This window comes from Poecilia mexicana, unplaced genomic scaffold, assembly GCF_051168715.1.
Source record: "Poecilia mexicana isolate PSO_F unplaced genomic scaffold, ASM5116871v1 scaffold_12, whole genome shotgun sequence".
Taxonomy (NCBI): domain Eukaryota; kingdom Metazoa; phylum Chordata; class Actinopteri; order Cyprinodontiformes; family Poeciliidae; genus Poecilia; species Poecilia mexicana.
In genome coordinates, this window is record NW_028263381.1 from 16244300 (window position 1) to 16508312 (window position 264013).

A 264013-nucleotide genomic window follows, 5' to 3' on the forward strand; every position below is an offset into this window, starting at 1 on the left:
GACAAATGTGATAGTGTACAGTGTTTCTTAAGTGAACTTGCTATGTTTTGTGTATTTTTAAATGTTATTGTTAATGCTGCTCATTTTAGCTTGTTTAAGTTAACTGCTTCTAACTGCTATTAACTGCTGCTGTTGCTTTATAGTTTGTCGAGGGTTATTTATTGTATTTTATTTAATGTATAGGGGGCAGAAGCTGCTGGACTAGCGATAAACACCTACTTGTTTTGTTCTTTTCTTAAGAATAAATACGACGAACGATGAACCTGAATGCGTCTGTCGTGGAGTCAGCCTACTGGATCTGAGACGAGCAAAGAAGGGCAGGTTTACACCAACAATCATACATTTGGCTGATTCATCAGCTTCAAGCGGTCACAAGAGGAGTGCAACAAACTCTTTGTAGATACAGGAGATTTTATTTACTATTTTTGTGTACAAACATAGGCTGCAAATGCCTCTCAAACATGTTTTACCCTCAGAATACAGTAATCCTTTTTACAGTTCTACAAGCAGAACATTGAATAGTTAAACAGAGACAAAAAAGACTCAAAAATAGAAAGTGACATAGTTGGTCAACATGTCTCATCCTGGAGTTTAACATTATGTCCTCAATTTTTCTAAAAAATAACTAGAACATTGCTTAGTAGGCAAAATTTATTGGTGGCATGATTTCTGAAAAGTGGCAGCAGAAGGTTGTGTAAGATCACCTATAATATGGCAATAAATACCAGGGTCCGATGTAATAAATGCACATTTAAAGCAATATGCACCATGTCTTCAGGCAAGCCCACGGAAAAACTTGAGATTTTTTTTTTGGCTGGGACAGACTGTGGTGAGAACATGCAGATACAGCGACAGACGGAGCAAAACAATACAATTAGAGCATTATAAGACTCTCCTCTACCACAAACTGACAGATCGGATTTGCAAAGAGGTTAAAGGTTGTAACCAGCTTGATCCAGAGAGCTGCACAATAAATAACAGGGAAACCAAATTATGTATTCTCTAGTATTATACATATTATACACTCCATGGGGGAAAAAAGGAGTCTTAGTTACTTGAACCTGCACTTTCTATTCGGTTGTCCACATCATATAGCTAAGACAATCACAGTGGGCAGTCTGCTGTTTGAAACAAACACATACGCTGAGCTGACGTGCAGAAACTGAGTGTTCCTGCATGTCAGGAAATATATGCTATTTTTTAACATTTTGTCACATTACAACCAGAAATGGCCATGCATGTTATTGTGATTATACGTGATAAACCAACACAAAGTAGTGCTTAGTTGTCAAACAGAAGGGAAACTGGTTTCAATTGTTTGATACAATAATGCGACTCCTTTAATCTGTTGGTCCTAAATGTGTCTATCAAAGCATATTTTTGGGTTGCAATGACCCAGTCAAAGTCCAAACCTAAATCCAATTGTAAATTTGTGACAAGAGTTGAACATTTCTGTTGACAGACGCTCTCGATCAAAGACGAATGGGCAATAATTTCAGTGCCTTTTGCACTGAAATGTTCTTTACAGACTAAAAGTACAAATGTGCATCACATTTTTCACAATTTTATTTTAAAGCAGGTATTCTCACCTTTCACACTATCTTGTGTTGATGAAGCACATAATCCTAATAAAATACATTTAATTTGAGGTTAAAAAAAATTATAAATGTGAAAAATGCTTCGGCAGTGTGAATATTTTTGCAAGACACCGTGTCTACAGAGCTACTTAGTGGTTCTTGTACCGAGACAAAATCAGAACAAAATGTTTTAAACACAGCAGAAGAAGCAGATTAATTTACTAGAGAAACCACATTATATTAAGACATTTTTCTAACATTAATTTGACATTTTACCATAAATAAACAGATCAAGCAGACCAGACCATCTTATACCAAACTAGAAGGAATCATAAATAAATCAGCATTAAAGGCATTATAAGAGAAAAAACTATGTGTTGCACTTAGAGGATTAACTTTAGCACAAAGTTTCATTCACTTACAGCATTAGAGGTCAGATGAAAGAATGCTCATGTACAGAATGAGCTAAGACCATGCTTGTATTTTAAGGTCCTGTCTTAGCCTATAAGTAGGAGATGAAAGATGTGTGGCTGTCCTCAGCAAAGGCAACAAGAGGATGAATGTTTTTCTTAACCACCAGCTTCTCGGCCGACATGAAGACAAAGTAAATTTTGGTGGTAAACAAAAGCAAGTGTTGAGGCACAAAAGGGTTGGATAAGTACAGGCAGCTGGGACTTTGTATGAAGGAGAAACGTGACTGAACGTTCACATTCTACATGAGGCTATAAGCATGCTACAGTGAGTGAAACGTAATCAGATTGTATTGTGGAAGCAAAACAGCAAGTCAGCAGGAAAAATAAAATAAGGTCAAAACAGTGACTTCAAATTTCCCAAGAAGCCGATTGCTTGCTTTTGTTCTTGTGTAGTTGCTATGTTTCTGTTTATAATCATAGATTAAAAGGAAAAAAAAGTAAACCCTTTAATTAGGCCCTTTTAGCAGAGTCCCCTATAGACACCAGTCGACCACAACAAAAGAACCACATCAGCTCAGATGCATTAGTACCAATTTTTTTATTTTTTTTTTCCAGGAAAAGATTCTGCAGGGAGATTTCCGAGCTCTAACAAATTTGGGTGCAATTTTGATATTTATCTAAGTTAATTCATTAAGTTTTGCCATCGTCAAATGACGTGTTATCGTCAGATTTTGTTTGATTTATTTATGCTTCATACGAGGGCTGAAAAAAAAAGATAAAATATGATGATAAAATCTGAAAGGTCAAAAACCCAATCAATCACAATTTGTAAAACGGTGACCATGCAAGTTTTTGTGGGATCTCAACAGGAAGGAGGACCTATGAGATTCCCACAGTATGAAAACCTTGAGTAAAAAAAAAAAACCTACAATTTTACAGCACTGTGGTGTTTATACAAAAATTAGAAACCAAAATCTGCCTGTTTTAAGTAAAACAGAAAGGCAATCAACTGCTAAAATAATGGAACATATTAATTATTACTGTTATGTGCTATCTGCAACATATTAGTGATTTTGAAGCATTTTATACAAATAATCCCTTCTAATTATTTATATAGAAGGTGATAAATCACCTTCTTGTTTATGCAAACAAAAGAGTTTTTTTTGTTGGCTCAAAGAAACCAACAAAAAAAAAAAAAAGGAGCAAGCAGTGGTATCCAAGTGCTTATTGAGCAGACTGTTGGGCATTTTAGGCATTCTACTTTTTACATAAAGTAAAACAAGTAGCATGAGTGGATATAGGCTGGTAAATTAGTCAGGCTATCTGCTCCACAGCTGCACAGTTAGCTGGTTACCAGACAAACTCTTCATAGCTTTGTCAACTGATCTTTTAAAGGTAAAGGTATTTTTATTTATATAGCACATTTTCAGCAACAAGGCGATACAAAGTGCTTTACATGAATTAAAAGGAAATACAAACAAAATAAACCAAAGGAAAGAAAAAAAAAGAATCAAATGTTAATCTAAAGTATGTAGAGCTCCTGTTCATGGTTGCTAAGTATCCTCTGGTCTAATTCATTTTTGGGTTGGAAGAACAGGAGTCTAAAAAGTAGTCCTACTTTTTTCTTTACTTCTCCTTTTAAAAGGGTAATGGGTTTCACTTTGTTAGCTTGTGTGCAGTGATTGTCAGAGTTGCTCAGAGCTGGAAATATTTCCAGACAACCTAATATCTCTTTCTCTTAAGCCTGATTCAGATTACTCAGCAAGCTTACCAGCAACACTAACACTAAAGACTCTTTAAAGTCAAATAAAACTCATGACTCTTCAGCATTAATGTGCATTTTTCTTTGCAGGTTTGATGCTAAGATATGCATCAAACCTGCATTTGATGCATTTTTAAAATTACAATTTTAACTTTAAAATGAAAATTTAAAGGTAAATTGTAATTTTAAACTTTGATACCAGTAGCCAGCCCATGCATGGTTCTCCGCATTTTAGAAAACTGAAGATTGATGAATATTCCAAATATTATGCCAAGATGAGAACTAGTTCTTTTGGCTTTTGTTATTTAAAATCCCAGTTTTCTTTTCAGAAGATTAACATGGAGTCTGTAAAAGCAGATGGTTTTCTAGACCTTAAAACATCCAAACTACAAGGATCATATCACTTATGACACAAACTATCATGGCTCAGAAAAGGTCTATTAAATCCTCAGGATTAAGGCATTAATAGCAAACATGTATTTAATGTCTAATATTAGCCTGGAATATGGCAATAATGAGTTTGTGGTTTTTACGTTGTGGCCGATTGATGTATACAGAAATCCAACCGTAACCCTCAACATAAGGTTTATCTTTCCTCTGGCTAAAAAGATACGTTTTAGGAGTGCAATAAAATAAAATAAAAACAACTGACGATATCCCAAATCAAGTCTGAATACAAAGTCATCCATAACAAATTCAAAAGAATAATAAAACATGCCTGCATGTTAAATCAGTAACAAAGAACGTTATGAGCTTTGCCATGGCCATTGCCACCGGGAAATTTTTACAATAGCAAAAAAGGGTAACGAGTGGTATTAAAAAAAAAAAAAAAAAAAGTATTTCTCACTGGACATAAACACAGAATTGTCAGGCCACTTAAATTCTTATACAGTAGTTTTAATATTGTATGAGTGCACTTCTGTTGCCACAGATTAAATGGTACAAAAAAAAAATAATAATCTCCTACATGATTTGTATGAGTTTTCTGTATTATGACTGTTGCATAAAGTCTACACTAGACGGGCGACAGACGTCTCTGGAGGTGAGACGAATCCGCCAAGAGACACCCAGCAGTTAAAGACGCTTGTGCCTTTTCCACAGCAGCATACAGGATTTGACTACAACGCTTGCGTTACCTTCATAATAATAATAATAATAATAATGGTATTTAAATAGAGAGCTCACGGGGGATTATTGTTAAAAACAAGGCTGAAATCTTCCTCTTCTACAGCAAAGTCGAGGATAAAACCTACCACTTTCATAAAGAAAAAAAAATACATTTTTCCTCAACAGGATCCCCCCCCAAAAAATAAATAATAGTAACAACTTTAAAACAAAATACAACTTTAAGATTACAAACATGTACATGCCTCATTTTATCCCCAAAACATAACAAAAACAGTTTGGCAAGATGTCCTATGTTACGACGAGACGAATATTTCGACAATTCCTACATTAGAAAATGTATTGCTTCCTGTGCATTTAGGCTGGAGTCTACCTTAAGAAACAAATGAGATCAAATAAAAATATGACCAAATAAATCTGCTTTTTTGGGGGGTTAGGAAAGAAAAAAGATTGGGTAACTAAATTCTTTCTTCTTTTTTTTTCCACAACACATTTCAAGTCATAGCTCTCAACTTGAGTCGTGTTTGTTTTTGTTGTAAGCGCGATCAGGTGTCGGCTTTCATTGCCTTTTAAAAAAAAAATGGTGACTGAAAAAGGCCAAAAAAATAAAAAATAAAAAATGTCTCGTCTATCCTGAAATAATGCAACGAGAACGATGTAAGAGATTGGATGTGTAAAAACATTTGAGATGGCATCATGTGTTTTGCAAGACTTAATGATTGTCCAAAAATAAATGCAAACTTGAGTACAATGCCGCAATGTTTAAAAGTACATGGGAGTCAAGACAGACGTGCTGAATTTTACCACGTCTTCATTTATGAGACGAGAACAAAAGTAAACTGTGACAAAAGCAGATCACCTGGTGAATAACTACAGGTGCCAGGAATCACACTAACTATTGGATAATGATGTGTATAATTATGACCTCAAATCCTCTGAGCTTCAGAGATGAGTGGCGCCATCTTCTGTTGTGAAGAGACAATCCTTCCGAGTCAATTTAAAAACACACTACAGAGGGCTCACTTTGAGCCAGTGTCCATCCCCTTTTTTTTTTTTTTACACCTCTACTAGAATGAGTTCAGAGCAGACAGTCTGAGTAAGCTCTACACCTCAGTGGAGAAGAGGATACTCTGTCGTTTACTGTCCGGGGTGGGGATGGTTTCCAGCTGCAGGAAATACAGCAAAACCTGGACCTGAAACAACAGGAGACAAAAGCTGTGAACTAGAAATAAACATGACACAAACTCTTGAAAAGTATTTTTCCATTACAGTTGTCTTTTTGGCCCCTAAAATTTAATAACTCATTGTTCCATATTTTGGCGTTGCATCCCTGTAGAGAAATGTTGTCCTTATATTCTCTAAAGAATGGCTACACTGTCTGTACGAAGTTTCAAAAGTATTGTTGTTGAAACTCAGCATTTAGCTGCTTATTTCTGACAGAACTTCGATGACAAAATCGCAGAGGGAGTGGACAGAGTGGCGCTGGGTTTAGCTCACTTGTGCCATAACTTCCAAGGACCAGCTGTCCCCCATGCTGATGGGTTGAGTGGGGTTAGAAGGAATCTTGCTGTCCTTCTCTGCCGGCCTGAGCAGAGTGGGCCCAAAGACGGTTGCCAGATTGTGCAGAGACATCTTGTTGACGCTTTCCTTCTCCGCCACCCTGGGGAGAGGACGACAAACAAGTGACGTTGGTGCCAAGGATGTCAAACTGTGATGAATTGTTGCCCACGGTGAATTGTTTGAGTTTACCTCCAAAAGAAACTACTGGAAGGAGAAGTGCAGGAGAGTTTTGAGAACTCAAAAGCTTAAACTGACGCAGAAATCAGTGAACAAAATTAAACACTTGGAGAACTGAGAAGAATTTGTATGATAAGCTCAGCATTTGGAAAAAAAAAAAACTTAAAATGAATGCAAAATAAATGTACTTGATATTATAAATGGTTATGTAAATATGTTTAAAATACACATAAAAAACAAAAAAAAAAATTAGCTGAAACCTAAAGCCAGTCGTGGAGTTGGTTGTCTGAATATCACCCATGTACTAACTATAGTGTTGTGTCTTCCATACCTCTTGAGGTGATCCAAAAGGAAAAGGAAGGTGACTAGGTTGGGTTCTGGCAGTGACAGCAGCAAGTTCAGCATACAGCTCTCTTTGGCAACACTATCAGTGAGGGCTGAGCAGAAGGAAAGGAGGACAAAGCAACAATTCACGTGACTCCTTCACATATTGCATGCAGCTGAATTCTTCAAGAAGCAATGTGTGACAACTACCTTAAAGCAGCTCAATTTTAATAGCAATAATTAAATGAATTGGAAGCAGCGGGCAGCAACTTACTGATGCCACCTGCAAAATTAGGATAGAGCTCATCAGTGAAGAGGGGCTCAGGCAGCTCTCTGAAGTACAGCTTCAGGGTTCCGGCGATGGCATTGACGTCCATCTCGCTCATCATCACAGACACGTCTTTGTTATCTGCAGGAGGAAGACAAGAAATGAGTAAAGACCAGAGGAAAAGCGTGGCAGGAGCTAAGATGTGTGTTGCTAAAATGATGATAAGGAAATGCAAATCCATTGTTTAAGATAGCTTATGCAATGAAAGCTTTAAAGGCTTTGAGTATAGAAAACCAATGGCTCATGTTCACACTGAATACCATTACAGAAGTACACAGTTCATTTAAGCTTAGGACAAAGATTGATGCAGGACTTACTGGTGTCAAAGGCGGTCTTCAGAGCCTGGATATCAGTGGCCACCCCTGATACTCTGTATATTCCCACCTCCTCCATGCCTCTCCTCTCTATCTCTTCTAGGCACTGACGGACAATGTAGGGCACCTTGGAGCGCTCCCGTCTAGACCAGGACAAAAACAAACACTTTGACAATTTACAACAATTTACTTCCAATCACTTTCTTCTTTATTCTTGAACTCTGTTTCATTGGAAGGTGAAGGTTCCTACATATATATATATATTTTTTATTATTTCAAAATTATGCACTTTTACCAGACTTCCAGAGCTCTCTGTCCTATTTCATACCATTTCAATGTATTAATAAAAACTTTGTGATGGATGGATGGAGTAAGGTCAAATAGATGAATGGATAACTTGCCGTACTGAACAGAATGTACCCTTTTTTATTTCCTTGAGAACATTGTAGGTGTAAGAATTAATGAAAACTGATTTTAAAAAGAAAAAAAAAACATCCACTTATTCGGTTATACTAGCTTAATACTGGTGAGAGATTGACATATTGTCCAATACAAGAACAAGAACAATAAAATAAAAATAAGGTGCTGGTTAGGAAACTTTAGCATGATCAGTGTGCAGCCAAATAAAACACAACCCAGTTAGCTAGTAGGTTTTAACAGAAAGAAATTGATAGTGATAGACAAAGCTAGCATTTGTCTCGCACAGAAAAGAAAACAAGCTTGAGGTACACCAACAAGAATATCATAGTATAATACAGATGCAGTCAGTTCTCAACACAACTGACTGCTTTTTATGTATTTACTCCGTTTTTCTAACGTTAACTCACTTGGTCACTGTGGAGATTTTAACTCCAAACACGCCCATGGGTTTCTCTGAGGGCATCCTCTTCAGGCTGAACTCTCTGCTGGTGAACTTCATCGACAGTTTCACTTCAACCTGACAGGAAACAAATTAAATAAATAAAAAAAAATTACAAGTTTAGAAGTGAGAGTCATAGAGATGAGAAATTCATTTATGACAACTTTGCAGAATCTCAAGTAAATGTTGTAAAGACAATAATAATAATATTTAGAGTAAAACGGATTGGATGAAAGTGAAGAATAACTGTCACACTCACCCCGTTCATAGGGATAACTGTTCTTTGCCAGTCTTTGCCTTGAAGAATCTGAGCATCAAGCTGAGAGGAATAATCAAAATAGGCAGCTTTTATTGCAAAATTAATGGTAATTAATTGTTATTTGTAAGACAAAAACATTCAATACCATATCAGTACATGAGGTTGGGGAAAAATAGAAAAAGTCAAAACGTAGTTGATCATTTATTTATTATTAATGAATTTATTTCTGCTAATTTCTACTGGTTTACGCACTCTTGTTGTCTGTGTCTAGATCACTTAGAGAACCCGTGATGCATAAAACTATGACATCAGCTGCAAAGATCCACCCTCTACATGCAGTAGTTGGTGGCTGATATCATTCATTTACTGTATTTCCAAATATAAGATTAACCAAATATGATTTATTCCCAGAGACTAAAATCATAGCCACACAGATCTGATAAGCCATCTGGATCTGGGGCAGTACAAATCGGTGCCACTGAGATGATGCAGAATACGAGCAGAGACACAGAAGACTGAATGTTGATGTTGCCAAAGCCTCTAATGGTTGCGCACAAAGTCGGATCGCATTTCTCATAAATGAATCTTGTGCCGCCGAGTGAATACTTTGAGAAATTTGATTAGAAAGAATTGCATTTAATTTAAAAAGAGAGCAGCTTTTCTGTTGAAATGTTTTAAGGTGTGGGTTTCAATTTTCTCCAGTAAAAAAAAACAAAAACACAACACTGAGGTCCATTGGATTTAGTGGGGCTTGGCCTTTTCTCAACTACAATTTTACATTAGCACCTGTGAACCTATAAACGGGGAAGAAGGCCTATAGAGAGCGGATGGACAGAGAGATAATTAATAGATGGATAAATAACAGATGATAGATGGATAATGAACAAATGATCATGAACAGAAACATGAATGGATCCTGACTAAAAAACAAACAGATGGATATAACTTGTTGCATGACATTGTGCTTTAGCAACCTGCCAGGCTTTCTGTTGTTTTGCTCTGGTTTTCTTTGTTGCAGAAAGAGAAAACTGGGCATTCTCTGCCAGCAAATAACGGTAAATTTAACATGTAGACAACGTGAACCACATATAAATGACAGCAACAAATAAAGATGAATGAGTTTCTGTCAAATAAAAGAGGTATCATTCGTTCCTTATTCAGACTTGTGAAAATCCTGTCAAGCATCTCTGGCAGCAGGTTTACAATGACATCATCCCATTAAAACGGGATCAGGTCTCAGAATTACTGAAAGACGCCACTAGGGGGAGCACTGAGCTTGTGAGCCAAGGAAGCAGACTTTTCTGCAGCGGTTTAACCAAATCAAACAGGATACAGACAGCTCAGATTAAAACTGTTGTTCCATAACTAACGGAAACAAACCTGCTTTGCTCTGGGTGAGCTTTTGATCTTTTACTTATTTTTGCTAGAAGCACAAAAGGAGTAAAGATAAAAGAAAAAGACAAATATTTTTGTCTTTTTCTTTTATCTTTACGTTTGCTAATTTACAGTGGACGAATTTGGGCTGATGTTCTCTTGGCAACGTCATCAATGACACTTTAAATCTGCCATCAATGTCAGGATGCCATCAGCCATCAGGAGTTCTGACAGCTGAACCTGCCAGCACAACAATGGATAAAAGGTCAAAAATGGCAGCTTTTTGTTTGTCTGTCTGTCAAAAAAAAAAAAAAAAAAAATCACCCTCCGAGTAAATCTTTGCTGAACTGACAGACATTAATTACTTGCTACACAGGTTGGATTACCTATTGCAATAACCGACTAATAATCATCTTTCTACATCATGCATAACTGTCAAAATCGATGCGTGCTTCATGCTTTTGCAGCTGAGGAGATGACATAACTCTCAATCAATACTGAGTCATGGTAAGTGTGCAGATCGTAATGGGGGGTGACGTCATGTCATACCAGGATCTGTCCTTTCCCAATGATGCGGTCTGTGCTGTCTCCGTCTTCTTTGTTCAGCTTGGTCCTGTTGTAGCTCTTCTCATAGCAGAGCAACCTCAGGGTCTGAGAGCCCTCCAGCTCGATTTCAAACTCCTTTGGGTAAAAGGAAGGGGAAAAAAGAAAAACAATGTTTGCATGAAAGATGAAACAGTGAGACAAAAATTACAAATATCATCCCTTTACTGCCCACAGCTGAGCGGCATTCCTTGCAATTATGTAAGGTAATGCTCTACATATGGTTTGCACATTGTTCTGAGATCCACACTGTCGGTTCATTTAGCTTTTGGACAGATGTGAGTCATCGCGTGCTGCAGATCCTCATTAGTTCATATTACTTCCACTTTGTTAAGCAGAATTCTCAAAGAGGATCTAATATTTTTCTAAACTCTCTGTTCCCTTAGTCACCAGTGGCACTATGAGTGCACTCTTCTTGGTGCTGCACATAGACGCAGCGCAATCTCTTCAGATTGTCCACACTCTTGCAGTAGGTCCTATTGTATGTGCTGGAATTGCAACCAAATGGCAAAAACTGATATACAAGCTTTTCAGCCACATTTCTTTTTAACGCCTTTGGTAATTGTGGAAATGATTGTGACATCAGTGATTATGATCAAAACTGTAACTTCTCATGTGGGATATTTTTCACGTACTTATTTAGTACGTGAAAAATATCCCACATGAGAAGTGGGATATATCAAATAGATATAGGAATGTTTCATAAATGTTTACCGGGGGAGGGAGGGGCTGCTAATAACTGTGGAGGGTGCAATATCCACCAGCTTGCATGCAATCATAACTATTTGCAGTAGTTAATTTCCTCTATATTTTTGTGGTTTTTGATAGACATCTTTTCACTACTCAGACAGCTAACTGATAAAAAACAACAGATGCTACACATATGAGAAGCAGCATAAAACAAACGGATAAGAAAAAAGTGTTTTAAGTGGGTACTGCTGAGTAAAAGAAAAAAAAAACCAGATGGTTCATTAATGCTGGGCCATTTGCATAAAAATTCTACAGTCATAAAATGAGACTAGTAAAGATTTAGTGTGGGTATTTGTTCTGGATTTTACCTCGTTCCACTTGGGTTCAGTGGTGTATCGGTAGACTCTCGTCTTTGCTTTATTTAAAAAGAAGCCAAATGAGTCCACCTCCAATGTGCAGTAGAGATCTGGCAGAAAGAGGGTGATGGTGAAGAAATTGCATATAAAAAAGGGGGGGAAAAGGGAACTCTGTATACTTAGAGGGAACGTTTGACTGCATTTCTTTCAACCACAAAAAATACAATAAATTAATAGGAGCTTTTTGCACTGCAACATTAAAGCTGTGGTTACTAGAGTTACCTTATGTTATAATTACTGCATAAAGTCTGAAGTTGAGTGACTCACTTAAACTCTGTTTGAGGCCAGAGGCAGAGTGGACGATTACATTCAGAAACCCGTAGAGACCGGAGGATTCATCCTCTGGAAAAACAGCAGAGATATTGGAAAAGGATGTCAGCGGGGGCAGATTAGAAAAGCATGCACGTCTCTGTTTGTTCTGGAGTCGATTCAGGCGGAGGGGGAAGAGCAAAAAGCAATGCCGGCTTGTGGGGAACATTTAATTTAAAGCTGTTTTTGTAATAATTTCATTCCTGATGCACAAATAAACCCCACATTTAGGCGCAAATAGAAGGAGCCTACCTTCTTTATTCAGACTAAGAGGAATGTTGTGGACAGTTTGGAGTTTGAGACAGGAGCTGGTCAACATTTGGAGCTCCATGGACGTCAGTGAGGGAGTTTTAACACCTCGAAGACACAGGAAGTTTATGTAAATGTTGGTGGATATCAAAAACATGTCATATTGGAATGTGAGTGGGGTCTTGTTAGTCATAGGCTGAAAAAGCAGGATTTGCTGTAAGTGTTTAATTAAACATGCATTGCACATTGTGACGTGGGAAGCAGGTATGTTTTCCTTTAATTGGATCAGACAGGACATGCCTGGAAGGACATCTCTTTGACACTCACATTTCTGCTGCTGTTCCCTGATTATCTCTCTCCACTCTGAACGCTCGTAGTCAGAAGAAATCAGGAAGCTGTAACTCTGAAAACGCACACGCACACACACACACAAACAGAGTACATAAGAAAACATAGAGATCTGGGAAAATGTATATAACCTGTTTTTGCTTTTATTTTCCATGCTTAAATTTTTTAGGTCAAACAAATGTTAATATCAGAAAAGGATAACCTTAGTAAAACAGTAAAAAAGCTATGGTTAACTCCAGCCGAGTTACATTTCACTAGTCACACTCAGGTCTGATTACTGCCAAAATATCACAATCACAAAACCACTCAAATAGGAACTGTCTGACAAGATGGAGGTTAAAGATCTCAAAAGCAACAAAGCATCCAAAGGCATAAACCTCCACAAACGGAAAAAAAAAAAACATGCAGAAGGTGGAGAACCTTTTCAGGAGAAGCTTGTAACAACCAGCGGACATCTACAACTCACTCAGGAGGTCACAAAAGGAGCCAGAACAACATCTAAAGCACTAAAGACTTCTCTTGCTACAGTTAAAGTCAGAGTTCATGATTCAACGATGAGAAAAAGGCAGGAGAGAGTTCCCAAGTGAAAACCACTGCTAACAAAAAACACACAGAAAAAGTTTCTGGAAAGTGTGCCGGTTTCTTCTGCTGCAAAACTCCGAGAATTTACAAAAACAAAACAAAACACATACAAAAAACCCCCCATCATACTTCCAGTTAAACATGCCATAATTAAAATAGCCATAATTTAAGGAAACAAAATTTTGGGTTCGTAACAGAATATCTTGAGAGAAAGTATCTGTTCATCACGAAAAGCTCGTGGAGACTTGAGATATGCTGCAAGACAATGATTCAAAGCACACCAGCAATTCCCTCTATGATTGGCTGAAAAAAGTAAAAAAATAAAAATAAAAAAAAAGGTTTTGTAGTTGCCTAGTCAAAGTCTAGACTTAAATCCAGTTGTGTGGTGTGGCATGATTTTAAACAGGCTGTTCAAACCTTCTTGTTTCAAGCCAAGTAAAATGATGAAACAGTTGCTTAAAAACTTATTTTTGTATTTACTCAAGGCAGCTTTGTCTGATGTTGAAACGTATTTGAAGATCTGAAATACGAAAGTGTGACAATGGAAGATCAAGCAATTAGTAGAAGGGAAACTATGAATTTGATCAGGTCGTTGAAACTTGTGACTGACTTATGTTTGGGACCTGAGTGACTCAGGAAGGCAACGGTTAAATAAGAGACAGAAGAAATACAAAGAACATGCCGGGAACGATTTAGAAAAGATAGACGTATGAGAGCACATCATCGTAATGGTCCCATCCTCACCTTTCCGTTCTTGTTGAACAATCTGAGCGGCATGCTGGGAGACGTTAGTAGCAGCAAAGACTCCTGCTCCGACAGTTTCTTCCGGAGTCGGTCGATTACTTTTGAACCCTTGTTGGCTCTCTGAAAATCCAAAGCGAAAAGAATGAAATGCGTCATGGAAATTTGGATTCTCAGAATCATCTGTGTTTAGGAACAAGCCCTCCGACTGACCTTCTCCCTCTGAATCTCACTGCGGAGGTGTGAGATCTTGACCTTAACGGCGTCCAGCTCCTCGTCCGAGACTTGGGGAATGGCGAGGGGCTCGGTGTCTTCGGGGCCTTGGAAGGTCAGCTCAGTCAGGGGGATGTACCACTTGCAGTCGTACTGTTGGTTTTTACTGAAAGAGGAAAGTTAGAATGTCCAGAAATACAAGTAAAGTGGAAACAAAAAAAGCAGGAGACGGATCAATAAAGCAAGAAAATTGATACAGATGACTACCAGGGAAGGGCTTTGGTGGTATTTTGGAGTCCACATTGGACTCTTTGGCCATCTGCAGTGGAAATCAAGATTTGGCTCCAGCTTTATGTGATGCAGATGGGTTTTTTGCAACATCACCTAGAATGTAAGTGCCATTGGATGCGATGCAATTGCTCGCTTAACATATCCTTTATATTTTCTACTGAATATTGTTCTCCAGATCATCGGTTTGTATTGTTTATAGATATTTCAGTCTTAAAACATGTTTAAATTTGAAAAATATTTGTTTGTTTTGGCAGATTAATTTGCTCCTTCTGCTCCGGATGCCTGAGTGTTACCATTTTTCTTGATCACTAACAGAGTGCAGGCATCAGGCTTCGCTCTCATCTTTTTGTAAATATACCAAGCCGTTGCTCTAGACTCATCCTTTCTGCTTCCATTTTACTTTGTACATATTTAAACATTTTTATAATTATGCTGAAATGGTTTCATAGCACCAACTTCCATACGATGGCACATTTAGCTGTGAAAGAATAACCTGCATCGGTCCATTAAAAACCTGAGTCGCTTTCCCAACTCCTGTATCATCTGTGTCAATGTTATGGTGCATAGCTGTGAAGTTTTTTGGTTTTTTTTTCTATCTTTGCAAAGACAAACTGTTTTCTTTACCCTCCAATCTGTTTCTTCAGCTTGGCGCAGAGCAGCAGGTCAGTAAAGAGGAAGACGTGCCGCAGCTTCCTGGTTCCCTCCACCAGCTCCACCATGAAACTGTCCTTCAGCAGCTGGCGGTTCTACAGCAGCGACACACAGCAGCGTTAGTTTGGGTCAGCAAGGGGGGAAAAAAGGATGACATCTTCCACTATTCTGGTAGCATACGAGACTCCATTTTCTAGGGGATGCATTAATAAAAAATAAATAAATAAAAAGTCAGGTACAATGTCTCAACTGTATTTTTTTTTTTTTTCAAATTTTGTGAAAAAACCTCAGTGTTGACCATCACAAAGTCACACATAAGTGAAGTGGAAGGAAACAAAACAGGAAATCAATTTTTCACGAACATAGTACATATATTCAATACCCACAAGTTAATTGAATGTAGAACCCCCTTTCATTGCCATTCCAGCTCAAAGTGCATCTTGGCCACAGCTAACGACTGAATTTATTGCCATTCGTCTTTACACAACAACTAAGTAAAGTTAAATTTGACGGAGAATGTTCTTAAACATCATTCCTTTAGTCTAGCCGTTGATTCTCTGATTGGATTTAGGTTTAAATTGAAACTGGGTCACTTGGTTGCATGTGTGTGGTTCTTCGCCCACACTCTAGGACTTTTGTAGCAACCAACAGGTATTCTTCTTGACTGACCATTATTTAGTTCCAACCATGTTCATTTCAAACAGCTTGTATGTCTCTAATGAGAAGCATCCCAGCATGATACCGTCTTCTCCATGTGTATGTTGTGTTCAGGGTAATGTGAAGTGTTTTCTTCCAAACCTGTCTTTTGCTAAAAAGCTTGACTTTGGTCTTGTCTGAGCGGAGCACCGTCTTCTATATGTTAGCTGTGCTCCCAACGTGGTATTGAGGCGTTTCTCTCTCAACAATAAGTTCATTTTTGACACTGTGCTTTTTGTAGCCTACTCATTTGCACTGAGACTTAGTAATTAAGTATATTCTGAATTCAGTTGGAAGCCCTCTTTAAGACTGTCCAAATAAAAAAAAAACTTTCCAGTTTTTTATTTCCTGCGGGGAAAAAAAAAGTTCTTTTTTCACATCACAATTTTGTGGTACTTCATTTTGCTCTATCTGAGGTTAGGGGTTGGAATGTGACATAATATGAAGAAGTTGGAGGAAATACTTAAGCGAGACCCTGAATACTCTCTCTCTAATTAAACCAGCAAGAACAGAGAAACAAACAGAGAGACATGAGGAAATGACTGCTTCAGGAAGGACTCAGCTATACAATAAAGCCTGTAAGATGGAAATAAAATCTGCAAGACTGAGTACTGGTTGTGTTCAGTTCAGTTTATGAAAAGAATCTGAGTCGTCTATGTTTACGCTGCAGAGAAATCATGAGAAGTTTCTCACAAAAAGGAAGAGCAATATCTGGGGGTCAGGACTCATCGCTGATGTCAGACTATATAATGAGATGTGTAATAAGGCCATTAACCAAAAGGGGGCAGTAAAGTCATTTTCTAAGGATTTCTTTATAAAGACAAGGAGAGTAGGCAAATGCAAAACCACAGTTTGGTTGTAAATGGCTCAATTTTATTCGCTCTTAACCTCAGTTTTACTTGTGGGATGGGGAGTGAAAACAGTTATTGAAGTCTGCTTGTTCTCGACTTTATATCTTGTGAAAATTTAGCAGTTTTCTCACTTGAATCTGAGGGTTTGTCTTGGTGACAGATGTTTACTTTTGTGCTGTTGCAAAAAATATGATAGTAAACCAAAAAAGAGCTTGATAATAAACACACTAAGCAGATTTCTTCGTTAGGAAATAGGACAGGAGCCATGGCGGCTGATTGTCTGCAAATGAAGGGAACTTTAGGGGCTTTTTGGTTTGAAGAAAAGCACAAAACATGTAATCAGAAATTTGGATGCAAATTTGAACAGCTAAAGTTTTATTACTGTGCAACCTGTTCCTGCTCACTTCAAACCCATAGTAAACAATCCTTCCCTGCAGCAAAGCCACGAAGCATGACATCATGTTTGCTCAGGGCCAACTACATCCCTGTCATCGTGTTTGTGACCTCCCGTCTCTTTTTTTTACTTTGTTTTTTTTTCCCCTCCTCCCATCTCCAGCGTGTCAGTCACTGACAGAGAAAACTGGAGTAGAGCTGAGGCTAATGACAGAAGAAGAACATTTACGTGCTCGCAATAAAATTTTTAAAGAAAGATTGCGCATCTGAGGGTTTGTTCTGTTGTGAGTCAGAGCTGAAAAGCTTGTGAATGATGTAAGGAGGGGGCTGAGGAAGGATGACTAAGATGCAGGAAAAGAGGAGAAATGACGGAGAGAACCCGTGTAACGATGTCTGAGAGGGAATAGGGAGGAGAAAGAGGCCGCAGAGGAGATCCCCGAGGAGCAAATATCACATAGATGCTTCTTACTCTACGTAGATACCAAGCCGTGTGTCACTGCAGCAACATATTCCCACCTCTACTGCACTTAACGCCTTCCTGATCATCAAAATACAGAATCTAATTCCACATATTGAACGTAAAGCAGCCATAACCTGTGATGAATAACTTCGAGATTACTTGCTTTCATACTGCGTGTCTAGCTGGAACCCGCGTTCGTATCACCACCAGATTCTCAGCAGACATTTGTACCTCACTAAGCTTTTTCACAAGAAGTATTTTACTGTGTATGGTATCCACAAATATCCTGCAATACAAATTTCCCACATAACCTACATAACCCTTGAAACCATTTGGCATCCCCGGCAGACAATTTACCATTTATTTCTGACAGATTATCCTTTACTGATTTTAAAAGTAATTCAAATTTAATTTTAAAAGAATGTTTAAAACACAAAATACTAAAGTTCTCTACAAATTTATGACAAACACTATAACAGTGGGCCGGCTCTGAATGTGCAATCTGTGAAAACATACGGAAAAGAAGGAGAGTTAAAGAATGAAAAAAAGGAGGAAAAAGTGAAGGAAAAGAAGGATGGATATAAACAAGGAGGAAAAGAAGAAATACAATAATTAAAGACACAAGGAAGGAAAGAGTGAAATAAAAAAACAGTTAGTGCACTTAAAAGAAAGGACAGAAGTTAGATATTGGACATTATTTTCTTCCACTTCACAGCTACATGTAACGTTGTGTTTATCTTTTACATAAAACTCCAATCAAATAGACTAAAAACTGTTGTTCTGACCTGGAAAAATCCAAAAATTTCAAATTGTATGAATAACTTTAGAAGGTGCTGTTGCTGTATTCCTCCAGTGCAGAGAACAGGAAGCCATAGTATTTAACAGGCAGGGAGAGACATGCATCTTTACCCATATATTCCAGCAGCTGACCGTTGCATTAAAAAAAAAAAAAAAACACTCCTGCACAGATTAAATATTGACCAACTCTTGGAGGAGCCTCACCAAGAGCATAACGCACAAGTAATGGGATGGTTTATTTTTAGAGCATAAGCTCTAAAGGGCACCTCTGCACTCGTGTGAATGTGTGTGGATTTTTTTGTGCGTGAACTTGTGTGTGTGCGTGTGTGTGCGGACTGGGGGACATTTTTCTGGGTGGAGGAAAAAAGTGGAATTGTGTAAATGACTGTGTGCATTTCTAGTGCAGCATTTTCATTTTCATCCGAAAGGCAAACAAAGCAGAGCGAGGACATGAGTGCCGTCATTTGCATTTTAATTAAGCGCTTCCTGTTTGCCGCCACCCCCACTCATCATGGCGTGGGGCCGGGGCCTCTGGGGGCCCACCTGTACTCATCGGTTTCATCATACCTTCACTGACCAAACTGGAAGTGACTCAGTGTCTATGCACGGACGGGAACGATTACCCTTCAGTGCTCCTCCAATTGTTTAGCTTCGAGCCAAAAACACTCTGTGGTTTCTACCATGTTGGCTAACTTCCTTATCATTGACAAATCAAATAAGCTCGACATAAAACCGAGGGGGGAAAAAAAAATTCCAGACTCTAAACATGCAACTTAAACCCTAAGGCAAAGAGAAAGGGATATTGAGTATTTATTTAAAAAAGAAAATGTGTGTAGAATTTGAAATGCAGTTTTTACATGAAAATCAGCAGCTTCTATGTGGCAACAGAAACAAACAAAAAAAAAACCTCAACAACTCCAGCCTATTGTTTACTTTATCTTTTGTGAGGTTTAATATAATGAACCCCATTGATTTCAGAGAGCTCTTTTCATGTATCCATGATAAATATTTGATGGCTGCTGTTGGGGCCTGAACTGACTGAGATGGAAACTGAGGCCTGCAGGGATAATAAAGGAAATGTGTGTGTGTGTGTGTGTGTTTGCCAGTGAGTATGTTCCTCCAACATATGGAACAGGGAGTAGGGAAGTGTGTGTGAATGGAAAGGGTGCAGTAATGACCCCCCTGTGAGCGGGGGGGAGGAGCCCCGGCCGGCGTCTCGCCTCCTCCCATATACCATTAATAAATAATTAACCAGAAATCTGCCAGTCAGTGTGGACTGGTGGCACATTACAAGGCACTGTGTATGGCAAAGGCTATCAATCAAGGGGCATCCATTCATGTGCGTCAACTCATCTCCAGGGATGGGAGAAACCGGTGGGGGAGCGGGTGGTTGAGCGAGTCTGTGTGCGCTGGTTCGAAAGACGGGTGGAGGGGGTGGAGGGGGGAGTGATAGATACAGAGCAAACAGACAGAATCAGTCTCATGGAGGCAACCCCTGCTATGACCATATAAGGACACGGGCTCTGCTTTAGGCTGCAGATTGGTGGCTCCCGTGCACTCATCTGGTGGTGACTTCAAAGTCATCTGGAGGTTGAGTTTGTGATGTCATCATTCCCAAGATGGGCAGGTGCGAGTTTAGCTGACGTAGGTTAAAAAAGATGGAGGCTTATTTTAGGGGGAAACGTGGGATGTGGAAGAAAATATTAAGGGATATTTCAACCACAGGAGAGCGGGAAACAAAAAAAAAGATGGAAAGCTTATCCAAAAAGAAAAAAAACTGCATTAATGTTCATTTGTCATGATCATCAGTCAGACATCTGATGATCATACAAATAACAGACATCCCTACATATTAAACGGTGCTTTGCAAAAATATTACCATTGTAACGATATTTATGTTTTTTTTATCCCTTCAGTTTTTAACCTAAGGTAAAGGAAAACAATACGGAGTTTTCAAAATTGTTTGCAAATAAATATCTGAGAGGGGCTGATTTGTATTTGTACTTGGGTCCATCCACTTAATGCTTTGATGAACATTATTTTGGGGTACGTCTTGCCCAGCTTTTTTCCATCTTGAGAACATAATGGTTGTCCATGCTTCTTTGAAAAATGGCAACAGTTCAGTCAGGTTCGGCGGAGAGCGCTAGTGAAGATCTATTTTTAAAATCTTAAAATCAGATTCTCAGCCGGGTTTATGTCTACAGACGTTGGCTTGGCCATTCTAAAACATAAACATACTCGGATATAACTCTTCCACTGTAGTTCTGGGTGTATGTTTGGTGTTTTTGTCCTGCTGGAGGGCAAACCTACACCTCTCGAGTCCTTTGCAACTTCCTACAGGTTTTCCTCCAGGATCAGGCGGTATTTAACTCCTTTTATAATTATATGCAACTTTGTGTTGCAAAAATGTTGTCTGAAATACATTAAAGTTTGTGGTTGTAACTTGACAAAATGTGAAAAAAGGTATGATTAATTTTGTGAGGCTCTGGAAAGGTAAAGGAGAATAGCAAAGATTAAAAAAAAAAAAATCATTAAAGGAAAGGGAACAAACACTGTAAATATTATTTAGATGTATAAAGAGTACCCGGTGAAATGCAACAAATAATTGAGCCGATTGATAAAACAGCAAATACAAATCCAGAAAGAAGGCAAAATGTAATCAATTTGGAGATTTCATATAATAGAGGAAAATGCATGAAAAGGTTTAGAGAAGGCAGAGAAATCTGTACGTCCTGGGTTTCTGTGATCATCATGACTGCAGGCGGTACCAGAATGAAAACAGACACAATCCTGCAGTGTTAGTCCCTCGACAGGCCAGAAAACATTTCTGAAATCCTCCCTCAGTGATTCATGCCCACAAACAGAAGTTCTAGTTAAAACTTTGCAGCACAAGGGAAAACAACTGTTTTGAATGAGTCATTTACACCGAGGGCGAGCAGACAACATGAAAGCGGTGCAATCTTGGATCAAAGAAACCATTAATCTTAAACAATATGCTCAAATGATGAAGGAAGACATTCGATGTGAACAGAATGACTCTCAAATCACAGAGGTTGAGCAAGAAACTGCCTTTCCCGAGCCCCTATAAACTATTTGGAGGATTTGGAGCAGCAAAGATGGCAGGGGAGCTTCAGTTTTATAGTCAGGTTCCTGTTTTGTGCTTCAACTTCGCCAGAACATGAGACAAAGGATCCCTGGGCAGGACAGTCGGCTCCCTATTGCCTTCCAAGCTCGTTTCTTTGGATAAAAACAGCAGTACTAGTTTACTGCTTTGCATTCTGAACACTCACCTCTCCCTTCTTCCCAGCTAGAGACTGGCGCCTTGACGTCGTCTCCTCGTTGATGCTGGACAAAAAGTTCTGGGAGATCCGCAGGGCGTCCTGCAGGAGTGGGTGGTCCGGGTGGCTGGTGGGTGTGTGTTTGAGCAAGTCCTTTGAGCAAAAATAATGTATCAAAAAAACAAAAAAAAAATATTTCAATTTGAATTCTCAGTGTCTAACATATAGACAGCTGTGACTTCAATAAAGTATGTTTCCAGTCATTTTGCTTACATGTAACACCAAAGTGCTGCGCGTCACCCGGTCCACAGGTTTATACAGTAAAGCTAGAAGTAAAATTAGACACAAATAAAGTGAAAATTTTATTCTGCATGGATTATATAACAAGACAGATTTATAATTTAAAGTAACTTTAATATGACTGACCCTCCAGGGAGTTCTTGGCTGTATCCTTACAGTCTTTAGGGCTCCTCACCTTCAGGTTCTGTTTGGATAAAAAAAAAAAAAAACTAATCTCAAATTAAGTTGGCACAAACAACACTGAGTAGATTAACAACACAGAAATATGGTAAGGTTATATTACATGAACTTCATTCACTTCCAGATTAATTATTCAACCATCAGCAGATTTTTTTTTACTCCACTATCATTCTAAGATGGCTCAGAGTTATGCATCATCACTAAGACCATTAATAAGTCTTCCATGATAAATTTCATGTAGGGCATGTAGATGCCCGCCTAAATTCTGACTGGCAGGTCCTCATGAAACATAGATGAAGAATTATGTACTAGAAAGATCCTTATGGGTTGGGGAAAAAGGGAGAAGAAATAAATCAAAGGTAGGTCTCAGCAGTCAGAGTTACACATTCTTCCAATTATGTTTGCTTTTGAGCAGCTCATGAGTAGCACTGTGGTCAAAAAGAAAAAGAAAAAGAAAAAAAGAAAAAGAAACTACGTTGGCCATTTGTCCCTGTTTGTGTCATGTGAATCACTATGCATGCTGCTCAGACAGAACTGTGCAAAGAGCAGCTGAAACAGTCAAACTTTATAACAATAAAGTGAAGCCCTCAGTTTATGAATCAAGAGAAGTCTTCTATTAGTTTTGTCAGAACTTGATTAAGTGGAACAGCACGGAAATGTTTTCTAAACAGGGAACAACGGAGCATCTCGTCTCATTCAGTTTGCACAAGGACGCCGTTATCACTTTGCGAAATCCACGTTAAATGGCTGCTTTGACGTAGAAAAACTGGCCTTGCAGTTCTAACAACATAAATGCATCACACAGGACTTCCACGTTTGTTTGCTTTCCAGTTCAAAGCTCTGTTGAGGCCCAGTCATTTATGTCCAATGGGAGCAATGACTGTCACGTGTGCGGCTTTGTTTACAAATTACAGTCTGTTTGCAAAAAAAAGCACAATGTGAACGCAAACCGCACTTTTGGTCCAGACCAAACAAGCGGGCCAAAGGATTTTCTTGATGCTCCAAGAGGGAAAAGAATACCAAATCGGTTACATCTTGGATGACCACTTAACTAAGCACTACCTGCCTACTTCATGTGGTCAGTCTCACCTCAGAGATTTCAGCAAACTGCGAGTTGGCTTGGCAGCACTTCTCCGCTGTCTCGACAGCAAGCTCATAGTTGTCCAGGAATGCCCGATACACTCCGAGCTGGCTGGCCTGAGAAGAAGAGGAAAAGTTAGCATTTTAAAATAAAAACGGAAAGAAAAACATTTTTTAGTAAATTTTTAAAATATACTTTTTTAAAAGAGCCAAACTGAAATAGCAACATACATATTGAAAGTAATTTCTTGCCAAGCAGAATCTGAAAGACCGTGCAATGCATAATCGAACAAAACAACCAGCAAAGAAGACAGACGGATCAAAAACAACCCCATTTTTACTACGGTGGTCCTTGACGCTTGCTGCTATAGCAACTAGTGAGACCTGTTCTGTGTCGAGTGGAATAATTAATGACTGCAGTAACAGAGGCTATGATAGCACATTTAGGAAGCTTGATGACGAAATTAAATTCCAGCAAACGCTGTCTGCCAGAGCTGAGATTCATCTCAGCGGAGAACAAAAGGACGATCAATTCTTGGGAACAAAAGCTGAGAGAGGAGAGCGTACAGTGGAGCAGAGGTGGGCCCTGTGTGAGCTGTCAAGATCGACCCCCCGTGCGCACACCCCCACCTTTAAAATGCTTATCACACATGTAAGCACTTCCCATCTGAACATGCTGAACAGGAAATTTTACTTGTAAACCTGATCTCAGGGGGCAGCATTTCAAATTGCCTTTCATGCACATTTCAGGGATAAATATTAAAGATGAATTTATCTTCATTTTGTCCAATGATTAGGAATAAGAGCTTAGATAATTAGAAAGACTGCAACATGAAGAGTGTTTCACAACCTTTTGTCAAAAAATCAATTGAAAAGTAAGTTTATCTAAAAATAGCGATTCAAAACTGAGATTAGTGTTTTAGCATTTTAATGTATGGAACTAGAGTTTTTGCTCTTCGAGCATTTAGAAGTTAAAAAAAAAAATGCAATGAATTACTGAAAATAAATTCAAAGTTGTGCACCAAATTCTTGTTTTTTGAATATCCTACAACTTTTAAACTCTGGGGGAAAAAAAGAACACAGCAGAAAAATTTATTTCAATTTTATATCTGCAATGAGTTCACACACTCTTTCACTGCAACTGTACAACTTTCAAGCTATACGCCACAAAACTGAAAGCTGTATATTATGTCCAAGTTAAAACAGATTTAAAACGCTGTTTAGCAAAAATGCTGTTGCGCCGTAAAGCAGCAAGAAGCAGGAAGGTGCTGCTTTCATAATCTTTCCCCAGGCAACACAATCTGCACTACTGCAGGGGCAATTCAGAGCGTGACAGTTTCACTGCAGAGGGAGCGGGCCGCCCAAATATCCCACAACCGCATCCCCATACGACAGCGTGAAGGCTTATGGATTGTAGCCATAGAGTCGGGGCAGAAAATGGTTTTGAGAGATGGAAGAAACACGCTTAGGTGTTTGGATTTCTCAGCTTGGGATTTGCAATTCGTTAGAGCGGCTGTGTAATTTACTGCAGAAAACAACATTAGGAAAACAGCCGAGTGACATTACATGAAAATGGCTGAATTTAGCCTTGGCTTGTAAGTTGCTCAAATGTCTTGTAAACATTTTTTCTGATGAGAGAAAGCACCGTTTCATCTAGACAGGAACAGATATGTTTCAATTACGGCTACAGCTAAATGTAGCAAGATACAAGCTAACGCTTCTGGCTCTATTGAGGCTATAACACCTTCATCTTGCTTATTATTAAAGGGGGCATAATCAAATCTACTAGCAAGCTGCCCTTCCTTGCTAGCATGTAGCATGTCAAGTAGTTGTAGCTGTAAGTGAAATAACACTGTTCCCATTAAAAAGTACACAAAATTTAAAACAATAGTGGTTAAATGCAGTGGTGAGGAACTTCCTATTAATAGAGGATAATGTCTTCTCCCTCGGATCTGATGGAAAACTGGTTTTCAATCCTACTGGAAATGGGAAATACAGGAGAGCATGTCATTTTAGTAACATGGATGGAAAAATAACCCCAAACTTTTACGAGCAGAGAACCGCAGAGTGGTAACTAAGGAAGTCACTGGATGGCTCTGGGTCAGTTTGCACCTTTGAAATTTAAACCCCCTGTTTCATCCCAGCCTGTGTCAAATTTGTTGATTTGTTCCGTTTATTCCCACTAAACAAAATATTTCATACCCAGCTACTTCAAGTTTTCTATTTCCCTTGTAGTTAGGTGTTATCATGATTTAGGCAGATAAATTATAAGTCCTGTATAATTTAATTTACTGGAAATCAACTAAAAAGTCTTCTACTCGTAGAGAGCTCATTTATTTTGACTGTTGAAATATTACGGCTAATGCCTCCTGTTCCAAATTTTATGAGCTGAATTTGGGGGGGAAAAATTACCCTCAGCATCGCATTACGGATGAGTCTGTTTCTTAAGGCACAAAACAACCAAGAATACAAAGATATCGATTAGCAAGGGAGTAAAATGACTAACAATTGTGTTTTTTTTTTTTTTTACCAGAAGTGGCCATAATAGTGGAGATTGGTGAAGTCTATGAAGCAGCTGAGACACTTACTGTAAGTTTGATCCAGAGATCAAGAGGCATTTTAAAGTTGATGACGAGACTTGTCCAAGAGATATCAGGGATTTAGTCAAGCTAACAACCAACAGCAAACTTGACACTGAAAGCTCGTCACAGCCACAGTTTTAAACAGAAAAGCTTCATCTTCTTTTACTCATCTTTAATAAAACAAATTCAACACTAGTTTAACAGATTCCCATCTCCGAGGCTTGTGTTTCGGAGGATCAGGATCACAACTGTGAATTTGCCCTATTTTCAGCCTTCAAACGATTCTCCCTGACACTTCAGTCTCGTAGCCTGTCAGCGACGCTCTGCCTTTCCCTCTTTTCATCCTCTCTCTCATCTTCCTCGTTCTGATGTCTCATGACTCCTAAGCTTTTGCAGATTTAAGAGTCATGGTGAGACAGCTCTATCAGAGTTCCAGCAGCCTGAAAATCTACTTGGCTTGTCGGCTCCCATCCGTTCACGGACGTCCCCACCCCCACGAGGACGCGCGCATCACCTCCTTTGCTCCCTTTAATTTTCATTTTTGGTCTATTATTTTGGTTTTACGGAAAACGGAATAAGATAGAAACAGTTTGACTGTGTAAAGCATGTCAGAAAAGTTGACATTGTTCATTGTTCAATAACAATAATATTATAACTGTGATATCCATTACTTTATGACTGTAATTCTTGCTCTTTTTGAACTTAAAAGAGCTTATATCATGCTATTCATGTATCTTTTTACACTATCTATAGGCTGCTCAAATCATAAACTATGGACCAACAGAAAGCTGATGTTGGTTTCCAATTTGCCAGTGTGGTAAAGGACAAATGCATTGTGTTATTTTGACATCTGAACCAACTTTATTTTTCTTTTTTCTCCTTTTTTCATACTCTATACCAATCAGATCTGTCAAAGTAAGACTAAACACGGGTTCTTCGAAGCATAGTTTGTGATTGTTGCCATCCTACTTGAATTCTGAAAATGAATTCATAGAAGTTTCATTGCACTGAATCTAAACCAGATATGTATGTTAAAAACTAGAGTTCTTCCAGTCTGGGACCCATAAAACCGAAATAACAATAGCACATGCTAAATGCACGCTAAAATGTGAACCATTCTCAACCAGCAAGTGTAATGACTGTGTAATCCTTAACCATCAGAACAGACAGTAAATGCGTATACTGAAAATAAATGTGTCCGATTTAGAAGCAACCAAAAAGAGAAAATAAATATGCAAAAGAAAATGTTTTATTTTAATTTCTTCCAAGTGCCTATTAGAAAATAATACAAATTCAATTAAAATTTCTCACCCAAAGCCCAAAGGCAGCCTTCAGAGACACATTAATAAGATTGCATGTGTGTGTGTTTGTGTGTGTGTGCGTGTGTGTGTGTGTGTGTGTGTGTGCGTGTGTGCGTGTGTGTGTGTGTGGTGAAGGCAGCTCCTATTTATAGCAGCTTCTTGAAGACAAAAAGCACACAGCGTTGTGATGGCCTCAGCTGCCTGAGGCAGAAAGGGGGCATTGTGAGCAGGCCTGTGCCCCCCTCTGTGTGCTCGAGCACGTCAGAGTATAAACCAGTCTGGGGAGGCGGCTGGACGAGGAGCGTGAGGGAGAGATCAGTGGGAGAGGAGCTGTAGTTCTCAGAGTATTAACAAATGATTCATTGTGAGTTAATTGACCCGCTGTGAAAATGATTAAACAGAACCACTGTACTGTACATTTGGCCCTGACATCCTTGGAAGAAACTGCTGCAGGACATAGAAAGAGAGAGTGAGCAGCTGTTTGGGCGGAAAAGGGGAAGGAAAAGCAGTCCAGATTTAATTTGTGCAAATTTGAAAGCACGACGGAGAGGAAAAGATCGCTAGAAAAATCAAATCTGCTTTTATTGCCGATTTATCAAATTTAACTGGCAGGTCCTGCTTCTGACATCCTTCTGTTTGATGAGATGTTACAGTAAGTAAAGCCGCCGCGGCTCTGTTGGTTTGCTGTGGGAGGGCGTCCAGGCAACATAAATGCCACTGTAGAGCCCCGAATGTCCTTTCCCGCTGCTGTCAACCTTTGTGGCTGCCCAATGTTGTCACTTTGATTAGGGGTAACGTCACGCAGCTACACCCAGGGACTCAGCTGCTGTCATAGCGGCACACAGTCTACAACCACAAACAGACCAAGCCTTTAATTTTCCCTTGATAGGAACTCAGACTGTATTCACCAGTTTCTGGAAGAGGTCTCCGACCCTCTGGTGGTGGCTCCACTGCTGGACGCGGGGCAAAAGTCCGTCGTAAAACTCCTTGTGGATTTCGTAGAGCTCAGGCACTTTGAAGAAGATGGTTTCAATCTGGGCCACTGTGAGAACAGGCTGGGACGTTGTAGCAGCTGCCTTCAGTGGTTTCATTGGCTGAGACAAACAGAAATTCAGTTCAGTTTAAATCAAACCAGTTAGTCAAAGGTCAATTTTTGATTCCTTATCCCTGGACTGGAATCAAAGAGTCTCCTTGAAACATATTGAGAAGGAGAAAATCCAATTATCCAGTTAAAACACCTTGAATGTATCACTGGTTTGCAGAAACTTGCTGAAATGTCTGAAGCGCCGAAATCGAAACAACTGAACTGAAAGTTGGCAACATCAGGAGAGTGAAAAATGACCACTGTCGCTGGTTTCAGAAGGTGTGACCTGGAGTTTTACTTAAGGAGACGATAATGTTGTGCAATGCAGTTTCACTCACCAGTAAAAGAGCCTCTAGGTGGCTGAGGTATGCTTCTTCTGTGGCCAAGATCCCAGACAGGACCCACTTTCTCATCTCCAAACCCTTTTCAAGGTCACACTCCGTCTGTGAAGAATACAAACATGTCTAAAGCTTAAAAGAAAATGCAACAACTCTAAAGCAATTGAATGATGTTTTGCCTCCTGACAACCTAAATACATGGCATATGGTCCAAACTGTATGAAACCCTGCTTTCATACTTTTTTTTTCTTTAACCACAAAATCTAATTAACCTCAAATGTCCTGACTGATAAACTAAAATTCATTCATCAATGATGGTAAAAGGGTGATGAATAAGACTCTGAGTGTCTATAGTTACTGGCTAACCATGGAGGAGCTGCAGGAATGCTCAATGAAACAAAAACATCCTTTAAAAAAAGAGAGAGAGACATCCGAGGCTGCTTTGCCATTCCGCCATTCCCCTCAGCTGAGTCAAAGCTCACTGAGGAGCACAGACATGAGAGAAAACAGAACAACAGAGAAACTCCTCGGGCTGTCTTGTTTAACCAAAAACTCTGAAATAACTCAAACAGACAGGGTTTCTCCCATGGCAGAAAAAAGGTTGGGGCCTAAATATGTGCATGCAGAAGAAAGACACAAGCTCCAGTGTGGAAGTGGGGGATTTCAGCTCTGTAGGTAATGATGAAGAGGAGAAATGAGGATCAAAATAATCATAGAAAACTCTAAAAACAATATTTTTAAAGGGAGGAATAAACATATTTCAGGTGTAATAGAGATGAAACTAGTGTCTGCAACAACAGATAGTGAAACTAGCTCAGCGGCGCATATGCAATATATTGCCAAATGTATTCGCAGATCTATCGTCACCTGATTTTGACCGACATCAAATTCCTAATCCATAAAGATTAATACTTCATGGTTAGCTTCCACAAGGAGAAGCACATTTGTGAGGTTAGACACTGATGTTGGACAAGAAGGCCTGTCTTGTCACCCAGAAGATGTTCTGTCAGGTTGAAGTCAAGACTCTTTTCAGGTCAGTCAAGTTGAACTTAATGATGGCGATCCATTCTATAAAACTTGTTAACTCTCTTGTTAATCTGAAGTCCATTTGAAGTTTGAAGGTCCGCAGCTACTGCATCCGCAGAAAGCTAGCAACCTCTTAGCCGAGGCTAATGAAACCTCAGCCTCTGCCACCAGTTCACTATTGAACATTTAGTAGTAAGGAAAATTAGCAGCTGGAGCCACTGCATCTCGTCATGGCACTACAGTGGGATTTATTAAGCTGCTGAGATCCTGTTCTTTCACAAACGTTTGTGGAAGCAGCTAGCATGACTTGGTGCTAGGAAGTGCTTGACACAACTGAAATTAATATTTTAATGGTTGCAAATATATTTGGCAATACAGTGTCACAGTTTATATGATGCAAAATGATAAAAAAAAATTATATGAAAATGACATTTAAATCAGTTTTAGTATATTCAGGCTGTAAGTAAGGCAAGTCAATATTTCTCATTATCATAGTAATAATATATATATATATATATATAAAAAAAGCAAATCTTCTCAGTACTTTCAATAAGAATTTCTAAGAATAGCGCTACTTAATGTTGCTTTACATTACAGGGTACAATATGTCGCACCGTGCCTTCTACACTGTTTTTGCACACACTCACGGGGAGAGCTTCGATGTCTGTGGGCGTACATGCATTTATTAAAATGATGGGGCAAATGGGTTTGAAACCGGTTTCCATGGCCACTGCATAAGTAGACGCTGATGCAGATTTCAGGGAACAGTTAAGGGCTGAGTAGATGATGAAACCCTCTGGGATTATTATAGACCGCGTTACATAGGAGGTTGTTAACCTGCAGATTAAAAGCATGACTAAATACACTTTTTTATGATGTTGCAACTCCTGCAACACTATAATTTTTGTAAAAAAATACTACTTGACTAGAGCAAGACATTCATAATTGCATCTTTTTAATTTTGATTTAGATAGTTCTATCGTTCTCCATACAATGAACCACAAGAAATCCAGTGGAGCGCATGTGGCTCCAACAACAACATCTGTGATTTGTACTGCAGAGAAATCAGTGATATGGTTCAAAGGTTTTGCAAGGTTTGTGATGTGATCTGGTAAGCTCATGTTCAGCTTAGGAACCCCTGGACTATCACTTAATTCTGAAACGTCTTTTACTTCTAGCTTTTTCTTTCCTTTTCCTGAATTACTAACCCTACAAACATAAAAACACACCATGCATATTTGTCCAAAGACAACATAAAGAGGAAGCTCGTGACTGACTCTTTTTCTATTATTTCTAACAATCTGCAAAACAGTCATCATTAACTTGGAAACATATCACAAAGTCCACAAATACACACAAATAAATCAGTACACATATTTAACAATTTAACATTTCATTTAAAAGTGAAAATAGATTTCTTTCCTAAAAGTTTTTAAAGCACAAACTACACACTAAAAACAACAACAATGAAACAGTCTGTTCCTCTTCTTGTACAGAGCCTGCAAAAAGTATTCATTAAAGAGTTTTATTGTTTTGATTTTTTTTTGTAAAAAAAAAAAAAAAGCCATATTGTATTGATCATGATTGAATTGCAAAAGTAATAAAAAAGGTAAAATGGCCTATAAGAAAGAGAGCGAATACTTTTTATAGACCATGTAACAAAGCCTCATCTTTAAAGGTTTTACGCTTCAGTGGTGTGATCATTTCCTGTCTTATTTCTCTCTATTATTCTCTTAAACCCCCTTTCATGACAGCAGTCTGACGATGGATTTTGACAGCTTCTGCATTATGTATAACATTGTTTATTGTTCTGTGCTGCATTGTATGTTCCCATTGCTCATTATATATAGGCACTAAAATACACATATAAAGAAAGTATGTATAAAAATACATTTAAATATTTTTTTTTCCTGGGCTATCTTTTAACTGAGGTGTTGCTAAAATAAAATGTAATGGATTTATTACTCTAATGCAGCTCATAATGAAGACCTAAAAAAAAAACAACAACAAAATAAAAATAAGTAGCTGTGACGATGAGAAAAAATGTGTTATCACTCTCAATGCTTATAAAGTAGAAAACATAGAGAAAAAGGTTACGCCATAAAAAGAAAAGACACAGGTTCAGCATTATTTCTTCCATTCAGATGACAGAACATAGAAGACCTGAGTAGATGCCCAGACATTCCATCTTTTATTCATTATGCTGGCAAGTAATGAGCCCGTCTTTGGGACCAGCTTAAAGAGGCGTCTGCGAGCGGCACTGAAGCTACGCACCTAAACAAGAAGCTCTCATGATCTGATTCGCTTCTGACTTGTTTGTGGGTGACTGAGGTTTGTAGAAGAAACAGATCAGTGAAAAAAAAAAAAAAGAAAAAAGGCAGCTCCATAACAGAGTTTTAACAAGATTGAGAAGACAACAATAAATAGTAATCCTGTATTAGTTTTATTAACGCTTTTATTTTTATTTTACAAATTGCTCACAAACAATTTGTGCCATTCCTTTTTATTTAACTCCTGTTGTGATTCATGTCTGCTTGGCTACATCCAAAATATCCCGTGTTGCACCTCGGTTAGAAATATGAATGATTCCAGATTCTCTAGAAAGATTTGATTTCTTATTGTTATTATGTCAAAGTTTCATGTAGCCAAAGCAAGCAGGGGCATGACCTCACCAACAGTATTATATGAGAAGCAACAACAGTGAAATTTAAGAGGCTTTATGATGTTCCAGCTCTGGTAGTCAAACTTTAAAGCTAAAAAAAAAATAAAATAAAAAATCTGCTTTATAGGTTGAGGAAGAAAGCCGTCCTTGATTTACGCTTCTGCAACTCTCGCAGCAAAATAACTGTCTTCATGATCAGTTACCCCTATTCTCCTCTTACTTTCTAACGAGAGGAAAAGTCACAATAGGAGGAAAGAGAAAAGGAGCCACTGACAAAAATCAAATCATCTCTGATGGTGAGTCACCACAGTGACATCATAAAACCGTCAGCGCACACTGGGCCAAATTGAGCCTGTCTGCGCTCTGATACATAAATTAAAGAATGAGACAGGGGCGATGTTTGCGGAGGACTTTTCAAAGGGCAAATAAAAAGCGATAGTTGCTCTGGCAGCCCATGAAAGTCTGTTTGACTGTGCTGGGAATTTGTTAAGGGAGGATTGTTTAAGTGTTGCGTCATACATTTGACTGTCTTTCAGAGGAGGGCTGCTCTGGAGCTAAAACTGCGGTGAAAGAAACCAGCAAACAATTTATGTGATTAGGTAGCAGAGAAATCCATTAAATAATAAATGGATTAGAGCAATATTCATTACCTGTTGATGTCTTGTGCAAATTTACTTTGAAGAATTATAGTATAGAACCTTAGTAATGCCCCTTTTACAATCAATTAAAACCAAACATAATGTTTCTGGGATCCTAGAGGGAATGTTATCATCATGGTACTGCTAACATAGTACACCTTTGCTACCATGTGATCACATCTACACTAGAATTTTTTCTTGAATTCACAACCTGTGTAATTTCCCTATAAAAATGTGACGTTCCTGCACCTCCATCAGTTTCAACATAACTTTAGGGAAGGAAAAACTATCAGAGTTACTATTATATGAGAAGATGGGGGGAAAAAAACAACCCTGTTATTTTAGCAGAAGGAGTAGAGGACTAGTATTAGATATGAGTTTGTAGTCAAATATCTACCTAATATGAATATTTAAAAAAAACAACATCCCATTAGGTGCAATGGTACAACTGAAGAGGGACTACTTATGCTGCCATAGTTGTATATGTTTTTGGACGACTTAAATCTGAATCCTAAGTTCCCCGGTCAAACAATTAAGTCAACCACCACTATTTATTGTCAGATGTAAGCTATTTATTACACTTCTTGTGTCCTGTGAACGCTCCCCAGGTGTATTAAAGATTGAAAGGTTATGAACTAAAAAAATCCTCATGACAACCAACACATACTGTAGATCTCACCGCTCAGAAGCCATTTTAACCTATTCCTTTAAACCGTGGCACCCTTCCATTTTTACTTTCGTCACAAAAAAACTAAGAAAAGCAGCTCTTTGGTGTATATGTCATCTTCACTATAATCTGTAAAGAGTGTCAAACGTTAAATATCGCTGTATCTATTTTTACAAATACAGAAAGGCAGAAGGAAGAGAAATGGAAGAAGGATAGAGATGGTTGTAAAGTTATGGGGATGAGGAATAATTCTGCCAAATACTCTCCCAGAAGCAGTCAATCTCTGAAGGCTAATTTGTTTCTTTCTTGGGTGTCAGGCTGCAGGGTGGAAAAACATGTTTTTATAGAAACGTTTTAATTTAAAGCGATAGGCCTAGAGAACCTTCAGCTGATGAAAAGTTGGAAGGTGAAAAATATTCGCCCTTTTCAGACATATTTGTGTATTCTTAAACCCTGGCTTTAGTTTGCTTTTGCAGGAAAAGTAAAGGAAAGTGTCAGCTGATACTGATGAGAAGACGCGATGGCACACTGACCGACTTGGAGGACTCCAGTGATCCTGAGGAGAGCGTGTCCCGGCTGCTGCGGCTCTTGGAACTGAGGTGCGGCGAGGATGATGGCGAATCGTCAATGTACGGCAGGATGTCATGGTGCCGCCGCTGCTCCTCTGCTCGGTCTGCGTCGTAACCGTATGTTGGAGGAGTTCCAGTGAAATGGCCATCTGTTGAGGACAAAAGCCAAACAGCAATTTAAGACCTTTAAAAGGTTTTTGAAATTGATGCTACGGTATTATGGACATGCAGATGCTGATGTGACTTCTGGGCTAGCGGGGCAATCAAATCTTTAATTTTCCTGACTCAGGCTTCCAGAGTTCTCAGTATATTTTTAGCAATTTCTTAAAGTTTAAATACTAAAGTTCACAGTGGCTGCTGGATTGATCGATGGATAGATGGTAAAGTCAAACTGCGGTCTTGTTCATGCTATAGAACCATGGTTAAAATTTGCTTACCAAGACCTGAGTGAAGTTGGCCCCCCCACCTTCTTCAAATCAGACAAAATTGGTGTCAAACGTTTGTGCTACGTTTGTGCTGGTTTGTGCAGCAAAAATTTTCGTTTGTGCCGCTATCATTTTAAAGATATAAAGAAATCTTTCCAGAGGTCATCCAAGGTCAACCAACCCCCCACCTTCTTCAAATCATACAAAATGGGTGTCAATCAACTCAGCTACATTTGTGTTGGTTTGTTCAGCAAAAATTTTCGTTTGTGCTGCTTTGGCTTTGAAGGATATTAATGAAAGTGTAAAGGTCAAAAGGTCAAACAGCCCCCCCACTTTTATGAAATCAAACAAAATCGGTGTCAAACATTAGTGCTATGTTTGTGCTGGTTTGTGCTGCAAAAATTTTCATTTGTGCCGCTATCATTTTAAAGATATAAAGAAAGTTGGATTTCATAAAAGTTGGGGGGCTGGTTGACCTTTTGACCTTTACACTTTAATTAATATCTTCAAAGCCAAAGCAGCACAAACAAAAAATTTTGCTGCACAAATCAACACAAACGTAGCTGAGTTGATTGACACCCATTTTGTCTGATTTGAAGAAGGTGGGGGGTTGGTTGACCTTGGATGACCTCTGGAAACATTTCTTTATATCTTTAAAATGATAGCGGCACAAACGAAAATTTTTGCTGCACAAACCAGCACAAACGTTTGACACCAATTTTGTCTGATTTGAAGAAGGTGGGGGGGCCAACTTCACTGCTCTCTTACCAAGACATAAAAACTGTCACTTAAATAGCCTGTGCAAAAACCAAAATCTGCATAAAATCCTTTACTTTTACTACAGACATCAAAGCATCCTTGACCTACAAATCACAATTTATGCTCATTATTTGAGGTTTTCTGCACAGCAGTGCACTGAGACAAAGACAGGGAGTTGTGCATTCCATTTACTGATTGGCTTCGTGCTCTCAGAAGGTTGCCAAGTCTGGAAGAGTTAATTTCCAACTCTAATTAGAGTAGCTCAGGAAACTGGGGCACATAAAATTAATTTCTCTTGCATCTTTGTTCATACACCATAAACCATCAAAAGGAAACACCTGAGAAAGAAAACTGAAAACTGCTTAAAGGTTGTTTTTGTTTGTTTTTTTTAAAGTAGAATACAGGGTGGATCATTAAAATGTATTATTGATTTGCAAACTTCTCAAATTTTAACGATGGACGTTAATAACTTATACAGCGATATATGATTCACTTTAATTGGAGTCAGAACAAGAAACAAAGACCAGTGAGCTGTTTGTTCAGCAGATCAGTGCAGGATGTGTGACAGATGAAAGAAAGAACTCTAAAGAGATAGTGAAGAACTTTTTCAAGCACCTAAACGTTTCCTTTTAGGTGCTTCAAATACTGTAGTTTCTAAAAATATGGTATTTTTTATATGCTGAATCAGACTTTGTTTCCACTGAATGTACCAAAGTACAAGCCCTAATTGAGAGATACACTTTTAATATTACTCTGAACCTTCAGGGTGGAGCTTTGTGAAAGAGTACTCAGAATTTAAAATGACTCAAAAAAAAAACTGTATATTTTTTTTAAATGAAACATTTGTCAATATTTTTATATTTCCCTGTAGTTTTGTAGAAGGTTCTTTATCTCAGAGTGTAACAGCTGTAAAAGGTAAAAGGTTCTGGCTGCAGAACACCAAGTTAAAATCCTGGTTAGACATGATGAAAGTCTTCTTCCATAAACTACATTTGAAAGTCACTGTAGTTACTTTTGCATACTGTGTCAATTCACAAGTGTCACACTAAAACACAATGCTCAACTTTATAACAAATTTACCTTTCCACAACATCCATACGTAGCAGCAACAATCTATGTGCAGTTTACGATTAAAGGATTGAAGTTAACAACACAGAAGGAGGGCATTCAGCGTCAAGGCATTATGCCCCCCGATCCATCCATCTTCTTTATACCCTTGTCCCTTAGTGGGGTGGGGAGGGTTGCTGGTGCCTATCTCCAGCTAACGTCCCGGGCGAGAGGCGGGGTTCACCCTGGACAGGTCGCCAGTCTGTCGCATTTATGCCCACCCATGATTTCCAAAGCTCACTGTTGTTGACGGGTGATGCCCGCTGCGCCTTCTTTGACCAACAGCATGCTGCCAGAGGGAACAACCCAACACAGAAACTCTGTGTGGGGCAAACAGCCTCTTCCCACAATGCCAAACCTTTCAGCAAACCATAGTTCCCAGTGTGACGCTTGCGGAGACATTGGTGGTGTAAAAATACCGGGTGGGGTTTTTAAAAATACCCAGTTGAAAATGAGTGAGTGCGCTACTAGAATGTTTTTCTTTCTGGGTTTCTAGCTCTGCCTTGGTGCATTAATAGTAGGCATAAAAGATAAAATAAAATAAAAACTGGAGGTTTCTTTTTTAGAAATAACTTTGCAGCTGTTTTTTAATAACACTGAACACACTCAGAGCATTTTACTATTTAAATCATAGATTTGTTTGGAAAAATGCCATTTCTCGAAATGATGCATGCAGTTTTAATGTAACACAGTCCAAAGGAAACACTAAAGTCTTAAATAATGGAGAAAACAACTATTTGCAGCTGTAAACACCAAGGAGTAAAAATGGGTGCTGTGACTGTAAGTAAAAATAATTAAATGAAACTATTTTTCCATGGCTTGATTTGCAAACCATGGAAATTGCCCTGAACCACTTTTTTTTTTTTTAATTTACACAATTTTTTATGAATATTTTACTTGGGTTTTCACCCATTTGTTGCCTCTCCTGACCTTTTTGTTTCCCCCCCTTCCTCTCGTGTTCCATGAAGGACATCTTACATAAAGATAATAAGCACCAAAAATATCACTGAACAAAAAGACAGGCAACTTATTGATTCCTACTTGGAGCTACTGAAAGCAAAACCTAATACAGGTCCCAGCAATAAAAAAAATAAAACGCACGTGTAAACTTTCCTCTAAAATGCGTGCATGGAAACAGCGTTTGGGAGGGGAACAGCTATAGGGCACGTTCCTGCAGAAGGCGGGGAACTACAATAACACTGGCATCCGCCTAACTGGGTGTTAATGACACTGATGGTGACATGTGGCTGCTCTACAGCATGTGGGAGCTGGTGTTTGTACAAGTGGCTATATTAAAAGATTATTAATGATAATCTTAAAATCTAACTCTCTGGAGCTGATTAATCAAAAATTGTTTTACAAAACCATAAAGTGTTGCTGTGGATAAGGAAACCACATGTAGCAATCAAGATACATGGGTACCATTGAGGTTTATGGTTTTATGCGTTCAGACAAAATAAAGTGAATCTGGTCTTTGCCAGGTTCTTAACATATTTAAACCTGGCCTTGTGTGCACTAAAACACAGCAAATTTTAACCTTTCATGATTCATTAAACATAAACAAAGCAAAAAAAAAAAAACATTAATCATTGCTGCTTCCATAGCAGGTAACGACCAAGAGCTGTTTACTCAAGCACTTTATTAACTGGTCAGCAGCAGGTCAGATCACCTCTATTAAAGCAGGTTCACAGTGTGAAAAATACAGACAGGTGTTGGATAATGCCAAAAAGAAAAGATATCTAAGCAACTGTTCCCCACTATCAAATTAGCAAGGATTGCCCCCTCTGAAGTCAACAGTGAGAAAGGTTTTTCACATCTTCCTATTTTTGTTGAAGAGCCTAGTAAATTTCAAATTATTTTTACTAGCTTGTGATTTATAAAAACACGAGGCTTCTTTTTTACCACGACAATGGAATCATGTTTGCCATTTGTACATCATGAGCAGTTTTATTTAGTGCCACTTTCTACAAAAGGTGAGTGCAAGTAAAAAAAAAAAAAAAAACAGATTCTGGGAATCCACTTGGCTTGTTTTTCATTTCATTTTATCACCGCATGTCAGGCCTCTCTCAGCTCACCCTCTGCCTTTTACTCTGCAACTTGTTTTTCCCTCCGTCTTGGCCACATTTACAGCATATCGACAAGCTGCTACAGTGCGAATGCGAGCAAGTATTGATTTGTATTATCCATTTTCACATATACTCAGAATTAAAAGCTTTGTTTGAGTTGAAGAAGATTCGTGGCCAGGAGACAAACTGATTGCAGTGTTTGTAAAAAAAAAAAAAAAAAAAAAAAAAAAAACAGGGGGTCAAAAGTGTAACCATCAGAAGAAAGCCCAGAGACAATGCAGCACCCGAGAGCCATGATATTAAAGCGAGAAAGGAGGTGATTCTCAAAGGAGGGATAAGATATCCTCGATAGCGAGCTTCCTTTCCATCCTCCCCCATCAGGCTTTCCCCTCAGAGTGCCAGTCATAAATCTGTTCTGCCTGCTGACGCCTTTATTGAACCTACAGAACAGGGCTGTCATCCGAACATTACCATTATAAGCTCTTCCTCAAACACACAAATACATTTACACACTTACCTCAAAGCTCTGTGCAGCCCTATAAGAGGCTGGTTTTACTCAGAGCTTTCCTTCCTAATCCAGCCCTTTGATGAGGGAGGAGAACATAATCACAAGATGTGTTTTGAGACCCCCTCCTCCCCCCCTCTCACACCCCACCCAAAAATCTGATTCAAATTCATCGTGCTTTGAGGGTACAGTGGATTCTTTGGAGGTTTAGTCTGGATGCTGGAGATAAATAACGTGGATCCCTGATGACCAAATAAACAGCAATTCTCATTACTGCTTAGCAGACATATTGTATAAATGTATCATTTATGGAGCTTAGGGAGCAGATTGTGTTCCCCTGTGTCCCCCCCAGCCTTTAAATTTCCAATTTAGAGATAATTTAGCACAAAAGAAAGGGGGTTGGGACAGAAAGTGAAAGAAGAAAGCTGCAGAAATGAAAGAACATCTTCAGCTTCGCTGGAGGGGACAGATCTACCACCAAGCGATCGCCTGTTTTTTCTTCTTCTTCTTCTTCTTCTTCTTCTTCCTGTAATTCTCCTGTGATTGCACAGCTATGTGACAGTAGTTAATTTGATAAATGGGGCAATGGTGTCAAACAGCAGACAGAAAGTCATAAACTGTGCTACATCTACGTTGACAATTAGGTGGCCTTTAGAGAGAAAAATGAGAATGCGGATGTGATCAAATCCCAAGTCAAATATCTTCAAGAACACAAATTTCAAGATTTATTGTCAAATATAAAGATTCAAAGAGTGTCGTTTTCTGCACAGATCCGTCTCTGTGGGGACAAAGTTTGGAGGAAAACCTGGTAAATATAAACCAGTTTCTCCCGCAGCAGGAAATCACACGTTCTCTGCATGAAGACATAAAACTCTTTGTTATTTTTCATCATAAATCAATTACATTGACAATTCTCTTTTTTAACCAACTGAATGTGCACTTGCAGCTAGCCGCCTGATGTCTCTCTATTAGCATACAGGGGACGCGAAGTGACATCAAGCCAAGGTATTGTTTTTGGATCAGATCGGAAAATCTTAGTGAAAAATCACCCAGAACAAGAGCAGCTGATTTTAGGAATAAAAGGTGGATTTATTTGTAAAGTAAGTTTTAAAGATGGCGATTCTTTGAAAATATTTTTCACCAAATACATGGAGAGTAGCAACGCTATGAAAATCAAACAATCAAGCAATCAAAATATGTGTTGTTTTTCTGTTTTAGGTAAAGCCAATTCAATCATGCTATACACTGATGTGAAATAGTAATAATTTGTCTCAATGTCGTCCAACTGTGAGAGTAATCTGTAATCCCTAGCTGCGGTATGATTTGATTAAGAGAGTGAAGAATGGAAACTAGGAATAAGAAAAAAGCTAATCTACTCCAGTGGACACAAAGTCACATGTCTTGTCTAAACAGAGACTAAAAGAGGACTCGCTACTCTACGACAAAAATAAAAATAATAAAAAGAAAGCTTCTGTAACCTCTTTGTAAGCCAGCCTGGAAAAAAAAGTAATCCATCCATCATCTAAACCCAGTTATCCTTGCAGGGTCGCGTGGAAGCTGGTGCCCATCTCCAGGGACGAGTTATGTGGTGAACAAGTTGCCAGTCCATCGCAGGGCAACACAGAGACATGCTGGACAGACAACCATGCACACACTCACAATTCAAAGTAACCGATTACTCTAAACTCCTCCCATCGTCCAAGAACAGAACCTGAAGAGAACCCACAGATGTTCAGGGAGAACATGCAAACTCCATGCAGAGAACGCTTTGTTGCTGCAATGTTCTTTAAAGACAGCATTAAACAAAAAACATGTGAAAACTAAAATAAATAAATAAAAAAAGGATAACACAACCAGTCGCACAGTTGTGCCCCAGTATCCCTCCATTCTGCGCTTTCCTCCCACATTTTCTTTAATCACAAACGACTAATAGAAGAGACCTTTCTTTTTTCTCAACTCAGGCAGATGTTCAGTAGGCGCACCTACTGTTCTTATCCTCAGAGACAAACCTTTGATTCTATAATCGGCTGCTCTGTCTTCCCCATCAGCTGCTAAAGTCATTAGAAAAGAGACTCATTATTCCAGCCCCTGAAGCAATATCTGGGAAATAAGTGTTTGAATTGCTGAAAAGTCACACAGACATTCTGATTAATATTACAGCGTGCTTAATCATCAGCTTCACTCACAAATATGGATGCTGCTCATTAGAAATATGTTTTTTACAAGCAAAGATAATAAAATATTATGAAAAACGTAAATGCTTTAGAAATAGACTAAGGTAATTTTTATAGGGGTAGACATTCTGAGAGCACGGTCTATTCATTATAAAGAACAGTTTGCTTCTCTCCCAACTTTTCATCCTTTTTCTTCTTCATTTCTCTTGGTCTCTCTGTTTTCTTTTGACAGAGCAGGAGCCAGTTCACAATCTGACCACAGCAGTAAATCTTGAGGGCAGACCTCACTCCTCTGACACACTAACTAATGTCCTACGAGCACCGTGATGATCACGCGTGTTTCTGTGTGGGAGGAGAGCAACCTCATTAATTTTATCTACGCTGAAGCTGCCACTTAAATCTCCATGGTTTTCTGGATAACAGCCAGTACCTTATCATTGCTAATGTGTGGGTTTTGAATGCATGCATTCACCTGAGAGAAAACCAACTCTTCTTTATCTTTGAATAGCCATGTTACTTTTGGATATGAAATAGTATAAAAAATATAAGAAGAGTCCTCATAAGCCACCATGATATTGGGAAGTCTAAAAAAAATGGGAATATTGTTTGTTTATAGCAGATAAACAGTAAAAGAAAACTGTGACTTTAAAAAAAAGGTTGGTTTCAATACAAACTGTAAGCTACTGAAAACAAGTTATGCAACATAACACAAACTTTCCTCTGAAAATGACGGCTAGCTGGAAGTAAAAACTCAAAGTAGTAGGAAAACTAAGAAAAATGTTGAATTCCTGTTTACATCAAGACTTGAGGGATGATTCTTTACAACTGAATAGCACTATAAACAATGAAGAGCGAAATAAAAACTGTAATACAATGTTCAAATATACAAGCCCATGACGGCAAGTAAGATTTTAGCTTTGAGGGTTAGCGGTAGCATTTTAAGCTAAATTAAAAAAATTTAAGACACGTTTGTTCTCACTGTGTTGTCTTAGACAATGAAAACAAAGTATCAATTCCTCTCAACAGATGATTATAATATTAACTTTTTATTTTATTTGCTAGCTAGAAAGTCTGAAGACAGAACTGCACGTTAGCTTCACTAGCTATGGAAATCAATCTGTTTTGGGGGATGCTATCACACAATGGCAGGCGTTTGATCATATTAATGTGTCTGGTGCTGTAAAGAGGCATTCAATACTTCAAAGTGAACAAAGGTTAAAGGTTAAAGAGTTGTGGAGAAATCAGTGGGATCAGTATTCCCTTGCTTGGAGAAAGAGGTGGCAGCAGAAATCCTATAATTTATTACACTTGTCCACATTCAGTCGAGTGTTATTGTGCAACAGCAACACATAATTTGACTTAATATGTTTCACACTAAATAATAATTAAAAAAAATATTTCATATTAAGCACAGAATGATGGCTTTTCACTGAACGACATGATGCAACTCAAAGTAGATTGAAGCCTGCTTAAAATTTATTATGTTTTCATGTACATGCAGAGTCCAGACTATGGATGAGTTGGTTTTCAGTGTCCGTTTATAGAGGGTCACCTGGTATTTGCAGTGTTTGGAGACCAAATCCAGTCCACGGATACTTGACACACCTTCTAACAATGCTAGTAATTTTAATGTACACAAAGCGCTTTGGACAACCACAGAAATTAACATCTTCAGTCTTTACCTCTGCCAATCAGCACCAACGAGAATAAATGCAGCTCCTGAATTGGCTGCGTTACAAACCCAAGCCAATTGTGTCATCAGAATATTTTAGATAAGATGTAAAAAACAACAACATGTAAACGTGGATTTTCTGCAAGTAACTTGGGATTGACATTCCACAGAAAAATGCTCAAATGGGTTAAATAGGTTATTGCAATTTTACATCCTTCTACGTCTGCAGCATAAGTTAAGAGAGAAGAAAAGGCCAGTGACTGGAATTATCCTTCACGTATGAAGTAGAGAAACCCAACATTCTCCTTCTCCAAACTGTTGCTGAGCACTCCTGATCAGCTGGCTGAAAGTGGTCGAATAAACTTTACTCTCACTTACAAGGCAGGTGAAAAAGTTCTTAATTTGAAATATTTGCTCTATAAGGTAACAATGCAACTCTAAACAAATTACTGCACTTTGGAGGTGTTAATCTATTGCTCAGTTAATACTAACTTAGAAATTAAACTTTATATCTGAGTCTTTCAGTTTGATGGAGGTTATGTACTCTGACACCTGGTTTAGTTTAATAGAGTTGTAAATAAGATATTATAGAATGAAACACAAACTTGATTATGAAAAAAATCTAGTTAGATTTGTTTCATAGTTGATTAAAAGCACTTAGACAAACATCTAATAAACAATAAGCTACACACTGAGCATTACATTTCTTGTTTCCCACTGTAATGCTTCAACAGGAGTTCATAATTTGCCATTGTTCCATGGCAAATGGATGTGATTATGCTGTTTATAAAACATTAAAGGTGAAAGAGCTACAGTCCATTTTAAAAACTGGCTGATTCTCTAATGGTAAAGCTAAACCAGAAACATTTCCAATAATCGCAGAGCGAGAAAACTACTACATCAGCATAATGTAAGTCGATTTTTGTATGTGGAGGCAAGTGGCTTGACCAAAACACGAATCAGTAGGCAATACACTCACTGGCAAAAAAAAGAAAAAAAAAAAAAAAAAAGGAAAAGGCAGGATGTCTGAAATCATTCCCCAGACACAAGGCACAATTTCAGCGTGATCATTTATTCTGTACAGTATAATGGTCAACAATCAGAGAATATGTGCTCCAGGCATGGTGTTATCTCCCATCACATCACCCTGGCTACAACCCCCAGAGTCCTGTAATGCAGATAATATTACCCTGCTGCTGGCAGTGCTGTTCAGATTGTCTCCTAGGAACAAAGCAAATGGCAAACAACTGCACTTCTGCCACATTCATGACTGGGTTTGGGGGGGGAAAAGTAATATCACAAGCATTAAAGATTTCACATATCACTGTTTAATCTATCCTTTGAATATCAAAACCACGCCACGACCAGTAGATGAAAATACGGGGAAATCTAATGGCACTGAATGGATAAATAGAAAATAAGATCACAAAAACCAAAAAAACTAAAAACATTTTTAAGTTGAATACTACTCAACTCAAGAATGACTTAAAATACATCAGAAAGGAAATGAGGAAACAGAGAAATAGAAATAGAGAAAACAGGAAGCACACAGAACATGCGTCTTCTGTGCTCTTTTTCTCACCAAGTGAGGAAAAGAAACTGAGATTTGCCAAGAGAAACTTAACTTTAAAAAAAAAAAAAGAAACTGAGTGGAATCTGAACTGAAAACCAAGACTGAAAAAACAGAACATAAATATACAATGTACACCAACTGTGTGAAGGACTCCTGAGTTTGAGACTAGCGGTCTACACAAATCCTTAACATCACGACATCTGCTCACATGGGATCAAGACACATTTGCTGGACAACATTCAAAAGTTTACTCTGGATAGGTGAAATGCATAACACACTTTTCAGATTTAGATTTGTAAACACTTTTACTAAATATAATAATTTGATCATTATAATTTAATGAGCAATTATTATGACCGTATGTTATTGTAAATCTCACGCCGTGACTCAACCATCCAATCTGAAATATTATCATATTGTATCTGCATGTCTTGGTTTGCAGCAGGAGTCTTTTGTTTACGTAGATTTATTAAAGAAGATCAATCTTATAATGCAGTAAAAGTCACGATAGTTAAACTCCCCTTCATCTCCAGTTATTGGTTGTCTTTCCACACAAACAAAAAGATCCGAGTCTTGCTTCACTGCAATACATCTATGTTATGTATATGTCATCCTTGCTTTCTAGGGGCTCACACCCCTAATGAATAATACAAAAAAACAAACATGCTTTCTGTCAGTTTAACTTTACACTCTCATGTCCCTCGGCTGCTGGCTCAGACACAATGGCCCGCAGCAGCGCTTATCATCGTTGAACAGCAGAACGAGCATAAAAGCTCCGGTCTGCCTAATCTCTGGTCAAACACAAACCACAGCCTCAACGCTGCTTACGGCAGTAAACTGCTGCTTTATGCTGAAGCTGTAGCTGTTCAGGGGGACACGCATTAGGACTTTGCTAAATGAACCATAGAAATGCGGCAAAGCCCGTCTCCAGGGGAACTGTTGCCAGAGATACCGTGGCTAACAGGAAGAGAATTTTGTTAGTGGTTAGGTTACCTGTAGGGATGCTCAAGAGACCTTTATTGATGCTACTTGAAACATATTTCCCCATTGGTTTCCTTTCTTTTAGTCTTGTAAAAAAAAAAGTGTTTGCTTTTTTTCCATTAAAAAACATCAGACATAGATTACCTGAGTAATCACAACAACTTTTTAAAAGATTTCATTCATTCAGGTAAATAGCTGTCCAAATCAACCAGGTTCAATACAAAAAAATAAATGTCCACTATGTAAATAAATAATGGATAAATGTTGACTAACTACATGTCTGATTATTACCAGACCTGTAGAATTAAGAACTAATTTAAACAGAACCTGTCTGACAGCATGTAGTAGGCCACGAGACCTCACCTTGTATAACAATTTATCATGCCTTGACCAAAAACAAATGGAAGAACAAGTATGAAAAAAAAAATCAATGACATTCATTAACCTAGAAAACCACAGTGAGAGCCTTTATCCATGAATGGAGAACAAGGAGCACTAGGGAACCTTCTCATTGCTCCCACAACTCCACAAAAAGGCCACATAAGAACGTAAAACATCGTATGAAGAACTGCAGGCATCAAACATTTCCCCTTAATGGAAATGTGTTGTGATTTCTAAATGTAAAAAAAAAAAAACATCATCCCTTTACAGCGTTGCATTTCCTGATGGCTGCCTAAGGAGAATATATTTGGAAATGCTGTCTTAGATGAAGATTGCACTATTGTCAAGATGTCTTTACAATACACAACAGGGGCATTTGAGCTGTATATAGTTAGCTGTCAACATCCATTCAGCGAGCGTCACACCCGATTTGATTGCTGCACAATTTTTTTATGTGCTGGTATCAGTTCAGCTCTAATTACTTGCTCTCTTCAGTCCCCCTCTTTACACTGGAACTGTGCCAATCTGTTTCCACAGTTTCAAGAACCCCAGCATCAATTACCTGATCCATCATTCATAGGTCCCCATGATCATTCTAGAATCTGCACATTCAATTGACATACATTTTGTATCCCAGTCGAGCAATGAAGAGATTGAATAGCACACAAACACACACACACACTAATCAGGAAACGTACAGCGACCTCTCAGACTTTCGACATTAATGTGAATGCACAGGCATATTTTTGCCAAATGAGGACAGTGAATAATTATGAAGATGAAAGGCACAGTTTACACAGACAGTCATTTCAATTATCCCAGCTCCTTTGGCAGTCTGACAGCTGCCATCTCTGAAGGTTACGGGCTCAGCTCGCCACAGTTAGGTCAAGGAGCCAAGACGATTATTACCACTTCCTTCAACTTCAAAAACAACTCAAACATTTTGGATGGATACCAACAGATACTTTAGATGATAGGATGAACAATGGCATGGAGCCAAGCCAAGCAGTATTGGATATACCAACATCTTTAATAAATATATTTACAGCCTAAACCGTGATTGAAAGCAAGACCAGGCGGGGAATCGCAGCAGAAACACTACATACACCTATGCTAATGTGTGCTCTTTTTTTCTGCTACCATCTGGTGATGAAAGCAGGCATATTCTTTTCATAGCATCTCAATGTCATATCATTAGTTAACACCTACTCATCTGTGCAAGCGGAGAGTGTTTTCAAAACAGCGAAGTATGGCTTCTTTCAAAAACACTGCATCTATGAGCGCATGGATTGAAACAGAAGCTCTGCTATAAATAACATAAATGAGAATATACCTCAAATGTGCCTTTCTGATAACAAATATTGGTCTATGAGCTTTTTTGAAAACTGGAAGAACTATGAAACATATTTTTCAAACCCCAAATAAAAGCAACTCACACAAAACTTGGACTGATCGACCTTTCAGGCAAATCTCACTCAATAAGTTTTTATCTGAGTGATAAAGGCAACCTAAGAAAAAAAAAACACATAACTGAAACCAGTCTGAAAAAGGTGAGTCAATGGTGAGTGATTGAGTCAAGTTTCAAACCTGTGAGTCAGTCTCCAGAAGGGCGGAGGGTTACCAGAGCATCAGCCTACCACACCCCTTTCATTGCTTTCAGATAAAGAATAAACATCCAGAGTGGCTCTCCAGATTCCACACATGGCTGTTAAAATGTTAGAGTGCAGATCCTTAGTTTGATAACTGCTGAAGCAGATTTTAATTCAAATTCAGCCTTCAGTTCTCTGCATGAGTTTGTCACTTCAATATTTCTCCACTCGACTTTCTACCCATCACACTGTGAGGACAGGTGGCACCACACACTTTCTGACAGATTTAGATCAGGATTCCAGCTCGGACATTCCAAGCCTTACGATTTCCTCTCGTGAAGAAATTCTTACAATGATTAGAATATTTGTTTGGACTTATCACAATCCATCTTCATCTGCAGCTTTCAAACAGAAACCTTCCTACCTAATGAATTCAATTCTTTAAGGTGCAGGTGCCGTGTCTCTTCTTTTGGTCTTTAGACACTAGCTTAGCCTAACCCCCCCACCCCCCATTTCATTACATTCAACCTTTCACTTGTATTTCTAACAGATCCCTCTGTCCCCAGAAACTGAAAACTTCATTTTTTCCCCAACCACAATTGTGAACAAACAGGTTCAAGATGGCCCAGTGAACATTTTAGAGTCAGATTTGCATATGGGATCGCTCCTCTGTGGATGAAACAGGTGGTTATTGGTTAGTAACTGGCCTAAACAGGGGTTGGAAATGTTGGAAAACCAGTGTCCAGAACAAACTGTGCACGAATCAGCTACTTCATGTGCTGCTCTTGCACAAAAATGCTAATGCAGAAAGGAAAAGTCAGTCAAAAATAAGTAATGGAAGAAACGGGGTAAGTAAGACAGATGAGAGGAGATAGAATCCTGCGTGAGCTTCTTACAGAGAGATTATGGAGAAGAATGAGATTTTCTTCACTGGTGCCTCGAGGGAGGAACACTATATTCAGTTTAGGTTAAAAGAAAGTATTTGGGAAAGAAGCAGGAAAATGTGCAGCATGTAGGACTTTGATTGGGGGACAAGACCTAAAGGGATTTTTCTTCTGGATGAGGGAATTGGGCTTTAAGCGAGACACATTTCAGAAAACATGGCAAACAGCTGCTAAAAGCAGCATTGAAGCATTAAAACTGTCCCAATCAAATAACTGGGAGATGCCATTTGTTTATCTTTCCAAACACCTCTCTGTTTCCTAACCTTCTTTCCCTCTGACCATAAGCTTTCTGTGACCAGTTCTCCTTCTCTGGAGCAGTGACTGATAGTGAGGTGCCAGTTACATGGGCTGCCTGGGTAACATTAGCCTGCTTATGTAACCGGACACTACAACTGGGGGGAGATCGTGGCCCTGCAGGTTGAACAGCCTCGTGTGTATGCACTGTTGTACGCCCACAGGTGTCATTTACCTTTGGTACATTATGAGAGAGCAGGAGCACATGACCCGTTTCAAAGCCATGACTCATGCACAGAAAATATAAAGGAAGTGAAGATTTTATTTTAACTACGGCAAAATTCTCTGAAATCATGAAAAAATATCAGTTCATGCTAATGTCTAATGAAGAAGTTTGCTTATCTGTGATTAAAAAGGGGATTTCTATGTTTAGTCAAAAAAATGGAAGCTGCAATAAATCATCTTATTATTGGTATGGAGTTCAGTAATAATCCAACGGTATAATAATTGACAAAACTGCCAACAGTGCAACATTTTGAAGAGCTACTATAATGTATGAAAAGGACTCTGATCAAGTTAGTCTGGAATGACAAAATGAGTAAAAAAAAATAGAACCAAAGACGTTAAAACAACTCAATCGTCAGGCATGTCCAGCTTAGGGCTGAAACCATTAATCACATTAATGCGGATTAATCAATTATTGGGAAAATCTTCAGCTAAATTAGTAACTGGTAAATTAAGCCAAAAATGTACAACAGTGTGTGCATTTTGCTTTAAAGACAAAAAAAAAAAAAAAAAAAAAAAAACCTTCGGTCTGTAAATGTGTTCTACCCAGAATGCCTCAAAGGGCACAATTTTCATTTCATCTGATTTAAAGCATGTACCTTTTGTGATTAAAATTATTAATTGGTTGATCAAAAAATATATCAATAGATTAGCACTACACTGTATTGATGATAAGTCAAGCAGAAAGGGCTGAGCTGTTCACATGTTGGTATTATTACTATTTATCAGCTGCAGATGAATCCTTTGCTACCAATGATCAAGAGTTCAATGAAAGGAATGGCATGTTATTGCATTTAGTCAATAAAATATTTATTTCTTTATTTAAAAAAATAATAATTCAATCATTTATTTATATATCTGATTGTATTCCTAATATTATATGAAAAGCTTAAGTGGTTATATGAAAAATCTGGAGAATGTGTCATTTTTTAAATTTGATTAATAGTCAGAAAAATCAAAATAAAATAAATCTATTACTGAAATAATCACCGATCGCAACTTGATGATGCTAACAAACTGATAATAGTGTATTAAGTTTATTGTTGCTTTAGTTTCAATGAACACATTCTTAACTCCTCCAGCCACTTGGAAAGCAAGTGTACTGCAGCGACTGGAAAGCGCAGCAGGTTCATATACTGACACAAAGGCAGCCTTCCTGACAGGGTGTGGGTGTCCTGTGGAAACCTCGTCCTTTGGTGTGTTTGCTGGATGAAGCATGTGTACGTACAAAGTGACTGGTCGGGCCCCAGCAGGTGGGGTGTGGGGCTGCAGTGGGTGAAAATGGCGCACAGTACCATTGCATGGTTTCTCAACCACCAGACAGATGTGCTGCAGTCCCACATGCTTATTACACACCAAGGGCAAGGCAGGGGAGTCGCATGCACGGCTACACACACACCCCACTGGGCTACCATGACATCATAAAAAGCAGAATGAACCACAAGGACACATGAACACCATATAGGTGTATTTATGTGCAGCTGCAGCCCAGTAACAGTTCCATCCTTACTGACACCCCAACATCAAGACAGCTGCAACATTAAACTTCATGTGAACCAAGAAAATGAGGCCTTAAAATGGGAAAATAGACAACTATGATGGATGAACAGCAAACTACTCTGATGATATTGTTTCTAAAATGGATAGAGCCCGTTTCACCTCGCTGAGTGTGCCATATATAGCCTTACACTCCTGTATTGTTTAGTAACAGTTTGGAGGTTGAAAAAAAAGAAGAAAAAAAGCTGTTATGCAAACCATTTAAAACAAAAATGTGTTCACAGTGTAAGGATGTCAAACTGGTATTTTTATTCAAGGTTATCACAACTCCAAAAACTTAGTCTTTGTAAAAAGATGTGTTCCACTTTCTGGCCACAGGTATTTTAAAATGAAACCGTGCAGAAGAAACAAACGACCAAATCTCAAAAAAAAAAAAAAAAAGATTTCCTAAAAAAAAAAAGGGAGGCGATGACCTGAGCCAATATGTTGCCCGACCTGAATCCGCCAGAGCAACTTTCAGGTGTTTTAAAGTCAGAGGGGGAGCAACACATCCCCTCTAGCCAGAAGAACAATGTACAAACAGTCTGAAGAATGGCAGGCTCTTTGTCCTCCAGGCTGACAAGATTACCTTCAAACGAAAAATGTGCTCAAATGAAAAACAGCAGTATAACTGAGAGCTTTTTAGATCACGCAAGACGTCACATTGCACTGAGGTATACTCGCTTTATTAGGAGAGTTTGCTTTTCTCTGCTACAATGTACAAAAAGAACAACACTGTTTCCTTTTTTTTTAAGATTTCTGTTTGTGTCTTATTTCAAAATGGAAAAACGACTTGGCTAAACACAGGAAGTAATCAGCATGTATATTCAACAAAGTATTATTCTACGGTCTCCACGATGCTGCATTTCAAAGTGTTTGATGCGTAGCAAGCTCCCACGATAAACTTCAGCAAGAAACAGAAGCAAACAGCCACGCATTGCTGCAGGCTGGCAGCATGAAGTAAACAAACAAGTTCCACAAACACACAGAGCGGCAGCAGCGGAGAAAGAGGACAGAGCGTTTTTTTTGTGTGTCTATTTTGCCTACATTAACGAGTTTTTTCTGAGATTCCTCCCTGATGCATTTCGCCCAAAGCATCCTTGATTCTGCAAACCACACCAGCAAATGTTTCACAACAGAAAGACTTCAACTGTTTGCACTTTAGCTCAACTTTGTAATTTTGACCTTTCTGACGAAACCAAATGAATTTTGAGGCGCCTTGTGGCTGTACAACACAGACAATGTTTCAACTTGCAAACATATGTGGCTGTATCTACTTTGAAAACAAACTGAAAATGTTTCTTCTTAGAAAGACAAACAGAAATGTATTTCACATACGTCGCTTTGCAGAAGTATTCATGTGGTCTTGAGCTTTTCCACATTTCGTCCTGGTGCAGTCAGAAACCTCAACGTACTGCACTGGGAGTTAAAGTGATAGACCAGCAGTCTGCAGTCTGTGGCTCCAGAGACATTTTGTGGTGTTTTTAAAATATAAAAATTGGTTTTAAGTAGTTCCTCCGTCTTTTTTAGTGCAATATCTGATTTGAGTTTCCACAATAGAAGAACTCTGAAGGTGGAAGGAAGATACATCAGGTATCAGCTTCATATCTTAAAGGTGAATTCTTATTTTGTGTTCAGAAATATTGACCTTGTTCTCCTCCATCACATTTGTCCATTGATTTTTTTAAGAGCTAAAAAACACACCAACTATTTATGTACACAGTACATTAATAAAACCTGACAAATATCTCTTTTTTAAAGGTCAAACTGGTTTTGTGACTCTAATAAATTGCATTTGGTAGAGGAGAGAGCAATATTGTCTCTTTGAACTGTAATTGGTTGCCTGTCCCAGCTATAAACCAACACACAGTAGTTCATACATGTGAAGTTGATAAAAGAAAAGGATTAATGCATCATCTAAATATGCAAGGAGTATGGTAGCCTGCCAAAACATGGCTCTCAAAACAGCTGGTTATAAAATCTACACATTTGACCTTGATGGAGTGGTAAGAATGAGCCATTTTTTTTGGAAAAATGAGAGTAGAATTTTACCTTTTGGTTGACATGCAAAGCACTACATGTGGCAGAAAACAAAGGCTACAAATCATCCTGAAAACTCCATGCCTGTGGTGACATATGGTGGTGGCAGCATCATGCTGCAGGGATGTGTTTCTGCCACTGGGACATGAAAGCTCATCAGGGTATACTAGATATGGCAAATCGTGAAGCAAAACGCCAGAGCGCTTAAAAAGCAAGGGTTTCAAAGCTCCGCGCTAAAGAGCCACAAATGCTTCCATTCCCCTGTGGCTGCTGTGTGCTCCACTAATCTGCCAGGCAGAGTGTATGGATGATGGAGAGAAGACAGGGAAGAAATGAGAAGGGGATTCATGACAGGAGTAGATGTGCGTCTGTGTGTAACTTGTCTCAGCATGTGCGCACGCGTGCACGCGCGCGCGACCGCGTGTGTTTGTTGAGGTGGAGCATGCGGTGGTTTCTGCTCATGCGAGCGCGCAGCTCGGAGAGATGAACAAAAGTCGGTTTCGTTGTTCTAGAGGGAGTTCACGTCACACTGCTGAAACAAACACAGTCAGCACGAACACACGGGAGAACACAGATGAGGCTCTGTGGGTGGCGAGCAGAGCAGCAGAGCCTCCCCAGATAAAAAACACTGTAAAATTATAGCCAGCCCGGGAGTATGCAAACATGAAAAATGACATTGCTGCAGTCGTTGTGAGGCTTAACATTTATTGTCATGTTAGCTTTTCATAAGAACCACCAGTAAACTTTATGTCTCATTAAATCGGCGAGGGAATGAAATGGGTTTTTATTCTGGTTTAAAAAGGAGGTGTATTTATCATTTAGTTATACCTCATGAGCAGAAACATCTAAAAGATGAGCCACCAGACAGACAGATGCGATGAGTCATTTGATGTACGCTCTCTGAGTAAATATGACTCCCACACCCAGACAAGGAAAATAGCCACAACTTCAGCAGCAACAACAGATACGGGTCTGGAAATGAGATGTTTCTTTACAATGTTTCTGCTCTCACATCAAGAATGAAAATAGCTCCTTAGAATTAGATTTGCTGTGAAAAAGGAAGCCGTATTGAGTTACCCGACACTTTGAGCAACGTAAAAATGTGAAATATGAATTAAAATGGCTTCAGTTACATGGGTTTTTACACAAATCCGTAGGAGTTGGTGTCAAACCGCTAATCTCGTGAAAGAATATTACACCACTCAATAATTGTATTCAAATTCAAGGCTGTTCTCTGTTTTTCAATTTGAGATTACTCGACTGCACTGAAAGATCAAATATTCAAATATCTTCCTTTATTTTCTTGCCCTTTATCGTGACTACCAAGTAGTGTTGAGAATGTTTTGCTCCTACTATTCTTTTTTTGTCAACAGAAGCCACATTTCTTCATCCCTAAAAAGAGACCTCTCTCTGTGACGATAAGCAGAGACTGATAACACCAATCTACTGTCAGGATATCTGGTGTATACAGAGTCCAGGACCGTTTTGACGGACAGGCCCACACACACACACGCACACCGCACACACACACACGCACACACACGCACACACACGCGCACACACACACACGAGATGTTGTAAGAGTGGAGGTGTTTGACCCAAATTCTGCAAGGAGAGCTTCCAAATGGGTGGTTGAATGGGGAGTTTGGGGCGCGCGTGTGTGTGTGTGTGTGTGTGTGTGTGTGTGTGTGTGTGCGTGTGTGTGTGTGTGTGTGTGTGTGTGTGTGTCATTAGACGTGTCAGGCAGGATCTGCGAGAAAGCACGAATGGAAGCAGTGGTTCAGCTGTGCGTATGGAAGCAATCAACCAAAATTAGCAACACAACCATGAGGACATGCTGAGCTGAGTACTGATGAGGAGGAGAAAGAGACAAAATATAACAAATAACACTTTGGCAGACTTCATTATATGCTGGGATAAACACTTTCTGTTCACTTATAAGTTCCATAGGAAAAGCCAAAGAGAAATTGGCAGATAACATGTTGGAAATCCTTTTGCTTTTTCAAATAAGTAAACATACCACATCAGGCGCAATGAGGTTAAAAGTCGTCAAAAGTTCATTTTCAGATTCTGCATAAAGCAGTGATGCAGCAACCTGATACCAACTCAATCTGTTCGCTGGAGCTACATATCTGTTTACATAAAACCCATAAACTACATTTACTGGAGAAAACGAATGACACAGGATCCAACAGCAAAACTTTTTTGTGTATGCTTGATTGTTTCCACTGGCTTTAGCAAAATTGGAAAATGAAGACGAGAGGTGCACGTAAATCGAAGCTGCGTTGTCAGAGCATTCGAATTGATCCAACACCCTCTTAAGCTGCACTAGCCAAAGTAAATAACCTTTAACAAGGAGTTGTGAGCCTCAGGCTGCACTGACCCAACTATAGGGTGAAGCAAAGGATGTAAAGATGGGGAGGGAAACCGAGGAAAAGACACAAAAGGCATTTGCCACATTTGAGTAAGATTAAATAATATGCTAAAAGATGGGAGTAGAGTCTCTGGTGAGCCACTATGTACTATTAGTAAAGCAGTAATATTCCAAAACAATGCAGGTTATCCATAAAAGAGAGAAGCTGACGGTGCGTATTGAGTGGGGAAAAGGAGGTGTGGGAAAACGCAAGCGCATCCATCAGCTGCAACTTTTTTTTTTAATCTTTGATCTTTACAGGGTCAGTTTACAGAAACATAGAGAAGCAACTATAGCATCAGCATTCACACTACCGTTCCCAAAATATCGCCTGGCTTTCTGCCGTCTCAGCAGCATCTCATATTTATTAGCACAGAAGAAAGCCACACCAACAGCCAGGAAGAAAGTGGCTGTGGGGAAATCAAAGAACAGGTAGAGCAAGGTGAGGGTGTCCTCTTAAAGGAGGGGGATTCAGCCTCTAATTGAAGCCATCAATAACCCACCACACAGGTCTGTCAGCCATATCTTGGAGACTGACAGGCTGGCCACGTGTGAATACACAAGCGCACACACAGGCGCCTGCAGAGAGCACAACTGTGTCAGATGTCTGATAACCTTGAAGTACCCCGTCAGCTCTTGTCAGCAGAAGCAGGATGATGTTTTCAAAAAGCAATGATAAGTTTATTTTTTGGGGGTGGTATTATTTTTGGTTTACACGGTTTCTGTGGGGGTCAGAATAATTATCAAATTCAAACAACTCAGTTTTAGGCCATAAGAATTTTTAAGGGAATTAAATCTAAAATGTTTTCCTCTAAAGTTCCTTTAAAGGTTTATTTGTCATGGAAAGGTGCAAATTCAGTGAAACATGGTTTGAAAACAGGGATTTGGAACAAATACAGATGACACGAAACCTCTAATAACCAATATTATTTTATTCGCTGCTTTGTTTTTTTGTTTCACTAAAAGCAAGCAGATTACGATGTATATAATTCACTCTCAGTATTTACATTTACGTAAATGACATCTTAGAACTTCACGAGGAACCTAAATTTGCACCGCTTACACCTAAAAATAAAAAGGCGCTTAAATTAGTTTGATACAATAATGTCCCACCATTGCACTTTAACAGATGTGACCTCTAACTAAGCACCTGTATTATCCAGACTGGGTCCTTAACAACCATATGGGACGCAGGCTTGTTCTGTTCGAGTCACCAAATGCCACATGTCTAAAATATGTTTTAACAAGCTTCGCCTCCAGAGCTAAATTAATTGCGGTTTTGTTGTGTCCTACACTGAAAATACCCTCATGGCTGCAGGCCTTTTTACGGCCCTCTGTTTATTACTCATCACGTAAGTTTATTTTGAAATCCATTTTGCCCTTTTTCTTCCCCCATCGCTGATGTTTCCACGCCTCGAAATGATGCCACTCTGAAAATAGATGTATTCTGTCAAAGAAGGAATGATGAAGACATGTCTGTAAACACAGAAACTCGACGTCCCACCCAGTCTGTCCTTTTCCTTTTCCTGTTTAAGATTCATGAATCAGTCTCACCATTTTTTGAAGTTTATTTAAAAGCTTTGGGACAACTCCCTCCATTCATTAGATTGTTTTTAAATGTTCTGCGTGCTAAATAGTTGTACCTATTTTGTGGTACAAAACTGATGCGCAGTTTATTACTTCGGGGGCTTCAAACACGGACAATTTCCAAAACAGGTAATTAAGAACTAAGGCAATTGCTATAGGTTTTGGGGAATTTACCAACTCTTAATTTCGGGGTGCTGTGGTGGCACAGGGGTAAAGAACCACCCACATATGGAGGCCTCACTCCTCAAGTACCGGCCTGATGACCTTCGCCACATGTCTTCCCCCTCTCTCATTACCTACTTTCCTGTCTAACCACCACTTTCAAATAAATGCCACTAGAGCCAATAAAACCTTTAAAAAAAAGAAGAAGGACGCATCAATTAAAGGGTAAATACAACTAAAATACCCCAAATCCAAAGCAAAACAAACTCATATCTCACCAAATAAGCTTCGACAGCTAAATCCAAGATTTCATTAGCAGTCAATAATAATTTTGTGCTGGGGTCAGCTTTAAAGGATCATTCTCTCTGTGTGGTTTGATAACTGGTTAAACAGATGCATTTATTCCGAAAATACTGATTATCTGTTGCTTTTTGTTAGTTAACTACTGCATATTAATATGGTGATTGACAATAGATTTCAAATGTCATAACAAATGTCCAATATTAATGTAAAAACCCAAACAGATTAAGAACTTATTATCTCATATCAGCCATTCCTAAATTCAGTGCTCCTCATTTTAACCTCTGATACTGAAAATCAGTCAGTCTGCTGAGTAAGACTCAACCGGAGACTCGAGTCCATGTTTGGTCTTTCTCCAAAACATTTAATGCGTTTTTGTGAGATTAAACACATCCATGCATGTGTGACATCTGAATTAGTCGGGTGACGAAACTATTCTGTTTAAAAACTAAAAAGAAACATTTCTCAGCTGCCGGTGAGGTTTCTAAGAATTCAGTCTCTGAAAGAAGAAAGGCAAAACAAGGAGATTTTGAAATTCTCCATCTATAAAGCGATGAAATCCAGCTTGTTTCTGACCACAGCGCATAAAAAATGAAAGGCTACGCTGCCAGCTAATACGGTTGCATAATCGCCGTAACTGATGCACAGAGAATAAACTCAGAGAAGCATCAAGGCGGACGGTGAAAAACACAAAGAATGACCATTGTTTTCGGTTCACAGAACTGCGCAGCGTTAATCACCCTTTTTGCACTGCAATTATTCCTAAAATATACACCACACTAGGCTTCATGGTGGATTTTCCTTAAGTCATGTCAAGATTTTCCTACAAATCACTTCCTTAGCGTCGAGGCAAACACTCACAAGTGGTGGAGACTTAGTGACACTCAAGTCAACAAAAAAGGGGGGATGCGATTTTCATGCAGTATTTATGGAAACACTGTAATTTTATTCTTGAATCAAGATGAAAAACACTTCCTTCTTTCATGGACAGCTTTTTCCAGCATACGCAGTATGTTTTGTTCTGTCCTGTCAAGAACTGAGCCTTCCACTAACATCTCCGACCCGTTTGTCAAAGAAGTGACAGCATGACCTCAAACCCGACCAATCAGAGTTAACGGCAACATTTCTAGAAGAAAATTCAATAAAATTCCCTAAAGTCAAATTTAAATCTGATACATTCAGAGAAAAGTCAAATCATAAGAGGTACAAACTGCTGATCTACTGCGGTTTTAATCTGAACAAAGCCAGTTTGAGAACATTGTTTTTGTATTTTACACCAAGTAACCAAGGTAACACCGTCACTCTGAAGCTTTCACAGATTGAAAAAGACAAGGAGTGACATTTATGGATTCAGCCGTGCGTCCGCAGCGGGGGGAATAGCGCTTTTTCCAAAGACACCCACATGCACAGGAGACACATAAAGCATGATGTTTTCTTCAGTAAACACACACATCTACAGTAGTAACACTTCAACACTGCAAAAGCAGATATACTGTAAAGCTGAAATACCGTCATGGCTCTGATGCCAGAGGCAACACAAATCTCTGCCTGGTAGTGTTGCATTATGTCCATGAAACCATTGCTACCTTGGAAGTCTAATCAAATCTATTACAGCTACTGCTATCACAATAAAGAGATGGACTCTTCCTCCATGCTCAGATGTGTGATTTGAGACCTTGAAGCCATTTTTCTTCAAAACAAACTAAGTGGTGATGTCCATTATGTCCTTCTTGTGTGTTTAAAATAAACAGCCCTATATTTGTCATCATACGTGGATCTGAGATTGAAACTTTAGTATAAAAAAATTACTGTAAATTCAACAATGACTGCAAATTCCTAATGTGTAAGAGTCAGATCTGCAGAAAAATAGGTGATGCAAACTTGCTACTAGGATCCAAAATCTCAGAGGAATGTTTCTGGCACCATGTTGAATCTAAAAAAAATGAAGCATTACAGAAGTTGTGTAGTCAGAGTGGGGTCTCTCTGAGACAATACATTTTAGGTCTACCCTATTAACTTAATAGTGAGAGTTTAGCTCAATTTATGCACCTCATCCACACGCTGAATTCAACACATTTGTACCCCCACAAATGTGGGGGTACACACATTTGTGTACCCCCACAATGTGGGGGTACACACTTGTCACATTCTCTTGTCATGAATGTGACAAGAGCCACATTCATGTGGCTCTTGTCACATGAATGTGACAAGAGCCACATTCATGTAACCCCAGCAACATGTGGGTTCACCTTCTTAGAGTCAAAGACAAGACTTAAAAGTAAGTTTGCAATATCAGACCCAAGAGCAGTTTCTCTCTTTTGTGAACATCTCAACATGCCTATCAGGATAAGACCGTGTCTAGAGCAGATGGAGCTAAGAATATTCAGAGCATCTTTAGTGACACAGGAATGACTCCACGCATTTTGTCCTCTGGCTAATGTCCCACACTTCTGAGAAGGGGACGGAGACAATAGCATGTCAGTGTGACTCCTCATCACCCACCGCAAGTTACTAAAATAGAGTCCACTTGGAAATCGTTGCCCCACTGTGTGTGCACGAAACTTATTTGCACCAATGCCTGTCTGGATTATATTACTTCCACAATGAAATGTCAAAAAAAAAAATACCAAACTAAACTGAGTGAACCTCTACAATTTCACTTGCCCAGGTAAACGATACTGTTTATTGCCTGAAACAGTGTTGTTTAAGGTATAAAATGATGTGTGTTAGAGAACATTTATGTAGAAATTAAAGTATTTATTAACAAGACAAACCAAAATTGGAAATAATATGAAAGTACAGTGTAGGGCTGAAACGATTCCTCGAATGATTCGAGTACCTCGATTACTAAAATTCCTCGAGGAAAATTTACCTGCCTCGAAGCTTCGTTAATTTATGTTTTAGTAGTTAGCGCACCGTGTTCCGGCCGGGACTTCATTTGCGTTGCGCGGAGCTCTCACTTCCGCCTCTGAGTTGTTGACAAAAGCTAAGTCTCAGCGGCATAAAGTCCAATCTGCAAGATTGGCCCGTGGGGATTTTATTGATTGATGGTAATGCCCGACTTTTTATCGTTTTTGGGGTACCAATAAGCATCCTTAAAATGACTGGGGGAATGCCTGGAGTACGGCAGCATTTCTCCTCCGGGGCTGCTGGTTGAAAGCGAACGGCGGGAAGAGCGCTGAGGTGAGCGGATAGCCTGAACAGGGCGGGCGGCTGAGTAGCTGTTGCTTACCGTGTAAATGTAGCTTTACCGACGAACCGCACAATAAATTTCATATCCCGGTCTGAAGAAACGGGTGGCGGAGCGCATCGTACATGGCTGGTAGATGAGTTTCTGAGTGTGACCAGTGAAGGTGTCGTAAATATCCCGTATTGCTTCCCCCCGTGTTCGTCCCCCGGTCTAACGGTTCGTCAGTCCGCTGGTCTATTTCCTCCCCTCCACCCCATCTTACGTTCGTTCATTCGCCCTCTCCTCCCACTCCAGGCGGCATTTCCCGTATTTTCAAACCCAAAGCGTGACAGGTTAGGTGGCAAGGTGAGTTTAATTAATCTATTAAACTCACTGAAGATGAATACATAAACTAAAAACTGGATTGTAGACATTTTTTATAAGCATATTTGTGAGCCTGCCTCTTTGTTATTAAATTCAATATAATTTCAGATTTTTCTATAACTTTTCTTTTGGTTAACTTAGAAAGTGAGCTATTATTGTTACAGGTTAGTTTTCTAAACTACAAGAAAGCAACTGTTAGGGATGCTCAAATGTGAACAATTGGACTGATATTGATATCTGATAGTAACACCGGTATTATGCCAGATTTACCAATATTTCATTTTATAATTTTTTTTTATCCGATTACTCGATTAATCGTAAGAATAATCGATAGATTACTCGATTACTAAAATATTCGTTTACAACAGCCCTAGTACAGTGAGAACCTGAAGAATCTGGGTAAAACGTGCTTCAGATTTCGCTAGCTGGCCTTGCTAGCTGTAAGCAGAGCTTTAGTTGTATGTGGGAAGGTCCATTTGCGTTAACTGGTTAAACTGGATATCTGTTCTCGTTGAACTGGTCATCAGCTCAAAGCTTTCTAGGAGGTGGGTATTTCAATGCAGATTCTATTCTGAGGTATTAAATCAAAGGGTGTTGAATACATATATGCTATATTTTCATATGTTTTTGTAAATAAAGTTTAACAAACATGCATCTTCCATACTTTCACTGTACACTTCTACTTCTGTTCTTGATCTATTGTATAAAATGCAGTTAATGTCTGAAAATTTGTGATAAGATGTTTAGAAAAAAACGTAGGGGGCGTGAATGCTTTTGCAAGGCAACCCAGCACTGCATCCACAGGCTTCAAAGCCCCTACCTCAGAAATGTTATTTTCTTAATGAAAACCAATTGTTTGAGGTTCCTGAAACTGTTCCAGCAACCACAGGATGATGTACTTGGTAAAGAAATGAAAAATAACTTACAGATTCAGTTAGGGCCTGCTAAAACATACATATCTGTCACCATAGTCCTTTTCCAAAAGGAGCTTTTTTTTTCTTCCCTATTTGCTTATTTAAATCCAGGTGGAAACTTTTATTTGCACAGGCAGTGTATTTGGAGTCATACTGTGTAATCATGCTGCGCAGCAGAGCAGCGCTGCAGGAAGTCAGCTTTTCTACCTTTTTCATTACAAGTCAATATTAGATTAGACTGCATGTGTAAGTATAGACACATGGATGTTTGTGAGGATTTTTGGATTATAGCAGACAAGACGACATAGCGGTGGAGGTACTGAAAGTGAAGTGGGTAATAGGACACCCTGTGTCATGACAGTTTTGCAACAAGTGGGCTCCAGTCTCAATAATTCATGACTGGGAACAGGATAGGAGAGGAAAAGTGGTGCAGGGAATTAGTGTGAACTTGCCCTTTTTGGCTAATTCAGTCCACTTTAAACATGAAAACTTGATTTTTTTTCATGAACGAATGTTGAGCAAAGGCAGTGGACGTGTAACATTGATTTTCCCACAAACACAGGGCTGATGAAGAAAATTGCTTTGCAGAAAAAGATCCATATTTTAAAAATGTAAAATGGGTGCACCACAAGGTTACAATTGAGGACCACTGCTCTTCTGCATATCGGCGCCAAACATGTGCAGATGATGCATTCACAAAGATAAGTGGAAAGAAAGTGGAGTCCTACATGTGAATTCAGCTTTCAAACTGGACATTTTTAGGGTTATTTTCACCCACACACAATGTTAGACACCTATAAAAACTAATCTAGCTCAGAAATAAAATGCCAATATCAATGTGTACAGTATTGAAAAGAATGGCTTTCAGATACTAGTTGGTATGCTATAATATTAAACCTAATTTCAGCTAGTCTGCTGTGTGTACCAATAGGTGGGGTAGGGACAGTGCTGTGTAACTTGATACTTTAGATCGATCAAATGAAATTTTGGCAAATTCAGCTGTTTTGGTTGCATCACATTAAAAAGACTAAACTGTGGAAGCGGTAGGAAAGTGAATCTATAACTTTTTTAAACATTATGACACCTCAATAAAGGTATCTAGCTCATGCCGATGTAAAAATAAAGTCAAAATGGAAGCAAGATAAGCTGACAAAGCAAAAGAACTTGAGGAGCGGCTGGTTCTTGATGTTGTCTTGGCCTAAACAAAAAAAAAAAAAAAAAAGAAAGAAAGAAATTCTGAAACTGGGCTTAAAAAAATCTGCCTTTATTGTGTTTAGCATGCTCTAGGCTGAACAGCACAGCGTGAGGGTGGTAGGCAGGAAAGGTGAAATGGTCAGGGGAACACAAAAACAATATTAAGTGACATAAAAGAGATTCCACAGAAGGAGAGATGTTACCGAAGGGCATTTGGGACGAAGACAGAGGAGTGAGGAGGGGGGAGATTGCAACATGAAATCTGATCTCCTCCTCCGAGGCTGGAGTTATCCATTCCCTCTGCAGCTCAACAAATAACACACAACAAGAGGGAGTTAATACTCTGAGAGAACATAATGGAAATCAAACTACTTTTAAATCTGGTAAAAAATGTTTTATTTTTATTTTCTAATAATGTCGGAAGGCATTTAATAACTGTGTGCTCACTGCAGAATTGGTTCTGCGTTTTATAAATCAGTTTAGAAGATTTCCTACGTATCCGTCTTTGTGTTTGCAACCTCTATCCATAAGCATCTTGTACTCTAAGAAATCGCACCTTTCCGAAAGAGATGAATCTTTTTATGAACCAATAACAATTTCCAATTTTTATAAAGCTTTCAAATACTGAGAATGGAATCACATGGAGCCCAGCTGGCAAACAGTTGTGGACTCTGAAGTGCTAAAAGGCAAAGAAACCAAGATGGACTTCTCACTGGGGTGTATAAAAACTATCTGGTCAATCATTCGGTTCACAACAACCTACCAGTGATAACAAAAAGATAAAGGAACATTTTTCTCCCGATTAGAGGAGCAAACAAAGTTACTAAAAGTTCAAGGAAATGGGGATTTCTACAACAACACTGTGGCCTTCAAACCTTACTTAATCCCAGCAGTAAACTGTGGGAAACTCCATTAAACCCTTAGTTAATTAGACAGTTTTTATGAATCGACAGTCTGTTGGTGCACCAACTGTAGATTGAAAGCATATGTGACAGGAGTCCATGACTAACAGAAAGAAGACATGCTATAAATAGTTTAAGGAACAGAGAGTAAACAAAGACTGGAATCCTAATAGAATCAGCTGAGCATGAACATGGGAAAAGACGGGACGGCGTTACAGGAAGGACGCCTGCTGCTGACAGTTGGCATCGATTAGGTTTGGTATGGATCGGTCGTGTAAACAACCGACGATTACAGCTTGCGCTTGAATAAAGATTCTCTTATAATATTATTTAACTGGGAACATAGCAAAGGAGTGACCATCATAAAAGTTTATAGGGAAGCAAACATTTCCACTTCCTTGCGCTGGTTTATGAGTGCTGACAATCTGAACTATAATGCTGTAAATAGGACATAATGCATTAATTGTGCAAGAGGTCTGGTCTGAGCTGTTACATGGCATGGGGAAATTAACATAATCTGATTATTAATTGGTTGCTTTCGCCTGATAATCCAGAAAAGAGCATCTGTTAATGTGAACATGACTTGGACTAAGGATTTATGCCACCAGGGTCAGACAATGTTTAAAACACAAACATCTGTTTCTTAACTGAAGGTTCATGGTTGACCCATGGCATTTATGGGAGGGTTTGCTCTTCTCTTGGATAGTCTGACTAGCTAAACACAAGTCTCAAATCTTTCCACCAAAGTCTCGAGAAAAGTCCAAAATAAAGTCATGAAACTCCCAAGTCCAAAGTCAAGGCATGCAAGCCTCGAGTCGAGTCCTAAACTTTTAATTTCAAATCTTAAACAAGTCATTTAAAAAAAACACGTAACTTAATCTGAGAAATAATCATTTTAATATTTCAAATTATGTTGAAAAGTGTTTTTATTTGCCAGAAGAGAACTTAAATATTGTCTACAAATCAGTGCTAATGTTGCCATTTACAAATAAAACATCCAGTAAATTTAGAAAATTATGAAAAAACCGATCGTAATATATATATATATATATATATATATATATATAAAACATTTAAACCAAAAACATATTTCCAACTGAAGCACTACAAACATGCTTTTACAATACTATGAGTCATGATTCTATCTGCCAGCCTCGATACACTGACTTTTCCTGGTTCTTTCATGATTTCATCAAGTCGAAAGTCATTAAATTTGTGGCTTGATTCTGACTTCATTCTAAATGCCATGACTTGAGTCCTCACTCTGTCACTTTTTAACACTTAAAAGTGACTGATGCTGTAATAAAGACAGCTAAAAGTACTCCATAATTATATACATGGCAGGGTGATAAGATGGTGTCATTGAGAATCCAACAAAGTCTTCCTTTTGCTCTGTACTAATTCAGCACTTAGCTTGTATCTGAAGACAGAACCCAGATCTGGGGACGATGGCACTCTTTGAGTCAGTTTTAGGTCAGAAAACCAGCACAATATTCTCCTACTGTGCTCAATGATCATAATATCTATTATTAGCAACACACCATAAAAATGCATTATGTTAAATTTTATGCATTCCAACGCTGCAGCAACACTTCTACAGACAAAAGATTGTACAGTCTTATGCATCTGCCTGATTTAATGAGGTCCAAATGACTGAGTCAATTTATCCCTCCTCCATAGTTTTGTATCCATAAAAAAATTCTATAGCATACAAGTTTAATTCTCTCAGTAAATTAATTTTTTGATGGATTATGGATAAAGTTTCTTAGAATTGTATAACCATATTTCAATTCAGTAAATAAATGTTAAACCTTTGGTAACCGTCAGACAAACAACATAAAATGTCTCATTTCATACCTGTTCTTTTTGCCTTTAAAAAGGCTGGCATTTAAGATTAGGACATTACATCAGATCAAACGTATAAAAAAAATACAGAAAAAACTATGTCAATAAGCTGCTTATAGGCTGTTAGTTTCAAAAGGTACATTTAATATTTCTAACTAGCCACACAGAACATTGTATTTTTAAAAGTACAGTGGAAACAAGCTCAAGCTCATATTTGAATCTCCTTAGACTTGGTAAAAATCTTTCAGAAGTGGAAAAAAAAAGTTGCAAAGCCTTTATTGTAGTGATTAAATTAAGACTGGCATGTAAATATGTTAGAAACAGAATTAGTCTCAACCACAAACACCAAAAAGTGCTTGTTTCTCATGTCAACCCTCATAGTAAACTTGTCAGCGAAACAACTGATTGGAGTCAACATCCCTCATCAACGTAGAATCGGTTTAAATTCAGAGAACACACACCAGCCAGCTTCTTCACCACCGAGACTGAAACCCTGAATTGTACAGCAATAGCAGCATAACTTCCCCATGTTGCAGCCAATCAAGATGACTGTGAATGAAATAACATAAGCCAAGCTAAAGAGCCAAGATGGCTGCTATTCAAAAGCAATGGTCATTACAAAAAAGAGAAAATAAAAAAAAAAGCCACCAGGATTTATGTTAAGGGTTTTCCAAGTTTTTTTCCCCCGTCTCTTTACAAGCCTCGTTGGTTACAGAGGAAAGATTCTGGCTGGCTGCTTGGCAAAGGAAATAAACAAGCTCATAAAAAAAGAAGTGAACACAAGAAAAGAGGATTGATTACTCTTTCAAGATTGTGTTTTTGTGTGCATTTGTTGGGAGTGTCCTATCAACACATCAGCTTCTTCTTACTGAAAAAAGTAATAGAGATATCTCCAACATTTTTCAAAGACATATAGGCATTTTATAAGACATTTAATTTAACAAGCGTCAGTGGTAAAGAGCTCCAGACCCAAAATCCAAGCCAATAAGTTTGACTCTTACTGGAGAGCTGCTCCACTGCCAAGCCGGCAACTCCACACCAACCATGGTGCCAGGCTGAGCTTCTGCTGCTAAAACATGGAACCAGTGCCGACTGACAGACTTCATGCTACATTATAAAAACAAACAGAAAAACAAACCAAAATCTTCCAATTGTTTTATTTTTTGTGTTTTGTGTTGGCCATCATTAGGACTGCAGAACGGTTTTAAAGTAAATAAATACAATCAGAAATGCAAGAACCTTTATACAAGGAAACTATATCCATCACTGTTACGGGAATATTCATGAAACTGAGCAAATACAGCAGAAAACATGTAGCATCGTCTCTGCTTTATGCTGTGAGTTTTCAATTTTTGTCATGGGTTTGAAAATATACAGTATGTTAAGGTAAGGGTGCATATTCTCTACAGAATACACACAAGGAATACTGTTTCCATAATCTTAGTCAAGATAGCCAGACAAAGCGCTAATATGAGGTAGGGCTGGGCAATATATCGAGTATATTCGATGTACCGCGATAATTTCAATTTATGATAGTTAAAATGGCTATATTGCAACTACCGAGTATAAATTGTTGTTCAAATAATAAGCTGTCGCTGTGAGTATGGTTTATCCGACACCCTATGAATGCATCACTAGTCCCTCCCAACCTGAAAATTTTCTATCAATCATGCTGCGCAGAGAAAAACAAACATGGTGACAGCGAGAGTTTGAGGCGAGCCGTGAATGAGACGGTAACTGAAGAATCAGATGAACTAGTCTAGTTCCGAAGAGAAACAGCACCGGATCAATAAATTGGCAGTAGTTTTGATTTTATATGGAGGACATCGAACAAAATGAGGTAATTTGCAAAACATGTTATAAAACTATTGCCACAAAAGGGTGTACCAAAAATGTATTCCCCCCTAATCGGACTACTCTTTTACAAACAGTTGTTGCGTTGACGTCACACCGTTCATAGCCGCGCTGCCGCGGTAGAACTAGTCCGTTAAAGTGAAACCTGGAGACGTAGGTAGGACTCATTTAATGCTATGCAATGGGAAAAATAACTCAAAACTACTCATTCTTTTGTCCTCGGTCTCTGTCTGCTTTACGATACACGCAGACTCGTTGCCATAGCAACTGACAACAACGCAACTTTATGTGTCAGGATTCAGTACCAAAAACACTCAAGCATTAACCTACATAGAACATAACATTCAGTTCCTTACAGTTTTCGGTTTTTAGGCTTGATGTGTATTTTGCGATTATTAATGAGTGATCGCAGTGGTAGATTAGCCACCTCTGCTATTAGCCACGCTAACACAGCGGTGGCTGATTAGCCAATTTAAATTAGCTAATTTACTGATGACCTGTCAGTTTGTGTGTAGGGCGCCTTTTTATTTTTAAGTTGAACCAAAACACACCTTATTCCACAGCACATCTATATGTTAAGTTTGTCAAAGTCAAGCATAACTGACCTACTTCCCTCTCCCTCGCTAATTTTTTCTTAGTTAAAACTTATTTCTCACCTTGTTATCTAGTGGTAGTGTAGACAGTTCATAACAAAATACTGCATCCCTTTTTATATTAGCTTACATTTAAGACTAGCAGGGAAATGGGGGCAGGAACTTGCGTGGGTGACATCATGTTGCAAGGGGTCTATAGTTTAAAATAACATTGGAGCTCGAATACTGTGATATATATTGTCTATCGTGATATAGCAAAAATATATCACAATATTAGATTTTCCTCATATCCCCCGGCCCTAATATGAGATCACAATTTAAAAACATGTTTTATATTGAATGTGTACATTATCAATAGGTTCTGTAGCTATAGAACCAAGAGGGTCGATAAATGTAGATATCAAGATGCAATGAGCCAAAAACAAGATAAATTATATTTTACATAGATAATTGTAAAAAGGTGCTTATTTTTCAGAAAATAATTTTGATATTTTTTAGATAATGAAATGGAAAAAAAAAGTTGGGAACTGCAAACAGTTTCCAGATTCATATATATATATTTATTTATTTATTTTATTTTCTCACTAAAATTAAGACTTGAAAAGTGTCAACATTAAAGTCCATAACATTTTAAGACTTTTCAAGTTGGGACCTTAAGAGTACAGTCCAACTCAAAGAATATGATCCAATTTTAAATAAATAGGATTTTCATATGAACAAATAACTTGTGAACCGTTCAAATGTTCCTATACCAGCCTCCTGATATAATGTCAGAGGGACAGTTTTCAGTTGCCTGAGCAGGCTGCATCAGCCACGGTGAGCTGACCTGAACACCACCTGGCAAAGAAAGTCCAGCATGCTGCCCTCCTCTAACTCCATCTAATCTCCTTCTCTTCCCATCTTTCTTCTTTGAGCCTAACTTTGAGCCTGTAGCTACTGTGTGTCTGCTCTTACTGCCAAGTTCACTCAACTGCAAACACTGAACGAGTCTTTTTAAGAGGCGTAGTCACTCCCCCGGCCGTGTGAAAAGGGGTCATTGTGCCACACCAGACTGACTGTAAAGCTTTCCTTTCCCTCTTCTGCCTCCTCCCTGTGCTCCAACACAGATGGAAATGTTGAATCACATTTTTAAGACATAAAAGTTTAAATGCACAGAGCTCATTCATCTAAGAAAAACAAAACAATATGTCCGTGTAATAAACACATGACACGGACAGTGAAATCAGATTTAATCTGCAATGGATGCCATTGTCTTTAGCTCATACTTCAAAACTGCATCTACTAACAAATCTATGACTTAAACCTATTTTTTGTAAAATACCAGAGACATAGAGTGTAGTTAGCTCACCCACACTCCCAACTTGAAAGAGAAAGAAGTCTCACGGCTTTATTGTCACTTTCCTAAAATAATGGACTATGCCATTTTTTTCAAAAGCAATTTAAAAAATATATATATATATATATATATATATATATATATATATATATATATATATATATATATATATATATATATATATATATATATATCCCCTTTTTATTGCCAAAAGATCATTCGGGGGAAAAAAAATCACTTTTGGCCAAATATTACTTCGGCTATTATTTTAGGAAGGTGACGTTATGAAAGATAAAGGGAAGATTAAAAGCTCTTACACTTAATTGCTTGAGAAAAAGGATGAGTGGGTGTTTAGACATCTGTCTGGTAACAAAAAGCAGCCTCATAAAACTCATAAAAACAGCTACCCCTACTGCTTGGCAACCAGAGTTATTTTGTGAATCAGCAGACAACAGTCAGCTGAAGATAACACCATTAATTAATTAGCAAACATCACTTTGCGTGGATCAAAGTTACTTTATAAAGGGGAAGGCAACAAAACACAGGGTATTCTGCTTAATTAAGAAGTTAATTTTAAAACCATTACTGAACGTAGTACTGGTTACTCTAAATTTCTTTACGTTTTCCACCATTGGGCATATCTCTAACAAAATGAAGAAAATATCCTGTAGACTGCTGTCTAACCATTTTATAAATTGTATTTTAAGATTAAAGTCATGATGGTGAGAAAATGTATATTCTGCTTTTAGATTTAAGTCCAAATATCAGAATAAATTGAAAAAGACATCTCAAAGATGAGGCGAATTGCTAAAACTGACATTTTCTTTTCATGGACGTTCATGAAACTTGCATGTGTGCCTATACACGCACTATGCACACATTAATGTTTGTCAAAGAGAAGCCTTTTTTTTTATCTAAGCCTTTTCTAATAGACCAACAGATGCACAAAATTCATGATTGTCTCACGTTTTTGCGATAATTTCATTTTGGCAGTTGATATTCTTTTTCCACATCATTTTGACTTTTCTTTCCCTAATCATCATTTCAACATATGAAACAACAAATCTGACAGATGTACTTCTAATTGCTTCATCCTTAAAACCACATTCTATTTGCAATGAAGCATCACCCACATAAAGCACTCATTGCTGGGATGATGAGAGGATGGACCGTCAAAAAGTGATCTTATGCTCCGTGTACGCCATCCTCTGAAGCCAAAGTAGTCTTGAGAGGTATGAAATATCGAGAATGTGTAACTTTGTGTGTGCCTGAGCCTGAGTTTGTGTGTTTCTGTTACACAACGGGAGGGTTCTTCCCATCTGCGCCTCTCTGCAGCACCCCACATCCCGGACCGCTGAAGCGAGAAACGACAGCTTTGCCTCGCACTCTGCCTCCCTCAGTCTTCCTCACAGCACTGTCCCACTCTTTATTAGCATCATCCACTCCCCACAAAACATACACTCTCTTCACCCTTCTTTCTGTATTATCAACATTATCTGAAAACATAAAAATACACATCAAATTGTGCAGCTCTTATTGCGGTCATCCAGCTTGCGCTGTCTCACGTCTGCTTAATCCGAGTAGAAAACATGACCAGTCTGCAGGGTGTTAAATATTTTTACATCTTGAGCTCAAATTTATGATTATCTCACTAAATGCATCACTGTCTGCAACACATGCTCCCCTCCTCCTCCTCCTTTCTCCTCTCCTGCCCAAAATCCATCTCCATCCTTGCCTTACAGCTTGTCAAACGTCCCACCGGGCTCATCATTGTGGAAAATATGTTAAAACAAAGAGGGCAGATAGTGCTGTTGTAACCCAGGGTGGAAAAACTGCTCTTAGTCCCGCCTTACTGCCCCATTGGTTAGAGTGACAGTCAGTCACACAATGCATGCAGCCAATTGACACACCTGATGTAACTATTTAGGCTTGCTCCAGCTTTCCCCAGTCAGGTGTGAGGGGGAGAGCTGGAGACAAAGGAGCTACAGGTTGGTGTTCTCAAACAATCAGTTATCTTTTTGTTTGTAATGCACTTTTTAACCTTACAACATAAAAATCATGTAGATCCAAAAAATCCAGTGAGTTTGGAGCCTTGAAGCTGCCATGCTCCCAACTACTATTGAAATTGGTGAGTAGTGATCACAATGTTTTGTTGAATTTAGCATGTTGGTTGGTAACTAATGCTAATCGTGATCAATTGTTGTAATTTAACTTCTTTAAGATGATGAGATAAATGTTTCTTCATTTGGTCTGATAGATTAGATATATTGCATTTATTTCTGAGTGAAACTGAAAACTCTAGTTAACTAGCCGGCTGGAAATTTACTGGTCCTGTTTATTTTAATACAGGCCAGGTGATCCCTTTTTAGGGTAAAAGATGGCGAGCTTCTGAAAACTGGCTGGAGCCAGGAGAGCCCCAAGAATCACTTCATCCTGGTCTGGTCTGTATCAATTCCCCCTCCATCTCACCACTCAGGCACACACTCCATTACTCATCTTTTCATCCGAAAGAACTTGCGCTGGGACATTATCAACTTAAATATCCGGATAATTCAACCATGGACTTCTGAATGTGTGTCGGTCAGGTTTTGGACTGACCAGCGGGGAAATCAATACCAGTTGTGCACAAATCAATGAAGGACGGCCGCAGTACTGTGTATATTTTTTTGTTTGTTTTTTATTTTTTGGTCCTATGTATGTTTGTCTTGCATTGTCAACTTTAATTTTTGTCTAATACATGGTATTGAAAGTAGTTCTTTTGTATTGTTTTATTGATTACTGACAACAGCTCCAGCAGATGAATTCTAGTCTTCTGATTTTTTCCATCCAGTCCTTTTACACTTTAAATAGTGCTACATTATTGGCGAGCTAGCCAGGAGCTGTTTGATCAGTAATTAATAGAAACCGGGTTGAGTAAAGTTGCACAAATAAGTTTTGGTTCCTACTCACCAATTCAATTTCCATTATGGAGGTTTTTGAAACTCTTGGTCTAAAAATCCCTAATACAGTATTGATTGATGGAGTCTCAGAGAACCCCACTGATGAACTTGTTGATTTTCTTGAACAGTATGGTGATATTAAGCAGAGAACTACCATCGATTCATGTGAATCAGAATTTGATCAAATGTTGGTTGTTGAATTTGATTCTGGATTGTCTTTAGCCCGCTTATCTTCAATATTACCATATACATTTACATCAAGTGTGGGTGATAAATTTCATATTGAAAGTTTACCTGAGATTTATGCCTCAAAGGTTGGTGGTTTAAAGACAAATGAGTATTTGGCCGATTTACAAGAAATTGCCAAAATGTCCGGAAAAAATTATACTCAAGTTCTCACAGAAGTGATGTCCCAGATACAGCAGTCTATTGCAGAGTTCTGTCCTGTGGTGCCAGAGAAGGCAAAAGAGGAACAACTTGCAGATGAAGATGGAGGGCAGCAGCCATCAGCTCATGCCACAACTCGACTCCCTTTTCCTCTGTCATCCCTCTCGCAGTCGGTTCCTCTCCCATCCAGTTCTGCTGTCTCCAACAGAGCTGAAGTGCCAGGTCAGGAGAGGCGGTCTACACCTATTTCCGTTGGGGATCTTAGTCCTCCTGAGGTGCAACGGTACGTTGTGGAGCATGTTGTTAGGAGTGGGGACAGCTCTCTGCATATGCACACATCCCATAGATTGAGAGCATTCTCTGGAAAAGTCCCCAGGCCAAGTCATGAGACAGACTATGACACGTGGCGTTCAAGTGTTGAATTAGTTCTTCAAGATCCCTCTATGTCACAGTTGCAATGTACCAGACTAATTCGTGACAGTCTACTTCCACCTGCCTGTGATATAGTGAAACATTTGAGTCCTGACACGTTACCAAAAGTATACATGGAACAACTTGATTCAGCTTATGGAACTGTTCAAGATGGAGAGGAGTTGTATGTTAAATTCATGGACACCTATCAGGACAGTGGAGAAAAGCCGTCTGCCTATTTGCAGCGTCTGCAGGTTGTGTTACAGCATGCAGTAAAGAGAGGAGGTGTTTTGGAGAAGGACACGGATGCACGTCTGTTGACTCAATTCTGCAGAGGGTGTTGGGACAACAATCTAATCTCAGAACTTCAACTTAAACAGAGAAAAAATAACCCACCATCATTTGCTGAGTTTTTGTTGTTACTTAGAACTGAAGAGGACAGGGAAGCGGCAAAGACCTTGAGGATGAAGCACCATTTGGGAACCACTAAACAGAAGGTTGCATCTCAGGTCCAGTTTGCACATACTGATCAGGAAACTAACTTGTGTGTTGCTCTGAATAACATGACTAAACAGCTTTCACAACAGATGGCTGCAATACAGCAGCAGCTCACTGCTTTAACAGCAGGTCAAATGGGCACTAAGCTATCTTTTGCTGAAAAAATTACTTCAAAGCCTAGTGTGAAGAAGACTGTTAAAGATGTAAAATTCGGCATTTCTAGCTCTAAACCTGGGTTTTGTTTTCGTTGTGGGGAGGATGGCCATATTAAGCCTCAATGTGATAATGAGCCCAATTCAGCATTAGTCAGTGCAAAGCGGAAAATGTTTTATGACAAACAGAAGAGACAGAGACAAAATCCCTCTCCTTCAGCACATTTAAACTAGTTCCAGTTCCTGTTGAGGGACGAACAGGAACTGAGCTGGACCAACTTTGTCCCGCAAAAAGAGAGTCTGTTAAGTGTGCAAAAATGCAGACAAAAACCAAAATTAACTTACCAAAAGGATTAATTGGATCCAGATGTACAGCAGAAGTCAACATTGCTGGCCATAGCTCTCAATGTCTTCTAGATACCGGCTCTCAAGTCACAACAATTCCAGTTTCTTTCTTCAATGAGCATCTCTCAGGTCAACCAGTGCACTCATTAAATGACCTACTTCATGTTGAAGGGGCTGCAGGTCAACAAGTTCCATATTTGGGTTATGTTGAAATACCAATAACTTTTCCAAAAGACTTTATTGGGAGTGAACTAACAGTTGAAACCCTTGCTTTGGTTGTTCCTGATGTGAGACCTGGATTTCCAGCTTCAGTACTAATTGGCATGAATACACTTGAAATTCTCTATGAAAAGTTTTGTTCAAGTGATTGTCCCACATTTCAACCTACCTCATATGGGTTTAAAACAGTTCTGCATCAGTTAATGCATCAGCAGAACTGTGGCAATCATTTGGGTGTTGTGACTCTCCATAGCAAAACCCCTGTGCTTATTCCAGCTGGTTGCACAGTGGTGGTCGAGGGATGTGCCAAGCTTTCTTCTACAGCCAGTCAGTGTGCTGTCGTTCGGCACCCGGTTTCAGGCCTGCCGGGTGGCCTGGTTGTCAGTAGCTGTCTGGTTGCACTTCAAGCTGACTCACTCAATAAGGTTCCAGTTGCTGTTTCCAATGAAACAAAGCAAGTCATTTCCATACCAGCTTTAGGTATCGTTGCTGAACTGGAAGCCTATGCAGGTATCATCTCAGAGCACCATGTGACCAACCATACAGCTGAGAAAACATCAACAGCATCTTTGAAAATCAATTTTGGTGAGTCTCCAATACCATCTGAATGGAAGGAAAGAATCATAACAAAGTTAAATGCCATACCTGAAGTTTTTGCCCATCATGATTTAGATTTTGGTTGTACTAAGCAAGTGAAACATCACATTAATCTTCATGATAATACTCCTTTCAAACATCGTGCGAGACCGATTCACCCACAAGATATAGAGGCTGTTCGCAAACACTTACGTGAACTTCTGGATGCTGATGTTATCAGAGAATCTGAATCTCCTTTCTCATCTCCAATTGTTGTTGTTAAGAAAAAAAATGGAGACATTCGACTGTGCATTGACTACCGTAAACTTAATTTACAAACTGTCAAAGATGCATATGCTTTGCCCAACTTGGAAGAATCATTTACAGCTCTCAGGGGATCAAAATGGTTTTCAGTGCTTGATCTGAAATCTGGTTATTATCAGATTGAAATGAATGAATCAGATAAAGCTAAGACCGCTTTTGTTACTCCACTTGGGTTTTGGGAGTTTAACCGAATGCCTCAGGGGGTTACAAATGCACCATCAACCTTTCAAAGATTGATGGAGAAATGCATGGGTGACCTGCATTTGAAAGAGGTCTTGGTTTTTCTGGATGACTTGATCATATTCTCAAACAGTCTTGAAGAACATGAAAACCGTCTGCTGAGAGTTCTAAATCGTCTGAAAGAATTTGGATTAAAACTTTCTCTGGAAAAATGTAAATTTTTCCAAACATCTGTTAGATATTTGGGTCACATTGTTTCAGGGAAAGGTGTTGAGACAGACCCAGAAAAGATTTCCACAGTGAAATCCTGGCCAATTCCTACTAATTTGAAAACCTTGAAATCTTTTCTGGGATTTACTGGCTATTATAGACGTTTCATAAAAGGATATGCCACTATTGCCAAGCCTCTTAACAATCTGACCCGTGGGTACCCCCCAACTAATAAACCCTCAAGAGTACAATCTTCTAAGTGCCCACAGTTTGATCCAAAGCAACCTTTTGGTTCCAGGTGGACTCCTGAGTGTCAGCTGGCTTTTGATACCCTGATTGACAAACTTACTACTGCACCAGTCCTGGGGTTTGCTGATCCTGCACTACCTTACATCCTTCACACAGATGCCAGCACCACTGGACTGGGTGCTGCCCTGTACCAGGAACATGAGGGGAAGCTCAGGGTAATAGCTTATGCTAGTCGAGGTTTGTCAGCCAGCGAAAGTCGTTATCCAGCTCACAAACTTGAATTCTTAGCACTGAAGTGGAGTGTAACAGAAAAGTTTCAAGATTATTTGTATGGAGCGGATTTTATAGTTGTCACTGATAATAATCCACTTACTTACATCCTAACCTCAGCTAAGCTGGATGCTACCAGTCATCGTTGGCTGGCTGCACTTTCTACTTTCTCCTTTAAGTTGCAGTATCGAGCAGGGAAACACAACCAGGATGCTGATGCACTCTCTCGTCGTCCCTGTGAAAATCCTGTCATAGATGAGGTTGCACATAAAGATCAGGAACTTATCTCTCAGTTTGCTCAACAACATCTTTTAGACAATAGCAACAATGAGATATCACCTGAAGTGATGGATGCAATTTGCCAAAGCCGTCTGGTTCGGACTCAAGTTGAAAGTCTTTTGGTTGAATCACTCTCAGTCAGGGCAGATATAATTCCTGTGGACTACTCTGAAGAGGCACATGGTCTTCCTGTTGTTCCTGCAATGTCTCATTCTGACCTAAAAGACCATCAGAGAGCTGATCCTAGTGTCAGGGAAGTTATCCATCAGTTGGAGTCAGGTGAAAAAATTCCCCCAACAGTTAGGAGTGAACTTCCAGAACTTCATCTTCTCCTTAGAGAACTAACTAAACTGGAGATGATTGATGGCATTCTTTACAGGAAACGGCAAGAAAATGAGCAACATGTATATCAACTGGTCCTTCCAGTAGACCTCCGTGAATCTGTTCTTCATAGTCTTCACAATGACATGGGCCACCCGGGAATAGAGCGAACCCTGGATCTTGTTAGAGCTCGATTCTATTGGCCTAGAATGGCTATGTATGTGGAGCAGAAAATAAAGGCATGTGGACGTTGTGTTCGTCGAAAGACTCCGACAGAGAGAGCTGCTCCATTAGTTAACATTCGGACTTCACGTCCATTGGAGCTTATTTGTATGGATTTTCTCAGTCTTGAGCCGGATACCAGCAATACCAAAGACATTCTTGTGCTGACAGATCATTTCACCAAGTTTGCCATTGCCATTCCAACACCGAATCAAAAGGCAAGAACGGTCGCCAAATGTCTTTTGGACAATTTCATTATCTATTTTGGATTACCAGAAAGACTTCATACAGATCAAGGTTCTGATTTTGAGTCCAAACTGATAAAAGAGCTGTGTGCTATGACAGGAATTCAAAAGTGTCATACAACACCATACCATCCCAGAGGAAACCCTGTAGAAAGGTTTAATCGCACACTGCTAGCAATGTTAGGAACTCTTGAACCCAAACAGAAGTCAAAATGGAAAGAATATGTTAAACCTCTCGTTCATGCGTACAATTGTACCAGGAATGAAGTGACAGGATATAGTCCTTATGAACTTATGTTTGGACGCTGTCCTCGACTCCCGATTGATCTTGCTTTTGGTCTTCCTGTCTGTGAAGAGAAATGTCCATCACATTCGCAGTATGTACAGAACCTGAAGTCACGGTTGAGAGAGAGTTATCAGATAGCATCAAAGAACTCTGCCAGAAGTGCTAAAAGAAACAAGACTCGGTTCGATCAGCGGGTTCTACCATCCAAGCTGGAAGTTGGAGACAGAGTACTTGTGCGGAATGTGAGACTCAGAGGTAAACACAAACTTTGTGATAAATGGGAACAAGATGTATTTGTAGTGGTGAAGTGTGCTGGAGACCTCCCAGTTTATACAGTAAAACCAGAGTGCAAAGATGGCCCACTACGCACTCTACATAGAGACCTTCTTCTTCCATGTGGTTTTCTCCCTCTGACAGATGCTGAAAGACCAACTGAGACAGTTCCAGTCACAAAACCCCAGACACGTCAACACACCAAGAAATGGCAAGGATCTCCTGAGGATTCTGCAGAAGGCGAGAACAGTGAGCAAGAAGAGATTCCATTCTATTTAGTTCCACCTCCAGTAGAATTCAAAGTGGAGAAAACGCTCAGAAAGTCATCACCTCCTGATGTAGAAAATTCTGTTGTCCCAATAGTTTCTCCAGTGGAAAAACAACCTGTTGAAATTCTTTCAGATTCTGAGAGTTTGAAGTCAGTTGTTGAAGTGGAATCAATTGAACCAGAATCTAGTGTCGAAGAGCAACCTGATGTTTCTGCAGAACAAGTTCCACCTCATCCTGAAGATCTACCTGATCCAGGCAACCCAGTTGGTGAAACTGTTCCTGATTTTGAAATTTCTTTAAACAGATCCCCAAACCTTGATGGCATAAATCAAATTAATGACATCTCTCCAAGACGCTCAACACGTCACAGAGTGGCGCCTAAACGGCTTCAATATACTACTTTAGGCAATCCGCTCGTCTCAGTTGTTCAAACTTTATTGCACAGTTTGTCTGATGCTTTAGTTTTGACACCCACCACTTCCAGTAATGTTCACATTGTTTAATGTTTACATGTCACGGGACGTGCATGATTTAAGGGGGGGAGGGTGTAACCCAGGGTGGAAAAACTGCTCTTAGTCCCGCCTTACTGCCCCATTGGTTAGAGTGACAGTCAGTCACACAATGCATGCAGCCAATTGACACACCTGATGTAACTATTTAGGCTTGCTCCAGCTTTCCCCAGTCAGGTGTGAGGGGGAGAGCTGGAGACAAAGGAGCTACAGGTTGGTGTTCTCAAACAATCAGTTATCTTTTTGTTTGTAATGCACTTTTTAACCTTACAACATAAAAATCATGTAGATCCAAAAAATCCAGTGAGTTTGGAGCCTTGAAGCTGCCATGCTCCCAACTACTATTGAAATTGGTGAGTAGTGATCACAATGTTTTGTTGAATTTAGCATGTTGGTTGGTAACTAATGCTAATCGTGATCAATTGTTGTAATTTAACTTCTTTAAGATGATGAGATAAATGTTTCTTCATTTGGTCTGATAGATTAGATATATTGCATTTATTTCTGAGTGAAACTGAAAACTCTAGTTAACTAGCCGGCTGGAAATTTACTGGTCCTGTTTATTTTAATACAGGCCAGGTGATCCCTTTTTAGGGTAAAAGATGGCGAGCTTCTGAAAACTGGCTGGAGCCAGGAGAGCCCCAAGAATCACTTCATCCTGGTCTGGTCTGTATCAATTCCCCCTCCATCTCACCACTCAGGCACACACTCCATTACTCATCTTTTCATCCGAAAGAACTTGCGCTGGGACATTATCAACTTAAATATCCGGATAATTCAACCATGGACTTCTGAATGTGTGTCGGTCAGGTTTTGGACTGACCAGCGGGGAAATCAATACCAGTTGTGCACAAATCAATGAAGGACGGCCGCAGTACTGTGTATATTTTTTTGTTTGTTTTTTATTTTTTGGTCCTATGTATGTTTGTCTTGCATTGTCAACTTTAATTTTTGTCTAATACATGGTATTGAAAGTAGTTCTTTTGTATTGTTTTATTGATTACTGACAACAGCTCCAGCAGATGAATTCTAGTCTTCTGATTTTTTCCATCCAGTCCTTTTACACTTTAAATAGTGCTACACTGTGATAATCCTAAACACAGCAGCTGGAGAATTAGCCAGCCATTTGCTGGAGACAGACTTTCTGGGCTTGCAGCTACCTTCAAACAATCCTGATTGTGTTGTGTGGAGTGTAATGACTTTTGCTGTTGTGCTAAAATATTGATGGGATTTGCCTTTTAATTGACATGATGCAAGATGTTTTTTGCTTTCAATGCAACAGCGGTGCTTTGATAATCGCATCCTGTTTGGAAAGGCATTTTAGCTAATTCCACCAGGGTTCCCAATTCTTTTCAGATAAATGAATTATAGATGCAGTGAGACCTGTGAGCAAACGCGGACTGCAGATGCTAATGGTATTAAGAGTGACAGTAACATGTTGGGAACTGAATCCTGTGTTGCAACAGCTTAAAAGGCATTTGAGATGATTGCAATAACTTTGTGAAGCAGCAGCTTAAGACAATCTTTACTTTCAATGCTTTCCTTCTTTTGCAGCTCACCCTGGTTGCAGGCATGTGATGCCTGTCTGGTCAAACAGGGCGCCAGTCCAGCGACTCAAAATACTACTCACTTCCACAGCCGAATCCCACTGACAGGCAACTCACCAAAATGTGCATGGCTTCTACTAACCGCACCTTAGTAAACAACATTCCAAGTTTTAAAATTATACCAAATATTTGAGCCACCCGAGCAGTGTTTGCTTTCAGCTCTTACGACCTGGCATGGCTTGTACAATGGAAAATTTCTGAGCAAATTACAGAAAACCAAGTCCTGGTAGCCCAGTTACCCAGATAGTCCATGACTTTGTTTCTAAGCACCATATCCTTGTAGCTGTGCTGTTCCAAAAGCTCAAGGTTAGTAACTGAGTGCAGGCAGATTACTAGATAAAGGCACTAAAACTAGATGTTTACATATGCTGTATTGACAAAACCCTTCAGTCCTATTCCTGTCTGACTTTAGATCACACTAACCTTTACCTGTTTAGATTAGTCAGGATAACTACAACTATTTCTATTTACTAAGTACAAGAATAATGAGTGAGATTTAAAAAAAATAAAAATACCATTACTTTCTTAAATTTCGGAAGCTTGGCCCATTCCTCCTGATGGAATAAGGCCTGTTTTGCAGGCCTTATCTTTAATCCTCTTCATAACTCATGTGGCTGTGTGGCTGAGGTTTGTTTCATCAAACCACAGGAAATGTCTCCAAAATGTTCTTTGTTCCAGAGTGCTTTTGCAAACTGTAATCTGGGATTTTATATTTCTTTTGGAGTAATTGCTTCTTCCTCTCTGACTGGTTTTTCGTCCCACATTGTGAAAGGACTTGTTTCACTGTAGACAATGGCACTCTTTCACTAGCCCTAATCATGACATGATTTGCTTTTGTTTTGGGGTTAATGGACACATTTCACACCAACCAGTCCAGGACACTGGACCATCTCCTTTTTGAACCACATGAGGACAGGACAATCCCATGCTGTTTGTCTATTGAACAGATAAATGTGTCACCTTCAGAAATCTTAAAGTTGCATTCAAAGATAAACCAGACAGTTTTGCTCCTGATATTGAAACTGATATATTTAGATTTTCCCATGATGTCACATGAGGAAGCAGTGTGATTAGGGTGGCTTAAAGTAAATCCATAGGACAGTTTGCGATCAAAAAAGTACAAAGCCAATGGCATTATAAACTTCCAGGTATGTTTCGGACTTTAAGGAAAGTAATAATAATCATCTGCAAAAAAAAATAAATAAATAAAAGATCTCAAATTTTCTGCCATTTAACAAATAGAACAAATGTAGGTAATCCTAATGGATCTAAAACAGGAAATATCAGCCTAATGTAAGGTCAGGCTGCGAAACAAAAAGGACTTGTTTTTTTTGTATACAGCATATTTAAAGAATGGTGGGAACTGTAAATGTCGGTGAAGACATTATGTTTGTAATTCAGGAAAAAAATCACCTTGCATCTCTTTTTTTTTGGAGGATGAAAAAGAAAAGAGAAAAAGCCAGGTAGGCAGGAAGACACCTGCTATTTAAATTATGTACAAGAGCCAGAGGCCTGAGAAAGACTAGACTTTTAGTTTCAACTCAGACTGGCCACATTCATTGTTCACCCACCCGACTGACATTCCAAGAATGAGCAGAGGTGGATCTTTCATCAGGCTCCCACAAGGCCGTCCAAAGGACACACATTTTGGCATATTTGACTGCACACACCAGTCCAACTAACATTATCAATCACTAATGCTTTCATCCAACATGTGGTTTTAAGAGGAAAGCTATATTATACAAAGCAGAGTCAGTGCCAAGATTATTTAAGCATGACTAACTTCAGCATAACAAAGATTAGTGATAGCCGTCTTTACTTACCTAAGTGGTCTCCGTGAAAACTGTTGTCATGGGATGTTCGACCATGGGGCATGAGGTCATGGTGGGCAGGAGGGGGCCAGATTTGACCTGTCTTGCGAACACTCACAATAGTGGCCTCAGACATGACCACATGGCCTCCCTGCTGCCTGTGGTGACGCTTCTGAGACTGCGGCGTAGGAGGGCTGCTGCTGTCATAGGAGTGTTGGGAGTTCTGGGAGTTTTGGGAAGGCGACCTGCTCTTCTCTCTGAAGGGACGACGGAAGGCTGTGGTGGGACTCGGAGAGACGTGACTGGACTGGCCAGAAGAGAAGTCCTCCTCACTGGATGTCAGGTTCTCGTTGGAGCTACAGTCTGGTGTGTAACCACCACCCCCTCCAGCATCCTCGAAGCTACCTGGGGAGTAGGAGCGGCGTGGCCAGGTCAGGAGGTGATCATCACCTCCACTGTGGTCCCTCATTGTGATTCCACTGCCACCTCCACGTCCATCTCCACTGCCACCTTCACCCATCATCACTCCACCAACATAGACGCTGGAGTAGGCTTGGAACTCAGATGGTTGCCAAGGCGGCGGTGGAGGTTTACCCCCATTGGCCCTCCCTGAATGTCTCTGGTTGGGCTCCCCGTCTTCGTATTCTGCGTCATAGCCGCAGGTGCTCTCAGTAGACCGTCCTCTATACACTGGCCTGGCACGAAGTTCACCTGCCACTGTTGCCAGATTGCCTGGAAGGGAGTGAAGAGATCTCTTTCGCTCCATCTGCATGGCCTGAGTACCCAGGGAGCTGATTTTATCCGACACATCCCGGTCGTTGACCCTGACCAAACCCCTCTCATGATGGAATTCCATGTTGGTGTAGAACGGTGGTGGTGGTGGTGGTAGTTGCTTTTCCTGACCCTTACCTACATCTCCAGCAGAGTGAGAGTTGGCCCGTTTTATCCTCTCAAAGTTGGACCTGAGAGCTGCTACACCAAGTCCCATCCCAAGCTTATCTTTGGGGTCAGAAGGCAGATCCTTGTCTGGGGGTGGAAGTGTGGGCCTGCGGGGGGACAGGGTGATGCCACCCCTCTGCTTAGATGGCGAGAGGCCATCAAGGTTGTCACAGGACATAGACTCTGCTTGTTGGGGTGAGTCAAACGCTGACTCCAAGCCGTCTCCATGGGAAGCTGACTTCCTGGCTGGTGGGGGCCTAGGTTTGGACCTGCCAGTACCATCCCCAAGTGGCTGAAAACGACTCCTATCGACCACAGCGTATCCTCCAGCACCTCCAACTCCACCAGTCTCCTGCATGTGGGGCTGCTGAGATGGTGACTCTGCACCCTGGGTGGCTGCAGGGTCTACCCCCTCATTCAATGGTGTCTTCCTGAAACCCCACCGCTGTTTGTCATAGCTCTTCCTCTCTTTAGCCAAGAGGGTTTGCAGGTAGATCATGCGGAAGCGCTCCTTGTTCACCTCCTGTTCGAGGCGTCTGATGGACGCTTTGCACTTCTCCAGCTCCTGCTCAATACCTCCAATGGACCGCAGCTCCATCTTGGGGGGCTCCGAATCAGGGAATTGTGCCTTCCAAGCCTCTATGAATCCAACGGGCTCCACCATATTGTGCTTGATTTATTTTCTGTGACGGACCCTGGTTCAGACACAAGGAGGGGGTTGGTGTGATGCCAAGGGCGCACCGTTTGACCCCTCTGAGTCCAGAACGCCACAGTTGCTTTTTTTTCTTTTTACAGACAATGGCGACGTCCAATTAAAAAAAAAAAAAAAAAAAAAAAAATGGGTGAACTGTTTCTTGTAAGCTTTTAGGAAACTCGTGCACAAACACACAGCCTAATTGCTGGTACTTGCCGAAGGTTGCGCAGTCGCATCCTGAACAAGAGAAACCGGCTGCTCATTCAGAGGAAAAAACGGGGAATGCGCAATGAATCAAAAGGGAATAAAAATGTATAAACATAATAGAGTTTCTTGTGCATCATTCCGGCAAAAACAACGTTTTAAAATAAGAGTGAATCGATTTCACTTTCGAGACAATGACAGTATGTCTTCGCTGGGTGACGGATGGGGGGTATCAGAAGGGAATTTACAGGGGTACAAAAAGAAGAAAAGTGATTTAATCCTGATCCTATTACTTACTGTCACTGCTTCTCATTCCATCGTTTTAGATGTAACTGATCTGTTCACTCTTGCGGACTGACTGTAATCCCAGGTGCAGCTCCTTAGAATAAGCGTCTTTGTGCCAGCAGTGTAGGGGGGAGAATAGCTTGGGGGGAAAAAAAGCGCAAAAAAAGCGAGGCCACAACAGCAGAGGTTTAATTACCGATTGAAGCGGCTGGGTACAGCCTCACTGAAAAATTTGATGTATTTTTCCCATATCTTCCACAGCGCACCTGCTTGGTATTGTTGGTTTTCATGTCCCCTTCCTTAGATTCATCCCGTGTCTTCCGACGTGATGGTGGTGCTGCTGCTGCTGTTATGTGCGCTCCCATCTCCGACCAGTAAAACAGAGGGGCTGCAAGAATGGGAGGGACCAGGAGAACTGTGAGTCGACTGGTTAAAGGGACAGAGCAGGAAAGCTGGCTCTCTCTTCAATTGACTGCTTCAAATGTCTTCCATTATTTTTTGGAGATACTTCTTTGAAAAGATAAGGCTTGTTATTGTGCTGAATTTTTCGCAGACTTTCTAATATCAATATCAATTCGTAAATCAAAGGGGAAGTAAGCGGTTGAACCCGTGGCTGCTTTTAATCTCAGCCCTCCCAAGTTAATTTTGACATATTAATTTGCATTAATATATTTTACTACCTCTGGGTACAGTTTAAAGACTGTAGTTGTGCCTGCTGAGTGAGTGCGACTAATCCCAGTGGTGGTGCTGGAACCCTGTCTTATCAGCGCCCCCTGGTGGGGAAATATTTGTCCCAACACTTTCTGTTCCATGTGAATGTCTTCAGTGTGGAGATTTAAAATGCCTCGTCCGGATTTTCAAAGTCGTAATTATGAGAATATAATTCATAATTCAAAAAATTTTGTTCGATTTAAAAAAGAAAAATGGCTATAAGCAAACATTTCAATTTTGAGATAAAATGACTGAATGTGTCAGGATTATTTCTAAAATTCCTATTTTGAATCTTAAAAATGATTTTAGACTTGAACTCACTAGCCACCCAGTTCTAATTTGATATTTACATGTAAATATTGGTTGAATAGTTTTGTTAAAAGCCATGTCAGAATTCCTTCCTCCAAATTTATGACTTTGTAGAAAGTCAAAATTACTTTGTCATATTATGACATAGGTCCTACTAATGATTATTTTGTTATACATTCCTGAGTAGAATGGTTTTGTCAGAAGGGGAGAATTTCCCACATTTCAGTGTCCCCTTAACTTACCAGGACTGCTGAAGTTATTCCCATTGTTATATTGTCCACCAATGACATTTCTCAGGGTAGGAGCACACAGAGAGCTTTTCAACCATTCCACATTTTCAAATCTCAAGTTCTCTTTTTTTTAAGGCTCACTTACTTAGATGTTTTCTGAGTTTTGGTTACGAGATTGTCATGAAATCTTATTTTGACTGATCATTCTTTTATTTGGTTTTAGGTCCTTATCCAATGATGACCTCTCATTTACCCTCCTCAAATATTCACTGTTTATTTCACATCAAACCTACCAGAGCTGGTAAGTCACAACCAAAGCTGTTACAATTTAAGTGTTTTTGATGGCAGGATTGGAAATAGCATCAGTGACTTCATTTTATAAATCACGAATGTACACAAATTAAAGGTTCAGTACTTCCGGTATGTTTCAGAGTGAGTTCTGACAAGTCAATAAAATAATTTATTGAAGTTATCACAACTGTTACAAGTGCCACAATAAATGTATCCGTTTTCCCCTTAAAAATATGGCATTGGCGGCATAAAAATAAAAAGACAACAAATCAAATACTAGATTATTTTATTTACCTGAAATCACAACCTCAGTAATGTATGTACTGTACAATCATTATCAGCCTTCAGTAATGATTGACGTTTACATATGGTTAATATTGTTCTTCAACCAGGTGTCAGGAGGAGACCATACAGGGTTCCTCACATTAAATCACAGTTTTACAGCAGTTGATAAAGATAGATAATTATAGGAATGTCAAGGCAATAAGAAAAATCAAACGAGCTGTATTGCAGGTTCACTGAGAAATGAGCGACAGTCTGCTAACCTAGATGCTATTGGCTAATTCATGAAATTAACTGGCAGAGTGAGTGGTATTCTCACATTAAGTGATGGGATAAAAAAAGATACTATTAGAAAAAAACAAAAGCAAAACGCTAAGGTTAAGCACAGTCAAGTTCAGCATGAATCAGGCGTTCATGTCCAACATTGTGCAAATGACCCAAACCATTACAATAAAAAGTGATTTTACAACTTTTCTTTATCTTTCTTAAAACGCTCTTTAAGTCATTAGAGTATTATACATTAGAATCTATAAATACAAATTTGTAAAGCCTACATACAGCTGAAACGCATGCATGAATGTTTTTGTACACCGATGTACAGCTAAGACCATTCAACCCACTTTTTCTGCAAAGTGATCAATGCGACCGACGAGCTACCAATGGAAGAACGTCTTCATGCAAGGAGGATTCAGAAGGAGGGGAGCGTTTCAGGACGTCCCTGCACATATAGCTGGATTATCGTCCTAATTTAGCATTTGCACACAGAGGGATGTGTGACTCACTGCGGGGATTTTATTGTTATAAGTTGGCGGCGAAAGGGACAACTAGCAGGATAACTGTATGCATTCTGAAAACAGTGTTCTTTTCACCTGTGTGTGTGTTTGTGTGTGTGTGCTGCTGGTCATCCAGGTGTCTGCAGTGAGGGAAATTATGCGTGAGCGCACACTTTGTGGAAAGACGATTCCCAGCTTCTTATTCTGCTCTGATTGCCAAAAGCTTTCATGAAAACTGACCTAGGAAAACAAAAACAAGAGAGAGAAACAGTTAGTATGTGAAGCCCGAATGAAAATCGAACATTTTACAACGTGAATAATAAGCAAGTGTCCAGAGGTGAAAAGTACAGCACACAGTGAAGTTCACAAAAGTGAGATGTGGTGAAATGATGGCATGATTACTTCCTTGCATATGCATGTTTACATATGAAGATATCCTAGCTTAAATTACATCTAAATGAGAAAAATCTTGAAATACTTCAATAGGACAGTGTGTGGTGATGTACAGGGCCTTGGAAGTTCTTGCACACCTTGAACTTTTGACATTTTATCATGTTACAATCAAACTTCAATGTATTTTTATTGCGATTAAATGCAACATAGCTATTCGAAGAAACAAAGTAGAAGGGATACTACAGTGTTAAATATGTGACATGCATTTATCCTTGCCACTCTTTATTCTGATATCCCTAAATAGCATCTAGTGCAGGAAATCGTGTCCAAATGTCACCCAATAATGTCACCCAGTTTCTCCCACTTTGCATGTATGCACTTTGTGTTGGTCTTTCAAATAAAATCCTAAGAAAATACAGTAGAGTTTGTAGTTGTAACATGCTAAATATGGAAGAGTTCCAGGGGTTCGAGTACTTTTGAAGGCTCAGTATGTAGTTGATGTAAGAAATGGATACTCACTCTAATGACAGGGGAGCCAATGGAAGGCATTGAAGAAAATAAAAGCACACATTTGTTAAGACAAACACAGGCAGTGAGAACAACCAGGCTTCTACCTAAAAACATGCTTTAGTTGAGTTTTTCACACATGGAAAACATCCACAAATGCAAATTACTGAAGGATCGGATCCAACATCTGTACTCAGAAAAACCAAAGCATTCGTTTTTCCTAAATTATTGTTATAGTAATATATGCACATACAAAAACACTGGATATGAAATGTAATAACCATGAGCCTCAAACATAAATAAAGACAGAAAACACTTGATTCAAAGGGTTCATTGTGAGTGTATTTTTTTCTTTTTTTATAGAAAAAAAAAACATTTAGGGTTTTGATCTGCAATCAAGGTTCATTTGGAGAACTTGTATTAGTATTGTAGGATATTTTTTTGATGTCCTTTGAATCAAACACTAGGGAAATGGTAAGACAACATAAAGCATCCCCACCCAGCTTTGTCTCCACAACAAATTAAGTTAAAGAATGTCACAATCAATACAAATAAGACACATCCTTAAAAAAAAAAAAAGTTAAAGGGGAAGGAAGATGTTCTTCGTTTTCTGCACAAGCAAGTAGGGGGCACACCTCAGATGTTATCTTTTAGCAAGACGTGTCGAGGGAAAGCATCTTGAGATGAGCAAAACAATTTTTTTTAAAAAAAAAAGCATTTTTCATCATACTGAGGTAGCTGTGCTCTGCCCAGTGCAGAAAAACCGACTTCATTTTTAATCAATATCGTAAAAAAGAAAAAATGTAAAATAAAATCCACAAAGCTATTTACGTTTTAACAAGGTGGGGTGGGCGTACACATTTAAATTAGAAATGAGAAACCACATACAGTTCATGCTTGGTCACAGGGCATGCAGCTTTTTTTTTTGTTTTTGTTTCTCAGATTTTGTTTTTCCTTTTTGTTTAAGCCGAGCATCCCAAACCTTTCCCTTGTTTCTTGTCTGCCGAATGGAGCTTGTCCTCTCAGAGAGTTTTGAATTTATACTGAAGACACAATGGTTAACAGAAAGTAAATCAAGGCGGTTTTTCTAAGCCACGCTGGTTAAACAATTTACAAAGCCATTTAAAAAAAAATTGCATAAAATAGTGTTCAATCTCTGTACAGATCAACTTATTTGATATCTTTACTTTTTAACGTGTTCAGGAGAAGGGGAGCCTAAAGAAAACTTCTCTAACAGTAGTGACGTAGGGCAGAATGCAGATAATCCTAACATTTAAAACATACCTTAAAGGCAAAATTGACAATGGAAAAAAAAAAAAAAGAAAAAAAAAAAAAAACAACTGGCAACACTATATTTGCTCTTAAACCAGCAACAAAGTCCAACCCTATGGGAGTCACTTCAAAGCCTCAGTCATTCATAAGTCTTGACCCACCTCGAATAGGCGACTTAAATTTTAACTTTTTTTCTTATATTATTTGTTGCGTTTCATGAGTTACAGTTGGTCCTTCTCGTGCACACAAGCTCACACGCGCACACACAACTCTAACTCTACAAACGCACACGCATACACACGCTAGCTAGCTAGGTATGAACAATTAGGAAGGTAGGAGAAAAGGAAAGGAGGTGATGGCAGTGGGTGAGGGGTGGAGTTGGGGGCTGAGGGAGAGGGGAGGGAATGGAAAAAAAAGTTGAGGTTGTGCTCAAGTCAGTCAGGACATGAACATGTCAGCCAGGTTAGTGTCAGAGCTGTAGATCCAGAGGACCAGAGGGAGGGAAATGGCCACGAAGGGCCAGGAGATGCCCTCCATACATGCAAACAGGCAGCAGCCTTTGGAGCTGGGGAACTTCTCCAGCTCTCTGTTGCGCTCCAGGTAGTTCCTGGCAGCGAACTTCAGCAGCTCATCAAGCAAGATGACGGGCAGCGAGATCTTCAGCACCATTAGCCACTGGGTGAGGTTAAGAGGGGTGATCTGGAAGATGATCTGCAGAAGAGAAACGAAGAATTCAACAATAAATACACTGCCAGGGCTTTAAAACTGCAATGATACAACTGTGTAAATTTCGTACTGGAAGCGGCTCCACATAGAGGATGAGGAAGTGAAGGGACATGGAGAGGCAGATGGCACCCAGCAGCCAAACGTTCTCCCAGGGAGGCATCCGCAGCAGCGACTGGTTCTCTGACACACTGAGACACAATAACAAAACGAGATCTGTACTAAACACTTTAACTGGCTGGACAAGCTTCGTTCTCCTCGTGCATAAAAACTCGCCTCGCAATAGCATTTGTACCCTTCAACACCGAACTTCAACGTACCTTATGAGACTTTATGAAACAGACTTGCAAATAAATCTCTAAAAACTATGGTGAGGAATTTTATTCTCCCCCTTTGCTTCAATGACCCCTAAAAAAAAGTCTAGTGCAACAAACTGGCTTCAGATTACACTAAATTAGTAATCTATTTTTAGTCCAAATACAGCTGTTCTCCAAGGGCCCCTGAGGTTTGTTAGAGAATATTTATGGGTCAGATGAGGACACAATGCACCTTTTAGCCAAAAATGCAAAACATAACACCGTCTAAAAATTTACAATACGTGTGAATGAATGTGAAGATGTGAGCTAATGCAGAGATTTTTTTTCTTTTTACAGAAAACTTGTTTAAAGCTGGAAAACACAAAGACCCTAAACACAAAGCCAGAGATGGAGTAGAACAAGCCTTATTGCAAATCTCTGGCAAGACTTGAAAATGTATGTTCAGAAACACTATCAAACTTGAGCCGCTATGCAAGGAGTTCTCCAAAGTCCCTACATCTCAGATTAAATAAAAAGTTGCAAAACCATTTCCCCTTTTCTTCCCCTTCACAATGGTGTGCTCGCTGTGGTTGGTTAACCTCATAGAATGGCATTAAAATAAACTTATATCAGTAGTTTTAATGTAAACATGTGGAAATGTTTCAAGCGTATGGATACTTTTGGATTGATCTACTTTAAATAAGGTTAAATGCACACAAATCTTTACACAAATGTAATTATGTCTGTATGGACTCCTCAGACCAACCTGTTGAGGGCATTGCACATCTCTATAGTAACCAGCACCGACAGGGCCATGGTCATGGGGTAAGGGGACTCAAAAACCTTACAGTCCAGACCCTGGTAGTCGGGGTTCTCTGGGCCACATTGCAGGAAATGGCTCTGTAGGAGGTGATCGATGATGAAAGATTAGACTTTAGAGCAGATAAATGAGGTGAACTGAGAAGCAAAGGGTTAACACCTACCAGCTGGTAAAAGGTAATCCTTGGTCCATCCTCAGCAGCAACAAACCACCAAGCAGCGGCGCCAACAGTAGCAGCTCCAACGTAACCTTTTAAGACGACACAAAAGAGCTGCTGAAGAAAATTTAAGGTAAACAGCAACAACAGGCAGGTGTGCCATTAAAATATGGAGCATGGATTTGCTAAGGATTGACTTTCCATACAGTCCTAACTTACATCCAATGGCAAGGTATCTAAAGAAAAGCCATCCGGAGATGAGGGGCTCCCGAGCATTTCGTGGAGGTTTGCTCATGATGTCCAAGTCAGGGGGGTTGAATCCTAAGGCGGTGGCGGGCAACCCATCAGTCACCAGGTTGACCCAGAGGAGCTGAACGGGGATGAGCGCCTCGGGGAAACCCAGAGCTGCAGTCAGGAAGATGCTGCAACCACATCAAGAATCATAGTTATACGAGAGAGGGAAAAAAAATGTTTTAAATGGAGAATTGGGAGCATATTAACACAAAATCCTTACCAGACAACTTCACCAACATTGGAGGAGATGAGGTATCTGATGAACTGCTTCATGTTGTTATAAATGGCTCTGCCTTCCTCGACTGCAGCTACGATGGTGGAAAAGTTATCATCAGCCAGCACCATCTCTGACGCCGTTTTGGCCACAGCTGTTCCGGAGCCCATGGCAATGCCAATCTCAGCCTTCTTCAGAGCAGGGGCGTCGTTCACTCCGTCACCGGTCTGAACCCAACACAAAACCAGTCACGACGTCAGCAAACATCTTCTAGAACGGCTATTAACAGAAAACTGGAGGAACAGCTCCTTCTTACCATAGCTGTGATCTCATCATAGGACTGCAGATACTCGACGATCTTGGATTTGTGTGCTGGCTCAACGCGAGCGAAGCAGCGAGCCTTGACCACAGCATCTCTCTGTGCGGCAGGTGAGAGGTCATCAAACTCTCTGCCAGTGAAAGCCATGCTGGAAACATCGTCCTCCTCCCCAAAGATGCCGATACGTCTGCAGATGGCTACTGCCGTACCTGAAACATTCAGACACGCAACGTTTAATCAGCGAGACTTTCCACAAGTCAAGCATTTCAGACGTTGCAGTTTTGCGATTTGTAGATTTTACCCTTGTTGTCTCCGGTGATCATGATTACTCTGATCCCTGCGAGTCGGCAAAGCCTGATGGAAGCAGCCACTTCCGCTCTGGGTGGATCCAGCATGCCGACGCAGCCCACAAACGTCAGATCAGTCTGAAAAACGAACACAGATAAAACTTTAGAAAAAATAAATAAAACACAAAGTACAGATTATCTTCCCCTCTTACCTCGTATTCCACAAAGCGAGAAGAGTCTTCCAACACGAGGTTCTCTTTGTTTACAGGGTTATCACGCGTCGCCAGAGCCAGACAGCGCAGAGTGTCTCTGCCAGTCCCATACTCTCTGATCACAGACATGATCCTCTCCTTGATGCCAGGGGTCATCGGCACCTTGCTGCTGCCGACACGGATGTGTGTGCACCTGTCAATAACTCCCTCTGGGGCACCCTATGAACAAAGATGGTTAAGATAGCGAAATGGACAAGAAATCCCAGTTTGTTACGAGTAAAAGATGTCTGTCTCCAGATTCCTACAGGTGTTATATTTAATAATTGTAGGCATTTCCAGCATTCAGTCCTTTTTAATCGTCTTTTAAAAATGCAATGTAAAACTTAAATGCAAAAACTCATCCGAACTACAAACTGGGGAAAAAGAATGAAGGTCAGAAAACAGATGGTGGGTGAATGGATACATGGCTAAATGCTCAACAGAAAAAAAAGGGGCAAATGAATGGATGAAAGATCAAAACAAAGCCTATGAATGGATGGATGGAAAAATGAATGGATGAATGAATAAGTGGATGGACAGACAGATAGATGACAGATCCAGGACAAATGGGTTGACAGAACTAAAGAATGGATGAATGAACAGCAAAACAGATGGAGTGATGATGGACAGATCCTGGACAAATGAATGGATGGAGTGATGAATGAACAGAAGCTTGAAATGACGCATTAAGACTAAAAGCAAGGGAATGCATTTTGATAATACAAATTTTTCTAAACTGCATTTCATTGTCTCACACAAATTCAGCCTTTGAAAATACTCATCACCACCTTCGTTTCAGAATAACAGCTTCAATAGGAGAAGTTTTTACCTTTACAAACATCTTGCCAACAGAGGACCGTGCTTTATTTGGAGTGCAGTATACGGACATAGACTTCCTGTCTCTGGAAAATTCCAAAGTGAACTCCTTCTTCATGAGCTGCTTGATCACCTGCGATAAATCAAAAGACAAATATGAGAATTCTGGGGGTTAATTTTAAACCATTACAAAAGAAAACAATAGATACAGGGTTAAAGATTGCGTACAGAGTTGCAGGCATTGGCTCGCTCAACCTTGGACAGGTTTTTAATGTCTGTATCAAACACGTTCATTTTCTCCACCAGACACGTCAGCGCCGTTTCCGTGGCCTCTCCCACCTTCTCATAAACACCTTTGGTCTGGACAGAACAAACATTGATGAGTGATAAACCATTTAATAAAAAATTTAAAAAAACAGAAAAACATCCAAAACAATCACCAACCTCATTATAATCCAGTGATGAGTCATTACAGAGAGCACAGATAGTGGCCAGCTCAACCAAGGCATCATACTGGGAGCATTTTACTGGTTTGCCATTATGAAAGCTAAAGAAATGAGACAAGCACAAAAAGTAAGGGAAAGTACTAGACATGTTAGCCGAAGGTACATCTATTTGAGCTCAGACATTTAAAAGGCACTGAATACTCACACTTCTCCATCTGGCGCGTATGTGGAGCCCGTGACAGTGAATTCCTTTAACGGACAGTGATCCCCCTCGGTTTTATCAATAATAAACATCTACAAACACAAGAAACAAACCAAATTTTTTTGTTGAAAACTGCTTGAGACAAAAATGCTTGATATTTTACTTATTCCACCATCCAACTTCTAGGCGGATGTCAAAACTGTTTAAAAAACAATTCTAATCTTAGTCCAGCAGGGGGCAGCCTGTTACAACACTGAACAGTGTTAAAAAAAACAGTAAAATCCTGATCCAAAGCATATAAAGAACACTGTGGTGGGTCAGGTTTATAAATGTCATCTTACAGGCACCTGGGTACAATCTTCTTAGTGGCATTCAGGTCCAAGAATAAACAGTAGAAAATTATAATCCCCTTAGGAGGAAACAATTAAAAAGAACCCTTTAAAGATCTTTTTAAATCCACAAAATGACAATGCTAGAGTTTTTTATTACTCTTCATTCATATATATATATATATATATATATATCTCACCATTATTTTACTATTTTAGGGGATTATTCTGCAACTGTTTGAGCCTGAAGTACTTCAAGCTACAGCATCTTACCCAGCAGTCAAATTGGTGGTTCTAATAACTACAGTTGAAAGAGAACAGAGATGAAAGCCAAAATATTCATTTAAAATGATGTGAAGGCTTTATGTGAGCACTACTGACTTGAGAGAGATGCAGATATGGAGGCAAGGCAGAAAGAGACAAGGTCAGTTATGCAACTCAACTGGTTTATGCTGCTGACTAACTACTGCATGCTGATCAGGATTCTGCTGGAGCGGAGGGGCGGCGGCAGAAAAACGCATCCAGAAATATAGAAGGATTGAAATGGAGAACTGTGCACTTAGCTAAGCAACAACCAACAAGATGAAACAAGCAGATATGATATGAAGATATTTATGCTAATAACACAGGATGAAGGAAAGGAAAACATCTCATTTTCTGTTTTCGCTCAAATACTTTAATGTGCGATGCACACTGTGCTGCTAATCCCAGGAGGATGCTTACAGACAAACATCACCTGCAACACATCACCACTTGTACAAAAGGGTGTTCATTTGCAATGCTATACTTTCGCATGACCAGCTTGAACTGGGTGAAATTAAATGATGCCCTTTTCAGGCTCAAACAAAAGCTGTAAACTGATTATTTTTCGACTAATTTTAGCTACTCTGTAGAGAAAAGAGCTGCACCATTTCTTCACAAACATAAGAACATTGCTACTGGTATGTTAGTGTGCTTGTGGTTCAGGCTGCTACACACACGTTTTTGTATGGACAGGTTGTAAATGTATCCTACTCTCCCCCTTTTAAACTTCACAATAACATCTTACTTTTTATCTTCATCTTAAAAGTTTTTAAACATTTTATTGATCAAACGTAAGTTTCTCTCGGCCCACCGTGCAGATCAGCAGAGCTAAAATAAAGGTTAAATATTCATTTTCGTGTGATATTTGCCTGCTAATGTGCTGAAAGAGAATCAAAACTTTAGAACTAAGTAACCGACTGACACTGTTCAGCATTTGTCCAATTTCTTGTTTGCTGGTGCCTGTCAAGCCGACTCCTGAGCAGTGAAACTGTGAAACCCACCAAGGACTTTTCTCTCTTCTGAAAAACTGGCGCTCTTACCCGGCAGACAGACATCTGATTGGTGGTCAGCGTCCCAGTTTTGTCAGAGCAGATGACAGATGTACAGCCGAGGGTCTCCACGGAGGGCAAGCTGCGGACAATAGCGTTCTTCTTGGCCATGCGGCGCGTTCCCAAAGCCAGACAGGTAGTGATGACAGCAGGCAGACCTAGAGTGGTTACAGCAGGTCCGTTCAGGGGAAGAGTGTTATTTAGCTTAAAGTGAGGAAAAATATCTCACTCTGGGAAAGAAAATATGGCTTTCCTTTATTGCTTTATATCCTAACCTGTTATATATATAGTCTATATAAAAAAACTAAAATTGCAGCAGTATTTTGTATGTCTAAAGAACAAAAATAATTCTAGATATGCTGTATTATCCGTGTGACTCGGCTTACCCTCAGGAATAGCAGCGACTGCCAGAGCCACCGCAATCTTGAAGTAATAGACTGCACCTCGGATCCAAGAGCCTCCATGGACCGGGTCGTTAAAATGCCCGATATTGATGATCCAAACAGCAATGCAGATCAGTGAGATGACCTGTGATAAAACAGTAGCTCAGCTTTAAAGATGATTACGAGCAAACGGAATGAATACAGTGTATTTTGCACAAATTTAAATGATCCAAATTAGAATTGACTGGAAAATGGAGATTTGTTAACCTTGGATAGTTGCTGCCCAAACTCATCCAGCTTCTGCTGCAGGGGCGTGCGCTCCTGCTCTGTGGACGCCATCTCATCTCGGATTTTGCCGATCTCTGTGTTGCCGGCTGTGGCCACCACCACGCCTACAGCCTTACCTGCTGCAATGTTGGTGCCCTGTTGAGGTTGAGCGGTGCACACACGGATTAGCAGACCAAGACATTTAAAGAGCTGCAAAATGGGTAAAATGTTTACTAGAAGTAGCTAACATGTCAAAACGTAAAAAATCTGAGCTAAAAAAAAAAAAAAAAATGTATTCATATACAATGAACTACAAACATATTGTCACTTTTTGTCATGTTAAAGCGGTTAAGACATGAGGCTGTGAATGACGACTTTGCTAAACAAATAACTTGGCTTAAGTTTCTCAACTTGGCCTAGTCAAAGCTATTTTAAATAGCAGAATGTGCAAAGATTTATTTTTTTCTTTAGGTTTTCAAAGATGGTAGAAATATAACTGGGAAGACCTGCAGTAATAATTGTAGTCAAAGGTGGTTCTACAAGGTGGGTTGTATACAAAGGCACACCACACTTTTCAGATAATTGTTTAATCTTGTATCAAGATCCTTTCACATAAAATCCCATTAATATGTAGAGGTTTGTGGTTAGGTGACAAATTTAGGAAAAGATGGATCCCTGTGAATTGTGTTGTAAATCACTGTATCTCTTCAGAAAAAAAAAATTATGCAAAAAAGGCTCAACAGGACAAAAAAAAAAAAAAAAGATTAAAAGACATGGAAGAGTATGGCACCTAAATGTAGTCGAAATATATAAAATGGAAAACAAGAAAATCTTTTTGAGTCACTCACAGAAAAGAGCATGTTCTTTTTGTCCTGGTTGACGGCTCGTGGATCTGGAACGGGATCTGTGTGCTTGATCACTGATACAGACTCTCCTGCAAGACGGCGAAACGAGAGTTATGAGAACAGGAAACAGAGTGAGTTTCTACACAGCAGAGCATGAAGAGGTAACAATGGTGCCTGGCTGACATTTTAAACAGAAGTGTGGAAAAGGCTTAGCAGTTGACTGAGCGAACCTGACAAGTATCAGATACTGCCCTGGTGCTGCCTTTCAAAGGCCTTATCTAGTGTGCGCTTACACACAGTTTGCGAGCGCTTTTGGGCATAATCAACTGTGCGTGAATTGTAAAGCTCAAACAGAACGAGACAGAGAGCGTCTGAAAGGCGGCATGGCCATGAATGGGGAAGCAAAGAGAGGAGAAAAATAGCTCAAACACTAAAATATCCCATGGAATTTGCTACCAATTAAGGCAGCGGAGCAAGACGAGAGATTTAAAGAGTTGATTCGCTACTTCTCCCGAACATCAGCCATCCTTCACTATCCTCTCCTAGCCCTCTTCACCAACTTCACAGGAAAATGATCCACCCACAAATTCAGGACGATTTTTAAAATACATTCCAATTTCTGTTCTATAGTCTCATTGATTGTCATGTGTCATTAAGTCAAAATAAACACACTGGACAAATACATTTCATATAGTTACATTTTAACAAAGAGATTGACAAATCACAGTGCACCAAAAGGAAATTGAAAAGGTGAGGATAGAGACTTTACCTGTAAGAATCGACTGATCTACCCTCAGGGTGGTCGACTTTATAGAAGTAAGCCTGATGTCTGCAGGCACTTTGTCACCAACTGTGGACAGAAATGACACTTTTGGCACCTTGAAATTTGAGTTGCATTCATCAAGTAAATAAAAAGAGAGACATCCGAATTATAAACAGTATTTTATAACCCTTTCCAGACATTTCAATGACAAAATTCTATATTTCAATACTGTGGCAGAATCTCATTTCAAACAAAATGTGAATTACTGTAATACCCTAAATTTGAATCGAACCCCTAACAAAACAAGGAATTGAGCAGCTACTACTAATACAGGTGTTTTAGAGAAATAATCAAAAGTTATTGTTGCTCAGATCAGGAAAAAGTCTTGTTTTCAGCATTATTAATGACTAACTCATCCCCTGCAAAAGGCTATGACACACTTCAGGATGTTCTATTTCCCCTCACAAAAGGCTCCAGCAAGTCTCAATAAAATAAACGTAAACAACATATTTCAAGCTCTGCTTAAACCTAATAAGCAGCAATAAAGCTGCAGACGTTTATTAGACCTGAAAGATTAAACTGTTCTCAAACTTCCCTTGGCTTCACTTCTAGCTTAGTTTGAGTTACAAACAGATAAATGCTGTGGTGGTCCGAGTTAATCTTGCATCTTTTATCATTTTAAAAACGTTTTCCTTAACAAAAACATTAAAACTTAAAAGATAAAAAAAAGATCAAATCCATAAGAGACACATGAATGATATACAGCTGAGCCCACCATTTTGATTATTGATGGCTTATATTTATAGAAGATTTCACAGAAACCAAGAACGGAAACCACCACTCTTCCACCAGAGATATTTTCCATTCAGTTAGACATCACACAGCTTGAAAGGGTGAAGATAAAAGCAATGACTCAGAGGCTCTTTAGAGCACGCTCTGTGGACAGTACAGAGTGGTGACAGACATGTAAACCTTTGCTGTGCCCATCTGAGAGGAGAGGAAGAGAGAATGGGCTGCAGGGAAAGAAAGAAAAAAGGGGTTCAGATGAGTTTCTTAAAACTGTACGCCCAAAAATGGGAAAACTATTTTTGATCATTTGAAGACATGCAGCTGGAACTGCTGGAGGGGAGGGAGAGGCTAAGAACATCTGTTTCAACCAAGGATATCCCACTCCATCAGATGAGCTGAAATAGAAACTGTGACGTGTGATTGTGTTTCAGTCAGAAGATTGTTAGAGCTCGTTTTCCCCAAGAAGACATGGATTTAAGTAAGAAAAACATACTTAATGAGAAACCAGCATAAGTAAACAAATGAGATCTTGATTACACACCTATTTATTTCAAAATGGTACTACTGTAATATGTGTTGCCTCCGCAATGACGTTCATGGACGTTCATGTTTTAGGCTGTGCTACCTTATTTTGGCATCGATGGTTTACTATGTACTGTCAAACTCTCTCCATCCCTGATAAATCCCTTAAAAAAAATAAAATAAAAAAATTAAGAAAATACAAAACAGGACGGTGAGGGAAGGGAGATGACAAAGGCACAGCGGCGACTGGAAAAATTAAACAAAGCCTGTGGGAAGCTTCGCACTAAAAAGTGGCTAATTAGAAATCCTCTTACCAGTAGAGAAAAAAAAAGAACACCCTGCTAATTTTCCATCCACTGGGGTATACTGGGAATAGGGTCACAGTAAGTGGACTAACCCACTTCCACCGGCAATCAGGATGGTTCAGACGCCAGACAAGATAGTAAAGGCAAATAAATCTCGCTTATAACATCCATAAATTAAGATACAGCGACATATTTAACTTTAAAAATAAAAAGCTCGAAATTAAAAATATGCTTCTAAAAGTGGTTTAAAACTTGTTTCTGAAAAAGCAAATTATCAAAAATGACTAATTTTCCACAAAGTTAATGACATTATTTTTGCAATCTTGCACAGAAACGTTCTGCACTGACCTAATTTTCAACTCCACATGGGAGATGTTTTGCCTTTGGTCTTAAAGAGCATGCTCTTTTTAGCTCTTGTTTTATTTTTTCATATATGGGAGTGTGAATGACCTCTGGAACATGGGCCTTTCCTTCTCCCTTGTGAACAAAGGATTTTATCTGCATTTTCCGCTCCCCTGAGTAAGGGACAAATGTCAGGCTACTTGCACTTAAAGAGAAACCTTCCACTGGCTTGTAAACACTGGAGCTGTCCTCGTTGTACCAGTCAGGGTAGTCAAAGAAAGAGTGGCGCACAAATGGTTGATATGACTTCCAGGCCCGATGCCGAGTTCTTCACTTTATTTAAGCCACAAAAAAAAATTCTCAGACTCTGATTTGGGAGTTATCTGTCCTTTTAAGCCACTTTTAAAATGGCAAAATGGATAGACAGAATCAGATCAAATGGAAGAAAGTATAGGCAAAAATAGTTGAAGGAATAGTTAGATGCATACTAGAACAGGGATGGATGGAGAAGTGGGTGAAATAAAAACTGTTTTCGTTCTATACACACACACATTTGGAAAACTCCAAAATCTGCACAGTTTTAGAATTAAAATTTGAACATTAACTCAAAACAAAATTGATTTTTATATTTTGGTTTCAATACAGTTCAGCAGTGAAAATCAGACAGCTTAAGGAGGTGCATACATTACCTAGACTAAAACCTATCCTGCTCCCTGAGCCTTTCATGATGTAGTTTGCAAACACCATGTGAAAATGCATATTGTGATCATCTTTTTCTTAACGAAGGATTTAAATGTCATGGAAAACAGGCAGCAAAAAAAACCTTGATGACCTTTTCAAACTCAGAGCAACTTAATGGAGCCCAACCTATTAAAAACAACAACAAATGTCGTTTCTCCACATTACATCCTGTCTGGCACACAAAAGTGTGGCTATAATAAGACAGAAAATAGAACTGAAACAAAGGCAAAGGCAGTTTTTCCCTGCAGAAGTTATTTCTGCCAACAAATAATACCAATCCACAAATTTAATATTGTATTTCTGCTGCAATAATATATTAGGCAGAGAGCAGCAACAGTGATTCTATTTTGATAAAAAAAAAAGAAAGAAAAACCATTTGAGGTGCCTGCAAGCATATTAAACAGTGACGATCACAGAGAGATCCCATATCAGATAAAAACAAATGAGAATCATCATTGAAATTGTGAATCTAAAGCATTAAAAAAATTAAGCTAGACAAGAGGTTATGTCATAAAAAGGCAGTAAAGTTTGGTACTGATCTTGCTAATCTGGTTAAATCAATTTTAATCCAGGTCCTCTTGTCTCTGTTGTTTGGATTCAGGCTGTGCAAACAACTATTTCCTCAAGGATACAAAGTAAACAACCGCTGGTGGGAAAGAAATAAGCTAGGAGGCATCTGGGGACATGCTCTTTACAGAAAGTCTCTGGCAGTAAAACCTCAACATTAGTGGCCTCCGATAATTTGTTACACCACTGACTCATTAGTTCATCATTTTTCTGTTCTGAATGATGCAACATTGGAAAAAAAAAATCTAAATGCTCTAGAAGGTCTGCAACTTTGTGCTACATTTATAACCACATAGCACAGATAGATTCATAAATGTCAACTATCGTCATTTCTAAACACGGTGCATTCATTAAGCATCCTCAACACACAGCAACACATTAACAATTTTTCCCATAAATATTTAAAAACAAGAATAAAAATAAAGAAATAATATGGATTTAAGCATTTACAGTGTTTTCTTATGAAGCTCACAGTTGAGCTCAGGCATATACTGCTTCTACTAACCATTTTTGAGATATTTTTACAGCATAATTCAGTCCACCTTTGGTAAACTGACTTGACCAAATAGGAAAGCACATTTCTGGCTCTAGATAAAATAGAGGGAAAGATGAATGAAGCAATGTGCCGAGACCTCCTGGATGAAAACATACTCCAAAGCATTCTTGACTGGAGAGACGATTCATCTTTCAGAAGAACAGAGGAGTGGCTTCAGGACAACTCCGGGAATGTCCAAGAGTGGCCTAGCTAAGCCCAGACTTTAAACTGCATTTCGCTTGTCTGGAAAGAACTGAAAATGACCAAAAACCAATATTTCCCCATCCAACCTGATGAAACTTAAGAGGTTCTGCTAAGCTCAGTACACCTGTCCCGAAGACAGGTATACTGAGCTTGTAGCATCATAATCAGACGACTTGAGGCTGTAATTCCAACCAACAGGACATTAACAAAGCCTTGAGCAAAAGCTCAAGACATATGATGCCTTAGTTTTGTATTTTTTTATATGTTTGCTGAAATAAAAGAAAGCATTTTTCTCATTAGGGGTTGCTGTGTTTAGAGTTTTGATGGAAACAAAAAATACACTTGATCCATTTTAGAAAAGGGCTGAGATACAAAACGTTGAAAAAGGTGAAGGCACAAAATCTGACACCATTAAAAAATGTAGGCAAAAAAGAACAAATAGCACTTTATTATTATTTCTTGTCTTTCTGAAACATGTTCTGGATTTGTTCTTGGAATTAGGCACTGCTGATACTACAGTGCTGATTTTTTGTTTAGTGGCAAAAAACCTATTGCACAAATAAAGTGGGGGAAAAAAAGCCAAGACACATACCTGTGGAAAATAACTCACATGGTCACTACAGTAGAGATACCTGAATTTGTGATAACACTGAGCTTTGATCCATTTTTGGCTCGAGTACAAATTGAAAATTTAAACTTAATTCCCAACAGACTGAATCAAAGTGGATTCCGTCGATCGCCTAAGCTGATACCAGCAGAATTTCAATCAGCTATTTGTCCATGCAATGTTGACATACTCTGTCTGTGTGAATTTCACCAATTACTGTAGAAGAATTTGACAAACACTGCAGGCAGCTCTCTTCTCCAGTTAGCTGCGCTGGTTTACATCAGGACCCAAGCAAACATTTAATAACGTTTACATATAATCAGATTAGATCTCCGTCTTTACATGATTGAGAGATTAGCATCATAATGCAAAAATGTTTTATTAGGCTTCAAAAGGTTAAGCAGAAGAGGAATGTTTACTGAAGAGGAATGTTTACTGACTCAGAAAAGAAAATATGCATCTATTAGTTGCTGAAGGGTTACATAATAATGCCGGGAAATTGTTATTACAGTTACTGCTTACTGAAGAGCACACTGATGTGCTTACAGGCAGTGGTGCACTTACAACCTGTTAAACCTAAAAACAACAGGACCAACCACTTGGAGTACTCGGCTTTAAGAAACTGGAAGGAGGCCAAACAGTTCAAAGTTAGTCAGACCGTAATGAAAACATTATTTTAAGCAGAGCAAATTAAAAATTAAAGTCAGGAAATATCTATTTTCATGGAAAGAAAAACAATCAAAGGGAGTTTGATTTTAAAAAATGTCAGTCTAAGATTAAAAGCTTCTTGGTTAAAGAAGACCTCAACAACCAAACAAAAAAAATTGGAAAACCAGAGAAAGGGGAGTAGTGACGCAAAAGCCATAAACATTTGCGGCCCAGTTCGAGTTGAGGTTAGCCAAGAAATGGTCAGGAACAGAGTGAGCCTTTGCTCTTGTAGTTCTTTACATGTACTGAATAATCATTATCCTAAAAAGCATCAGAGGAACGAGTGAGATAAGTCCACAGCTCACTCACTATGTGTATAAGCATAAAAACTTTGGAAAGAATTTGGAACACTGTAAGGTCACCAAGAAGAGCAGTGTGCTAAATCACAGCCATTTACACGTTCTCGGCATTGGCCAGAATAAGATACTAATTATATTATAAATTGAGAAAAAATCCGCAGTTTACTATTAATATTTTGCTTTTCAGACATAGACCTAAATTTAGAATAAAAGTATGCTAAATTTGGTAGCAGATTAAGTGGATATTGTGCAGTAGTAACATTTTTTGCTCTTCAGCTCTTCTCAGATTAAGTTTAACAATCTGATATTATTTGGATAATCACTCAGGCTATCTGCTAGGACAACTTGCCTACAGTCAGTTGTATAATAGAGAAACTACATAGCTTGACAACTGTGGTTTTTAAACAGCATTGCCTTAATAAGAGTGGTGGGAGGCACTCCATTAGTTTCCACACTATGACTAATTATTCATGTCTGGAAATAACTCCACACCGCCAAAATAAACTACAGAGCAGTTTAAGACCTTCATTTCATCCAACTGACCAGCAGTGCACAACAACAGATGGGGGAGGGGCAACATTGTGTTACTTTATGCTTCATTCATTAAGCTGGAAAAAAAAAAAAATCTACTCCATTGCTTAGAAAGACCTAAAACCATAAAAACAACGTGGCCTAAAATGTTGACACTTTTGAATCTGCAACTGTTTCACACTTTGAAAAACCTCAACACTAGAAACTTGTTAATTTACAGGTAAAATTTTAATCTTACCAGCAACTTCTACGATGTCGCCAGGCACAATGTCCCTGGCTTTGATTCTCTGGACGCTTTTCCTGTCCTGGCGATACACCTTCCCCATCTCTGGCTCATATTCCTTCAAAGCTTCAATGGCATTTTCTGCATTTCGCTCCTTAAGGGTACAAATGATTTATATTTAATAAAAGGTGGAAAGACATCACACAAGACTAAAGCCAAGTACAAGATCAGTCAGAAATGACACTTCTCTGCCAAGTACTAGAATTGTTCAGAGTAGCACTTTACAAACATTCAAAACAGAAAATCTGCAAACAAGGAAGGAAGATTGAAACAATAATCTTTGATAGAGCAATGCAAGTGGTGACAAGGTGACATTTTATTGTTTTTTCATTTTTGGTTAATCACACATTTACATCAAAGTGCTATTTGTTTAACCTTTCCAGTATAAATATCCAAATCTTTTTTTGCCTGCCTCTTTCCAGTATTTATACCAGGCAAGGTCCCAGGTTGCCCAGGTTATTTTAAACGGGTAAATACAGCTTACCACTTAAACATAAATTAACATACATAAAGTGCTCTTCGTTAATAAGCGAAGACTAAAATTAACTTCACAAGGCAAAGTTGGAGGAATCCACTGGCGCACCAGGCTTCGTCTTTGATCCAGAATACAATTTTACTTGAACTATTTGGATTATCCTGCTGGCTCTGAGTTTTTCCACAGGGATCTTTATTAATGCAGCAGTTTCACAATGGCTAATCTTTAATTAGCTTGTTAGCTAAAAAATATGTATGGTAATTACTAAAAGACTTAGCTGTTTTATAATAACTATTTATTCTTCAGTTATAATACACATAAAAAACCATTACTAATACCAAATCTGTATCAAAATATTTTGGTGAATTTTTTACAATAAAGCTTACTTCAGCTTCCCACTTTTAGATGACCAAAAACCCAACTAAGTCAATTTGTAACAGTATGAGTATTCATATACAATTGTAATAAGTATGAAACAAAATTAGGACTCGGCGCATCAGAAATAAGAATGTAATGTGCGTTTACCTGCCAGACTCCTACGATGGCGTTTGCTATGAGAATAAGCAAGATAACAAAAGGCTCCACAAAGGCTGTGACTGTTTCTTCTCCCTCTTCAAACCAGGCCAGAACCTGCATGTGAAAAGGAAAGAATGGATCAGAAATGAAATGCAGAGTAAAAGAGTTTAAATGAGAGACCACGGGAGCCCTGAACATTGTGGCCTGAGACATTAGCATAATCTGCACCATTACAGCCTGCAGGATGGCAACAACAAATATGTGCTTTACATTAAAATGCAGCACTAAGCAATAAATTGAGGTTATATGGCGACATGCAAATAGGAAGAAATTTCGATTATATTGACAATATAACAATTTCTTTCTTCAGGACCCCATCTTTTATCATCTAAAGCAATATATTTGTGAAAAAGAAAATTTAGATTTTTTTTTTTATTTCACCCTACATTAAATTAATCCAATCGCTTTTGAGGTTACTGTCCTTGAAGTTGGGATATGTTTTTCTAAACATATCTGGTGGGAAAACAAAATACCACTGATTTCAAAACTGACTATAGAACAAGTTAGCAGGGCTTCTAGGAATATGGATTTGTTTATAACTTGACATCACTGAATTTCTTTTATAGATTTTGTGTCCAACACAGAAGTTACATAATCCTGCATAGATTGTACGCTGGGTCAGCCGTTGGAAGTTGACTCCATGGTGAGTTCAATGTTGACAACATGAGGAGACAGCAGTGTCTCAACCACTGTCAATGACTATTGATGCGTTTTGATGGACAAGAGCCTTGTTTGTCTTAAACTCGTTTTAGATAAAATCCAAAACTAACATTTGAAAGTGTCATGTACATTTCTTCATACATAAGAGAATGACTATATTGTAGCAGAAAGAAAACTATGCTTCCATGTTAATCAAAATGTAACATCTTTCACAGAAAACTCAGTTGTAAAGTTACCCCATTTTTCTGCTTAAATGATTACCCATCTCATTGATTTTAAACCATTTTTGTCAATTATTGATAACACAAATGCAGTTTATTTAGGGGAAAGTTGAAGCCAGATGTTAAAAAATAAAGAAGCAAGGAGAGTCCACTATGTCACTAATCATCTTTCATTGCCATACAAGCAAAACCTTGTCTTTTAACTTCCATTAATATCTGCAAGATATTAGAGGAGGGCAACATGTAAATGAAGATCAAGCAGCTTCTGCTCTTGCCAATATTACAAACTGGGCCAAGTGTGTGAGAAAAAGAGCAGGAACTACTATCTCCTCTTTTAGAATCTGTGCCAGGAGCAGAATGTGTCAAATAAGATGTCAAGTGCCTGAGTCTTTTCCTACTGTAGCCTATTTAAACTTTCCTGCTTAAAATCCCGTTTCTATTTGTATCATTTTATACATTTTGTTTGCCAGTTTCTTCTACAGAGCTGAAATATGAACATTTGTACATAATTTAACTATCGTTATGTACCGTCGTGTTAAGAAACCGACTCTGCAGATGTGAGATGACTAAAAGCAAACAAAAATACAGCTCACAACTCATAGACTTTGAAATCAAAGATTGTTCTATGCCTTAATGAGTGATGATGTTTTAAGCCATAGAGCCAACAGCCAATTCCTAGAGTTGAAAATGGCTGAAGGGAAATAAATGCATCACTGAGTTCAACAGGAACTACGCTGGGAAGTGTCACTCACTCACTCAGAAACACAAACACGATCCATTACACCTGTTGACACTACAACGTTGCATTAAGTGACGTGATTAACTAATGATGAAAACAGGCTTGGGCCCTTTACTAGTCTGAAAGGAATCTACTTTCTCTGGATTCCTGTTAAAGATAATCCAGAGAAAGCAGTAAAAAGCATTGCCACCAACTGTTGCTGCACACTGCCAGTTAGCTGGTTGAAAGAAAACCACTTGTTTCACTTGGTTGAAACGCCATCGGTTATCCTACTGCTGTAAACCTCTCCTATGATGCATCCTTGTGATGGGATTTAAACACCAGCCGAAACAAGCTGGAACTCACTCTCTGGATAAAAAGGCTTACAGCAGATTAAAAACATGTGTTGGCTTCACGTCTGTATTTACACAACACATTCTCATGTAAATACAATATGATAAAACTGATATGTGAAGTTTTATCACATATCAGTAATGTGAAGTTCTTATTCTGCACATCAGACATTAAAATCATAAACTAAACTGACCTTTCAGGAATCAGTTTGTTTCATTCTCCGACATCCAAGGACATAACCTGCTGCTTACTGGAAAGATATAATCAGTACTGAAGGATGCTAAAGTGGATACATCCACTTCTATATTATCACGGCTGCTTTCCTGTCATTTTGTGTCACCAGAGAAGAGTCTGGATATGCTTCTTGTCTGATTTGCACTAGATCACAGCTCTTTCCGAGGTATAATCTAAAATCTATGAGGAAATTACTATATTTAAGGAACGGGTTGAAGAATAAAAAAAATTATATAGTGAAGAATAGTGAAGCGCTCATCTCAGTTATATCGTGGTCATACGGCAGCCTGCACTTCCCTCAAGTGTTGCTAGCCATATATAGTCAGTAGATTCAGCTATTCATTAACTGAAGTGCTGGTTGCTTACGATTAAATCCAATACGAACACAATAAACTCAGAGCAGAGTCATTAAATAAAGCACACTAGGTATTTAAATCATCTCTGCCTCAGTGACTCACAAAAGAAACAGCCCAGAAAACACATCTGAAGAAGAACTGCACAGAATGAGCTGAGGAAACGCCAGTCCTCAGTTCACTTTTGGCCAATGTCCAGATATAGTAGAGTGGAGGGGCAGGGATTACACTCGGAGTGTAGAAACAGGGAGTTGGAACCTGCAAGTCAACATCTCCACACACTTTACTACTTCAATTTGACAAACTATGTAGAGCCAGTGAATAAAGGGAAAACTGTTAAGGTAGCAGGGCGGGACTCAAATTGTTAACGTTAGGTTTATCACCCATTTTGTTCCTGTTTACATTGTGCCTAATTCATATTGTTCCAAACCAATATCTACATTTTGTAGATAAAATCCAACCAGTTTTAAATTTTTCAAACTATTTTAATAAAATGAGATTATTTTAGGAGGTACGAATAAGGTTCAAAGTCAGAAGGCAGTAATGGATACTAATATGGCTTAATGTTTTCTTGTCATTTTTTCCATTTCTTTGAATGAAAAAAGAAATGAAATCCTCAAAACATGAGCATATTCATATCCTCATGTTTTGAGGATATGAATATGCTCATGTTGTAATATAAACCAGTTTCCTTTTCTCATATGCCACAGATAGATGAGTAAGAAAATGTTTCTTTACTGATAAACTGATAATGGCTTGAAAGTGTGAGAAAGGCCAATCTTTGCATTGGTAGTAAAGCTACTTCAGCGTTTTTTTGCAATTTCATACCGTCCCTTAGAGGTGACGTGTACCCGTTTCAAAAACCATCGTTTTAAAGTCAATTACTGTAGTATGTTAGTAAATCTATGTTTTAGTGAAGACCGCCATCAAGCAGAAGATTGCTCAAAGACATGTTTATCATAATATGGTTAAAAAACACTCATGGTATTAGCGAAAATGTTAGAAAAATTATTCCTACTGCTGAAAACTCTGCTGATTATTAAGGTTAGAATGTTAAATGCTATATATTTACAGCTTTTATACTGTTCCAGTATTAATTAGGATTGAATAATATATATCCTACTGACAGTCAGTTTAGCAAGGTAAAACAAGCCAATATTAGTCAATTAATTATTTTTATAATAATCCGAATGACCAAGAAACTAAACATCCAACATCTAATAAATGACAGAGAAACTATTAGGTGATGATTGAAGTCAATAGGCACAGAATAATTTTTACAGGCACAAATCGGGAATGGGTGAGCATGAAATGGTCACGCAGCAAACTGAGCAAACTAACCTGTTGCCCTGATTTCTGAAGTATTCGATCAGGTAATGTTTTACAAGTTTGCTTGTAAAACACCAGCTGCACTATAAATACAACAAGTGTGTTTCTTACCACACTTGATTGGGTAAAAAACAAAGAAGGGGAAAAAAAAAACAGTTTGCAAAAACATGTCATGCCAACATATCAATTAGCACCCACCAGGGAGTCATTTCATTCCCTTTATGTCAACTAGCAACTTAAATGTACTATTATGTACTCAGGCTGCTTAAAGGACATATAGCTATGTTTATGTTTACTTAATATTTTCAAGAAGGAGGATTATCAGTTATTTGATCTCATCAAGGGTTGTAATCACTCATATTCCATAAAAGTCAACAACTAGACTGAATCAGAATCACTACCAATGAATATCAGGTATAAGGAAAACTGTTTAGAAAATAACTAAATGCATTAATACATACAATCATCCGAGTACAAAATGGTTGCTTTATGTGTGCAAACTGTTATTGTGTGGGTAGTAAATGTCAATGAAGCATACTGACCAGCAGCTTTGATTTCACACATGAAATCCTGGATAAACTGCTTTTGTTTACATTAACCGATCCAACTATAGTTCTCAGAACACAGGTTCAAAGAACTATAACCCGGGTAAGATAACTGAACATCAAATTGTGGTATACTTACAAAGGATATACAGGCAGCAAGTAAAAGGATCCTCACAAGCAGATCTTCAAACTGTTCAATCACCAGCTCCCAAAGGGATTTGCCTAGCAAGAATGAAGATTCGTGAATTAAGGATTTCTTTAAAACGATCTGAAAGATAGAAAATTTAGTGTAGATCTTCAAATTGTCTTCTTACCCTCTTCTGCTGGTAATTCTGCAGAACAACCATCCCATCGACGCCGCAAGGGAGAGAGATGGAAAGGCAATTAGCTAAATGTGATTACTTGTTGCGGGGTATTGAGTGTGTTGGTAGCACTCCACATTAATATCAGCAAATCAATGTATTGCCAATACATTAACGTATGTGATGTTTCACAATATTTCAACATCACACTGTGACATCAACAAGCTTCCCTTTTCTTTGGCTTGTCATTACATTATGGCCCACACATGAGCCGGGTAATTAGCCTGTTCTTGTTTTACAATAAACACATTACGCTTAGCTCCTTACCGTTAGGTCCAAATCGCTCCCGTTGTTTCTTTACCTCCTCTAAACTCAGACCTGTGCTCTCATTTACGTTGAAAAAGTTGAAAACTTCCTCCACCGTCTTCGTGTGTGCGTTGTCCATGGTGAACGGCCACTCGAGGACACAGCTTGTTCCCGCTGCTCCTAACCTTTAACCGGGCTCGGTCCTGTTCCTCCACCCGGTGTTCCCACACGCGTTTAAAAGAAAAACGAGTACGGAGAGAAATACTGGAGCCAAAGTCCACAGTCAGGAGCGTAAGCTGTCAGGTAGTTGTACACAGGACAGCGTGGGACGCAGGTGTACGCCGAGAGCGAACGAATTAGTGGCTCGCTTTGCTAACCAGAAGCTAACAAGCTAAAGCTACGTTGCCTCAGCTTGAAATCGCCGGCTGTGCTCCGCTAGCTTTTTGGTGAGACCGTTTAACAAGAATCCATACCAGCACCAGACCAGTTGAAGACTATCGCTCTCGTCCACTCGTTTTAAAGTCGGTAAATCCTAAAACAGTCTTTCTAAATGGATAATTTAAACATGTGTTTGAGTTGCGGCTCGGCTGCTCTCGCCCGCTACCAGACTGTGTGTTGCGGAATCACCAGGGTTGCGATCGGCACCAATCGCGTTTCTTCGTCGAATGCGGAGTTCAGTGTCCGCATGTGGAATCTGCTCATTGGTTGAACAAACCGGACGTCCTACTTTCTCTGTCCACGATGCGATTGCTGTTCGTTGGGCTGTATCTTGCGTCATAGCCGTGTACTGCTCAGATAGCGTTCATGATCTGATTTTTTTTTTAAGACAAAACACTGTTAATTTTAACAATATCTAAAATACGGACTAGGTTGTTTAACTGATACACTATCATTTAACGAATACAAAGGTAAATATGAAATTAATGTTAGATAAATTATTTAGAGGCCTCATGTTTATTTATTTATTACCAGTTTATAATGGTATCTAATTATTTGATAAATTGTTCACTTTAAATTGACACTGCTATGACATCCTAAAGTATGCAAATAATAGATGGGAGTATTTCATATTTTAATCTATTAAATTTGCTAAATTTATTTCTTTGTTGAGACAGTGTGAATTATATATATATATATATATATATATATATATATATATATATATATATATATATATATATATATATATATATATATATATATATATATATATATATATATATATATATATATATTAATGTCAGACTATCATAAAATTTATATTTAACACTATAGTGTGCATAAAATAATTAGTGTATGACTGAATTTTAATACTGAAATCCGTTTATTTTCAGGATCAGCTTTTGTGGTTGAGGGAGATGGACTTTACCCAACTTTTATAAGGTGAGAGTCAGATTACACACTATGCAATTTGCTGGGTCATTGCTAAGCCAAGACACTGAGACAAACAACAAAAAGAAATTCACATTCATATCTTTAGTATATTTTTAATAAGAAAATAAAGATGTTTGTCCCACTATATTCATTTACTAAATTAGTTTTGTTTTTTGGGGGAGATTTTTTTTTTTACCAAAAGTACTTGGTAAGAGTCTTATTTTGTGGCTACAATACGCTAAATATGTACACTGATTGCTTTTCTTGTATTTGTGTTTCTATCAAATGTTTCTGCAAAGCAACATTGTCCTAAAATGACTGTCTAAAATGCTGTTGTATTTTTTTTGGTTGTCTTTTTTTACTTAACCATGACCTTCATGGTAACTGGATTGCAATTCTACAGGCAATCTTAACAAATTTTTATAAAATAAGATCTTGCCCCAACAATCAGCTGCAGCTCTGAAGACAGCACGGCCCCTCATCAGTTTGAAGGTGTCTGATTTGATTTGAAAATTCACCACTTCAAATGTAAAAGTTTAACGGATTTCCATTACAGCAGTAACACTACTTTGTAAGTCCCTTTGAATAAATTCACCTGCTGAATGAACATGTGAATGGGCTTCTTAAATTAAATTAGTCAGTTCCCACAAAAAAAGGATGAGGTAGCAAAGTTTGTTACCTACTTCTCACCCTTTTTGGCTCTGCCTATGAAAAATGCCAGTCTCTGACTGGAAATTCAAATTAGTGATATAATAAAATGGTTCCTATCTTTCACTTTTTATCTTCTTATTGCGGTGTCAAAAAGCCTTTATCCATCAAATAAGTCCTGCGAGTTGTTTTTGAAATTAAATAAATCTACTCTCTGGGGAAGCCTGAGAGAGACAAGTCTTTTTATCACTTCTCATCAGATTTCCGAAAGAAGCTCCAGACACGCTGTCAGTCTCAAGTTTCATCCCGCAGTACCTGTTGTCTATCTGAAAGACAAATTTCCTTCCAGACACTTAGATAAATAGATACTGCTACTTGTCCATAATGATAAGGAAAAACAAGTTTGTGCAGCTCAGTTTTACAGATAACTAAATAATAGAATTCATCAATAACCTGCTTGGGTACAGAACGTCTGTCTGATGGTTCATACAACTTATTCACCATTATAGTTTAACAAGGTTTTTGCTGCACTTTTTGACCCAAAAAAGTGCAGTGGGATGTTGAAATAACTCTTCGACATCTCTTCTGCCTGAAATGATTTTGTAAGTAGATTCAATGAGTTTTTATGCTTGAGAATTTTAAATAAATAAAAAAAAATATTAAAAAAATAATTAACTAAAACAAATAAATCCAAATTAATATTGTTTGTTTATCCCCAAATAACCAACTATAAATAAAACAATAAAAAATATTGTTCTTTCCTTCAACAGATGGCATAATACGTGAGCTGATTCATGATGTAAAATCTTCAAAAAACTGTTTAAATTTTGTTGCAATAGGGTAACATTTTGCATTTAATCATATATTGGGCACATTGGTTGGTGCTTCAGACTCTGAATTTGACCTCTTCCATTTAAGTCTATGCCAAAAACTGACTCTGCTATTTGACTGTTGTAGTTGAAATTGAGATTCCTTGAATCAGGTAGTCTTTCTGAACTGTTATTGTAATACTTTGGCAAATTGTTCTTTTGATGACATCTGGCATTTCCCCCTCCTGATGTAGCCCATGTGCTTTAAGGTTCAACATGTTGGCCAAAGACTACATATCTTGGTTGTAAAGAACCAATCGACTTTTACTTTCTATAAATAAAAGTACTTATGGGGCTGAATTACCTAATAAATATGCAGTTACGTTCTACAAAGTCCTGCAAATTACTTAATTATTTGACTCAGGTGTGTCAAATAACATCTAAAAGTTTCAGGACTTGATGCCTGGATTTGAAAACCCTAAGCTAGAGCATCTGGGTGCTACCTTTTGCAACACCCATCAGAGAAATCTGAAGTATTGACATTTTCAGAGACTGCTCAGTAGTTTGGGATGAGATGGCAGAAAAGGAGCTCAACCAGATACCATTCATTCAAGAACCGCCACTCCTCCATGCCGTGTGTGGGCGTAATTAGACTATTACTAGTGTCACAAAGAAATTCTTCCAAAATTCCTGTTCACACGTGAAATTACTTCTTGGTAATTTTTGATGCACCCAACAGTGTGATTTGTCAGTTTATCAGACTGGCTCCACCTTGGTTGCACCACAAGAACCACAAGAATGACAGTTACATATTTCCATTCTCTTCCTTGTAGGCATTCATTTTCTTCCAAACTTTAACTTTGGGTTTATAAGGCTAAGTAGATTATATTGGCAAGATATGCAAGACATGATACTTAGCAATCCTGTGATAGTTGCATGACAGAATGTGAAAAATGTATTGCTAAACAGGTGAATTCTCAATGTCACATTAAGTGGTTCCCACTAGATGTTCCCACATCACATCCTGTTTTCACCCCAACATGTTTGTGATTCCAGCTGACAACTCTGGCACCTTATAAGGTAGTAGGAAAAATGTGATTTATCTGATAGGATCCCACATTGAGCTAGTTTACATAAAATACTTGGACTTTTGTTAAGGTGTCCTTGAGAGAGACTTCCCAGGAAGGGAAGTGCTTATTTTTCTTGGTAGCAAAATATGACTCAAATAGTTATCAAAATGCCACAGTGACATGAGTCACAGCACAATAAAATGAGTGGATACCATAACACAAACAACATAACATGTTTCTTTGAAATTTAGATACAGACAGATTTACGGATCGACGTACGAACGGACTTATAGATGCATGTGCTGTTTGGTATTTTATTTGTCACTCGTGTTCTCTAAGCTGAATAATTTTCGGTGTAACATTTTTTTTTTACTAAAAAAAATTGTATGACTTTTTCAAGGACAATTGGATATGAATGAAAAATAAATTACATCCTTGAATGACGTTGAAGGAATTTCAAACTAATGCGATATTACTGCCCTCAAGTGGTCAAACGCAATACTACAGCTTCAGTTTTTTTCTGTCCTTCACGGACAAACATTGAAAAACTATCTGGTGAAAGTAAGGATTTTATTTTTATTCATATTGCTATTTTATTAATCTGCCATAAATAGTTAAAAGAGAAAGACTTTTAAAATTGATAAAATCCTTGTTTTTTTTTATAAAATAAGAAGCATGTTTCAAACAAGTTCAATAAACAAATTATATTTAATCTTATAAGATAAAACTTAAAAACATAAAAATAAAAAAAGATCCTAATAAATCTGACTTTTAGGAGATAAGAACAACTGACCCTCATCTGTCAACATGTTACTGAAAAATATCTGTACAAGTTTTTTTTGTTTGTTTTAAATATAATGTACTAATGATTCATTTCAATCATTCTCACAATAACAGATTATTGGATTCTTAACTATTCTAAGCTTTTGGTTTTATTTAAGACATGTGGAAACATTGATAGTGGTGTTTTTAGATCTTATTTGTACACATAGTCCAGGTTGCAGCTGAACTTGAAAACAATTTAAGAAATATGTAAAAAAAAAATGTTTCAGTGTTTTACCTTTTATGTACAAGAACCAAACAAAATAAGACAAACTAACAATTCCAATGATTAATGTATGTTGGGTAAAGACTACCCTGACCTAAAGACCCTGCCTCTCAGTGGATGACCACTGGTCATCTGCTTATCGTTCATTCAGAGATAAATCTGTTTTCTCTCAGAATAAAGCCTAATTCCAGACCAACCCATGGCATGCAATCTCTCCTTTGATTTTTACGGTACTATTTAATGAACTTTCATCAAGCAACTTTCAGTTATTTATGTTAAAAGTGGGAGGTTTGTTGAACATAAGCAAGTAAATATTATTATTACAGTGAGGGCATTTCACTGCATTTCCATAAGCCGTGGTTACATCAGGCCCAGAGGCTTGAGAATAGGAATGTTCGTTTGAAGATGTAGAGGGTTGCGGATCAGAAACGGGACCAGGTGCCGTGTCTGGCAGAAAAGGCTTCACAGTGGGTGCAGCATCAGGCAGGAGAGGCTCCACAGAAGATGGCGCACCTTGCAGGAGCGGCTTCTTAGACGGGGGGATGACTTGCAGGAGAGATTTCACAGACGGCGAAGAAAGTAGCTTAATAAGATGGTCATTAGGGAGTGAGGTGGGTGGCAGACATGGCTCTGGGCTTGGATCTTTTTCCATAAATCCCTCACATAGCAGTAAATGCCTCTTCATATCCAAACGGCGCATGACTGTTCTAGAACAGATGGGGCAGTGGAAATGTCCCTGTGGCCTACAATGAAGGCTGCATCGGAGTAAAATTTTGTCTGCAGAAGAAAAAACAAAAATGCATAAGAAATAATATAAATACACAATATTGCTAAAGTATTGGGTGACTTACTGATTCACACAAATTAATTTTACTGACATCTACTACTCTTGTTTGCATGCTTTACACCTTGGCCTTTGCTTTGCAGTTGGTAATCCAAGGTTAGTGTGCAGCTTCATGGGCATGGCAACCAATCCCATGAAGCTATCTACACAATGTTTTTGAGTTAATCTGAAGGCTGCATGAAGTTAGGAAGTCTGCAGATTTACCCTGGATAACATTGGCAACCTCTGCACAAAGCGCCTGGGAATCCGCCAATCCTACTCAGTCTGGATAAAAACAATCACCATAATATGTAAAATATAAATGTATGGAAAATATCAAACCTTTTAGGGTGAATAACAGGAGTGTGCTTTGTGTGTGTTGCTATTAAGTAGTCACAGCTATTTATTTGACAAGTGATTCATAACACAACAATATCCAAAAGGCAAACAAAATAACTATCAAATGATGCCCAGATGTAAAATAAGAGCAAAAAGACAGGAACAGCATTATCTATATCTTCACCAGAGTTGAAGGTATACACACTATCCAGGCAGGTAACCATTGGAGACAAGATAGGATCACATTACAAGTTTATTACTTGGACAATACACTAAAGTTGTGACATGACAAAATGTTAACTGGCCCATGAATTCATTTACAAGGCACATACCAACGTACCTTTGTAAGGCAAACCATGACTAATGTGGTGGTTCATGTGTTTCTCAATCCGTTCCTTCACTGTGGGGTCAAAGTTGGGACAAATGGGGCAGTGGAACAGTTTATTACAGCATGTGTTGCATTCTTCCAATGGAATCTTTGAGTTGAGATCAAAGATTGAGACGTGCATCTGAAAGTAGTGCAGGGAAACAGCAGTTAAAGATTTTAACTACTTTTACAGTTTCATTCAATCTCATTTTGGACTAAGCTAATATACAATCATTTTAACAAGAAATTACATCCTCTTTCAAGTCTATGGTTTTGTATGTTAGGACAAAAATAGCAAGGATAGTCCTTACCACATCCAAAAGGTATTTAAATTTAACCTCAAATCAGGGTTGCAATCATAGAAGGTAGTGCAATTGTGATAATTTTACTAAATGTTGCAATAGTAAAATCAGTTGCGATAAATCCACATTATTTTGATGTTATGCTCTCCAGACGTACATCAAATGTTCAAAAACACAGAATTTTATCATTTATTTAACACATATTAAGTCAAAGTGGAAAAGCCCAGGAGAAGGTTCACTCCATTCATTAACAGCTCTTAACATGTCACTGAATGAGATGCAGAACAGCTTCAGAAAAACAATATAATGTATATGAAGACAAAATGGCATTCTTACAGTTCTAGATAAATATCAATGGCTGAGAACAAAGCAAATATAAAAGGTAGGTGATTTAAGTGGCTTTCAATTTTGTGTACAAAGGAAGGAAATATTTAATCTAGTTGACGGTCCATCTGATGCATGCAATTGCTTAATTCAAACAAAAAAGATTAAAATAAACTTTTATGCTTAAATTGCTAACACTACTTTTAATTTCAATAAACAGCAAAGGTGATATTAATCTGAGGGAAAACCTTGCAACACAATGCACCCAGTAGGTTTCTCTCCATGCAATCTTAAGATACAAACAGGAACTCACATGTTGAAATAAAACTAACCTTGTCGTGGAGCTCAATTCTGCATGCGGAGGTAGAGCCAACCTATTTCCGCCTTCTTTGGAGATCACGTGTTTCCGCTTACCGTGGAAAACACGGAATCTCGCGATATTTTTGAGGTCAAAGTTAGCAGCACCATGTGTGACTGAGAAGAACGTCTCTGATTGTTGCATACAGCATTTTATACGGGACATTTAAGTTTTTTGGCACGCTTACTCTGTTCGTCGAAGTTTACGAAAAGTTACAATTACCGGCTGTTTAATGAACGTATCTCGCGATATTTTTTCTCAGCTGATGGAGCAGGTTGCATGCCGACGCTGCTGCAGGAACCTCTGATGAGTTTTTTTAGCTTGACATGTTTAAAACCAGACCACTGTTAAGTGCCTTAGTTAACTACAGACAGTTGTTAGAGACAAACGGTAGGTCAAGAAAACAAAATCTACATATTTATTATTTCTCGTGTAATCTCGTTTCCTGGTTTCACAAATGTACAGTGCTATATTTACAGGTTTAAAGTTATTGTGCACAATGAGTGAAGAAGCCAGAGATCAAGAGACAGCCAAGCTGTTAAAAAGGCCAAATGAGGTGAATGAGGACTCAGCTGAGAGCGCCACGAAGAGAATAAAAGCAGAAGGGGAGCACAATGAAGATGACAAGAGGTTCCCAAAGAAGAAAGTGGTCCTTCTTTTGGCATATTCTGGAAAGGGATACTATGGCATGCAGGTATTTTCCTTTACTACATGTAGCAATATTGCAAAAACCGTGAACTTCATAAGAAGTGGATGAGTCCAACCACACTTAAAAATATCTGATAATAATAATAAACCTCACTACTTGGCACTTGTTTATCATTCTTAACTTTTTTGTAATGTATTTTAATGGATAGCTTTTATTAATTATGCCATCTGTCCACCTGCTTCTTTTCTTTTAGAGAAATCCTGGAAACTCCCAGTTTAGAACGATTGAAGATGATCTGGTCACTGCTCTAGTTAAATCTGGTTGCATTCCTGGAAACCACGGTGATGACATGAGGAAGATGTCTTTCCAAAGATGTGCCAGAACAGACAAGGTACGTGTTCATGCACCTCAAATATGCACTGCAAGACTGATGGGGGAAAAAAATTTACAAAAAGAAAAGTTATTTGTCTTCATTTGCCATATTGTTGCTAAAAAAAAAAAAAGTTAGGTACTAAAGAAATGTGTTGTTTTGCTCCTAATTGATGATAGCTACGCTGTTTTTTTTTTTTTTTTAAATTTTGTAGGATGTTGTAAATTTAGTCAAGTTTTTTTTTTGTAACAGATACATTGTCACATTTTTATCTTTCTTCAGGGTGTTTCTGCTGCTGGTCAAGTGGTTTCACTGAAGCTCCGTTTGATTGAGGACATAATAGAAAAAATCAATGAGAATTTACCACCACAGATCAGGGTGCTTGGTAAGACTGTTGTATTAGAAATAAGAGGGACTGGAAAATTAGCTGGTGAACAAGACTGAATTTCAGTTTATTTTTCCTGGCTGATGCCCAAGAACTAACAGGTCACATTGGTCCTTATCCAAGTTGTTACTGTAGTTGTTACTGAAGATTCAGATCATGCATTTTTTTCACCACTCTTCTGTATCTGCATCACTAAACGGATTATGAGCCTGTCAACCCAACCTTTAACCTTATGCATTGCTCAAATGAGGGCTGTCATGCAAAGTGCTATGCTAATCACTACAATTATATGCTGTAAAATGAAAATGCAAATACTGTTATTTATAGTCATTAACGTGCTAAAATATGCATTGACAGGTCAAATGTTTAGAAAAACTTGATTCACCTCTAATACATTTGATTGGAATCCATGGATGTGCTTCTGATGTATTTATTCATTTTTTGCTGCAACAGGGCTCAAGCGAGTGACCCAAGGATTTAATTCGAAAAATAACTGTGATGCCCGTACGTACGCCTACATGCTCCCGACTGTAGCCTTTTCTCCTAAAGACTATGACACCGAGAACATAGCGGCATTTCGTCTAGCAGCAGAGACTCTTCAGAAGGTGAACCAACTTTTTGCCCTCTACAAAGGCACCCATAACTTCCACAACTTCACCTCCCAGAAGGCTCCAAGTGACCCCAGCGCCCGCCGCTACATCACAGAGATGTCCTGCGGAGAGCCTTTTGTCCGCAACAGCTACGAGTTCGCTGTGATCACCGTGCGAGGCCAGAGCTTTATGCTGCACCAGATTCGCAAGATGATCGGCCTGGTGATCGCAGTGATCAGAGGCTTCGCCAAGGAGGAGGTGATGGAGCGAAGCTGGGGTCAGGAGAAGGTGGACGTCCCAAAAGCTCCGGGACTCGGGCTGGTACTCGAGAGGGTTCACTTTGATCGGTACAACAAGCGCTTCGGAGGGGACGGTCTGCATGAGCGACTAGAGTGGGAACGCGAGGAGGAGGCGATCAAGGCCTTCAAAGAGGCTCACATATATCCTACCATTGTCAAGACGGAATGTGAGGAGGGCTCCATGGTCAGCTGGATGGCCACTCTTCCCAGCCATGATTTTGAAGCAACAGTTACTGGAACACAAGACAATAAGGACCAAAAACAGGTGCATCAGTTATTAATTTGATAATTAAATGTATTGCATTGGGGGAAAAAATACATTGTTATATTGTAGCTAATTGTTTGTCCCATTTTTCGCTACAGGAGAATGCAGATGAAGGGAACGGCTCCGATTAGACCGTCTGTGGAGAGACGCCTTTTTATTTTTTATTTTTGGTATTATCTCTGATTTTTTGTTTTAAATATTAAGAACAATTATGTTTAACAACTGGCATAATAAAATAATTATCAATTATCTAATGTCATCTTTTTAATTCTTGGTGGTTATTTCATTGAAATTAATATATATGCTTAATTAACGGTACTCATTCTGTGTTTACCCAAACAATTAATGTCTAAGGCATCAGTTGTTTTGGGTAAACACAGAATGAGTACCATTCTCATTCTAAAAATCTTAATTCTGATTAGATTCAATTTGTGAATTTTACCCTAAATCAAAACATTTTATTTTTTGGTTCTGATTTATTTCCAACATTTCTGACTGTGTGTCTTGTATTTTTTATCAACAGTAAAAAATAAAGTAATTTAGTCCTTTGAGTCAATATCCCTAAGATATCTTTTTTTTTTTTTTTGTATGGAACTAAAATTGATGAAGCAGATACTCTCTAATCTTTATTTTGTTTTTTTTAGAGAGCACCATCTACTGGTAGTCAGTTGACACGTTTTAATTCAGCAAAGCAAGTTACTAGATTTCCAGATTATGTTTATGTAGTAAGTTTGTTGTTAAAATGGTCACCTACAATTATTTACAATAATTATCAAAAACCAAATTGTAATGCATCAAAAGTAGACATTTAACATTTTTTATATAACTAATACTTTCCAGAATAATTTAAAATGTTCAATAATATGCATAAATAATGAATGTAATAACTCTTAAAGTTTGGACATATTTATTAAAACCATAAAAGCATTAATAAATAATTTAATTCCCGTGACACACCATGCAATTTAGTTTTTCAGAATTAGTTGTCAAACTCGGTCTAATTTAGATGAGCAGTTTGGTCTGGAATTATGTTGTGCAAATTGACCGATTTTGCTGTTTATTTGACGAGCCACATATAGACAAATTAAGTCACTTGCACACCAAAATGCACAATAGGTATGCGAGCGTTGCACTAAAAACCCTAATTATAACAGTCCGCATATTGTTTTCGACATTTTTGGGCAACTTCCAGTTTTTCTTGCAGCAAATGTAGCTAACATATGATTTAATAATATCCGGAAATCATGAGGGATTTCCCTCGCATTCAATATTTCCCGATTTACATTGAGGTCACGACGAGTCCTCGCGACACAAACTGCGATACACGTCTGTTTTTGTGTAAGCCCTTTGTCCTATTCTCCGGTGGGTACGCGAACGCACCACACAGTCAACAAACATGGCGCCGGCCAAAAAGCGCAACGTGAGTTCTAAAGCAAATGCGAAAACGATCAAAATCGACTTTGAAGGTATAGTTGAGCGTATACTTAAAAGTAGAAAACATGCCAACGATGTTTTTGACGTTCTCGAGTTTCTTCAGGTGAGAAAATATTGAAACACCCAACAAACATTGACATCTACCGCATACACGTTTCGTTGAGCTAATGACTGCATGCTTGTCCACGTTTGCTTCCTAAATGTACATAGTCAGAAAAAGAGAAAGACGTTATCTGCGCTGTTGATGCCTGCTGCAAGCTGTTCTGTACACTTTTGAAGAGAAAGGATCTATTTATTGGAAAGCTCCCTGGTGAGGATGAGGCGATAAAGGGTAAGTGATATGATCTAAAGTTTTCAATTAAACAGTTGAGATGGTAGAAGCTGTTACCTCTAAGATATGAAATAAATCGTTGTAATGTTATGACATTATCACGATCTTCTGGAAGCCTGTGGATTGAGTTTATGAAACCTTCTGAAGACCATTTGGGAAACGGTCTGGTTTTTTTTTTTTTTTTTTTTTTTTTCTTTTTCCACCCTGAATGGATCAGGCCCATAACATCACAGATTCTCCACCATACTGGAGTTTATCTGCTACGTCATCATGTTTTTGTGTTCCAGATGCACCTAGAGTGTTTATAGCTGAAAAGTTCATTCTCAACTGACCTGCAAACTATTCCAATAAAGTCAGACTGGTGCTTAAGAAATGCTTTGTGATGATGGGATACAAAAGGCTTTTGCATTGTTTGTCAATGTTCCAGTAGTTTCAAACTTTCTGGCTATTGCTCCTGTTATAGGGATTGGTCATACTTGAATGCCTTGTTCTCTGAGATTTATTATGTTGAAGACTGAGTAAGATGGGTCACTGTATCCCAGAGAAAGACAAAGCCATAAAGAAAATATATATTTTAAATGTATTTAATAGGAATTGTTAGAGGTTTTGTTGAGGTGTTTTCTGCTTGGAAGAGATGATTTGACTTGGTAGATGATAGTCAAAGGTTGTTGTATTTTATTTAATACAGAACTGCAGTAGTGCAGTTTATTTTTTTTATGAACTAATGTGATTAGTCACATTTTTAAGATATAAAGTTTAGAATAAAACAAAAATGTTTATAACAATAAGAAGGAAATGCAAAGAGTTTGTTGATTAGATATGATTAGCCAAATGTGACGAAACAAATTTTTAGATTTGATTGGCTTTTGCATCTCCATTTGGGCTTAGTCTTCACAAATGAGCTGTGGGGTGTAGCTCTGTCTCATTTATCACCCCGTTCTAAACAGCGAGCTTCAGGTTATTGGGCCTTCAAGTTGTGTAATTTCTTTTTTATCGTATTCTACCTCAGGTGAGCACAGCCCAGATGAGAAGTACAAGATTTTTATGCGTCATCGTTACAACAACTGTGTGGAGATACTGCTCGAGCATCTCCACCATGAAACGCATGAAGTTAAGGTGAGATAACTTCGGGGTTTAGCAAATTTGATTTATTTATTTTCTAAAAGCAGGAATCCTGTTAGCATTGATGATGGTCTTTGGTTGACATGTTAGATTTACACCAGATGTAACATAACACACACCTTCTGCTTACCACAGAATATGACTTACTTTAGTTAATTTTGGCTGTCATAATTTTGTTTTTGAGTAAAGTAAATATTAAAATGTGACAGAATGAGCAAAAAAGAAAAAAACTGATTAAATCTGTAAGGCAGAAAGTTCTTTTTCACAGCAATTTAAGCAGCAATGTAATATATCTGAATATAGGAGAGTGCGCTGTGCTGCCTGATGAAATTAGCTGCTGAACAAGGACTGCATCCTCTGGAAGACCTGGACTGGAGTGAATACTTCAGCTTCCCAAGAGAACTGATCCAAGTAAGAGTTTTTCAGTACTGTTATTACTAATTAATATGTCACACCTTCCTTTGCATATGTCAATGAATTCCCATCCTATTATAAAAAGTTGAAAATCCTTGTGAGTGTAGGAAACGTTTGACATTTTGGGTTTCTTTTGCTGACAGGCCGTGGTGCACAACATTCTGTCTCAGAGCTTGGACAACTCCCTGCTGATCTCCAGGTTCCAGGAGTTCCTTGAGATGGACGACGTACGTTACTATGTGATGAGCTTCATCCGTGACAACGTGGCCACAGTCATGAACAAAAGCAAAGGGGTGGGAAACAGTCAACTTCAAGTTGCATCTTTTATTACTGACATTTTCTTTACTGTGATTTATCTTATTTGAATTTTCTTTTTCTTCTTAGGCTGTCTTGCCCGTATATCAGTCCAACGTGTTCACTCTCATGTTGAACATCAACATGCCGAGCCAGGAGTCCGAGCTTACCAACTTTATGGTCAAGCAGGAAAGTAAGTTAGAGTTGGCAGCGAACAGCTGGTCTGTTTGAATCGTTTTTACTAACCAGTCACTATTTAGAAGAAGAAAAATGCTCTTTGAGATTCTTTTGGATATCGCTAACCTGAAATTATTTTTCCAGCCAAGCATGAGGATTGGAAGGCTGCAAAGCTGCATGTAAGTGAAATATTTAAACTTTTACCTCCGCTTGTCCTAAATTCGTACCGACTTAGCAGAGTGATTCTCTGTTTCACCTTCAGGATCACAAACGTGCCTTTGAGAAAATGTGGTTGGGCTTTCTTAAGTATAAGGTAAATCTTTAGAGTACACATTTAACATTTTGACCTCATTGATTACTTCCTTCATCTCACTGTGTTTTGAAATCTCTCTTTCTGTATATAGCTGCCCAACAGCATGTATAAAAAGATTTTAGTGGTCCTTCATGACTCCATCTTGCCTCACATGAGCAAACCCACTCTGATGATTGACTTTTTGACAGCTGCCTATGATGTTGGTAAGTTTATAACAAAGCAATGGTAGATGTTCTGCGGCAGGTTCTCGTTTTTGGTTTGTTTAACAAACTAAAACTGAAATGGAGTAAGTGAATATACTGTGTTTATGAAAAACATAAACCTATTGTGGTTCTGTTCTAATAGGTGGGGCGATCAGTCTGCTGGCCCTAAATGGCTTATTTGTCCTCATCCATCAACACAATCTGTGAGTATCGTATAAAAACAAATAAGTTTCTTTCACTGAGTAGTAGCAGAAATGGCAATGAAAAGCTAATTGAGTTCATCTTTAAATGACACATTAAAATGTAAACTCTTTCATTTGGTTTTCTCGTTTTGCTTACAGAGATTATCCTGATTTCTACAAAAAGTTGTATAATCTTCTCGAGCCGTCTGTTTTCCATGTGAAGTACAAGGCACGCTTCTTTCACCTGGCTAATCTTTTCCTCAGCTCCAGGTAACACCATTCTGTCTTTGCTGCTTTTCATTTGTGTGTTTCGGCCCATACAAAACACGACATGTAAAGTTCACACTTTATTAAGTGTATGCAATGTCTGTGCTCGTCTCCAGTCACTTGCCAGTCTACCTGGTGGCTGCGTTCGCCAAACGCCTGGCTCGTCTGGCCCTTACAGCTCCGCCCACAGCTCTTCTCATGGTGCTGCCTTTCATCTACAACCTGATCCGGCGCCATCCATCCTGCAGAGTTCTGATTCACAAGCCCAGCTCAGAAGATGGTGAGTCACATTTAGTCTTTATGGCTGCTTGGGTCTGCTCTTAACTTTAAATTATTACTGTTAAAAGCGATGTATAAGAATTTTGTTTGTGCTTCTTAAATACAACAAAGGTTCAGTTATTAATTGTAGTCGTTCCTGTTCACGTTGACAGAGCTTCTTGAAGATCCGTATGTGATGGAGGAAGTGGATCCAGCTCTTTGTCATGCCTTAGAAAGCAGCTTGTGGGAAATTAAGGTAAGTTTTTGCACCAAACTGGGGCCAGAGGTTTGGCAGCTTTAAGCAATCAGCTCAGAAGAAAAAAGTTAAAAAATAATTTTCATGCTAAAGGAAAGAACAAGCAGTGTAATTGTTCAAACTGACTTTCTCATCCTGTTGTTTTTCAGTGTCATCAGTCATGTAGTTTTATTTTATTTTTTTCACTTTTCATAGTGTTAAAAACTCAGTTTATAAACACTGTCAGGACTTTAAATCATCAGCTGGTGTTATTAATTCTTTTGCATCACAGCTTAGAAGTACCGTACTTAAATACAATGAATGGTATTTAAAACTGTGTTAAAAAACAGACTATCATTTAAAACAGCATTCATAAATAAGACTGGTGACACGTACACAAGCTGTAAATGCTGGAGAAGAAGGGTGCAACAGTTGCAAATGGACGTGTTAGCTGGTGTAATGATGTGCCTCTGCGTCTGTTAAAAAACAGCCTTTAAACTTTAGGATGTAACGCTGGAGTTGCTTTGACAGAAAAAAAAACTAAAATAGCTTGTTTTTTACATGGATGATTGACTGGCATGTTATAAATTTCCTTTTTAGTTCTAAAAAATTCTAGAAAAAATGGTAGTACTACCTGGTAAAACACAGATCTGGAAAAGTAGCCATTTTCAGGACGGTAAGTTGCACGAAAGTTCTGAAACACAACTTCCTCATTCCAGGAAATTATGTAACAAGTCTCAGGAAAATAGGTTATAAGAATCTATCCAGTGAAAATTCCTTGAAAATTTCAGGGAGTACAAAGTATATTCCAGATAATCTGGTAGGTTTTGAAAAGTAATCTTTTAAATTTTGGGGAAAATATGAGCTACATTATGTATAGCAACCAGCTATCCCTTCTCTATATCGTTTTACCCTTATGGGTTCATGGAAATGTCCCTAGATTTAGGCCTAGAAAAGACAACAGTGGTAGAAACTGTGTCATCATGCAGTCTTTATTATTTAATGCTACTGGAAAATTGTCCAACCATGATAGATTCCTGTAACGCAGGAGTGTCAAACTCCAGTCCTCAAGGGCCACTGTCCTGCAGTTTTTAGATGTGCCACAGGTACGAAACACTGGAATGAAACAGCTTAATTACCTCCTTCTTGTGTAGACAAGTTCTCCAGAGCCTCACTAGTGACTTAATTATTCTATTTAGGTGTGGTGCAGCAGAGGCACTTCTAAAAGTTGCAGGACACCGGCCCTTGAGGACTGGAGTTTGACACCTGTGCTGTAACGGTTTGGCATGGGACATTCGACAGTCTCTTGTTTCCCATTTTACAGACACTGCAGAAGCATTATCATCCAGATGTGGCCAAAGCTGCAATGTTGATCAACACACCTATGACTGAACAAGAAGATGACATCAGTGAGGTGCTGGAGATAACCTCCTATGAGGTATTTTCTTGTCCAACAGCAGAGCATTTGTTTCATTTCAGCTCCATGATTTGCTTCAGGTTTTCAGTCCAGGCTAGAGAAAGAATACACCACTCTTGATCATTTCATTAAGCAGTAATTGAATTGGTTAGTATTAAATAAATGAATGCATTTTGTGTATGAATCAGAATTAATTTGTCGCATGTTCCACAAATGTCTCTAGCTAGCCCGATCAGGAATGTGGCTAATTGTCTTGTTTTCAGTTGATGGAGCGAGACCTGAAGCCGACTGAAAGCAAGAGTTTCCCACTGGAGTTTGAAACAGCTGCACATTTACTGGAAGGAAGAGGAGAAGTGTTGGGACGACACTTTTGTCTGGCTTAAAGGATTATTAAAATATGTCATTCCCCTGTGTGCTGTCACTTTCTTAATGCTGGTAATATATCTTGGATGAATGTCTGAAGAGGTCTGGAGCCATGCAGGAGAATACACAGACTTAATTTACAAAACTATTATAAATATAGTTGTTTAAAAAAAAAAAAAAGATTAGAGGAACAGAAATGTATTTTTCTTTCAACCTGACTTGTACTGGTGCTTTTCTACTACTCACCCACTGTTTGTTTTATGCTCAATAAATATTGAACTGCAGTACATCTACATCACAGTCTCCTCTTCCATGCATTTTTACAGCAACGATGTGAAATCCGTGACAGAGAAGTCTGTTGATGCACTGTATTGATGATGGCGTATGAAATATTGTCAGCCCAATCGATTTTTAAGATAAAATCGGTGACAATATGGAGTAACCTTTGAAGAATCCCAGAGGATGGAAAGAGAAAAAAATTTACAAACTTTCCAACACAAAAGTCACTCTGGTTGCACCTGGTGGAAAACAAGTACCGGTATATTAGATAGTTTATTTTCAGGGTCGGCATAAAGAACCAATGATATCATCAATAAACCTGATAGGTTTTACAAATTAAACATTGGAACATTAATCAATTTGTTTAAGAGAAAATACTAAGAGTAAAATAAAAAGGGGCAAGACAGCTTGACCCAAGTCGAACTAAGAAGAGAAATTCAAATTTATTTGGTTGCAGACAAAATACAAACACACTAGTTGGTATATTACCTGTGATATATGTAAGGATATTTTACCTAAGAAATTACATTAATTTAGAACACCATAAGGATGCAGTACTTTGTAGAGGTTTTTCTTTCATGCTCAGGCGAGAGGTTGGCTTTGTCAACTAGTCATTGTGAGTCCTCTTCAGTGTTCTTTCTCTTGTTAAGTGGACCATCTGGACACACAGTGGGCAGTCCAGAATGAAAGGACACGGTAAGGCAAAATCCTGAATCATAATTCAATTATTCTTCAGAAGAGGTAGTGAGACCAAAATACATCGACAGACAGCCATGCACTCAGAAACACAACTGCAATCAAGGAGGCGGCAAAATATTTTGTGAATATTTGTTTAGGCATTTTTTCTTTTTCTTTATTTAAGACGGAGGATGGACAATGCTGAGGACCAAGGCAAGGAGAAATCACTAAATGACATCATCTTCTAGAGAAGAGAAATTAAGGACTATTTTGAATAGGTAAGAATTTTTAATGAATGACTGAAATGAAATAATGTCATACTCTGTCAGGATGTTTGATTGTATTGCACTTTTCCACTTGTGAACAGTCCAGTTGTTTTACCTGACCAAATATTAAACATGTTTTATTTTCAGCATATGACCTTCCAAGTTATGCATTTTAGAAATCACTCAGGAGGCAGAGCTGTTTTGTTTCTATATATCCTAGAAACTGTCTTGTAAACTGAACAAAACCATTTCAGTTTCCAACAAACAGTTTTTCAACTTTTGCCATATTTTTATTCTGTCTGGGAAAAGAGTAACTGAAATGAGAGGGATTTCCCACTGACAATGTGATTCTCAGTAGTACATAACTTATTTTTGATAGGACGTGCCTCACGTCACTTGGATATGTCAAGAATGAAAAAAGGAGTAAGGAGTCAAGACTGAATAAAATGATTTGCAGCTAATTGACAGGAACTATATGGGTGACATTTATATAGGAAAAGTCCTTTTAAAAGATGATTAATTCTTTGGATTTTTAAAATTCTTGTATGTTATATTTTCAGCTCTATAGGAATCAAAGTTGTTGGTCATTAAATGTATTTTATGTCAACCAAACTGCACTTTGCTTAATCAAAACAATGCATAAAAAAGGCCTCCAGAGCATGAGCCAATCTTAGCAATGTCCTTTTAAGATTTTGCTTTAAAGTAATATTTATTTTTTTCTGAAGAAATATGATGGGCTAAATACATTGATCCTACCTTCCAGAATCTTCCCTGTTATATGAAAAGAAGCCCCGCCCTTTTTTGGGCTCAGTATGTTCCAATAAAATGAGACCCAATCACATCTCAGCAAAGTACTTGTTTTTTTTTTTGTTTGTTTTGTTTTTTTTGCGTAAAGGTTTTGAGGGCATTGACTGGCTCATATGAAATAGCGATTAGCATAATCACTATTTCAAGTATTTGGAAAAGTTCAGCCTTATGTTAAATAAAAATAAATAAATAACAGTCAGGTTTGTATTTTGATATAATGGGAACTTTCTCCTCTCATTTTTTATACATTTGTAATGGAAACACTGGCATTATCTTTTTTCTTTTCCCCAAAAATCTCTTTCTTACTGTTTATTCAATGTCAGATGCTGTTTTTATTTTGTTTTTTCACTATGTAAAGCACCATGAAATGCCTTGCTGCTGGAATGTGCTATACAAATAAAATTTGATTTGACTTTGATTTATTTTGATCACTGAGCTAACAGAGGTCTTGACAGATTTGGACTTCACTGCATGACACTGTAGGACCCATAAGCTTTATGTTCCCTTGCTTTTGTGTTTGCCCTCCTCCTCCCAAATCCCCTGCAAGGAAATAAAAGCTGTCCAAGGTGAGTCAGAACAGAAAATCTGTTCAAGCATGTGGCGGAGACAATAAAGTGCTCTCTTATAGAGAGAGAGGAAATTGAATAATTTAGTTTGTTTACCAATGATTCATTGTTTGACGGTTCCATTAAATGATGCTCTGTTGATGATCTTACTATCAATTTCATCAGTTTTAGTGATGGGGAAAAAACTGCGGAGTTGCCCAACTCCACAGATTATTTTATTGTACAATTTTAATTTTAAATTTAGTTTGATTTTAAAATTAATCCTAAATTCGGGTTACATTTTAGCTTCCTTACTGTCGTGTGAAACTATTCTACTGTGTAGTTGCTGTAACCCCAGAACTCATGAGTGCGAGAGAGTGTTTGTTTGCATAAAGGTACATCCAGGTCAACATAGATGGGGATTTACCACCTGCTGATTAAGGTTGATGCTCCTCCTGTCATCACGTTGTGATGAGTAATCCTCCCTTACATAACTCAATAAAGCTCTCTCTTCGTCACTGAACACTTCCACACACTTCCACTCCCAGTTCATCTAAATACGTTCTGACAATCTCAGAATTTGAGGGAATAATGTTAAACTATAAGTGTGATTTAGGATTGAGTCTACGGACGACTTTACTCTCGGGACTGATTTTTGGATCTAAGCATGTTTTATTTTTAAGTTATAGAGGAATGGTTGGCTAAGGTAATGGAAGATGATGATGATGATGCTGCACAAGTCCCTCTTAAATAATTAGCGAGTTTTGTATGCGGTGCATTTTTATTGCGGCTATTTCTTATTGTAGCTATGTTTGACATTGAGTCTCGAATTGATGAATAAAGATATAAATAAACATCCTTTTAGTAAAGCTTGTAAATAGCCTGGTTTTGTTGCTACCTTCTTGTCCCTGTAGACATTGTCCAACTTTCCTCAGTCCAGGCTTTTTATTTGCTTATTCCTATTTATGCACAAATGTAAATTAGTGTTGTTGCATTCATTTTTATTGCTGTTAACTTTGTCTTATCTCGTTTTTTGTTTCTTTCCATAGAAAGTATGCCTGGCCCAGTGCTTCTGCGTTTAGCTGTGTATGTTTTCTGATCAAGTCATTAATGGAGCGGTTGCTTTCATTAGCTTTGTACACTCTTCTTTTCTTTTTACTTTCCAAAAAACTTCTGCAGCCCTTGAAGGCTGGTGTCTTCCATGTTTTAGATCTGCCTCTGCCCCAACACTGCTCACTCAAACTGCTGAATGCAATCCACAGCATGTCATCAAGTTCTAATACAGCTCGCTATTGACCTATTTATGTGATACAGATGTGTTGAACTGCCTTTTTAATCAGAGCTGAATTTGACTGTATTGTCTTATAACCAAAACTGAATTTGACTGTATGATATTGGTTGATTTTGAAGTGATGCAAAGTGAAAAGAACAATTTTGAAACCGATTTGAAGCATTAGATTGCGAATGTATTCTACATGATGTTTGTAGAAATAGTTCTTTTAAATCGGTTTAATAAATATTGACAGCACTTAGAGTGTTAAAATTCTATTAAAGCTTTCAAAAACTTGAATGAGTCAAGAAAAATGTTAACAATACGGCCATATACATGCAACATTTGATCATATTTAACTGTTCATTTAGAGAAAAGGAAATTTATTCCAGAATAATTATCAGTGTATGATCAGTTCGGTAATAGCAACTGACTATATTCTCTTCCTGGAACCAAAAATTGACACAAACACATGCGACTTAAAATAAATATATATGTTTCTTTTTTCAACTTTCAAAAGCATATGTGTGTTATTCTTGGATTCAGAGCATATACAATGTAATATTTTTGAATTGTCTTCCAGGATATAATGAGGGATCAAACAACCAGCACTAAGATGGAAGATCTGCTGAGGGAATCTCAGAGGGAGTTACAATGGATCCAAAGACAGCTTGCTATGATCGGGGCCAGAAACAGGCACCACCAGCACCTCCTCCACATCAAGGGCAAGGTAACAATGTGCTGCACTCTGCAAGCCTTTACAGCCTCCACTGCTACCCCAGGAAAGATAAAACTCAAAAGGTGAACATTAATATAAATGTAGGAGCAATATAATGCCAACTGACACTTCAACAACAAGGCCGTTCAAAGTGCTTTACATTATGAAAACATAAACAACAAATAAAACAAAATAGATTAGATTGCATAGATTGGAGTGGTGTGATTTATTTATTTATTTTTTTTTATTTTTTTATTTTTTTTTTTGCCATGCTTTAAAAGGAATTCGGTGTCTCAGCATTTTTGCAGTTTTCTGGAAGTTTGTTCCAGGTTAGTGAAGCATAAAAGCTGAATGCTGCTTCAAGTTTGCCTTCAAGTTTCAGCAACAAGACATTTAAAAGTGCTTTTGTCCTGGAAATGCTCTTCAGGTCGTAGAAGGTTGAGTGGGAACTTGTTTTTCTGTCACTGAAGGCTTGGGTCTAGGTCCATAGATTACGGGTCTGTTCCATAGTTTTTAGTTGTAATAATTTAAGCTATGTGTACTGAATCTCGTTTCTTGTTTCTCTTTTAGTCCAAAAATATTGTTTTTATTCAACAGAAGAAAGTTATGGCATATCTATGACTTGATTTGTTTGTTCCAGCTACTCAGCAGTTAAATAGGTTTATTGCCATCTGGTGACATTGTGATGTATCATCTTCAAACGTCTGGTAACTCAGCTCATTATCCGTTATAATCTGACCTAACAGGTGAAGTTAGGATGCCACAGTTACTTTTTTCTTATCTGATTTTTTTTTTTTTTTTTTTTGGTGGTTTTTAACTCTGTAATGTAATGCCATCGTCTGCTACCCCACCCGTCTTTTAAACAGGGATGATCCCAATACAAACCAACAGGCAGATGTGCCCAGAAGAGGACAGCATGTCTTTAAATGCTCACTTTAGTATTTAAAATCCAGGCTGAGAGAAAAGGAGGTAGGGGGGAAGTCAGGCTGTGATGTGGTGTAAAGGCAGCAGATTGTTCACGTAGTTAAATGACACTTTGCCTTCAGCAGTCTGCATATTTAAAGGGGTCATTGCCTATTTCTGCCCAATCCAGTTTCCATCTGTTCCAGAGCCCCTGTCTCACAGGGCCTCATGTCAGGCCTGGAAACCAATTTACAGCAAGTAATGCGTCCACCATAAAGATAGGAACAGACAGCAAGCAAGTGTTGCTAGGCAACAGAGTAGAACAGAGCGTTCGCTCTGCTTCCTCTCCTTGCTCACGCAGTCATGGTGTCTTTTCCTTTCAGCCCTGCCCTCTGTCCTGCGCTCTGCCCTCGTGTTAGCCAGAGAGCAGCTCTGGACAGAACACACAGAGAGTTTTCTGCTGATGTAACCTCACTAAAACCAGCACGCTGATTTAATTTTAGCCCTCTTAGGGATTTAGGGGAAGTGAGGAAAGCAGTGGGATGCTTATTTGCGGGCTATGTTCTGGAACATGAACACCGAGACTGTATTTACATGATGCTCTAAAGCTAGAAGCAGAAATGAGATCAGGATGTTGGATTTTACATACGTTTAGTACAGTAGCTTCTTTTTATTTGTCTGTTGAGTAGATAGAAACCTTAAACCTGACTTAAACTGTGACTTAAATTTAGGTTTAAATATGGGTAACATGCATATTCTGCACATCTTACAAAACAGTACAGATATTATGAGATTTTAATAAAAAAAAACTAAAACATTTTTTACCTTAGAACCACAAACTTCATTGCAGTGAATGGGATGTTACATGATAGAACAACTCAAAGTAGGGCATAATAGTGAAGTGATATATTGTTGGGTGTGGTTTATATATGTATGTTTCCAGTTTTTTATATTTTTATTTTTATTTTGTAGATGCGACTTATAATGAGGTGTGCTCTATAGTCCGGAAAATACGATATAATCTACACTTAACATGTGACGTTCACAGGTGCTCTCCATCTAATCAAGAGATCTAAGGGAGAGCTTCTCTCTCCCTTAGAGAGAGAAGCTCAGTCATCCAGAAGGGGCTCAGAGTAGAGCCCCTGCTCCTTCACACTGACAGGAGCCAGATGAGGCTATGAATCCCTCCTAGAGAATGCTTTGGGATGTCCTAGAATGAGTTAGTTAAGCTTTCTGTGGAAAAAGAGAAATAGAAGAATTCACATTTCAATGACCCAGAGCATGCCAGACAATCTCAGCCTGCAGGTAAAGTTGCAGAGGCCACTGTGCAAAACTGGCTCCAGTTTTGATGTCAAATGATCTTCTGTCATTTGACAGAAGATCATGTTCTTCTGTCAAATGATCTCATTTGACAGAAGAACATTTTTTTTCTGTAAATGTGCAAAGCTGTTTAAGGTGGACCTAAAAAGACTTAACAGCAGTAATTCCAGGGACTGAAAATAAAGCCATTACACACTTTTCAGATTTATTTTTGTAAATCATCATCAGAGCCTTGTGCTATTTTTCTTCCACAACACAACTACGCACTAGTTTTTGCTGTTTTATCACATAAAATCAGTTCATGAATTCTTTTGCAGGCCACTGCATGTTCGAGAATTATAGAAAGTGAGGGAGAAACGGCTGTGTGTGATGTAATGATTCAAACATCACTGCTCAGCAGATTTACACATCCTGTTTAAATGAAAGCAGCCATGTGTGATGCTGCTTTTGGTCAGCTGAACAGCGAGTACACATGTGGGAGCAGGAGATAGAGGAAAAAGTCAGGGTTTACAGCACAGCTGAGCGATGAAGCCTCAGCTAATACGTTCACAGATCAGACTTTATGTGAAAGCACCAGCCAGGTAACAGTTTTGGGGGATTTGTATTTGAGTGACACATCCAGCCAGCTCCAGCCGAATGCAGAAGCACTCACACAGAGGTGTTGCATCTGTCTTTGACGCCTGATGGCATAAGAGGAGGGATGAGTCTTTTAGGACAAAGGGGAGACTGCTTTTGAGGTAGGAACTTTGTTATTGTTATCAATTTAAACAGATATATCAATAGTTGTCTTATTAAATTTCTGATTGTCTTCTAGTTTTTATGTACTTTTACTAGGTATGCAACTGCTGTGTGCTTGGGAAGTAGAAATATTCATTCATTTTTTTATTTTAACAAAAGAAAACTATGCATGGATATACTGACAGAATAAAAATAATCTCTAATATCTATCTATCTCTAATAGCCTAGTTTGGAGCTTGGAGCTCCAGTAGAGATTTGGGGTTGCACATTCCAAGTTGGCAACTCAGCAACCCTCATGCAATTGCAACACTCAGACACCAGAGGGAGGTATTACAGTTCAAAATAAGTTAGCGTTGCGCAATCTTGCTTTTTTTAAACTTAAAAATCCTTTAAAATTTCACATATTCTACAAGAACTTCCAGGAAAACAGTTTTATTATGTAAAGTTTTGAATATATAAAAAAAAATGTTATGATTTATCAAATTTGATCACTTTTAATTTTAGGAGTCAGTGCTTTAATAAAAAGCCCAAATAGGTACCATTGCTTTCTTACCACAGGCTCCACAGTTCCAGTCTGTTTTGAATAAATAATGCATTCCCTGACTCTCCATCGTTGGTGCTCCTGTTTTTCTGCACTGCTCGCTGTGTTTCTCATGTGAGCAGGCTTCTAGTTCGACTAAAAAAGTAGTGAGTCCCAGCTCGATGCCTGACTTTGTTCTTGTACGTCTCCTGACCGCTGATGTGCATCTCAGAGGTCTCTCTGAAATGCCACTGAAGTAAGTAAAGCAGTAATCATGTCCTTGCATCAGCTGTTTTGGTTGCTGACTTTCCCTTGTGCAGTGCACACACTGCATCTCTTCTGGTGATTGTGCATCTTCTGCTCAGCTTTGACATTTAGGGGTTGGTAAACACAAGAACAATGTCATCTCAAAAAGACATGATGGTAAAAAATAAAAAAATAAAACTAACTTGTATAGTTTCACATTGGGTGCATTGAACTTTACAAAGAAGAACAGCATAAAACATCAACAAACAATACTAAGCTGAGATCATGAGTTTCATAGTAGAAAAAGTCTGATGCTTGTATAATTCTAGAATTTTTTACCTATATAATTTGGATAAATTAACTATTTATGCTTTAATTTTCACAATTATTTTCACACATATAATTACCCTTTTTCTAAAACATGGCCCATTCAGTCTGGTCATAACTTCCTGCTCACTGTGGCTATCTGTTAATTTAAGACTGCTTCTATCCAATGATAAAAGAACATAATTGCATGTCCCTGTCCCATATGACATTAAAGTAAAGGTGAATTCAATGTCACACAGCAGCATGGAAAATGTGCCAAATGGAGCTTCTGCAGGGCAGCCTCCATATGAGGCTCCAACACTTCAGTTCTTAAGAAGTGTTCAAATAATGATGTCTAACCTTGTTTTTAATCTCTGGAGAAGAGAGCGATTTAATTGCACTCAAACAACAATAATCTTGTTTTTCAAAAAATATTTTTCTTGGGCAAATAGTGTTCCCTAAGAAGAGCGTTTCTTAGGGAACACTAAAAAATAGTGTTGCCTTCTTTAGCTCAAATCATTCTAATGAAGTCATTTCTGCAGGCGTTCACCGCCCTCTGACTTTGCTTTAAGTGGTCTCACATTTTCCTCAATCACCCTCTGATTCACATTCATGATGGATTTTACAATTTTGAGCTGGCCAGATCCTGTATCCAGCCATCCGAAACCATGACACTTCCACCTTCATTTGTGCCAAACATGTTCTCCGTTATGATGTCCAGATAATTTAGCCTTAGACTCATCTGTCCAAACAAACATCATTCCCGAAGCCCTTGTATTTGTTTACATTATCTATGGCAATTTTTTATTGTGGATCTTCAAACTTTTTTTTTTTTTTTAAGAAGGCAACGATTTCCTTATTGGACTGTTCGCCGTGACTCAGTAGCTGCTACAACATTCCTTTTTAAAATCCTCAGGCAGCGGTTTAGGTCGTACCATGGTAAACACATGGTAGCATTCCTCCGTTTTTGCTGACTTATTAGCTGCTCATCCAATAAGCAAATCTACTCTTCTTCCCCATCGATAAAGGTACTGTTTTGGATTTACATCAGCTGACTTTGGAGGCCACTGAAGCTCCGTGAAGTTATTGTCATTTTCAAGAACCAATTTGAAATGAGCTGATTTTTTCTGCACGGGGTGTTAAGCAACCTGAAGAACCAATCAGATGGTGTGTACATTAGTCATAGAGGGACTGACATGGTGGCCAGATAATTTTTCACATTGTGAGAAGTTACAAAATATTGGATATTAGTAGTTGATATTTTTATTGGTTTCCATAACTTTATGGGGATAAAAACATTCATTTTCATGTATATATGTAAGCATACCTGCATAGAGTACTGTTCACTTTATTTGTTTGTCTCCCCTCTACATAACGTACAGTGGAAACAAAAGCAATTTATGCAGTTTAAGGATCCCATAGTCCACATTTGTGTCTTTGTCCTGTTCTGTGATGTAACTCCTGTCAAGGATTCAGCTTGCTCTCTACTCAGATGATGTGTCCTCAACTGGATGGCACAACTGTGTCTTCCCTGACACAGAGGAGTGGTTTCTGTCACGGTGTCTGCCGTCTCCATCCACAGGCCCTCAGCCGTTGCTCTGAATCATGCCTGTCTTAGATGTAGTGGCTGCCACTGATTAGAGATGATGTGTTTGCCTCATAGTCCAGGCAGCCAGATGCTAAAATCCATTTGATTAGTGCCTTATTTTGCAAGGCGTAGGATCTGTTAGCCTGTCTGCTTGGCAAGTGCGCTGTATGAGCAGGTGGACATTGTTGTCTTCCTGTCTGCTTAAGAGGTCCATCATCTAGGCTTTAGAATCATGCTGTCAGGAAGAACATCTTTTCTTCTTCTTTTTTTTTTCAATTGGATTTTTTTTTTTTCTGAGAAAGCAAGTCTGGCTAATTGTCAGTAATGGATGTTATTAGCTCAGCAGTGTGCCAGAAACTGTGGCAGTATGTTAACTGATTCAGTAGAGTAATGTTTAAACTTTGTTAGTCAGTAAGTGGAGTTCAAAGAGAACAAAATGTTTCTCTTGTCTTCAGTGGTAATCCTTTCTCTATATACCGTGGCAGTGCTAAGCTAGCTTAGTTAAACAGTTCAGATAGCAAATAAGAGTAATCTCCTGGCAGGTTTCAGATTAAGCTTCATGTTTAAGTTACTAATTTGCAATGCAATGGCTCTTAAATGTGTACACACTCATATAAAAATGTCAGATTTCTGGGACCTAAAGTTTTCCACATTTATTGACATAATTGCACTGAAAAGCAAAGTAGAGGTGGTTCTTGTGTGAATGTCGCCTTGCACCTCATCCCTCTGTGAGCAAACACACAACCAAACATCTATTCAGATCTATTCTGCTAACAGTATGTAATGAATCAGAAAAATTCAGTTCAACAAATTGTCATCTTAAGACGCCTTAAAAAAAGGCCCAGTGTAAATTCTTAAGTACTCAAATCAAATTGTACAGACAGATTTAAAGTCACTGTCATAAAGTCATTTTATTTGATTTATTTCAGTAGGTGAAATAAATTATATGGATTAACTACATATAGACTGATATTTTCAAGCATTTTTTAAAATTAAGATGATTTTCTGCTTAAAGGTAATGAAAACACAACATTTAGTTTCTGATTTTACAACGATTCCTCCACCTGAATAGGCATGTAGCAACGTTGGAAAGAGTATTGCATTAAGTTCTTAACTTTGCGACAGTTTCTCATACTGGGCATGGATGTGTTGACAGTGGAGAAAACATTTTTTTATGATTATTTACTGCTCTTTGGTGCCTCCCACGCCACCTTTGGGCAGAAAGCCATATTGCCTACATAAAAAAATCTAACTGAAACAAAAAATAATCTGTGAGGTGGAGATTTATTAAAAAAAAAAAAAAACCTGCAATAAACTGTTGGCAGAAGTGATTACACCCTTAGAGCTTTTTTCATTAATTTTCAGCATTCATCTTCTACCAAGACAGACATTGTTTGTCAAACCCACCTTATAAAGATTCCTATAAATTTCTACCTTCGTACTGTGAGGACATGCATTGTCCACAAATCCGTCCTGATGATCGCACACATTTTCTGTCAGACTTAAGTCTGGACTCAAGATTAATTTCTTTTGATGAAGTCATTCCTTTGCAGATTCAGACTTGTGACTGTACTCAGTATGAAGGGGATGTGTACTTCTACAACCAGGTTATTGTAGCCTCTTATGCAGCCAAACATTTGTGCTTCAGTTGATTTGTGAACAATTTGTCAAACATAAAGGTGAAAGAAGTTAGGCAATGATTAATCATACTCAATCTGGTTTTAGTCTCAAAATCCTACATTGTAACAGAGTGAATACACTTTATAGAGCATCCGCATGCCAACAAAAGCTATTGGCTATTTCGTCAGCTAGACACAGAGTCACACAGAGTGCTCTATCATAGGTTTTCTTCCAACTACCTTGAGTTGGACTTGTTTATACCTCATTCAAATCGATCCGTAACTCCTTTTCCACCTGTAGTTCTGCTGGCCTCAAAGAGATTAGAAAATTTGTGAAGCTATTGCCTCTGGCCTATTTTGATTCCAAATACTACGTTCTGGTAAGTTGTTCAGATTTTTTTTTCCTTCTTTGATGTGCAAAAGGACCATTCACAATTATTTGGAGAAGGCGGCAACCTGCTTTTTAGAGTTCTGATTTTATATTTCTGCACAGGACTCAAGTGCGTTTGAATTTAGCTTAGAGAAAAATCTTTCCTTTTAGTGACGTTTCTTAGCAGAAAAATATGTTTGTAAATCCAACTGAGGTTCAAAACTTGAACTTGACTCTGCAGCAGCAAATGCATTTTTATGTTTGGTAATCCTTTTCCTTATAATAGCTCCACAGGATAGAATTGCTTTGCTGGAAGCAGAACTGAAAATAATGTTTCCCCCCTTTCCTCAGAGGTTTAGCTAAATGCCTATTTGGTCAGCAGCTAATGCTCAGATTTCTTTCCTTTTTTTTCTGTTGGTCTTAGGATTTCATGAATAACCACTTTTGTTTGTTCAGTTCACAGACATTTTCTTCTAGGTTATTTTTCAGTGGCTTACTTTTCAAATAATATTAGATATGGACAAAATTCAGAAGATGATCAAAAACACACAAAATACACCCAAAATAAATGGGTGCTGCTGCAAACTATATTTGCATGTGTTATCCGGTGCTTTATATATTTTTAAAAATCACAGTAAAATAAAATTGTATCATTAGCAGTTATTATTCAATGGGCTTTAATTCGTTTTAAGCATCCCCAATTCGTCTGTGTTGGAGTATCACAGTAGCCAAATAAAAGAATTTTGGCTGTCAGAACTAATTCCTGTGTTTCTTTTTTTCTTTCAGTCTAAAAGTGAGTTTTCATCTCAGCAAGGTGTGGGACACGCTGGAGTCTACAATGTGAACCGCTTTCGAGTATTAGAGGAAAAAAACAGGGCACTAAAGCAGGAAGTGGTCGCACTCCGCCAAGAGAAGCAACATTATCGAAAAGTGGTATGTTTTTATTTCTCAGTATTCAGGCATACACAATTTGGCTACTAAGATGTTCTATCAGGAAAAGTTACTTATGTACAAGTTTACTAGCTAAAATGTCTTGGATGATATTCCCTGATCAAGATTTTGTTTTTTAAGATTAAAGAAGTAATTCAGGGACTGCTGCTTGCTATGCTATGTTCTACCAAAGCAAACATCTGAGCAACTTTACAAAGACAAGGAAGCACAGAAGGCCATACATATCATGTAGATTATTTTTATAGCAATACATGTTTGTTTCTTCCATGTCATGAATAAGAATTTGTTTCACAAATACTTCCTCCCCAGTTGGTCCCAGATGGCAAGGATGTGTTAGCCATTGTCTTGGCAACATGAAGCATGGAGACATTATCAGACACATTCTGCCAGAACTTTACAGTTGCTTCTGTTTTAAAACATTATAGGCTTATATGAATGGCAGCGTCATAAATCAACAAATACATTCTAATCTATTTCTATTTGGATTAAAGTGTTTAATTCGGTTGCTGACATGTAGCACCTTCCAAAAATATTTATATCCCAGGAAATACCAGAACAAAAATACCAATTTTACTCTCATTAAACCAACAATGTTTGTGAACCTCAGTTTTTAGTTCTCGCTTCAGTTTCTAAAAAGGATTGGACTTTGACTGGGCCTTTCTGACATGAGAATATTATTTGATTTAAACTATTCCATTGAAGCTTTGGATTTATGTTGAGTGACACAGTTCTGACCAGAGTTACTTTTTGCTTCTTGACTTCCTCTTTGATTATGTTGTTCTTTGGTAGACCTGTAAGTTTACCTGCACCACCTTGTAAAAGTTGGGTTGCAGGAGTGGAATGCTTTTTCCACTGCTGTATATTGCAAAGAAAAGCCCATGTTGTGTTCAAAGCTTGGGCTTTTGCTTTATAACGTAACCTTGATTTAAACTTCTCTACAGCTTTCCATCTGACTTGTCAGATGTGTTACTTGGTCTGCATGGTGATGCTTGTTTATAAATGTTCTCTTACAAAATTCTAAGGCCTTCAAACAACAGCTGTACCAATACTGAGATGGATTTACACACTGTTGGAGTGTGTTAAAATAGGGTGAACATTAATGCAGACCACACTTTTCTTTTCAGACTTGTATTTATTAAAAAAAACAACAGCAACAAAACGTGTTTTTTTTTTAAATTTCCCTTTACCTAATAATTATGTATCTGTTTGTGTTGGTTTATCACAAAGATCCCCCAAAAATGCATAGAAGTTTTTGTTTGACAAAACAGAAATGAAAACCTTTGCAAAACACTGTGCGTTTGCTCTGCCTTTGGGGCAGCTTTACTCACAGACTGCATCATTCTCATTTATGCAAAGCCAGACTCAGCCGTGGATCAGTTAGGCTGAGGGAAACTCTGATGTAGGAGCAAGTTTATTCTAACATATTTCCCTAAGAAGATTTGGTCTGTGGGCTTTTACTTTTTGGAATGCATTAAAAGAAAATGACAAATATGTAGATATCGGCTATTTTATGCTATTTTTTTTTTTTAGCCATCCATCCGTTGTTATGCTTGCGAGGTAACACCTGGTCTCTTACTCCAGTGGTAACTGGGAGAGAGGTGAGATATGCTCTGATAAAGTGGCCAAAGAGTCCAGTTAAACTTATCAGAACCCATGCTGAGAACATGCAAACTCCATGCGGAAAGACCTGTGTTTTGCTATCATTTTTAGGTAAAATACAAATACAATATACAATATGTCAAAATACCAATGCAGTTGATTGATTCAGAACAATCAGAAAGCTTTCTTCGGAAACCAAGCCAAATGGGTTTGTTCCAAATGCGGCCTAGTTCATCTGATCGCCTGATTGCACAGATGTTTTAAACCTTTAGACTTGTTGCATGGAAACAGTCTGAAATGGACACCCAAAGAAACGAACCTCAGGTGAGGAATGACCTTCTGTGTGTTGTGTGGCTCCTGCTAAAAGGCCACAGCTGTCTCCCTGGACACCATTTCTATGGCAACAATTATGCATTACCAGCAGCTGGTTCGCTCAGATGATGGCCCTCATGATGAAACCGGCTGTCCCAGTGAAAAGAGGAGTCCCACATCCAATAAATAATCTCTAATAGTGTTGTCTTATTCGGCCCCGCAACCTGCATTTAGGTTCTTCTGATCAAAAACGGCATTGTCAGACCAGGATTAATAGTAGCACAGAAAAATGTTAAATGTTAATTAGCCTATTTAGAACTCAGTTGGATAATAACACCACCCACAGAAATACAGTTTGCTTTCACTAACTAGCCAGTTTTTTGGGGGGGGTTTTTCAACCTGTATTAAAAGGAAATAATTTTGGGTTGGCTTCATATTCCCTTCTTGATTAAATTTATCCCTGAAAGTGTTTTCTTTTTTTTTTTTTTTTTAGATGTTCTGTTATAACTTAATTATGCTCAATCCATTGCCCACTCCATCTGTCGTCTTGTTACTAAAGCACACAAGCTTTTGGCTTTAGAAGAAGTGGTAAAAAAGACACAACAAAAAACAAAAGAAAAAAACACTAAAAGCCTGTTCCCAGTTTAAAAAAGTACAAAAGGGTGTATTAACTTGCAGGGTAATTTAAATCCTATATGACACAGATGCATTAAAAGGTTCAATTTTGGATCTGCTTTCACTTCTTGTTTCCACTGCTGCCAAATTGTCAGTAAAATTTCAGTAGTTTAATGTATATGCCTGCTATCCGCTGGACACTGCCAGTCCTGTCTTTCTTTTTGCATCTGACTTTTCCGTGGTTGGCTGTGCTCACTGACCTGGCCTGTGTTGCTTCATGTCCGTAATCACCAAAGCAGATGTGATGGACGTCTGAGAGAGATCTAGTTGTGATTGAATTTAGATTCTTTTTAGATGTCAGATCATGCATAAATGAGTCTCTTCCTCATCCACGGTTTTAGAAAGTAAAGCAAATGCATTTATGATCTTGGAATGTTTCAGAATTTATCTAAATTGTCACCACAAAAGTCAATATTTCTTTATTAAGATTTCATGCTATAGTCTGCATTCAGAGTAGTTGAGTCAGTCCTTTGTTGAGCTGACAAAATTAGAGAGTACCTAATTTTGGGACTAATTCTCTTTTGGATTTAGGTCTGAGCTTTGACTGGTGATAACAGACATCTAACAGATGTCTGTTATCACCAGAAATCTGGGCTTCTTAACTAATTATTTTTTCAGCCAAGTCCAGGTTTTCTGTCATTTCTGAAGAAAATGATACCCACAGAATGATGCTGCCAGCATCAGCCTTCACCATGGCGATAACATGTTCTAGTTCATGTTTGTTTTCTGCTACTCATAGAATTTGAGTTATTACGGTAAATGTGGCTAAAAGCATCTGCAAATCACAATTTATAGATTTGTATTTGTAAAATAATTAAAAAACCACATATCAGTTTTTTTTTCCAATTCACAATTGTGTGCTACTTCATGTTGGTCTATCACTATAAGTCCTAAAATAAAATAAAAATATATATATATATCAGGGGAAATTAGCTGAATTGTCAGTAATTTTCCACTACAATAAAAAAAAAAAAAAATTACATAAGCACCAACCATTGGTTTAGTTTCAGTACACGCCATCTTTACAGAGGCTGAATTCCTTACCTTTACAGCTAAAACAAAACATGTTGTATTACAAGACAGACGTGCTAAAATGTGGCAGTGTCAAAATGTAGGGCCCCCTTGGATTAATTGTAAATCCTTTTAACCGGATTAAATCATTTTAAGGGGGCAGCTGCAATTTAACCGCGCTCGCACATACATGAAAAAATATGCATGAGTCACTGCACATAAGCTGATGTCAGTATGATATAATTACTCACTCTGACAAAGCAGTGTAGGCAGTGCGATAGCAAGTGTGTGCCATGTTGTAGTTAATGACTAAAATCTGTGAAATTGTGAAGTGACACTTAGAAAAGAATAAAGATGAAATCATTCCACTTCACAATTTGCCCTTGTGGTGCAACATGTTATTTTAGATTGTAAACAAAAGTTTAAATTGTACTTTTTAGCCTTATGAAGAGCCCCCAAAATAAATGTTGCTATATTGTAAATATGTAGATATAATATGACACTGAAAGATATGTTATTTGGTAATGAACATGTTATTACAATAATAATAATAACAACAACAACAACAACAACAATAATAATAATAATAAGACATTATATAATTCCATGTGGTTTATAATAGTGAAAAATATTGCACTAATTTGTAAAATTAGAATCTTCACCAAGTTCAAGTGTAATGTCATCATGTCATGATATTTGTTCCTTCACAGATTTCAGATCATCAGACAGTTTCTCACAACACATAAAAGCTCTTTTAGGGAAACCCCCCCCCCCCCCAAAAAAACCAGGATTATGGGAAGATTTTGAATTTTTAGGGTTATGGTCTTTAATTTTTGATCAGATGATGAACAGCCTGTTCACACTTTTCAATAATTTGACTGCTCTATTTTTCACTCTTACTCATGTTTCTTCTTTTTGAAGCTCTGCTTACAACCAGGTCACAGTAGAGCAGGTCCAGATATTTTACTATGTCATTCACTTCAACTATTTGTCCTGCCAAGGGGAGTATCTAATTAGTGCAGTGCGATCTTCTGCATACCCATCTTCTGAGACAAATAAAGTTCTAACTGTGCCATTGCAAAAATAGTTACAAAGCAAATATGGATATTTTTTTTGGCAGTATCTCCTATGATCAGCAAATAAGGTGTCTGAAAGTTGCAACTTTCCTGTCACTGAATCAAAAATCTGTGATAACCTGACTTGGGCTGAGATCACAATAATTACACTGCAGTATCAAAAAAGCTCAGGAAGACATTTAAAGTTCATGAACCAGTCAAGTGGAAAGCAGAGAGACACTCAGGATCTACATTCCACATTCAAAAAGAAGAGTCTTAAAATTAAGAAACATGTCTTAATTTAGATATTTAGAGTTTCTGTATTTATAGTATCTATTTATGCTCTATCTTTAGAATTGAAGGGTAAGAGGTTCTAGCTGTTGCAAAACAAATTTTAAAAACTTACCAGCTTAAGTCAGAACGAGTTATGATCATCTGTGTTGTTAAGTATGAATCTCAGTTAAAAGCCAAAATGTAGCAATTTAAATGAATGGTGAAGACATGAATTAAGAAAGAGAGCAGAAAATGTTAGCTCTACTTAGCAGTCGGCCTCCAATATCCCATCTGTTGTGCTTGATAAAGTATTAGCATCCTTAAAGATCTATTCTGCTTTTGCTTTTTTGTCACACATGTTTAAGTTTGGACAATAAATTTCAAAGATAATTTGAGCAAATTCAAAATTACAATTTTAAAAGATAATTTTATTTAAATAGAATCCCACAGTGATTGCTGCTAAGGCTGCCCCAAACATCTATCAGGTTCTTGGGGCAATTAATTTTCCTCATAGGGTCAGGTTGGTTTAGTTAAGTTTTCTTTTTTTTTTTTTTTACCATAATAAATAAAATCATCACTTGAAAACTCTCTTCTATATGCAATTTTTGTCTGAAATAGCAGTTTGTTCGATTATCTAAAACATTTAAGTGTGTCAAAGAAACAGAAGCGATAGAATGACGAATAAGTCTGTAAGGAGACAAATCCTTCTTCACAGCACTGCACACTGTCCAGCTTTTCAGATCTCTTTGACACCTTTACATGTAGCTGAGGTTCTCTGATGTCACCGATGTTTGTGACAGTGGAGAGAGCTGATTAATTCAGCTGAGTGGATTTTCGCATTGTTCGAAAGAGAAAGGAGGAAGGAAAGTGAGCAGAGGAGGGAGGAAGCTTGTAGAAGATAATTTAAGGAAGGGTGTTAAAGAGGAGGGTCTTCGGGGGTGGGGAGATAGTGAAAGCAAAGAGAGGATAGGAAAGAGAGTGTGTGGAGAGGGGGCGGAGGAAAAGGAGGAGAGAGAGAGAAAGAAAGAGAGAGAGACAGAACCCAGAGCTGCTGCTGCTGCTGATGCTGCTGCTGCAGCCGTTTGACAATTCCCCACCCATACAGAGCACGGAAGAAGGGAAGAGACTACAGCAAGGAGGAAGGAGGGAGCGACTCCTCAGTAAAGATGCTCCTGTGCTAGCCAGCACACACGGTAAATACAAACCTCTTCGGTGCTGCTGTTTGTCTCTGCATCATTGTGCCCCAGTGTGTTTGTCTTAGATCTAGCTCTGTTGAGTCCTAAATATAGTGCACGGGGTTAGCATAGCAAGCAGCTGGGGAAAACCTGTGTGTGCAGTAGCTGCAGGAGGAGACAGATGTGCACAGTGAGGTGGAAAGGAGAGGAGGATTTGCACATTTTGTCTTTTCTCTGGGCTAAACGAGGAGAAAGCAACATCCAGCGTTGCTGTTTCTTGACTGAAGCCGAGCCACCTGTTCGGAGATGTGTGGGTGTGTGCGGAGTGTGTGTGCGTGCGTGTGCGTGTGTGTTGGAGGGATGAGGGGTGGGGTTGTAGTGTATGAGTCTATTAGGTTAGTGTGTTTTTTTGGCTAATGTTTGTCTCTGCTGAGATTTCTTATATCCTGTAGATGAATGAAAATTTTTGTGAGTGTCAGTGAGCGATAATGTTTTCCCATCAGTAAAATCCTGATGCAAAAGCTGACATGATCATTTAGTGGGATGCAGAGAGAAAGATAAATGTTTGATGCTTACTCAAATAAATTGGTGTGTGCTTGGGCGTTATTGGCACTGGTAACTTGAGCTTTTCCTGGTTTCTGACTACTAAAGGGTTGTCAGGTGCTGGTGTTGAACATTAACCCACTCACTGCTGTGGGTTAATGTTCCCACCCAGCCCTTTGGAGTTTTGTGTGTGTGTGTGTGTGGGGCTGCACATGACACTTCAGGTATACTCTGACCAGCTAAATCTTTCACATCCCTAATAGAACGATGTGATCAATTCAGGTACAATGTTCACATTTTTGCTGAAACAGGTTTAAAGGGGTGTTGACTCAGCTGCATGTCATTTTGAAGGATTGCATTGTTTGTGTTTCTGAACTGTAGATTAATGCTGAGAAGTGACGCCTGTGTTTCGGCAAACAAAATGGAACATTCGTCTGTGAGCATACAACAGTAATCAATAATGTTTTTTTTTTTTCCTTGCTGCTTGTCTTGCTGCTTCTTTTTAAATGTAAAAATGAGCGTTAAGTTATAAAAGTCAACAGAGTCGAGCTTTGGTGTCTAAGATTTATTCCTGTGAAAAGTAAATACGCGATTGCTTCAAAATGTAGAATTACAGGCATTTTCTACCAAAAACCTATATTGTTCAGACTGTAGACCACTTTTTGTTGTGTCTCACTGCAATTATCAAGCCAAACAGGATCATTTTGTCTTTGAGAACGATCCGAGTCATTCAAGAGGATAAATTTGCAGATTTTAAGTCCCAGTCTGATGTTTCATTCAAATTTATGCCATATATGCTTGAAATTCACAAAGCTTTATAGTACAGCGAATTAACGCATTGTTTTAGCAGTATTACATAATCTACATAAATAATGTTATTCTGTTAAATTTAACTCGGCACATGACTTTTAGGATGCTGAAGTATCCTGTTTTCTTCTTCACAATAACAGGTATTTTGTACCTACAGGGGTTTCCGCAGAGCAGATGTAATATGCTAGAGGCTATTATAGTATAAACCTCGACATAAGCAATCATCAAGCTGTATTATTTTTTGCTGAGGTATCTCCGACTTGAGATACACAACCACAGTCCTCAATAAACTCTAAAAACAACATTTTTACTTTGAACAATTTGCTGAACTGATAAGCTAAAGCTAGCATCTTTACCCCCTGTTTTTATAGGACTTGTTGATAGTTTAGCTCGCAAAATATTTCAGTATGGTTTCAGTTCATCATGTGGAGACAAAACTGAAAAAGTTGCCCACCTGCTTCTGGAACGTCGTGTTTTGCGTTTATGTTGTGAACTTTAACAACTGGTGATCCAGCTGTGCAGCACACCTTGTTCGTGGAAGTAAATAGGGATGCTACACATGAGCTTTTTGTATCAATTCATAAGTTGTGCAATTAAATCAGACAACATAATGACTTGTTCCTCCGGCAATAATGTGGTGTAATGTTTGTGGGCGCTGTTGTGGCAAGACTTATTATGAAGGAAGCAGATTCAAGTGACAGGAAATAGAATCCCAATGTTATTAGGTCGACACATGCAAGTAGCATTCTGCTCCGTGTGTGCGTAAAAAGATGCAGCTGTTGAAAAACGACAGATACTAGGAGTTCTTTCTTTTTGTTCCAATACCAATCATTAAAAAAAGTCTCATCTATGCAAACTGTTACATATTACACATTAAAGAGCATCATTGCAACTGATAAAGCTACTATTGACATCAAAGTGGTCGTTATAAAGCCTCAAAACCAAAACGGTTTTCATTTATTTTTGCTGTATGTCATTTAGTAGTGGAAAATGTGTTGCAACAGTGTGTACTCATAAGTGTTGTAATATCTCCTTGATACATATGTTTGAATATGTTACTGTGTGGGTGGTTGACACACCAAAGGAGAAATACCGTATTGCAAAGGAGATGGAAACAGCGCTTATGTCTCATTTCTTAGTACCTCAACTCTTTATGTAATTATTTTAGATATTTTTCATCTAATCTGAAAAAGTGCTATTGTTTAAATGTTGCCCCTCTTGCAAGTTTCACAAGCCCCCTTTTATCTTATTCCGTTTCCGCTCCTTTATCCCCATGCATCACCGTGGTTTACTGTGCCAACTGATTTCCAGTCTGATGCCTGAGGGTGAGAAGAAAAGAGTGAAAAGAGAGAAAATGGGCAAAATGAAACATGTGTTTTCAGTCCCATGACTGAATTTCTCTCCGGCTCCTCTCTTGAGATGAACACGAAACCTGGCAGCCAAGAGAGACCAAAACATGCAGGTGCTGCAGTAATCCCAGCAGCGACAGCTTTGAAGGGATGTGAAAACACAAGCCAGTAATTATACAGAATAGAGTTGAACAATCACTTAAGTGTCCATCATTGGGAAAATCTTGGTGCATCAACACCAAAATAAACACACACAAATAAATCCCTAAATGCACAGATAAGCATTAAAAAGCAATAAGCAAAAGTGAAACCTAAAAGTGTAGTTGTGCCAAAAATTAAAGAAGCAGCATGAAGTGTACAAGCATATTTGTCCCTGGTTTGAATTTGAACTTCCTTGGCTAAAAACAGGCATTTTTATCTGTTAATAATGGCTTCTAAATTGGCAGCAGGAGTAAGTGTTGTTCCTCCGATGTGGATTTCTGTTAGCCCTGTGATAAAGTGACAAACTGTCCAGGTTGTTTCCCGCCTCTTGCCCGATGACAGCTGGCTTGTCCAGACCCCGGTGACTCAGACGGCTTTTGTTTGCGCTGCTTGTTTGCCAGCTTTCATTCACGCAGTTCAAAAGGTATCATCAGATATGTTTTGCACGTGATATTTCATCGCTGCTTCTTTATCATCCTTGCTCCGACCTGAAGGAAAGCAGTTTCTATGGCAACCCCCATCGAACCCCTCCCTTTGCCGGTACTACTGCTGCATATATATATATATATATATATATATATATATATATATATATATATATATATATATATATATATATATATATATATATATATATGTATGTATATATATACATATATATGTATATATATATGTATATATATATATATATATGTATATGTGTGTGTACTCAGGATGAGAACACATGCCTGAATGTGAGTGAATGCTGTATTGATTGCTGTATTGATTGCTAGCATGAAGCCCCCCTCCAAAAGGCATTGTTGCTCAGCTTGCTGGGGGGAGCAGAGATTGAAACATTTCCTCCTCACATTTCTTGGCAGATTCTAAAGTTGCACAGAAGTTTTATAATGGAGAGACAAAGCACTGCAGCGGGAGAAGGCAAAAAAAAAAAAAAAGGTGGGGCAGAGAAGGAAAGTGAGAGGAAGAAAAGGGAGTCCAACAAAGATACCACTTATTATTACTGTACACTGTGCTGCTTTTCTCGCTTTTTCCCCGATTTACACATCTTTTGTTCAGATCAACTCATTCCATGTTATGATTATTTACTATTTATCACATATGCTTCTTGCTTGGTTAAACATCAGTTAAAGCTTTTCTGAGTCTAACGGTTGATTGGGATGCATATTAAAGTTGGACAGTGTCTAAGGCTTTCTACTGGATTTCAAAAATGACTTTCTTTTAAGTAAAGACATAACAAACAACAGTTTGTTTTTCACTGCACTTGCATCACTGAAACACAGTGATCTAAACAATACACAAATCGATTAATGCTTGAAAGAAAAGTTGTTATGTTTCCCTACTGATACAGATTCAAATTTCTTTTTAAGAGTTATGCTATGTGGACATCACCGTGTTCCTGGTGAGAGCGGCTACGTTTAAAGCAGAACTGATATCACATCGTGTGTTACTGTGAGACTGTTGTAAGACAACATTTTTAACATTTTCACCTCAGTCAGACCTTGTCCTGGTATCATTCTGAAACCAGGACAAAAGGATTATGTAAATTTAAAGTGTCAGTTCAAATCTGCAGTAGATTTGTAATCAAGATGTTCAAAACAATACTGTTGCTATTTTTTTTTAATATCCAGATTCACTTAATGTGTAGCTTCAAATTATTTGCCTTGAAAAACTTCCTTTGTATTTTATTTTGCTCCATGATACCAGCATGACACTGGGCAGGCAAGGTGAGCCCTTAGGCAAATGAGCACGCTGATAATGGTGCGTTTAATTCCACATCACTAACTTTCTCTTTCTGTGTCCCGTCTAATTGTTTTTTTTTTCCCCCTTCCTCTCCCTTCCTGATTACGCATTTCGCTCACAGTCAGGACTTTCCATCCCTCTAAATAACCACCTGAACACAGTCTCTTACCTAAATACTTCCTGTCTTGTGCCTCTGTCATTGACTCCATCTTCTTTCGCTCTTCTCTTTCATTTAGTCCCCAGTGTTTTGCTCCTGGAATGACTTGAATGATTAGGACAGAAGCCTACAGTGGAGGGAACACAAAGAGCAACTAAATGGAGAGAAGGGGAAGGGGGAGAGGAGGACGCCGTGTCAGGAAGGGAAGGCGACATGACAGGACCTGTGCTCTTGTAATAGTCACTTATTGCTCTGTGTTATTGAGTCCTGCTCAGCAGAGACTTATGACTTACTCCTATTCAGTGTTTTGTATTCGTTTTTTTTTGTTTATTATCTTAATTCCATGTTGCAGTATGATTATAATTTCAAGGCACATGTGACCTAATGTTTTTCCTACTATGAAGAAGAAAAGATCATTTATTTCAGCAAAGATTTCACTTGTAATATATACTAGAACTGCATTAGGTAATGTGATCCATCTGTCCTGACTTGTTCTTGACAAAGGTTCTGGGCAAAACTTGTAGTTTTTGTATAATATTGTGGGATTGATAAGAAATTTAAAGTGTGTGTGGCTCATATGCTGAAAAAAATGCATTTCTGCTAGAGTTCCTGTGAATTTATGACAATTCTTTGTCAGGCACAAGCAGAGTACTTAAAAACCTTTTGTTGGATGGACAGATATGTCTGATGTGTTGCTTGGTCTTCATGATGCTGTTTGGTTATTAACTTTTTCTAACAAACTGTTGGATTTTGTTTACTAATACGGTGATATTATTTAGGGGCATCAGGTCAAGTGGTCTGAAAACAATTCGCAGAACAATTGAAGCCGTGTTTCCTCAAATTCTAATACAAAATTAATTACTAATTTTACACAAAATCCCAATAATGTACATTAAAGTTTGCAGTTGTGATTAAAAAAATTAAAATTCATAAAGTTCATGGGGTATCAACGCTGTTTTAATACACTAAAGATCTGACATGCTTGCTCCATACAGACTCAGCAATTCAGGAGTGTACTAGAGAGAGCTTCCCTGCCTATTGCATGATGGGTAAGAGCTACAATATTATAATGAATTCTGAGCTTCTCTGGCAGTGGAAGGAGGCCAACACTAGCGTAACATATTCTCTGAGCGCTTTTGTTTGTTCTGCTCAGATCAAATAAAGGGAGAGGCATCTGCTCAAGAGTACAAAACAAAAACTATTTTCACATCCCTTATGTCGGTGGTGGTTATTAGAAAACACTTTTTAAGAATATATTTAAACGTCTCATGAAATTAGGTTTCGTGGTAGTAAAAGCACCCCGTCCACTGTGCCTCTCCTAGCCTACTGTACTGCTAACTGTGCAATAAGGTCACATATGAATTATTTACCACTTGTGCAGTGTGGTTCCCTTCAGATTGGGGTCATGCGATTGCGTATATATGGAAACCAGATGTTTTATATGTGTACCTCTTTGGATGCCGACGTATGCGCTTCCCTGCTGCCATGTGACTTTTTTGTTTCAGTGAGAGCTTTATGGGAATTGTGTCTGCTTGAGAGTTTGTGTGCTGACTTGTCTGTGTCTGTTCGAGTATGCGTGCTCTGCACACGAAGGCCCATCCAAGCATTATGTGAGCATGAAGGCCCATCCAAGCACATGTAATCCCTTACCAGCTTCCAGGCTCTTCATTAGAATTATTCCGATCTTCCTCAGAACTTATTTTACGCCTTTCTGATATCTTCTGTTTGTCCTCCGGGAACAATGGGTCCTCCTCGCGTCAAATCTGTTGTGGCATCAATGAGACTTAAAGCTTCACTGCCCACTTCTGTGGAGGCTAGTGTCATTCTCGCATTCTTGCTCCCGAGGTCTGCATTTACATCACACATTAAATTCAGTGCTATGCACACTCACCGTAGGGAACATGATGGTTTTCCCTGAAGAGTTTTACATGCGTGGTCCAGCTGGATCACCTCATTGTATCATTTAAAGTTTGCAAAAAACTTTCTTGTTTTCACTTTTTTTGTTTTGTTTTTTCATATTACAAACATCCTTCACATTATTTTAAAAATGATTTTCATATCTTTTACAGATTGCAGTGAGCAATGGTTTATTTTCTGATACATGACAGCTGGAAAAAACATGAAATCCTGTCACAAGTTTTTGAAATCTATTTCCATTTTGAGAAACACACTGAACAGCTCAGAAGTGCTGGATAGACAGTATTTAAATATGAAATATTTAAACGTACTGGAGGAACTGCATACTCATATGACAGAACTATATGTGATGGCATCCACTTAAATATGATGGTTACATTTTTCCGTCATGTGAAGTGGTCAGCTATTCAAAAGCTGTTTTCTTGTGTGTGTGTGTGTCTCTGTGTGTGTGTAGATGGTGTACTTAGAGACAAGTCACTTCATTTTACCCCGGTTTGTTACACTATATATTCTCTTACTGTCAAATGAATGCATGTCCAGATTAATTTGACTCCAAAAATTAGTCGTAAGAGCAGCATGCCTGGCAGACAGCCAGAAATGCTGAGTATTACTCTGCAGAAAAACCTCATACTTTTGATTTCACTTTTGTTTCTCTCTCTGTATACCTCTTGTACCACTTGGAAACCTGTTTGGCTTCAACATTGTCCTGCAAAGAAAGCCTATGGGGAATCGTAGCAGGGAGGAATAGTGTCAATATTCACTCTCTAAATGTGTAGTGCAAACAGCAAGATTTAAAACACTGCTTAATATTCTCATCGCTAAAAACGACAAAAAAAGAGAAAAAACTGGTGACTTTTCACTCCCCCAGTGAACATTCTCCCTCCTGAGGGTCAGAAAGCTGTTCTGGTTGGGAAGGTCATGGTGTGGGTGGGTGAATTAAAATCTAATTGAACTGATGATGATGCTAATGCCTCTGAATGTGACTCTGAATAATAAAAAGAAAGGAATTTTGTTTGAGGTCGTCATCATTAATGTTTGAAAAAAGGTGTTTGGTTATGTAAATGACACCCCCATACCTATATTGCAGCTGTTCAAATAAATGTGTGAAAATTGATGAGTAATCAATCTCATTTTCAAAGATGCTTCTGTCATGTTGCACTTGTTCTGAGATGATTTGCCTACTGAAACCATTAACTGTCACAAGTATGTTTTAATTCTCCAAGAAAATTAGCTTAAGCAAACATTCTTTGAGATATGCATTTAACAGCCATGTGCAAATATATGACAGAATTGAGGATAAGGTGAACATGTCCCCATGTTGAGGAAATGATCTTTCCTGGCCTGTAGCGGTGTTGTTCTCTTCCTGCCAGTTCCTCACACTATACTCCATGCTTGGACTGACCTTTCTGCTGCACACGCTTACACGCATGCTTAGACTGCACATCCCAGGAAGTTCTTTAATTGACCAGCAGGTTTATTTATTTATTTATTAAAAACAATGAACACTTGTAGGAAAAGTTTTTATATAAAAATAGGTAGCAAAATTGAATTTATAAAATTTATGAGACATTTTTATTTTTGCTTTTCAACTTTCTTTGAACATTGACAGGGTTTTCTCATATTCTCATTCATTTGTACGGTCTTTGTTTGTTAAGCAACTCACTTCTAACCTATGAGTCATTCAGATCCAAAAAGCCTCCTAACCCCAAGAAATAAGCCAGTTTTATGTCAACATATACGAGACAAATGAACATGCAACTGATTTTAAGCTAGCATTTGAGCTTGCTTGCCAAAACAACTGAATTTTGTTGAAATTATTGAGTCCCAAAATAAATCGGCCAAACACAACATGCTATTTCCGTATCAACAAGGTGATTTCCATAGTGATATAAACTATAAACCTGATATATATTCCACTGATGGTCGACAAATCCCTCAGCTTTTTTGTCCAGTATTTACTGGATTTGTCGCTGTGCATTAAAGACTTGGTTTTATTACACATTTGCTGACAGATGTTTTTTTTTCAGTTTGATGTCCATCTGCTTTTTAAATCACATATTGAAACAAGCACGCCATCATGGACGTCGTTTCTTTGCTGCAGAACGTGGATGATTTGTGGTAATTGATGGAATCATGAATTTTGGTCTTTGGCAGGAAGTCCATAGTGGGTGACCTTAGGCTCAATCGCATTTCGGTTATGAAGCAGGACAATGATCTAAAACACACCAGCAGTTTAGTCATCCACCATGATGGTCAATTTAACTTATTATCCTTTTGATAAACTTAATACCCTTTCTTCAATCTCAGTGACACACACTTAAAGTGACATACACTTAATGGTGTGTGTCACTTTTCATATTTTTTTAAATATTTTTTAGTTCTCGCCAACCTTGGTAACTGTGAACGTTTAGGATTCAGATGAAAGGTCTGAAACATGTGGGTTCATTAGAGCTTGAGGCATCTGTAATTTTAGTTATGCAACCATTTTAAGCTCTCGCCCTTCCTAACACGTACACATGTAAATGCCCATTCACGCTTCACTGTTTTGATGGTACCCACTGCCATCTGCAGCCACAGTTTACATTGTAGGAACGACCTCGGGGGTCGTGTGACTGCAACGTACTGGCATGTGTGTTCACATATGAGCAAGGGTGCACAATACTTTGCACTTTAACTCTATTTACCACACATCTATGTTTTATAAATGAGGCACCTGTAGAGACGCGTTCAACCAATGGGCTGAGGGAATCCCAGTTGATATTGCTTTGAGACAACAGGGGGAATATTTTAAAAGGATGTGATGAATAATCTATTGATGACATTATGCTGACTGTATTGCTTATACACCATCACTATAAATGGGAAAATTTGCCCTACTCATATAAACTGTTCAGCCTCGCTTGTCCGATGTCATGCTTGTGTTGTAAACCAAAAGCAGGATCCAGTATGAGGAAGATTACATTACAAATGGCTGATTTTAAAATGCTCCTTTAAACAGTCTGCCAAGGAAACTAGTGTTTGGCTGCAGATCTAGTGTGTCTCAAGTCACGCCCTTGTGTAAAGATGAGCGCCTGCTACAGTAAGCCCTTCAGAGGGCAGACTCTGGGTAATATATATCATGCTGCTGTGTAGACCTGGCTAATGCTACTCTATAAATCCTCCAAAATGATCCTCCTTTTCTCAGCCAATTCCTTAAGTGGGGATGTACAGTGTCAGTTTACAGTCCTCTAAAAGTTGCCATTAACCTTGCCGGTGTGTCCTATGTTGAAATGTGTTGAAAACAATGCTATGTTCAGTAAAATGCGATCTGGAGTTAGCTAACCAGTTTTCCTTTATTTTGCTCAAGTATCTTTTGAATGTTACAGTACAGATAATTTGAGATTTGTTACATTTAGGAAGACAGGGGTGAGAATGTTGTGACCAATTCTTGATCTCCAGTCTTTTGAAGCTTTGACCTGCAGAAACCTATACTCACTGATTCTTATTTCTCTTTAGGGGTATGTGAGAGAGGAATGACAAAGTAATCACAGCAGTGGCATTTTAAGGAAGTTCATGATCTCATAATATTTTATATGTTTTGATAGTCTGTCATCTAGTTGCTAGCTTTGTTGCCTTGCAGAAGATTTGAATCCCAACCAGAGTCTTTCCGTGTGTGGTTTTGATATTTCATAGATGCATTCCTCCCATCATCCAGGAACATTCATGATAGATGAAATGGCCACTTTCCCTTTAGGAGTCTCTTTGTGTATTTATTATTCCATGTCTTTATGCTTCTGTGTGATGGAGTATGACCCTGTTTGGGTGTACCCTGCTTTTTGCCCATTGACCAATGGAGGTCGACACCCCTCTACCTTACAATGTCTATATGGATATTATTTATTCGTTTATCTACTTATCTTTAACAAATACATTAAACATTTATGTTTTTTATATTGCAGTCCCATTACCACAACAACAGTGATCCTCCCAGTATACTTATGGCTGCAGACATCCTTACAGAGTTGGATTTATGTTCAGTAACTATTTCCACCCAAGGGAAATGGGTGGAAATATTGCAGTATTGCAGACTGTTACAATGAGTCCTGGTGTTTTACTATAAAGGTACATGCTGTGCCGGATCTCAGTACAACACACTGTTTTGAAAGGGCTATTTTTTTTTATGATAACGAGAGTTCTTCCTTCACTTTTTTAGTAAGATCAAATTTTAGTCAGGAATTTATTGTTTTAATAACCTTTTTTTCCAGCTGTGGCCACTTCTCCTGCTTGAGAAGCAGCACACACACACACACACACACACACACACACGCGTGCGCACACACCCACACCCCCCCCCCCACACACACACACACACACACACACACACACACACACACACACACACACACACACACACACACACACACACAATAATTTGCATGTGTGCGTGGGTGCTGTTTGTGCATGGCTGTCTGTCAGAGCTGAATCTAATAAATACCCCTGTCTGCTGTGGGGTCATTTGGCAGGAGAGTGAATGCTGATTATAACTTTTCCCTTCACAGCCAAAATCCACATGTTAATTTGGGTTATTTTGTTTCCATTAACATGTTAAAAAAGTCCCTAACATGGGATTTGTTGGAGATTTAAACTGAGGAACTGTCCTTTGTCATAAACCATTCAACCATGTAGCAGTTCAAATTAGGATACAGAAAAACAGGAAGTTTACTTAAGTTTTTATTTATGTACATACATATAAATTTTTATTAAATATATTTACTTTAAAAATTCTGTTAAAAGTCAGAATATGTACCATTTAACTTGAGCTTAACTTAAAGTAAAAACACGCTATGTTCTTTCTGGTAAGAGGCTGTTGTGCAAAAGTACAACATGTAGCTGCCAAGATCCTATCAAAGCTCATGCTTTTTATAATTTGGACACAAGTTTCATATGTGTTTGAGGCTTCACTTTGTGCCCACACTGAAGAAAGCCGATGTCTGCGTCTTTCCTCTCACGGCTTAACTGGAACAAAATGTTTCGTATATGACATCTAATTAATGACAGTCCTCCTGGGGAAACAGCAGCAATCTCCAACCCACAAAAAGCCCATTTAAGCTCATCAGGAGGCATCCCACAAATGAGCGTGTGCAGGATTTCACCCTTTACCAATTCCTCATCCCAACAACGTAGCCTGTCAGGGTTAATAACATTAGTGTATTTTAGAATTGCCCCATATTTACAAACAAAGCAAACTTAAAATCCCATTCTCATAATGGGAAGATGCAACAAAATTAATTGTAAGATCAAATTCCTATATACTCCAGTCATCATTAATATATACTTAACGTATCCATAATTTGAAATAATTAACATTTCTTTAGAAATATTTCATTTACATGAAACAAATAATGAGAAATACATCATATTAAATTTTTAAATACTTTATGCTTCAAAATAGTGGTAAAAAATATACAGAAGCAATACATTGTTGTTAATCTTTGGTTTTCTGTTTTGTCTTATTGGTTGGTATTTTTTGTATTTATTTCTCCATATTTTAGTGAACTACTGAGGAGTTGCTCAAGCTCATATATATATATATATATATATATATATATATATATATATATATATATATATATATATATATATATATATATATATATATATATATAATATTGTGAATATGCCAATATTCACACACATATTGGCATATGTGTGTGAAGGCTGACCGGAATAGAGCACAGATGCACAGAACCTCCTGGACGTTGTCCACTGTGAGCAGATTTAGTTTTTTTATCGGTTACAGGTGTAAAATTCTTATTGCGGTCGTGCTAGAACCGCACAGGGTGTGTAGACATATAGATGCAGAAGAAAGATGAAGGAAGACAGAGGTTGTCAGAGTGAATTAGGCCTTAGTGCTGTTGATTTATATGTCTCTCAGCTTGCGTTCTCTCTCTCTCTGAACGCACATATCGATCTCAAATTTCACAACCACGCAAAGATTCACACAGAACAATTTTCACTTGGAGTCCCTGTTGTGCTTTTTCCTAAAGAGACACCCTTGTTAGCGCCTACTTTAAATACTCGAAACAGATTCCTATGCTGATTTGCGCATATTGAAGGTCTGAATTGGCATAGAAATGTGTGTGTCCCTTGGCTTCGCAGTCTAACAGTGTGTTTACAAGATGTTACAGAGTGCTAAGTGAAGCTGTGAATGTGTGATTTGCTGGAAGTGAGAGGAACTACAGAAACAGTCATCATACTCGCGGCCCTTAAAAAATTGATTTTTAAAGGTCGTTTTTTTTGTCCAGTGCTTTGTTCACTTTTTTTTTTTTCCGTGTGTGTGTGTGCTGAAATAACCTCAACTGAACTTATTTTCACTAGACAAGAAGGTTGATTGATAGCTCGAGGTTTGCCACACCCACTAACTCAGAGTTAAAGGGAAAGGTGCAATATCCGCTGTGGTTACTACTACAGCTGAGTGTGATTTTCTGCAGTTTGCAGTGACTCTGTGTTGCAGTGACAGTTATACAATCAGAGCAGAACGTGGCCTTACTCGCTGTGCTCCGTGTCTTCCTGCCCTTGCCAACGTTTTGGCTTTATTCTGCCTTTCTTCAGCATTTTCCTGCTGTCTCTGTCTGCACACGAAGACATGAATGAGCACAACTGCCTCCCATTGCTCTCTTTCTTTTCTGTCGTCTCGGCCGGCTTATTGAGCTCCTCAAATATACTGATAAATTTGATCAAAAGCCCCTGAGCTGCTCCGTCTTTTCTTGCACAGAAAAATATTGGATTCTCTTTTGCCGCAGGTGGGTTCAAGAGAGCATGTTGCAGTAATGTAAAAAAAAAAAAAAAAAAGTGCATCAATTTGTAGCTCACTGGAGCTCTTGTGTGACAAATAAAAAAAAAACAGCTCAATGCATTAATCTTTGTAGAAAGTGTTGATATAATCGGACATACTTTTTTTTTTTTTTAAATCTCCAAGCTAATAAAGGTACACTCTTACACCATAACCACTTGGAAATTGCTTCAGCTAATCCAACTAATCCAAAAACTATTTGAAAAACAGCCTAATTCCAAACATTTTTGTTTTAAAATGCCTGCAAATGACTAAAAACACTGATTGAGTAACAAAATAGTTCTACATTGATTAAGTGATGAAGTGCAGATATAATGTGAGACTAGAAATTATAATCTCTTCTTCTCTTTCGCTACCTGTTTACAGGCCAAAAGACCACCTTCATTAAGTAAGGAAAACCCCAATATCACATGTGCTTAACTTATTGACTCCGCTTACAATAATTATAAATTAAATTTAGCTGAAGTACTTTTTAAAACTTATGCCGAGCTTTCAGCAACAAACCATTCAAGTGCAGGAGACGATCGACGATGTTGTGGGTTGGTGTCTCTTCCAAAGACTCTGAAAACCTTTAAACTATGGAACATCAAGAAATCTTCTGGAGTATCAGGACATTTTACATGTACAAATCAATTAAAAATCATAAGGAAAACTAAAAATGGATCATCCTATGGTCTTTGAGCAGGATAACAATCGGCTGAGGGTTGATTTTTACAAGACAAAATCAACCCTGTTTCATGAGTCCATACCAAAATCTTGTTCACAGCAGCAAGAGTATGTTGGAGAGAGCACTGAAGGAGACCCAGCAGTCTGGACGCTTTAGTGAAGCGATCTAGAAGGAAAGGATCAAATATCCCTCTTTCTGTGTGCTCTAATCTTGAGACACATTATAGGAGAAAATAGGGCTGTACAAATTTAACAGCAGGAGTACCTATAAGTGTGTTTTTTTTCCCCCTAACATTGGAATAAACGTGATCCAATTATAGGCTGGAATTCCCCATGTTGTGCTGCTGCATTAAAATTTTATTTATTTGACAGCTTTACCTGGGTTGCTGATAAATAAGGATAGACTATAAAACCTTCATTTTAATAATCTATTCTATTTATCCTTAGGGATGATAACTTCTGAGTTTAATGAATTGACGTTAAAAAGTGCGTCCTGCTTGTTTGATTTGTCTGTGTTGCCAGGAAGATGCCGAGCCGTTGTTGACTCCTTTTGATTAGGGAGCAGAGCTGACGGCTAACATTAATGGCACAGTTCAACAGTGGACGGCTGAGAATGACCATCAGCAGAATGAAGTGGCATTAGGTGCAAGGATATGGTCAGTCACAGTGAAATCACTCTTGAATGCTCATAGCTGCGAGAGGAGGAGAGCGCTGCCCTACTTTGAGTCTGGCATAATTACATAATGCTTGAGTACCTGCAGCACCAGCAGCATGACAACTTCTGACTGTGAATGTGAACTGTGGAAAGAGCAGACAGGTCCTGCACACTCCTCAATCCTTTTTTTACGCCTTGCAATTTAATTTCCTCTCAAGAGCCTTATGCGCCTGTTTACTTTTGACTGACAGGCCGTCACTCTTTTGGTTCTAATATCTAACTTTAAAGAATTTTTTTCCCCCACTTTTTTGTCAACCTCTTTTCCCTCCGTCTACCTACCCCTTCCTCTCCTGTTCTCTTCTTCCAATTTTCTTGTCTTTTTTAGCTTTCCTCTTCAACTGCCGGTGCCACATACCAAATAGAGGGTGACAGCGTTCAGCCGTGTGTTTTGTACCCCAGACAGGATCTTAGAGAAAAGCTTATCTGCATGCACACACATTAACACTCACAAACACGGCGGGAGACGGAGGGAGGGATCGGCACTAACCTGAGTCTTTCATCTGTCGCTTATATAATCACTTTAAGATGGAGTGGCTCTGTGTGGCTTGCATATATTATACAGTTAGACATTAAATCATTAGAGCAAAAAAAAAAAAAAAAAAGGTTTTCCATGATAATATGACAAGATGGTAAACTTCTCCCTTGGTGCTGGCTCTTCTTCTTTTTCCAGAAAGCGAAGCTCCATGCTGCCTTGCAGGAAAGAAATCGTCTGAACCTAGAGCTGATCAACCACCAGCTTAGGGCATCCAAGCATGAGCAGGTGGGGACGTTCACACATTTTATGTACAAATCTACAAACTACAAGTACACACACCTCAGAAGATCATCAATTGGAAGATATTTGTTATTTTACACGGGCCTGTACCAGGACCAGTATCAAGTAGAACTGCACAATAAAAGGAAAAAGTGCAACTGCAATACTTTATTGCAAAGTGTCAAACTTTAATACTGTGACAACTGCATTTATTGCTGTTAACTCACACAGACTCTTTTCTTTCATTTTTTTTTATCACAATGTTCCCAATACTCCATATGAGCTTTAGCATGAATATAAATGCTGGTACCTGCAAATGCTACTGCCATTTTGTATGCATATGATCTTACCAAATGTCTGTCCCGGGAGTCCTTTGCAATTAAAATACCACAAATATTAATATCATTATGAAGATAATGACAAGATGTATTGTTGCAGAGTTAGTCTCAAGGAAACAAAGTCAAGGTTATAAAGCTTTCAGTTTTGGAGTCAAATAGTTTAAGGTTATTTTAATAATAATACAAAAAAGAAAAACAGCAAAAGGGCCAAAGTGACTGAACCTTTCACCAGCTTTACAAAGTAATAAAATGCTGCCACTTTCCTATATGTCACTAAATTCTGCTAGTCTGCTGGCTGAACGAAGACCAGTACAGATTTCCTATTCAGTTGGGAAGATAGAAAAATAAATATACTGCTAAATATTTCTGGACTCGTGGATTGCAGCATGAAGCAGCATCACCCATCACTCATGATACGGTAATGCTGTTTTAAAATACACTTGGCAGCTGCAAGCAACATATCTATTAAATAGCCGATTGCAACCCGGCTATCCATAGCCCGCCTAATTTACAAGCTAATAGCAGGTTTTACACTTGGACTGCTTTATAAATAGCAGAACAGGAAAAAAACAGCAGGGCATGATATTCTGCAACTGAAAACTACTATTAAACTGAGCGAGTATTTATTCTATATTATTTTTCTTATCTGTGTATCCCAACCAAAATTAAAAATCATGCAGTTTTCTAATCTGCAGTAAGAATTATTGTTGCGTTTCTGCTTTTTCCACTTTAAAAAGTTAAATCCACTTTCTGGATCTTCATCACCAACTTCATGACACAAACCATTTTCTTTTGTTGTCCAATCTTCACTAAGCTCCTGAAAAATGGCCCAGAACATAATTTAGATAAAATGTGCAACTTCTCATATCACCTATCTTTTTTCTTTTACTTCCTTGTCAAATGAATGGGATGTTTTTAAAAAGACACCTCCCATTTAGACTAAAATCAGAGTAATACAGCTGCACCAGCCATTTGTTGTAGGCCAAACCATGATTCATGTGTTATTTGGGACTTTTAGCCTAATTAGCAACTGCTATTCCTCGCTAATTTTGCTTGGAGAGTTAAATAAATGCCATTCATTTTAGCTTTAAATTTGTGCACAATGTCTCCTGATGGTGTGAAATTGTGGTAATCTTACTCCAAGTTAATCATTCTGCGAGAATCATATTCTAGAGTCTTAGCAAGGTAGTTGTGCATCTTCATATGACTTACACAATACCTTATAAATGGATTAGTGACGAGAGTAATTCCCACAGATCAATACGACTGGACCAGTGGGGTCATCCTCAGGTTACAAACATTTTCATTTAATACTCGTTTGGGTTCCTTATGTCATTATTTTCCCCTCTTCTCTCTTAATAATCTTTGTTTACATTGACCCAAACCTTCAGCCACTGCACCTGGATTTGTAGCTACAACCACGAGTCTTGTAATGGAGACAGTGGCAGACTGAGATAGATGCTTTGGCAACAAAAGTGACTTTCAGAATGCGGGTGGAGCGGTGTAGGGGGGTTGTTGACATGTGTCCAGGAAGCCCTGCTTAGACCTCTTGCTCCATTAATGATGCCATCTGTGCACAGACAAGGTGGGCATGGAAGCAAAATAGAAACGGGGCTAAAAGCATGTCCCTTCCTGCCAGATTTGTAGCGGGAGCGAGGGTAGGAGGCTTGTAGGGATGACTGCGGGTAGAACCTTGTTTGGATGATACGCTCTTATCGAAAAAGTCATAGGAGATATTAATAGTTGAGATATTAAGACGGTGGTGATGTAAGTGGTTGAGAGAGCTGTAAAAATAGACTTGGTGGTTAGCCAGTATGTCAATGTTTTTTTTTTTTTTTTTGACAGTTTTAATAAAATAGAGGATTGCAGCAATTGTTTTGCATGTTTAACGTTCTTAACAGATTTCAGAGCATGCTCTTTGCATTTCATGACTCACTTATATGAAGTGAGTGGGTGGTGAATTCAAAGGGTTCGGCTTGCAGTTTGTGCAACTGGATGTCACTGATTCCTGTACACTTCACAATTAATGAATGAGTTTAAAATGTATTTGTTTCTCAGTATTTTACTTAGAAAATACTAGGGCTGTTGTAAACAAATATTTTAGTAATCGAGTAATCTATCGATTATTCTTACGATTAATCGAGTAATCGGATAAAAAAAATTCTAAAATGAAATATTGGTAAATCTGGCATAATACCGGTGTTACTATCAGATATCAATATCAGTCCAATTTTTCATATTTGAGCATCCCTAACAGTTGCTTTTTTGTAGTTTAGAAAACTAACCTGTAACAATAATAGCTCACTTTCTAAGTTAACCAGAGGAAAAGTTATAGAAAAATCTGAAATTATATTGAATTTAATAACAAAGAGGCAGGCTCACAAATATGCTTATAAAAAATGTCTACAATCCAGCTTTTAGTTTATGTATTCATCTTCAGTGAGTTTAAAAGATTAATTAAACTCACCTTGCCACCTAACCTGTCACGCTTTGGGTTTGAAAATACGGGAAATGCCGCCTGGAGTGGGAGGAGAGGGCGAATGAACGAACATGGGGTGGAGGGGAGGAAATGGACCAGCGGACTGACGAACCGTTAGACCGGGGGACGAACACGGGGGGAAGCAATACGGGATATTTACGACACCTTCACTGGTCACACTCAGAAACTCATCTACCAGCCATGTACGATGCGCTCCGCCACCCGTTTCTTCAGACCGGGATATGAAATTTATTGTGCGGTTCGTCGGTAAAGCTACATTTACACGGTAAGCATCAGCTACTCAGCCGCCCGCCCTGTTCAGGCTATCCGCTCACCTCAGCGCTCTTCCCGCCGTTCGCTTTCAACCAGCAGCCCCGGAGGAGAAATGCTGCCGTACTCCAGGCATTCCCCCAGTCATTTTAAGGATGCTTATTGGTTCCCCAAAAACGATAAAAAGTCGGGCATTATCATCAATCAATAAAATCCCCACGGGCCAATCTTGAAGATTGGACTTTATGCCGCTGAGACTTAGCTTTTGTCAACAACTCAGAGGCGGAAGTGAGAGCTCCGCGCAACGCAAATGAAGTCCCGGCCGGAACACGGTGCGCTAACTACTAAAACATAAATTAACGAAGCTTCGAGGCAGGAACATTTTCCTCGAGGAATTTTAGTAATCGAGGTACTCGAATCATTCGAGGAATCGTTTCAGCCCTAGAAAATACACAGATTTGCTATGGAGTCTTAGGGTTTTTTTGTTTGACAAGTGGTCAAATTGACAAGAGGAGCTCAATGATAGCTAGAAAAAAGTGTGTGATATGATAAAGGACTTTTAACGAAAACCAAAGTGGAAGAGTTCAGTCAGTAACATACTTCAGATGTATGGAGCCATCGCTTGATTTTAAGAATCACTGACATTGTGCAAAATATGACCATTCCACCATGAAGGAGTGCAAAATATTATTCGCTTTCAATCATTTTTCTCATTATTTTTGTGCATACGCATGACGTGTCTGGAATATGTATCTCTAACAAAAACAGCATGTAAAATATTGATAATATTAATCGTAATAAATGCTAATTAATGGTAATCTGCTGCTTTTTTTGTCCATGCAAGCATCAGAAGAGTTAGTTCCCTTCAGCAGCTCCCGCCGCTGTCACAAATCCCACAAATTAAATGAGCTTGTTTTCTTTGCAGCTGCCTAATTTTGTGCGCTCTAGGTGTGCGAGCTTATCTATTGTGCTCCCCTCAATTTTTTGGTAATTAATGAGGAGATGAAGGCTGCATGGCTCATGGGTGGCTCAGCTCAATCTTGTCAGGCCACCTTTAGAAGAACCAGCTCAGGGCTGACATTAAAGCGATATGCTGGGTGCTCAAGTCTGCAGCTCAAAGTCACCAAGGATAAATGGAAATGTCCTGATTAATTTCTGGTCAGGTTGTGAACTCAAAAATCAAACCTCAGACCAACAAGATAGAACATGTAATTTATTATAAATTTAAAACATAGATCTGGTGCAAAAGCAATATTCAGAAAACACACATTCTTTTTTTTTTTCTTTTTTTTTTTTTCCATTCTAAAAACAAATCTGTTGGTCACATTTCATAACTGTCAGTTTCTGGTTTGCAGATTGCGACTTAGATCATCCTCTCCTGTCTAAAATCTGAGCTCTGTTTGTGATTCGCGTCCCTCCAGGTGCGATGCGACTATGTCCAGCTGAGACAAACGTTTGCCACTGTGAGACGGGAGAAAGACGAGGCCCAGAAGGAAAGGAGCCAACTCCAGGCCAGAGTCGAAAATCTGGAACATGTGCTAAAGGTAAGACCTGCTGTATGACTCTGTGTCTTATTGACAAGCTTTTGACATATTGAAATCACAAGAAATTAAACAGGGTTTTAAGAGATTTAAACGACCTCTGACTGTGTTTACACATTTAACACAATTGAACTATCTAACACAAAATAAACCCATTCTGTTCAACTCCACAGACAAAGTCTGGAATTCCAAAAACATGAATACAAAAATCCTGCAAGCATCCTTCTGAATGTAGTTGGTGGCACTTGACATTATTTTTGGAGAAATTGAATTAAAATGAACCATTATAAATGCACACCCCTTCTGGGGTATTTGTAAGTAAATTGTGTCATTTTACCAAAATTCGTCATGTAATTTACAGTGGTCTGCTGCATGTTCACAGTTCATTATTTATAAATTCGCCTTTTTGCAGATTTTCTAAGGAATATAACTCAAAATTATTTGATGTGGACTTCCTTCTGGAGTTGCGCGAGATGGTTTCTGCTGGTCATATTAATCCATATTAAGGTATTTTTGGTGTGTGAACAATTAAAATAGGCAGTGACAGGTATTTTCAAGGGTTTATCAAGTATTCACAGGTTTCAGCTATTTGTGAGTGAACATGGTGCTTAACCACCTCAGAAAGTCCACTGTTTTAGTTTATTTGAGCAAATAGTGGTAGCAGTCAACAAGAATAGCTAGAGCATTTATATGCCAACCTGATGTCATTTTACTAGTTAAATGCCATTGTTTTTTTTGAGAATATTTTAAAAAGCTTTGCACAAACTGGAGATTTTGCACATATTCTACATCATCATATGTGGGGAAACAAAAACTCTCTCCTTCCTGAACAGGCGTGGCATTTCCATGGTGTTTATAATTGCATATAGTCATTAAAAAAGAAGATTTTTTTTTCTGTGGTGTCACAAAAGAAAACATTGAGTTTAAGGTGTTGCGTTAACTCACATCTTCCCTGACATCATTAACTTAAGGGCCGTCAATCTATGATGTCATCACCTGGCCTCTCCCAAACTGCACAAATTATGAAAAGGCATTGCAATATTCTGGCTTTGTTGAAGCCCTCCAAAATTTCCCACCTTACCTCAAGAAGAGGCTTCTTCTTTTATTGTGTTCCCATCTTCCAATAGTAATCAAACAGTCTCGCCGCTCTGTGCGCAGCTCTGTCGTTACAAATCCTCGTCTCCCTGCGTCTCCCATCGATTGTCTGTTTGTCAGGATATTCGAGAGATAAATGTGCCCATATGAGAAAAGCTGACCTACTCCCTGATACAGCAATGAAAGGTTTGTCACTTTCTCGTTTAGCATTGATTACGGAGACAAAGACACTATTTAGAGAAAATTACATGGGGCGGTGTGGGTGGAGAAAGCATAGATGATGGAAACACAACATGGAAAAAAAATGGCTCACTTGAAATTTTTCCTTGTTTAAACCTAATTGGGATGAAGTATCATGAATCTTGTTTTGAAGCGAATGTAATCTGGTAACAAAAAGCTTTTTAAACAACCCAATTAGGTTATATTTTTATCACTATACGTGTTTAGGAGGTATATTGATGACTAGGCAACATTAATCATCTACATCAACATGTAAGAAAAAGGCCAGTATGCTACAGATTGCACTAAATTGGTTTTGATTGACTCATAGCCTCTTTTTAACTTGTAACCACCTTAAAAATTATATTTGTTTACATTTTCTTGCTGCGTCGTTTGTGAGAAAGGATTCAGCAGAGTGGCAAAGGGAACAATAAGAACATGTGTTCAAAATTCACATCAGTAATCTACTCACATAAATTCAATCTGATCAGTGAAAGTTCTCGTTATGTTTTTCTGTTAAAAATGTAGGATGTAGGCATTAGCAAGGTTTGTAAAAAAATAAAATAAAATAAAATAAAAAATCTGTTTCCACCAAAGCTCCATAGCAGCTTAGAGCTGTTCTGATTATGCAAGCGACTGCATGTTCAGGACACCCTGAAGTCACTCTGGGAGGTAAAGAAGCTTTTCTTCTTTTTATTAGAATGAGAGAGAACATGAGGGTAAAAAATCTAAATGTTCGAGCTTCCTCAGCCATTTTCCCTAAATGTGAAGGAAAATCTTATGATCCTTAACTTGGTTTCTGAAAGATATCGTTGCTGGCTGTGACTTTGAGAAGAGAAACTGTGTCAACATGACTTGGCCAATTTGGCAAAGGGTAGATAAAGGATCAGCCTGAATGACCATGCAAGACGTCGTCGTCTGAGTCGTTTCCAAACGTACTGGAAGGGATGTAAGAGATGAAAGCTAAATAATGCAGCAAAAGACAAAAAAAAAAACTGCTGAATGCTGTCTTTATTTGCTTTATGTTTCCCCGCAGTAGCATTTCATAGAACAATGGGGAATGTGCAGGAATATATAAATGATGTCACCCAGATCGAAGCCAGTGCAGTGCCTTCTTATTTTGGTGGTTGTAAGAATGCTAAAATTACACAAGATTCTAACAAGTGCATGTTGAAGGATCTCTGTGGTGTAAATGCTTCAGCATTCACACACTGAAAAGCTGATAGTCTCTTAATATAAGGAGTTTAATAGATGCACACCATTACAGGAGAGAAAAGGCTCCATGTTTGAAACTTGAGGTTTAAAAGGCTTAGGTAAATAAATAAACTGTGATATTATTTAACTCTCGTGTCTCATACTCTATGGCTACACCTGGCATGTTGCTCATATTACTTAGAAAGCAAACCATGTACAGATCAGCCGCCAACCAAAAATAAACCAAAGACACAGATAATACCAGGATTTATTGGCTTGTTTTAAAGAGCTTAAAGTGTAATATCTGTCAATAAATACACACATTGTTTTCGTACACACTGACCAAGTACAGTTTTATGGGTAACACACTCTGGACTTTGCTCTTTGGGGCTTCATGAATTTTATTGAAAACGATGTGATGCCAGCTAGTTTGTGCTTTGGCAGTATTTTAATAACATATCCCTCTGTAGCCAGTGGATAGAAAAAACTGTTTGGGGTCAGTGACATAACTAGCCTCTTCTTAATAACCACTACGGCTTGAAAAGTCAACTTTTCTGCAACTAGCGGTGAAGAAAGAGTCTTGCTTGGTAAATCTTTGGAACCATCTCTGAATAGCATAATTTCTCTCTCTCTCTCTCTCTCTCTCTCTCTCTCTCTCTCTCTCTATATATATATATATATATATATATATATATATATATATATATATATATATATATATATATATATATATATATATGTCTCCACAGCATATGCACGAAGCCTTGCAGCTAAAACAACAATTGCAGACGGAGTATGAGCAAGCATTGGTGGCCTTTCACAAACAGAAAAAGATCAATCAGCTCCAAAAGGTATGGCCGTGAATAAGAACAAAGCAGAGAATTAATCACTGAAAACTTGTTTTCTTTTTCCAGTATTGATTTTGTGCAGCGACTTTATGCCAAAGCTCCTTGTTCAGTTATTGATGTATTAGCAGCCCATTTTTTTGCTGATTCACTGTCACACAGTCAATGGCACTCAACTAGAAAATAAAAAGATCTCGGAAGGCTGTCCAGTCTCCAGTTTGATAGCAAATACAAGTTTAGCTTCAGTGACTTGATTCTGTGATTAATAGGGACATTGATATTTTTTCAATCTGTAGTATTTTATGTATTTTCATTCCTGCTTTGGAAGTTAATGACATTGAACATTGCGTATAACCAGTTTGTTATTCTGTATAGTGATCAATTTCAGAACAATCAGTTTTTGTCTATAGTTTGTTTGCTGGAACAACACTAAACCCGAGAGTGGCGCCAGCAAACGCTTTGCAGTCAACAGCCACTGAACTCTAAACTTCACGTGACACACAAATTAGTTCAAGAACAATGTGTAGAGGACTTTATGTGGATCCCCAGGCCTGCTGCAATTGAATTAAAGTTTCAGATATAATGGTGTCAGTCTGGATATGGTAGTTGACAGGAACACAGAATCTCTAACTCTACAAGTTGTCAAATATAGAATTTGTTGATGGTGGGATTAATTTATAGAAGTATTCATCTTGAGTTGGGTATGCTGTGGTATGCCAAGCCAAGAAATTGTGGATAATTAACTTGTTGGGATCAATTTGGGGATGGTCATTCTTAACCAAATGTGTATTTCCACATTTATTCTTTGTAGATTATCAAACCTAGCTGGATTAAGTTGCCTCAAAGTCAAATCTTAGTCTCATCTGAGAAAGGAAAAGATGAATTCATCTTAAGCATTTCAAGCTCTTTTACAGGAGTGCCAGTAAAAGTGGCTGAGAGTGTAGGTTTTTCTGTTCCTCTGGTTTTACTTAACTTAAATTTGGTGATTGCAGTTAAACCAAGAATAGCTCATAACTCATCCCAGATGTTTTGTTCTGTCACATAATGTGTTTTTGTTTATATTTAAAAACTTAAAGTTCCTTAAAATTACTTACGGACGTTTTAACACACCTAGGAATAGACCAGATACCAGATACCCCTCACTAGAGCGGTGCCATCAGGAGCAGGCAGCTACTCAGCGATCGAAGCTCTGCCGAACCAGTGAGCCTCTTTCAGGCTCGTCCACAGTACCGCGTAGGCAGGATGTCAGCTGTGTGATGTCTAGTCCACCTTGCAGACTGTGATCACAGTGTCAGCTGTCACTATGTGTTTCTTTGTGTTCGCTGCAGGCCTGGGATCAAACTGACCAACAGCATGAGGAAGCAGTACAGTTATTAGAGGTACAGATACTCATCATGTCTCATAAATAGGGCTTAATTTCTTTTTCTGTGATTGATGTGGTTTTAATACTGAGAAACCACTGAGATGCATTTCTATAAAATCACTCCAAGACTCTTGAAAAGACATTAAAGACCAAAGAAAAACCATCTTAATTCTCTCTACAATTAGAAACGATGTCTATTCTACTGAATATGTATATAAAAACAATCATTGTTCACAGATAATAATCAAGTTGAGGATTCGCCACTCCATTTTTCTTTATAAAGAAAGTCTTCAAACAGTATCCAAAATGGGGGAGGAATTTAAGTAAGGACTTAAAAAAAAAGATTGATTATTTCTGCTGATGGTGCTACAAGAACATTTAGGAAATCAGCAAAATCTACCCAGCTTCCTTCTCTGGGGTTCATGAATATCCATGGGATAATTCATGCAAATGCATCTTGTAGCTGTAATCAGGCACAAAACAGTTCACTGACCAACACTGCTATGGAAACCATGCTGGAAGCAAAGCTTAACAAAAGCTCTCTTAGTTGTCAAGTAAATACAAGAAACTGCTGACAGCAGAGGAGCAGCGCTTTCAGTGCGCCATAATGACTCCGCTGACAATATAATAGGGCAGGTTACTTAAAAATCCAAAAGGCTTGGTATTTTATGCAGAAGTAAGACTGATAAAAAAGTGTCCCTGCTTAATTTTAGCAATAAAAATCAACAGACGAAACCTTCCAACCTGAAATTGAGAATGAATCTGAGGTGTACTGAAGGTGCCATTAGCTGCATGTAATTTAATCGCAAGTTTCCCAAAGAGCTACAGTCACTTGTAGGTTACAGACACCACATGAACAACTTCCTGTATTTAGCATCGTTATGTTTTACCATCTCTCATGAGTCTTCAAGCAGCACAGATTTGACTCTGAGCACATTCTGCATTCACATCGTTCCTTCTGTGGCGCTCCGAGCTTAGATGTGTTACTGAGACATTGGAATATAATTTGTTGTTGCACACCATAAATGTTAATAAAACAAGCTTTAAGACTTTAAAATTGTAAAACTTGTTTAGCAAACATGCTTTGCTCCCAAGAACAAAGCAAGAAAATTCTGAATTTAGATTATTCTTGACCAATTGTTTTATAAATTATTTTTCCGAGTTCAAGAACTTGATAACTTGGAGTAATGTCCAGTACCTTCGTCTATTAAACAGATGCTGGAAGATTACATTAATCTAGAACTGGCATCCTTTGGAAACCTACTATATTTAATTGTTTTGCATTTAGAAGCATGTAGTGTGACATGTTGTATCAATGGTGTCCCTCAGCTGACCATTTTCTTGATCGGTCAACTGACCTGCTTTGTATTAAAGTCTTCTAAAATACGCTACAGAAAATAATTTTCTCCTTTTGCCCCAAATCCTGCTGTGATAATGGGTCTCACGCTTCTATTAGTGCAGTTCAAGTGAGGTCATGTTATTAGTCACATTAGTATGATTCTACTGGGCAGGCAAACAGTTTCGTGACAGAAATTAAAACTCTGCAGTGAGTGAGTTAGTACTTTTCTTGTGCAGTAAATTTGTTGAGTCAGTCTTTTCCACACATTTGTTTTTGTTAAACCCACATGCAACTATTTATGCATTTTTTTTTTTTTTACTGTCATTTCATGTCAGTAGCTTCATTAAAATGTAGCTATTGAGAAAAACCTTGAGATGCTGTACTCTTATTTTCTAACTCTAACAATATGCTCAGACTCTAGAATTTTTACTTAGGAATTATTTTATAATTAGGCCAATGTTCAGTCAGCATTGACTAGGAGGACTAGGACTTTAGAGGGCTGGTACCTGTATAATCAAATATGATAAATCACTGTCTTCCTCAGTTCAGTACACTTCTTTCTGCTCTCTCTCCTTTCTGTCAAAGGTCAAACTTTGTGACCTGGAGCAGAAATGCAGGTCACACAGTGATCACTTCCACCAGCTGTCGAAAAGGCTGCCAAACATCCGTTTGCAATCAGAGCCTGTGGAGTCCCTGAATAGTAATTCTACCTTGGTGTCCCAGATCCCGACCTCACCAGAGGAGAAACTCTCCCAAGTCATTGATGAATTTGAAGCCCGGTTGCAGAAAGGTTTGTTAACAATTTCACTTATTAATCAGATGCTTGATGTATCATAATATATATATATATATAAAACACTATTACACACTGTAGGTATTTAATATATTTTTCTTTTTTTCGTTTATTGCAATGAATTAGATGTTTTTAAAGCAGTATTTTTTAAAGTTTTACTTTATGCATACCCTCCTTCACACCAATGCATTGACATTTTCCAAATAAGTATTCTTTGTCAAACCAGAAAATAATAATCTGGGATTTTTTTCCAGGTCTTGACAAACAGATTGTGATGACATACTTATGCATAAACATGTAATACACAAATTATTTTTGTACCCATCAAAGGAGACTTTTTGATTCCGTTTCTAAAGCTGAATCTATGCAAGATCTATTTAGGAGTTGGTCATGTTATATAATCTAATACCAAAAATAACCATATCACTGCCAACCAGGTGATTCCTCAAGAGCTTTTACCTTAATCCGTGTCTCATGTACTGTGTCGGCTCTGTGAAACAGATAACTTTCAGATACTGTTGATGTTTGATGGATTGGTGTGTAGATATGACACTTTATATGTTTTTCTTAATTTACTTTTTACAAAACTTTTCTTGTTATACACTGAGATACTAAGACAACCACAACTGCAACTACACCCATTTCTCATGCACTTTCATGCATTCAATCACCGATGCTGAGGAAGTTGTGTCTTATAGTTTTCTCAAAGAATAAAACTTTTTGACTTCTTTGCATCTGACTAAATAAGCCTTATTTCCCTGAGAGATTTTTAAGGACACATATGTTCTGCAGAAGGTAATTACTGACCGAGGCACAAAAGCCTTTTGGCGTGAAAGGTGTTAACTGTGCCATTGCTTAACGACTGAATCAATAGTTGCGCAATGAACAGCTAATGGGGTGCATGAGGAATGACAGTCTCTCTTTATTTGCTATTTAAATCAATGTCTCCTAGGTGATGAGAGTGCACCAAATGCTCAGCTTCTGATCCCTCAGTTTCCACCCTGCCCTCTGCAGACTGAAGACAGTGAAGCATTCAAACTGCTGTCTGTCAAATCCAGCACCGTAGCAACGGATCGCTCCAGCAGCCCCCGACAGCATCCCCCATCAGAGGTGAGAGTGAGTGACGCCACATCGTCACGCAAACCTCTCGACGATCCTTTTAAGTGGCTTAAAATAAATCTACTTGCATCCCAGCATCTTTTCGGGTGGAAATGGTGACTTGTGACTGTGATTGATCAATAGATGGAGGATGAGACAAGCTCATCACCAAGGTCCAAACCTCGCTACACAGGCCAGGTCCGCCTTTGCACTGCCCGTTACAGGTGAAAGAGACGAGCATCAAAATATTTGTTTTGATTTTCAGGTGTGCAGACTTGGCACCTCACTCACTAAACTCAACATATTCTTGTGTCTTTTCTCTGCTAAGTTATAACCCTTATGATGGACCGAATGAACATCCTGAAGCAGAGCTCCCTCTTGTGGCTGGAAAATATCTATACGTGTATGGAGACATGGACGATGATGGCTTTTATGAAGGTGAGAGGGATTTTTAAGCTGTTTACGATGTTGGCTGTGAGCGAAAGTATTATATACACATTGCATAAAAAGACATACCCATTTTAGTAATGATGATGTGACTTAAATGCCCCCTTGTTTTAAAAGTTAGGACTGCTTTAATGACTTCTCTTTTCTAAATGACAAAACAATAAGTGCATGTTATTAAATTCAGAACTTCATATACAATTATTTAGTAATTGGTTGAAATATATTCTAGGCTGTGATACATACATATATATATATATATATATATATATATATATATATATATATATATATATATATATATATCTGGGAGACATTTAGGTAATAACTCTGATTAAGTGGAAGCACATGAGATCCATGGATGTTACTTCAGCTGAGGATAAATTGTTCTGACTTCTAAAATAATGCAAATAAATACCCCTGAGGTGTCATGTAAATGTGATTTGGTGCAAACTGTCCAAACTTCTTCTCAGTTCAATTCAGAAATACCTTATTAATCCAAAAGAGAAACAACATCCTGTTTTAACTAACGTTATCCAAACTTCTTCAAAGAGTTGTTGTAGATGCTGATGGCTGTAGACAGGAAGGATCTCCTGCAGCAGTTTGTATCACAGTGTTTCTGAAGAAGTCTCTGACTGACACTCTGCTGGATGACAGTCTAATGAAGGATGCTCAGGGTTGCCAGCTCGTTTTATGAAAAATCCTTCTTTGCACCACCGTTTTCAGTTGCTCCCCCTTCTTCAGCCTTCTTTGTCAGCTTGCTTACTGTTTTTCAGTTTCTGTCTCTGGTGCTGCTACCCCAACAAATGATGGTAAAGGAGATTACACTGTCCACAACAAACTCAGCATCTTGCCACAAACACTAACTTATCTAAGCTTCCTCAAAGAGTACAGACTGCTCTGTTCCTTCTTGTAGATGACCTCATTATTCCTTCTGTTTCTCTTGAAAATCTACAATCATCTCTTTTGTTTTGGTCACATTCAAGATATGAGAGGTTTATTTTCACACGATGCCAGAAAAATCTTCCGCTAGTTCTCTCTATTTGACTTCTTGTCCATCTCTGAAACACCCGACAACTGTCATCAGAGTACTCCTCCAGATGAAACGTGTCCTCTTTCTTTTCATGCTGGACTGAGACAGACTCATATAAGTGAAATTGCTGCCAAAATCTAAAGAAAAACACTGAAAGACCTTTTGAAAAAGACCTGCCTTCTTTGTAGCAAAGTAGAAAAAGAGAACTCTTCGTGCAAGTACGTATATCACATTTACAATGCAATTCATTTCCTTTGTTATAATTAATTAACTTTGTTGTACAAGGCACAAGGAGAACAATACAACACTGTCCGACCTTAATATAAAATAACTGTAATGCTGATGAAGTCATTTCTGTAAGCACTGGTGCAAAGGCGTCTCCTGCTCCTACACGGCAGTTTGCATGACTTGTCACCCTCATACTAAAAATGCCCATCATCTGCCTTCTGGCCGTGTTCATTCTTTGACCTCTGCTTTGTCAGCGCCGGATGTCACCATGAACAACTTTCTTGCATACTTTCTCACAGCTGCCGACTGGAGTGACTCTCTTTCTAATCTCTGTAGAATTATGGAGGTTTCTCCGTCAGAGACAGTCCTAATCCCCCCAGCTACCAATAGTGCAGCCGACGCAGACTTGTCGTAGTCACGGTGGGACTCATCTGCAGTGATTCATTAGCCGTGGGCGGTCGGATCGCACGACATTGTGGAGGAGCTCTGTATTTACAACACAGAAGGGAGACTTGGGCCTCAGACCAAGCTGTTGACAAGATGGGACCTTGGCCCCTTTTAGTATGATGACTAATCCAATGGGGCGTGGCTTAATCATCGGCGCACACAAGGAAAACGCACAGACTCATGTACACATGAGCATACAGATGCAAATGGTCTTAAGGTTTCCCAGGCAGGGATTGAAGGAACATGATGAGCTTGACCGAACTGAAGCATATCATCTACAAGTGAAAAAATAGAAACCTATTCGTATTTTCCTTAAGTGGGCAGGTCATGCATGGAATAATGGGGTGCTCCTGAAAATGTTTTAAAACTAAATTCAATTTTAGTTTCTATACTTAATAAAGAGTACTTAGAGCTCATCGCTAAAGATGTATCATCAAAATACCAGTGGTATTTTAATTTATGACATGCCATTTTTTTGAGTAAAACATAATTGCTTTTTTTTTTTTAGTTGTTTTTCCTGTTAGATTGCTTTCTACTACCAGAAACAAAAATACTTGCTTGAATAAAAACAAGTTACCTCTAAATTTGCATTAGATGTAAAAGCAATTCTTTTAACCATTTTTCTCCTTTCTGCGTGACAGGGGAGTTGCTGGACGGTCAAAGAGGACTTGTTCCTTCCAACTTTGTGGAATTTGTCCAGGATAAAGAAAAACTAATCGGAGAGGGAGGGGAAGACTTAGGCCCTCTGGAACACACTTCCCTGGCCCTGATGACTGTGGATGGAGGTGCCTCCCAGGATGTTATGCTAGGCTCAAGCAATTCCCTCATTCCATGCAGCAATGGGACAGGGGGGACGTTAGATCTTGAGGACTTAGCTGAGGATGTTGTGCCTTACCCCCGTAAGATAACCCTCATCAAGCAGCTGGCACGTAGTGTTATTGTGGCATGGGAGCCTCCAGTAGTGCCTTTGGGCTGGGGGAACATCTCTGGCTACAACGTGTTAGTCGATGGGGAGCTTCGTGCCAGTATACCGTACACCGGCCGGACCAAGTGCTTGCTGGAAAAGCTGGACTTGGACAGCTGCATTTACCGTGTCTCCGTGCAGAGCGTCACCGACCGCGGCCTGTCGGACGAGCTCCGTTGCACCGTGCTGGTGGGAGCCAATGTGGTGGTGGCGCCGTGCGGCATGCGGGTGGATGACATCCAGCGGGACACTGCCGAGCTCTCCTGGCTGCCTAGCAACAGTAACTACAGTCACACTGTGTACTTAGATGGGGCGGAGCATGCTGTGGTAAAGCCTGGAAGGTACAGACTACGGTTCCACAACCTGAATCCCCTAACGGTGTATAAGGTCCAAGTGGTGGCACAGCCCCATCAGGTGCCATGGCAACTGCCTCTGGAGCAGAGGGAGAGGAAAGAAGCCGGAGTGGAGTTTTGCACTCAGGCAGCAGGTCAGTGATGTTTTTGTGTTTGTTTTAAATGCAACGAGCAAACTGTATCCCCAGTGCTTTGCACAAAAACATTATAGCCACTTGAAACTAGACCACATTCTGTCACATTACAACAACAACAAAAATCTAAAAGTGCTTTCTTAGGAACTTAAGTTATAGAGCAACATAAAGTGGTTCATAATTAAGAAGAAGTAAAATTACTCATGGTTTTATGGGGGTTTTTTTTAATCCAATGAATCAGTACATGGTAGAGCTATCTTTTACTGCAATTTAAACCAGTGAATCTTTTCAGATGTGTCTCTACCAGCTTTACAAATCTAGAGACAAAAGGTTGCTCTCCACCACAGTCTAAAGTGTTTTGAAGTCTGTAACAGGTTTTCTCCTAGGATTTCCCTGTATTTAGCTCCATCCTCAGTCTGCAGGAAAGCATTCCCACAGCATCATGTTTCCATCGCCATGGAGATGGTGCGCTCAGGGTGATGTGTAGTGTTGGTTATCCGCCACAAATAGCCTTCTCCATGTGGGCAAACAAGCTAAATATTGTGTCATCTTATCAGAACCCCGGTGTTCACATTTGCTTCTCAAGATTGGTGGCAAATCTGGTATCTGATTCGTTTGGTGTATTTCATCAGTATTCAGGATTCTGTTTGTTTGTTCACTAATGTCTGACACACCTCTTATTTCTCTTGTTACCTAACCTCTTATCCACAGAACAGCTGCACTTATACTGAGATAAATGACACACAGTTTGACTTGTAGAGACTTCTAAAGTAATTTAGTTAGTGGTATCTGAGCAAGGAGGACTAAAAGCACATGTACTACAATTTATTTTTTACATTTTTAGATTTTTTTCCCCTCCACTTAACACTTATGTGTCACCTTATGTTGGTCTGTCACATTCCAATGCGATAAAATAAATTAGATTTTGAAGGATACGAGTATTTATACGAGACTGTATAAATAAGTAATAGTGACCAGACGTTTCTTTTACATTGTTTTTACAAGCATTGTATCAAAATTGGATTTTAAAGTCTGCTAATTTTTTTTATTTATGAATGTAAACTCTCAGTGCAACATCAATTCATCTTTAAATCTGTGTCCTGTGCTGTGGAGGAACACGGTCCCTCATTTTGATGTGCTATTTTCTGTGTATTGTATTCCGTCTAGGCCCAACACCATATTGCAGAACAGGTCAGAGATTGAGCATCAGTGCTTGGCTGGTTTTCACATGTTTCTCCCTGAGCCACTCAACAAAATATCTCATTTATACTTTTAATAATCTTTTAATAATTTTGGTGAAAGGATAATTGTTACATGTTCACTCAAAGCATGCAGGTAATGTTGCATTTGTTTCTTGTTCTGGAAGTATGTTCCAATAAATTGACTTGAATGATTTTTTTATTTATTTTTTCCCAAAATTTTAACACAATTTGTTATTTGCAATCAAATTCATTTGTAATTTTGCCCATTGTTCACACAGAGTACATTACCCATTAGAGAGAAGTTGAACAGCACATGATACCGTTAATGTGGTTCATGTTTTCATCCTTATAAATTTCATTGAAAAGAACAAAACAGCACAATTTAAACCAGAGTCCTTTGACTGCTGCCTTTTTGCTTTAATGATTGATTTATTTTTTTTTAAGGATCTACATGTCTGATTCACAGTTTTGCTAAAGGGAAAAACAAAAACAGACCTTGACTTAGTTTCTTACTATTGTGTGCTACATGTGGGGAAGACTGAATCGAAGCCCAGATTGATTCATTTATTTGTGTAGCAGCTTTGTTTTAATTTAATTTATTTTGTTTAATTTATTTAGTTAATGGTAAATGAGTGTTAGTGTACAAAAGTGTATAAAAATATCTTGCTTCTTAAGAAATAATGTTAGTATATGATAGTATATTACATTAGTATCTTATAATAATATTATAGTAATAGTACATTTAACTACTAAAATGTCATTAGACTTGAAAAATAGTCAAATATCTTTTTTTTCCAATTAAACAGCTATGGTACATTAAACATACCTTTTCTGCTTTTATTTAATTATTATAAGACAAAAACTGTCACATTAAAGCTTGGAAAGTTTTAAACAGAGTTATTATTACACATATTTAACTCCAGTCCAAATCGATGCTAAGGCAAAATCACCAATCTTCATAACAGCCCCTGTCAAGGTCGTAGCAAACCTACTGCCACCCAAATTCTGCTGGAAAACTAAATGACCTCAACAACACAGTGCCCTTATTATCTCTTCCTATAAGTCACCCTGAGTATTTGCATGTGTCTTCACAAAGTATTGATGGGTTGTTCTGCAACTATTGCATAGCTTAATTGGCCTTTGTGATTGAGGTAATGAATTAAAAAATTAAAATCCCTTTTACAATAATTCCTGCACTTCTGTCACTTCCTCATTTATAGTCATACATTCCTCTGCATGGTTGTTACCTACGCTTATTTATGCATTAGAGGAATGCTTCACATCTTTCCCCCCCCGTTTGCATACTCTCTATAGCAGACTAGTAAGTAATTGGTGGAGGATATCTTCATGCCCTTGCTTCCTCACCTGTCAGGTCCCCCGATGCCCCCGCAGGATGTCCAGGTGCTCTGTGGGCAGGCTCCAGGGGTTCTGCAAGTCCGCTGGAAGCCTCCCATCCTCTCTCCAACAGGCACATCTAATGGGGCAAATGTCGTTGGCTATGCAGTCTGCACTAAAGGACAAAGGGTGAGTGTGCATGTTTAAGTAATGATGACGTAGGCTACGTCTCTAAATTAGCTGACAGAATTATGAATGATGGTGAGGAGTTGACCTAAATTTCAAGGCATATATCAAAATTTTGATACAACCTCGTATGTGCCTCCAACAGATGGAGGATTTAAAATATTTTAATATATTTGAAGAATAATAACATCTTCCTTAAATTACAGATAAAATGCTTGTTGACTGTGTGATTTTTTTTTTTTTTTCTTAAATATCTTTGGCGCACAAAGCAATGCAACCTGCTTGTGATTGCTGTTCAGAGCACGAGTTGCTTACTGGGACATGTAAATGTCTTAGAAAGGTCTCTTAGCCCCTCTGGTGACAGCCAACGTAAATCAAAACATCACATCTAAAAGGTTAAATCGGCGCAGCACGGATTCTGAGCTGCTCACTTTAAGTCTGAAAATTAAATTTGGTATTTAAAGCTCTGGAAAATATAGTTTTTGACCTTTCATTAAGTTTTTGGTTTATCAACACTTGTTGAGGTGTAATCTGATTTTGAGCTGTTAATAATGGCATGACTGGCTACAGTAAAAAAGAAAATATATAAATATCAATGGGACTGAAGTGTTTTGGAGGCCTTTTTAAAAGCTGTTGGTAAAATCATGAATGTTTTCTGCTGTAAAGTGACAAAAGAATATATGTTTTTGTTCTTCACTCCAGATAGCTGAGGTGCTGTTTCCAATGGCAGATTATGTCACTATTGATCTGACAAGGATTCAATGCCTGGAGGCCAGAGAAGTCATTGTTAAGACACTGTCAGTCCAGGGAGAATCCCAGGACTCCCAAGTCGCCGTCATTCCAAACAACCTGCTTGTGCCTCTACCCGCCCTACCCCTGCCGCCCCCAATGCACCCTCACGCGGGCCCTCTTCCTCACCCTCACCCTCATCCTCAGCCTCACCTCCCATCTCCTCACCTTCCTCACCCCACGCCCCAACTTCCGCCTCCGCCTCACGGGCAACCTCATCCTCCGCATCCACAAACCCATCCCAGACTTCCTCATCCGGGCGGAACCCCGCACCCACAACCACAGCCCTTACACCTGCAGCCTCGCCCTCTCCACCAGGGTCCCAGGCCCCAGCACCAACTGCCTCTGCTGCCCCACCCTCAGCCCCACCCTATACCTCAGAGACCAGTAAGTGCCAGAGACCTGGATGCCAAAGAGCACACAGCCCACCATGGAGGAGCTATTCCGCCTGGCCAGCCTGGCTGGGACCCAAGTCGATCACCTTTGCAGCCTCCTGTGCCCATGCAAGGCCACATGCTGGAGGCCCCTCCCCCTGTGCATTTGCGTTCCCCCTCCCCTCAGAGGATTCTTCCTCAGCCCCAAGGCATGCTGATCCCAGACACCGTGGCCAAAGCTATCGCTCGAGAAGCAGCACAGAGGGTGGCAGCAGAAAGTGGCAAGGTCTGGGAAGAGCACCACACAAATGTTACACAAAATATTGTAGTAAGTTTTGCTTAGTGAAACTACACTTTGTTGTTTATCTTTTGGAGGTTTTAGTTTAATTGTGGTTTATAGTAAAATGTCAAGAAAACAAGTTAAAATAGAATCACTTTCCTTTTTTCCTCATTGTTTTTAGGGAGACAGAAGGGTGGGAAGATTTGGAGAGCAGGGTCATTCATTTCACCAGCATCCCTCTGATGAGGAAGAGGAAGATGAGGAGGGATTTGCGCGAGGACGTCGGAGAGGACCCTCAGTTGATGAGTTTCTCAGAGGCTCTGAGTTGGGGAGGCCGGTAAGAACCCATAGAAGGTAGAACCCACCCCTTCTACGAACACAAATGTTGTTTTTTTTTTTTTTTTCGTGGGAAACGTCCTAAATGTGTCAGGATGTGTGTGTGTGTCGTGTGTGCATGTACATCCGAGTGGCTGCATGTCTGCACTCCTCCGCCCATGTCTCTGTGCGTGCTTAGGTACGTCTGTGGACTTAAACAACTGCGTCTGTGTGTTTGTGTCTTTGTGACAACCACAAGCCTCACTATAGTCACAATGAAGATTATCACAGCGAGAGCAGCCGGGGCTCTGACCTGTCTGACATCATGGAGGAGGATGAGGAGGAGCTGTTCTCTGAGATGCAGCTGGAAGAGGGACGACGACGCAACTCGCACAACACACCCAAGGTGCAGGTCTTTGCACTCACTGAAATCCTAGAGTCAAGCATCCTTGTTCATTATAATGTAGTGAACTGCACAGGCACAGATACCTTAAACGACTGCTGCCTCGGCTTGCCTTTTACTGTGTGTTGTCGGTGCGTGTGCTTAAGATGTGTATATGAAGACAAACTTTGAGCCCACTGAACATGTATGCACCAGATGGTTTGTTTTCAAATTGATCTGGGTGGCTCTGTGTGAAAACCTTTTGCAGGAACTTTTAGTTTTTCCCTTTGCATTCGGATTAGTAAGGATTGCAAAGAAAACGAACAAGTGAATAGCAGAGATCAAAGAGTAAAGCATGTCTAAAAAAGTACCTTAACTGCAGCACCTTCCATCTTAAAGTCATTCAAGGTAAAGGTAATCTTTCCCCTGATATCTGTTTTCGGCCATTTAACTGATTCGACTGTAGAAATGGGTAAGTTAATTTGCAGTTCCTTTTGCAGCAATTACTTGACTAAGAAAGAACAACACACATTTGCCTAACTTGGAATGTTTCATAATATGAAAAAAGCAACAATTACTATAAAATAACTTATTGTACATTTGTAATTAATCATTTTTGAAATATCAGTAAATTATAAACATTTAAAATGAATAAATGTTTTCGGAGTGTGCCGCAGCGGTATATGAAGCTTAGTACTGTGAACTGAATTTGTAATCATTGCTGGAATTTTGAATCAAGCGGCTGTGCAACATGAGAAGGAGAGAATATTGGTAGTGCAGTTTGTCATTTAGGAAAACTAAAGGAGTTGAAGGATTCTGAGTTCAGTTAACAAAACTAGAGAGAAAGTAATAGTCTGAGTTTTTTGATTTTCCCCTGCCACACAGAAACCGGTTTGCACTCTGTTCACTCAACTGCTTCAACAACTAACTTTAATAATCCCCTCTATCCTCAGTCCAGGTGTTTTATCTTGCTCTTGCAACCTTTGCCAACCAATGAAATTACACACAGTTGTAGAATCTTATTTTAGATAACTGTTTAGCTGCATGAATTATTTCCCACATCAGCATTGAGCTCACAGGAAATGTAACTGGAGCAGCATAGTCAAAGTTTGTCTGTCCAGGCAGAAAAACAGCTTCCTCAAATCACCATGGAAACTTTGAGAGGCCCAAACTCACGAACCACATGCCATCCTCACTAATGTCTTTGCATAATGTTTTATATGTGTGCCAAATCAAAGTTCAGGGCTAGTGTTATACTGGTATCGGCTTCCAGTCATTTTTTTTGACTCGTGATATTCCTCACCTGCTTGTGTGTGTTTGAATGTAAGTCTATGTGTCTTTGTTCCAGTGCCTGTCTGTGAGTAGTGCATGGCTTTGTTGGAATATAATGTGTTCAAATCTGTCATTTAAGCATATATATATATATATATATATATATATATATATATATATATATATATATATATATATATATATATATATATATATATATATATATATATATATATCTCAAATTGGCTCACATTCATGTGAGCTGGTCGTGAATCTCTGATATCTGTAAATTCTGCTTTGTGCCTGTATATTTCAGACAAACAGTCCTGGTGGAGGCCGCCATGACCGGGACAATGGCAGGCGAATTCAGCATGGTGGATCACATCCTAAGAGGCGACCTCTAATGGTCCCATCCATTGGTTAGTATTGAAATACGGCAACAAAGAAAGACGGTTGCAGTCAGTTTACTTTTGTTGTGTGACATTAAAATGCATTTACCGTATTTTCCGCACTATAAGGTGCACCTAAAAACCTTCAACTTCCTCAAAAGCCGACAGTGCGCCTTATAATCTGGTGCGCCTTATATATGGACCGATATTGAGCCACAACAGGTCTAGTATCTACGGTAAGCAGCCGCCGACTTCATTTTCGCCCGTAGAAGAAGAAGTGCGCGATGCATGCTGGGATAGTTGTCAGAATGCTGGTTTGTTAATAAAGTTTGACTGACCTATCTACTTACCGACGGTCTATAATCAGGTCGTCTGCAGGTCATTTAGCACCACGTTCTCCATGAACATGCTGCGCGTGAACAGAGAAGGGTGACAATCATCCGGCCACGCCCCGGCCCAGTCGCGGAAGGCTCTCCTCGCCGACCGGAGTCGGACAGTTTTGTTGACATTCCATTTAGTGGAGCTCCATCTAGTGGATGCATAACGTAACTCCAGCCTCTACTGTAATGTCTATATTATGCGCCTTATAATGCGGTGCGCCTTATATATGAAAAAAGTTTTAAAATAGGCCATTCATTGAAGGTGCGCCTTATAATCCAGTGCGCCTTATAGTGCGGAAAATACGGTAATTCTGATTTACTAAAACTTCCTCAGGCTTTGCTCTGTCTCCAGATCATTTCTGTGTCCATGACCCATCTTCACTTCCTTTCCTTATGCAGCGTTTGATCTTTTTGTGATGTGACTTTACTGCTCTGTTCTGTCACTGCACAGATATGTAGGTTTTTCACTGATGAGGAAAAGATTTTAGATTTCCAAACAGTATCTTGGAAAAGTGACGTGAACAAGTAAATTAAAATGTTCCTCTTTTTGACATGTTACAAGGACAAATTTCGGTGTATTTTTACATGATAGACCAGCACAAAGTTGTGCATTTGCAAGATGGAGCTAAAATGAAAGTAAAACATGCTTTTCTTAATTTACAGACTTTTGGGGTACACCTCTGCTAGCTACGTACATATAAAGGGACAGATTTTTTTTTACCCAGTCCTCTAAATTTTCTAAATTCCTGTTTATAAAGATCCTTGTAGATTTTTTTTTCATTAGGACCGTTATAGAGCTAGCTAAGTATGAAAACAGTAATTTCTAGACCAGACGAACCTGAGCAGAACTCTTCAGTACTAAATGCAGATCTTTTTAAATAGTTCATAATATTTCTGTGGCTCCTCTAGTCCTTGGGGGCCAGTGTGCTGAAACCTTTGGATGTGTCCCAAGACCAACATGCCATAACTGAATTACAGCAGCTGAACAGTACCTCCACTAGTTACATGATGGAGGTATGCAGGTGCAGGGACACACCGAAAAGCTGCAGGACAAAAGTCCACTGGACTCTAGTTGTAATAAACCAATGGCTTTCTAGTTTTCACAGAAAATATTATTAAAATTTCACCCTGTCTTGTTTTATTGATCCCAATATTGTATTGTAAATAATCTCAACTCATGAATCAAGTGTGTTCAGCACTATGTTGATTTCCGACCACATATTTTGTTCGGTTTTAGTCTTATCTGACGAGAGCACCTTCCACATGTTTGCTGTACACCCTCCGTGTTTTTGGTCACAGTATAAGAGCAGCACTTCTTGTCGCTTTCTGGAGAAATCGCTTTTTCCTTTTAATCCTCTCCACCAAGTACCAAATTGTGGAGTGCACAACTAATAACTGTCCAGTGAACTGATTGTTCCACCTGAGCTGTAGATCTCAGCAGTTCCTCCAGATTTTCTTCTGTGGTTAATGCTCTCCTTGTTTTTTATAGCCTAACCCTGCTTTAAACTTTTTCATATCTTTATCTCTGATCTGTATCTTCATAATGCTGTTTGCTCTGCAACAGAAGAGAAATGCTGCCTTTATAATGAAATTAGATTAAACAAGTACACCTCTACCTTATTTAGGGATACCAGATTAAATTGGGCTGAGATTTAATCTGGTATCCCTAAATAACATTAAAATAAATAATTAAAACCATATTTTCTTCCCTTACTCTGCTCTGCTTTGTGTTGGTCTATTCCAATAAATACACTAAAGTTTATGTAAGGTGAAATGTGACAAGGCTTCTGCACAAGGCTGTACTTGCTAATCTGTATTTCTTCCAACTTTTAGCGGCAGAGCTATTGCTAACATTTTAGAAGGAGAAAAAGTTTGTAATTGCTTTATAACCACATCATCTTCAACTGGTATTTCTCATAGAAGTAACCTCTGAGAATAACAATGAGGGAAACCCCTCCCCCATCAACGAAGATGTTAACTATGGCAGAGTAGCTCGACACAAGGCGTGGTCATCCCGCAGGCACACGGGCGGCATCAGGTGTCCCCATGGTATGTGCCTGCAGAGCTGTTTCTACCTCCAAAGCATGGCAGCAAAGATGGCCACCGGCACTCTGCAAATATAGAGACGTAGCTGTGGACACTTGCAACTGCCTGTTTGTTTGTCTTAAGGGATAATGGTTACAATAATGCTTTACATTAGAAGCGCATGACTGCACTGCAATGGAATGGAGTGGTGGACACACCAGCAGGACCAAAGGTCTGCAATAGGAGTTTCCACAACTGCAATGATAAATGACTGATTGATTGTTTAGGGAATGTCATGCACACCCTTCCCTTTTCTGATACAATCACATCCTGTACACTTGCAATTTGGACCAATCATTCATGTTTATTTATTTGAACTCCTATTGATAATAAAATTGAAAAATAACTTGAACTATCAGTTTTATTTTTTTTTTTAGTACAAAAATCTGTCACCATTAAGTCAAGAAAATATCAACCAAAAAGATGTGAAGGAATTTCAACTGAACTCATGTTGAAAGCCATTGTAAAAAAAAAAAAAAAAAAAAAAAAAAAAGTAAGTTTTAAAGGCTTGGTTCTCTTTAGTGGCTGGCAATTGACAAATATAAACTGACTATATTGATAAAGTCAGACAAATAAGTCAGGCAATGTGTGGGGTAACCATTTTGTGTTTTTTTTTTTTTACAAGATAGAGAGGAGAAGCAACCTGTGAACTTAGTTTTGAATATTTAATGCTGGCACCAGATCATATTTGCATTCTTAAACAGCTCTTAAACACAACTGCAAATACATTTTGTACATTAACATAGTGCTAGTAGAGAGATTTTTGTTGTTGTTGTTGTTTCTTAGTTTGTAATTTGTAATGTAGCACAATGCTTAAAGGAATCTTATGTTTAGTTAATGACAATGTTTTGAAAATACTATGATTTTTTTCTGTCTAAATCATTCAGTTCTAGTCGAAAAGCATTCAAAAATGAGAAAGTATCCTATTTAAACAGATCTTAAAAATCAGTATGAAAATGGACAGGTAGTCATTGCAAATCTGCTGCCTTTGTGATGATGACATATCGTTTTCCTAGACACACTCCATCATTCTATATTAGAAAGTTAGCAAGTGGTAAATAGATGGATGTTCAAAATCAAATTGTGGAGAATTGTAGATTTATATTTTGATTGAAGATCTAGTTTTTTTATTTTTTTTATTTTTTATTTTTCATAGAGAATTATAGCTTTGCTATAATGCATAAAAAAACTGGACATGGCAACTGCAACTGCCTCTCTAATCAAAACTTTGGTGGAAGAATGGGAAAGCAAAAGAGTCAAGGGTGTCAATGGTATGATCTCCAAACAAAAAAAAGAAAAAAAGAAAAAAGTCCACATGAACAAGTCCTTTGTATCTTGCAGATATTTAAGCTTAAATATTTAAGCTTAATATTTAAGCAACAACATTCACCATGTCATATTCAGTTTAAAATATAAAGAAAATAGAGAAATGAAAAAGACATTTTCCTGAATATTGATTTCAAAAGAGGCAAATGGAATGAATTAAAAAGAAAAAGCACACTACTGAAATACACCACATCAAATTGAGAATAATATTCTGGTCAATGATACAGAAAAAAGACTTCTTTGATAAATAAAATACAAAACCTACCAGTTTAAATACAGTCTTCCTTTCCACATTACTAACGCTGTTATTAGCTCATTACTTTTATAAAACCAAGTTGTCCTTCCAGCTTCTACGCTATTTAAGTTAGCACCCATCAGCACATTTCACATAATTGCTTTGCTACCTATTTATGTTGATTCATTTAAAAATGCATGTCAAAGTCTTGTGTCTTGCCGTCTCATTTCCACAAATCACATGATATGTTTCATCTGTTTTACTGCACACTCGATTCCTAGCACACTGAAAGCTGACAAAAAAAACCAAGATCTACTCAAAACCACACGCAGTTTTCATGTGTTGATTGTTTTTGTGAACGCATGTGTGTGTTTGTGCCACGAGAATTTTAATAAATAGCTAGTCATAGCTATTTCCTGCATGTTTACAGGCACAAATATGGCAAGATAAGAGAGAATAAATCTGTCATGCAGTGCACAATCTAATGATTAAGAATGATAAAGATGTGGAATTTACTCATCAGTTTCTGTGTACTGTGCCATGGCTTAGATATACCATAAACATGCTCATCTTAACAAATTAAATACGGATAGCAAATCAATTATTACATGTAACTTGTTGCTCAGAAATCTGCTCCATTTGTGGCCAAATCTCACAAACACTTCATGTCTGTATCTATGTTCTGGTAACTTTTATTTTATTTTAGTTTGGCTGTGTAAAGATTTTTTTTATTTTTTTTTTTTGACTTTTGCCTTTTTTTTTTTGTTTGTGTTTAAGACGGCTACAGGAATCGGGACCGACGCTCTCCAACGTACTATGACGAGTCAGAGCCTGAGGAACCTTTTCGGATATTTGTGGCGCTCTTTGACTACGATCCTCTGTCTATGTCCCCCAACCCAGATGCTGCAGATGAGGAGCTACCATTCAAAGAAGGGCAGATAATTAAGGTGGGGATGTTCACTGCTAGATTGCATTTAGCACCCTGCTTTCCAACTGTCATTATAATAGCATTTAAAGTGAAGTTCTAATAGCTGACTGTTGTACTCTGTCACAAATTACTCAATGTGCCCCGAATACACACAAACTGTTCAGTGAGGCTTTGAACATTCCTGTTTCCCTCCTGTATCTGTCAGGTTTATGGTGATAAGGACACAGATGGGTTTTACAGAGGAGCAATAAAGGGCAGGATGGGGCTTCTCCCCTGTAACATGGTGTCCGAGATACGAGCGGACGATGAGGAGACCATGGACCAGCTCATCAAGCAGGGCTTTCTGCCTCTCAGCACCCCAGTGGATAAAATAGGTACTGCAGAAGCACGCTTACTATGAGTACAGAGAAAATGCGCACTTTGAAAAGTTGAAAGGACATTTTTTGGTATTGATGTGCGCAAAAAAAATCTAATTAAGTCATAGAGCAAATGTTAGAAACAAAAACATTGCAGAAACTAGTATTTCAGCAACAACAAAATAGAGTACATGTTATTTTATAAGAACTGTTATAAAATATTTTTAAAAAGTGAACACAAGCGGTTTGCAAACTTTTTGTTGTAAATTTCTTTCCGTTTATTTTCTTATTTTAGTGTTAAATTATTGTTTTTGTAATTTTTTTTATTTGTTTATTTATTTTTCCACAGGCATTCATTCATTTCAGACTTATGGTTATTTAGATCTTTATTTATTTCTATTATTTAATATTTTTTTGTCTTTTGCCTCTTAATTCTTACATTATCACATTTATCAACATATGTATTATATAAGAATGTGTTCTGTTGTGCCTCCGTAGGGAAGAGTTAAAAGGTTTAATGCAATCTGTGGGATGATATTATTGTTATTCTGAGCTGTTCCATGTTGTCGCCTGCAGAGCAGAACAGACGAGGTGTCCGCCGAGATCAGGCCTCCAGGAGGATGGTGGCGCTCTACGACTACGACCCCAGAGAGAGCTCCCCTAACGTTGACGTTGAGGTAAAGCCATGCGATCAAAACATTAACGTTTTTATCTTTTTAAAACGGTTTAGTAGGCACATCCGGGGTTTGGCCTAAATCAAATACATTTAAGTTAAATTATAATGTTCAGTTACTGATAAAAAGAACTGTGAAATGTGGAATATGTCAATAAAGTTGAGGCCCACAATTTAAGTCGGCTTATTGTTTTTGCACATAATGCAGAATTTCCTGTTTTATATCTGTCTCCTGATAGGCTGAGCTGACCTTCTGTGCTGGTGACATCATTGCTGTTTTTGGAGACATTGATGAAGATGGGTTTTACTATGTGAGTGCCACTTATCCATGCTGAAGCCACTTAGTGATCAATTGATATGGTTGATCTTTGGGACATGGTGCGTTAGTTTACTGGAATTAGCCGTTAGAAAATGGCTGTGTGGTCAAAAATGGATGGGCTCGTTAACCCACATGTCATCATCACCACTTTATGGACTCATTTCCAGAGTCTTGGAATGGAAATATATTTTTTTTAAACTTTTTTATTATGTAAGCAGATTTTTTTTTTACGCTTCGAGGCTTTATCGTCTGAGCTAATTCCTCTAAATTACATAATTCATGACAGCTGAATAATTGCAGCTTCTCCAGGTAGATCCCATCTTGTACAAGTTATCGGAGGATTTTCATCAATCAATATTGTTTGAAATCTTAAACTAGATTGCTTGACATGTTTGTGATAGAAGTATTCGCTTGGGAAGGTCTAACATAAATCAAGACTAAAGTTTAAAGTTTAAGTAATCAACATATAATTATCAAAACATTTTTTTTCCTAGGAGCTTTGAAAATAAGGAGATAGAAAATACAATATAGTTATACGACTCTGAGGTTGATCAGTTAGCAAAAACTGCATTAAAAAAATCTAAAGTCTAATTTCTATTGAAACGTTTAGGAAAATTGCTATAATTAAGTTTTTGATAGACTTTACACTCTTATAAAAGAGATTTGCTAAATGATCAACAGCCTTTTAAATATTTTTCAGAGGCTTTTCTCTCTTTTGTTTCTCTCGCTTTCTGTTCTCACCGTCTTCCCCCCCCAGGGTGAGCTCAATGGCCATCGTGGCTTGGTGCCCTCAAACTTCTTGGAAGAAGTGCCTGATGACGTGGAGGTCTATCTGACCGACACCCCGTCCCACTACCCCCAGGAAGAACCCGCCAACCGGCCCCCTGCTAACTCCGCTGCAGCCGTGTCGGAGGGAAAACGGGTACATCATCATCGCCGCTCTCAGCGCTAGGCCCTGTGTTCATCCATCCTCCGTCCCCTCTCCTCTTGATTTCCGTCTCTTGCTTCCTCCACCTGCAGTCTGTGTGCTGTTCATTGTGTGTGTTTGTCCATGTGGTGACAGTGGTGACTCTTTACAGACTAACAACTTCCCCACTCCCTTCACCCTTCGGAAAGGGAGCAAAATCCAGTGTTAACGCCTTTCTTAATCTCAGAGAAAGGAAGAAGCAAAGCCTGTGGACAGACCGTGGGAACCCTGCGGGTGGCTCATGCATGTAGGACTGGTTGAGGAGGACATGTAAAAAAAAAAAGAGGCTCAACTCATTCCTTACACAAAAAATTTGGTAACTCTTTGCACTAAAACACAAAGTCAACTTGTGGTTATTGTGTACGATTCTATTTAAAAGTGCTTAGCAACACTTTGCTACCCAGTTAAAATTATTTAAGATTATTTAAGAGAAGTTTAAAAGTAAAGAAAAAGCATGTTTTTTTTTCAAACTTGATACATTTTCTAACTTTCTTGGCTCAGCTTGTGTATTTCCTCAAAGAGGCTTTGTTTCTCTTACCCACACATCAGATCTATTTTTCAACCCCGTTGACGGTGGATATGCCATGTTTGCTCTGAGCTCAAGAGAACCGCAGCACTGAGACATCCATTCTGTATTGTTACGATGAAACAATAAAAGGAAAGGACGAAAAAAACAAAAAAAGATTGGATATTAAAACCATTCTTGTTTGCGCTCTGTGTTCATGTGTGTTGGTGTTGTTGTTGCTTTCAGTTGTCATAGTGATGTGGGGTTTTTTCTCGATAGTGACAACGCTGCCACATCTGATTTCTTTTCTTTTTTTTTTTTTTTTTCCCTCACCCGCTTGGCAAAACAAAACAAAACAAAACAAACAAACAGAGGAAGATTGTTCATTTCACACCATATATGGCTCTGTGTGCCCTTGTACAGTAAGTTGGCAACTGGAGATGTCAGATTCGCAGCTCTAATGCAAACAGCTTGTGGGCACAGCGAAGGCTTTATTTGGTGCTACGTCCTGTTGTGACTCAGATTCATCAAAATCTGTCTCTTCACTCCAAGTTATTACTGTTGTTCTGTCAAATCCTCTGGGAATATTCAAAATTTATTGTGCAAAAAAAAAAAGAAAGAAAAGAAAACAATTAGAAATAGCAGTTATTGCATTAGAGAAGAAGCCTTGCATCTACAGTTGTGTCCCTGGGTGTTGTAACGTAAATGATTGTCTCCTGATGGCCAATTAATGGTGGAGTTCCTTGCTTCTGTGGTGTGATGATCTTGTTTAACATTTCCTGGCTTCCTGCTGCGTCTATTCTGCACACACAAACAAAGACTAACAACAACAACAACAACAACAAAGTTGAGCAAACCCAAAACAGATCAAATCTGATCAGGTCGGTCTTGGAATGAAAAGTCCGAGGCAGAGTCCAAGCCAAGATGTTTATACTTTGAACATGCTGAGAGGTGACTTGAAAGACGTTGGAGATGGAGACGTTGGAGACGTTGGATCATAAGGACATTTGTAAAGTTTTTGAAGCTATCTTACCTTAACCCTTTCATGCATAGTGGTCACTACAGTGGACAGCTATCTAAAAGCCATTTCCTTGTCCTTCTTGTGGCTTTTTATGTTATAAATGCACACAGACCACTGAGGTGGACACTAATGCATCATAAAATACACCATCAACTACTGGGCATCAGCTGCAAATGCAAAAAAAAATATTTTTGTTAAATCCAATATGGCCGACAGAGAAAAAAAGCACGCCAACTGACCCGGTCCCTCCTTCCACTCTTGCAGGTAAAAAAAATAAATATTGTGACATCAGATAACCCCTAAAAAACAACACTACTGATGTATTTTTCAAATAACTTTGTATTTGGAGGAAATTACAATTGATCACCTAAAAAAAGAAAAATATATACATATTTTTTTTTAACAACTTTTTTTTCCCTACCTTTTTTATGCTTTAAGAAAGTTTAAAAAAAAAATTAGAAAAAAAATCCTGACAGAAAGGATCATAATTCATACATGAAAGGGATAAGAAAGACTATCAAAAGTTGAAAACCTTTAAGGCAAGTTTGTCAACTTTCCCTCGGGGTTGACGTGTAGGTTAGAAAAGACTGAAAAAGGGTTTGCTAGGAAGGATTATTAAAAGAAAAATAAGTTTCCGGTCCATCACGTAACAACCAAGAGACACACAAATGACACACACACTCATTCCAAGGGCAGTTTACAGACACCAATTAACCTAACGGTCATGTTTTCCATCTGTGGGAGGAAGGTGGAGAACTCAGTGATTTGAATCACTCTGGACACATAGCAGACGTTAACAGGCCCCAAAACCTGAGCCAATGTATCTGTTCATCCTGCATTTGGTCTCTTGAAAACCAAGTATGACATATCAGCACAAACGCCAAAGGTCAAACATGGTGATGGAAGGTCGACTGATTGAGAATGTTTTCAGTCGCTGGACCTCGGCACCTTGCAGTCATTGCAGCAAGCACTTACTCACGTACACCTCTATCAGCAAATTTGCCGTTTGGATTTTAAAATAAAAAAAAAAAAACAGTCTGGCCTAGCTTTCTGACCAATTCAAATAATTTGAATTTTTTAAAAAAAAATGATGAAACAAAATATAAATTTCTTATGTTTTCAAGTCTTTACTTTGGTTAATTGTGATGATTTTCTGTTTAAGTGAAAATATTAGTTATGACCAATAAAAATAAAATGTAATTCAGAAATTTGGGCTTTAAGAAAATTATGATTAATAGCCGCTAAAAGATTATTATTTTCAAAAGATACTTTTAATACTACAAACCTCATTGAAACACATATTCTAATTTATCACTTATGACTGTATTTACATACTTAACTGGAATTAAAAGTATTGTTCCCTAAATAAAACCTAATGCCTCCTATGTGTGCATTTATTTTGAAAATTTTGCATTTCATAGTCATTTAACTAATTTGTGACTATTCCTTTTTATTTTCTGCACATGAGCAGTAGTGGTGCAAAAGCACTTTAGCAAATCAAACAATTTAAGCTCTGCACATTCTTGAGAAAATGAATTAAAATTTCAAGATGCTCTTTGTTACCAACCAATGGTTTCTTTTTTTGTTCTGTTTCATCATTTGCACTTCGTGTTTTTATTTCAAGATCCTCTACAATGCTAGATTGTTAGAAATGTAGTTATGATTGGAAACTTCCAATCAAAATTCAAAAAGCAGACAATCCCTTTGTGTTTTTTTTAATTTTTTTTTTATAACTTTTCATAGCCTTTTAAATAATAATAATAATAAAAAAACATAAATAGTTGCTTCATTTGTAATATGCTGCCCCTCCCGCCCTGCCTCCAAACCTCCCCATCACTTATCTCCTCAGGTCACTGCAGAAAACACAGACACGGCCAACAACATTACAACCCCTGTCCGGGCGCCGTCCCCAATCGTCCGCCCCCTCCTTCCAGGAACTATGAGACCGCTCAGCCCTCCGAGGGGTCACCATGTTCCGCTAGACCCCAGGGACCCCCAAGACCTGGCAAACAAGAAGAAGAAAGGAATACTCTCCAAAGGAAAGAAACTGCTGAAGAGACTGTCTCCTGTGAAGCAACAATAATGACAATATTTAACAGCATAAAAATCCTATCCATGTATCTGCGGGGCTCTGTGCATAGCATCCATACAATCAGCTGTGATATGGCAGGACATTACAGAGTGGCCATGTGACTCGCCTCCTTGACTGCGTGAGCCTAGCAGGCGATACAAATATGTTCAGTGCTGGATAGAAAACACATGAATTTTGTACAGTGGAGTGCCAAAATCAAGAGTGAAGTGACTTTCAAAAACAAACGCATATTACTGTGATATTACTGTATTTCAGATTAAGGGATGCTTTATCTAAAGTGAAAAACTAGGATTTTCATGACATGCATTTATACCGTTTCATTTACTTTTAACCCTCTATGGTACCGTAGTCTTCTCAAGTAGAAAAAAATTCTTAAATGGTTCAGTACTTTAAAAACGAGGGGCATTGTCAAGGAATCAGTGACAGTGCTTTAATTTGCCATTTTTCAACCATTTTTATCAGCTTTTAAAAGGAAAGAGTTTCACTATTTTTGCCCCACAAGACATCTACATTCATTCATGGGGGTGGGGGGGGGGAGGTTAACACTAACAGGCATAAAACCTTAGTTTTTAACAGTTTAAAGCAGTTTATTTGCTATAAAATTAACTTGCAAAAATACGTCTGGTGCCCTAAGGACACAATGTACCATCATGGTCAATTGCATAATGTTACTTTAAGTTCCAAATTATTATAGGATCACTATGGCTGCATGCAAACTTAGTAGTAGTGTGTAGTGTGTAGTTAGGTAATGTCAAAGTCAAAGTAACTTTGTTTTATCTTGATTTGATTTGATGCTGTCAGACAAAATCCTTGCATCTCTCAAACTGGAAGAACCTTTTCAAAATATCAAAAATAAAATGTCAAAATGTCAGTTTTATGCTCTTTGATCAAAGTCACAGTTTTTGATACCTTAATGGAGAGTTATTAGAGAGACATGCAGATGTGATCCATAGAGTTGATTTTCACAAGGAAACAAAAAGACAAAAATGGATGCAGGATTTTTGCTCGACAGCAGCAAAAGATGTCAGGTTAAGACAAAGTTCGGGCTACTTTTATGATTTGTCAGCCATATTCTACTATTACAGTGAACTTTGTCCATCTTTATTTAATGAGAATTTCCATACATTTTGGTTAGTTTACCAAATGAATCCAGTCTTATTCTGTACCTCTTGTAGGAAGAATAGATAATATTTGTGGACCCCACAAAGAATATGGGGATCCTTAGATAAATAAATAAACACTACAGTTAAACAAGTAGTGATAAAAATGCTCTATGAGAAGGCATGCAAGGAAAAAAAAAAGACTGGTAAGGATGAGAGTAAGAAATATAATGCTGCTACCGTAGAGAAGGTGAAAGTACAGGGTGGTGTACTTATGGCACAGATTTGTAACCTCTTTCATTCAGTTTTTATATTGATTTATTTATGAAATGACTTGTATTATAAGCCATGGAAACCATTTAGGATTTTAATTATGTTCATGAAGTAAATTATGTTAAATCCTATGTTTTTGTTCCCCCTGTGCAATCTTACATATAACTAGGAGCATAACGTGTACCATAGAGGGTGAATCAAGCCAAACTCTAAATTTATTCTTTTCACCAGGAAAGAACATCTGCTCCTGTTCCTTTAGAGGAAATCTTTATTACACTATTACACTGTTATTATGCATTCTGTGGAGCAATGCTGACTGCAAAATGTAATCTTTTTTTAGTGCAATATTTTAGAGATGTGGTAGCATATAATGGGAAAGGAGACACTTTTATTTGTACCGAGCTTGCATTCAGAAGCAAAGCCTGTTCAAACGATGAAGGAAATTTGGAGAAACGACAGCGGATTGGCATCAGGGCATTAAACGCCGGGCGAGCGCAGCCGTCTCAGTGGCCTTTTTGAAACACGAGCACGACGTTCCTTGCTTTATTACAACACTGACTTACGACAGGTTTTTGTTTCACGACTGATTGCCTGTGCTTTGTCACTTCTAGGATAAATAAATTACAGGATTTTTTTTTTTTTTTTTTTGTCTTTGCTGTCAACCTGTCATGAAACGCCTAGTTCAATAGAAAATTCTGTGTCTATCTTCTTATTGCACAAAGTGGATGTTTTCTCTGATTGGATAAAGACATAGTTCGTGTGCCTGTGGACGTGTGATACATTTTGTGTTTTGCACTTTTACTTTGACCTTTTTTTTATTTCTATAGTAATATTCTGCTTCTGTCTTTGAATGCACTGATGTTGATACTGCGCAGATATACAGTGAGTGGGACACAGAAACCACATAAAAAAAATTATAAATTAACAAAAAAAAATTCAAGGCATGCATTGCCCTTTGATTTCGTCATCATGTCTGAAGAAATATTGACTCATTTGCTCTGAGTTTTGTATGACTTAGTTGTTTTACTTGCACTTAACGTACATTGAAGAGTATACTACACCAAATTACATGTAAGGAAGCTTATAAATGCGATTACTTAAGAATCTGGTACAAAATAACCAGAGATCAATTCCTGTGATCTCTATTCATAAAAGGATGCAGGCCAAAAAACATTTTCAGGCGAACAATGACCTCGAAATTTATAGGCACCCTTGATAAAGATATGTAAAAAGCATAAAAACAAATAAATGTATTTCATTATTATAGTTTCACACAGAATACACTCTTTCACTGCTCTGACAGTGTGAAATTTTGAGATTTATTTTTTTTTCCGCCTCACTGTGCATGTTGGAAATAGAAATGTATATCCTCGGTTGGAGATTTTTTATTTTATTTATTTTTTATCAAACTCACAGTTGTTTTCAACTTTTTAAATTATCACTTTGATTGTAGATAAGGCCAACTTCAGGCACTTTTCTGAAGCCATTCATTTAATGATTTAAAAAGACCAGTGCACGTCTCCTGAATGGAGTATTTTCTTCTCTTCCCCACTTTGAAGAGTTGCTAAAAGAAAAAAATTGAAAATATGACAGAGCTCTCTTAATAAATGTCATAATCATACCCCCAGATATAAATATGAACTCTTGAAATATCCATTTGAAGTTAACTTTCTGATGAAGTGAACAAACAGTGCACCAGCAATGAAAGATTATTTTTTATTTTTTCACTATAAAACAAACATTAAAAACCTTGGTGCCACAACACATTGAGGGCGCTGTATGAATTCATAACATTTGAGCCCAACATTTAATTTCCTTCTCAGATCACATTTGTAAATTCAAATCCAATAACATCTGATAATCTGACAGTCATGTAAATTAGCATAGATTTGCAGAAACACCACATTAAGAAATATTAAAATCCTGTTTTTTTGTTACTTTTGATGGAAAGACAGCTTAATACAAAACACAGATTAAACCATTGTCCTACCTCAGTTTTTGATTTTTATCGAGACATTATTCATTTATTTGTCAAAAAAGCTTTTTTTTTTTTTTTTTTAATAAAATGGATTTCTCAAGAAACTGCTCTGCATGCTGTATAAACAATTTTCCATCATGAAGATGAAAAGTTGTTCTCAAAAACTGAACTCCTGGTAAAAAAAAGAAAAAAGGATTGAGTCACAGCTTTAATTGAAGAAAACTTTACCATCTACCAGGTTTGTCTTTGTTTTGTATTTGTGGTTGCACTTGAAAGAGCTTATTGTTTTCATCAGGGTTCTGCTTCTCATTCTTCCTCCACATTATTACTGGAATGCATTGGCCACAGAAAGAATTTGACTGGTGGCAAATTTCCGTTTTTCTTTGTACAGTTTCAAGTCTAATCTGTCAGAAATGCTCAAACAAGACGGTCATAAAACCAAAATATTCACCTGTGAACGGGTGTAGTGTCTCCAAACGCTGTAGCTCTTTTGTACTTTGATCCATTTGTAGATAATTTCTAAATGTTTTTACTTGATTTTTTTTTTCAACAGCCTTTTATTTTTAAATTGCACTGAAAGTTCCTCTCTGTGTAAAAGACTCCAAGCATTCTCCATGGTGTCCTTTGAAATCACATGTACCAGTCCACCGTACGTGCTTGCTTTGTGAAAAAAGAGAAGTCGTTATAGATGGTATTTATGATAATTATGTGTGAGTGTACATGTTGGAAAATACATCTTTTATAACCAAATTAAATTTGATATTTTTCAAAAAAAAAAAAAAAAATCTTTGTTCATGTTATTTTTATTCAAATATACGGCATTGGAATAATAGGCAACTATCCTCCTTCTGAGAAACAGTTATTAATTATTCATCCCCTTGCAAATTTATTTTAATTTTATAATTAAATTTTAGTTCAGTTTACTTAAATGGCCCCAGGGCATCACAGTCGGTTTATTATTCAAATTAGTTAAAAAATGTTCTCTGTTGTGTATCCTGTGGTGGCGTAGGGGTTAAGCACAACCCACATATGGAGGCCTTAGTCCTTGACCCAGCTGTTGCAGGTTTGATTCCCAGCCTTGGTGACTTTTGCTGCATGTCTTCCCCCTTCTCCCATTACCCACCTTCTGAAGGATTTGATTTGGTGTGAAGGATTTGGTGCAATCCTTCACACCAAACACTTAGATTATGTTCAATTATGCCTCAATCTGAAGTTTGGCAGTCGCTCTTGTGAAGCCTGTGCTTCAAAAGAGCAACAAAGAGCAGAAAAGAAGAGACAGTGTCACTTGAACTCTCCCCTTTATCCACCGCTCCTTCTGCGGCTCCTACTCATCTCTGTTTGAGGGAGTTCTCACAGCTGCCCTTAGAGAGCGACACAAAGCAGCAACACAAACATTTGAGAGAACTCAAACAGTGACCAGAGAGGCTGTGAGCTCTGAGAGGGAGAGAAACAAGAAGTTAGTTTACTGTTGTGGATGTGAAAAACCCACAATGTGGCAAAAGCATAATTTTGCAAGTTAATTAAAAACTTCTCGATCTAAAAATCCCCACTTCATGACACTATTCAGTAATCATATGTATGGTTTATTTTGACTGATGTTACATAAGCAAACAATGTTTTAAAACACCAAAGAATTGAATGGAAGCAATTAATGCCTGTCCAAAAAGATTAGCAATTTGTTGTAAGGAATGATGGATGATGAATGATGAATGAATGATGAATGAATGATGAATGATGCACAAGTCTGGACGTTGTGAAGAACTAACAGTTGTGAGAACTTTAATTTTGATCACAGAAATCTACCAAAGTATGTGAGGAAAAACCAAGCTTCTTTTAATGAATCTTGTTTTTGACAGAGGTTGACGCCAGACGATCTTGCATTGACTGACTGCAGGACAGAGGCTGATATGCACCAGGTGCTACTCATCCATGAATAGACAACGGGACATGAAGGGCATGAAACTTTCCTGGAAAAGAGAACATCATGACAAAAAAACAAAAAAAACAATAAAGCTAATTCAGGAGAATTTTACTCAATCCAATTATGCATCTAAACTGAGGACCATATTGTTGATTTGCCTAAATTTATTCCAAGAAAACAGAGAAATAGTTGAGTTTTGTGTTGATTTCCTGCATTGATGCGTTTGTCTGATCAGTGCTACAGTGATTAGAGCTATTTGAAACTGAAATTATTTTTGATAGCTGACCCTGAAGATGTGCATTCTTACAAACACATTTTTGGTGATTTGCTCTTCAGGGAAAGAAACAAAATGCTCCCTTTGATTAGCTGATAATGAACACAGGCGGTCGTACTCTTCAGCAGAGCAATTTATTCATCCTTTTCACTGATGAAGGACTTGATAGGCTGTTATTTTTTTTTTTAATTAAACTAAAAGAACTTTTTAAAGTTGTTCCAGTCTGCTCCCTTTATGTCTGTTGCACAAATGAACATGTTTTCGTTGTCTTAAAAGGTTTATTTCAGTTTATTGCAATACATGACATCTTAAATAATAGTCTTAATTGTCTGATCGCAGCTCTCTCTTCGGCAGGACCTTGAACACAAACCACTGAAATAGTAGGGAAAAAAAGCTTAAGGTATGAAAACCTAAAAACATTTCTAATACAGAAATATGGGCTTTAGCCCTACGGTAGACTGTCTGCTGACAGCTTTAATGGGATTCAGCCCTGCTAGCTCCAAAACCTACACAGGACAAAGAATGAATATAACTGTAATAGTGGCAAATGGCCACCAGGGGGAGACATTACGAGGATGTGTAAGGTATACTTCTACTACGCGTATAGAGTCGGAGCTCTATGAAGAAGGGAATGTGCCATGAATTAAACGCTTCAGATTAACAAATTAGTATTTATACTAAAAAGACGGTAATTTTCTCTTAAAAATTAAAACGCAAACATGTGGATTTCATGCACTCAGATGTGGGAAATTAGCAGGTCCTCAACTTCGAGTTGTAGTCTTAATGATAAATTGATGCAACAAATATCAAAACATGACACAGACCTTTCATTTTCTAATTAAAGGCGCAAAATCTGTACTTATCTTCCTGACCCTTATGTTGCTGTTTCTTCCCAATCCTCTGGAGGGCAGCAGTGGTTTTCTTGTCGGGTACTAAAAGAGGTCTAGCAGTGAGGTAAAATCACACATGTAGTGACAAACCTACAGGTCTCTAAGTTACAGCAGCATGTATATAATTAGATGTCACAGACAGGAACACCGTGTCAGAAAAAAGACATTTCAAAAGGCCTGAACTTGAAAATAGTCATCCAGGCCCTTCTTTCTTCCTTTTTCACATTCTCCTCGTCACACTGTGCATGTTTGTTTTTGCCATTTGCTCAGTGTGAATGTTGATTCATGCGACCTCAATCACTTCAATACCCCAGACAGTCTCAGCAGGGCTATGCTGAAACAATCATCCTTTTCTCACGGAAGTAAACCAGAAGGGAAATGAAATTGGTAAAACATCGAATGATTTTTGTTTTGTTGCCTTTTTGCTGTCCATCCTTCACTTCCCTCACATTCTCCTTATTTTCTCCCCCCCCCACACTTATTTTTTTCCTTTCAATCTGCCACCTCCTCTTCTCTTCCTTCTCTGCTCGCCCTCACCCTTATTTTTTCCTCACTATCCAACAGATCTATATTGAGCTGTAAGTCTGGGGCGTCCCTGCGGGCCGATGGATGTTTAAAATTCTTCCTGGTTGTAACCTCTCTATCACTGGCTTTCTTCTTGCCTACCATGTCACCAGAGGGGGGCATAAGGAGACATCCATCTCCTGCTGGCCTTTCACAAAACCTCAAAGTGCCAGTTAAACACTCTTCGTCCATTTGACCCTCATGCTGTCAAAACCACAGCAGGGATCTTCCAGGTAAAATATTTTAATTTGACTTTGATATATGGACAGACCTTTTGAGGATAGAGATTTCTATTCAGGCATGTTGGCTTAAATTAATAGAAAACTTTTCTCATGGATGTACCATGTGCTTTGACATTGCATATTTTTGTGTAATTGCAGTACACTTGGTTGAGAAACAAGTATGAAAGCAAAAAGCAGAACAAAACAAACAAAAACAAAAAAAATCAGACATATTCAAGACTACAATATGACCATCATTTGATTTGCCATATACAAAAATAACTTTTTCGTTCCTCCCCAGAAGGAACCCCCTGGAAGCTTCTGGAAGAGTCTAATGTTTTTAACTTTGGTTCTCTCAGGAAACACAAGTGTGGTGATGTTTGTGCCTGTCATTCACCGTCCCGAGTTGACACTCATCCAGTCACCCTTTGTTTGGCCTCAGCCCGCTTCTGTAATTAAAAACAGGGAGACTGAGCAGAAACACACCGCAGCTCGTGCCAATCACCCTTACCTGCTATTGTTCCCATATCCACTTCATAATCTCTCCTCTGCAGCTGAGCTGGAAAAAAAATGCACCCAACCACCATACATGTATATGCAGATATGGAATATTCTCCTTCTGGGGCATCTAAACATTATTTTGTCCAATATCTCCAGAAAATGCACAGACTGACTAAATCAGTCGATCAGTTTTTGTTTTTGTTTTTTTGAGAAGAGGTTCTAATGTGCAGAGACAGACATTCAGTCATCCAAACTAGTGTTAATAAGAGAAAGTCAAGAACAGGTGGGTCGAGTTTACAGCTAAGCCAGTATGGAGCAAATAGTTTTCACAATATATAATTTTGAAGGATTTTGATATCTATGGTGGAACAGTTTCAAATTGACAATCCAGTTTAGAGAAAGCGGCTGTCTCGATCCAAGCAATTCAAACATTACTGATAACTAGTGAGGTTTATTTTTAACACATGATTCTCATGGGTCTTATTGAACATTACTGAGTTCAGCTTAATGTAAAAAAAAAAAGAAAGTACAAATATGTTTCAGTACAAGAATCAAGTAATGGAAATCAAGTTTATACCACTGACTGCAATATCTTCTTGAAAAAGTGCTAAAACATTAGGTATTTTCTCAAACTGAGTCGCAGCTAGATGCTTTTTCAAAACCTTTTCTGTGTATATGTTCAAAAACTCGCTGAAAAAAATCAGAACAGTCTTCATATGAAGCTCTAACATGGAGTATCTTGGTTAGAAAAGCAACTTTAATGCTCTGGCAAGCTACATCTTAAAATGTCATCCTTTATTTAAAGTCTGACTTCACTTATGCACCTATCTATCAATCAAGTTCATTTGTACGGCACATTTCAGCAACAAGGCAGTTTAAAGTGCCTGACATCATAAAACAAAAATACAAAGTCATAAAAGACAGTAAATCAGATCTACAGTCTTCAATAAACACAATGCAACGTTTTAAAGCAGATCAGTTTTTAGAAGTGCTAGGATTGTAGCAATACGTGCTCTCACTGTTTTGCATGAACGGAAACATTTTTTTTAGGAGACTCAAATACAAAACATTTAAAGATGCTTTGATCAGGATCCTTATTTGACACTTTAGATCAGATCAAAAATATTCCCAATACATAACCCATTGCTATCTGAATTTTTGGTGCTATGCATATGCCACTATGACCTTTATGTAAACATGATACTAATGCCTCATGTTTATACGCTTGCAGCTAAAACAACATGTCTTCTAAGTTTTCTTTGATTCCATAAGCCCAAATATATATATAATTTTTTTTTTTCTTTTAAGGCGCTGGACGAGATTTTATTTTTCCACCGCCTCCATCACTGATGCATTTCCCAGCAGGTAGCAGGAGGCAAACTACCTTTTCAATCCAGTACCCTGAGGGAAGACTGCTGGAGGGATCGAGGACACCGTTTTTTTTTTTCCTTTAGAGGTATCCCGCAGGGGTCAAAAAACTGATGTTCAGCCGTGATCCGAAAAGAGCATTCATTCATCATCATTGGAGGAGTGTGAACTGAGGAAGTTGGGCCACAGGTCTCGCCTTGGTGATTCATCTCTGGCTGAGACAGCTTGGAGTGGAAGGTGTCTGCAGACTTCGGTCGGCTGGAGTGTGTTAAAAGACTGGCCTTTCTCTGGTTTGCTATGGTGTTAAGTCTTATTACAAAGGTGTAGCGACAGCTTTATGTTCAAAGACTAGACTCCAGCACTCCCCTGAGATCAGAGAATACTGAGGCAGTTTGCAATGATTTCCTCTCAGAGAGCTTCTTAAATTCTTATGACTGCTACAGACCCGGCTACTTGTTCTGTAATTAATCAGTTCGCATGATGCCCACCATTTGCATGCATCACCATGAACGGGATGAAACGGAGCCCATCTTTCCTTGATGGATTGATGGAAATTAATTTATCGCCATCTAGCTGATGGGCAGTAATAAGAGGTATTAAGAAATTATTAAGATGGAATATTGCTGTAGTTCACAATCCATCACTGAGCTGGATTACTGTCAGCAAAGGTTAATACATTTACTAATCACATGATGACTTCAGTTGGCAGAAAGGATACAAAGACCACAAATGACTCATGTGGATGTCAGCCTTCAGGTAAAACATTCATGAGGTCAAATTTTCAGTGAACAGTAACACATCAGTGTAGCATTTGTTTGCTAGTTTAGTGTTTACCGTTATATTTGCTTTAGTTTCCTCTTAGAAAGCACATCTACCCCATTTTGAGTTTTACTGAGCTCCTTTTCTGTACATCTGCACTTCGGAACCAGCGCGTTAGTGTATTCTTTCTTTCCTCTCACCCAGAGCCAACCACACTACATGGCTGCTCATGCTAAACCTGGACGCGCAAAAGTTTTCCTTCTTAAGTGGAGCCATTCTTAAGATGAGCCATTGGCTGCAAAGTGCATGAGTGCATACAGTCGCAGTTAAGGGTTGTCCGCATTTGTTAGACAAAACAATAGGAATGTGTTTGTTGGATTTTCTATGCTGGTTTTCCATCTGCACTTTGTGCTGCAATGGATTTTCCCCGGGTTTTTCCTCAAAGTGTGCAGACAAGATGAATTTGTTCTATAGTTCTTATCTGCTTTGTGTTTTGAAATAGTCCAGTAATAAACTGGTGGTTAGCACCCTGCTTTACATTTTGTATCAGGTGTCGTTAGCTCTGATATGGATAAGATCAAGTTTGTACTGTACCTAAAAGAAAGTGTTCCCCCCACCACATAAGTTATGTATTAGCCTGAAATGCAGTATGCAAACTGAATGTACAGGGAGTTTATTCACTTATATGTAGTAGTTTATTATTTCAATCTTTCAAATGAACGTTTTCCTGAAATAATGTGCTCTCAAACCTTTTCCAGTAATATGCTGCTATTTAAAACCATGACTTGGCAGAGACACCGCGAATAAATTACTGCAAATTTACAATGTGAATTTCTGTCGTGCATTTCCCAAATCTCTAACTGAGTTTTGGCTTCCACCAGTAGTCACTCAGGTAATTTATTAATCAGTTCTAACTGCTCTGTGAGTCACAGCTTTCTACTTAATTTCATAAATATTTACAGGATTTAGGGTCTCGACTTGTGTTATTCCAAACCTCCAAATCCTTCTCAGCCACCTGGCAACAGCTTTACGTCCACTGCTGCAGCCAAACAGAGCACTTCTGACCGCCGTTCTATCATGTCTAATAGCGCCGGCAGCAGGTTGCATGTCTGGAACAACAACTGAGATCTGGAGATATTCCCAGACTCAGTTGTCAGTGGCCTCTGCCACCGTCAGTTTTAATTGTAACTTCAAGCCAAAAATCATGGACAAACTACTCAAATTAAAACTCAATGGCTTCAAAATGCAGTCCATGTATTGCCTTGGCACTGCAAGTGCCACTCTTGCAATAAAATCCTGTCTTAGCTCCCGACTGTGAGTTTCTCAAAATTTCACGAGCATTTAGAGATCACCTAATGTCTTCCTTAAGTCACATATTTATTCTAATTAGCCTCTCCAGTCAAGCGAGAAAGTGTTTACTCACCTTGTATGTGTGTATCCTTAATGATGACACCTTGGCACTCTTGTCACCTTGTAACGATGCAGGCACAGGGTGCATGAGGTGTAATTGGCACATAATGCGTGTAGTTTGTTCGGACAACGGGTGCTTATTGTGGGGGATAGTGGAGAGTGGAAAGGCTAGGGAAAGTCATACCAGGCTTATTAAGCGAGACACTTCTTAGAGTGAAACAAAGCTCAGATCGATGTGCAGAACAAGAGTGACTGGATTTCACTCTTATTAAACTGGATCATACCGAGACTCCCCATAGAATCAACTGTGTGGGCACACAAAAAGACAGACAGATGGATAGACAAAATCATGAAATATATACAGAATAGGAATCAAAATGACTCTCCAGTTTTCCACATTCACCCCCTCTAGGACTGTGTGGATGGAAAATCTGGAGCCTTTACCAGTCACTTAAGGGCAAGTCTGTAAGAGAGAGAGTGAAAAAACTTTGCTGCTGTAAGTTTAGACATATTCAAATAATAAAACATAAAAAATAGGGATTTTGGGTTAATGTTTATTTGTTAAACCCACTGCCATTGAGGAAACCACTCATCCTTCGACCTTGTGCGCATTTCATTTGTTCCTCCCCCCTCAACCCTCCAACACTCCCACTCATACACCGGCAGATTATACCCACGTGGGTGTGCTTAATCTGACTGACTCTTTACTGATTTTCTGTCATGGAAAGTCGTATCTGATGCTGCCCTGTGGTATCAGTCATCAGCCGCACTCCCAAAGGAAGAGCAAGAAACGGGACGCGGCATTTAAAACTGATCCACTTGTGTCTGGGGGGAGATTTAGGTGGATGTGAAAGTGTAACAATTTTTTATTTCTCCTTGTTTCGTCCTTTGCAATCAGAGCGAGTGACTCGACTGGACACCAGACGATGTTATGACTTCCGTCCTGCACTTTCTTTTAAGCGCGTGCAAACTGGAGCTCAGAGCAGAGAGTAACGAGAACTTGCACTTTTTTTAAAATGATGTTCAACTTTTCCCTCAGGTCACTTTTTCCAATTGTGGGAGTTCTTGCAGCTATTAAAGGTGAGACCTTTATGAGATAAAACAAGGTATTATTTTGTGTCTACTTGTTTTAATAGACGCCCTTATTTTGAAGACAACCTGAGATGAAACAGTTTACTTATTGTAAAAACGGGTTGAAAGTGAAGGCTTCACAAATGTTTAGTACTGTTGTACATGCAGAGCAGTGTTATTGAAAGTGTTTGTCTCCTAAATGAAAACGCTCAAAGACAATGGAACATGCATTACATAGATTTTAGACTCTTTTTTTTTTTTGATGACCGCTCTAAGCATTTTTGCTGAAAATCCCAGATCTGTGTCCTTATTTTATTGATTTATGCAGCTGTCAGGTTATGAATTCCTACTTTGCGTGGGTTTGTGGTTACAACCCATGGCCTCATCCCATTTTGTTATCCCTCTGTCTAAATGAAAGTGACAGCAGGCTCTCCAGTGTGCATCAGGAGGCTTCATCTGCGGGATTAAAGAGGCCCGGAGCTGAGGTTGCACAGCCGTTTCTCTGCTTGTTTAAAGATAACCTGCATCAATAGCTGTGAGGAAGCAGCAAGCTGGCGATCTCCATGTTCTAATGCTGATATATCTTGCGAAAAGACTGATATTTGATTATTGTTAAGCGGGAGATGTGTGTGCAATGTGTTCCCAGTGTGTGTTTAAAATAAGGAGCCCTCTGTGCATATTAAACTCACTAGCTTTTAATGTAAATCACTCCATGCATTCCATTAAGATATCAGATCAATAAATGGTGCATCTATTGATTAGTAGCACTGTTTGTTTTCACTATCATCATCATCATCTAGAATAACAACTCAAAAGCTAAAACGAATGCTTTAAACTACACTCATCTTTGCTAGTTTCATTCTGTCAGTCTGGACTTTAAACTACTGTGTAAGGATGTAATAAGCCATGAGTTATAAATTCAAACAGCTGGGTTTACAAGCCTGTAAACTCAGACACAACTCTCGTGCTTTTTGGGGTGGAATAATGAGGGACCAGGCAACATTTTTATTAAACTAGACAGCGCAAACAGCTGGCGACAAAGAGTAGCTCTCAAATGTTTAATACAGCATTTGTTAAACTTTTTCTTTAAACACATTTCCTTTTTGATGTCCCAGTTGGTTTTACTGTTTATTAATGCAAGTTAATAGCAATGCAAAAAATGACAAATTGGTTAAATTCATCTTCTAAAGAGCCAGATCAATTTAGTTGTTTTTAGAAACAGTAACAGTGAACAATTGTGGGAGTGAACTGACAATTTGGAAATCAAAACCTGTTGTTAATAGTCTGGTTTAATGTTATCTATCAGCAAAATATATATGTTTTATCCTTTAGTCGGATCTGTAAATAAGTAGTCAAATACACTTGTGAATAATATTTTTTCATTATTTAATTTGACATAGGTTAGTTTTTTTTCTGTCTGGAGAATACTGTATTTACTGTATTTAAAAGCCAGAAAATTTACAATGTGTAAAATCTCTTGAGGAAAAAGAGATTTTGGTCATTTGTTTTCATTGTTGTAAAGGTTCTGTAATTTTCTTGCCAATCTCTTTTTCTCAGCTGTTGTAGCGAAGGATGCCACGTTGGAAAACTGTCTGCTAATCTTTGCCACTGTAGTTTGCTAACATTTTTTTTATTTTTGTTTTTCATTCAAGAAACCATTGCTTTAGCTATTTCAAACATATTTGAGTGAATTTCAAACTCAACCCCTTTTGAGGCTTGCCTCACCACACACAATTATTGGATAATCAATTATTAGCTAAAAATGTTTTGTTGTGAAATAATTTTAAGAATTTCTCTATCCATGATTTCGGCCATGACACTTTCTCAATAACTAAAATCATTTGAAAAAACTTGTGATTGAAATCAGTTGACACCTTCACAAAATAATAGTGCATACTGTGAGTTTTTTTCAATCCTTTTCCAATTAATCCATGTAAATTCTTCCATTTCAGCTGCAGGAAGTCAGAAAGCTGAAGATGCTGGAGTACTCCCCACTCCTTCACCTATTTACCCGTCCATCAAATTTCAAATCTTCAATGCAGACTATGTGTTTCTGGGTCAAGGTGCGGGGACCCCAAGCAACTCAAGCATCAAAGTTCAGGCTCAGACTTTTTTCATAAGCAGTCTGGGTGCTGGGTTCCTCCAGCCAGCTATCAAGGCTTCTTTTGGCCCCCTAGCTGTAGATGCCACCATTCCTCCTGATCTGCTCCTTAGCGGACGAAAGATCCTTGCGGTTCTTTTGGTCCGTCAGGTTCGATCCTCATACCCATTTGTCAAGATTCTTTTTCACATGCCCACAGAAAGCAACATCACTTTCAGGCAAGAAATGATGGACTCTAATGGAGATAACGAGGCTAGGGCCAAGGATGACGCTCACTGTGTGACAGCCTATGCCTTCTGGGAGACGAAGGAAGTCAGAGGAGCTTGTCTGGTTTCTCCAGGTGGATTCTGTGTAGCTCAGCTAAAACCGGAACCATCTTGGTTCAGCTCAGGAAGCAGATCTGGAAGCTCGAGTCGGGAAGCAGAAAAAACCGAAGCGATGAAGGCCCTTCGGGGAAATCTTGTGGAGGTCTACTTCCAGAGCAGAAGGGACCAGACTGGCCAGTGCGCTCCACAAGACAGCCTGCAACGAGTGGGAGTGGGAAGAGGGAGAGACTCGGGGGGGTCTGGAACGCCTCTGCGAAGGATTGGAAGTGTCTCTCTTATCAAAACTCAATCAGGAAACCCTACTTTCCTCAGGCTTAGGCTGGGAGGTGCTGTGTTGATCCAAACGTCTTCCAAGCCCTTAAAGAGTCAAGATGTGGGAACGTTTTACATCTTTCTGGCTAGTACATCTCCGCTGGAAAATTTCACTTTGAGGTGAGAGATTGTCTGTGGTGTTCCTTTGTTGAGATGCTTTTTATGAATCATACTGATATTGGCCCAACTGGAGAGCCGCTACGTCGAATATAGAACAGGGGTCTGCAGCTCCAGACCAGTTCTGCGCCAACACACCTGAATCAAAAGGCAGAGTTATTTGCTTGGCAAGCCAGTGAGTTTTGCAAAGGCCTTGTCATAAATCAGTCAGGTGTGTTGGAGCAGGTATGCGTCCAAAAATTGCAGGACAATGGCACTGGATAATTAGAGCTGCATACCCTCGGCATAAATGGGCTGAACTTATGTACAGCTTTTCCAAGCATTTTAACCACTCAAAGCACTTTATACTAAAGTCACATTCACCAATTTTCACTCACACATACACACACATTTATACACAGACAGGCAACTTGGGGTTAAGTGCCTTGCTCAGGGGCACATACTGGCAACTCAAACCTACAATCTTCTGATCACAAGACGACTACTTTACCCACAGAGCCACAGTTGCTCTGTGGGTGTCTGACAATTAGAGGTTGTGGTAAAGCGTTGAACTTTCCTAGTTCTAACAACAAAGTATTCTTTGGATAGAGCACAAACACATTTTTATGGTGTATGTATTTACACATGACTTTGGGCTGTGCAATGTCAGAAAAAGACACATCAATAATACTGTTGAGTGTCTCGATATTATCACTTGTGGTTAAGAAGCATTTCTTGATTATTGATATTTACTTTAATACTTGATAAACAAATGTGGTAGATATATTTTCTTACTACTTGCACAATTTTAAATATTGCTGCGGTCGTTTTGGATCAAAATGTCAACACAAGTGCCCTTTTGATTAAAGTACAGCTCTAAGGTCAAGAAGTCACAGACTCTTGAAGAAAAGCCTTTATGTAGTGCTTAGCAAGCAAATTTGATGTGCAGACTGCAACATTCTGTGTCACTGATAGTAGATAATTAAATGGGACATTTATTCACTTTTCATTTGAAGGTACATAAATTACATAGTCACAGTTAAGAGCCTTGATGAGTCCAAATAAGCAATGATCTGGCCTTTTAAAGGCTACTCACAAGTGGTTAGAATTAAGTATCATTGATGGAAATCATAATAATCACTGTTCTGTAAATCCAGCTGTACTGAGACAAGAGCTTAGAGGGAATTACATGGAAATTTATTGTTTATGAAATACATGAAATAGCAGAAACCAAGCAAGTGTAAGGGGGATGTATAGTACATTCGAGCATATTCATGAGGGATAAGCTCCATGCATTTAAACGATTACTTAAGGCACTTAAATACTTATGAAGCCCACCATCAAGGCCGTGCGGTAACATGCATGAATGCCAGAGTGACTTGTGTTGTCTGCCAGTTACTGGCTGCATAAATTGTCTGACATATCCTTGCTTCTGCACCGTCACACTTAGTGGGGGAGTTATGAAGATCACTCTTCCATAAACAGCGAAATAATTGGCAAATGATTCACTGGTTTTCATATCTCAACATCCCACGAACATTTCAACAAGGTTTTGTGGTTATTTGACTTCATAAATAATGCATTTGTTTAATGGAGCAGCAAAACAAATAACTAATCTCCCTAACTCCTCTGGGTAGAATTGAGCTTCGTATAAAAGCAGCCCTGTCACCGAGGGAAAAATACACAGTTCAATCTGTTCCCAAACTTTTTCTGAGCATTTTTTCTAAGTTGTAAATCACCAGGCAGGTTGAGCTACCATCCTGCTCATCAAAGAGGCAAACAATAAATAAAATGGTCTATCCAGTTTCATAAACATTTGAGTGGCGAATAAAGTCTAAAACAGCCGCAATAATTAAAAATTAATTCCATTAATCAGCTTAAAATGACACCTGCAATGATAGATATTAAAAGACACGCAGGTGTGGAGAGTATGCTGCTGGTTGTTTGCATACTTGACTGTCAGGCTTTAATGAGTTTGTTTTGAGGTCCACAAATCTTTCAAAACTATAGGAAATAATATCAAAATGAGGAGGAGTTGTTGTTCCATCTTCTCCACAGCACCATGATGGAAAAGCATGAACTTATATCTGTGGTTTTTATCTAAGTTTTAACTGCTCTGCTTTCTTGATACTTCTTTTCAAATGAGCAATTGGGAATCTTTAGAGGATAGCCATGGTTGTTTGGAAACATAAATGCTGTTGTTGGTTCTACAGAATTTATTGCAATCATAAATTAAGTGTAAATCCTTAAGGTAAACATCACCTCATGCCATAATTAGCAGATTGACACGAATGATATCGATGGATATCATTTCAGTTCTATTAAAAAAATGCTTTATTTTTGCATTTCTGATTTGGTCAGAAATGTTAACACTTTCATGATTTTTTTTCCTATTTCTCTTCTCAAAGTTTTCTTTATTTGTTATCACACCGCCAAATTCATATTGCTGTGCTCACTGTAAGCACATTGTGGAATAATAATTATCTTTGTAAAACACTGTATTCACCGAGCAACACGTATTTAATTGAAATAAAAATAAAGCATGAAAGCACAAACTTCAAAAAAATAATATTTCTGAACACATGGCTACTTTCCATGCTGAACAATGGCCTGTTTTATTGTAATCAATCACTTTATGTGTCTTGTTGACTTTTATAGTCTTCTTCACTGCTTCAACATGAGACGTTTTTCTTTTTTTCTAAAAAACAAAAAAAAATCTTACAAATTACAGTGCTTTTTGTGTTCTCATTCTGTCCACATTTTATAACTCTCCAAGTTTTAAAGTGAAGTTGCAATGCCTTTACAGCGAGCTTCGTGTTTTCACTCTCCACTCTGCTTAATTGTTTTCTCTGAAAACAATTTCCAGTCTAATCCTACAGTTTAGTGATATCATGCATCAGTCCTGGGTACAACACAGTATTCTCCTGCAGAATCCAGGCGAACATAAAAAAAAAAAAATGTTAAGATCTGTGGGCCATAATCCAGAATTCACATGCGTTTCTACAGCTCTTCTTGAATATTCTGCTCATATGGCAAACAGATAGGTTCATCATACAAATGCAGATCGAGTGACGTAAACGGAGCTCTGTTTGCCTTGTCGAAAATAACTCGTCCTGAGGAGTCAACATCTGCCGCTGCGTTGGCTATTTGCAAGGCTTTGCAGCCTCTTCACCTGAAATTCCCCAAATTTGTCTTGCGCGACTGAAATGCTGAAAATCCTCCAGTTGGGTCAGTCATTTCAGTCTGCGTTTCTGGCGCCCTGCCACATGCAGCATGCATCGGGACAAGACGAGCCTGCTGAGCTCTGCAACTAAGTCCGAGTGAAGGTTAGCTCTGAGGAGCTTGGCAGTGATTGATTCCTCCTACGAGAAATCCCTGCCTTACTTCACTCTTTGGGCCAAGATTGAGTCCACTCCAACAGGGTTAGGCCAGATAAGCTGTGGCCCTGATTGAAAAGGAATGAAGAGGTTAACCCTTTAGAGTAAAGATGATCTGGGCTGCTCGCCAGGATTAACTGTGTACATTCATGAGTTAGATGCACGCGCCACAATAAAACCGGACAAAACGTACATTTCCTGGTGATTGGCAACACGTGTAGCCCACAGTTTGAACAGCTAGGCACATTTTTCCAAAGGAATAAGGAGTTTAGTAGTTTATATTCTTTGTACTTCTTTCCTCCTTGGACATAGTGACTGACAGTGACAAAGAATAAAAACCCAGACTAAGTTTCCCTGCAGGGAAGCTTATGTCACAGTATTGGACAAGAAGCTCCAAGAGGTTCCCTGTATTGACTTACTTTGTCACCCCTTTCAGTATGACTCTGCAGAAATGGTTTGGCTTTACTGGGAAGGATGGTCATCAGGTGACTCTGTCACTGCTCTGATGGCCTAAAAAAAACTGACAGAAAATCAAAGACACAAGAAAAAAAAAACACAAAAAGAAATATAAGAATATTTAACCAAGAAGCCTTTCCCTTGTTACTTCAAAATTGCAGTTTATTGAACTAAATTGTGATTTTTATTTTTAAGCTTGTATTAGTAGCTACATTTAATGTCAAATGTGAAGCTTCTTTTTTTGACCTCATTTAGTTTTTACAAGGTATCTTAATATTATCTCAGTGGCACTGGCTATTATTTGATTTAGTTTCTTTTGTTTTCCCCAACCGGTTCCGTTTTCCTATTTTTGTAATTCCGTTGTCCTGCTGCTTGTCACAATCTAGAGACACTTCTGTTTCTATGAGTATTATTGCACCACGTCCTTCTTTCTCTGTCCTGTGTTTGGGTCCTTCACTTACAGCCACCAAACTGTTATTCATATGGAGAATGTTGCGGACGCAGCGTTTTGTCACGTTAAGTGACAGAGTTCAGCTGGTGTGGGTTGAAAATTCTATGCTGCAGTTTTTTTTTCTTTTTTTTCAGTGTGAAATTTTTTGTCATGAAGAGACATGGCCTCTGTTACAAACCTATATAATGCTCCCGCTCAGTAGTCAGGCAGGCATAAGTGAGGAACATTTGTATTACTTGTATCACTTTTTAGGCTTTTGACTCAAATAATTGCTTTCTGATCCTGTCCAGTGATGTAAGACTCCCCTTGATGCAGGAGATTAAGCGAGAAACAAAAAAAGCCCTGGTTGGATTTGTACGACTGTCTGGTCCAATTACATCGTCTCTAATTAGCGATCTATCTCCCCCATCAGAGATGTGTCTGAATACGAGATCTGATTAACTGATTCCCAGTTTTCCCCAGGGCTGATGGGAATTAAATACCCCTGCTGGTTCTCAGTGGGCAAGCAGCTTGCGACACATTTGACTGTTTGTGACCTACCTTGTTAGACACAAACAGCCAAACCGAATAGAACTGCAGTCAAAACACGGCTACAATTAAAGTACAATAAAAAAGTTAATACATACAGTGCCAATTCTATTTTAAATAAATGCAGAGGCATCAGAAACTGATCAAACTTTTCAGATGTTCTTCTCTTTTAGTTTTTTTTTCCCTCAAGGGTTGCCACAGTGAATCATCTGTCACTGTATCTGTGCGTCCTCCAACTCCTCTCAGCTTTTCACAGATACAATCCGTCCACCCATAAAATCACTGTGACTCCTCTGAACATGTCCAAACTATCTCGGTCTGGCCTCTGTGACTTTATCTGCCAGACATCTAACATGAGTTGTCCCTCTGATGTTCCCATTATGATCACATCCATCCCAAGGAGTCAAAGATTCGATGCAATCTGCTGGGTTTCCTCAAATAGAACTTTAAAAACTAATTTGAGTAACAAATTGAACTCGGAGCGCTGTTTGATAACTAGGATCATTTGGTATGTATATGACAGGATTTAAATGACTATTTTTGGTTAAAGTGATTTGAGACGAAATGAGTGGAATTTAATATTTTTTTAGTTTGCGATCAAGCTAAAAACGAGCTGATTCTACTCAGTTGATTTCTCAGCGGACCTACAATTTGTACTTCTCCGTGTATTAAACCACAATATTATCATGGTTTAATAGAATGTATTTTAATACTTTTTCACACAGGGCTGCTGTAAAGTCAGGCTTGTCCTTCAGTGCTGCTCGGCCTAGTGACCCATTACTATGGGACATCATAGTGGAGCCTGGGAGAGGAGCAACTCCCAACGCTGTTACTGTCGTCTGCCGCAGGAAGGCTTCCATCGCCTCAAAACGGTCAGTCCACAGCTTATGAAATGTGCAGTTTTGTGCAGTGTGTTAGATGTATGTAAGTTCGCAACAACCCGTTTTAAAAAGCTGCTCTTTCTAAGCAACAAACATAGTCTGTTTTTCTACTTCTAATTAGGGTTCTGTTTGGCCTTGTTTCAGTAAGATACCCATTTTCTCTACAACCATTTCAAAGGAAAAGCAAGAGACACCTGTGAAAGAAAAATCTTGTTCAATTTTACATTTGGTTTGCCAATGACTGCACCTTGAGAACTTGTCTGCATAGATATTCTAGCAAAACAACGTGTAGCCTGTTCAGTTATTCACATACTATTGCAGGGGTGTCAAACTCAATTTCACCGAGGGCCACTTCAGCATATTGCCCCCCCTCAACGGGCCACATTGACGGTACAAATCAGGAGTGCATCCCTGCTAAAACACCCCAGACAAAAGGTTGACTTCCCTCATTCAGTTCTGTAGAGGCTTATAATGAGTCAATGGTCCAGGTGTGTTAGAGAAGGAATGCATCTAAAGCTGCAGATGGGAGCTCTGGAAAACTAGACATGGGCACCTCTAGCATAAATGTATAAAAATACAATGTTAAAAATAAATTAAACACCACCTCATATTGTTAAATAACTGATTTTATGTATTGAAGTTTTAAATATTGAGTTTCCATGGATGTAAAATCACTGCTCAGTTTAAAAATTACAATATTTAAATCAGTGTTTAAAGGTAAGCAAACAAATAATAAAAACAAGTCACATGGGCAGACATTATAGACTTTATGCAAATATTTAGTCTCAGAGGCAACTGAAATCAATTAATTTAAAATATCCTTTCTGAATATCATCTCATGGACTCTGAACTAAATGTGTCTTTCTGACCGGGAGCTGACAGCGTGTTGAAGAGTTGTGGACCGGACGCTTTGGAGCGTCTGGTTAGGAAGCGCATTACAAACCTTTGGTTGAAATGTAGTTTGTAGTCAATTCGTGCTCAAAACCTATTTTAAGTCAATTATCGGCCTATAAAATGCTGTGTGGCCACATGTGGCCCGCGGGCCTTGAGTTTGACACATGTGGATTACGCCATAGAACTGCCAATTGGTAATTGAAGTAAAGTAGCTTCGATTTCAAAGAAGCCGACATTGAAGTCGATTGGCAAATGAACCATCACAAAAGAGGAAGGCTCTTGTTGTCTCACTGCACCCCAAGAGATGCATAACCTACAAAAACTGTTTCTGTCTGGTTTTGAACCAGAGACCTTTTGCATGTAAAGCAAACATGATAACCACTACACTACAGAAACTGAACTTCTCTGCTTTGTTTCAGTTTGAGGTTCCAAAGTTGATGATGTGAGATGCAACATGAAAATTTCAACTGAGGTTTGCACTCAGATGCCTGGATTCAGAGTACAGACCATGACACCACAGAACCTTGTTGACCTTTAGTAAACACCTGTGATGAAGAGAACATGCAAAATCTGTTTCTGTCTGGTTTCAAACCAGAGACCTTTTGCGTGTAAAGCCAACGTGATAACCACTACACTACAGGAACTCATGCTCTTTGGAGTGTTCCTGGTAGATGATCCACATTTTGTTAGAGACTAACTTCAACGATGGGCATGGAACAATTTCAAATACTTACAGATCCTCTCAGAGAGCACAGTAACTTGGTGAACAAACTGTCAGACTTATAATTGTGCCCAATTTCACATTACAGTCCATAAACTAAGCCTGGGATCAAAGAAATGTATTAAAGATGTCATTAGCAGAGACAAATGGTTCTACAGAGAATTGGTTAAATGGCTAAAAAATAAAATCAATACTTACAAATAAAAAATGGTTCAAAAATAAAATTAACACATTAAATAAAAAAATATCTCTGAAATACAATCACCTGAAAATTAAAAATGGTTCAAAAATAATAACACTTCAAAATACAAAATCTCTGGAAAATAAAATATGATGTATGTTGTTTTGAAAAACATTGGAATATAAGCACTTTTATCATATCTCCATTGTAAGATCATGTAAGTTCTTCTTAAATCCATGGAAACTCAACAGTTTGTAAGGTAGGTGAGTTAGCTCAGCAGGTTAGAGCACCGTGCTGGTAATCCTGAGGTCATCGGTTCAAACCCCGTATGGGGCAACTCATGTGTAAGGTCTTTCAGACAATCAACACTTCAAAATAAATAAGGGTTCAAAAATAACATCAACGCTTCAAAAATAAATAAGGGTTCAAAAATAACATCAACACTTCAAAATAAGTAAGGTTTCAAAAATAACATCCACACTTTACAATTCAAAAAATGGTTCAAAAATAAAATCAACACTTCAAAATTAAAAAAATGGTTCAAAAATAAAATCAACACTTTAAAATTAAAAAATGGTTCAAAAATAATTTCAACACTTTACAATAAAAAAATGGTTCAAAAATAATTTCAACACTTTAAAATAAAAAATGGTTCAAAAATAAAATCAACAGTTCAAAATGTATATTGGTAACTGTTTCTGTCTGTTCAGTCCATAAACTAAGCCTGGGATCAAAAAATGTATTGAAGATGTCATTAGCAGAGACAGACTAAAAAATAAAATCAATACTTAAAAATAAAAAATGGTTAGGAAGCACATTATAAACCTTTGGTTGAAATGGCGTGTTAAATTCAAGTCTCCATTACAGACCAGAGAAAACTAAAGAGAATGCAATGTTGTGTTAATCCATTTGAGGAGCCAGTAGTTTATCTGGAGGAAATAAATAACGATGCAAAAGTTAATTAAACTGTAACATGCGCAGTCCGCAGCTCAACCACTGCGGATGTGGCTCCGCCGCTGCGAAGAATTAGAAACCGCTGGAAGTAACTCATCCAGCGGATTTAACAAATGGTGCCTTCTTGGTGCACGTTACCCAGGAGGGCGGAGTTCTGGAGGAGCTGCAGACGTAACATCTGTCCGTTTTGGAGAAGCAAAACCACGCTAAATAAATAAATAAATAATCCTGGTAAAAGCGCACACCGGATCGCACAGGGTAAAACACTCACAGAGTTGAGTTGATCTGTTTGGATCAGACAGATCCAACTGACTGAAGAATTAGCACAGATTTTTCTGCAGATGGGAACCAGGAGGAAGTGTGTTCAGACCCCAGCGGGTGAAGTGATGCTAATTTAAGTGAAGTCGCTTAATTTAATTTATTAAAAGTTATTGGGGTGGTTTTTGTCACTACGAGAAAAATGTAGATACATTTATCTGCTTAATTTGTGATGGGATCTGGATTCACGGTGAATATTAACTAAACCGCATAAAATGCGACTAAATAGCCGACGTTAATATAATTGTAATTTCACGGATAAAATAGTACAGGACCCGTTTTTTGTTTTTATGTTGTCGGTCAAGATAACGTCTAGCGCGACCTGCCGCCCTGACACCAACTCACACACATCTTCATTCACAGTCTTACTTGTAAATCGATTTTTCTTTTCCTGGACGTTTTGTTAGCTTGTCGATGTCTCAGTTTTATTCACTGGGAAAATCAATAAGCAGCTTGAGGTGACTCTGCTGCTCTCTAGTGGCGAGAATCCGTAATGTTAGCTGGTAACAATCGGAATGCATTGTGGGAGATGTAGTTTGTAGTCAAATTGTGCTCAAAACCTATTGTAAGTCAATGTCGGCCTATAAAATGCTGCGGGGACCACATAAAATGACATGGCGGGCCACATGTGGCCCGCGGGCCTTGAGTTTGACACATGTGTACTATTGACAGCAAAAGGGATGTAATGCCGTATATGCAAGATATTTCTTTCTCCACTATGGTGCAGCTCGAGGACAATGAAGCAACTCAAACATTAATTTTGTTCTAGATATTCATCTTAAAGTTATCCATATTCTAAAATGCAAACATTTCGATATATTGAGTATATATAGTGTTGGACCCGTCAGCTCTGTTCTGCTATCACATTCTATTTGGTAAGCATACTCTGGTACGATAATGCATGCCAGATTCATTGAGGTTTTAATTGGGACAATTTGGGTAAATTAAGGCTGGAAACACCCCATTTATTATCCTTTTTTGTTAATATTAAACACTGTATAATGATCTCAATTTGGACAATATTCAGACTTGTTACTGGGCCTTAGGCCAGTTTATTTCTTCTTGACTTTTTAGTCATCTTAAAGCCAAACGATCCTGGCACTCTTACAAATCAGTTCTAAGAAATATTTTCAAGGCATGCAATTGCTGTGTAGCCTGATCTAACAGGGTGTGAGTTTCATTAAAAAAAAAAAAGAAAAGAAAAAAGCCACAATTATCCTCAACTTTTTAGTGAAGGAAGAAAAGAAATCCATCTATCTATTTTAAATTCTAGCTTTATTCTGGTCGCTGTTAGAAGTGTGAGGTAGCATTTAGTCTTTGTAACCTTTAGAACGACACGGGTCAGTTCCTGAGCGAAACACAATCATGCCTAAACTTTTGGTCAGTTTAGTGCCACCACTTGATCTAACATGAGCAAACATGTTTTGCTGTGGTTAGAGGATCTAAAATTATTCCTGCTTCAAGCTTCATGTTTACCTAAAGCCCAAAAGTCACAGCTTGGTTTAATAGAGCTGTCCCTCAGCTACCCAGTTTATCACGACTGAAGATTTTATTTGATGTATTTTTCTTCCATTTTCTCTTTTTATGAAGTCATAATTATTGACATAGTCTGGCAAAGCATCTTCGAGCCTTTTAAACTAAAAGTGATTTGTATTAATTGCTACTATAAGCTCTAATTCTGCTGAATCCAGGAACATCTGGGGGGATCAGGGCTGAATGTCAAATCATCTACCTAGTGTCTGCATCTGGGCTACAGGGGATGATAAAATAATCCTGTCAGTGTCACTAATTGATGGTTATTTATTGGAGCGTGTAACAACATAACAACCAATGTCAGCAATGCGTCTCTCGTGCGTAACAGAATGCCGTCCCATCCACCGATCCAATCTAGGAACGACCTTTTAATCCTCTGTGCATTGAAGTTATTCATCTGGTTGAAAATTAATTTTTGCTCTGCATAATTTTTTTTGTGATCATACACGAGACATTGAACACAGAGTATCTTTTTTAAAAAAGGAAAAAAAAAAGATAAAGGTTTTTGGATAATAAAAGACGAAAAGGGGATTTAAATGTGCGGAGGGAGGTAAAACATGGATTTACCTGAGATTTTATTGCCCATTTTTTTTTAATGCAGAATGTTTTTTTACATTAAAAAGGGCTTAAAGTTGAGTCAAAATAAAAACAAAATTAGTAAATGACATGGAGTGCTATTGCACTCTCTTTACTTTATTGAATGTTTATTTTCTTCATCTTTCTCAGGTCTTCCTACTCCATCATTAAAGCCTAATACTGATGGTGTATATCCACCAAGCTCTCACTCACTCAGGCGCTCGCAACCGCCCTCCATCCATCCGACCCACATTTCTGCAGTCATCCATAATCACGGCTACGTTATCCCGGCTTAAGTGCTTGCACGTTTTAGAAACGCAGATTAGGACGCGGAGATATCCTAAGTTCTGTCCTCTGCTTCAACCAAAACTCACACAAATAAAAAAAAAAAACAGACACGTAAGCACGTAAACGGACACAAATACTTACAACCCAGGAGCTTCGAGGTGATGATAGATGGATGACCGATAAATAAGAGCATTAAATGTCCCATGTTCTGTCTTTAGTCTTAGGTTTAGACTTGTCTTATGTCATCATGCATATTTTCTATTAAATGTAACAGAAAAAGAAAAACTAAAAGAGCCAAACTTGTTTTTAATATTTATGACTTTTTACGGTGCTTACAGCAACTACCAATTGTAGACGTGGTTAAATATGTTAAAACATGGCTTATTTACTTTAATACTTACTTTACCATTATTTACATTACTAAGTAAGAAAATAACTTAAACCAAACATTGTTCTTTTCAGTTGGCAGCTATTTTTATTCAGTAAATGTATGACCTGTACAAAATGAATCTATTGATGCTCCTGCATTTCCAAAAAATCTGACCTTTAATTTAGATTTAGTTATTTAGAGAAGTGTCTCAATTTTAAAAATAATTAGTTTTTGATAAGAATGCCTTTTAACCATTTCAGTAGTGCCTCACTTAAAAGCAGCTTTACTATTAATACAAATTCCTTTTTTCTAAAGCTCTTTCCCCAGGCCATTTGTGGCATTTATAATAGTTTCTGAATGCAGTTCAAGAATGGTACAATTGAACGTTTTCAAATGTTTTAAGGCCAGACTTTCCCTAACCAATTAAAGTCATCATAAAATAGAAAATGTCGTATATGTCACACAGCATTTGTCTTTGACCAACCAAGCCTTGGCTTTCATTTTTACTTTAGTTGTACTTTGAACCATAAACATATAGTCACATCAGCTCTGGGTATGCCAATGTGACATTCTTGTCTCAATACAACAAAGTTATTCAGTCAGGTTTCAAACAGAAGATTCCACTTTTGGTCCATTTTATTGTAAATGTTACATGTAATAAATATGGAGATACATATCTTTCCTTGTTTCTTTGTTTTCTTACTGTTTCTTTGAAAATAAGTATTTCTATGGAGGTAAAATGTTTCTTTTTCATTTTTATTGTAATTAATTGCATTCTCTGAGGTTGTGTTTACCTGAGTTTAAGATCTGTTAACAAACTAATGTTCACACTTTCTTGAAATATAACAGCTACTTTTTTTTTTTTTTTAACTTATAGCCATCACTGTAAATTTCACCTATGCGTATTGGATTTAGCTCATTTATGTATGCTTTCCAACGACACTGAGTTATTGTCTAGTTCCATGCAAAGTTTTGGTCCACTTCAAAGCGTCTTCAGCTTCATTCACTTACTACTCTGTTTTCCTTTTGATCTTTTCTTACTGGCAGGTATGCCTACACACTCTCAAGCATCAAATAACATCAAACGCAATTTCCCTGACAGTCCTTTGACCAGGATTGTTGGATGAAGCTTCTGACAGCTCACCTTATCTTCCCTCCACTCTCTTACACCCTAGTTCTCCATCTGTTTCTTATAAACGAGCCCCCCTGTGTCTTTGCTTATGTGAAAGTTCAACAGGTGGTTTTCCCACAAAGTTAAGGGCATCTTTTTGTTTCTCTTATTGCCATGATTTAAAGGGTTGTTGCTGTTTATTTATTTATTTATTTAATTTCCTGATCTTTTCATGCTATTGTTTCAGAGTCTGGCTTTGAAGCTAGACTGCATAACATCTGCTACTAAATGCACAAACTCAGAAGCATTAAAACTCAATCATGCCGTATCTAGTCATACATTTTCGTATTTGCCATTTCATGTCTGAAACAGGGGTCTTCTGGAGATTTTGCAGCTAGACTTTGTGCCAAAAGATGTCTCCGAGCAGATTGAGAGTCAGGCTATCTCTTGGCGTCTGGAGCTGCCAGGAAATGTCAAAGATGTTGGCTTAATGCGGATCTTCACCGCCCCACGAGACTTCATTGGACTGGCACCTCTGGTGATGGTGAGAGCTGCACTTGCATCATTCAGCGGAAAGCTTAAGTGCAATACTTTTACAGATGACTGTATCCGTTAGACCAAAGATGGTAAAACTGGGAAAGCATGCAAGGAGAAAAACTTCTGATGCTTTAGATAAAAAAGAAAACTCTCAAGAGACGGGATTACTGTCTTAAAAAGATTGGGAGCACACTCGGATTGTTTTGTGTCTTACCTTACCTCGTTACAAACACAAGTGTATAGAGAGAAAAATGTACACTGAAGGCTTAAATTTCCTTTGAATGTCTGTGCTAAATAAATAAAACTGGATTACTTCACTTTATATCTTAAGCAGATACGCAATAATTTGAGTTTAGTGGCTAATTTATGCTTACCAATTTCATAGAGTTTTGACTAGGTACAAAACAAGTTACAAGTTTTATCTCAACATCTCTCTAACTATTTAAGTTTTAGCTTTACCCGCAGTGAGTAATATTTTACCAACAAGCAGGCCCTGTGTGTGTTCTTTAGAGTAACAACTTTTACAATCCAAATCATTGATTTATTTAATTAGGATTATGGGTGGATTATAAAAATTAATTTCAATTGTCTTTTTTTTTTTTTTTTTTTTTTTCAAAATAAGACCAAACTTCAATAAGGCTAGCATGAAACAAACTCAATTATGGTCAATAGAAAGCATCTTTTGACAGGTATCTCCTTGCAAAAAGAAAACAGAAAACAAACATGTACAAAATTGCAAAATCTAGATACCTCCTAAAAATAGACATAAAGTTTGATGTGTATCTCTTTGTATATAAAAATTGCTTTTTTATTGTTAAGTGAAAGAACCATATATATTTTAGAACAAAAAAAGACATTGCTTTTACAGAAAGAGATTGAATCGGCTTTAATTGACTGCTGTCCTTTCTGGCTGAAGCTTTTAATAGCAACTGTGAAAAGTCTAAAAGGCCACTCATTTCAGACCCAGCATTAGAGAGTTAGGACCTTAATGCCGATAACTATATTTAGTGTTTAGTTATCAGCATTAAGAACAAAGTTAGCTGTGACTCCAACTGAGACTCCAAGTGTTTTTCTGCTTGTCTTTAAGAATTACATTCTTGTCCAGCTTATTAGAAAGAAAACAAACAAATCCCCACATATTACAAGGTTGGATCCATGTTTGTCCTTGAGAGAAGTCTATTCAGCCGGTGCAACAGTCAAAATAAATCAAACATCCATCTGTGTAGAAATCCATTTAATCTCAGTCAACTAAAGGATTCACATAAAGAAAAAAAAATACTTTTTTTTCCCGTAACATTGAACAAAACTCAAAGAGAAACAAATGGTATAGTCATCTTTGGGATTTAGTTGGCACAGCAACTGCTGGAAGGCTTATTTGGTGTTTTTGTCCTTAGGTTCTGCTGAAGTACTTTCATGTCTTATAGTTGCTAGGCCATGCTTTTGAAACCCTGAGCTTTTTGTTGTCTTTGTTACACGAGCACCAATCTCACTTACCTGTACAGTAGTAATTTTTTTTTGCCTCATCCCTTTTTGCTAAACAAGTAACTCTAATAATTAACACTGAAATTCCAAACTATTCCACAGAATTTAAATCAAACGCTATTTTAGGGAATTAAAAGTGAATTGGACGTCCGAAACTCGAACTGCCGAATTACTGCTGAACTTGCAGAAAACAGCATTTGAGTTTCTCCCAGCATGTTACTGGCATCCCCGCAGAGTCCAGCGATTACTTTCTGATTTTTTTTGCTCTCCCTGATCCCCTGGCTTATGTTTAGGTCAGTGTCGTTGTTCTGAACTAGAACATGTCCTTTTGGAATTGCGGTCAGCAGCTGTCAAGCCGGCAGGGTTCAAAATGTGACTCTGCCCGTGAAACATCTGCTGAGCACTACTTTCAAGCCAGAGAGGAGGCAAAATAAAAATAAAACAGCTTCTGGTCACCCAAGTAATGATATCATTTTTTTCAAATTACATTTTCAAAAATCTGGGAAATAGAGTTGGAAGTTAAAATGTGGCTTAGACGTTTCAAGACAATTTGCAGATAATATGAGCTTCTGAATTATGCATTGGATGAGTAAAAAGAAACAAGTGCGTGTTTACTATACAGTAGATGGTAAAGGGACACGATTTGGCAGATAATAGTTTTCAAATGAGCTCTCTAATAAAATAACTTGTAAGTTAAAAAAAAATAGCATTAGAGTAGAAGTGAAACCAAATATCTGATATATGCAATCTAATATATTCTCAATTCATTCAGTCTACCTTGTAATATTTGAATCCATAACACTGTAAACAATCTTATATAGCACTTACACACCTGCTCTTTTTTAATAAATGCTGGGAGGGAAAGCATTAAAAAATTGTTGTGGGTCTTGCTAACTCCCCCTCCTGCCTTTTATACCTGCTAAAATAGGTCAATACCTGCAGCATCTCATGTTGATTTTCAGAGCAGAGCGAATCATATTAAGCCTCCTGTCAGCTGACCTGCCCAGAAAGACAAACGAAGAACAAAGTAAGATAGCTAAAACAGAAGCTTAGAGAAATATTCAGAAATATACAATTACATTCGCTCACTAATTAGCATTTTAATTAGTTTTCATATCTTACTTTATAAAAAGGGCAAAAGAGGCTAAAGGCAATTATTACCAATATCCAGTTTTGGAGATTTTGGGGTCTTTTGCTATTCTTGAATGTCTTTTTCTAAAAAGTAGAAAAGTAAACATTAAGAAATGAACAAAGTCGAAAGGTTATCAAGTGATCTTATTTTTTGTAATTTTCTTTGAGTCTAATTAGTCTTTGATAAATATAATTGTTTCAGTGTACATTTTTTTTTCTTTACTTTATGATTCTTCCATACATTAGACAGTTTTATCGCTGCTTAACTACAGAGGCTTGGAAACGTGCAAACTATTGTGTTTCCATGTTCGTCCTGTGATTACCTGACAGCCTGTAAGAAGTGCACACTGCCTCTGCCTGTTGTAAGAAAACTGAAATTGTCTCCTGAGCAGAATAAGGCAGATACAAATGATGATTCATTTTTCATATTGTGGAAGGCAGTTTTTGTGGGATATGAAATCCCCCATTGACATGTTGTTCTTGATTTAGGTTCTGCCTACAGGAGGAATTTGCTTGTAAAATAACAAAGATCTATTCTTCACCTCAGGCTTAATTTACAAAGACAGGCACGGATGCTCTCTCTCTGCCTTCTACCCGCACGACACATCAAACCTCTGTAACAATCTATCACAACCCAACGTTAGCACGAACAGATATGAAATATGGGTTATTAAATCAAACAATTGCAACTTCTAAAAGTGCATAGTGAAAACATTGTTGATGCATTGTTCAGCACGGTAATTATTTTATTCAGCAAGAAATGTGTCATTTCAAATTTATATAAAAATTACATAAATCAAACAAGGGGTTTCTTTTGTCTGAAATATATTGACAGATGAATTGTAAATGCCACTTTACTTTCACTTGTCTAAGAAATTCAACATTAGCAATGAAATGCAGTGTTTAAGGTAAAGGTGACCCAAGTCACATTTTTTGCCCATGTGTACAACAATACTTTAAAAAGTCTCAGCAAGAATTTACCTCTTTCATTTTTATGGTTTCCATTCAATTGTCCTGCAAACTTTGAGCAAACTTTTAAAAAGTTGCAACGAAAATGAAGGAATTGCCAGTTAAGCGAGTTTCCATTTACTGGTTTTTAGCGAATCAACCAGACTATGCAAAGCGTAATTTTGTCAGATGTGGATGCTACGGATGGTTGGTATTATGTTAATTATTTTAAAATTATAAAGATTTTATAAAAAATTGTTTATGCACCAGCTCTTGACCCACAGCACAAATTAGAGACAACTAAATATTGAGCCAAAATGGGTACAAAAAAATTCAAAGGGCCTGTAACAGACAAAACATGTTTTATGTTAATATTTGATTAATGTTTGCTCATGGTCTCCAAATCTTGCTTTATAACAATGAAATATATAAGGTAGCTTTCCTTAGACAGACACTGATTCATCTGTTTTTATGTACATAACAAGTAAATGCAGCATCATCAAGAACTTAATTCGCTCTTCTTTTTACCCAGACTACAGATATTTTGAATACTGCTGTGTTGACGGGTAAAATGGTTTCAGTTCCTGTGAAAACTCTGGCTGTTGAGGCCAACGGCACTGTTACAGATGTGACAAACTTCACCAACTGCAAATCAGCAGAGATGGATGTGCTCCAGGTAAGTCCAAAACAGCACAGCTCAGTACAACTAGAATTAAGCTTTTGTTAAGCAATTTGTTTTTTGTATAGTTTTTCTCTCCTTTAGAAAAGTTTACTACAAGCATTCTAACCTTAAAACTACTTTCACATGATTGAAGAACTTCTGATGTCTCTGGTTAAGGAACTTTCTTAAGGAATGCAACAAAGGTCCATGACATGTCTGTGTGTGAAGGCTCTTAAAGCTCTGTTTCCAGCTGTAGTCTGCCCTAAATTATTCAATGGGCTTTGCTTTATAATCCTTTCAAGGCTGCAGTTGTTCCTGTTGGTTATGTACCATCTCAGTTTTTATTTCTACTCAGTAATGCTATGTAAATAACCAGCTTCTTTAATGACTGGCTTGGATGGCTTAACTTTTTTGTGGAGTGTGCCAGTTAACTGTCATATCAACAGTCTTGCCCATAAATATGCAGGCCATAGCATTTCTGAATCATGCTACTTGAAGATAAACATTTGTCGAGGATAATATAATTACATGGTTTTCAAACTTATGAAAGTAACTCCAGCGAAGCCACCACTGAATATAGCAATAATTATTCTGGAAGGTATTACAGAATAAAAATGCATTTAAAAATAAACAGTGTACAGTTACTTTAGAGAACTCCAGGACATTGAACACTGTTGATCAATGAGTTTTATAGGATATGGTCTTTAGATAATGACCTCAGTCTGTATCTAAACAAAGTTCAGCTTGACTTGTCCTAAGCAGTCACTACTCCCCCAGCTTTTTTCTCACTTTTTCCTCCCCCCACACTCATCCCTCTTCTTCCTTGTTCCACCCTTTTCCATTGCTTCACTCTATTCTCCAGTCTAGTGCTCTCCAATTACCCCAGTGGAGCCACTGGTTTGTTAAGATAAGTGAGGCGGCAGTAGAGATAGGCCTCCAATCTGAAATAAAACACACCAACTGCTGTGTTTCAGCTCATTGCTCTTGCTGGTGGGGACTGCCTGGCTCCTACCTCCAAAACAACATCACAGGAACAGCTGTAAACCAGGGCTTATTTACATTCTGAAACAGTGGTGGCTTTAGATGACAAACACAAGCACTCTCAGATCCTTTGTCCACACTTTGGAGGTGGTATGAAATTCAAGAGATTTTTTTGTTTTCTGTACTGTTCTTTTTTTTTTCTTTCTTGAATTTTAAATCGCTCCTCGCCTGCCTTAGAGTTTCAGCTAATCAGGCGTCACAAAAACAATTCTTATCCTGTTTATTTGAACTCTCGCATGAAAGAAAAAAAACAAAAAAACAATAATGCCGTAAACCTAGAAAAGATCTAAAGGAAAAGAAGCAGAGGCACGTTTTAAATCAAGTGTGTGCTTTTCTGTAACTTTTTAACCACCGTTCTCTCGTCTCCTTAATCCAGGTGTCACAACGCTGTAACTATGTTTTTGTAAATGGAAAAGAGTCAAAAGGCAAAAGCAGCGTGATGATCAATTTCACGTACGGTTTCCTGAGTGCGCAGCTGGAGATGAGCGTGTGGATGCCCCGCCTGCCCCTGCTCATCGACATCGCCGACCCTGAGCTTAGTCAGATTAAAGGTTGGAGGGTCCCCGTCACAACAGGCAATAAGAGGTAAGGCAGAGCCGGCCCGAGGCATAACCAAAGTAAGCTGATGCTGAGGGACTGATGGAGCTTTTCTGGGTTGCCAAGATCACTTGACTTTTTACTGGGAATATATATTTTTGCTATTTCCAAGTTGAAATTTTCAACGTGAAACTAACTGCTAACCTTGGAGCAAAAATGGGACTCAAAATTAAAATGTATCCTTCAACCAGTCAGGCAACAATAAGCTGTGCTCAAACATACAAATCTAATATTGTTAATGTTGCTTACTTTTTGCTGGTGTATTAAAAGCAAAATGCTGTTTAAGAAAAATTCATCTTAAAGTTGTTGAAATAGTGTTAGGGCATTTAAAGCCAGTGCGCAATGCACATTATCCATCTTTCAAGGGTATTTTGCATTGATACTGATTCCTTAAAAAAATATTGATAAATATTTTTAATATATATATATATATATATATATATATATATATATATATATAACATATTTTAACATACAATTTTGCATTGTTGTTTAAGAATAATTGTGGCTTCAAAGAGAATCTCCTGTAAAATTCATAAATTTACAAGAATGCTGGAGGTTTTGGTCACGACTGCTGGTTGTCAGCCAGGATAAGAGCAACTACCACATTTGTGTTTAGCGCATTGGCGAGTGAGTGAACATTGGACACAGCACTGATGTCCTGGAAATAAAGGTTAGTGGGGTTTCAATCAATAAGTACAGTAAAGTCATTACTTTCCCCACTCGATACTGTTTGATAATGGATGCCATACCCCTGCCCAAAGTTCAATACCAGGCTCCAGATACAAACAGGTCAGAAATCTCATATTTCAATAGTGAATAGGAAGTGGGGCAGAACCTTCGAAAAGTATTCAACTGGAATGTGCTCATAAAATCCCCCCAAAATATAGAGGAATGCACAGGTTTTGCCAAAAAAAAAAAAAAAAAAAGAATTGGATACTTTTAAAAAATGTGGAGATTTTACAAGGCTCTTTATGCGTGTGAATACGGAGAGAGAAAATTACTTGCTGAATATCCTGAAGATTCATTGTCATTTATTAAGTTTGTCACCTTTTAGTGTGTTTTCTGAAGTGTCTTTAACAGAAGCACAGACAATTTTTTTTGCAGTAAAATGATCACTGTGGTGTCTCTAAGCTTCACAAGTTGGACCACAGAATTTAGCCAAGACTTACTTTTCGGTGCCTTGTTGTTGAGTCACACTGATTTAATTCAAGTAGCATTCCCATCGCATGGTAAGCTGTGACCTCAGGCTAAATAGTAATGATGTTTATTTGGACTTTACCTCTTAACGAGAGCTTTCAGCCTGCAGTGTAAAAACATTTCAACCAACCCTGCAGCACACCTGAGGTGCACCATGTGGCAGGACCAGCTGAGTGTATGATAATTATATGATCGTTGCAGAGAGGTTCACAGCTTAACCTCTACCACATAAAAACAAACCACTCAGCCGTGGGATCTTGGTTAATTTAAGTTAAATTGATTTTGAGGAAAAAGGTCACTCCACATGGGCTTCGCCTCTAAAGCAACCACAACAATGCTGATGGGCTTCACTATTTTTCTTTCAGAAGTTCACAGATTAGCAGCAGGTTTTTATTGTGCTGCAGTTGTCTGAGAAATGCTGGAAGCAAACTGAAACAGCCGGTTTGTGCTTACAGGAGAACCTATCAGTTTAGTGCTGGAAAATGCCTTAGACTAGGTTATGAATTGTAATATATTTCAAGTGTTTATCTCAGTTTTGTGGATTGTGGTTTGCAGCTAATGAAAACTCTTAACATAGATTAACATAAAATCTTAATAATTTGAACAAAATAAAGTTTCCATACAGAAATATTATGTTACGGCTTACAAAATATGTGGAAGCCACTGACATCCTCCACAGAAAAAGGCAAGCCACAAAAAGGTATTGTAAAATAATTCACAGAGTGAAAGTGTGGGTGACCCAAGAACAAGCAACAGGGATAGCTAATAAGCTATTGAAAGATTTAGAGGAGAAATGGTAAGTGCAAGTCAGTGCTCTTAAGTGAAAATAGACTTTAATAGGCAAATCAATTTCGAAGTGTGGAAAAAGTCTTCAGAGGCAAAGAATCCATGTTGCTTGAAGTCCAGCGTGAAGCTTTAACAGTAAGAGATGACTTGGAAAGCCATGTCTTCTGCTGTTGTTGGAATACTGGCTTATATCAAGTTCAATTAATTCAAAAGCTTCTGTTTTTTGACAATCTTCATGTAAATGTAGATTTTATTTTCCAGCAGAACTTTCCTGGTACTCACATTGCCAAAAGGTACAAGTGCCTGATTTAATGAGAACAGTATCACTGTGCACTTCTTCTTCTTCTTATGACTGTTGGCAGAACACCGAGAACGCTGACGCTATTGCGCCCTCTATTGCGCATGTGGGCCACTTTCAGGTCGTTTGCCCGTATATATATTCGATTTGACAAAAAAATCTGAATCGGGTCACTTCAGGCAATAATAATCTCATCTGTTAAAATTCACCTATGCTTTTCATAGCATTCTTTATATCTGTGTTCCTACAGATATATTGTTAGATATTTTTTGGTATTATCATTATTACTTTAGTTCATATTCAGTCTAATGTTAATCAGTATTATTGTGATTTTTAGTTTAAAGTGTTCTCTTCCTTATGTGTGTATAAACTGACCTGGAGGTTACGACTGTCTGTTTATCTTTATGTGAGACAGTTAACTCTGTGTTTCCCAGATCTTAAATTCTTCTTGTGTTAGTTTGACCTAGAGCTGAACTGGGCTCAGACCGTAGATCAGATATCACACCTGGAACTGAGTTGCTGGTTTGTTTAGGTTAAATGTTTTACGACCTCTGTTGTTTTCCTGACTGCCCCCTGTGACTGTTTTTCTTTGATAATAAAAGAAGGAGCTCGCGTGGAAGGAGTTCAGAACTTTCTGTGAACGGCTGATGACGTTGTTGGCGGAAAGTTCTCCTTTTGCAAAAGCTTTGTCTATAAAATTCATATACGTTGTCTGTGGTCTTTTTATGTAGGTTCGAGAAAAATACCTATCATATATGACTGATTATTTATTGTTTTTGTGTGTCAGATCTACATGGGACAGTGAAGAAGATGAGGACATGAGGAAGGGAAGAGGATGCATGTTACAGTACCAACTCTCCCCAGTGAGGGTGCTCACATCTTTTGTGGCCCAGCCTGATTCTGAGGTTTTGCCTGGCCCACTTACTGGAGAAGAGCCCGTTGAATACTTTTTAGGTTCTGATTGGCAGGTAGAGCACTCCTTCATTACCAGCATACAGTCATACTATTATTGAAGTATTTTGAATGTAAAAGCTTTATGACACCCCAATGTGTGCTCCCACAAGCATTTGCAGTGATTGAGTCTTTATTTTTGCATTTTTTACATTTATAGGTTGATGTGACTGACCTCGTGCGCTACGCTCTAAAAGTAGCAGATCCTGAAGTAGCCAGAGTGCAAGATGGTGTTGTACTGCAAGGACGGGCTGTTGGGACCACTGTTGTGCAGGTGAGGCTTAAGCAGGCCTGTGTGTATATCTCAGCTACTGCAACCTGAATGTGTGCCTGTGATTGCGGTTGCAGGTGTTGTCCCCGGTGACGTCATTGGTCCTGGCTGAGAGGAGCATCAGGGTGGTGGATGATAAAGTGAGCGTGACAGAACTGGGAGTGCAGTTAGTTTCCGGACTTTCTCTGTCTCTTCAGCTCAGCCCTGGGAGCAACAGGGCTATTGTTGCCACAACGACCACACGGGAGACAATCACAGAGCTCAAACAGGTAAACAACTAGGAAACTGTCGCAAACAGAATTGTCTGATGGATTTTTGTAAATGTTTTTATTTGTTCCCATCTTATTTCAAAACAGTTTTTGTATATGCATATTTTTTTCACATTTTCTTATGTTAATTTGATTTATTAAAGCTAAAAAAAAAATCATAACACAAATTCAATTTAATTCATAACACGTAAAATAACTACAACATTAAGGGACCTACCTACACATATAATCTTGTCGTGCTTATCACACTCACCAATGACATTATGGATGTTACAGTATTTGTTAGTCTTGACAATGATGAACAACTGGAGCTTCACATGGACATCCTCTTGTTATTCAGAGCGGTTAATCAAGTGCAAGGTTATCGTTGCTTGATTATGCTTCCATTTTGTTGTAACTCGTTATAACTGAGTTTCTCAGGTTTCAAAAATTTGTGTGAAGAAAACAAAGTCATTCTCTTGCTTCATATACTTATCATGTTTGCTTTATTGGACAATTTTAGATTAACTTTTTGGTGCATTATTTTGGGTTCAAGATTTTGCTCCTGTGGTGCAACACCAAATTTTCTGAAGTCACACTATTCATTCATATATTCACCATTTGTTTACTCGAGGCATTGCTATGATGACATTTTCCTCATTTTAATTAATTGCATCAGCTGTGAAACACTCACTTGGGTGCACACATAAAAAAGCAACAGAATCGACATCAGCATCATTAGATACTCAAAAAATAAATATATTGCTGCTTGCAGAGGGGTAAAATGCTGTGCAGAGGTTAAAAACATGCCTTTTAGTTTATTGACCAGACTTAAAAAAAACAAAAAACATTAGAAACAATATAATCTCTAGTCTTGGCAGTTACCTCTTAATAAGAATGATTTTTTCAAAAAAAGTCATTTTAACTGAATAAAACTGTAAATAAATTTATAGCTTGTGATTTCTGACTTAAACTATAACTACACGGAGAGAACAAACATAAGGATTTAACACAGCCTTTATATATTGTTCAGACAGCTGGACATTACTTTATCTCATTGTCGATGGTGACATTACTCAGAAAAGTTATTTGCTCCATTATGAAGCTTCTCCAAAAGCAAAAGTAAAACAGACTCAGGGTCTCTTGTACATTTATGCTTTCCACGGTTCCAAAGCAGTTTTAGTAAATGGTAAATCATAAGCACTTATGTAGCATTTTAGTGCCAGTCTTACTGACCTTTCGAAGTGCTTTGGCACTAGAAGCCATATTTGCTGATAAAAACTCCCAAAATTTGTAGAGCACTTGAAGGTTATACCAGGGGTCTACAAACTATGTTTTTTTCAGATTCTACTCCAAAATAAATGTCTTAAGCCATAAAATATTCTTGAATTCTCCAAATAAAATATTAAGTTATTTTATATCGTATTCCTGGATGAACATCATTACTACTTTGACGTAAGATTAAAAAAATAAAAAATAAAATGTATGAAGGGGTTAATCATATTCTTGTATATTGCGTTTTTTTTTTTTTTTCATCTTTGCTAAAAATAAATAAAATGTATGAGGAATAATAACATAAAGGTATTTTAGGAGAATCACATTTAAATATGTTCTGTATTCCCACACTCCCAGATAAGAAGCAGGGCTTTGTTTTGTATTTCATTAAAAATGACCTGGCAGACTTTAGTTGTGATGTTTTAAAATTTGGATAGATGCAACAAGTTTGTAAAACCTGCCTCCCATACATCAATTCTGCACAAGTATGTTGCAAAAAAAAAAAAAAAAAATCATAAAATATTTTAAGTGATTTTGAGATAGAGCAGTGCAACTAGAAATCATGTTAATTTGCAAAGTTATGCTCCTACTAAAATAGTGAAAGTCTTTTTACATCACTCACAAGTTCACTGATGCAATAGTACTTTTTAACATGGCTAATATGGCTCATCTACCAGAGTGCCATTCTATCATCCTTAGCAGGAGAATAACAAAAAAAAAACTGTTACTCTCGTTGTGCCTTTTGCTTTCTTTCTCATGCTTTGGGAGATGGCAAAATCATTTATTGTAGCTAATGAACGTGTGCAAATATCAACATATTCTCAATTTCTTTCCATTATATAAACATCAAACACATATTGCACAAGAGCAGGGAACAAAATTTAAACCTGTTGTGGTTACAGCAGTTACATGATTTTCTTTCAGTTTAGGTCAAAGTCAGAAAAAACTGCAGATGGACTTTTGAGCGATAGATGGTTTCAAAGTCTATGCTTTATGTTGCATTCATGTGAATCTAAACCAAATGACCAAATGACAAATTAATGTTTTCCTCCAGTAAACATTAACCATTGAACGAAAACAAAGACTAAGAATCTTAATACAATAATTGTATTTTTCCTTTGGAAACATTGGTAGCAAAAGTAAATAACCTAACTAGCTTTTTAATGATAATCTCAACTTTCAATAAGATCTGGGTTATTTTTGATCCCTACATGTTTTTGGTTATATAAATGAACTCTACCAAAAAGGAACATACATCCCTCTTACAAAAGCAAAATAACATTTTGGCTTTCTTTTCATTTCTTCAGTGTGAGTGTTCTCTCACTCTGGACCCTCATCAGCAGCTGCAGAGCTCTGCGAGAGACCAAGATGAGGCAGGCAGATGATCATGTTAAAAGTTCACTCACACATTTAGCTGTGGCAGTCTGCCCGTTTTAAACCAGCTCCCTTTCACAGACATGCTCTCTTTTACATTCAGTGCACTGCCATGGCTGTTCTGCCCCAGTCAATAAACCTGCCACTGCGGATGACCAGCCAATTGTGTCTGTGATAGCAAGCTGTTATGCTCAGGGCCATTCACAATGTATTCAGATCTAAAATATAGGTTAGGTTTGTGGCGACCCAGTAGCTCACATTAGCCACAGGAAATGGGTCATTTTGTTGTAATGTCATTTGATTAGCTAATTCTGTTCGTAAGGTGACCCTAAATGCTACGTTTTTTTTTTTTGTCACGTTGAAGGACATCTGCCATGCTATTGCATGAATTATTGCCATAGATTTAATCTAAAAGATATACTTATAAATGTGTTATTTTTTGTTTTTGAAGAGATTAATAAAGCTGATTTGCAAAATTCCTATGTAGTTGGGAAAAGTAGGAAATTTAATTTCAGGGTTTTGCAAGTCTGAGTAAGGATAAAAATGTGGAACTTACTGAACCAAACTTACTGAACTTCCTATGCTTTCCTCAGTCCTTACATATGTTCTCCCTTCTATATGTTTACCCTTCCTTCTCCTTCCTTTGATCCTACCTCTTTACTTCCTTCTGTGTGCCCTACAAACTTTGTCCTTCCATTGTGTACTGTCTCCTTCCCTTCCTTTTGATCCCTTGTAGCAGACTTCTTTCATAATCCCTTTTAATTTCAGCTTTTGATGCATCATATCTGAAATCTGCCTACTGTAAAAATATCTGCCATAAATTCATTCTGAGCTTCAATATTTGTATTTTGTCTTGAAGATAGAGTACTAAAGCCAAGTAAGTTGATTGTCTCAAAACATGCAATATTTACATAAATATGTATGGATGTCATTCAAATAACATTCTCTGTAAAGGCTAAGGAATATTAATTTGCTTCCTATTTCCTGATGTACATGTTGAAGAACTCTGCATGGCTCAGTTTGCACTTTCTCTCCCTCTTGTTTTGTTACAGGAAGCAGTGGTCAGCTGCTGGGTTCAATTCAGTGACGGGGCGGTAGCTCCACTGGAGCTTTTTGACCGCGGCGTCTACTCCCTCACTGTTTCCACCAATGATGAGAGGGTGGCCACTGTGCGGCGTACACCACTGTCCACATTCGTGGTTGCACAAGGTGAAGGCGAAGGCCGTGGGAGGCAGGTGAAGGTGGAGCTGAGGATCTGTGAGGAATGCCAGAAGTCCAAGAGGAAGAGCAAGCTGGCGGTGGGAGCAGGGATTCTCAAGACTAACTTTCAGGGTGGACGAGTCGTAGCAGGAGGAGCAAGTAAAAATGTGGAAGCCGTGGGTGGCGTTAAAACAGCAGGGACTTTGCAAAAAATGGTCACTTTTATGGATAAAAGGCCATCCACTGGCACAATGACCAACCAGCAGGCTGTTTTAACAGAAAGCACTATCACCACAACCCTTCCCAACAGATATGCACAAACACCTGCAGTATGGGTTGGAAGAACAAAACCTACAGGGGGTGCTGCATCTAGCGTCATTGACACGGCCACTCCTACAGCTATCAAGAACTTGTGGTCCAATGCACAGCTGAACACTGCCAAACCAACAGTGAGTTTTGTTAGTAAAGGAGATGGGAAAAAGAAAAAATATGGGAACATGCTTGACAACTCTAATTCATCTTCTAACAATGCCACTCCGGAAGGTGACAAACCTGAGAACGAGTCTCCGAAAACTAAAGCCCCTAAAGTAATTGAGAGTGACCTCATCAGGACTTTCAAAGCCTTGTCCGACTTGGAGATTGGCATGTATTCTTTGATAGGCGTCTCTTGTCTCGCCATCGTGGCATTTTTGCTTAACTGTGCATCGTACAAGCTGTGTTTTCGGAAACAGAAGACCCCCATACAGACAGCCCCAGCGCCCACTGCAGACCCGAAGGATCACAAACATGACTGGGTGTGGATGGGGAGCAACAGTCACAGCACACCTCCACCAGGTGCTCCAGCTGCCCCGGCTCAAGCCGCAACACTGAAACGTGAGCCTCACCGCCCTCTTGAGTCCCATCATTCAATAGATTCAATGGTTCCCGGTGGCCTGCAGGGGTCTTTGCCAACTGTGAGTGCCCCTGCTGTCCCAGAGAGAACGGCTACATTGGGTCGCTGCAGGAGCAGCTCCCAGCAACACCAGTTTCAAGTGAAGGGCATCGACCCCATGGCAAACCGGTCAGCCACTTTGCTGGCGAGGCCACACCGCAGCGAGCCTCTGCATTCACCCACCAGCAAGAGGAATCAAGTCCAGTTTACCACTTTCACGACACTGGACATCAAGCACTTGGCTGCACTGAAGAAGAATGGTGTGGACTTAAACTGGGCTAACCAGAAAACGCAGCAGCAGTCCCTTCCTCAGCCCCAGGCACCTTTACCTGACATGCCATGGCCTGTTGTCACACCATTAGGAGAGCCCCAGTGAGTTTACTGAGCTGTACGTTGACATAGGTAGTAAGGAGGAATAGAGTGCCTTTTAAACATATTCATACCACTTGATTGGTCCACATTTTGTCACTACAATCATAACCCCCATGTATTTTTTCAGATTTGATGCAAAAAAAAATTCCACACATAGGTCATAATTGTGAAATGAAAGAGAAAGGAGCCATGCCTTTTTTTACACAATGTTTGTGACTCATGAAAGCTTTGTTGTATTGTTCCTGCAATGCACCTGGAAGTCTTTTGCTCTACTTTGGTTTTTGTGTTAAATCCCAAAACACATCAGAAAATGTGTTTGATTGGTATGAATACGTTTACAAGGTGCTATATTTCTAAATAAGATGCATATTCTGGGAATGTTTAAAAAAATGGTTAGCTTTTTAAATAAAAGCAATTTAAATAACCTTAAAGGATTTTATATAGATAAATTATATAAGGGATATTTTATGTGTCAAGATTTGCTTCAATGCAGATTTGCAAGTAAAGCACAAAAATAAATGTTATTTGGTACTTAGAAAAACTGTCAAAATGTTCTGTGTTTAGATTAAAAAATGTTATGTAAATATAGATTGTATGCTGTTTTACATATTTATACATTTCTTAGCAAAAAAGCCCTCACTAATCACTATCTACTTTTGTACAGTTCTGTACTTTATGTTGTAGTTTAGTCATCAGACTGCAATATGAGAGGTTTCTTTCCTTGTAAATAACCTTTTTCTGCAAACAAAACCTGTAACATGTCAGAAAATATACAATGGTTATTGTTTTACATCAAGCAATCGATCAACAGTCTTCGTGAGAAACTAATCCCTGCTGTTGTCTGGGCAGAGAGTGTGATGAGGAATATTTCTTAACATTTTGTACACAAGTAGTTCAGGCAACAGGTCCGTCCTGATCAGATGCTGTTCCGACCAGGAGAGAAAACAAAACTAAGGGGAAAAAACTGTCACAGTGCAACACATATTCATTTGAAATGTTTCTTGTGTGGTTGCAAAAAATATATATATATGATGCCTTTTTTTATGTAACATTTTCATGTTTTTAAACAAAAATGATGTGTGGATTTCCTGACAAAGTTCTAAAAATAAAACATTACAATGATTTTCTTATGTCTCATTCGAAGCTTTATCGAATCACTGATTTCAGATCACGTAGGAATTCCAAGAAGAACACAGCAAATTGTTAGGATTATATTGTCAAAGCTTTGCCAGGAATCAAGGGGATTTAATTGTCTTAATCACTCCTGAATGTGATTTACGTCTGATGTCATCATTCTAAAAAATGCCACTGTGTTGAATGGGCCTGCCAGTTTTAGGATTCAGTGCTGCTGCACTATAAAAAAACAAAACAAAACAAAAAATAAAGACGACAGATGTTGTCCCTCATTTCTTGTATTCTTGGTTCCATCCCTAAAGAATTACAGGTATTTTATCAAAGATGGAGGCCTACATGCGATAACTCATGGCTCATTTTTTTTCCATTTCCACTCCTCCCCGTGTCTCTAAGGTGAGCACAGCTCAAAATTACATTCTACAAGCTGTGATGAATAAACGCTGTCTGCAGCTTAAAGAATACCACATAATCTGATGCCATGCACAACATGAATTTGCCTCTGCGGATGCGACATCGCACAAGCCACTCTCTGCAAACAGCTGCAGATTTAAAGTGACGATAAAAAGCAATTTTGATATAATCTCATTGAATCAGACTCTTTCGTGTAATTTCCTTTTTTGCTCCCAATTTTCTTTTCCATATTCAACTTGGTGCAGTAATGTTTAAAATAATTGAATTTCAAGGGCAGAATTAATTTGGTTAGTCCATGCATATTTTCTAGACAGAAGTAATAATATTCCACCTATTTGTCTTTTATTCCAATGTTTTATCATATTGCTGTTTTTTTTCTCTTCGTTATTCCTTTCTTGCCATATTAGCTAAACATTTGATATCTGCTTGTGAAGGTTGGCTTGACCACATTTATGCAGACTTTGTCACATCGAGAAAGATTTCACCTCAAAAACTTTAATCACTTCCAGTTGCATTTCATTTTAGACCTAATAAAAGCCCCGAGGAGAGCTTTACACATTATAGGAAATTTAAACCATAAATAACGGAGTTTATGGACAAGAAAATAGTAGAGTCCCCTGGTATCATTGCAGCTGGATCTCTAATCTGGAGCATCAGCTTCCCTGTTGACAGATTTAAAGGATTGGGGTCATTGTGTTGGAGGATTACTGTGCATTAGTGAAGTGTCTCCGCGGCAGAGGACCGTTAATGTGGGCCAAAAGAGACAAGGTCACTTTTTTCTAAAGTCTTGTTTTATGGGGTTTTTTTTTGTCTATGTTAAATATGTGGTCCAACATGTGGTTAGACACCAGAAAGCACAGATGCAATGCAATGCTTATCTGAAGTAGAATTTATTGTATACACTAAGTCGAAATAACTGCATCAGCAAAAAAAACAAAAAAACAAGGGATCTATGGCTCTCCCTGTATGTTATGAAATGTCTGTTATTAATCCTGAAAACAGATTGTTTAAGAGGACTACTTTGTAAATCTTCCCCTTATAAGAAGTGATTTTTTTTTATATACAGGAGTGCCATGATGTTTTTTTTTTTTTCCTAAATTATCTTTGGAAAATGAAAAAATAAATAAATAAATAAATAAAATTGTTGAATCCTATCCCTGCTCAAAACATGATACTTTGCATATCGGGTGATACAGCCTGACAGTAAAACTCCGGAGTCCCTGCCAGATAGACTGAGCTAGTGCCTTTGCCAAGTTCCAATCATGTCAGCATTAGTAGTCAGAACATAATGGCATTAGAAAATAGTTATCACATTTGCAGCACCATGTAGATTAAGTTCTTTCAGGAGTTTCCATACTTGTATCATCTTTTCTCTCTCTCTCTGTTTTCTTTAGAACTGGCGGTTCTTTGTCAATTTAATCTAGTTCGTAGAAACATCCTCTTATCTCCTTAGGAGAAAAAAAACAGTAAGTCATCTGCACTGTCTTAATCAGTCATCTTACTGTCTGATAGCTGCTTTGAAATAATATCAGCAAAGAAATGAGTTGGTGCTTATCGGACCATTGAATGGAAGGCTCAGTACACCTACTGTTCTTTTTTTAGTGGTATTTCATGCATGAATAGTAACCATGGCAAACTCCTCTTTGGTGTCCAACAGCCATTTTTTTTTCACAATTAGAAAAAAAGGTTTTGCATGTGAAAAATGTGTTCTAAGGACTATAATCAGTATAGAATAATTCAGTCCATAACTGAGACTATCACCCTTGTCTTAATCTAACGTGTCTCGACTGCCAAAAGACTCTGTTTTTGTGTACTTGAAATGAAATTGCCATATAAATACTATTCAGTAAACAATACACAAATTAACACCACCTAAATATGTTATTTTTACATTAGAGATGTTTAAATATAGTCCAGATTCTAAAAAAAAAAAAAAATGGAATGACTTTTTCATTTAGCACCAAGTAGGACTTTATGATTTATTTTATTTAATAAGTAATGTCCCATTCAGATACATCATCTTTTCTACTAGGAAGTATTGGTCATTACAGGTGGTGAAAAGTCCATACATACATTCAGGTAAGGGGAAAAAAAGCTAAATGTAAATCATAAATACTCTCTCCTAACACAAAGTAATAAGGAGATTAACTTTAATATTATAGGTCTTATGCTTACCCCCGATGTACTGTAACAATACCCATAATCAGTCATATCATCCATATGAAAAATCCTCTCTTCTTTCATGAGAAAGTTTTGAGTTTTTCTACCTTTCTAAAGCTAAAAACTTTTTTTAGAAGACTTTGCTGCTTGAGAAAATAGAGACAACTACATTGCAGAACCCCACATCTTAAAATCTCAACTCCTACCACTTTAAGATATCTTTGAACGACACACATGAGATTTTCTTGATTGGTCTGGGCACCAATTTATTTGTAAACATTGAATTTACTCAAAAAGAAAAAAAAAACCTTGTTTATGTAATAAAGATAATCTAAACATTTTCTCGTTGTTTTACTAAGTGAATATAAATGGTGGCATATGTTTTCTTGGCTCTTTGTCTCTCTTTTTAAGACAGCATAAGTAGAAACATAAAAGAAGACAGTTGGATGCAGAAACCAGTCCCAGGAAGCATAAAGAGAGATAACTTGTATTACAGGTGGAGGAGAACTCAAACTGTATGGCAGCTCATTAAGACAAAGTACCTTGTGCTTCTCTGCGACACTCATTGCTGTCGTTGCTTGTCAGCAGAGTGTCAGCACTCACTGTGCATTGTCAGATAGTGTCACCATTCTCACAAAGACGAGCAGCAAAGAAAAAAAAACTCTTTTTGTTAATGAGACAGATTGTGGAATAACAGCTTTGTCTGAAGGCAAGTTACAAAAGGAGCAGCAAAATGAAGCCGTGGACATAAAACATCAAATTGAATTTGGGCAAAATAGAGATTTTTGTATTTTCTTCAGAAAGAAAGCATTATCTAGCACACACATTTAAAAATTAACTGTGGACAAGTATAAAATGTATGAATACATGGGACTGGGTGAGGGGGGGAAAAAGAGTGACTAGAAAAATACACCGGCACAAAGAGAATAAGGATGACACATCACTGCTCTGAAGAATAGCTGCATTTGAATAATCCTGTCTATAATCTGTTCTTCATGAAAGTAGGATTTTGGTTTTGTGCTTCTGTTCAGACTCTCTGAACCAGATTCTAATAGTTTGCTGTATCATTAAGAAACGGGGAAGCTTGGCTATGTAAGCAATATGAAACTTAAAATGTGTTAGTAGATTTTTGAGCCCGTGTGGATTAAAAGCCGGATGCTGCAGTTTGCTTATTAAAAAGGGAAACAAGTTCTACTTTACTTTCAAAACAACTGCAGCTAAAATACAAACACAAAAACATAAGGGTGGTGTTACTTAAAAATGAAGCCACCATGAATATTGCTATATTTGTCTAAAGCTTACTAGCAATTTATGAACACTGTAGACATGAACACACAGTGGACAAATATACTCTATATATTTGGATATATAATATCAATGAATAAAAATCTAAGATTTTTGCACGTTTAATGCGTACAAGGCTGATTTTGTGAATCCTTCTGATTCTGAAAGTATCAACAAAGGTACGACTGTGGTTTGTAGGAATAAGATTGAGCAATCCTGCCATCTGACAGATGTCAGGCACCTTTCACGCCTCACAGAGTTTCGTTTCTTTTACCTGCAGCATTTTGATTCTTTATTCCAAATTTCCTTTCTGTGGTTGCCAACATGTTGCAGAAAACTAAGCCCAGCTTGACAAATCCAGGAAAGGATTTTTAAAGCTTTTTCATTTGGAATAAATTTTCCTCGCTTGCTGTTTATACTCTTTTGTAAGCTGTGTGTTGCAAAGTCTGAACCAGATATAATGGCATTCCAGCCCTCGAGATAAATGAAATTACAAGCACAGCAAGTCAGATGTACCATGACAACATTAAAAGGTGTCTGTAATGGAAGAGTTGTATTCATCCCTAGGCACCCGAGTGGTTCATAGTTGATTTTGCAATTCATTTTAGATCTGAAAAACAGAAGTGTGTGTGCGTGTTGGTATGGTTTAGCCTGCCTTTTGACCTGAATAAGTATTTACATTACAGGTACCTAGTAGTAATACAAGGACAGTGCAAATGTCCTTATAAATCAAGGAATGTATTTTAAGTTTTGAGTATCTAAACAACACTTTTTCTCATAAATCTAAAGTTTTATTGAAACTATGCCAGCGTTTGCATGATGTGGACTCTGTATTTGTACTTTTCAGTAAATAAACAGCGTGATATCTCACTTTCTTTATATACCATGTGACCTGAGTTTTGTGTATTCCAGTGTATAACACAGCGCCGCCTGATTTCAGTGTATGAATTGCACTTTTACACATATTTTCATACACTACCGCACTTTTAGCCGGTCATTATCTGATTGGCTAGAAAAAACCTGTGGGCATGTCTTATTACCAAACCATTCTAGATCCCAGGTTTTAAAAAATTAAATCCTCATTTGAAGCCGCAGCCCTCAATATGGCCGTGTTGGTGGAATAACTGTGCACAGGTAAGCATTAATGGTAAATTTAAATAATTTTTGCCTAGATAAAGTTATTTACAAGTATCTAAGCAACATTTGAATTTTACATCTTAGTGTGTGCTCCAGAATAAATGAAAAAAACACTTAACAGTTTCTCTGATTTTCCTTTTTATAGGTACATGCTTGAGTAAAATGAACATTGCTCTTTTATTCTGTTAACTAGTAACATCATGTCTAAGAAATTCCATAAATTTTGTATTTATTTGCAGAAATTGAGAAATGGACAAAATAACAAAAGAGATGCAGCACTCTCAGACCTCAAATGATGCAAAGAAAACAAGTTCATATTCATTTAGAAACATCCATACTAATGTTTGAACTTAGGAAGAGATCATAAATCAATATTTGGTGGAATAACCAGGAGGTTTTCAATGGGGTACAGTGCAGTGGGCTCTTTATTTTTCCAGAGCTGCATATATAAAAGAAAAAAGTAAAATTTATAGTTGAAGAATAGTTGAGTAAACATTCTGTCAATGTAAAGTGGTACAAAAATGTTTAATTTAGCAAGCAACTGTGTTACCTTTTGACAATGAATTGCGCATGTTCCATTTAAATTCAGTTGTTTAATATAACCTCAATCATATTTGTTCGTAATTTAACATAGTCAAATTCTTAAAAATCGATTTAGTTTTGAAAGAAAATATAGTTGACGGCTTGTCCCGATTTTCGCGGGCTTAGTTCATTAGCAGGGTGCAATATGCGCGCGCATCCTCAGCCGGCTGAGGCTACGTGTTCAAACACCAGCAGTAATGGCGGAGGAGAACGGAACAGAGCTATTAATAAAGTGGGTATATTGTGCTTTTTAAAAATAAAATAACTTTTACAAAGTTATTAAATTAGTTGTGCAAACCTGAATTATGCCCTAAGTTTATTAACATATAGCGCTCCCTTGCAGCCGCTGGCTCGTCTTTCCCGGTCAGTTGACCGAGTCATCGGGTGCAGCTCGTTAACCTGTCTGAGGACCGGCGCTTGCCGCAACAAGATCGGTTGAAAACACATCCTATACATTTATCAATATAGGCATATTGTATATCCACTATGCCACCGTGAGGTTGTGAAGTCTGTATTTGATGCCTTGTGGGGACCATTTTACTGGGACATATTACATTGTGGGGACTCACGGCTCCCAAAGAAGAGATGTTGTTTGTGGGTTCACAGTAAAGTTTAGGTCAGTGGCGGAACAAGTCAGCGTCAGGCCGGGGGGTGGGGCTAATGACCGTGCCCTACACCCAAATAATAAAGCTCATGATAATTTAACTTTACAACATAGACATGCCCGCAACAGCGGAGCGTACAAGTTTCACCACCACAGAGAACGACTATGTCATTCTGAAATCCATCAGACATGAAGTACAACAAACCAAGAGAACAACAGAAATATCAGGCTACGTGGTCACTAATGATGAACAACACAAATTCAATTCCGTTCAGAACCACGGATAGGATCGGATCGTGTTGACACTTTATCAATTTCAAGTCGGAGCCTGGAGCAGCTTGCAGCTGCTGAAGCTAGGTTTATTGTTGACAAGTTGGACCGAGCACTCAACAGCACGTGTTGAAGTGTACGCAGAGGCGCAGCGTGTCGCAGCAGCTCGATCTGGAAGATGCTCTTCCAGGCAGCTCCAATGTGAACTTCTGTCTTGGCTTAAAAATGCTCTCAACCCGAACTGTCAAAAGTGTGACTATAACTCAGCCTTGAGTCCCTGACATCACCGCTGTCCCACCGACAGAGAGAAAAGGAGATGTAAGCTAGGCTGCTGGGCTGATAAAATTTATAGTCAGTCTACAGTTAACTCACACATTGTAATAAAATCAGAGTTGCTACCTGTAACTAGTCCAGCTCCTTCGCTGGGCTGCCAACAAAAAAGTCCGGTTCATCTCCAAGACAAAATATGCATCCAGTTTGTGGCTTTTCTTTCCTCTCTTTTTAAGTCTTTTTCAGTCTTTTTCATCCTTTTCACTTTGCCGCTCCATGGAGCTCCACTCAAGTTAGTTCAGTCTGTAAAAATACTCTAGCTAGTTTGCCATCTGTTGTCAAGTGACCGATGATGACGTTGGTGGATGGCTGGTGACGAGGTTTAACCAGAATACACTCTGAGACAATAAGGTTCATCCACTTGTAATTTTATATGTCATAAAGTTTAAATGTTAATAAATCCAGTCATGTAGCACAACATTTTATTCAATATTTTACACCCACTTCGTCACTAAAATCAGTCGGTCTTGTAAAGTTTTTCGTAACCATGAGTCAACAATGACTGGAGCAGCTACTATATAAATAGGAGAGGGTCCACCTTCTCCAGCTATCATCAGACATATAAAGGCTTAGATCCCTGAAGTCATATTCTGTCTCCCATCCGGGCCCCCCAAAGCCCGGGCCGGGGGCCAAACCCCCCTCCCCTAAGTTCCCCCTCATAGCTCCGCCCCTGGAGAAAGACATCATATTTTAACAGTTTGTAAAAAGGTAGTTAAACTACCTCTGAGGCCATTTTGATGTGGACTGAAATGAAAATTAGTTTGACACCCTGCCATGGAACCACACACAAGTCACACACATATTTAAAAGATATTGCTCAGCTTACTGAATAGCACCCATAAAACTGGATAAAATTAATTTGTTTTGTAAATGTAGTACATTTCTATAAAAAGCAAACACCTCTTGATCCATTTAATCTTTGACAACTGCTTTTTTTCCCTCCTGTGCTTCTCTTTTGTCTTTCCCCCCCCTTGCTTCACACTTTGTGCACATGTTGCATTTATCTTGCTTGTCGCCCTTAGACAAAGACCGACTGTCTAACTGCTCTCTCCTACTCTTCTTCCTTCTGCCTCACCTGCCATTTTTATTGATTCCTTCTGATATTTGTTTCGCTTTCAGTTTTTTTAATGCTTACTCTGTCTTTTTTTTGTCTGAAATAGCTGTTTGTCAGATAGAAAATAATACTGAAAGCTTCAAAATGTATTCAAATGCATTAAATGAATTTTTAGTAAAAAAAAAAATCCTTTACATTTTTTTTTTTGCTTTACTGCTGGCATCTCACCCTTAAAATAAAACACATTACTGGCACATTTAGAGTTATAATAATTTTTCATTGAAGCAAGGCAGTTGTTTCTTACAGGAGATGAGAAATGTTTTCACAAGACACTAAAACAAAATTTAAAAAATATCAATTACATTTTTTATAGTATCTAGGATTAATTAAAAAATCTGAAGAGTTAACTGGTGTGTTGTTAAACAGCAATGCAAAGCAGCAAATGAGATTCTTGATCATTGGCGCCCTGGGTGAGTTTTTAAATCAGTTTTAAACCTGTAAGCTATTTAAGAAGATGCCATCCAGTAATCCAGTAATACATCAAACGACATGTCTCCACAAATATTGTCCTATTTAGAGCATTAAGACAAATCTTCTTCTGTTGCCCCAAATATTATTCAGATATAACCAACATCACAAGTTTGTCCAATGTCTTTTATTGTTCTCTAACAAATTTCTACAAAATATTTATACCCTACAAGTCATAAAACCACAGTTAGTTAAATGTATCTGGCTTATTTAAAATAAACCTTATATTAAAGTTAAGTAGCACATGGTCAAGCTGCAGCAAATGAGGCTGAAATATTCAGCTTTTTTTTTTTTTTTACAAGCCATCTGCTGAGCCAGAGTCTTATTTACTGTTAATGTTATTTTCAGGGTACACCCTGAACAGGTCTCCACATCATTACAGACTACTGGGCCTTGATGAAATTATATGCAAATAAACAATATGCTACTGGTGTTTCTTAATGCTGGTCCTCAGAGCCTACAGTCCTGGACTGTTTAAATATGTCTATGTGCCAGCACACCTGATTGAAATGATTGCATTTTCCCCTCAGAATGTCATCAAGTGGAGCAGAAGCTTTTGAAAATCCCATTGCTGGAAGTCAGATGTTTGCTAGTAGGGAAATACCCAAAACATGCAGGACTAGAGGATTTAAGGCAAAGGTCCCATCCTCGCGTCCCGCGGGCCAATTGCGGCCTCCCAGAACGATGTCTCGTTGCCCCCACCGTGATATGAAAGTATAATATTAGTGTGGCCCACAGGGTGAGCGGACCTCTGAAGGAAGTCCCGTCCGCCTTTCCTCGTCATGGCTGACATTCAGCGCCAGGCTAAGCTACACTGACTTCATGCACACTACACTTGTAACAATAGTGCGGCGGATGATGGCACAGTCCGGTACCAGTTGCCCTTTTTTGCAGTCGCCATTCCGGTACTTTCTACCATTAACAAATGCCACAATCAAACGCAAAGAAAGGCGACTGCTACTGGGCTGCTCGTCATCCGCTGCGCTGTTGTGACAGGTAGAAGTGGTAATGACGCCACGCGTCCAGACGTTTTCCATACGTTGCTAAAGACTTCTATGAAACGTAGAACAAGAGTGACGCCAAGTGGAATAAACTAAATTTTGTCACACCCTCATCATGTCTTTGTCAAAGCCAAAGCCTGCAGTTCATGTATTGGAGAAATAATTAAATGTTGATGACATTTGAGGATATTTTTTAAATGTTTTTTGTGGAATCCTTTATGCGGCCCAGACTCTGCCTCCAGTGGCCCCTGGGTAAATTGAGTTTGAGACCCCTGATTTAAGGTATACTGACTAAAATATATGAGATTTCCACAAAATGTAGTCAGATTTACATGCAGTTTAAAAAAAAAAATGCGCCTACATCATTGTTAAGGAAGAATATATTCTAAATTGGTTAACTTTGGAAAAAGTTTGGCTCTCTCTCTTCCTCTGGATCTCAGGTCCTCTCGGCGAGCCACGTGTAGCCACAAGGAAAACAACAATGTGTGTTGACGTCACAGAATTACAGAGTTTTATCCAATGTAAGACAATGTATAAACTTACACCAGAAACTGCAGAACAACGGAGACATACATTTATTTACCTGACATAAATGGAAAGAAGAAGAAAAGCAAAGACGTGCAAAGACATCTTTGGAGAGTTGCAAGAGCAAATCTGATTCGTTACTTCTGTGTAGAAAGTTTTATCTTCTTTTCTTTAATTTATTCAAATAAGGCGTATCTTTGCTCATCCAACCAGGAGCTATCTCTGACCCTCTCTCAAGCCAGAAACCCCTGCCGTGTTTACAGCCTTTCACAGATGAGTGTAAAAAGCTACAACTTCCACTGTATTGTTTTCCCACAGACAAAAGGCAGTTCAAACGATCCTAGCAAACCATCTGCTGTAACTACAGGTAAATTAAAGGCCAAAAAGCCAGAATACATTACTAATTTTAAAACCACAATTAGGCCATTTGAATCAAGACATGTTAAGTTTTAAAACTAGCTTATTTTAAATTTATTTTCTCAACAATCATCAAACCATTGCTCTGACTTGAATGTCTTCCTATTGTTTTTCTTTAAAATGGAAAATAAGTTAAGTCCTGCAACTCTAATGCCATACATGAAAATCACATAGCTGGAATTAAGTTTGGGAGTGATTATGGAGTGTTATTATAAATGTTGGAAGCAAGTCAGTGCTAAATCGTGACAGACAGAACTTCAAAAGGGGCGATTCAGGCATTTCTCACTGCCTGTCTGGACAACTGTAATGTCTAAAGTTATCCCTCTGGCATGTCTGTATGACCACGCTCCACTGTATCGCTCTGATCTGCTTCGCCCTTACGCTCCATCTTAGATCACTCAGGTCTGCTGAGCAACTGACCTCGGCTGTTCTGAAAACCAGGAGTGAGGCTCGGAGAAGTCCGGTTGTTTCCTCTTATATAGAACAAATTGCTATAGCACTCTAGACAGACTACTCTTCTCCAGTTCCCTTTGTTTTTGCTGATTTTAACAATGTGACTTGAACTTTTCATATCAGTTGATGTTTTCGGTTATCTTACAAGTGTCTTCTTGTGTGTTTTATTTCTGCACTTTTATCCTTATCTATAAAATGTACGTGGTCTATGGTAAAGAAAATTTTTGTTTGAAAGTTGCATTTCTAAACAGAGCTCAGTCAGACTGGGATGAATAAGGTTTCCACAGAGTCAAAGAATGTCTTCAGAAAGTAAAATCTGCAGTGTGGAAGGTGAAGATGAATGGTGCCAGGACAGTTTCCTGCTTGTCGGAGAAACAGTCCTGTGACCTCACACACTGTGGACGGCCAGTGAAGTAGACCAGTATCCACTGGGACACATGGTGGTCAACTCCTGACAGCGTTGACTGTATGAACGACTGTTTTCTATAGCAAACAGAACCGTAACATAACAGAGAAACCAATGCAGTGAAAAATGGTTGTATTTTTAAGTAATAACAAATACAATTTTGCCCTTAGTTACATTATCATGGTTATAAAGTAACACAAGGCCATTCACATCATCACAACCCTATGGCATGTATTAGTTTCCACTTTTCCTTTTGAACCAGCCATTGTGTTATATATTAAAAAGAAAATCAGAAAAAGACAATATTCAGTCCATATTTAGAATTAATGTACTGGCGTCAAAAATATTATGTATTTATTTATTCAGCTTGACCCCCCCTCTCCCATCCTATACATGTCATTGTAATCCCCTTAACTGTTTTACAAGTTTTGCGTATTTACTGTGTTTATATTGTTTTCTACCGAGTTGGATGTACTACTGGTAACAGCAACAAAATCAGCCCTTGGATTTCTAACTGAAACACCAGGCACTTAAAATGTTGTAGATGTTGTAGTTAAATAAGAAAGCATTAAACAACTATTTAAATCCATTTGGCCATGTTATTGGTAATTTACAGAGCAGATGCATCCATTTTGAGACATGTTACTTTGCCAGCACTAGTTCGTGTCTGGTATCAAGCAGGATTGGTTTTTGCTGATCAAGCAACGACGTGCGGGGGCAAACACAGCAGGTGGTTGACTTTTGCTGCTTTCTGATGTCTTGACACCCACAGGAGGAGGTCTGTGGGCTGGGCGCTGCAGTATCAAACGCTGATGCGGTGGTAAAGGGAGGTAGTTACAACGTGTTGCATGAAGAATGAAATGAAAGAGACAGAAAAGAGGTTAAGGTGGGGGTTTACAGAAGCAGAGTAAGAAATAAGAAGACATTACCTTGGTTGTGACACGAGCAAAGATGGAGTGCCTTTGATAGCAGGCTCAGTCTCTATCTTTTTGATGTCAAATTGGAGATCTGAGAATCATTTATTCATGAGTCTACATCTCTAATGCCCACTGCTTGGCTAAGTTGTTTGTAATGCTTGCCTCAGGCTTGTGGAGTTGCTTAATTGCTCCTGAATAATTTGTTTTGTTTGCCATTGTTTCAGGTTTTGTTTGGCTGCAGAGAATAAATTTGCCACTTTATCTTCCATTTTATCATTGTTTTAGTTTCTCTACGTGTCTCCCTTTGCTTTCTTTAAAAAAAAAAAAAAAAAAGACAACTTGGATCACTGACCAACAACTAAAGGCTTTAGAGGTGTGTGCAGAAGTAAGGCGAGCATGTGTGTTTCCTCACCGGTCTAATTTGGATGCTTGTTAGGTGCAGCATAAAATAGGAAGAGATCTGAAGCACTATGCTCAGTAGCTCAGTTTAATGACAACTGAAGGATAGGTGGCATAAGCAGGCCGTTTTTAAGTTTACATTTATAAAAAAAGAGTTATGGAAGAAATATTTTTTATAAAATGCGAGTAGAAGAAATTGAGTTGCTTCTCCTTATTTATACAAGCCAAGTTATTGTCAAACTTCGAAATAGTTTTGTGTGCTGATTTTTAACACCACTTTATATTAGGATAACTTACTGACATGATTTCCCAAGATACACATTTGTAAAATAATTGTTGAACTTTTCATTATTTTTGGTAAATATTTAATTAAACTCAATTCAGTAATTAAATAAATAAATCTCAACATTCGCAGTCAGACGACAAGGTGGCCAGTGGCCAGTCTGAAACAAATGGTGCCATTAGCAGGCTTTTTTTCCCCTGCAATAACTAAAACAAATCTCTTAAAAACGTTAATTAGTTATTGAAATTATTGGAATTAGAAGCTGGAAACAAGATAGCGACTTCAAAAAGTGTATTCCCCTTGTTGAATGTGCAGGTGACAGATAAGTGCCCCATTTCTAAGTGTCTGTGCCGCCCTACGTTTTTTTTTTTTTTTTTTTTTAGCCGTAAGGTTTGAATAAAGTTTGCAGTGATTGTACCTTTGGTGTCAATATTTTGTGCTAAACAGAAGAACTAATATATTTAGCTTCTTTGTTTTCTTTTTAAAAAACAATTGTAATCTTTTGCGCATAATATTTGACTGAAGGTATTAAGAGCCATTGTGAAGAGCCCAAACAGCCAAATGGGGCTCTGCAGAAACAGACTGCAGAGCCCTGCATTAATAACTAATATATTTTTTCAAGGATTTATTTATTTTTTGCCTGTGTGAAATTGTTATGAAAAGAAAAAAGTTATTTTGTATACAAGGTCTGATAAAGTCAAAAGTCTGTCTCATAGCAGCAAAATTAGCACCAATAGCTATTATAAGGTCCTGCAAAATCATATTTGTTTGTGACAAAGTTTTACTTTGACAAACATGAAGCAGAAATATAGACCTGCTGATTTATGAAAACATTAAATGCATTCACATTTGACCATCAAATCAGCGCCGGAAAACACCTGAGTCTAATTTCTGTTTTTTCTACTTGTGGATCTTAAGTAACATTTTAGAGAAAGGAGTAGACAAGAAATAACCGCACAAACACATAAAAGCGCAATTACAGCATATCAGAAAATCCACCTCTGACCGCACAATACACAGCAAGTGTGAATCACAGGAAAGAGGAACAACTGAAGTCGAAATAATGTGATAGTGCAGCTTATTTAAAAGACTAATGGCAGACAGAAGAGTGTAGAGTACTGTTTATTGCTGCCTAGGGGGAGACTATGCAATTGTTCTGATGGTAACAAGTAAAATATTGGATTAAAAGAATGTCTATGTAATGAGCAATTGACTATGTATTGTGAAGCAGATGTTTAGGCTTCCTTTGGCTGATCTTTTCTCTTTAATTTATAAGGAAATTCTTATGACGTAACTAATGATTATCCAAAGCCACTTTGTAGGTCTCACTTGAGACTCCCCATTAAATGATTAGTCGAGAAAAGTTTGTGAAGTTTGAAGTCCTACAATTTACCAGAGATGTTTTAGACAAAATAAATGTTATTAAGCTCTTGAGACAAAATAATGTGTTATTTTATCCTTTGTGATTCATAAAACATGGCAGATGGGAGGAGATTTGTTTGAGATGCGAGTCAGAAGTCTTGATAATTCAGTCAGATACATGCTATGCTTCTGTCAAAGGGCATCAGCATTTCCTTTGGTAAAAAGGGGAGATGGAGAACAAGCAAGTTTCACAAAGCAGAAGAACAACTTTTATATATTTTTTAATTGCAGCTCTCATTCAGATCTTTGCAGTGTTTTTCTATTTAATTTTACCATGACTCTGTTACAAATGAGCCGAGTCGAATCTTCACTGAATTCAGAACCCAAAGAATGAGTTGGGTTTTGTGTCACGCTAACAGATTTTTCCAATTTCTTGCTTGTTTTTTTGGAAAAAAAAATTGGAAAATTTAAAAAAAAAATAGAATTATGTGCCTGCGGAGATTTGTGTGAATATATTTAAATAATTTGCCTAGAATTCCCTTGGCGATCCTGTTTCTTTTTATTAGTGGAAATAGTGAAAATTGGGTTGGAAATGTTGTTTAATTCTAAAAGTTTGAAACTATTTATTATACAATAGAGATCACAGAATGACAATAAAGCTAGCTTTCTCACAGTGGATGTTTATTGACTCCTCTCTCTTCCTCCTTCCCTGCCAAAGCTAATTTACTTCATATTACAACTTCAAAAGTAAAGGTTCTTGAGCATTTGAGATGTAATTTTGTTGCTTTTTGTAGATCTTGTGAACTAGTTTTTTCAAAGACCACTTCATATATGGCATATGTTTCACCTTTTTGTTTGAATGTTTCAATGAAGCTCTTATTTTCTGCATTTTAGTCTTAATCCAGTCTCTCCTTTATTATTGTTATTTTCTTTTTACATTATTATAAATCGGATACAATCATGTGTGGTCAGCCTAAAAAAAAAAAAATCCAAAAACAGAATTATTTCAACAGCAAATGAGAAGTCATCCTAAAATGAATAGAAGATGTATGAATGTCCAGTGTTTTATTTTTTTTATGCTTGAAAGAAAATGACATCCCACTGAAGCAGTTAAAATATTAATATTATGATTCTTCTTTTCTTGTGGTAGTCCATAACTCACCCGTCATTTCAGGCGGGTTTCATGACACTCCCAACACTTATATAAATCTCAACAAAACCTGGAGCTCACCCACACAGTTTTTTTTTAGTTATTTTGCCTTCTTCAGCAGTGTGTGGGTATATGAAGACTCTCCATGATTGACACGTCTCTCACTCTCTCCAGTAGGCGAGAAAAGTTCAGCAGTATTTAGTTATGAGTATTGTTCTTACTCACTAGAGCAAAGGTCAGCTTGGCACAGCTTGCCTTGGGGAAAAACCCCTTTTCCTGACCATGTGAAACGATGAGATTGAATATCTTATTAAACTAAATCATTGTGAGCTGATTGTTAATTTGTGAGAGACCGCATTGCTCAACAGCAGTAGCTGCATATGTTTCTGTCTGATTTTAAATTTATCTTACCAGATGTCTTTTAAATACAACTTTCTTGCAACAGTAAATCCACCAAGATGGGGTGTTTGTCATTTAAAGTTTGTTTATGTCTCCTTGCAAAATAACTCTGCTTCTGGATTTGTTTTTCTCATGTCTTTCCCAGAATAGAGTTTATATGAGGTTTTCTGAACATTTTCTTATCTCGTTTTCAAAGAAAATGTGTTACTTGGTACATGTTTCTTATCAGTTGCAGCAGAACCATGTCAGCACACAAGCGTGTCTTTTTTTTTTTTTTTTACTCTCATGTTTCTTGAGTTAAAAGACAAAAAAAACTGGCAGTGAATCAACTGCACCCTGAAGATTTTCTGATTGCTAAAGCACTTTGTTTTGCAAACAATTTTAGTGGCAAAAATCAAATAAGCAAGATGAAGTCGGAGCAAAAGGTGTGTATCAAAAACATACTTAAGACTAAAATAAAACATCAACAATAATTTGGTTAAACAATGATAATCCCTGTACAAGTGTTTTATTAAAGCAAGCCATGCTGAATTGCTTTTATGTGCAATATTATTTTGATCTAAGTCTTTAATTTTCATCCGAAACACATTTTTATTTTAGCTCCCTCTGCTGCCTTGAGGTACCTCACTTTGTAATCTGTTGCTTGTAGCCTTGAAGCGATGCAAAGCTGATGATGCCATAGAAGATAACACTGTGGATCACACTATTTAAGATCATAGAATGATGACTACAAGCCCTGAAATCCATTTACATTTGAGTTAAATCAGCTAAAATAATAATAGTAATAATTTCCTTCCCTGGATTAATTTTTAACATATTAGGATAGAAACATTTCTAACTATGCAATCATATTAAATAAGTTAGAATGGGTCGCTTTAATGTGTTTCACTTAGTTAATTGAGTGACTTTACAACATTAACATTTCAATAATACTCTAATTTATTGAATGTGACTCTAGTCATCTTTAAAGAAGCAACCAATCGACGTCACAAGTCTCGACATGCATAGAAGTCGCCGATTTCATTGCCAGTAGGGATACCTGCTGGTTTACATGTAAGATTACTCTTGTGTCGACTCAATCTGCATGTGTTACTTTGGGTTTGCCTCTGCAAGTTGAATATTATATCTTTGTTCACAGGAAATAATTTGATTTGTGAGTCTTTGTAAGTGTGAGACTTTCCAATAGGTAAGCATTTCTAAAGTTTACTTCGTCCTCTTTTATTATTCAAACAAACTTGAAAATCTTTTTTGTGCAACGGTGCCGGTGTGCTGCTTTAAATTGTTCCAAATTACCCGTCTATCTCAAATAACCCAGAATTTGTTCCTCACAGAGCCTATTCCTGTAAACAGCTGAATATTCATCCAACCATTGTCTACATCCGCTTATCATTGCAGGGTCACTCTGGGGCAGGTGCCTATCTCTAGTATTTGTTGGGCGAGAGACGGGGTACACCCTGAACGGGTCGCCAGTCCACTGCAGGAAACAGCTTAACCATCAACTCCAATTGGGAAAAGTCAAAGGTTCAGCCTGAGATTTATTTTAGCTGATATTTCTGCAAAACTGCTGCGAGGGGAGACATTCTGATTGGGAAAATCATTCTGGCCACAATTTTCCAAGCAAAAGTTTCACTTCTTGCGAGATAGATTACCATAAAAGTATTTAACATGATTATCCATAGCATCTAGAAGCTTATACAGCAATGCATAGTCATAATAGAACAATGACAAGGCCATGCATAAGCTTACGCACAGTGGTGCACAGTTTTGAGCCTAAGCAAACAGGGGGAGGGGAAGCAGATCTGAGGGGTGCCTGTTCAAAATGATTGCCTCTAACTTGTGAAAAAACAAAAAAAAAAAAAAAAACATATCCTAAGTCTAGTGTGTACTCCTCAGTTTATCTTGTATCTCTGCTTCACTGTGATGCAGAGATACACAACAGCAAGAGAGATTTATTTGTTGGAGTGGTGAAGTGTAACCTCACTGCTGCAGTTTTTCCACAAAGTGTTGAACACAGAGGCGTCCTAACTCTCTGCGTCCCCCGGCGTCCATTGCCAACCCCTCGCCGGTGTCCCCACAGGCTCCTTTGCCATTGACCTGTCTTTCCACTGCAACCGGCACTACAGGCTGTGTTCTGTCAGAACACCTTCCCCTTGGCCAAACACTCTAGTGCTCCCACTTTTCAGCCCCAGACTTCCACCTCCTCTTCCGCCTCCTGCCACTTCTTCCAGGGATTCCTATGTGTAACCTTTTCCCCTCCTTTGTCCCCCATGCCGTCTTTTTATCTTGTGTGCATACCTGTGTTTGATCATGTATGTGTGCATGCAGGTTGTACAATTTACAAGATGTGCACTTTTTTTTTTTTTTGGTTAAGAATAAATGACAAATTCTGAGTACATAATGCTGAGACAAGAACGACGTGACAAAAACACCCAAAGTAAAGAGAAATGAAAGAGAGAAACTTGTGAAGTAAGAACTATTCCCTTGGGCAAAGGGTTTAGAGGGGACAGTATACAGCTTCTTGCACATCTGGATAAATAAAGAAAGGTGAAGAAAAAAGATTTGCTTCTGCTGTATGTATTTTCCCTATAAACATGGCCGTTTTCCTTCTTTCTATCGGGAGAATAGAAAAGGAATGTGTTGCACTGGGAGACAGATGGTTGAAAGCAGATTTTTTGTTTGTTGGCATCAGGAAGGAGGTAGCAGGAAATGAATTAAGAAAGTCATATGACTCTAGAAAATAAAGAGATTATTTTCTGAACTTAGTGTCCCTGTTTATCCTTTGATTAAAATTGCACAGCTGTTAAAGTCAAAAACAAATGTTTCTTATAGGATGAAACATTAAGACCTGAAGCAGAATGTGACTTTTTCTCCTCAAAGGCATCAATATTGTTTTCATATTTGTGCCAGTATCATTTAAAATATTTCCTTTTTATAGTGTACAAAAGGAATAATGCCTCAACTTTTTTCCACTTTCTGTAACCTTATAACTACAAATGTCAACGAGTTTTTTATGCACACAGTATTGCATCATTGCACAGTAAAAAACAAACTATGCACGATTTAATTTTTTTTTTTTTACAATTAGAACTCTGAAAAGTGTGTCATGAATTTTCTTTAGCCTCCTTTAATGCATATTTTACAAGGTGAACTTTCATTGTAGTTAAACCTGTAAGTCTTTAAGTCTTTATCAGCTTTGCACATATGGAAACTTTTCAATGAAGACCGTTTATGTGTAATGCTGTCATCTCCCAAGATTTAAGAATTTCTTTTCTTCAGACATCATCTTTGAAAAAAATGATCATGCTAGCTAAACCGTCTTGGGACTGTGAATTTAACCCTGAATTTTTAAGATTTGAATTGTGACTATAAATAAACTGAGTTGTAATTTGAGTAAGCTGAACTTAGAACCTGAACTTTTGTAACGGGAAACTTACACAACACTGTTTCACTGTTGGGCTACCAATAACAAGAGTGTCCTGGTTCCTTTTGCTGTCTGCACAGCTAGTTCCACTCTTCAGTGTCACTTCAATTTGTTCCTACATGCGCTATGGATAAATGACATTTCTGTGCTATTTTTTTTTATCCTCCCCTGTGAATGATAAAATGGCACCCTGAATTATTTCCACATTTAACACTATTAATTGAGCTGCCATGTGCCCCAGAAAGTGTGTTTCCCATCTGCTGCTGAAGTCTCATTCTGGTCGACCATTTGCATTCTTAAGATATCTATAGGCTAGGAGGCTAAATGTCTGTCTGTGATTGTAAATGCCTACAGTAAGAAGGTTAATTGAATCAGTTATCTGTTTACACTTTGCCCCCAATTACTGACTTAATCGTATGCTAAATCACTGAGCAAGTCAGCTGGCACTCACACTGAAAGCAGATCTGTTTTGCCAGAACATAAAAAAAATATAATTTAAAGCATCTCTTCAACTAACGAGTAAATAACCAACTTTTTAACAATTTTACAACAGTATAAAAATAGCAGGATAAAAAAATATATATAATGTGGGATTTCATACTTTTAGCATGCCCAATAAAGTAAAAGACATAAAGGCATTGCTTCACACACACACTGTTTTCTTGTATGATATCATAGGACTATAAAATAAAGCAAGATATCCGGAGGAGGAATGTGAATCACCACAGACAGTTTTATTCTTGGGTACAATTTTAAGATGCTTGAATGTGCCACGCTCATCTGTTCAAACAGTTATATGCATGTAAAAAATACCATGGGAACGTCTAGCCACCATGAGACGGAAATGAGACAGGTTCTTTGTCCCCAAGATGAACATGTTTGGTATGAAATATGCATATCAACTCCGGAAAAAAAGACGTTGTAAAGATGCTGCCTGGAGCTGGTTAGAGAGGAGCTTTATCTACATAAAAATAAGTCCTTTACACATTTGGGCTGAAAGGCCATCCAGGCAGAAAGCAGCCATTATACAAGAAGCATAAAACATAAAAACCCAACTTTCACTTTGTAATTCTACTCATCTGTTGTTTCTGCAAAAAAAAAAAAGGGGCGGGGGCTCAACAGGACTTGCAAACAGTAAAAGCACACATGGAAAACAGCGAATGTAATATGTAATGTGGGGAAAGTATCCAAGCTGAGGACACAATGTTAGCCTTAAAGTACGGTGGAGGCAGCATAGTGATGGAGGGCCTGGTGCACTTTATAAAACATAGTGATAAAAATAATAATAATAAAAAAAAAAACATTTTTAGGAGAAACTTTTTATCCAGGACAAGAGATTGTTTTAGACATTTAGACATAAATGGGCCTTAAAAATAAACATTGATGCTTTTCATATTTAAAAATTAGTTAATAAGTGGCAAAAAACCCCACACAAATTATGTTTTGAAATGGCATTCAGAAAACATTGGGCTCACTCATAAAGAAACTTTACAAAAAAAATGCAAAAATGTATTTTCAACAATGCATTGGATGACTTTTTGTTAGGATATATCTTATGAACATAAAAAGATCATTTGCAGTAAAATTATTAAATAGATTTACCCACGCAAACTTTTTTTAAGGAGGGAATTCTAGATGTCTTGTATGTTTAAAGGCACAATCACATTATTTTATAAGCTTCAGTTGAAACCAAAATTAAGTTCCCAAACACACAGAATCTAATTGTGAATCCAATCTCAAAGGCTGCATGAAACACACTTTAAAATTCCGACTTTGTGGTGGAAAGTTTTGCAGAAAGAATGAGAACAGAGGTCACATATCAGCAACGGCAGGCCTGTAAGCTGCTGAGCTATCAGTACAGTAAGCCCCAACTCACTGACAGACAGCGAGAAGAGGCTTGACACGGGATGTCAGGGCGGCAAATAAATGTTTGATTGGGAAAGTGGGCCTAAAGAAAGGAAGCATGCAAAGGCGGACAAGCTGACACCACCCAGATAATGGAGCTGCCAAAGCCTGTCCTACATTATATCTCACCTAACCAAAACACAATCACAAGGAAACACAAGCAGCCCATACACAAATCGGGACACACAAACACAGGCATACACCCTTGAGATTGGTATTGAGCTTGAGAATTAGACAGCTGAGAGAAAGACAGGTGGGAAGAAGCGGGAAAAAAACAGTAGCATGTAGGATAGGCGGTGAGAAGAGTAGACTTTATTGATTGGAGGCTGAGGTATAGGATCCACTTAAAAAACGCCTCTTCCTCCCTATGTGTCACTAATCTCGGCTGTAAGCCCCTACAGCTGGGCTGTAATTTGATAAATCGTCAGCCTGGGATGAAGTGACAATTGACTTGACAGCGCAGGCGCCTTCCAGGTTCTGACACCTAATATCTAATTTGTTTTTACACGTTAAATATAAAGTCCCTTTCCACCATGACCTTTTGTTAATGATTTGTGTTGCCTGGAAAACACTGGGGTCACGGAGAAGGTAGGCACTATTGGCACTAAAAGACGGATTGGGTGGGGGGGTTGTGGGTGGGGGGTGGGAGCGCGCTCTTGAGGCAAATGCTAAATTGGTCTGACACAATTGAGAACAGTGACCTCCCGCCTTCAACCAGTTATCTGGATTGATTATGCACCAAAGTGTCTTTTTTTATCGTTCCAAACCTAATAAAATCCATTCTGAGGAGCAGAGAATGTGTTCTTCACGATAATTTTCCACTCATGCACCCGGAGACGACCACGTTGCACTCGGAACACAAGACTGCAAAAGAATGAGGGAGATTAAAGGCGTTAATGTCGAGCTGCTGGATTTGCTAGGTGTAATCTAATCACACAGCTCATTATGAAATAGGAACAGTTTGATAAGATGCACCTCCCATCCCCATTCAAACTCGACTGTAAATTAATAGCACATTTTAAAACAAGGTGGGAAAATCGTCTATGTCCGATTAATCTATGTAGCGCGTTTCACTCAGTGAACTGAGTTACTGACATAAATTAACCTTTTAATGATACTCGAATTGAATGAGTCTGTAACAGTAAACAAAACTTAATTGTGTTTGGACAGTCAGATGTACCAAAGGTTCTGTCGTTGCAGAAGCAAAACCTCAAGCATGGAGGGAACTAGAACAGGCTAAAGAGAAATAATACCACTTGTCCTCAAAGAAGTTCTGGAAAACCATGAATGCTAAACGGCAAAGCAGGTCCAGCAGGAGGCAGAGTCTGAGGCAAGGCGAATTTTCCATGCTTAGACCGAGAGGAGAGGTAAGTGATCAGCTGGAGGACCGGAAATTTATGAGATATTATTAAGTTGAGTTACTGATTCAGGAGATTAAATTGTTGAGTCATTGTTCTTGTTGGTGACGAATAAGGCTTTTTTGAGTGCAATTTTGCTACAGTCCCTTTTCTTTGTTATGTAGATGGTGATATTTTAATGTGGATTTTTGAGTAGGCCATTTGTTGTATATTGAGAGTCTGGTTTTCTTTCCGTTTTACACTACAATGTGTTTTAGGTCACGACTCAATACAACAATCCATTTGTGGGTTTGGCTTGATCAACTTTAAGGTTGGAATTTACTTGCTTAAATTTGTGTTTGCAGCACACATTGCAATAAAGCTGGAGACGTTCAGGGAGTTTATATCAATTTACTTTTGCATGCTTTTACGTTCTTGAGAAAAGAAGTGATGATGGCGGCATACTTCACATTCTGGCTCCGGACCCATCTGAGAAAGATCAATAGAGGCTGATGTACTGCTGACTTTCAGGCTAAAGTTCTCAACTTACTAATGAGAAAACTTGAGGCAGCGAACAGGCTTTAGTAAGAAAACAAGTCACAACACCTTTTTAGCAATTGTCTCAGTTAGTAATTTGAAAACTTTTTTTTTTTCTCAGACGATGATGTTCTATTTGAAACCAAAAGTTTGTGAAATTTAAATACAAAGCACAAATGACAACACATGGTTATCCAAATCAGCAAAACTGCTAAAACGCAATGTTTTTGGAACGACACCTCTTAGAAATTACGTACGTAAGTTCCCACTAGAATCTTGTGCAGTCTCACTACAAAAACATACACTAATCTAATCTAATCTAATCTAATCTAAGTCATAACAAAAGTTTTAATCTCTTATTTATCCATTTATTTTAACTGTTTTGTTCCTTCTAACACCGTTTACCATGCCATCATGTGAAAAACATTTTTTTTATTGGCTCTGTCCCTTTAAATATTGTGCCTATTTTTTTTAATTGCAGCAGTATATTTCAGAGCATTGGGACCCTAGGGACGTATAAACAAGTCTATAATCACTTCTCCTTTCTGAATCCCAGCTGAATTCTTTAACAAGACTCTCATATAACAGCATGTGAACATTTTCAGCAAGAGATACAGAGATCAGATTTATCTGCACTATTCAGTTCAGGAAAAGATGAATGCATGATTCTGATCGAAAACATTTTTATTGGTCTCATTTATTTGTTTCTGTTCTTTCATATGCTTGTACTTGAGTCGTATGTCAAACTAGCGATGTAAAAAAAAGTTTTAAAAAAGTGAAAAAAAAAAAAAAAGAATAGTCCTGGATATTTCCATACAGTAGTTTATCCTCAAGTCTGTACTGAATCACTCTCTTAAGGGAAAATAGTTCCAAAAGATTATCCCTCAATGTATTTTATTTATGTGAACATTTTCATCCCTTTAGGTAATGCTTAAAACCTGCTCTAATTTTACTGTTTATTGGCCGCATGATGGTGTCATTTTTTGACATAACCAGGATAATGAGTTCCACTATAATAATCTGCCCCATTAAAATGATCCCATTTTATGGGTTAACTTGACTTTATTTTAAAACAAAACCTTTGCTATGTTTAATGTCGTATTCAGTGGACATTAATGTGACACTTGACTGTGATTGAACCCTCTTCTGAATCAGTGTTGTAATGTTCGTATTAATCTTTGATGGTCCATCGGTGGTTTTGATAATCGTTCATTAATCTTTCTCTTTCAGTCTTTCATTATCAAATGAAGTGATAATAATAAGATAATGATTTATCTTAGCCAGACATAGAAATAAAAAAAAAAACGCTGAGAAAATTCTGAGTCGAAATGTGCACAAGAGATGAAAAGCAGCCTTTTTCTTTCCTAACGTGTGAAAATATGTTTTGGTCACACCCAAACTGCATAAAACTTAAGGTTTTAAAATAGTCTTTTTCACCAGACAATTTATTATTTAAAATAGACTATCCGTAGGTAATTATTTCTAAAGTACAAGTCACAAAACTTTACAGCATAGTCCTCAGCTGGAAAGTGATTAAAATCCTGAACGCTTCTTGTGAGGAATTATGGCCCCACATTGGACTTTCCTGATTGGCCTTGTTAGTGCAGTTGATGTAAGGTGCTCCGAGACCTTCAAATTG

The 264013-nt window shown here is 38.2% G+C and overlaps 7 protein-coding genes and 1 non-coding gene across 9 annotated transcripts; 4 read left to right on the forward strand and 4 right to left on the reverse strand.

Moving 5' to 3' along the window:
* Positions 1-393: 393 nt before the first annotated feature.
* On the reverse strand, positions 394-84303 carry bcr (BCR activator of RhoGEF and GTPase). The gene is made up of 23 exons (XM_088011018.1): positions 81588-84303; positions 34033-34217; positions 28507-28611; positions 27993-28178; positions 23211-23318; positions 22068-22125; positions 21915-21967; positions 21654-21794; positions 15139-15260; positions 14224-14389; positions 14014-14133; positions 12667-12742; positions 12343-12447; positions 12049-12123; positions 11734-11831; positions 10622-10753; positions 8699-8758; positions 8408-8517; positions 7584-7723; positions 7213-7347; positions 6946-7051; positions 6375-6537; positions 394-6070 (listed from the first exon to the last, which is right to left on the reverse strand). The coding sequence occupies exons 1-23, from the start codon at positions 83176-83178 to the stop codon at positions 5981-5983; spliced, it is 4125 nt and encodes a 1374-aa protein (XP_087867144.1). The 5' UTR covers positions 83179-84303; the 3' UTR covers positions 394-5980.
* A 2991-nt stretch (positions 84304-87294) lies between these two features.
* atp2a2b (ATPase sarcoplasmic/endoplasmic reticulum Ca2+ transporting 2b) lies at positions 87295-110414 on the reverse strand. The gene is made up of 23 exons (XM_014972841.2): positions 109757-110414; positions 109442-109459; positions 109267-109349; positions 104663-104767; positions 103618-103756; positions 97236-97316; positions 96470-96555; positions 95622-95777; positions 95358-95499; positions 94963-95129; positions 93294-93382; positions 93087-93189; positions 92871-93002; positions 92656-92775; positions 91788-92006; positions 91590-91713; positions 91286-91497; positions 90976-91196; positions 90681-90883; positions 90468-90553; positions 90251-90384; positions 89262-89379; positions 87295-89176 (listed from the first exon to the last, which is right to left on the reverse strand). The coding sequence occupies exons 1-23, from the start codon at positions 109872-109874 to the stop codon at positions 88904-88906; spliced, it is 3129 nt and encodes a 1042-aa protein (XP_014828327.1). The 5' UTR covers positions 109875-110414; the 3' UTR covers positions 87295-88903.
* A 3911-nt stretch (positions 110415-114325) lies between these two features.
* On the reverse strand, positions 114326-117259 carry LOC106925084 (uncharacterized). The gene is made up of 3 exons (XM_088011019.1): positions 117172-117259; positions 116187-116355; positions 114326-115461 (listed from the first exon to the last, which is right to left on the reverse strand). Exons 2-3 carry the CDS (start codon positions 116353-116355, stop codon positions 114947-114949), a joined length of 684 nt encoding a protein of 227 aa, XP_087867145.1. The 5' UTR covers positions 117172-117259; the 3' UTR covers positions 114326-114946.
* Positions 117260-117457: 198 nt separating this feature from the next.
* On the forward strand, positions 117458-120004 carry pus1 (pseudouridine synthase 1). 2 transcript variants are annotated; one of them, XM_014999173.2, is made up of 6 exons: positions 117458-117587; positions 117663-117891; positions 118100-118237; positions 118499-118601; positions 119055-119755; positions 119854-120004. In XM_014999173.2, the coding sequence occupies exons 2-6, from the start codon at positions 117697-117699 to the stop codon at positions 119884-119886; spliced, it is 1170 nt and encodes a 389-aa protein (XP_014854659.1). In that variant the 5' UTR covers positions 117458-117587; positions 117663-117696; the 3' UTR covers positions 119887-120004. The 2 variants fall into 2 exon arrangements, with proteins under 2 accessions (XP_014854659.1, XP_014854658.1); XM_014999172.2 differs by having other exon boundaries at positions 117677-117891.
* A 1094-nt stretch (positions 120005-121098) lies between these two features.
* noc4l (nucleolar complex associated 4 homolog) lies at positions 121099-127060 on the forward strand. The gene is made up of 15 exons (XM_014999171.2): positions 121099-121292; positions 121400-121520; positions 122530-122636; positions 122946-123053; positions 123200-123349; positions 123441-123543; positions 123672-123706; positions 123790-123840; positions 123932-124043; positions 124186-124246; positions 124385-124495; positions 124609-124772; positions 124924-125006; positions 126310-126423; positions 126666-127060. The coding sequence occupies exons 1-15, from the start codon at positions 121152-121154 to the stop codon at positions 126783-126785; spliced, it is 1581 nt and encodes a 526-aa protein (XP_014854657.2). The 5' UTR covers positions 121099-121151; the 3' UTR covers positions 126786-127060.
* A 4166-nt stretch (positions 127061-131226) lies between these two features.
* rimbp2a (RIMS binding protein 2a) lies at positions 131227-195655 on the forward strand. Its single transcript, XM_088011352.1, has 21 exons — positions 131227-131340; positions 161590-161679; positions 166182-166304; positions 172852-173146; positions 174102-174259; positions 174392-174471; positions 174576-174685; positions 177041-177850; positions 179018-179041; positions 180425-180576; positions 181276-182022; positions 182198-182353; positions 182591-182737; positions 184302-184404; positions 186675-186803; positions 189178-189347; positions 189534-189702; positions 190261-190361; positions 190597-190668; positions 191434-191598; positions 195019-195655. Exons 1-21 carry the CDS (start codon positions 131227-131229, stop codon positions 195250-195252), a joined length of 4149 nt encoding a protein of 1382 aa, XP_087867478.1. The 3' UTR covers positions 195253-195655.
* An 11674-nt stretch (positions 195656-207329) lies between these two features.
* Positions 207330-238475, forward strand: LOC106925079 (transmembrane protein 132D). The gene is made up of 10 exons (XM_014999153.2): positions 207330-207600; positions 209544-210450; positions 215964-216110; positions 223438-223609; positions 227696-227839; positions 229242-229450; positions 232534-232714; positions 232858-232971; positions 233046-233237; positions 236918-238475. The coding sequence occupies exons 1-10, from the start codon at positions 207537-207539 to the stop codon at positions 238370-238372; spliced, it is 3585 nt and encodes a 1194-aa protein (XP_014854639.2). The 5' UTR covers positions 207330-207536; the 3' UTR covers positions 238373-238475.
* Positions 217337-217409, reverse strand: trnav-uac (transfer RNA valine (anticodon UAC)). The gene has a single exon. It is a non-coding gene; the product is annotated as a tRNA-Val (tRNA).
* Positions 238476-264013: the final 25538 nt, after the last annotated feature.

What these genes read in the sequence shown, in the direction of transcription:
- bcr (XM_088011018.1), bottom strand. Translation starts at nt 83,178, where the DNA reads ATGGTGGAGCCCGTTGGATTCATAGAGGCTTGGAAGGCACAATTCCCT. An exon ending in CTGAAGAAACAGATTGGAGG is followed by an intron (nt 14,390 to 15,138) that starts GTAAAGAAAACA and finishes TTCCTCTTTCAG; the next exon opens with TAAAAACCAACAGTACGACT. An exon ending in CAGGGAACAGCAGCAGAAAT is followed by an intron (nt 12,448 to 12,666) that starts GTGAGTGTCAAA and finishes TGTGTCTTCGAG; the next exon opens with GTGTTAAAACTCCCTCACTG.
- atp2a2b (XM_014972841.2), bottom strand. Translation starts at nt 109,874, where the DNA reads ATGGACAACGCACACACGAAGACGGTGGAGGAAGTTTTCAACTTTTTC. An exon ending in TACGCGCCAGATGGAGAAGT is followed by an intron (nt 93,190 to 93,293) that starts GTGAGTATTCAG and finishes TCATTTCTTTAG; the next exon opens with CTTTCATAATGGCAAACCAG. An exon ending in AATGTTGGTGAAGTTGTCTG is followed by an intron (nt 90,884 to 90,975) that starts GTAAGGATTTTG and finishes ATGTGGTTGCAG; the next exon opens with CATCTTCCTGACTGCAGCTC.
- LOC106925084 (XM_088011019.1), bottom strand. Translation starts at nt 116,355, where the DNA reads ATGCACGTCTCAATCTTTGATCTCAACTCAAAGATTCCATTGGAAGAA. An exon ending in TCATGGTTTGCCTTACAAAG is followed by an intron (nt 115,462 to 116,186) that starts GTACGTTGGTAT and finishes TTTCTTCTGCAG; the next exon opens with ACAAAATTTTACTCCGATGC.
- pus1 (XM_014999172.2), top strand. Translation starts at nt 117,524, where the DNA reads ATGTTTAAAACCAGACCACTGTTAAGTGCCTTAGTTAACTACAGACAG. An exon ending in ACAGTTGTTAGAGACAAACG is followed by an intron (nt 117,588 to 117,676) that starts GTAGGTCAAGAA and finishes CTATATTTACAG; the next exon opens with GTTTAAAGTTATTGTGCACA. An exon ending in AGGGATACTATGGCATGCAG is followed by an intron (nt 117,892 to 118,099) that starts GTATTTTCCTTT and finishes CTTTTCTTTTAG; the next exon opens with AGAAATCCTGGAAACTCCCA.
- noc4l (XM_014999171.2), top strand. Translation starts at nt 121,152, where the DNA reads ATGGCGCCGGCCAAAAAGCGCAACGTGAGTTCTAAAGCAAATGCGAAA. An exon ending in GGAAGGCTGCAAAGCTGCAT is followed by an intron (nt 123,707 to 123,789) that starts GTAAGTGAAATA and finishes TTTCACCTTCAG; the next exon opens with GATCACAAACGTGCCTTTGA. An exon ending in GCAGCTTGTGGGAAATTAAG is followed by an intron (nt 125,007 to 126,309) that starts GTAAGTTTTTGC and finishes CCCATTTTACAG; the next exon opens with ACACTGCAGAAGCATTATCA.
- rimbp2a (XM_088011352.1), top strand. Translation starts at nt 131,227, where the DNA reads ATGGAAGATCTGCTGAGGGAATCTCAGAGGGAGTTACAATGGATCCAA. An exon ending in TCCTCCACATCAAGGGCAAG is followed by an intron (nt 131,341 to 161,589) that starts GTAACAATGTGC and finishes TTCTTTTTCCAG; the next exon opens with AAAGCGAAGCTCCATGCTGC. An exon ending in CCCCTAACGTTGACGTTGAG is followed by an intron (nt 190,362 to 190,596) that starts GTAAAGCCATGC and finishes GTCTCCTGATAG; the next exon opens with GCTGAGCTGACCTTCTGTGC.
- LOC106925079 (XM_014999153.2), top strand. Translation starts at nt 207,537, where the DNA reads ATGATGTTCAACTTTTCCCTCAGGTCACTTTTTCCAATTGTGGGAGTT. An exon ending in CAGAGATGGATGTGCTCCAG is followed by an intron (nt 227,840 to 229,241) that starts GTAAGTCCAAAA and finishes TCCTTAATCCAG; the next exon opens with GTGTCACAACGCTGTAACTA. An exon ending in CAATCACAGAGCTCAAACAG is followed by an intron (nt 233,238 to 236,917) that starts GTAAACAACTAG and finishes GTTTTGTTACAG; the next exon opens with GAAGCAGTGGTCAGCTGCTG.